This window comes from Pongo abelii, chromosome 7 (genome assembly GCF_028885655.2).
Source record: "Pongo abelii isolate AG06213 chromosome 7, NHGRI_mPonAbe1-v2.0_pri, whole genome shotgun sequence".
Taxonomy (NCBI): Eukaryota; Metazoa; Chordata; class Mammalia; order Primates; family Hominidae; genus Pongo; species Pongo abelii.
Window position 1 is genome coordinate 96,239,995 of NC_071992.2, and position 288,358 is coordinate 96,528,352.

Consider the following 288,358-nt stretch of genomic DNA (forward strand, 5'->3'; position numbering starts at 1 on the left):
AGAAAGATGGACCCAAGGAGAAAATTTTTTAAAAAACAATAATGATAAAGGCTGGACTGTTTGGCTTACCTTAAACTAGGGTATCAGAATTCTCCACTCCTCTTAATGAGCACTTGGTAAACGTCTACGTCCTAGAATCGGCAGTACATCCACCTCTGACAGAAGAGGAGAGTGCCCCATTCTACAGGTGACAGAGAACCTTCCAAACTGCTGAGCTCTGGAGCTTCCGTTTCCCCAGATAGCCCAGGTGGGAAACCAGGATCTGTGTTCCAAAGACTCAGAACAAACATTTCTTAGCGCTGAGCCTCCACACACAGAATGGAGTTGTGATTAATACTCTGGGAAAGGAAAGAAAGTTCTGCCCATGTGGTGAGAAATGAAGCCAGGGTTTGAAACCAAGATGGCCAGGCCCTTACACACATCTGCCTCTAGGTTGCTATCATTACATCACATGCAAGGAAGCAACCAGGCAAGATGAGACCCTTTGACATAGGGAGTGGCAGGCACGGCCTCTGTGAGGGCTCAGCAGGCATCTGCTGAAGTGGCGTGTGATCTGCGGGAGCCTCTGTCCTCTCCTCTATGCCCAAACACTCCCAGCAGTCTCTCAGGAGTTTGCCATGCCTATGAGAGTGAAGGGTGGTTTTGCTCAAGACTGTGATAGGCAGCAAGCTCCTTAAACTGTAAACAGTCCTAGGAGTAGAAGGGATATTCACTCACTGTACAGGAACAGTTAGTTGGGTAGAAATAAGCGGGCCAGTCCCTGGAGAAATATGGAACAGGGTGAGTATTTATAATGGTGCAGATGGGGTGGAACAGAAGGAGAAAGCACAGAAAAATCTCAGAGAGGGAGGCTGGGTTGTGGTGGGTCTTAAAGAGGCTGGGGGTTTGGGGTGTCCTGTAGTTACAGGGCACAGACAAAAGTGAGACAGGAGCATGCCAAAGAAAACTCTCACTGCTTCGCCTTTTGGCCCCAATGCCAGTCTTAAGTGACTAGGAAGTGGGCAGCCAGGTCAGATGGTGGTTAAAGTCATTTGCTCTGAGACATCCTGCTTGGGCTGCATCCCCTTCACACAACAAGCAGATGGGTTTTCCTCTTGGCCTGGGGAATTAGTTGCTCTCAAGTTGCACATCTTCATAGGAGTGCTTGGCAAGTGTGGGTAAATGCCATCAAAAATTTCCCAGCCTTGTTGTGAAGATGGTCTCTTACCACGCACAGAGCACTTAGCACCTTGCCAGGTACCATGCTTAATATCCCATTTAATCCCCAAGACAACCCCATTAGCAGGTTCTATACTATAATCCCCCATTTCCTAATGTGGAAAGGAGGGCACAAAGAAGTCTAACAGCTTCCTCAAAGTCATGATGCAGCTGGGATTCAAACTTGGGTCCTTTTCTGCAAAGTTTTTGATGCTAACCTCTACACACTTTGATCTGATTACCGGGAACATTATCTTTCCTGTTATGGTGGTGAGTTGACTGCTGGAATCCCGAAACCCTGGTAATGCATGAAAGGTATATAAATTAGCCATTCTTAACCGTTTCAAATACCAAATAAATTTTAACAAGCCTTTATATAAAACTGACTTTTATTACAATTAAAAAAGAACAAAGACAATTTGATAAGTGCCTTTAATTACAACATACCTGCTATTTACATGTAATCATACTTTTATATATAGCTTGAATAAGTTTTATTACATGTAAACTATAAGATATTACAAGTTAAACTCCAGTCTTTTCTGGATATTCAGAATTGAAATACTACCGGCAGAAACACACAGAAAACAAATACCCATTTCAGTTCCTCAGGTACCATTACTGGTTGAATGATCAAGATCTGGCCACAGAAGAGAAGTGGAAATATGCATCAAAACAAAACTTATTCTTAACATGACTAACAGTATTGTTATTTAAACCCTAAACATAATTAATAATTGGATCATTAAAAACACAACTTCAACTTATATAGCACCTTTCTTCCGAAGAGTTGAAAGCATTCGTGCTTATCTCTATTATTTTGTTTGTCCCCATAACATCTCTATGAGGTAGGCAATGGTTAGTATCATTATCCCCATTTTGTATATGGAGAAACTGAGGCACAGAGAAGTTAAATCATTTGCTCGAGGTCACACAGTAAAGTCAATGCTGGAACAGGGACCACAGCCCTGTGCTCTTGTCTCCAAAACCAATGTTTCTCTTTACATTAAATTGTCCCACTTGAGAATTTAATTCAACAACTCAATACACTTTTCCAATAAATAAAAAAATGTGCATTTTTTTCACCCATAAAAATTTTTGAAATACTATGAGCAAGATACAAACACTCTGGGATGGATGGTAGACGGATGCTACACTCTTCTAGAAAGTGCTTATGGAAATGTTTATTTTAATATGAGGAGTTTCTTTTCCTAGTTAAAAAAAGTAAATGTCTTTACAAGAAATATATTTGAAAGAATGCTTCTAGTCACCTATCCAATTATAGCTCTAGTAGCCATATTATGTTATCTACAAACCAGGTTTATTCCTGAGTTTAAAAAGAAGAAAATATCTAAATAATAAGTTAAATCTTTGAGATAATTTTTCTCATTTACACACATTTACTCAAGAGACTCAGAGTGGCAGATAGGGAATTGGGCCAACACATTTCCCAGAGAGACATGAGAACTGAGACACACAGGGGCAGCAAGTCCGAATTTTGCTCTAATCCCTACTCCCTTTGCCGCACTAGAGTCAACTATACGGTTGATACTCGAAGCAAATAAAAAGATAATTTTTAAAAAGTGTCAAGGTCGCAAGCATACTAGAATGCTCACAAATGTTTGCTGACTTGAACGTAAAGTTCAGCTTTCCTGATGCTTTTCACATTGCTTCTCCTCAAGACACGAGCATTGCTGCAGGCATGGCCATCTTCCAGGACATGGGCGGGCAGTGGCACATAGGAATTAAATCCTAGCATGGCTCCAGGAAAAACAAGACAAGTCCTATACTCAAAAAGTAAAGTTAAAAAAAGCAAGCATGCTTAAGGGATGGGTCGTGAACACCACATCAGGTTCATTTATGAGTCTTATATTAAAAATACATAGAAGCTTGTCAAAGGAATGCTCAAAATCCTCAACCCATAGACTCAGGCTTTTGGTCCCAGGCTCTTCTTCTAGAGAAGGGCACTGCTGTCTTTCAGGGAAGCCTTCATTACCTAAATGAGGAGCTAAAGATTAAAAAAAAATTCTCTTTAAGCTTAAGAAAAGGAAACAGTTTGCTCTAAACTCATGGTTTCCAACTTGTTGAGTTAAAAACAAACCAAACCAAACCAGGACATGACAACAAGATAGTTCTGAATTGTAGGCTCTAGGGAGCAACTGGTCCTTCTTTTAGCTTTAACTGTGTCCTATTTAGAGTGCCTAACAGGTATACTAGGGGAACTTTAAAAAACTAAATGTATAAAGAGAATGAGCAGAGATATCTGTTCTGCTAATTTTGAAAAAAAGTTACACTCTAGAATATCCATTCAAAGAATTAACTGTGATGACTTACAGCAAAGTTTTACAAAACCAAAATGAAACACCCTGGCTCCTGAAGTATGTAGAAAATGAGAACTTCAGTAGCTGCACCTCCAATTCACCTATCCTAGGACCTAGAAGGTGCTTGGTTTCTCACTCCAAAGTCAGGCAGTTTGCTATAAATGGCCAAGTTATTCTCCTTATCTGGTAGCTCTACCTTTGCATGCTGAAGCACTCACTGTTTTCTTAGGTCCTGGGGGATCAGAGCAAACTGGCTGTTAACTTGACATCATCCTTAGGCACTGTTTCCTGGGGGAGAGGGTGCAATGGCTTCATGGCGAAAACATTTTACACTCAATTTACTTTAAAAAGGTTTTTTTTTTTTTTTTTTTTTTTGAGATGGAGTCTTGCTCTGTCGCCCAGGCTGGAGTGCAGTGTTGCGATCTCAGCTCACTGCAACCTCTGCCTCCCAGGTTCAAGTGATTCTCCTGCCTCAGCCACCTGAGTAGTTGGGACTACAGGCACATGCCACCACGCCTGGCTAATTTTTTTTGCATTTTTAGTAGAGACAGGGTTTCACCATGTTGGCCAGGCAGGTCTCAAACTTCTGACCTCAAGTGATCCACCTGTCTCAGCCTCCCAAAGTGCTGGGTACAGGCATGAGCCACTGCACCCGGCCTAAAAATGATTACTTCTTATAAAAAGGATTTCTTCCCCTTCACAACACTCAGCTTCCTTTTTCTTTCCTGGTAACTATGGGTCTGGTGTTGTCATAAGGATCTACCTTCCACATGCTGAACAGTGGGGGTTGCCACTTGAGGAGACCCAGGAGAGCACTGTGGGGAACACTAAGCTTACTTGGTTAGAGCATGGCGCTAACATTTCTGCCTCTGTGAGTTTGATTCCACCACATAATTTTTTAAAAGTGCTTTTCCATGGCCCCTTAGTGTCAACCATTCTTATGAAAGATGTGAGCAACAGTGTACGTGTTTTGGCAAAAGTCATGACAAATAGCACCAGCATCTGCCACCCTAGGTGGACCTGTGGCCTCATCTTGGCAGCCTGTGAGTTGGGCAGAGCTGTGATGAGGCATGGTTCTATGCCGTCTGTGATATGGCAGCACTGTGATCTGTACTGGAAAGACATAATGGCATGTCCTGTGAATAGTAGACACAGAAGGCTGAGTGGGGAAGAGACCCAGGGGTATTGCTACACAAAGCGATAGGCCAGCTAAGTACCAGGAGACAAACTGAGGTGGGAGGAAATAGTGACTTCATGGCCTCATTCTTTAGACTTACTCCTTAAAGGACTAGATCTGGGGAGGGAAAAGTAATCACAAAATGTTCAAGCTAATAAGAGATATTTTTGGTCTTAAAACTAAGGTTTAAAAATTCCCAGTACTGAAAACAACTTTCTCACTCTTTTGTGAATTGGACAATTTGACCATTATGAAGATCTTTTGAAACAATCAATGAAAATGCTACTAAGTGTCATGAATTATTTTTTAATATTTTTGAGTAAGGGGAGTACTTTAATACTGATTGGGCCCATGTAATAGACAGTATGTCACTTTTGGTGTAACTATTTTTATGAGGAAAAAACATTAACAATGAAATGCCAATTCTTATTTATAAAAGACCTTTTTTGTTTAGATATATTTCAAGTTTCCCCAGAAAATATGAGCCATGTTAATACAACACAATTATTTAAAAGGTAACATTAAAACATTTTACTGCTGCCAATGTAACATACAGACATCTGAGAAATGACAATTACCAACCTTTGTAATACATGATTACGCAAGGTGATATGAGACAACCCAAGGATAGCACATTTAAAAAAATACCCACAGTATATAACTGGCAAGCCAAAAAAACTTCCCGTATTAACAGAAATGATTACCGAATTGAACGCTTTTTAAAAAATGTCTTTTAAGCAAAAATTGTATTTCTCTTTTCATGTTAAATTAAGAATTTGGAATATTATTTTTCAGTTAAGTCAAAGAAGAACTTGAAAAAAAAATGACATACTTCACAAATAGTAGAGACTAGATGTAAACACAGACCTAAAAATGAGCAGTGGGATTAAAAAAAAACCATGAATGTTTGTTCTCTTCTGGACCATGATTTTAAATTTTAATTTGGTAATTCCAGATAAAGATTCTAATTTATCATGGTTTCTGGACTGATCTCTTTAAGTTAAACACTTTCAGTCTAAGTGTGATCAACTGGCCTAAAGCCACTGTCAGGAAAAATGTATTTAGGAAAATATACAACACAGGGCAAGAAAATACTACCGTGGAATAAGGAATTTAGATTTCACTGCAAATAAAGCCATATTTGATATTAAAGACACATGTTCCTATTTTCACATCAGTCACTTATTAACACCAAACATTATACTTTAACTTTTCCCCATTACACAGTACAATAAGCCTGTCAAGATTTCCAGGAAGTAATCATCAGTACCTGCTGTGCTTCCAGCAGCCAAAGCTAAGCTGGCTGGGTACCAGAAATCAACACCTTCAGGAGAATGGCATCACAAGATTGCATGGACTCATATTAACTATTACAAGGGGCACTGGAAAAAAAGGTCATTTTCTCATTTACAAAATCCTAATTGAACTAAAGCTCTGTAATTATAGCCATGGTATCAGATCAGCTTTTTTGCACATCCTATCACATCGCTGCCTGCTTATGTTTTACACTGCCTATAAAGTCTCATAATTTTAAAAGGGAATGAAACAGAATGCCACAGGTGACCGACCTCTGCTCCTGCTACTTGGGAGTCACGTTGTCTTGGCTTCATCCTGGCTCAAGGTTACTAGTCTCTTGCTGCTTTAGGCCAAATCTCTTATCTCTTTACATTTCCTCCTCTCAGGCTGAGTCAAAAGTAAGTCACATGTATAACAAAACTGTCTTAAAATACTACTGTTTTTCAGCCAAGAGAATTATGGATGCAATTTAAAGTCTAAATGTATTAATTGGAAAAATTAAATTAGAGCAACTCAAGGTTTTCCTGTAATTACTAAATGAAACTGATTGAAAAACTGTTCCTTCTAATTCTGCTTTTCCAACAAAAGTTCATCACACTAGCAGGATAAACATTCAAAATACATAATAGAACATATCCTAATTAAGCACCAGAGTTGTTTCAGAGCCAAGTATATATACACACACATATACGTATGTGTGTGTGTGTGGTGTCTGTGTGTGTGTGTAGTTTATTACTGGTTAAGTAAATGCTCTAATTGGCAAAAATCATGAGAAATATATACAGTGACATAATGCGGTTAAAGTTTAGTTCTCTGTGTTAACTACTTACTGTTAATTTAGTACTCAATTAGAAGTAACTCTGGGATTTTGAGGGCAGATAAATCAGTAATTAGCCTTTTTCCCACAAAGAATAGTGGTAGCTTCAAAAGCTTCAACAGACCTAATGATGTAATTTATTCAAGACAGAAAAAAAAATATGTAGCCAACATTCTTGCAAGAATTACTTTCTTATAGAATTTAAGATTTCCTCAAATATTTTCTTTTCTATACAGCGTTTTGTTCTTGTGTAGTTATCTGCCTAGGATACAGACAGGATATTGAGACTATTTCAGAAAGTAGACACACTAAAAACATTTGACAAATTAAAAAAATTTCGCATAAAACAGGTTACCCTTTCCTGCTGACTATACTTAAGAAATACCAAAAGTAGCATACAAAATGCTTCTAAACCTTCAAAATATCTGAATAAAAACAAAGATCCTACTTTTAACTGAGATAGATTTATAATTCTTACTTACAAGATAAAAAAAATTTCCTAAAATTTATTTTTAAATTTCACATAACCTGCTATAATTCGCTGTAAAAAATGGATGTCAAAATAGAATTTTAAATATACAAATTGTTTTTGATAACTACCTTTCATACATTTTATTTAAACTGTAGCATTAGCTCAAGGTGAAACTTTTTAAAAGAAGCCATAGGCTTTTGTCCAACTCAAAGATTCAAGCCCAGATTCTGAACAAAGCAAATGTGATGAAATTTATGAAAAACTATACTGTATAGTCAAAACAGTGATGGTGCCTCAGTAAATACACTTCAGTAAAATATCCAGTGCTCCAAAGAGCTGAGCCATCTTTCTAAGGTTCACTCTGCTTCTCTCCCCCAGCCCTCATGGCCTGTGCTACCATCTATTCTTTTAATGTTTATGCTGGAGGGCCTTATAGTTCCTTTAAAAGTACACTGAAAATACTTTATATCACAGCTTATTGTAACCACTGGTTCTCAAATTAAAAGGTATATTTCAGTGCATATTTCATGGCCACATTGCAGAACTAATATTTGAAAACTTCTGGGGAAAATTTTGGTAATGAAATTGCAAAATGACATGATTATTTATGAGCTTTCTATAAAAAGGTTTTCTTTTTTTTTTTTTTTTTTACTTCAGAGATCATACCTACTTTCCTGCCTTTTTGATAAGTAAGGCATGAAATGAAACAAAAGTTTTGAGCTGTAAGGTGCCTATAAAGGATGTTACTACAGCATGCAAATGCTAGTTGTGTAAGATGACATGGCTGTTACCATGTACTAAAGAACCCCATCATGTGAGAGATCACTCAAAGTCATTAACACAAAGCAGTGAAAATCACCAGGCAAAGCAGTGCTTATGAGAGACTAGAATTCAGAGAAATGCAAGGTACAAACTTCTCTCTAATCCAAGGGTATTCCGCTATGATCTTCTAATCAGTGATGATTGTGCTTATGCACATGACATCGTCATGGGAGAGACCAGGCTGACTGCAAAATAATGACAACCAACCAGTTTACCTCAACATAGCTCACTTCGCAATGTCAGAAATGCAGTGTAGAGCAGTCACAAAGTCAAGCCGTGAATACAGGGATGGAAAAACATTCCAGTGAGCTGGTCTCTACAATTTTTAAGACACTTCATCCTCCCAATTATATTCTTTGTCATAAAGAGGAAAAACAGCAAGATTATTAAATCCAGAAAGTCATAGATGTCACAATGGGATGAAATAATTTCCTCATTTTTTTCTTTATCAGTGTAGGAAAAGCTGTCTTTCCATAGCCCACACTCATAACAGTGCTTCAACTAGGCTCCTTTGAAAATGAAAAGTGAACAAGTTTCCTAATGCTGGCCTTATAAGATCTAAAGAGATGATTAAATTCAAACCAGGCTGAGCTCTTACTCTGAGCTATTTCAGCCACTGATGTTTGTAAAATATTGGAAGAAGATTCCAATAGGCAATTTGCATTGGCAAGCACTGGACTACAGAATTCCTCACTGTTTTCTGAAAAAATATAATTAAACCTTAATGGAATTATGACTCTTTTATGAGGTTTATAATTCACAGCCACCTCTCATCATATTTTGTTCTTCTTTCCATTTTTACATTTCAAATATTGCAATATTGCCCACCATAAACCACTGAAAATGATTATTCATGTATATTCCATTTATTTCTCTAGGGGGTGTAGGTAATTTGAATCAGGAGCTCCAAGTACCATTTAAAAAGGTGAGTCTTTAAAAACCATCAGTGTTTTAAACACTTGATCAGAAAAAAGATAACAGCTCCTTGTAATGATCTAGCTTATGTGCTTTATGATATCTTTTCAAAAGGAGAGTATAAATCATTGTACATAAAATCAAAATAGTTAATATACATTTTTTTCTGGCACTTTTGAGAAATTAGGCATTGAACATAAAACATCTTATAAACTTATATAACAAAAATAAATGTTTACATTTTAATCTTAGACTACCTTAGGGTAGCAGTTAACTTATGAGATGCCACACTGTTGGTGTGGGCAGCGGAGACCACGCGAAATACACATTCATGTCCACAGCCCTTCAGAGATGGATGCATGGCCGCCGTCCAAATATGTGGTCTGTGTCCCAACATAAAGATTAAGGCTCTCTGTTTTGAAGGAATGAGTTCTGGGCTTAAACAAGTCTAGAAGTACCACAATACTCATGGAAAATACTGAAAAGTCTCGGACGAGTTTTCAAACACTGGGGGAAACACGTTTTTGACTGGAAAAATAAAATAAAGCATCTAAAACTGACTTCAAGTACTTTGGGGAGAGGCTGCTGATATAGAATGCCAAAATAAGAAGGAACAAAGACAGAAGAGACTCCAGGGACGTCCCTCCCCAGTCCCTTCACCCGCAGGGTCCAGATTCCCAGGTGCTGATGCGCAGCTCTTTGGGGAGGACTGGCGAGCTGGGCAGAAAGCAGCAGCCATGGTTTGTCACCATCCTAAAACACCTACATTGAAGGCAAAGGCCAAGCTTTGTGTGAAAATTTCCTTGGAATGAACCATAGGAATCTGGACATTTCAAGGGGGAAAAAGCCTTAAAGTCAATAGCAGACAGAGAAAAGGAAAGAGAGGAAGAAAAACCTGCTCTTCTGAATAGCAGTACTTTAGGCCGGGGGCATTGCGGTCTTTGGTGAGTGCAGTTTTTCCTCACTAATGAGATGAGACCACTGACAGCTGGGATCTTTTGTGGGCAGTGAGGGTGCAGCAGGGAGATGTGCTTGGGTGTGCCTGTCCGTCTGGCAGGCAGGGGCACACTCAGGTGCAGCCTAGTCCGTACCTCTCTGTCTCAGAAACTGAACAACTGGGAGAACAGTCAGGGCCTCTCCAACCATCTTCAGGTGACTAAAGCAGCATATGAAGTATAGGTTTGTGTCACTTCTTCTCTTCCACAGAAGAAACGTCCCCAGACACTGATCACAGGCTACCCAGGGTTGTCTTCTGGGTTGCTAGAGCCTGGTAATATCTCTGCCTTGCTGCAAGTCACTAATGCTCTCATAGTCGTTCTCCTTTGGGACGAGACTGTGGTGGCCATTGGTCCCCAGGGTGGCCTTTTCTTCCTCTCTGTTGAGAGTCTGTATTGCTTCATAATCGGGCTCTGGCTCCTCGCCGGGCCTCCCTGCCGGTGGAAGTGTGCTGTTTGGAGTTTTTTCGAAGTCTTTAACAGTAGCATAGAGATCATTACAGGAGGAGGGTGACCTCTGTGGGTCCCCTTGAATGGAGGTGTAGGTGGACTCCGGAACTGTAAGCGACTGTCCCGATTTATTCACTAACTGTCCAGGTTTATTCACCGATGAGTACATAGCTGAGATCTAGGAAACAAAGGGAGAGTTGAATAAACTTCCAGCTGTGACTTCCCCCTCCCTCTTTTTAGTGACAAGCTACATACTGAGCACTCCTGGGCTTCTGTGTGTGTACTCCTTAAAGATTTGTTCTTTCTCATCTGTACTAATTACGGAGCACATTACTAGAGAATAATTACACACATTATCTTCAACTGTGTTAACTACATCAGTCATATTCCCTTAATTCCATGAAAACCCAGTTCTCTTGGGTCTGCCAAGGAATTTGAGGAGAGGTGGAGTGGGACGTTCCCGAAGCCCCCGGGGACCTGACCACAGCATGTGTTTTATTTCATTTCTGTATCAGAATGATATTTTGCCTGAAAAAGGGCTCCACTGCTTTACAAAAAAGGACAGAAAACACATGGTAGACCAGTGATTCTCAAAGTGTGGGCTGTAAACCAGCAGCAGCAGGATCTGAGAATTTGTCAGAAAGGCAAGTTCTCAGGCCTCATCCCAGAACCACCAAATCAGAACCTCGGGGCTGGGGCCCAGCAACCGGTGCTGATTCTGATGGCCAGTAAAGTATAAGAACTCTGAATTAGACTACTCCATGCTTCCTGCATCACAGTGGTCTCCAACACCCGTTGCTGGATTCTCGTTGGTGGTACACATATATCTGAAAGGGTATTCCTGTCCATTATTTTTTGACTTAGTTGCGTATTACTGGTTAAACAGACATTGACAGTTCAGGTCTAGTTTTCTTCAGTGGGAAAACTCATTCTCGCTTGCAACCAGCCAAGTCAGAAGTGACAACTTACAGGATACTATTAAGAGCCAGTGGCTTTCCAAGCACACCCTGACAGTCTCACTAATAAATCCTGTATCACCTCCGATATCAACAGGGATTTCATTCATTGTGAAGATTAAATGTACTAATTAGGAGACTTTTGGGGAGTATTATTTTATTGTGAAAAATCACGGTTGGAAATAAGTAAAAATACACTTCATTACCTGTGTTTATTTTTATCATAGTGATTTGATTCATTCAAATACCCAGGAAATACATGAACATGCGTCCTCACAGATGCCTGGCTTCCCAAGGGCTGAGGGACATTTTCCTGCTTTCACTTTTCTCACATACTGCGGGTGAAGTTTCCAGCTGGCCTCAAAAGCTTCTTAAGACAGGCCTGCCACATGCTAACTGGTCATTTGCAATTAGAACTTTTCATTACAGGCTGGTGGCTGGTTCAGTTTGGTGAGGCCTTGACAATCCAAGGGTTTGCAGTTCAGAAAAACAGTCTTTGGAAAACTCTTGCTATGTTGATCTGACTGTCCTAATGAATATGAAATGATTAACATTCTCACCTTAGAGGTTTTAATGAAAAAACTGCTCTCAGAATAGAAGAATTATAATTTCTTTGAATTTAATAAAAAAATTCACTGCTGTTTATAATGAAGTGCAAACACAGAATGTATTATCTAAATGGTGGTCCAAGCCAAAAATTATATGTGGACAGATTATAAAAGGGTAAACAATGGATGACAGTGGTGAGGGGAGACGGCATACCAGTTCATTCATCACCTGGTAACATCAAGGAGGACAAGTGTACCTTGACCTAGATTGTAACAATGAGAGTCAGCCCCTCACCACCGTTAGCTTCTCTCCTCAGCTTTCTTCCCCCTGGTCCCTGCCATTAATGCCCCTCACTCTTTGTAAAGAGTACTTGGTCTTCTTGGCCTTTGTCCTCATTCGTTAACTTGCAATTTAATATTGACTCTGGGAATGAACCTAGTGTGGAGACGGTCTCACTGTACATTTCAACTTCTATAAAAGCTTCTCGAGTCTTCTCATATTCCTTTTGACTATTTTCTATGACTATTATGACTATTATTTTTATTTTGTATACAAGTTTCTCTTCCAGTCCCCTTGCTATTTAGCTTCTCAATTTTTCTCTTTAAAACTTTCATTGTTATTCCTCAGTCTGTAAATTGTTGCTATATTCTCATGTTACTCTCTTCCTTTTCCCCATTTCTCTTCTTTTTCTAATCAATCCTTTCTACAACATTCTGTTAAATTGGGATAATAGAACTTAAAGCTCAGATCTCAGCTTCAGTCTGGACTGTTTAACATTAAATTACATAAATACAAAAAAACTTTTATATTTATTTTTCCTCTTTGTCCTAAAATGAATGTCTGTGAGTCATAGTTACGTCATGTTAAAAATTCATCAGTATAACTAGGTCCTGTTTCAAAAAATACAAACAAATGTAAGATAAGGAGCAATTTAAAATTTTACATAGTCTTTAATTCCCAGTACTCCTATATATTTTAACTTCTTGTCCCAAATGGGATCACTTTGGCTGCAGAGTAGAAAACAGAGTGGAGGGAGGCCAAGGAGCTGCCAGGGACCAGCAGGAGGGGACTGCTCTGGCCTAGGGAAGGGCGGCCACAGTGGGCTTGAGGGAGGTGGGTACACAAAGAAAACAGTTTGGAGGTGCAACTGATGGGTCTCGGCAATTGACTCTGTTGGAGGACAGTGAGGAAAAGGAAGTATCGAGATGACCCCTAGGTTTTGGTCTGTGCAACCAGATAGACAGATGGCAGGTCCATTCTGGAGGTAGAAACATGGACGAGGGTGGGCAATATCACCTAGGGAAAGCATTTTTGCTCTTTGAACATTCAATGTGGGTGTCTATGTCCATATTCTACTGCTTTACTCAGAGTCCTACAGGAAGTGATGTACCTGCATATGTACTTTGCTCTTGTACATGTAAACAATTTACTCTGCTAGGAATTCCAGATAGAAGCTATATGCAGCTAGATCAATTAAGGTGTTTAGCTCTCTGAGCACAGCTCAACATTTATATATATACATATGAAATATGGATATGTACACATATGGATATGTATATGTATACATATGGATATGTATATATATATAATACTGGCTTTAACAATTTTAATGCTTCATTGAAAATCTAACTCGTGAATTTTGCACCCTGGTGCTTGGGAATATGCGATCTGCTCTTGTTGGCTGCTATGTCTGACCCTAGCTCCAGCCTGGAACTGTACTTACTGAAGTTAATCTGCTCTCAGCATCCAAATTTCCACACGGAGACTCCTCTTTCTGTCTTCCAGGCGGGAGCAAATTCCCTACACTCACCTGTTCTAATTTCCTGAATTTTCCAACCCATGATTCATTTCCTTCTGATGTGGTCTTCCTGACTGCTGACTGCTCCCATGCTGGAATTTTTCTCTTCTCACTCTTCTCCCCTGCCCTCTCTATTTTTCCTGACCCTGCTTTCCTGCTCAGTTTCTTCTCCTGAGCTGACTGCTTTTCCTGCCATCCTTCTTGTCTGGCCTGCCCGTCAATCTCTCCGAGCCATTATAAAACCAACATCCCAAGTCTTGATCTCCAAAAATAGGCATAGGAGAATATTTCAGCTCTTTCAAAGGGTAACATTACAGTGCATTTATTCAAGGGGAGAAGCTCTATTCTTTACTACAGTTTTCTCTTTTTAAAAAGAAACAAAACTTACCTCTTCTTCTGTGAGAGTGGGGTCTTCTTCCCGAGACTTGTATGACAATGAGCTAAATCTCTGTCAGAACAAACGCAAGCCAAGGAAAGTAGTTTGACGTTAACAATGTAACCTTTCTTTTGCACGTTTCCTCATAATCTGTCTAGAAACGTTTTCAAATGATTTTTATGGAACCACGAAGAAATTATGGGAAGAGAAACAAACACTTATGCAATCTATTACCACATGTATGATGTTCAGGGATATCTAGTAGTATTATCCTTAGAGAAATTTCCTCTAATTTTGTATTTGGATCTGTAGGTACAAAGAAGCCAAAATAATTATTTAGAATACTGTTTCAATTCCTAATTGTCACTGAAGGATTGATCATCCATGGAGGATTAATATTTAAAAACCTGGTGTTTCTTTATCAAATGCCTGAATTTTATACTTCTACAGTTTGCTGGCATCATCAGAATGATCCTTAAGTCATTTGGAAACTTCAAAGCTAATGGAGAAACTGACTCACACTTTGTGTCTTGCCCCATGCCTGATTTCTCAAGGATTTTGGCTCTTGGTTTACTGATTCTCTAACACATCCCTTGTCTTAATTTTTGGTGACCTCAACAAACGTGTATCCTTCTAAATCCCACCCTTCAGTTCCTTGACTTCCCCTGCCCCCACTGATTTTGTGTTCTATCTGTGTCCCCTCTCCATGTCCACCCCCGGCCTCAGCACCCTCATGGCTGCACCCCAGGCCTTTCTAAACCACAGCCTCTCCACCAGCCCAACTCCTTGCAACCCCTTGCAGACCAGCGCTTGTTGTCAAAGCTCACTCCTTCTGTAACTCAGTTCCAATGCTCCTTCAACACCATTGGGACCCATTCACGCTTTCAACGTCTGCCCTTCTCCTTGGTGTCCTGTACTGCTTTACTAAGCTTAAGCTCCATAGTCAACTGCCAATCATACGTGAACTCAACCCTCTAGTGAGCCCTTAAAGCCACTCCGTATCATCCGATGCTTCCCCAATACACCCAGTCTCTGCTGAACTCACAGTCTACTTTGCATCTTCTCCTCTTCTCCCCAGACTTCCAACACCTCCTCACCTATCTTCACTCTGAGCAGATGATCTTGCTTCCTAGTTGGCTAAGAAAACTGAAGGAATCAAAAGAAATTTGTATCAACTCTTACCCCCACCCTCAGCCTCTGCATTAATCTATTTTCTTTCCTCCCTGTCAAATGGATTTTCCATGTTCCTCCTTCAGGCGATCCCCTCCTTCCTACACACTAGACCCTGTCTCCACATACCTATATGTGAATACTGAGCCAGGAATTCTCCCAGTGTGGGATCATTCCCAGCCACATGCAAACATGCTGTTGTTTCTCTCATTCTAAAAACAAAACAAACCTAGTCCTACTCCGAAATTCTACCTACTCATTATCTCACTTCCTTTTTTTTTGACAGCGTCTCACTCTGTCATCCAGGCTGGGATGCAGTGGCGTGATCTTGGCTCGCTGCAGCCTTGACCTTCCAGGCTCAAGCCACTGTCCCACCTCAGCCTCCCAAGTAGCTGGGACTACAGGTGCACACCACCATGCCCAGTTAATTTTTGTATTTTTTGTAGAGACAGGGTGCTGCTACATTGTCCAGGCTGGTCTCAAACACCTGGTTTCAAGTGATCCACCCACCTCGGCCTCCCAAAGTGTTATGATTACAGGCATGAGTCACTGCGCCCAGCCTGTCTCACTTCTTTATAGCAAAATCTTTTAAAGAGTTGTCTAAAAAGTCAACCAAACAATTTTTCTCTTCCTATTCTCTTTCTAATCCATTTCAGTCACGTTTCTGCCTCTACCATTCCACAGAGACTGCTCTTGTCAAGGGCACCAATGAGACTCACCTTCTCTGACCTACCCGCTGCACTCGGTAGAGCGGCCTGCCACTCCTTCCTTCCTGGACACGTTCTTCACTGGCTGCCAGGACTCCACAGCTTTCCTGTTTTTGTTTCCTACTTTGGTCTCTTCTGCTGGTTCCTTTTCCGGATCTCTATTCTTGGAGCTCTTCCAGCCTCTATTTACACTCACCTATCCTGTGACCTCATCCAATCTCATGACTTTTAAAACCACATTCTGTGGATGACTCCCACATCAGCAAATCCAGCCCTGGCCTTTCCTCTTTACCCGGCTCATCAATCCAGCTACCATCTGATAAGCTCTACTTGGAAGTCCAATCGGTATCTCAAGTTAAACATACCCAACACTGAATGCAGGTTCTCCCCGCAAAACCTGCTCTGCCTGTATCCTCTTCATTTCAGTTAATGGCAATTCCATCTTTCCCACATGTTGGGCCCAGCCTCGTACTCATCACTGCGTCTTCTTTATCTTACTACATGTAGGATCCATCAGCAAATCTCTTGGCTCTGGCTTAGCTTTTCTCATCACCTCCGCTGTCTCTTCCCTGATCCAGGCCACGGCCATTTCTAATCTGGTTTATTAGAGTCACCACCCAATTGTTCTCCTCACTTCTACCCTTTATTTCAAAACTGGAGTCAGAGGGATCCTTTGAAAACATACGCTGGTTTGTGCCATTCTGCTGCTCGGGACTCTAGTGACATTATTAGTGTTCAGACTATAAGCCAAGGCCATCCAGGATTGAGCTCTGGTTCTCTTTCTCCTCACTGCAGTCCTTGCTCTTCCCTCTCCAGCCACAGCAGTCCCCTCTTCTTCCCTTAAAAAGCCAGTTGCAAGCTCTAGCCTCAGGGGCCTCCCACTGGGCATCCCCTCTGCTTCATGTGCTCTTTCCACAAAAGCACAAACCTCACCCCCTTGGCTCCTTTAACTCAAATGTCGCCTTCATAGCTGGGCAGACCCTGACCACTCTATCCAAAACTGTACTCCCCGCCTGTTTTCTCAGTCCCCCTTATTTGGTTCTATTTTTTTCTCTTATAAACTTTAAACTTTATGTCTGTCTCTTTCCACTAAGATGTAAGTTCCACAGGGCAGGGATTTTGTTCATGTACATGTTTTGTTTCCAGCACTAGAAGACTGTGTGGCACACAGCAGGTGCTCATTAAGATCTTTTGTTAAATAAATGAATGAATATTAAATACTTCAAACCCTCAACTCACTTAAAATTAGGGTTGTTTATATAAAGATGATGGATTACTCATTTTTACTATATTGTGGAAGTATAATTTTATTTCCAGATGAGTATTTCTAGTTTTTAACGTGAAATCTGGAGAACTGTTTACTAGCAATGGTTAGACAACTCAGCGTCTTATCTTTCTAATGCTTGTAAGTAAAAAGCTTTATCTGGTTTAGGCAGCATGAACTTTACATCAGGTTTACGGTCTTTGGTTCTATGAAGGGCAAAAAATTGGACTGCATTTTTGCATTTTATGAACATGTTCATAAACCTTTTATTGGTGCTCTCAACAGCTGATTTCATGGATAATACGAAAAGTTGAAATGCATTCAAAGAACAACAGCACAAAGAATGACTTTCTTGGTCTAATTTATACAAACAGAGTGAGGGTTCGCCTCTGGCCATGAACTATGGAAGGTTTTTAAGGCTACTAGTGACTGTCTAACCTGCTACTTGTCCTTCCTACTAAAATCTGAATAGAAGAGAGAACCTTCCTCTTTTTCTGTGTAGAAAACAGAAATGAATTATTAGTTGCCTGAAGTAGATGGGCCTAGTTAAATCTCAAAGAGATTTTAATAACTAGGGATGTGAACTTCATCGTGGCTCAGATATCAAGTTATCAGACACATACAGAAGGTGTGGATTGCTAATGCATTTTACAGCTTTGTTGAATATCTAAATTTAGGAAGTATAGGCTATAGTTTAGAAATGTTCACAAAATAAGATCTCCTATTGATTTATATGAAGGTTTGTACAATCAGATATAACCAGGGGCACCTGTGAGTTGGTTACCATGGTGCCTGTTGCTATGCATGCTGATTTTTGGGGATCCTGGAAGGGGAAAGGTCACCATGCTGCTGAGGCAGCCAACAAGCAGAGTGGGTAAAATGTGTGGGCAGAGTCCAGTTTCTCTGTTTAATTCCTGGACTTCAAAATGAAGCAAACAAGATTTGGCCCTAATTAGACATGATGGAAAAAATGTGAAAATATCCAAGTAAGGTGCTGAGAGAAATATTTGATAAATACAAGTTTTTGGTATTTTATTACTTGGAGGGGGAAAAAGCCAAACACAGCTTACATGAAAACAGCTCTCATCATTCAACAAACTGGAAAGTGTTTGCAGATATTTCCCAGAACAACTCCAGGGCCAGCTAGATTCCTAACCAGAACAGGACCCCCCAAAGGCAAAACAAAAACGCCAGTGCCCACCTTGTTAGTTTCACTGGTCGTGTCTGTAGCACTCTCTTCCGCCTCTCCCCCTTCCTTCTCCTGAAGGTTTTCATTCTCGTCCAGAAGCTTAACAGGGACAGGTGGTGGGGCCTCCTCTTCTGGATCACATGAATTTCCAAGGATACTCTCTACATTAACACTCTGACGACATTTTTTGTTTCTGTCCACAGAGGCATATTCAGCAAACTCAGCTTTGCCTTCAGTGTGGGGCCCTGGGAGCTCTTTCGAGGCAGAAGTAGATTTTGCCTTGCCACTGTGGCCTTTCTCCAGGTGTGCAGCTGCAGCCACCTCCTTGATCTCTTTCACAGTTTCATACAAGCAGTCCTCCACCATGTTTTCTTGGGAGGAGCTGTCCTTGAGCACTTCATAGGGCCCTTCCATCCCCAGCCCCTGGTCCCCGTCCACACTTCTCACCGTGAGCATGGTATCCACTGCACTCTCGGGAGGGATTCTGGGCAGCTCCCGACTCTGATGACATTTTGGCTTCCCTGTGCTGTCCTGGGAATCCAGCAGATCCGAAGCCGATGTCTGGACTTCCTCGTAATGCTGCATGCAGGTCAGAGTACTGTCCTCTGAAAGAACTAAAGCAGCACACACATTAAAAGTAGAGAAAGGCAAGTCTTTCAATAATCATCACTGAGAATCAGGTAATATAAAGTTAGGTTAAATCAAGATGTGTGCTTTTTATTTAAGTCTCAGGCACAAATTATAGTTGTTATGACCATCAGTTGGTATCCTACTTCAATCACAGTTTAAAATAAAGCTGTTCATGATATCTTTCCCAATACAAGATTTAATAAGTTATCTTGGCTCTAAGTGTAGTTCACAATTACTTTCCTTAATGTCACTCCAATGAGACTCTTGTAGGCAGATTGTCCAATGTGACCAGAAGATGACCAGTTTGATGCAGCTGAACTATGGGAGGCTGGACACCAGAAAGGCAGCATGTGCAGTGACCATGGTCCCCAGCCCCACTGACCCCTGCCTGTGTGGAGGGAATTATTGGTAGCCACCCCCTTTCACACAGGTCACTTTTGTTTGGCGGACATAAGAGAAACTACAGGGCAAACATGCACCCTTCAGCCATTAGCACAAAGGGACTGGCACCTCATACCTTGCTTCCATCTCATCCCGCCACCAACATTCCTACCTCAAATTAGAAAAAACCATATGTGAAATTCTTGGCCAGCCACAGATATGCTATTGTGTGAAGCTGTTCAGTCGTCCCTTTGTCAACCGTGTTGTGAGTGCCTGCCATGCACCAGGGATGGTGCTGGGTGCTGCAGACACCTCATTCAATGAAACAGAAAGCCCTGCCCTTAGGATGCAGACACAAAGTAAGCATGTTATTCCATTAGTGTCTCACTCTGGGGGAATTAGAAATAGTGTCTCCAAGGGGTACGTGAAAAAATGACAATGGATCCCCCAATCCTTCTGAACTTACCAACACCTCTGTGTGTTCTAAATCCCTGATCATCACGGAGGGGGTGAACTTTTGCTCTCTGGTCTAGTTGTCTACATCATGGTAGACAGAGAACAGGCACTGGTGTCCTGATTACCCCACAGTTTCCTTATCAGTAAACAGGGGTAACAGGATGTCCTCCTACCTCAGGTGAAAGCATGGTGTAAACTCTAAAGCATGAAGGAAACCTAGCTGCTCCTTCCATCAGCAAGAGTATACAGTGCATGATGTAGAGGTTATGCAGAGTGGCTGAGCGTGTGCCCAGGGATCAGACTGCCTGGTTCCAATTATAGATCCATAGCCTGCTGACTATATGATATCAGGCAAATTAGCAACATCTCTGCGGAAGGCAGAACGACCCCGAAAACTGTCTGCCTCCTAATTCCTGGAACCTGTGAATGTGTTATGTTTTGTGGAGGATATGGAGGGATTAGGGTTACAGGTGTAATTAAGGCTGTTAATTAGATGACTCTGGGATGAGAGTTTGGAAGCCTAGATTATCCAGGTGGGCCCAATGTAATCACAGGGGTCCCTATAAGTGAATTGGGAGTGGGGAGGGTCAGAGAGGGATGTGAAGAATGAGGGAGAAGCCAATGGATTCTCCTTGAGGCTTCAGGAAGGACCACAGGCCTACGGATGCGCTGATTTTAGCCCAGTGAGACCCATTTCAGACTTCTGACCTCAGAATTGCAAGTCAATAAATTTTGTTATTTTAAGGCATGAGGTTTGTGGTAATATTGTTACAGCAGCAATGTGCCCAGTTTTGTCACCTTTAAATTGTGAGGAGTAATAATACCTATCTTACAGAGTAGTGTTATTATTAATAACAGTATTCTCATGGGGTAAATGAATTAGTACATGTAAATGTACTAAAATGTACTAAAAGAGTAAATGAATTAGTACATGTACCAGTCTTAGAACAATGCCTGGCACACAGAAATGGATTAATAAGTAGTATTATTCATCCAAATGAGGTGTTCTGCTAAAGCTGCCAGTAATACTAAAACTGAGCAATAACACATTTCCTACTTTTTGAGCTACGTATTTTGAAACCTAGGACTTCCAGAGGTGATGAGGCCTATGTGGAAAGCTGGTGTTTTTGCAGAACTTACTGTCCCCATTGGTGAGTGCCCCATTCTGCTCACTGCTGGCAGGAGCGTCTGTTGCCAGGCTAGTAACTGAACGGCTGAACATCTCCTTGTCTGAAGGCTGAAAACAAAAACAAACGAATGCATCACATTGCTAAGAATCTGGACTACAGAGCAGAGGAGAAGATCCATGGCTTTTTCAAAAAATTAAAACAGCAGAAACAGAAAACAGAATCTCCTACAATAGTCCCCCCCCTTATCTACAGAGGGTACATTTCAAGACCCCCAGTGGATGCCTAAAACCATGAGTAGTAGTACTGAACCGTATATAGACTATGTCTTTTCCTATCCATATATGTTATACCTATGATGATATTTAATTTATAAGTACAGTAATTTAACAATAACCACTGATAATAGAACAATAATATAATGAAAGTTATGTGAATGTGCTCTTCCTTTCTCTCAAATTATCTTGTATGGTTTTCACCTACTTTTGGATTGTGGTTGACTGTGGGTAACTGAAACTGCAGAAATCAAAACTACAGATTGAGGGGAGCTACTGTTTTTAGATTTAAATTAAGTAAAATAAAATAAACTAAATTGAGTTCCTTGATGACTAGTCACATTTTAAGCGCTCAATAGCCACATGTGGCCAGTGGATACCATATCCAATAGAAGATACAGAATACTTCCAGCACTGCGGAAAGTTCTATTAGACACTGTTGTCCCAGAATCTTAGGGGCACTGGCAGTCTTCCAAAGCCATGTGCAGAGCTTCCTGACTAGTGACCTACACAGGGCTATAGGCAGGTTGTGAGATATCAATTCCCTTAGCTCAAGGCAGGAAGGGGGCTGGTTGAAAAAGACCACAGCAGCCTCATCCTTACAACATAGGTGCTGTAAATCATTATTGGTAAAGGCATGCCATGCTATGACAAACGTGGAAAGGCATCATCACCCTTTGTTATGTGAAGGGAACAGACTTAAATCTGGTCAGAGATAGATAATGCTATTGATTTCTGAAACTATTTTAGAACCAGCAAAGCCTCTGGTTGCTAGGTTCACAGAAACAATAATACGCTGAAAATTAGCTCTGCAAAGCTTTTTTTTTTTTTTTTTTTTTTTTTTTTTTTTTTTTTTTTTTTTTTTTAAGATGAGGTCTCACCTTGTTGCCCAGGCTGGACTGCAGTAGCATGATTATAGCTCACTGAAGTCTCAAACTCCTGGGCCCAAGAGATCCTTCTGCCTTAGCCTCTGGAATAGGTGGGACTATAGGTATGCACCACTATATCTGGCTAATTTGAAACAAATTTTAAGAGATGGGATCTTGCTATGTTGCTCAGGTTGGTCTCAAACTCCTGGCCTCAAGCGATGTGCCCACCCCAGCCTCCCAAAGTGCTGGGATTACAGGCGTGAGCCACTGTGCCCAGCTCTGCAAATCTTTCTTATTCTCACAAATAAACTTAGGACATTTGGAGGGAAGAATGGCATCAATAGTTGGTTTTCTGCAGGGATAGAATGTGTAGATGCTACCCAGAACAATATGCCTGGCTCAGCTATAGCTAAGAGTAGTCAGAAAGCAAGTTGGTGTTCATGTATTTCTTTAAATACTCAACTTGTCTCAGGTTGCAGCCTGAATCACTGCAAATGTGATTTGCTCCCTGTTCTTCTCACAGCCTGCATGTTCCAAGAGGCTATCTCATGCTCCAGGATTCTACAAGGAAAGTTGTGATGTAAACAGCACACGAACCTTTGCTAGTTAGCCTCACAAATTCTCTGACTCTTGATTGGAAGCCAATAATACACAGCAGATAGTTCATGCTGTGCAATGATCCAAAAGTGTATTGGAAGTCAGCTGTTTCCATCCAATGCAGCTCATTCACGTCTGATGAGCCCCCAGTGAGATGGGTCACTGTGTTAGGTTGCCAGGATCTTTCAATGCAGGTGCTAATATCCCAGAAATGATGTTATAAATGGGCAGGCATGGGTGTGGGGGAGGAAGGCTCCCAGCTGGGTCCATAACAGCATAATCGATCACAGCTGAAGTTACCACAATCTAGACTCTAACTACTATTCCTAATCTTTGCTTCTATGAGATGAAGAATCCGCAAGTTGTATAAGATCTAGGAGCTGAAAAGCTCTTAAAGAGACCTGGGTGGGCGAGCGTGTGTACATGGGTGCCAGTGCCCGGGTAAGCATGCGTTCCTGTGTGTGCTCGCGCTCTCTCACAGACATTCACATCCATATAAATGAGGGTATGGGTTGGGGCAATAATGAATTATATGGTGGATAAGGAAGAAGGCAGGGGATGGAAGCCAGCTTTTTCCTTTTATCCACCTGCCACTCTCTTCCTGTCTTACCCAGGGCTGCTGCCGACCTTGAGTAGAACAGCAGGAACCCAAGCTCTAGGCCAGTGGCTCTCACACTTGAGCATACAACAGGATCACCTGGGGTGCTTGTGAGCCTTTCACTGGGCCCCACCCCCAGGAAAATTCGCATTTCTAAGGAGCTCCCAGGTGCTGCTGTTGCGGGCGGAGGTCCAGGCCACACTGCAGAAGAACCCCTGCTCTAGAAGGAAGTGAGGAATGGCAGTGGGAGCCCTTCCCCAGCCCCACCTCACCACCCAACTGGCACCAGGAGAATGGTGGAGTGAGGAAAGGCAGGGGCCTGGAGTTTGCATAGGGAGAAGCGACAGTGGGGCGTTCCCTCCATCCCTCCCACCCTCCCTGCTGAGGCCACCACAGCAGCAATCACCAGGCAGAGCAGGGGCACTGGGAACAGATGAGAAGTGGGGACAATGTGGACAACCAGAGATGGGAACAAGGCAAGAAAAAGAGTAAAGGGAGGAGTGGTGATGAGGGCCCAGGAAAGCGGCGAAGGGTGAGGTGGGTGTGTGGATGCAGAGGGGAGGGAAGGAAAATCCTGGGGGTCCCAGGAGGAACGGGGAGTCCTGACAACTTCCTGCCTGCTTGGGCCAGAGGAGTCCCGAGAATTGGCAGGTCAGGAAGCCTAGACTGGAGATGCCCCCTGGTCATCTCTGCAAACGTCTGCTGGCTGTGGGTTTTACACCAGACCTTGGCTCATCCATGCTTCCTTGTTTGCACCCTCTCCTCCCAACCAGTTTTTGCTTGACCTTGAGAAATGATGTCCTGAACAAGAAGCATCTTCTGTCTTAGCACTGCCACGGGACTCAGGGCAGATTCTGAACTCTGCCTTGCTAATGTGATGATGGGCCCCTCCCCAGCGGCTAGGACTGTTCAGCCATTCAAAAGCACGGGCCTGGGTCAGAGAGGACAAGGAAGGACCTGGACATTCTCAGGCTGTCCCCGCCAGGGTGGATCCCCGAGGGCCTCGGGATCATCAGGACCCTGTAAGATACTGAGGGCTGAGAAAATGCCAGCAAGGCTAGGTTATATACCTAGGGTATTGTGGGTCCCAAGCTCCCTCCAGCTTAATGACCTGTTATTATGGGTTGAACTGTGTCTCTCCAAAATTCATGTCCAAGTCCTAACCCCCAGCACCTGAGAATATGGTCTCATTTGGAAATAGGGTCATTGCAGATGAAGCTAGTTAATATGAGGTCGTGCTACAGTAGGGTGGGCCCTAGTCCAATATGTCTGGTGTCTTTATAAAATGGGGAAACTTGGACACAGCCAGCTATGCATAGATGGGAGGTGATGTGAAACACAGAGGTCACCATAGGAAGATGAAGGCAGAATTTGGGGTGATGCCTGTACAAACCAAGTCACACCCAAAGTTTGGCTGCAAATCACCAGAAGCCCCAGGAGAGGCCTAGAACAGACTTTCCCTCAGAAGCAACCAATCCTGCCAACACCTTGATTTTTGGACTTCTGGCCTCCAGAACTGAGAAACAAACTTGTTATTTAAGCCACCCAGTTTGCGGTCCTTTGTTATGACAACCCTAGCAAATTAATAGAGGCAAAAAAGTCCCATCCCTGCAGTAGGTTGGAGCCATTTAAGGATCATTCCGGCAGCAGCACTACTGCATCCATTTCAGAATCCACCATTTAACTTAGGCTTAGCTCTCCCCGTGGGTTCTACTCAGGCTGTGAGCACATGGGAGCACACTTAGATAAGTAGCTGATGTTCTGGAGCACGCACGGACAGACAGACAGGCAGACGACGCGCGCAGGCTCACCACGTTCATCAGGTTCTCATGGTCCCCACTATGCTGTCGCGGCTTCTTTTCCCTGAAATGAAAAGTGAAATGTTGTAACGTCAAATGTGCCCCCTTAAAATCAACCGCACACTACCCTTTCCTATCCCAATTCTTATCAGCTTTTAAATCTCTCGTTTTAAGAACCATGTTTATTTTGTCAACAAAGACAAAATCAGACAGTGATTTGATGGCCCGTTTGCAGGTGTTGGGGAAGAGGAGGTCAAGTCTCAACTAGGGACTGTCCACCTCCCCGGCACCCTTTCTTCCGGGAAAAAACATACAAGTTCACAAGGAGAGGACCGAGGCCTGGGCCTGCGTAGAAATTGTTTATACCTAAACTAGCAGAGTAAGTTATACCTTTTTTTTTTTTTTTTTGAGAAAATGCAGACAATATCTCACTTAGAGTCTCTGCAAAGTCACACACTGCAGTGGGATGGAGAAAATACAAATTTTTGGCACACTAGGAAGGGCACATGCTCTCAGGGTGAGTCATATGTACTTCCAGTCTATGGGAAAGTCTGTCAAGTAAAAATAGAATTTGTTTTTACTCGGGACAGTCTAAAGCAAGCCATCAGTTGTAGAGTACACGCCGCCCATCCACGTTCTCTATAAAACAAGGGTGACACCTAGTGGGAACATGAGTAACTACAGAAGCAGGCCCGTCCAGGCCCCGTGAAGCCCAGGGCCTCTTTCTTCATCTTCCCAATCATTCAGACTCTGTTCCAGCCACAGAAGTCTGGGTCCAGGCTGGGCAGGGATTAGGAGGCTAGCTGGGTTCAGGGAGTCTTGGCTTTTCTCTTCCTGACAGATTTTATGGTAGGAAGCCATTTCAGAATTTTAAGTGACGCTCCTGGAGTTGCTTCCATGGTGGAGGGAGAGTTTGGACAGGGCTGGCTGACGGTCAGCTGGTCTGCATGGGCCTCTGGTGGCATCCAGCCCATCAGAAGGTTATGTGCTTTGTAACAGTTCTAGAATGTCCTGAAAAATCACTTCTGGTTAGAAAGAACTTCTCTCTGAGCAAAGATTTCTCTTGTGGGGGGTACTGACATTTTATATGAGACAGAGGAGAGAGAGAGAGAAGTATAACTCTAAAAAAAGGACGCTGATGATTATTTCACATACAGCATGTTCCTCTCCTGGGAAAATAATCTGTTTCTTGAGAAACTGAAGGTCTACACTACACATTTTTAATCATAAACAATCCCTCCAAAACCACATAGCAGCAAACATTCTGTGACTTCCGTAGGGTGGTGGCATAAAGATGCGCATCACACAAGATTTCAAAACGCCCACAGATGAAAAAAGACAAAATCCATTTTGACAAGGGTGTGATCGAAAGGATGGCAAGATTTTCATTCTGGGAAGTTTAAAATACAAAGAACAGCAAGACTTTCGTTCTGGGAAGTTTAAAATATAAGGGCTCTTCTAGTTGCTCCCCAGCAAAACCAAATATGGGTTTTCCTTCAGTGAATAAAGAATGTCTCGAGACGCTCTGCAGCAGAGAGAAGAGAGTTAAAGCTAATGCACAAGTTTCCGGGATGGCTCTGTGGCGGGATTCCATTCCTAACAGGCTTTCCACAGAAACTCTTCTGGGTACAGGGGATGTATTAGTTTAAGGCACCGGTATATACACTCTGGTTCTCACCTGTCACAACTAGAGCACAGGAAGATGAGGAAGGTGATGATGAAGAAAATGGCGACAGCGGCCAGACTTCCCCACAGGGTGATCTGCATCTGTCCGCTGCCCAGCAGGCTCCCCGCGGGCCCCATGGCAGGAGCAGGCACTGGCACTAGCCGAGGGAATCAGTCAGTCCTTCAAAGGTGGTGACATGGGGGCAGAGAGCTGCGTCCTGCAAAGAGACCAGTGCATTTGGAGAGTAATTCTCGGGTAAAGTGGCAGAATCTGTAATTCAGTCCCTGTCAGGAGCAAGACCTTTGCGCAAAGTCAGGGAAGCGTGTGCTGAATGCTGAGGAGAGCCGCAGACTGGACTTGAAATTGGACTCTGGGCAAGTCCCCTCCATGGTCTAGGCCATTATTTTTCTTACCTGAAAACGAAAGCGGAAACATACAGCTGCCTGGCCCAGTGTTTGAAGCAATGGATGTCTTATCTTGATATGTTTGGGGGTGGATTCTTCTTGTTCTTTTTTTTTTTTCTTTTTCTTTTTTCTTCAAACAGGGTCTTGCTCTGTTGCCCAGAGTACAGGGGCGCAATCATGGATCACTGCAGCCTTGACCTCCCTGGGCTCAAGCAATCCTCTCCTGAACCGCCCCCCTGCCCCCCACTGCTGGGACTACAGGCATGCGCCACCATTCCTGGCTAATATTTTTATTTTTTGTAGAGACGAAGTCTCACCATGTTGCCTACACTGGTCTTGGACTCCTGGGCTCAAGTAATCCTCCTGCCTCAGCCTCCCAAAGTGCTGGGATTACAGTGCGCCACTGCGCCTGGCCTGGATGGATTCTTAATGTCTTCAAATAAAGATTTCAAGTACTCTATAGCAAATAAATCCATGCTCATTTAGGTTCATTTAAAAAAAAATCAGAACAGTATGTAACAATTCTTATATAGCTTTTGCAAAAATGCAACTCATCATCTGCCCCACCCCCCATTGCCATCTCTCATCTCCCACCTACTCCCATCATCTCTGTACCCACTCCCATCTCCCTACCCACTCCCATCTCTCATCCCCCTACCCACTCCCATCTCTCATCTCCCAATCCCATCTCTCATCTCCCACTCCCATCTCTCATCGCCCTACCCACTGCCATCTCTCATCTCCCTACCCACTCCCATCTCTCATCTCCCACTCCCATCTCTCATCTCCCTACCCACTCCCATCTCTCATCTCCCAATCCCATCTCTCATCTCCCACTCCCATCTCTCATCTCCCTACCCACTCCCATCTCTCATCTCCCACTGCAATCTCTCATCTCCCTACCCACTCCCATCTCTCATCTCCCTACCCACTCCCATCTCTCATCTCCCACTCCCATCTCTCATCTCCCTACCCACTCCCATCTCTCATCTCCCAATCCCATCTCTCATCTCCCACTCCCATCTCTCATCTCCCTACCAACTCCCATCTCTCATCTCTCACTGCAATCTCTCATCTCCCTACCCACTCCCATCTCTCATCTCCCTACCCACTCCCATCTCTCATCTCCCACTGCCATCTCTCATCTCCCTACCCACTCCCATCTCTCATCTCCCTACCCACTCCCATCTCCCATCTCCCTACCCACTCCCATCCCTCATCTCCCTACCCACTCCCATCTCTCATCTCCCACTCCCATCTCTCATCTCCCTACCCACTGCCATCTCTCATCTCCCTACCCACTGCCATCTCTCATCTCCCTACCCACTCCCATCTCTCATCTCCCTACCCACTCCCATCTCTCATCTCCCACTGCCATCTCTCATCTCCCTACCCACTCCCATCTCTCATCTCCCTACCCACTCCCATCTCCCATCTCCCTACCCACTCCCATCCCTCATCTCCCTACCCACTCCCATCTCTCATCTCCCACTCCCATCTCTCATCTCCCTACCCACTGCCATCTCTCATCTCCCTACCCACTGCCATCTCTCATCTCCCTACCCACTGCCATCTCTCATCTCCCACTCCCATCTCTCATCTCCCTACCCACTGCCATCTCTCATCTCCCTACCCACTGCCATCTCTCATCTCCCTCACCCACTCCCATCTCTCATCTCCCTACCCACTGCCATCTCTCTACCCACTTCCATCTCTCATCTCCCTACCCACTCCCATCTCTCATCTCCCTACCCACTGCCATCTCTCATCTCCCTACCCACTGCCATCTCTCATCTCCCTAACCACTCCCATCTCTCATCTCCCTACCCACTCCCATCTCTCATCTCCATACCCACTGCCATCTCTCATCTCCCTACCCACTCCCATCTCTCATGTCCCTAACCCACTCCCATCTCTCATCTCCCTACCCACTGCCATCTCTCATCTCCCTACCCACTGCCATCTCTCATCTCCCTACCCACTGCCATCTCTCATCTCCCTACCCACTGCCATCTCTCATCTCCCTACCCACTGCCATCTCTCATCTCCCACTCCCATCTCTCATCTCCCTACCCACTGCCATCTCTCATCTCCCTACCCACTGCCATCTCTCATCTCCCTACCCACTGCCATCTCTCATCTCCCTACCCACTGCCATCTCTCATCTCCCTACCCACTGCCATCTCTCATCTCCCTAACCACTGCCATCTCTCATCTCCCTACCCACTGCCATCTCTCATCTCCCACTGCCATCTCTCATCTCCCTACCCACTGCCATCTCTCATCTCCCTACCCACTGCCATCTCTCATCTCCCTACCCACTGCCATCTCTCATCTCCCTACCCACTGCCATCTCTCATCTCCCTACCCACTCCCATCTCTCATCTCCCTACCCACTCCCATCTCTCATCTCCCTACCCACTGCCACCTCTCATCTCCCTACCCACTGCCATCTCTCATCGCCCTACCCACTGCCATCTCTCATCTCCCTCACCCACTGCCATCTCTCATCTCCCTCACCCACTCCCATCTCTCATCTCCGTACCCACTCCCATCTCTCATCTCCCTCACCCACTCCCATCTCTCATCTCCCTACCCACTCCCATCTCTCATCTCCCTACCCACTGCCATCTCTCATCTCCGTACCCACTGCCATCTCTCATCTCCCTACCCACTGCCATCTCTCATCTCCCTACCCACTGCCATCTCTCATCTCCCTACCCACTGCCATCTCTCATCTCCCTAACCACTGCCATCTCTCATCTCCCTAACCACTGCCATCTCTCATCTCCCTGACCCACTGCCATCTCTCATCTCCCTACCCACTGCCATCTCTCATCTCCCTACCCACTGCCATCTCTCATCTCCCACTGCCATCTCTCATCTCCCTACCCACTGCCATCTCTCATCTCCCTACCCACTGCCATCTCTCATCTCCCTACCCACTGCCATCTCTCATCTCCCACTGCCATCTCTCATCTCCCTACCCACTGCCATCTCTCATCTCCCTACCCACTGCCATCTCTCATCTCCCTACCCACTGCCATCTCTCATCTCCCTACCCACTGCCATCTCTCATCTCCTTACCCACTGCCATCTCTCATCTCCCTAACCCACTGCCATCTCTCATCTCCCTAACCCACTGCCATCTCTCATCTCCCTACCCACTGCCATCTCTCATCTCCCTACCCACTCCCATCTCTCATCTCCCTACCCACTGCCATCTCTCATCTCCCTAACCACTGCCATCTCTCATCTCCCTACCCACTGCCATCTCTCATCTCCCTACCCACTGCCATCTCTCATCTCCGTAACTACTGCCATCTCTCATCTCCCTAACCCACTGCCATCTCTCATCTCCCTACCCACTGCCATCTCTCATCTCCCTACCCACTGCCATCTCTCATCTCCCACTGCCATCTCTCATCTCCCTAACCCACTGCCATCTCTCATCTCCGTACCCACTGCCATCTCTCATCTCCCTACCCACTGCCATCTCTCATCTCCCTACCCACTGCCATCTCTCATCTCCCTACCCACTGCCATCTCTCATCTCCCTACCCACTGCCATCTCTCATCTCCCTACCCACTGCCATCTCTCATCTCCCTAACCACTGCCATCTCTCATCTCCCTAACCACTGCCATCTCTCATCTCCCTACCCACTGCCATCTCTCATCTCCCTAACCCACTGCCATCTCTCATCTCCCTAACCCACTGCCATCTCTCCTCTCCCTAACCCACTGCCATCTCTCCTCTCCCTAACCCACTGCCATCTCTCATCTCCCCACCCACTGCCATCTCTCATCTCCCTACCCACTGCCATCTCTCATCTCCCTACCCACTGCCATCTCTCAGCTCCCTAACCCACTGCCATCTCTCAGCTCCCTAACCCACTGCCATCTCTCATCTCCCTACCCACTGCCATCTCTCATCTCCCTAACCCACTGCCATCTCTCATCTCCCTCACCCACTGTTCTCTGAGAAGGTTTAAGGTGAATGTAACTAATGAAATAGAATGTCTTCATATTCACCCGCATTTATTTATTCTGAGTATGTTATGTATTCTGAGTATGTTTTCACTACCCTGCTGTGAGTACCCAATAAATGCATTTTCAAATGAATGAATGAAGTATGTGCTAAGAATACATCCCCAGGAATAAAGAAGACCTATTTATAAACAACTGCAAGAGAAGCATAAGAGCTCTACCTAGTACATTTCCATACCTGGTATGTATCAGGAATTGTGCTAAATGCTTTCCTCATTTAATTGCTGTCACCACCCTGTGTAGGAGGCCCTGTTAATCCCCCTTTTACAGAGATGGAAGCTAAATCCAGCAGAGTGGTGACTTCCCCTGAGTGTCACAGGAGCTAAGTGGCAGGGAGGGATGAGTCCAGCTGTCTCAGACTCCAAAGCCTGTGCTCTGTGTCCATCAAGGAAAGCTCCTTGTCACTGTGGGGATGCTGGGACTCACAGGGTCACTGCACCTTGTCCCAATACTTCCTAACAGAAACGATCAGATTCCTTGTGTGAAATATTTTAAGAGCTACAGATTTTTTTAAAAATGGAGTCATATATCAAATGATCTGTCATCACAGAGGCCTTGTTTAAAGAATATTTGCTTTGCTCAATTCTAGAACATTCTAAATGAAAAGAAATAGCCTTTAAGTTGGTCTTAAGTGTCATGAATAAGCAAATACTTTGGTTTTTTGATAATAGTGCAATATCTTCCTTGAAAAAGACTGTCAGTATTTACATTTTCATTTGCTTCAGTGATAAAGCTGTGACTGTTTTCAGCCATCCCTGAGCACAGACATCAAGACGGCAGGGGTGGCTTTGCAGCAAACCAGGGTGCCTCCTAAAACGGGGAGAATAAAAGCCATTTTGGCAAAGGTGGTTCAATTGGACCAAATTATCTCCAGGTGAAACACTGTCACATTTATTTGAATATTCAAAGTTAAAGAATATTAAAAAGCTGACAAAAAAGAGACTTTTACCTACGACGTATGCAGAGAGAGTTCTGAGAGATGAAGTTGTTTTCCTCAATCTTTGAATCAACATGAACATCTTCTAAGGCTTTATAATTATATAAATGCAGGACTTCCTGCATAATACAGAACTTCTTTCTTCCTATGATTGATTGTATGTATATTGTGCCTGTAAACACGACAGGCGTACAGTAATAACAAGTCAAATTACTTTTGCATGTTTGCCCCCAGACAGCTATAACCAAATGAAAATAACCACCACTTCTGTGATTTGTTGATGCAAAGAATAATTCACTTTAAACTGAGACTACAAATTGGCACCACAACAGGTTTTAAAATACATTCAAGCAAGCACCTAAATCATGATGACCAATGAAAATATATGAAATACATTTTTATACACAGGTCCAAAGCATACAACATTTTAGGAATCACAGACAAAAGGTATCTATCTCCTATGCAGGCATCTGTTTGTTCTTCATTCATTCACACAACAGATTAATTGATGCCTATTTATAAAATGCCATGTTCTTAGAAAAGAGTTTGCTCTGTGAGTTATTCAAAAGCCAGACATCCATCCATGAAACCTAGCGTGGAATCGCCAACACCTCTCTCCTTTCTGTACATGTTTCTCTTTTCTCTCTCCTCTCTCCTAACAGAAGGAGGTCGGTAGAATATGATGAGAGATGTGGGATGCCCAGCCTATTAGAACAGTGCAGGGAGAAAGAGGATGAAAGGCGATTATTACAAGCTGTGGAATAAAGGATGGAACCAAGAGAAAATATGTTGAAACTCCTGGCTCACTCCCCTTCAATTAGAATTGTCTATAAGCCACTGAAAGACTTTTTCCCAAGTTCTTACTGTGGACAAAATTCTCACAGTGAACAGAATGATCATCATTAGGTGCACGTTTCTGAGTCAGATGCACTGTAGTCCTCAGGGACAAAGGCCCCAGTTGCGGGGGCAGCTTTCTCCTCTTGGACCCTCTAAGTGCTGCTCTGCAGGAGGACTGTGGGACACCAGTCCCCATGGTTGTGGGCAGCGCTGGCGGGTCAAGAGTGGCTGCACCAGCAAGTGCCACCTACTCTTCTTTAGGGGCCTGGCAGAGTGTGTGTGTGTTGGGTGGGGGGAGGTGGGGGGAGTGGTAGTTGAGGGGATCTAGACTAACATAATCTTTGATCCTTACAACAGACATCCTGGGTGGACGGTTCCCATTTTGGAGATCTATGCACTGCTATCCTTCTCTCCTGGTCTCTCTCTCTTTTTTCTGGATGTTTGTTTCCAAAATTCTGCTGCCCATGCCTTCTCTGGCTATCTCCTTAAATTTTGGCAGCTCATCTACAACTGAGCCAAGACTGCCTCCCGCTCACCCTCCTGCTCACGTGTCTAGAGGGACTTCCTGGCAAATGTGTGTTGGTGGACCGGCTCCTCCCCTGTGCATGGGGATGGCCCCTCCCCACGTGTGCAGATGCACATGGATCACTTTGTGTTTCACCTTCTTGGAGCAGCTGAGGGTAGAGGCCTCATGCAGAAGGCACAGTGCTCTGCCCCTAGGCTGGACCCTCATGTGTTGGTTTTACTGCCCTTAAATGCAGTGCTTGGGGGTCCTCGTTCTGTTCTTTTGAGTGAGGGGAAGGTGGAGGGAAATCAGTGTCCTTTCAGGTGGCCAGGGAGGCTTTTCTTAGGATGAGTGATGGGGAAGACAGTAAGTAGATAGGAGGCATAGTGTATGGATAGTAAAAGCTACCCTGAACAGGAAGGTCCCTGTGGAAATCATGGCATTTCCAGACTCTACACTGTGCCACCCAAGGCAGTGCTGTCCTGTGACATGGTTATGGTCCACATGGACCATCTTATTTTAGGCTGATTCAATATCAAGTAAGTTATGTCTTGACTATCAGGGATGATCTCTTCCAGCAGAAATAATCTGAGCCATTTGGAGGAGCATCCCTTATGATTTTTTTCATGAAGACCTTTAAGTCTATTTCTCTGAATCCTGTTCTTACTTGACTCAATAAACTTGCATTCAACCACATAATATTACATAGAATATTATTTCTTTTTTTTTTTGAGACAGGGTCTTGCTCTGTTACGTAGGCTGGAATGTAGTGCTGTGATTACTGCAGCCTCGACCTCCTGGGGTCAAGCAATCCTCCCACCGCTGCCTCTTGAGTAGCTGGGAACACAGGCATGCGCCACCGTACCAGGCTAACTTTTTTGATTTTTAGTAGAAATGAGGTCTTGCTATGTTGCCAGGCTGGTATTGAACTTCTCCCACCTCGGCCTCCCAAAGTGCTGGAGTTACAGGCATGAGCCACCACACCCGGCCTATTTCTTCAAAGTTTAAAAAATTTCTCTTATCAGACCACATGTGTAAATATTCTTTGAGTTATTCAACACAGGGCAAAGAAGGACCATTTATTTTAATTGTAACTCTACTAACACTTAATTTTGGTACCTGAATGCTGTACTAAGATGAGCTACAGAAGATGGTAATATTAATGTGATCACAGATTTAGATTAATAGTTGTAGATTAATTGTTTGCTATACAATAGGCTTCATTATTGGCTGCACTGATGTAAAGTCATGGCTGGAGACTGTAATATAACACAAGCATATAGTATTGCTGTAAAAGACGCAGTGGTACTACCTCAATCTCCACGCCAATTTTGTATAATTTCGAACTACCGTGAGAACTTGTTGTTTAGCCTTGAGAAAGGTCAGTGCTTATGGTTAAAGGACTTTCATTGGGGATTCTTTCAAAGATTTGTCTGATTAATTATTTTGGACTAAAAGGTCCATACTCTCTTACCCTTTTATATCCACTAATTTGTTTTAATGAATAAGTGATTTAATCACTAGAAAAATCACTGGCCTTTAAATTTACCAGCAGGTATCACTTTTTTTTTTTTTTTTTGAGACAAAGTCTCGCTCTGTCGCCAGGCTGGAGTGCAGTGGTGCTATCTCAGCTCACTGCAACCTTCGCTTCCTGGGTTCAAGCAATTCTCCTGCCTCAGCCTCCTGAGTAGCTGGGACCACAGGCGCGCACCACCACCCCCAGCTAATTTTTGTATTTTTAGTAGAGACGGGGTTTCACCATGTTGGCCAGGATGGTCTCTACTTCTTGACTTGGTGATCCGCCTGCCTCGGCCTCCCAAAGTGCTGGGATTACAGGCGTGAACCACCATGCCCGGCCAGCAGGTGTCACTTTTAACCACAAGGTGGCAGCATAATTCTGTTCTCAGCCCTATGCAGCGCTTTCTTTAAGGAAAGCTGCTCAATTATTGTTGGTGCCTTATGCTTGGCATTTGAATTGTCTTCATTAGCCTGCACTGTCAGCCGCCAAGATCAATTCTAACAGGAAAAAAAAAACAAACAAAAAAACCCACAGATATTAATGAAAGGTGCAGACCAAATGGCAACTATTTATTTCTGTGGCCAAACACCCTTAACAGGTAGGTTCTCTGATCATAGCAAATTCTATAAATAATAATTTGGTCGAGTTGGGATGGCCAGTGAGATTCGATATGGAAACAGACACTTCAGAGTTCCTTTGAAGCAGGTCTAGGTCAGTAATGATAGTCATTACCTTTTTACAGCTGTTGCAGTTGACACATAATTAAACATGATAGAAACCACCTCCACTCATGACCCCTCACTGTTGGATGAAATACGGTCAAGGGCCCAATCCTGGTGGGAATTCTTCCTTCCTGGTCATTACCAGGCATGGGAACCATGTGGTAAAACGAGACTTTATGGGCTCTAAATTAACCAGATTTAATGATGGCGGAGGAAGCAGATTCTTTGGTGGGTTCCCTGGTCCTGTGAGCACACTGACAGCTGCACAGGCTAAGGTGAAATAAACTCTGAACAGAATCCTCAAGCCCCAGAAAGAGTTTTAAGCTAAAGTGTGTAAATTCAGGTAGTCTTCCGTTCAGGTTACAGGGACTGTGCTACAGACAAGCCTGCCACACTGAACTCTGCACGGATGAGTGTCTGTTGGAAACACATGGGGAATCACCTACCCAGATATTTACTATTCCATCCTGCTAAGGTACAAAGGCTTTTGCCTACACATGATTGTTATCAAGAGCTCCCTATTCTGATCCTTCACTGAGTCAGGGGCAGAACACACCCAAAGCACAGAGGGTGGTGGAAGGTAAGCTTTTCCTGTTTATAGATTCCTGAATCCTTTTCTAATGTCCCCACCCAGTGATATCTTGACATCTCTTTCTGCAGCAGTTTAAGAATGAGTGTAGATGAAAGAAACTTGGAATGCCTTAACATCACCAGACCACACTGACCCTGCTATCAGGACTCACTGCTCATGGGAGAGAGCCTGGCACTCATCCTAAAAGCAAGTTATAAATCCTCATGGCCGTCTATCAGCATAACCCGGTCACTTTTTGTACACACCAAACCTATCGATCCGCATAGAGAACAGGAAAGCTGACCCTTTTGGTGGAGGGGTGTGTGGGACTCTCACTTGTCTTCAAGAATACATTAAACTTACATCACAGAAATAATATAGTTTATTGTTTATAAACACTTGTGCCCTTAGACAAGCCAAAAGGCAAGTGAATTTGATGGGTAAGGAATCACTTCTAAGGTTGGTTTCCCCCAAATTCTGACTTGGAAGCCAATTCTCAAGGTTCATTTTTAATGGTGAAGAGAGAGAGAGAGAGGAGAGAGGGAGAGAGGCAGAGTGCAAGGGCATGGTCTTTCTAGAAGTACGTATCACATGCACTCCGACACAACCCTGAGATGATGCGCTTCTATTTGGGCTAATGCGATACGTTCTACACTGACCGCATAAGGAGCACAGGTAATGGGGATTCACTTTGCACAAGAAGGCTGCATGGAACGTTTCAGACAGTGTGTATTTTGGGCTTTAGGTTCTATTTCTTCCTGCCTTGCATGTTAGCTCATCCAATCTAATTTCCTTGAGGGCAGGGATGTCTCCACCTCATTTCCCATCATATTCCTAGCACCTCTATGACCTGGGAAATAGGAGCCAGTCAGGAATTTTTATTGAATACATGTTTCTGTAGGAAGAATGGTGAGTGGATTCTCAAGCAGATTCTCAAAATGCAAGTTTAATTCATAATTTATACCACAAGGAAGAGAAGGAGAGTAATAGGGATGAGCGCACTAAGCAAACAATTAAAAAATCAGCTAAGAGTGTCTTAAGGCAAATCCCTTTTTTTTGAGACACAGTCTTCCTCTTTTGCCCCGCTGGAGTGCAGTGGCGTGATCTCGGCTCATGACCCTTTAAGGTAGATGTTACTGAATCGATTTTAAGGACTCCTGGGTTTAAGCGATTCCCTGCCTCAGCCTTCTGAGTAGCTGGGACTACAGGTACGTGCCACCATGCCTGGGTAATTTTTTTGTAATTTTAGTAGAGATGGGGTTTCACCACGTTGGCCAGGCTGGTCTTGAACTCCTGATCTCAAGTGATCTGCCAGCCTAGGCCTCCCAAAATGCTGGGATTACAGGCATGAGCCACCGCACCTGGCCTTAAGGCAAATCCTTCACTCTGGAATGAACATAGCCATCTGGCTTCTCTGTATTGTCACTGAAGCAGCTGAACATCTCCTGAGAAAAGTCACAGCACCTTAATATCGGTGTCTTCATCCCCTGCAGCAGGCCTCTCAACTCCAGTAATCTCACCATGTCCCCAAGCTTAGGGTTCTTCTGACCCCTCTCTGCAATGACAATTTCACACCTTCTCCAGCTCCTAGGTTCCTCACATAAGCCTCAAGGGGGCTGGACCTTCCATTTCTAAAGGAAAAAGGAGCCTTAAACATTTTTGGCTCTCTTTCCAATGTTTTTCATCTGACAAATCTAAGCATCCTACGAGTCTCACTTCCTTGGGGCAGCTTTCCTGATGCCAAAACCCTCCCACCTCTCAGGTGTGGCTGAGGCCCGTCTTTTACAAGTTTTTTCCTTCCTTACTCAAAATTGAAATTATGAAGTGATTCAAGTGTCTCCTCTGCTGGGCCAAGCCCCAGGAGGGAGGAACTTCGAACAGACCTATCTGGTTCATAACTGTAGCTGTAGTGTGTGGCACACAGTAGGCACTTAATATTTATTGGATGAATTAATAGTTAAGAGGAAGAAAAGGAGGCAGGAGGAAGAGCATATTGGTCAGATCTTCAAAGGTGGTAAGGGTTGAAAGAAACCCTTTTGCTCCGTCCTCTCAAGTGATGCTGAAACTTGATGGGGGCACAAGGAACCTACAAAAGCCTGCTTGCCCGACCACCTGGCCAGGGTAGGTGGGTCTCCACAGTGCTCCTGCTTGCACATAATCCATCACCGTGGCTTTACCCAAGTTCCCTCCAGGGTCCCCAAGAGGCTCGCTACATACCGGTTTTGACTCATAGGCTTGACATAAAAAGCACCGAAAAATGGAAGTGAGCACAGACCGTGTGTCTGCCAGCCACTTTACTGTGGGTTATTTTATTTCGTCCTCATGACCCTTTGCGGTAGATGTTACTGAATCGATTCTATGGATGAGGAAACTGAGGCTCAAAGTTCAGTGCCTCATTTAGGGTCATACAGCTACAGGCTCTGTCCCCAGCACTTCCTCTTCTAACACACTGCCCAGCACGCTCTCAGCCCCATGTATTCACAACCTCCAGGCATCTGGCCTGTCTGGGACAGCAGCAGACAGGTGAGGACGTGGGAGCCACACCCATCTCCCTGGCAATCTTCACTCTATCAGGACTTGTTTTAGTGCCAGAGAGAAGAATGTTCACTCCCGTCTGGCACACCCACTGCTTACTCCCAGCCATGCATTAATCATAAACCTCCTTCCAAGGTATCTGGAGGGCTTTACAAACATCCCAGCAGCTTTGCTGTGATGGATGTGGTGTTTACAGGCAGGCTGGTTTACTGAGACCAGCACTATTTGCAGTCACACTCTGTTAAGCATTGCTTTGCACTGTTTTTATTTGGCTTCTGAGGGACAGTAATTCAGCCACCTTTTTTTTTTTTTCATAATAAAAGACTTAACAAAAAATAAACTTGTTTCTTTGCCAAGAGGTTAAAAAATGTACCACTTGACACAAATGCCTCTCAATCAAATTTCCTACTCGTGGGCTCATGATATTGAAAAGATCCACTTCCTTTTAGCACTTGTTTAGCCTGGGCTAACTACAAATGCCCCCTTTCGGCAGACAGCTACTACCTCACTGGGACTGCACAGCAAAAGATGCTTGATCTGGGAAAAGCAAACCCTCAAGACTGGTGAAGTAGAATTTAAGAGCAGATGATCATTTCATATGTCAAAGGAATGTCAACAGAGGAGTTTGTAACACCGGTTCACTGTGAGCTAGTGCCAAGTTAGAGAACGCGTGCTGCGGTCTCTCCCACACCATTAGATGTACTGCCATCGTAAGGACTGCTGGCTTCACAGTGTTAATATTTTACCAAGCACTGGCAAAAATGTGGCTGAAATCATTACCCAGTGCTTAAATCATGGCTATCTTTATGACGTTTTAAAAATATTAATAGCCAGGCAAAATATTTCTTGATTCATAAAAATAGAACCAAAATCCTCAAAACACATATCCCTCCAAGTTATTTACTGGTGTTATTGTGAATTACTTAGGGCTGGGGAAATGTCTCAAGAGAGACTAGCTTGATTACAGAAAGTCAGAACTTGTATTTAAAAATATATGTCCAGAGCTTATCCTCACAGCTTTCTGCCTGGAGAGGGCAGGGACGGCACATGACTCAAGGGGTGTGACTCCTAAGCCCCTTGCAGAGGAAGGGACAGGGTCATGGTTCTTATAGAATGGAACTTCCCCAAGGGTGGTCCCAGTTAGCAGCACCTGGGAACTTGTTGAAATGCAGAATTCTGAACCTTCCCCCAGACTTATGACTCAGACACTCCAGGGGTGGGGCCCAGCAACCTCTGTATTAACAAGCCCTGCAGGTGATCGTGACGCACTCTGAAGTTTGAGAGGCAGTGTTCTAGAAGAGCTGCTAGATGTATATATGGTGATCTGGGATCTTGTTACAGATTCTGATTTGGCAAGTCTGAAGCGGGGCTCAAGAGTCTGCATTTCTAACTGGCTCCCAGGTGACATCCAGGCTGCCGGTCTGTGAACTACGTTTGAAGTAGCACTAGTACAGATGCTGAAGGTTATACAGCCGGATCCCTGGAGCTGAAACCTGGCCTTCAGCTTACTCAAAGATTATGGGATGATAAAGTCAGAGCTTCTGTTTCCTAGGAGCCTTCTTGATTCCCATAAAGGAACTTGAATGTAAGGCAGCTCTTTCCCACTCCAGAGTCTGGTAAAATGGCAGTGATTGGGTACATTGCTGCTATGTAGAAGTACAGACCAGGTTCTGCTCCATTCTTTTCCACTGAATTGCTGTGTGGCCTGAAGCGAATCCAAGCCTCCCCATGCCTCAGTTTCCCCTTCTGAAAAATGTGGTCATTTCTAAGGGTTCTTTTGAACTCTTAGCTTCTATCATTTTATAAGTTGCCAGTGATTCCTAAAGTCTAAGATAAAAAATTCAGGACTTTCCACACAAAGGAGAATGTTGCTCCAGCAAGAATCTTAAATTCTTAATGTAATCAATAGTTTCAACTCCCAGAAAGCATAGTCTTAGTAATTCAGAGGCAAACCTGATGAGGCCACAGCAGTTAGGTGGATGTCAGGAAGAGAAGCCACGGATGGCCTTTTTAGTCAGTGTGCAGTGCTGGGAATCACTCCCGACAGCCCTTCCAAAACACCATTTGCGCTCTGGCAACATCACCATGGTACACCGGCTGCAGGGCTGACTTACAAGTCTCTTTATTTTTTCATTAACATGTACTTGGCATATTTACATATTTACAATTCAAATTTAGAGTAGCCTTTCAACAAAATGCCAAGACAGAACCAAAACATGCAGATGGTGCACGGACAGGTAACGCAGAAAGAAAACACTTCTCCTGAAAGCTTCCGAGGCTGATTAAAGGCATATACTCTAAATTTTGAAAATCTTACACAGAAAGCAAGTTGGAAATGGATCCATTTAATTTCCAATCTCAGGACTTGATAAGCTTGAGGAGGTTCCATATGTGATAAGAGATTCTGGAAACCTTCTCTGTTTCTCTTACTACAGACAGTCTGCACCTCGGGTTGGTTTCACTGGTTTCTTGACCAATACCTCGCATGATATTTTCTACTCGCTGACACTCTGTCACTCATTAAACACATAATTGATAAATACCTACTATGTGCCAGGCACAATTTCATCTTCTAATCACACCATGAATATGAAACGATATTGGACCACTATGAACTTTGCAAGAGGTAAAAAACTGTTTAGGATTAAGTTCCTAATACAGAGCTGTATTTTGACCACAAATGAAAAGCCATTTATTGTTGAACTCCAAGCTTGTGCAATCAGAACAAAAAAGCCACAAGTTCTTTCACTTCTACCATGTTGCACTAGAAACAACATTTAATCAAAATAATTGCTGCTTGATTCTGTTTAGCCTGGCGGCAGAGGCTCCATGGCATTGATGCAGCTGCAATGCCCTTGGACTGATGTTGTTTCAAGCTGAGAACTGTCCCCAATGTGTCTGGTGGATTCCAAAGACAGCCTTTGCATGTTCACACGGTGGAAAGGACTCCCTCCCACGTGTGCACTTGACCACAGCCAGGGCCAGCCGGCCTCTGAGGATGGGCTGGATCCCAGGGACCAGGAAGGTGCTGTATAGAGCCTACCTCCCCCATTTTCTGAATGGAAGAAAACTGCTTTCACTTTACAGTTAAAGTGAAAGCTTAAAACAGAAAATATTCATGCAAGAGGTGACACACACATTCAAAATCACACAGGGCATAAATGACTGGCAACAGACCAAGTCACCTGGTGAGGAAAAGGGGAAGGAGAAGGATGAGAGGGCTGAGGCCAGGACGCAGGGGCCTTGTGCATCTCAGAGAGACAGGACATGGGGGAATAGACTTAGGGGGCTTTCCAGGTAATTGTTTTCTGCTTCAGCTCTTTGCCTGTGGCTGGCCTTAATCCAGGGGGAATTCTGTGAGAATGACATATATATGTATGTATGTATGTATATATTTATATACTCCAATACATCGATCTCCCTCTCCTCCGTTGTCCAATTTAGGGAAGATAAAATTAAGTCAACAGAGGTGGGGGAAATCAGTACAACAGAATAGTAACACTCGTGCAGATCTTGTTCTTTCAGTCTGACATGGCTGAATGTGGAACTCAGTGATCAGAATCAGTCGTGCTCTTTGGAAGAGGTTCTTATTCATTTCAAAGGCTGCTAATACCTTGGAGAGCCAAAAAGACTTTGGATCCGATACGAAAGGCAATATGGAGAAAACTGGAGGGTCTGTGGTAGAGACGCAACAATGGGACAGAACATTTCTGAGCAAGTGCGTGTTCTGTCAACTGAAGTGATAAGTGTGATTGTGGCCCTATGGAATACCCAGCCTCCATCTGTATCAGAGCGCGTGTCCTGCAGGTCCGTTCAGCACACCTGCCCCTCCATCTGTCAGCCTCATAGGCTTCACTTGCCGTCCTTCCCAGGCAAAGATGCCCTCCAGAATCCCTCACTCCCTGACGTTCTCCCAGTCCTGCCTTGTAACACATGGGGCAATTTGTTGAAGGGCTGAGGCCCAGATATAATAGAGTTGGAGAGGGGCCCAAGAATCTATATTTTAATTTTTCAATTTAAATTTTAATTATTTCTTGAGACGGAGTCTTGCTCTGTCGCCCAGGCTGGAGTGCAGTGGCACGATCTCGACTCACAGCAACCTCTGCCACCCAGGTTCAAGCAATTCTCCCAACTTAGCCTCCCAAGTAGCTGGGACTACAGGCATGTGCCACCATGCCTGGCTAATTTTTGTATCTTTAGTACAGATGGGGTTTCATCATGTTGGCCAGGCTGGTCTCAAACTCCTGACCTCAAGTGATCTGCCTGCCTCAGCCTCCCAAAGTGCTGGGATTACAGGCATGAGCCACTGCGCCTGGCCAAGAATCTCTATTTTTATCTTGCATCCTAAGTGATTCCAAAGTAGGTAATTCACTAGAAACCCTTTGAAGGACACAGGTCTCGTGCTTGTGAGTCTTGCACTGCCCAATCCTGAATCTGTTCTCTACCCCTTCTCTCCCTGTGTGGGCACTGAAGTGCCACCTCTTCCTGGTCCCTTTCCATCTCACTGGTTCTGTAGACAAGCCTCACTGTGTTCCTGGTTCATAGTGTGAAAGTAAAAATCTAATCTCATAGCGGGTCCCCATGGGCAGAGGCAGTGAAACTCTAGAAGTCCACCGGGAGAACTCAGAAAACTGACCCTCCTTAGAAAGCCATGGAGCCAATGTGATTATAAGACCTCATGCACCAAAAAGAATGCAATTCTGAACATCTTTATAGCTAATGAAAATCACATTGACTTCCTCAAGATTTTCTATTTTTTTTTTCTATTTGGAAATCGTGAATAAAATGGAAGTTATGGATTAAGGCTGTGTTTATGAAAAGTCTTGGAGTATAATGTGAGGAGTTTTATATTTTGAATGTCACAGAGGTTTTCAAGTTGAAGGATCATATGTGGAACTCACATTATATGCCACAGTATTAAGAACTTTTTTGGAGAGGCCTTAGAATATGGATTCATTAAGCTAACATTTTAAAGAGAGCCTTTCCCTGTGCTGAGTTCAAAGCCCTTTGTATGTAAGGCAGTCAACATGGTCACTCTACCCCCAATTTCCATTTTCTTTGGAAAGTAGAGACCAAGGAAAGTCCTCAGGTTGTACAATGAGAGCAAATATCACGGTATGGCTCTGACGGCCCTGCCCCCTTCACTTCTCTATGCTACGTTTTCACTCTTTTTTCTGGAAAGGGTATTTTAAAGGCATTCAACACAGAGGCAGAGAGAGAGAGAGTAGCCTGTGATAAAGCGGCAGGGTTTGCAGGTAGGGACAGGCATATATTAGAGATGTGTTGTGAAAGTGCGGGAAAAAGGTGCCAACAACATCTTCTAGAAATGTGGAAGTTATTTGATTTTAAGTTAATTTATCATAAAAGAAACATGGATCTTCATGGAGTACAAGGTTCTATTAAGAACTTAAAAAATAGGCCAGGCATGGTGGCTCATGCCTATAATCCCAGCACTTTGGGAGGCTGAGGTGCGTGGATTACCTGAGGTCAGGGGTTCAAGACCAGCCTGGCCAACATGGTGAAACCCCGTCTCTACTAAAAATACAAAAATACAAAAAAAAAAAAAAAAAATAGTAGATGGGTGTGGTGGCGGGCGCCTGTAATCCCAGCTACTCAGGAGGCTGGGGCAGGAGAATTGCTTGAAGCCAGGAGGTGGAGGTTGCAGTGAGCTGAGATCGTGCCACTGCACTCCAGCCTGGGCAACAGAGCAAGACTCTGTCTCAAAAAAAAAAAAAAAAAAAAAAAAAAAAAGAGCTTAAAAAATAAAACACGGGAGCTTGAAGAACCGCACATGGAGTCAGGAATGTGAGTTCACACTTCTCTGCCACTGAGGCTTTGAGGAGGTCTGGCTGTGCTAAGAGCATAGACTATATTTCTGTGAGTGGCACCTCCTAGAGGCATGAGGTTTGCACTAAATAGCCGTGGCAGTGGCCCTGCCAATGCTTACTATGAGAAATATAACAGTGGAATCTGGTCCAGGGAGAATCACTGTGTGCTTATTTCTCATGCATCTATTACAGGAAAACTTCAAGAAAAATATATTTACAAAACGGGACAAGAAGATGCATTTTTCAGACAAAAAGAAAACTCATCTAGGAAAATCAAGGTAGCCACTGATATCTAGTAATTGCTATGGGAAAAGAAGTTAGTATGTATCATTTTGTCCATCAGACTAAATAATATAAGCTATGTGGCTTCATTCTAGTTCTTTTTGTAAGCAATTATTTCTAACAGTTACGTGATTTCTAGACACAAATTTTAAAACAATATGCTATTATCCCATAAACAAGAATAATTCAGTCTTTTTCACATCACATATTTTAGACCTTTCTCCAAACTCTTCAAAATTCTACTTCATTATACTTAATAAATTGCCATGTTATAGTGTTTCAGGAATAAACAAACGTTAGGGGCAACCGGCTCACTAGTAGTCACTGGTAACACTCTGCTTCCCTTTATGAAGAACATAATTAAGAACAATGTAAGGTGTTCTGCAGTAGCCACTTATCTATCATGTCTTTGATTCTGTAGCCAGGATCTATCTAAGACACCAAGATGTATGACTGCAGTATAGTTCTCAAACTATTAATACTCTCCCAAAGTATAATACTACATGTAATATATATAATACTACATATTATATACTAATACATATAATATATAATACTACATATTATATACTAATACATATAATATATATAATATAGTAGTATATATAATACGACTACTGTAAGAATTTAAAAGGGTAAGGTGAGCCTGACAGATCAAATTCCAATCTCACGTTTCCTAACAGAGTGGTGTTCTGCCCCGCTTCCTCTCATCTGTGACTTCGTATGGCTTTCAGATGAACTGAAGGACAGACATGCTCTGCCACAGCTCACTGGAATACCAACATCCTCCAGGACTACAGCTGGCACAGTCCTACTGATGTGAGCTCAGGACTCTATGAGGTAGCAGCTGAACCTACTGATGAAGTAATGTCATAAAACTAGCTTTTATAAAATATTAATATAAGAAATTATCTTGATTTATCTGAATTTCTCATAAAACTATTAAATGACATTGTTCTACTGTGTGGTACATAAAGCTTTATGTGTCTGTGTGATAAACTCCTAGAGATTTTAGTTCTTAGAAGAAGGTTTTCTGTCCTGGTGAAGTAGTTTGCCTTTTTGTATAAAAGATAAACTACACATACAAAAATCATATTTCCTTTCTTCTTTTCCCCTCACATGGCTGGCTGGATGCTCAAAGCTGTAATTATCTTTAATTATAGCAATTATCTTCGTCTAGCTCTTTCTTTCCTCTGCCTACACCAATGCCAATTACAAGTTTTTTATTTCATATGTTTTAAAAAACCTTATGTGTCTTTATTATAACAACTTCAATATTTTTAGAAGCAGATATTAATTTCTGAATAATGGATACATGAAACTTGAAGTTTAATTACCATGGACTATTCCTTTATAGATTTTAAAAGTTCTCAATCTCCAGATTATGCTTTAGAAGGAAAATACATTTTCAAAAGAGCAAAGAATAAAAGGAAAAAGGAAGAAAGAAAGGAAAAGACTTTCCCATCAAACTAACCTTAGGGACCATAAGTTCTGATCTCTAGAAAAATAATGAAGTATTACCCAGATGATAAGATATGAGATACAGAGACTAAGATGCTGAAAATCAAACCAATGGTATCCTAAAGACTATGGTGACCTATTAAATTAGACCAGTGGTTTTCAACCCTGGCTATCCACTGCAAACTTTTTTTTTTAAGACAAGGTCTCTGTCACCCTTGCTGGAGTACAGTGGTGTGATCATAGCTCACTGTAACCTTGAACTCCTGGGCTCAAGAGATCCTCCCACCTAGGCCTCTTAAGTAACTAGGACTACAGGCATGTACTACCACATATGGTTAATTTTTATTTATGTATTGTTGAGATGGAATTTAGCTATGTTGCCCAGGCTGGGCTTGAACTCCTGGCCTGAAGTGATCCTCCTACCTTGGCCTCCGAAAGTGCTGGGATCACAGGCATGAGCCACTGGGCCCAGCCCAAACTTTTTATAATACACTAATGCCCAGGTCTAACTCTCAAAGTTGGCTTAATAGATCAGGGATGGGGCCTGGACATTGATTATTTGTGAAGGTGTCCCCAGGGCATCTGAATATATGTTTGGGGCTGAGAATCACTGAGCTAGACTATTCATTCATATTTCTAAACTCTTAACTAGCAGATGCTATTTCATCTTATTTCTCTTGTAGTATTGGAACATGTCATAATCAGGATGTGGCAATATAAAACAGACACAGCTCATTGTTCCTCTTCCCACATAATGAGTCTACACTGCGATTCACATAAACCAAAGTTTCTCACATGTATATCCTTAAAGCCCAGGACAAAACAGATCATGTTTTGAATCTATCCCAGAAGGTGATATCTGAGCTCACACAACATAAAGACTCAGATTTAGAAGATACGGATTTTGAGCCACATTTTTTTTTGCTTGTTTGCTACATTATTTCTATGTAGTTTTCCCTGCATCCCTCAAAAGTTATATGGCTATTGTAATTTATTATAGAAATTAAAATAGCATTATTTTTAAGTATTTTCAAATATAAAAATTTCAACAAGAAATATACAAAATCTCTTGGCCTGTTACTTGTTTGAGGGTAACATACCACTGTTTTTAAGCATATGTCAAAGCAGATCTAAAATACATTTCTCTATCCACTTGCAAAATGATCCACAATTCTTAGAGAGAATGTACAATAAATCAATACATTATTATGACAATAACTTTTCTTTATTATTTAGGCTATTTTCGCTTTTCTATTGACCTTCATTGTTTAAATGGACACAGTACACTTTGTTCAGTTCAGTTCATTGAAGGGTTCTCATGGAGCAGGTGGACCCAACCATTCCAGCCTCAGCTGGTTCCTTGGTCTCCTTGACCATGACTTCTCATGTGCTTTTTCTTTCTAGCCCTTGACCATGTCAAGCTTCCCCTCACCTGGAGCTTTTATACTAGCTGTTTGTTTTCTGGAATGAACATCCTTCAGGTCATCATACAGCTGGTTCCTCCTTATTTTTTCAGTCTTTCTTAAAGATCGTGTTCTCAGAAAAGCATTCTATGACCAACCATTCTGAAACTCTCCCGTCCACTCCACTACACTCAGCCTTCATCTCATTACCCTGTTGTCTTTTCCTGTTATCCTTATCTGAAAGCATATTATTTATTGGCCTTTGTGTTTATTGTTGTATGCACAACCTCTAGAATAGAACCTTCATGAGCACAAACTCCATGTTTGTCTTTGCAGCTATAACTAAGGCACTGATATGGTTTGGCTGTGTCCCCACCCAAATGTCATCTTGAATTGTAGCTCCCATTATTGCCACATGTTACGGGAGAGACCTGGCGGGAGATAACTGAATCATGGGAGTGGTTTCCCCCATACTGTTCTCATGGTAGTGAGTAAGTCTCACAAGATCTGATGGTTTTATAAGGAGAACTCCTTTTGTTTGGTTCTCATTTTCTCTTGCCTGCCGCCATGTATAAGACATACCTTTCACCTTCCTCCATGATCGTGAGGACTCTCCAGCCACATGGAACTGTGAGTCCATTGAACTTTTTTTTTGTAAGTGACCAGTCTCAGGTATGTCTTTATCAGCAGCATGAAAACGGACTAATACATGCACTTACAGCAGAGCAGGTGCTTAGTAAATATTGATGGAGTGAATAAATGCATATCTTTGCAGTCTTACTAAGAATAGTACCAAATATAATCCTGTATTCTTTCAGGTTGTAACTACTGATGGTTAATAGATAATGAATGTGTACAGTTGCAATTTTATTTTAAGCTACAGTCCCTCATGCAATATGCACATGTTGGGATTTTAATTAGATTCACAGTGCCAGCTACTTTTGCAGAGAAGGCGTTTTGCAGCCTGTGCCTTGCTGACCTCTGGCGGGCTCTAAGCTTCTGGTAGAGAGGGCTTCTCCATTTGCACATTTTGCAATCTTAGTTGTTCCTTTCAATTTCCAGCAGAAGGCAGCTAGACATTAATGTCTGAAACTGTACTTCCAATCATCTGTTGAAGTTTCTTTAGATCACTTTATGGGGAGTAACACCATGTTTATTTGGCATAGGGTCCTCAGTCTGCCGTGGTAAAGTTTTTGGGTCTCTTGTGGTTGTTCATTTCCATACATGTCAGCTTGAGATGGGAGGTATATTGCAGAAAGCATCCATTTAATGTTAGTGGACTCATTACAGCCTGGGATCTTTTGTTAGTAATCTTATCCTTCCATTATTACCACATGATACTGAGAGTACTGGCCAAGAAGTCAGCTGTAATATCTTCAGGACAAATCCTACTGACATATGGAATGACAGTTGGGCACTACCACTATTTTGAGGCACTTCTGTTTGGTCTAGACTAGCACTTTAAGCCATATTGATAACACACTCTGCCAGCCTTCCAAACACGTGCCTATGTTTGCATGTCAGCTCCATTCAGTATCTTCAGTATTCCGGATTGCCATTCAGCATAGAAAAGTATATTTGAAACCCCTACCAAAATCAGCTACATTTGTATCTTGTGCAACATGCATAGTTCAGTGCCCTTGCCCAGAGTAGGCACCCAATAAATATTAATTCCTTTTGCTGCTTCCCTGGCTGGTTTAACAAAATCTTATTTTATTCAAAAACATACTTAAAGAAGAATCTGCATTTTCCTGCATTCAAAGCAGCTGATTCTGCTATTATGATTTATAATTTATAATTGAATTTAACACAGCTGTAACTAAAATAAAGAAATAATCAGATACCAGCTGTCCATTTGAATATATTATATATACATTGAGTTTTTAAAATAAGCAGGTTCTTCTGAATCCAGTGCACAACCAGACATTGTGTTGTGTGATGCAACAGGAAACCCTGGGCGCTAGCTAGAAAGTCTAATGATAATGCAAACTTGCATTGATCAAGCCTCTAAGTCTACATACCAGAACTTAAAAAATTTTTTTTCACTTCTATCACTTAAAACATCAAATAGCGAGCAAGAATTTTGCCTACCCATGTCAGTCAACTCACATCCACAAGACAGAAGTTTGTGTATAAGTTTCTGTGAGAAAATATCAGACCAAATTTCAGACAGTGTATAACTATCCAGAATCATTATCATCCATATGCCAACTTAAAAGGCAGAGGAATTGGTCAAAGGATGATGACAAATTATGGTAACCACACATTTGAGAAAACACCCCAGGAGATTGGCTCCTCTCCCTAGCTGTGAAATACCATAGTTGTTTAAGGTGTGGTCTTGGGTTCTTTTCCTAATTTTGCTGCATATTATCTTCCTGGACACGTCATCCAAAACCATGCCTTCATTTCCCATCAGGTTGCCATGATCTCAGATCTGTATCTCTGGCCCAAGCCTCTTTTCTGAGCTGTCATCCCATATCCAGCTATACCTGGGCTTCTCTGCCTGGGTGTCCCGCAGGCCCTCTGTCTCAGTGTGTGCAAGGCTAGACTCTCCAGTGTCCCCTGCCCATGGGGTCATCCTCCAGGGCCCCTCTCTCTGGAAATGGTGCCACCTTCAGCTAGTTGGCCAAGATCAAATCCCAGGTCCTCCCTGTTTACCACCCTCTCAGTTTCCTCCCATATCCAATTCAACATCAAGTTCCCCCTGCCCTTTGTTTTTGAGACAGAGTCTTGCTTTGTCACCCAGGCTGGAGTGCAGTGGCATGATCTCGGCTCACTGCAGGCTCTGCATTCCAGGCTCAAGCGATTCTACTGCCTCAGCCTCTGGAGTAGCTGGGATTACAGGTGTCCGTCACCACGCCTGGCTAATTTTTGTAGTTTTTGTAGAGATAGGGTTTCACCATGTTGGCCAGGCTGGTCTCAAACTCCTGACCTCAAGTGATTTGCCCGCCTCAGCCTCCCAAAGTTCTGGGATTACAGGCGTGAGCCACTGCACCCGACCTCAAGACGTATGCTTAATATAAAATGTTCAATATAATATAAATTCTCTACAGTGCCAGTATTAAAAACCATAGAATGTTCAGGGATCTCTGAAATCTAGTTCCACATATTTGCATTGATATTTTATTTACTAAAAAATCATTGCAGTAATTTAAAATATTTGTAGGGTTTGCCAGGGTAAAATTCTCAGATTTTGGGCTTACAACTTTGTGCAGAACTTCTAGTTTGGCAAACAAACGTAAAAAATATGGAATCCCCCTAAAAGATATTATGTGTAAGTAGAGTCATCAAATTTAGAATATCAAGCCCCAGATGGCTTATCAGTAGCAACAAAAACTGCTTTCCTTGCCAACACAAATTTTATAAACCGGAAATCATTCTCAGGCACACAAAGACAGACATATCAGGTCTAGGAATACTTATTACTATGTGCTTAGCACTATGTTAGGTACTTCATTACATGGCCCATAAAACATTACTTTAAAAACAAACTGAGAGTTCAAAACAAACTATTTACTCTTTGTAGCAAAGGCACTGAAGCCTTTCCAGAAAGTGACCCATACTCCAGTGCTGTAGAGCAAGATGGGGACTAGCAGGCTTTGAAAGCCAAAGCAAGACCATCAGCAAACCTGTGTTGGGCTGTCTTGAAAATGTTAATTAATTTATATTTGTTTTTCTTTTCTGATGACATAAATTGTTGGGGATTCAATATTTCTGTTGTTGTTAACAGCTAAATGCGATGAAATGGCCATGTAAACATGTCTTTGTACGACCATTATTAAGGAAATAAGGAATGAGGCTTGTAGCTTCTGAAGCTTCCCCTGTCACTCAGAGAGGAAGAAAGTGAGAGACATGAGGATCAGAGCCACAGTTCTTAATCACTCCACCACTAAGACTTTCTAAAATCATAAGAGGAACAAGCAGTACAATGGACATTCAGTGTTTGGGAATGACGTACAATCGGTCGGATAGAGGGCCCTTTTGCGGGCTTTGGAGCTTCTGGAGGTGGTGGGTTGGGTAAAGCAGGCTGAAGTCAGGAGGCAGAGCCCAAGAACCATCTGATCTCCATCATTTAAGGACTTAGAAGTTCCATAATTATAAAAAAGCTGGCACCACCCTCAATGCACATTTGCCATATTTCTGCACTACACATTCTTGAATACCCTTTGATGTTCTATTTATTTCAAAGACGATAGGTATTTTTTGATCCAGTTCACATCACTGATTAGAGGTATTTTAGCTGCCAGATAAATAAATCTCCATTGAATGCAATTTATGGGATCCAAAAGCAATGTATGGATCAATCTAGAACTATATGAGGCTTAGCTGGTTTTATGAAAATACTCATAACAGTAAAAGAAATCAATAACAATTTATTAAGATTTTTGTTCTTTGTATAGGTTTTGAAATGAGTTCTTACCCATTATAAAAGGCCTTAAATATTTTGGGAACTGAAATATTGTACTTGACCATCTCTGGTTCTTTTCCTGAGTTGACCCTTTATGTTGAGTAAGCATATTTTACACAGTGCAGCTGCCAGGCTCTGTCAGGCCAAGATACACATGCACTCAGAGGCAGTGAGCTTTACCCACTTACATTATGTTTCTGCAACAGGGAAAGAACGTATAATGTTTAACCTTTGTAAGAAGCACTTGGAGGTTCATCTGATATTCTATAAAAATAAGCAATTAAAGAATTTGACTTAAAATCTGATTTCTAATTTTTATAGGAAAAAGTTAATACTTTCCATGTATTGAACATCTGTGATTAGCCTGGTACTTTTTAGGTTGGAGCCTCACCTAGAAAAATCAAGTTATATTTAACTTTTTCTTCATAGGATTGTTGTGAGCTATAGGTAGGCATAGAAGATTCCCTAGATGGTCACAAGTCCTCTCCTCCCTGTATCCTTACTTCTTGCAATATGACTTTGTAGCTCCTTCCAGCAAGAAATGCTGTCTATTTCTCTACTCTTAATGGTGGGCTGATTTGTGACTCCCTTTAGCTCATGGAGCTCAGTGGAAGCAATGGTGTGTCAATGCTGAACCCAGCCCACATGCTTTGAATGATTCTACTCTCACTCTGGAATTCTGCTGATGCTCTATGTGAATAAGCCCACACTAGCCTGCTGGACGATGAGAGAAGGTGGTCATCCAGTTGTCCTTATTGCTCCCCCAGCAGCCAGCCAATCCTCAGAAGCAGAGACATCTAGCTGACTGCAAGCTGACCAAAGACACAGGCATGAGCCCAAATGAGACCAGAAGAACCTCCAACCTAAGATGGCCCAAAGTATAAAACTGTAGAATGAGGAGCTGAGTAAATCGCTGTTGTTTTTAAGCTGTTAAGTCATGGAGTGGTTTGTTATGCAGCAAATGTTATAGGAGGTATTATTGTCCTCATTGTACTAAAGAGGCACAGTAATTTGTTCAAGGCAAACTAGCTGGTAAATGGTAAGGCTATCAGGTTATTATACCTGCTTTAAGGGCCTACACTCTTAGTCACTTCACTGCCCTCTGATGTAAATGAGAAAGTACATGCTGAGTGCCTTCCACATGCTCAGTTGTCGGCTAGACATATTTTCTACGTTTAGAGAACTTACTACCACCATTTTGTTTTACACTAATGAAAATACAATTTGACGGTTCTCCTTATGCTATTGCCTCCACCTGAAATATATTTTCTACTTATTTTCTACCCTTGAAACCTGCTCAAATGTTACCATTTCTCAGGAACACCCTCTAATGTCCCAAGATAGAACTGAAGTTTTCTACCTGTGGTTGACTGCAAAAAATAACCATAATTGCTCACTCTTTGCTTTCTCCTTGCCCTTTAAAATGTGACTTTTCAGTACCTTCCATCAAGAAATGAAATCTCTTTCCCCACTCCTTGTGTCTAGACTGGGCTTGTGACTTGCTTTGGCCAGGAAATGTGGCAGAAGTGATGGTGTGCCTGTTCTCACACCAGGCCTAAGGTGCCTTGGATACTTAGGCATTCTCTAGGAAACCCTAACTCCATATTCCAACAAATCTGGGTTGACCCTGCTGATGGCTGAGAGGCCAAAGGACCAGAGCTTGGTCAGCCAGCTTGTCTCAGCTAAAGCTCCCAGAAAAGTGAGAGAGCCCCACCAAGATCAGCAAAGATGAGCCACAGCTGACCATTGTTGTGTGCGTGAACCTAGCCAAGACGAGAGGATTGCCCAGCTGAGCCCAGCCTAAACTATCAATCACAGAATCAAGAGCTAAATACATGTTCATCTAAAGCCACTAAGGTTGTTACGAAGCAACAGATAATGAATAAAGATCCTCTGTATTCTTTGGGCATGTTTAAACTTATTTTTGGAACAGCGTATGTATTCAACAAAGGTCACCAGATGAATAAAGAAATGACTAAATATTTATGCAATTACACTGAGATAAGATTTCTCTAACAAAACAGAAATCTGACTTTTTATTTCGAAGTGACTAATTCTATCTTTCCTGGCTGCGAGACAGAGTGATGTTTATAGCACAGGACCTGATACTTAGCAGGTGTGCTCAATAAATGTTAACTCCCATTGATCTTGTAGGTGAAATAAGATGCCAAACAAAAGTCAAAGCAAACACCATGCGTTGACACAAGCAGGATGTTACTTCCTAAATCCTTTCAAAATCAGGACAAACTCTCCTGGTATTTGTAGGATGGAGACTTAGGGCAAGCAACACGTGCTTTCTGTCCCTCTCCAGATATTGGTAAGTTTCTTTCTCTTTGAAAATAACCTTCTTTAAGGAACTTCACAGCTACTCAAGCTACCCAATTACAAAGAGCAGGAGCATTCTGCTACAGAAAGACCTCCCCAGGAGGCTTTCCTTGCTTGTTCTCAAGGCCAGTATTTCTCAACTTTGGCTGCATATTCGAAGGACCTTGGGAGCTTTAAAAAAATGCCTCCAGAGATAGACTTAATTAGTTTGAGGGTACACCTGCACATGGGAATTTAAATAGCCCCTTGGGTAATTTTACTGAGTAGCCAAAGTGGAGAGCCACTACTCAACCTTTTCCTAGAGTGCCTCTACCAGTCAAATAATTATGATCAGATTTAATTTTAAAGGCAGTTCTAAATAAACCTTTTTTATATGTCTATAATCAAAACCCAGCACTGAAATACTACAGCTGGAAAATAATTTCTTATAATGGACAATGACTGGCTCAATAGAAATTAAGAAACAATGATCAGATAAGTAACTTCCTGATAATTAACTCAACAAGCATAATATGAACATTTGGCAAGGTCTTAACTGTCTTAAAGGCCTTAACATAATTAGGTATTCAAAACTTTATTGGCCTAAATTAAATACCACATAACATTATTGACTATACTGAATAACAAATTCAAGCTAAATTGCATTTAAGTGTACACTCTTAAAGTACATTAGCCTAAAATCTTTCTTTCTCAAAGTGTAAATTATCATTTGGATAGTAATACTTTATCACAAATTAAGGTACAATTTACTATTTTAACATGATTTTGAGCTCAGATTCAACATGGGTATTTCAAAACAACTGGTCTTGCTTTCCTAGTACATAAGTGACTCACATGGCAATATGGTTTGGCTGTGTCCCCACCTAAATCTCATCTTGAATTGTAGCTCCCATGATTCCCACATGTTGTGGGAGGGACCCAAGGGAGGTGATTGAATCATAGGGGCAGGTCTTTCCCGTGCTGTTCTCATGATGGTGAATGGGTCTCATGAGATCTGATGTTTTTATAAATGGCAGTTCCCCTGGCACATGCTCTCCTGCCTGCTGCCATGTAAGACATGCCTTTGCTTCTTCTTTGCCTTACACCATGATTGTGAGGCCTCCCAAGACGGGTAACTGTGATTCCATTGAACCTCTTTCCTTTATAAATTACCCAGTCTGGTGTATGTCTTTATTAGCAGTGTGAGAACAGACTAATACAGTAAATTGGGACCAGGAGTGGGGTGCTGCTAAAAAGATACCTGAAAACGTGGAAGTGACTTTGGAACTGGGTAACAGGCAGAGGTTGGAATAGTTTGGAGGGCTCAGAAGAAGATAAGAAAATGTGGCAAGGTTTGGAACTTCCTAGACACTTATTGAATGGCTTTGATCAAAATGCTGATAGTGATATGGACAATAAAGTCCCTGCTGAGGTGGTCTCAGATGGAAATGGCAAACTTGTTGGGAACTGAAGTAAAGATCACTCTTGCTATGCAAAGAGACTGGCAGCATTGTGCCCTTGCCCTAGAGGTCTGTGGAACTTTGAACTTGAGACAGATGATTTAGGACATCGGGTTGAAGAAATTTCTAAGCAGCAAAGCATTCAAGAGGAAGCAGAGAATAAAAGTTTGGAAAATTTGCAGCCTGATGATGCAATTAAAAAGAAAAACCCATTTTCTGGGAGAAATTCAAGCCAGCTGCAGAAATTTGCCTAAGTAATGAGGAACCAAATGTTAATCACCAAGACAATGGGGAAAATGTCTCCAGGGCATGTCAGAGACCTTCACAGCAGCCCCTCCCATCACAGGCCTGGAGGCCTAGAAGGAAAAATGGTTTAGTGGGCCAGGGCCCCCCTGTTCTGTGCAGCCCCGGGACATGGTGCTCTGCATCCCAGCTGCTTCAGTTCCAGCCATGGCTAAAACGGGACAACATACAGCTCAGGCCCTTTCTTCACAGGGTGCAAGCCCCAAACATTGGTGGCTTACACATGGTGTTGGGCCTATGGGTGCACAAAAGTCAAGAATTGAAGTTTGGGAATTTCCACCTAGATTTCAGAGGATGTGTGGAAATGCCTGGATGTCTAGGCAGAAGTTTGCTGCAGGAGTGGGAAGCTGATGGAGAACCTCTGCTAGAGCAGTGTGGAAAGAAAATATGGAGTTGGAGCCCCTACACAGAGTTCCCACTGGGGTACTGCCTAGTACAACCATGAGAAGAGGGCCACTGTCCTCCAGACCCTGGAATGGTAGATCCACTGACAGCTTGCCCTGTGTACCTGAAAAAGTCACAGACACTCAACACCAGCCTGTGAAAGCAGCCAGGAGTGGGGCTGTACCCTGAAAAGCCACAGGGGTGGAGCTGCCCAAGGCCATGGGAGCCCACCTCTTACATTAGCATGCCCTGGATGTGAGACATGGAGTCAAAGGTCATTTTAAGGTTAAATGACTGCCCTATTGAATTTTGGACTTGCATGGGCCCTGTAACCCCTTTGTTTTGGCCAATTTCTCCCATCTGGAATGGATGTATTTACGCAATGCCTGTACCCCTATTATATCTGAGAAATAACTAACTTGTTTTTGATTTTACAGGCTCATAGATGGAAGGGATTTGCCTTGTCCCAGATGAGACTTAGGACTGTGGACTTTTGAGGTGATGCTGAAATGAGTTAAGACTTTGGGGGATTGTTAGGAAGGCATGATTGGTTTTGAAATGTGAGGACATGAGATTTGGGAGGGGCTGGGGGTAGAATGATATGGTTTGGCTGTGTCCCCACCCAAATCTCATCTTAAATTGTAGCTCCTATGATTCCTACATGTTGTGGGAGGGATCTGGTGGGAGGAGATTGAATCATGGGGGTGGGTCTTTCCCATGTTGTTCTCATAATGGTGAATGGGTCTCATGAGATCTGATGGTTTTATAAATGGGAGTTCCCCTGCACAAGCTCTCTCTTGCCTGCTGCCATGTAAGACGTGCCTTTGCTTCTTCTTTGCCTTCTACTATGATTGTGAGGCCTTCCCAGCCATGTGGAACTGTGATTCCATTAAAACTCTTTCCTTTATAAATTACCCAGTCTCGTGTATGTCTTTATTAGCAGCATGAAACAGACTAACACACGTGGCAATAGGGTTCCTTTTTGTGATTATTTAATTCTTTTTTTGGTAGAGTTCAAAAGTGCTGAAAAATGATGGGTAATCTTGTTTTAAGCTATATATTGCATATATGCCGCATGCAAATTGCTTTAATGCCAAAATTTCATCCTCAATAAACTCTATGCTGTAATCACAAATGGACTTCCAACACATATTCAGAGTCAGAATTCTCCAAGCCACAGGTTCTGAAAAATCTGGTTTGATCCTCTGACTTCACAGATATGAAAAATGACATCCAGAAAGGTTAAACAAGTCAAACAATGTCCACAACACTAAATGGCTGGGAATGGAGCCCAGGTCATCTGAGCCTGCATCCTCTTGCCCCGCTAGGGGCATCTGGAAGATAATAGCGGAAGTGTGTTCAAGCCCTACAGAAACAGGTGGCAGGGCTGGATTTGGTCCCCAGCTTTTGCCAAATACTTGGATTTTGCCAGCCTCTGCTATAGATGGCTATGTTCAGTAGAAGACATTGACAACAGGAGATATCATTATAACTTTGTATACTTCAATTCTTCTTATCACAAAACAGGCTGAAGTCAACTATGGTTATTTAATACATTAGTTATAAATGCATTTGCTGTATTTTTTCTAGTCTATTATTAACATCTTACGTCAGCATGGTACATGTGTTACAATTAATGGACCAATACTGGTACATTATTATCATTATTTGGATTTCCTTAGTTTGCACCCTATGTCCTTTTATTTTTGGTTCCAGGATCCCACCTAGGATGCTACATTACATTTAGTCTGCTCATTTTTCATTACTTCGTGTGTGTGTGTGTGTGTGTGTGTGTCTCTGTGTTTGTGTGTGTGTGTGTGTGAGAGAGAGATAGAGAGAAAGAGGGAGAATATGAGTATTTCTCTTCTATGTAGCAAATTAAGGGCAAAATCCTACAAATTACAATTCTCACGTTCTCTAATGTAAAAGAAAAGGGCAGATGTTAATGAAGTAATCTGTGGTTTCAATTATGAGGAAAACATTGTGGATTAAAGGAAGGTTAGGTTAAAAAGAATTTGACATTTAGAAGGACCTGGAAACAGAGTTTCTGATTCCAGCATGGATTAACAAAATCTAAAAAGCAAGAAATGTAGCAGAGTAGTGTGAGAATTTAAAGTAATAAAAGTCAGTTCACATAGAAGCATGGTAACGCAGAAGAAAGAAAAAACATTGTGCAATTTGTCACCATTTACTTTAGAGGAGTCTGCATTTTTAAAATCCACAGAAATGCAGTGATAGTTTCCTTGCCAGTATTTGTGTAAAACATTTTCCAAACAAGACTGATTCATCTTACTCTGAAATGAATTGTTAGATCACAACAGTGAATGTTAAGGCATTTGCATCCCTTATAGAAATGCCAAACATTTTACTATGCCTGATGCTGTACTATAAATAGGGAAATTCAAATGCTAAAAATGTTCTCTAAGTTGCCAAACATAGTTCTTTACCATGTACTTCCTGGTACAAATGACTTGTTCTTCCAAAGTCTGAAAATGAAAGCTAACTGCAATTCAGAAAAATGTTGCAACTTACTTCAATTAATTAAATGTAAAAGTTATTTCATTTCTGTATATTTCTTTTTCCTTAGATCATATTTATTGAAAGTCTCCTTTAGACATTTACCAAAGTTTTATTAAATCATTGTTAGTCTGATAACAGTTGGGTTTTAAAATTAACAATTGGAACAGCCAAGCAATGTCAATACTGCTGGAAAATAACGATGCTTATCTAAGTCATTCTGAATTGTTAGCCACATTTGGATGTAATAGTAGATGTAAAATTTACTTACTATATTTTTTGTAAATAATATATGGGCACAATAGTGTCCATAAATCAATATATTAAAGGTAAAAGGTATTTCATTTCACAATAATGCCCATATATTATTGGGAAAATTATACTAATTTATAATTGGCATTTCAAAATAGTATTAATATCTATGTATATCTTCAATAAAAAGAGAACATAAACAACAGTATAGGGATTAGTATAACATATTTAAGGTTAGTATTCATTTGAAGAGGTGATCCCTGATTTTTACTGAGAGCTGGGACAGGAAATTATAGGAGATTTTTCTATGATGTGGACAGGGCAAAGCACAGCAAGAACTGCTTTATAACATTTTCTTCAAATCAGCTGACTATCCCATTGGCCTTTAATCTCCCTTCTGCAACTGGCCAGACCTCATATGATCCAATTACCAGTAATCTACTCCAGAACAGCAAGGTTCTCTTTAAATTGAATACAAATAATTATTTTAATATCTTTTCCTGGCTTCTTTAAAGATTTCATGTTTTTTGACTTGCATAAATTTTTGCAAATCTCCATGGAAGATATTTTAATTATTTTAAACTTTTATGGCACATAAAAAGTGACTTAAGTAAAATTACTTGATTTTAAGTTAATTATTATTAAAGGTTACATTAACAAGTTCATTTAAATACAAATTTTACTAATTCTAGTTTGACTTTTTTCTTATTTAACAGTGATGTGCTACTTAGTCTACTTTAAATTCATCATGTAATGAAATGCATGACTTGTAGACAAATTTTTGAAATGACAAATGGGCATATACTTGGTTTTGGGACCAATTATATAAATTTCATGCTACAATTAATATGTCATGATAGATAAAGAGATAAAAGTTTTCATTCATGAATATTTGGTAATCTTGCATGTTGGACAAAAATAATCAACCTACAATAATTTTTGTGTTTAATTATAAAATAATGAGACAAGATAAAAAAGCTTTAGGCTGCTGTTTGTATGCATTTCTCTGCAGTATATATATATTAGTGTTTCATTTGACTCTGTTGTCAGCTTATCAGGAACAACGTAAGGAGAGAGAGAGAAGAGAGAGAGAGAAAAAGGGAGAGAGAGGGAAAGAGAGAGGGTATGAGTGATATTTATTTCTAATAAATCAAGGCCAAATTATATATGATTATCATTACTTTTCCTTTTATCAACATTGAATTTTATACCATATAAATGTCCTAATAGACTAATATAAAACTCTACAAATACATTAAGATATTTAAGATTAAAAGAATAATGCAATAAACACACACGTTTAGGAAATAAACACCCAGTTTAGGAAATAAAACATTATCTACACCACGAAAAGTCTGTAAGAATTTTGACCAGATGACTGCAAATGATAATTGTCACAACATCAGTTGCTTCTTCTGCTTACTGTCTGTAATCAGTTATCCATTCTATGTATAAAGTAACAGTAAATGACTAATTATAAAAACTAATTAAAGCCCCCATGGGGGCTTGCAGTGTTTATGTGAATCATAAGCATGTTCACTCATCTGCCTGGCACTAATAGCTTCACATACGTTAAGAGGTCCTGAAGCAGTATCATTTTCTAAAACGTATTTAAGTAATCATTTTATTTATTAATAATTATTTAAAAAGTAGAACCTAGGTTTGAACCTTTACCACCCTGAACAGCATAAAATCCCTGGGACAGCTTTGCATCGCAGTGATTTTGTGAAAAGGCTGTTGGAAACCCCGATCCAGGCTCGGCCAATGCTAAGTTAGAGATGCAGGAAGGAGAAGGGTGCACCCAGAACTGATGTGAGGATGCACAAAGGAGGCCATCTGGAGAGCAGCTGACACCCCCGGGCTCCTGGCACACGGCCCCTCCAGGATCTAGAGAATACTCCGGAGTCCAGAGTCAAGACTCAAACACCTCCACATATACGCAAGTTGGGATGGGCTACAACATGTAATGGTTCCGTAAATGAAGATGATGTATATTAAATGTATGTATCCACAGGACCTATGAAGTGTATCTACTGAGGTTCCAAATCTTGGTGCCATCCCACCACAGAGCTGAAATTTCTACCTAAAAGACTAAAGGGCCATACCACAGAGTTAAAAGCCATGGGAAAAATTTGTTCAAACTGGGAACAGTTGTTTCTTTTAGGAAAATGTTTGTTTTTAGTTTAGGAGTCTGTTAATTACAAAGCTATGGTCATAGTTCCCTTTTCAAACTGTTCCTTAGAAAGCATAGAACCAAATTTGGTTCTATCATACTAACTACGAAGGATTTCACAGAATGTATTTTGCATAATAACTTCCCTCCTTCTTCCATCTTTTCTACCTTACATACTCTGTGCCTCATTTTACCCTCACCAATTTTTCATTTGATGTGTTGTGTATTGTATCTTATTCTTAAAACTCTTCTGGAACAAAACAGTCACCAGCTTATAAGGATGAAAAAAGCTTAGGGATAATTCAGTTCTATCCTCCATATTTTACAAATGAGAAATTTCAGGCTCTAAGGTCCCAATAGCTATCAGTTTAAAAAGGGACTGGAATTTAGAGACCTCAAATGTAGCTTATTGATTTTCCCTCAATATCTGTTTGCCTCCTGTGACAGTGGATTTTTTTTTTTTTTTTACCTCTCCTTAAGACAACACTGACCAAATGATATTGACAGACATTTTCACCCACTTGAGAAAATATAAAATTTAGGACATTCTGCATTCTACATGTTGCTTTGGAGAGTCACAAGAAAATTCTGAGAAATCCTGCCATAAGTAAATCAATTTAATTTTGCTGAACCCATGTCTCCCAAACATATCCAACCATGAATAAACCTTTGTTTCTTTTCTCTTTTGGGGGCGCCCAAATGAGAGAGAGCTGCACCCATAAAAGTCCTCAGATTCCACTTTGGGAAGTTCTGGGTTAAGACAAGGCCTCCAGGAGCAACTGTCTAAATCCCCATGGCAGTGGGGAGGGAGGAATGGTCAAATGTCCATCCTGGAGAGTGGCTGCTCTCCACACTGGCAGGTCGTGCTACACCGCCGTGCCCAGGGCCATGGTATGTCAAAGGGCCCAGGACCCACCAGTGAAGAAGCTGTAAAGGAGGGGCAGGGCAGTACCCTGGTCCTTTCTCCACATGCTGCTCGGGCGTTCCTCTGCAGGCACGTCACAGGATGCAGTTCACCCTGACAGCCACGGGAGGAGGTGCCTGGAATCCTGTTTACCATGTAACATTAGTCCGCACCCACTTTGAATTCTAGAAGGACAGGGATGACAAATTCTTCCTCCACTGCAGCAAATGCCATCAGTCAATGGGGACAGAGTTCCAAAAATGACAACATAACATGGTGTGTGTACCTCTGTGGGGGCAGTGTGTGTGTTTACAGACCCTAAAGGGGCCCGACAGTTAAGCAAGCTCTGCTATGGTCCAGGAGACACCCATGTTTAGATGCATGGAGCCCTAATGCCTAGACCCTGGAGTAGACGCCAATGCTGTTTCTACCCTTCCTTGGGAAGTCACTTACCCTCTCTGAGCTTTAGTTTCCTCTGCGGTAAAACAGGAATGTTAATAATAGTAATAGGGTGATCGGGCAGATTAAAGTTTAATACTTGCCAAGTGCTTAGACCAGTGCTTGCCTCGCTGTAGGTACAATATAAATGTTTGTTAAATAAAATAGTATCATTCACCTATAGCCCCAGCTACTCAGGAGGCTGAGGCACGAGAATTGCTTGAACCTGGGAAGCAGAGGTTTCAGTGAGCCCAGATAGCACCGTTGAACTCTAGCCTGGGCAACAGAGCAAGGCCCTGTCTCAGAAAAACAAAACAAAAAAACCCCAAAATAAAACAGTGTCATTAAGTGTTTACTCCAATTTCCCTCCACCGATAAACACTTTCCTTCACACTAGATGGTGACACATAGCATTGGTGAAACAAGGCCCTTGCATGCCTTGCTTTAGGGCATCCTCCCCCGAGCCATGATGATGACACGCATGAGGCCCGTGCCCACACTGACTTAGCTGCCTACAGGCTCTCCCAGCTTTCTGGCGAACTGTGGTCACAGGTTATGGAGACCCCAGCTGTCACTGGTGTGTGCTAAAGATCAGGTCTCAGTGGTTACCGGAAATTCCGCAGGAAAGGAACAAGCAGGCAGGATAGGAGGCATGGCTGCTGAGTCACAGATGGGCCAGCAATTACCCTGCACACGAAGGTGTCTTCCAGGGACCTGCCAGTTCTGCTGCTGCAGGCAGCGCCTCCGAGGAGCCCCTGGAGGGAGCAGGAGAACCTGTCCCTGCCTCGACCTCACGTCCCTCAGTAATCCTTAACTTAGCTGTGAAAAACAATAAAATAAAAACTGCTTGAAAAACAGACCAAAAAAATGTACCAAATAGAAAGAATAAAGGGAGCTTATTCAAGCCTTGGTGATTTTTTCTTGCTATCTTTGTGATGTACTTGAAAATATCATCATATAAATATATTTCTATACTTTTTTTTTTGAGACAGGGTCTTGCTCTGTCACTCAGACTGGAGTGCAGTGCTATGATCTCAGCTCACTGCAGCCTCTGCCTCCCAGGATCAAGAGATCCTCCCACTTCAGCCTCCCAGGTAGCTGGGACTACAGGCATGCACCACCATGCTTGGTTAATTTTTGTGGAGACAGGGTTTTGCCATGTTGCCCAGGCTGGTCTCGAACTCCTGGACTCAAGCAGTCTGCCCACCTCGGCCTCCCAAAATGCTGGAAATTTAGGCACGAGCCACCACAGCTGGCCAATTTCTGTACATTTTTAAAAAGACAAACAAATGCATCATCAAAAAGATTGTCTAACAAATACATTTTAAAAGACTGAGAAACTTAAAAACAACAAAGCAGATATGTGTGAATCATGTCACAAGTGGTGGAGTAAAGGACCTGCTTTTGTTACATAAGATTAACCCTTACGCAGGCTACATAAAAAGGGATTTGCAATAATCCAATGCTCTACTGTATACTGACACTACCACAGATAGAATTTTAAAAGTCTCATAATTTATATTATGTAGTTTTTATAAAAATATCCAGGGAGCTGTTCTTAAGAATACAGGCCAAGAGGCCGGGCGTGGTGGCTCATGCCTGTAATCCCAGCACTTTGGGAGGCCGAGGCGGGCGGATCACGAAGTCAGGAGATCGAGACCATCCTGGCTAACATGGTGAAACCCTGTCTCTATTAAAAATACAAAAAATTAGCTGGGCATGGTGGCGGGCACCTGTAGTCCCAGCTACTCGGGAGGCTGAGGCAGGAGAATGGCGTGAACATGGGAGGCGGAGCTTGCAGTGAGCTGAGATCGCGCCACTGCACTCCAGCCTGGGCGACAGAGCGGGACTCCATCTCAAAAAAAAGAAAAGAATATAGGCCAAGATTGGGCAGCCATGATAAATTTCTCTTTAAGCCTAAAGACGAGGGTCCCCTACAGCTGCTGTCGGGGCTGCTGGGTGTGGGGCAGGCTCTCCCACTCTCTAGCTCACATACTGTCTGTGAACACAGCAGCCTGGCACACATGCACACACACGAGGTCCCCAGACACCTGGTGCTATCAGGGCCCATCATATTGCGCAGTCTCTGTGCTCAGGGAGAGGTGGGAACACATAGCCTCAAGAAGCAGAAATGCCAGGCCTCAGTCATGGCCAGCTCAGTTTCCAGTTCAGGGTTTGCATGCTGCTTTGAGCCTTTGCTTTTATAGTTGTTGCCTTTAAAGTTTTGAACATTTGGAGCATGGCTCCCTCTCACTAGCAGTGCACCTCTTACCTCAATACACATCTTTAAATGCGTCTTTTTTTTCTCTTAACTTTGGCAGCATACACTTGCTTCTGTGAACCACCAGATGACGTACATAGGCTAATTTTCATTTGTACCAATGTGAATGCTGACGTACAAAGGGCAATATCAAAGCAGGTCTAGTGTGTTCATCAAGCATTTCTAAACTTCCATGATTTTAATTCTTGTTACTACAGTACTTGGATAGGCATACTGCATCTTAAAGACTTTTTTCATGTAACACAGGCATAATGCAATGTGAAGAAAATTATCACTGAAAGGAAAACTGTTTCCCCAAATTATGACTTACGTCTACAGTAATGAGAAGCTATTAAAATAGATTTTCGCAAAATCTCTAAGCTGATCTGCTGCTTAGAATTTTGAGATTTCCCACTGCTCTGCTATTTTCCCATTCTGTACGCACAGCACAGATTCCTGCCAAGCCTATTACAGTGAACAAACAATGTCCTCTCTGTCAGAACAGAGAATGAATAGTATCACAAAATTCTCCTCTAATGTACAGCCTACATTTCCCTCACCCCAAGCCCTTCAGAAGAGAATAACCAGGATGAGGACCGAGGAGGAAAACAGGACTCTCCCCCGGCCAATCTGAAACTGCTTTCCAGAACACTAAGGGCTAGGTAGTATCAACCGTATCATATTAACTTCTAAACAGAGAAAGTTGACAAGTTTATTTTCTTTTAAGGGGGATCACGTTTTTGCATTTCTGTGTGTGTGGGTACACAAATATCTTTATAAGGAAGGAGGTGTTTCATCAGATAAAATTTTAACAGGTGTTTCATCAGATAAAATAAGACAGCTTTTAGCTACAGACTGAGCAGCGACAGGGGAACTTCATAGAAATGACACAGCAATTTGTGCTAAAATATTGGCAGCTAATCCATGAATGCCAAAGCTGACTATGAATTCAGCTGCTTCTGTTAAGCCTTTATTCCCACTAAGCTCATGATTCACAAAGAAAGCGCCTAGAGTTACTCCTCTGAAACATATAGTATCATGCTGACAGATCCTTCTTTGGTCTCTCTCTCTCTCTCTCTCTCTCTCTCTCTCTCACACACACACACACACACACACCCCACACACACACACCCCTCCCCACAAGAGGCATTAAAGATATGATTTCCAAAACAAGAACTTCATGAAGCATTTCTCACAAACCAATGAAAAGCTTACTAAAGGCTTACTTAGCAGGTATTTTCATAGAAGAACATGGAGTTCCTTAAAATCTTTCATACTTGTCTCAGTTGGTGTAAAATACTATGATTCAGGCTTTCCCCTCTTGTGACATGAATACAGCATATATTTTATTTTAACCTCTAAAGGAAACTACTCATTTTTTTCCTCATAAAGGATGAAATGTTATTTTCATAATCGAACCCCGCTGGCTTTTGTGTTCACGAGTATCTGTAACACGAAAAAAAAAGGCCAGCCTCTTCTTTCCTCCTCATTTCCCACACATTTTTCGTACAGCTCAGTGAGCTCCCAGATTCTGATGGCATTCTCCTGGTAACACGTTTAGAAGAGGCTGCAGGATACCTCCACAGCACTGCTTTCTTCTCTCTCTCTCCCTCTCTCTCTTTCTCTCATATCACTCTAGGTCTGTATGAGACTAAACAATTAAATCTTTGTGCTGTACCACTGCCATTCAAAAATTCTAATGATGTGTCCCTTTATTGGTACAATGATAATATTTACCTTGGAGGAAATGTTTGTCCAGAAGAGTATTCCAAGTTCTGGCAATGTATTCCCTTTGAAATGCTGTGGTGAGAGTTCGCTCTTCTTTCTTGGCCTATAGCCAAAGAGAGGGAAAGTTAGAAAAAAAGGCAGATGGATATACGCTGTGAAAGATACTTGTTCAGTTCACTGTAAAAATGCTAGTGTACTTATGCCAAACACTGAGATTTATATTCTTATATTCCTTCCTGAACAAAGCAAACTGAAATGTAGAGGCACAACTATAGACAGTAATAATTAAATAAAAAAAGTTCCTATCTCCCCATCCACCCAAAAATAAAAAAAACTTCCTATCTCCCCATCTACCCAAAAATAAAAAAAACTTCCTATCTCTCCATCCACCCAAAAATAAAAAAAACTTCCTATCTCCCCATCCACCCAAAAATTTTTAATAAAAAAACAGCCAAGTAAGTATCTAATCAAATACAAATCAATTTACTTGCTCTTTCCATATTTTTCCTAGTTTATGCCAAGTGAACTTCTGTGTTACTACAGTGATACTAAAATTCAAATAACTGTTTTCTGAATTTGAAATAAAACGAGTGATTTGTTTGAAAAGAGCATTTATACTTTTTGGTAAGGTAAGCTGTGATTCAGTTCTGAACATTTCTTATTAGAAGGAGACTTCGGTGCAGCGTGAACAGTGTCACCTGGACGACATGCAGATCTAGCCCTGAGTTGTCCCTTCACGCATTCTGCTGTGGAAATGGGGAAGATGTTCAGAAAAGAGAGGCCACATGGTCGACTTCCCTCGCTCTCCCTCCTGATTCAACAGCTCCCCAATCCTACCTGTTGTTCTGCTGTTTTTGGTGCCTAGCCCTTCCTCCAGCCCCCCTTCCTCTCTAGTTCTCTTCCCATCCTCAAATAAGTCTCTCCCATATTGAACACTTACTTTACATAAGACACCATGACAAGTGCAGTAAGAAAGGGAGGAGGGGAGAGGGACGGAATGAATGAATGAACGAACGAACGGATGAAAGAACGGCTGTGTTTATGCTCTAAGGAGAATATCTTGGCTGTTGACTAAGATTCAGAACCTCTCAATCATTTTAACCAACTGAGGCATAATTCCTGATTTCTGACATAACAAACGGAGTGGAACATGAGCCTTCTAGATTTGCATCTACTGACGTTCTTTTGTTAGAACACATATTATCATCTTAGACTGTGTGTTGCTTTCTCTGCTAGCAGAGTCAGCAGAATATTTATGTTATCTTGAGGTATATCTATTGTTTCCCTGACAGTTAGAAAGTGAGAAACTGCTGTCTTTTGTTTGCCACTGCATTTAGCTACATTATTATTTTCTTTTAATAAGTTTAAAAAGATCAGAACAAGACACACAATCATGGGCTGTCTTCTTCTAAGCCGACTCCAGGTCTTTCTGCTGTCAATCTCATCAACTAGGAGACAGTGCTTCGCTGGGTGCAGGGCTTGATAGACAAGTGAGTTCCCAAGCCATCGTTCCACTCTTTTATTGGACTTCAAGTCAAGCCTCCTTCTGAACCCCTGCCATGCAGATATATTTAGATGTGGATTCCAACCATAAACCTCTTCACTTTTTCTTGTCATCATGGTCAATCCAGGGAATTCTCCTGAATTAGCCAGAAATATGAGCAAGATTTAATTATCTAAATCAAATTGCTGCAGTTAAAAGGTAAAATTTAAAGAATTAACAATTTTTTTAAAAATGTCAAATTCTATAAATGTGTATTAAAAATAATGTTTGGATGTGCTTTCTCTATTACCAGATATGAGTAAGATCCTGATTTGAAAATTGGAGACAAGATTTGACAGTTAATTTAATAATATAAAAATGGTGCACAGTTTTGAATTTTCAAAATATACATTTTGCGACTTAAAAATATTCCAAGGAAACAAGGTCATCAAGACACTGTGGTGCAGTCATAAGGATAGACATACAGAACAATACTTTAGCATCCAGGAATAAACCCATATATTTATATTCCTTCAATTATATGGCCAATTGAGTTTTTGGCAAGGCTATTCAATGGGGAAAGAACAGGCTTTTTCAACAAATGGTTCTGGAACAACTAGACAGCCATATATAAAAGAATAAAGTTGGATCCTTAACTCAGACCACAGAAAAAGTTAATGCAAGATGGATCAAATACCTAAATGTAAAAGCGTAAACTACAAAACTGTTAGAAAAAAAACCGAAGGGCTAAATCTTCATGAGCTCAGATTTGGCACAGGCACGTGACCCCAAAAGCACAAGCCAACTAGAGAAAAAACAGATAAACTGGACTTCATTAAAATAAAAACATTTGTAATTTAAAGGACAATATTAAGAGAATGAAAAGACAACCCAAAGAATGGGAGAAAATATTTGCAAATCGTATGTGATAAGGGACTTATATATAGAATATATAAATAACTCTTATAACTCAATAATAAAAAGACAACCCAACCAAAAATGGGCAAAGGATCTGAAGAGACATTTCTCCAAAAAAGACACACAAATAATCAATAAACACATGAAAAGATGCTCAACATCACAACATCAGTAGCCATCAACAAAGTGCAAATCAACCACAATGAGATACCACTTCATACCTTCCTAGTGATTTGCACTTGGCCATAATAAACATGTGTAAGCTAATAACAAGTGTTAAGAGGATGTAGAGATATCAGAACCCCATGCCCTGCTGATGGAAATGTAAAATGATGCAGCTGCTTTCAAACAGTCTGTTAGTTCCTCAGAATGTTAAACAGAGAGTTACCATGGGACCCAGCAATTCCACTCCCAGGTATACAGCAAAAGAAATGAAACTATACATCCACACAAAAACTTGCACATAGATATTCACAGAAGCATTATTTGTAATACCCAAAGAAGTAGAAACAATGCCCCTCAACTGGTGAATGGGTATATACAAAATGTGGTATATCCGTACAAAAGAATAGTATTCAGCCATAAAACAGAATAAAATACTGGTACATGTTACAACATGGATGAACCTTGAAAACATGCTAAGTGAAAGAAACCAGTCACAAAAAAACATATTATATGATCCTGTTTATAAGAAATGTCCAAAATAGGCAAATACATAGAGAGAGAAAGTAGATTTGTGTTCCTTAGGGCTAGGGGAGAGGGGGTGATGAAAATGTCCTAAAATTGATGGTAGTACTTTAAATGGATGACTTGTATGGTATGTGAATTGCATCTAAATAAAGCTCTTATGAAAAAATTAATTCAAGATGGATTAAAGACTTAAACGTTAGACCTAAAACCATAAAAACCCTAGAAGAAAACCTAGGCATTACCATTCAGGACATAGGCATGGGCAAGGACTTCATGTCTAAAACACCAAAAGCAATGGCAACAAAAGCCAAAATTGACAAATGGGATCTAATTAAACTAAAGAGCTTCTGCACAGCAAAAGAAACTACCATCGGAGTGAACAGGCAACCTACAAAATGGGAGAAAATTTTCGCAACCTACTCATCTGACAAAGGGCTAATATCCAGAATCTACAATGAACTCCAACAAATTTACAAGAAAAAAACAAACAACTCCATCAAAAAGTGGGCAAAGGACATGAACAGACACTTCTCAAAAGAAGACATTTATGCAGCCAAAAAACACATGAAAAAATGCTCATCATCACTGGCCATCAGAGAAATGCAAATCAAAACCATAATGAGATACCATCTCACAACAGTTAGAATGGCAATCATTAAAAAGTCAGGAAACAACAGGTGCTGGAGAGGATGTGGAGAAATAGGAACACTTTTACACTGTTGGTGGGACTGTAAACTAGTTCAACCCTTGTGGAAGTCAGTGTGGCGATTCCTCAGGGATCTAGAACTAGAAATACCATTTGACCCAGCCATCCCATTACTGGGTATATACCCAAAGGATTATAAATCATGCTGCTATAAAGACACAAGCACATGTATGTTTATTGCGGCACTATTCACAATAGCAAAGACTTGAAACCAACCCAAATGTCCAACAATGATAGACTGGATTAAGAAAATGTGGCACATATACACCATGGAATACTATGCAGCCATAAAAAATGATGAGTTCATGTCCTTTGTAGGGACATGGATGAAATTGGAAATCATCATTCTCAGTAAACTATCGCAAGAACAAAAAACCAAACACCGCATATTCTCACTCATAGGTGGGAATTGAACAATGAGAACACATGGACAGAGAAAGGGGAATATCACACTCTGGGGACTGTTGTGGGGTGGGGGGAGGGGGGAGGGGGGAGGGGGGAGGGATAGCTTTAGGAGATATACCTAATGCTAAATGGCGAGTTAATGGGTGCAGCACACCAGCATGGCACATGTATACATATGTAACTAACCTGCACATTGTGCACATGTACCCTAAAACTTAAAGTATAATAATAATTAAAAAAAAAGAAAAATAATATTCCAAGGATTTGGATGTTATAATCATCAGTCATTTTTCAGATCAATCTTAAAAAAAATGGCAAACCCCAAAATAATTTTAGCTGGAATCATGGGAGTTGTTACGCTAAGCAGATAACCTAGCTCCATTGCAAACTATAATGCCCTGACTGGGACAACTTGAGTATAATTCTGATAGACCAAACACTTCTTCAGGTCTCCTTTCATCTTGCTGATTATTTCCAAAGGTGATAGAGATAATTAGGTTATCAGGGTATAGAGAAAATAAGGTTAATCACTGCAAATGATTATTGACCCAATCAAACAGAAATCCCATACCTTCAATATTGATTTCTTTTTCCACTGAATGGAATTTTAGGACTTCTGATACTGACGATTTAGTCAAATATGACCTCTCCCTGAAACCCACATATCCTGTCCATGGAATGCCATGCTCAGCAGTTTCTGTTACACCTGGCTCTCTGACAGTTTTCATGAGGACGGTTGGTGACTTCTTAATACTAATGATGACATTCATAAGAAGGCCCAAGCAAGTGAACTCCAGGAGTTCAGGATGTGTTTTTACCAAACTAACCTGAACTGTTGTTCTGGCTAAAGCCACTCAGCAGAACTGAAACAGAGCTCCATTCTGGGACACTGAAACCCTGAGGGATGAGATGTGCACCTGACAGATGGCCTGGGCTGAGCCCCGGCTGGCAGTGCTGAGGAGGGTCTAAGGAAAGAAGTGTTTTCTCAAGGTTATATCCTTATAGTCTCTTCTGGGGAAGGAGTAATGATGTTGAGAGTGTATCTCCCTGCTATCTGGGTAGACAAATACAGGGATTGAGGAGAACAGACTTCAGCAATCTACTCCAAATTCATGTCTGACTTTTAAAAACTGTACGTGGAGGCAAGATAACTACTCAGTATGAGACTAGAATCATGAAACTCAATTACAGATTCTCAAATTTAAAAGAAACTTAAAGGTCATCCATAAATCAACCCCACTTGATACTTGAATCCTTTCTACAATGTCTATGACGTCTCATCTATAACTGCAATGTCAAAAGGACTTGGTTAAACAGAACACTTCAATGTACTGAGCACAGAATGAGTCACAGTGCTTGGAATATAGTAATTGCTCAATATTTATTCACTGATTGAGTGAATTCATTTTAAAAAAATCAGAGTAGGCTCAAGGATGTTGCTATAATAAAACCTCTCTCACTCACAGTCCCTGAAGACAGAGAAGAGAGTAGGATTACAGGTTGCTCATGATTGGCATACCGCTGCAGCAATATTTCCCACATGCAAACATTATTCCAGTAAATACAATACTTTATCTATGTTGCAATGGAAATAAACCAATAAACAAAACTTAGACCTGCTAATCTACCTATACTGAATTCCCTGCCACAACAAAGGGTTTCCTCCATCCCAAGGAATCCCTTTCTGTCTCTGGGAAGTGTTGTTAAATTTGAGCTGGCAGTAAGAAAGGTTCTTCTGTGCTCCAGAGGCTTAGTGGCTTCAACCTTGTTTGAGTCGTGGTTTTAAGGTCTACGGCCATGCAGAACAAGTCCAACAGTTCCCTGACATGGCAACCTTTCAAATACTGGAAGACACCTATTTAAAGAAGTCCCTCTTCCCCTGCTCTTGAGTGCTCCTTCTCTATTCCAAAGAATATGATTTCATGTACCACCTGCCATAACTCAGAAGAACACAAAGGCTGCCAGGAGAAGAGAGCGGGTCCCTGGCCAGGTCTGCTCACAGGAGCAGAGTAGGCGAAGGGCCTGCTGCAGCTCCAAAGCCCAACCTGGGAGGGGAGCCCAGCAACCAAGCACAACATCCAAGGAACAAGGCAACATGGACCTGATTTAGGAAATATCCCTTATTTGGGTTTCGGTGGTGGCGGTGGGTGGGGATTTTTGGGGCCCAGCTATCGCACGGAGGCAAAGCTATCAGCAAAGAGTAAATAGGTAGGTGAAGTCAGGAGGGTCGTCCATTACCATCCTGGAGGTCTAGTCACAGCAACAGAATCTAGCCACTGAGCAGCGACTCAGAGTAACAGCCATAGTTCTCAAGAAGATCACCTGGCAAGACCAACGCAGGCTATGAGACCCAAAGAAGATCTTCAGTCCCAGACACTTGGTAACACAGACACAGAAAGAGCTGAAACTTGGAAGGCCAAAGAGTAAGGATCATGGGAGCCTGAGAATCATCTTGGGATACCAGAGCCTACATCTGCATGGCAATAACATTGCTGGAATGTGATGTAGTCATCCTAGTGTTCACTGGGGCAATAACATCTCAACATGGGAGATTCAGCAAACAAACACAGCTGGCATTGGGCAAGATACTACTGTGGGCAAGGCACAGAGAGAGTATAATTAGTGATGTGCTCCAGTGGACTGCAGGGTAGGTTTAAACATCTAAAGTGTTTTCTGCTTTAGTCAGAACAAATTCAGATTTGGGGAGGGCAACGATGGCGCATGTAAGAGGAACAAATAGTGAGGGAACAAGGAAGGCAGGAGGAGATGTACTGGGGGCTGGCACTGTCATTTTCTGGATGTTCTCTTCTAAAAGATCAAGCTCAAAGGCAATTCTCCAGGTGAAGAAGCACTTCATCAGTGAAGAGTGGAACAGGTCTTTTATTTCTGTCCACCCACATTATTTAGAAGGCCAAAGATCACAGAAGCCTTTTTACCAGCTACTCTGACATACATACACACACACACATATATACACGTGTATATATGTATTAACATATATATATGCATATATACACAATGTTATAAACACATATTAACACATGTGTATATATATTTATATTTGACTAAAATCTAAATTTCTGTGAAATATGATGCTGCTAAGCTTCATCTCTTTTTACTGTTCCTTTGCAATTCAACTGGGGGAGCAGGGTGTTTATACTGATCCCTGTGACATTTCTGCTTCTTAGATTTGGGTCACTGTGTTAAATGTCAAGATGTTCCTAATTCTGTTTCCATCAGTTTTTACATCTGCTATCTCTCCCAACTTTGGGGCATGCATTTATACAGTTTTACTCATGTGAGGCCTAACGTGGACTAAGACTGGATAAAGTTAAAATACCAAAAACCTCTCTTCAGGAAGAGAGGAATTTATTAATCAGTGCTCTCTGGATATACCTACCAAACCCGTTATTAACCCAGCTAATTACACACATTCCTTATTTGTCCAAATATTAAATGTTAGCAATTTGATATACTTTTGGTTAAAAAAAAAAAGTATCCTTAAACTAATGCATGATATTTCTCATTAACCTGTCTGAATTCCCTGACAGGTTTAATACATTATCAATATAACAGAGATCAACCTCAAAGTACAGATATTTCATTGATATTTCAATATTCAGTCCATGGTAATCATGCAAGAAAACTGTATTAAATATGCTCAATGACACAGCAATTAAAGAGGTAGCCAAAGATAATGCATATGGGCTATGATGCACTGTGCAATATTGGAAAAACATAACAATGCTTCTGCCTCCCTTATCCTAGGATTCTTGTTTTCATCAGCTGCTCTTCTCCCCTTGCTAAGCTCCCTCATGTTTCCTGGCTGCTTTTTCTTGCTGCTTCTCCCAGCTGTGCCTCTCGTTTTTTCCACTCCCCAGCTGCTTTGGCTCACACTTTCAGCCTTTCTGGTATTTACTGTGTTAACAGTTCTAGTCTTCATGCCATCTGATGTCTCCTATTTCATTTTTCACACACTTGAACAGCTGAAATCCCTGATGTATGCAAAGCAGCAGTCCATTAAAAGAGGGTTTTCTGGGTTTTATTGTTTTTTCATTGAGTACAGAAAAAACGGAAGCAGCAAGAAAGAGTAGTTCACAGAGCTGCCAAAAGAGGCCACTGTGAAGTTAAGATGAAGGCAAAATATAATAATAATCAGATTTCTTTAGGCATCAAAAAGATTAGAAGTATGACACTGGAAAAATAGTTCTTTCTGCAAATCCTCTTCAGTGGTGTGGTTTAATGAAAACTCTGTAATCTCCTTTCCAAGAGGAACATAATTTTCTTGAATTCTAGGAAGCTGAAGATAAAAATCCTTAACGATGTATCCTTACAGTATCTACAACATACAGGACTCAGGTAAGACAGATACAGTTATAATACATACATTGATTTTTTTAAAATGACATTTTATTAGCAAAAATCTTCTACGTATGCTACCCGGAAAGAGGCTTAAAATGCCATAATTTAGTATAAGCCTTATCTGTATGCATCCATCCCAAGTGTGGCTTGGATATGAATTCCTTGCAGTTTCAATATCAGCAGAGAAATAATCAAAATGACTGAAGTGTTCAAAACAGGAAAAGAAATCTTTCTTGTTGGCACAGAATAGAATAGTTTATAATGTGCGGCATGATGTATTTAAGAGAAGTTCTATAGCATGCTTCTCAGGCATCTGAATACAAAGCAAGATTAGATTCAGTACTTAAACGTGGCTTTAGTGAATAGAAAACACATAGATTGACTCCTCTAATTATTAGTTTATAAATTGGTAGTAAAATACAGACTTTAAAACATCTTCTTTTAGGCAATGTAAATAAGCACGAGATAATAGCCAGCACAACTACAGAGGATATTCATTCAGTCATTTGTTCATTTTCTTTATTCACCTGTCAATGTTATTTCCTTGCTTATGAATACAATGAACAAAAAGTAAATATTATTTCAATCCTTTCCACTCTGCACATTTAGGAACTTTCTTTTGGACTGGGACTTTAGCTGTCATTTATAGAACTTTGGCTTGTCTTTGCCTAATGCACATGCCCTATCCTGCCATTGTGCATCATGGGCACCTAACTGGGTAGCCACCTGGAACACCGGGTTGTCTCTCACAAAGTCTCAGGTCTGCCTCAGGCATTTCCTGATGAGAAACAGTTCTCTGACTTCTAAGTTATCTAATCTTGGGATCACTCAAGGGGTTATGGGGTTGGAAGGTTGCTGCCCCAGCACAAGTTGTGTGAATGGGCATGCATGTCGGAGGGGAGAGGCAGGCAAGAAAGACTTCCCTTTCCCCAGGAAGCTGAGAAAGTTGTGGTGTCAGTAACTAACTTGAAGTCTGCCCAGGTATGTGTTTGAGATGCCAAACATTCACAAAAATCTGCTGTGAAGTTCCTCTGCTATGAAAAGTCCTAGCAGCCACGGGGTAGCTTCCCAGCCACAGAAAGGACCCTGGCCTCCGTTCTTGGGGTTCTGCAAAACTGGCTGGGCTGTTTGTGTTGACCTGAGGCAATGGCTCTGCCTGTGCAGTCATGGGAGAGACATTTAAGCTCTGCTTATTCGCCTGGCAGCTTCCACATTTTGAAAGATTGTTGTCCGTAAAATGCCTGAGTTTCAGAGGGGTATGCAGGGCTGTGTGTGATTTAGGGGTTGGCAGGTTGGCATTTTATAGATGGACCATATGGGATAAAGTAGTTCGAAGTGTCTTCCTTGCTCCTTCACACTCTACATATGTAATGAGTACATATATATGTACGTGTGTGTGTTATGAGAGAGAATACACACACATTTGACCACTTCAATCTTAGACTTTCAATGCTGCTTGCAGATACCACAACAGAACTCTGCCATTGATAATGTGCCCATGTGTACACTCTCGCATGACCTAGGGTGGTTTTAAGAGATGCTACCATATGTAGGACATTTAGCTTCTCTGAAGGAAAGTAACTACTAAATGATCTACTTGGAACTTTAGAGAAATTCTGAGACATTCAGTGAGATGTAATGCTCACTATCACAGAGATAGTCAAGGAGATTCACTTGAAGGGAAATGACACATGAACTAATGTATGTTTAAACATCCTAACAAGAGTTTTGCAATAGTTAAGTGCCCAGTAAATGTTAGCTACATTGTGATTGGTAAAATATGGTGTTTAGAAGAACTACAAATATCATGATGGACTCTAATAAGAGTCCATGTTCACAGGGTGGCCACAATTACAGAAACTTATACTCTGTGTGTGTGTACATGTGCCTATGTGATGCTTTTCTGAGCCTGTTAGGTGTGATTTATGTCCCCCAAAATTCATGTCTCTAAGCCCTAACCTCCAGGACTGCAGAATGTGATCTTACTTGGAAATAGCATATCACAGATATACCATAAGTAGGTAAGATGAGGTCACACTAGAGTAGGAGGGGCCTCCATACAATGTGATTGGTATATTTATAAAATGGGGGGATTTGGACACAGGGACACCCACACAGGGAGAATCTCATGTGAAGCCTGAAGGTATACTGCCATAAGGCAAGGAACTGCAAGCAACTAAGAGACAGACCTGGAACAGATCCTTGCCTAGAGCCTTCAGAGGGAACACGGCCCTGCCGACGCTGGGATCTCAGACTTGCAGCCTCCAGAATGGTGAGACAATCAATTCTGGATGTTTAAACCACTCAGTTCATGGTACTTTGTTATGGCAGCCCTAGAATACAGGGTCAGTGCATGAAAAGATGGTCAAGTTACCTAATATTCCAGTCCTGACTTAAAGACACAGAGATTAGGGTAAGGAAGGTAATTCTCATTACTTTACATACCTCATATCAAGAGGTTAACACATCAACCCATCTGCTATATGAGTTATTTCTTAATTATACAAATTCAAATGAACATCAAAATAACAGGTAAGTTCACGCAATTCATTATACAATTTCAAAGAGGGAATTTGCATTTTCAATTGTATTTTTTCCAGTGATAGCTTGAGAGATGAATGACCAAAAAATATGCAGCATACTTAACCAGACAGCTTTCAATAATTATTTTAACTGTGAGGAAAAATTTTAAAGAGCTCTGTAAGAATTTGTATCAACCAAAATTCCTAGGGAATTTTTTTGCTTTACTGGGACACAGTATCTTAAGACTGATATGCTACATCACTTATTTTCTTAGACTCCCCTCTTGGTTAATTCATGTCTTTGAAAAGTCACTCAAAATTCATGCTTATGAGTCTACCCTGGTTCTCTATGTACATTTTTTCAGCCCTTAGTGTATAATGATGTTTCTGCTCTATTGTTTAGTACTTGTGTATATTTCAGTTATATTAATATACTTTAGAATTAGAAACAAACTCCATGATATTTCTGTTCAGTCTCTAAATTTAGTGGCAAGGAAACTGAGCCCTGGCTGTAATCACACAGCCATCTGAAGTCTGAGCCACAAATATAACCCAGGCCACTTTTCATTACCTTCACCTCCACCTCCATTGTGGTGGCTTAGTCATTTCACCTATGCTACCTGTGCTTCTTCCCCTAATCAGGTGATTTGGTGTTAGAGCTGGTGCCTTTAAAAAAAAAAAAAAAAAACCCTCAACCAAAGATTCTTCTGCAATGCCATGTCCAGATGAGGCATATCAAAATGCTTGCTTAAATGTGGAATATTTATGATATAGCTACATATGTATAGGAAGAGATTAACCAGTTATCATACATGACTGTTCTTCAGTACATTATTATTTTTCTCTTCCATTTATTTACTATCTAAAATATATTTCTTTCAAACTGATTGTTTATAGAATGAATTGGTATTATGTATAACCCATGTTTTACTTTATTAATTGATTTGATATCCAGACTAATGGCATTTTAAATGAGATGTGAAATTTGGACTTTACTACTGCAGACCTTTGGCTATCTAGTCAAAGAAGGAATATGGGCTCATCTGGTTGATCAAATAAGGGTGGAAGAGGAAAGAGAAGAAGGAAAAAGAGAGAAAAGGAGAAAGAAAAAACAGATGTGAAAGACTGTAAACTCCCTTGTACAAAGGCACGATGTCTATTACAGTTGGTAAAAATCATGAGAACAAATGCTCCCGAGGGTAACATGGCTGCATCTCTGCATGGAAAACTGAAGCAGCAGACAGCAGTTTCCACATCAATCTGCCAAAATGGAGAAAACTAGTGTCACCCACAGGAGAAGAAAGAAGAAGAAACAAAAACACCCCTTGAATCTTAACTATAAGAGCGAGGAGCAAGAAATATAGGAGCAGCCTCCTCCCTGTGGAATCACGTTTTTTTTTGGTCTGCCATCAACAGGTGTTGCCATGGTAACTATCCTTTAGTTAAGAAGTAGTACAGGCAAGAAATATGCAAAACCACAATACAGGGACAAAATAAGAAAGATGTATTATAGCCAAACTAACCTCAGACCTACCAGAATGAGCAGCCAGAGGCTTGACTGGCCATTTACCAGATCTTCATGTTATTTGAAAGAGATGCTGGAAGAAGACAAGATGTCAGCTCAGATTATGGTCCTGGGAGGAACCAACGCCAGGGAAGTATTGTGGGGGCTGCTGTGGCTCTCCATTTGTCTTCAGTTTCACTTTATTTCCCTATTCCTATTTGTACATTTTAGCTCTTTGATGACTTTGCAGAGGAAAGCTGCAGTTGTGCAGTGTTATGTCTGGAAACTTCTAAAAAGTAAACATATCCCTGAATAACTTCCTTGGTTATACTTCTAACTCTTTTAGGTAGTACATTTAGTAATAATTTCTCTGTTTTCTCCCCTTCAGATGGAGAAGCTCAGGATTGCATGCTACGAATTAGTGAAATAATTAATAGCTAATTCTTCTTATGAACAAGTATCGCCAATATTTGTAGGCCAGGTACCAGGAAATATCTCAGAGTCTGGCTGGGATCAAAACCTCATTTCTTTGGCTCTTTCTCCATTGCTCACGGCTCACAATAATATCCACAATTAGTATCATGAATGAGGAAGTAACACTATCTGTGAAATTAAATTCTGCATTTTTACTTTGTAAGCTATTGTTGGTGGTCCCCCAAAGGGTGCAATCTTATCCCCTTTATCTATCAAACTTCTTATTGTTCAAACGACCACCCTGCTTTATAAATAAATGACATAGATTAGTATACTTTGCTAACTTCTGTGATTCTTCAAGATTAAGGCAGGTGACAGAACAAGATTTGGGAAGATAAAGTCTGAAAGGTTTAGCTGGAGAGGCAAATCCAACGGGTACCAACTATACTCTGCTGAGGCCATGCAGGCATCAGAGTGTCATAGAAAACAGAGTCTATGCCTCACCAGTCAAGGCTCTTGCCCATTTCTGGGACTCAATGTCTCCTTCCATAAAGATATGGAAGCATTACCTCATTCAAAGGGTCAGTGTGAGGCTCAAATGAGATAATGCTGTGAAAGCATTTGGTCACTAACTGCAAAACACTAGGCATATAAAAGCTGATTTGGAAATATGGTTGTCACTTGTTTTTCAAGCTTTCTGCTATGTTAACATTACCTTTAACACACTTTTTTCTGATAAAATAAGTAGGCCATGACAATTTTCACATGATAATTTTGGCAGAAAATCTTTTTCCTCTTTATCATTTGGAGGTGCTTATCTGATTTGGACGTAATTTTCTTTTATGAGTTCCCTTTCTTTAACTTTTTGTTCAGGCTAGTAGATTTGTATCACGGGGTGGGTAGGTGTATGTGTGTGTAAAAGAGAAAGAGGGGTGAGGAAGAGAAAGAGGGGTGAGGAAGGGAAAGAGGAACAGGAGAGTCAAGCAGAGATGGGAAAACACAGAGAGGAACAAGCAAAGGTGTTAATGAAGGGGTAAAGACTTTTCCCTCCCATTTCAGAGATAAGTACCTATCCCTGAGGTGTTACTTTGTTTGTAATTTATGGATCACTAGGGATAAGTCATTGGTGGCCGTTTTGGTGGCTGTATACACTCTTTAGCAGAAGAGATTCTGGAATGACATTAATTTCTGCAACTGGCTCTCATCTCACAGCACTGTTTCTCCATTCTTATGCTGATGGGCTCCACCAATCATAGTTGAAGATGCATAAGTTCTCCTATTTCTCAAACTAACACTCCTAGACTCCTTTTACAATAAAATACATACTTTCTGTCTTTTTAAAAAATAGTTCCCTTTAAAATGTTGCCCTTTTGCTTCTGAGTGTTTTGAATTCATGCTCCCCCTACCCCATCCCTTCCACCCCTCCTCTACTTTCCCCTCTTTACCACCCCGCTGTTCACCACATTTGCCCACTGGTGAAGTCTCAAGTCTCATGGATTCTGTCTCCTGAAATGTTTTAGTAAATGTCCAGTTTTGGTATACAGCACGCTTACTGAAAAAGTTCACAGAACACACAGGATACAGAGTACTATGTTTTAAAAAAGAATATTCCTTTTCACTATTTTCCCTAATCCCACAGGTAAGCACTGTTAGAGTTCAGTACAATACTTTAAAAAGGTCTGGAAAGATACAAAAATTGAAAGATTCTTTCTTTCTTTGTTACATATATAGTACCCTATACTATTCACTGTTCAACAGTTTCATTGTGTTCATTTACTGTGTGTTAGAGAATGTTCCATGTCAGTACATATAGGGTTATCTCATTCCTTTTAGTAACTATAGAACATTCAATGAATGGTGTGGTTATACTATAAGTGGGCATTCTGTGCCAATGGATACTTAGATTATTTTTGGTTTTCCTCAATTACAAATGACATTACAATGATTAGTCCTGCATATATATATCTCAGCACATGAGTGAGTATAGATAGGATTCCTAGACATGGAGTTGCTGAGTCAAAGGGCATGCACATTTTCATTTTATTCTCCTGCTCCTTACTGACCTAAAACCAAAGTTTTATTAATATATAGTATGTAATGGTAAAAGGGAATATAATCCTTTGTTCTTCTGGATTTCACCACCAATCGATTCATTTCTTTTAGTACCTTCTAGGAATTCTTAAATATCCTTCTCCACTGATGGTATTTCTCCCTGACTTTCTAGTTTTGCTGTGGATGTGCAGATTTCTTTTTCTTCTTCTTTTTGAACTTGAAGAATCTGGAGTGTGAAGGATAAAGTAAACAGCCCACAAGACTTCTTGCGCGGTCAAGGATAAGAGGTTCCTAATCACTCTTGCCCCTTTTGCATTCATCCTCCACACAACTCTCCAAGTGACTTTCAAAAATGCAAATATTAACACTTGACTTCCCTGCAGTAACATCTGAATGCCTAGGGGCAGTAATGGGTTGAATTTTGTCCCCTAAAAAACGTTAAAGTCCTAACCCGCAGTACCTCAGAATGTGACTTCATTTGGAAATAGGGTCTTTACAGAGGTAATCAGGTTAAAATGAGGTCATTAGGGTAGGCCCTAACCCATTAGGATTGATGTCCTTACATAAAAGGTGGAAATTTGGATACAGAAACAGATGTGCCTAGAGGGAAGCAGATGTGAAGAGACACAGGGGAAACGCCATCTGAAGCCAGAGGCAAAGGCTGGAATTTTGCTGCCACAAGCCAAGGAATGCCTGAGGCTACCAGAAGCAGGAAGAGGCAAGGAAAGATCTGTCCCCTGCAGGCTTCAGAGGGACCATGGTCCTGCTGACATCTTGATTTTGGACTTTTGGCATCCAGAACTGGGAGAGAATACATTTCTACTGTTCTGAGCTACCCAATTTGCTGTACTTTGTTACAGCAGCCACAAGAAACTAAAACAGTGGGTCAAGTCCAACTCCTTAGGGATCTCACATAGCCCCTTTCACACACTGATGCACAGCCTCAGAATCCTCCTCACAACCTCTCCTGCAACCACCCTACTGCCTTATCTGCTCACATCCAAAGGCTCTAGGATGCTTCCTATGTCGGTGCATTTATACACACTGGTCCCTCTACCTAAATTTGCTTCTCCCATTCCCTAAGCATGACTAATGTTCCATTGCTTATCTGCAGCTCCACCTTCTCCATGAGCTGTTTCTGGCACCACCCTTCCCATCAGTCTCCCCGGGCATAACTGGCTGTCCTTGTAAGTGCCCCCTATGCTGCACCTGGAGTATTTTGATGTTATTTTGCACTTGCTTGTTTATGCATACCTATCACCCACTTCTATGCTGCTCCTTGAAAGCAGAGCCATTCAACGTCTCCTAGCAAAGTCACCGCACACAGAATGTCCAAAGTGGGATTTCGCTGGGTGAACCATACACCAGTGCCATAAAAATATCACAACTATAAGAAATGTATCATGATTTTTTATTTTGTTAAACATGTCTCATGCAATGAGGTAGAGTATGTCAGGCTGACTGCAAATGACTGAAGCACTCCACTGATAATGGCTGAAGAGTACTCTCCTAAGCACTGAATTTGTGGCTATTTTCAGGTTGTTATTTTTGATGACATTCATTCTTCTGGTCAATATCATTTAGAAACTAGATTTTGCCATCAGATACTGCAAACTCTAACAGCTCCAACCATTAAATATATGTGTCTGGATAAAGCTGCACTATGGTGCTTAGTCTCTGATGTCCACTGACTGTCTCCCTCATTTAAGAGCAGCTCACTAGAGACAGAAAGATCAGTAGTTGCCTAGAGCTGGAAGGAGGGTGAGATGGGGAAATTGGAGGTGGGGTGACAGCCTAGGGGTGAGGGGTTTCCTTCTGGGGTTATGAGAATGTTCTAAAATTGATTGTGGTGATGGTTACACAGCTGGATATACTGAAAGCCACTGAACTGTATACTTTAAATAGGTGAATTGTACAGTATGTGAAAGATACTATATCTCAATAAGTTGTTTCTTTAAAAAAGACTGGTTCATTCAACCCATCCCAAACTAAAAGGATTTCTGTTAAAACAAGCCAATTCTTTCATAAGCAAACATCCAGACAAAATAAAATCGACCTTCTGCATTAATAAAAAAGAAAAATACTGCAGCCTGTAATGTTTATAGCATCTGAAAGAAAACTTGACAGATAAGGATCTCTCATGTCAGGCCCATTTACTCTGAACCATCCCATTGCTTCAGCATTGGGTGTGTAACAGCATAACTCGACCTCACAACTTTCCTTTTGTCTTACATTATCCTGATTCTCTCCTCTTTTTCTCTGTGTCATTAGGGATACTCTTAAGTCAGTAAATATTAGAGCTGGGAAGGAACTAAGACATTCATTTGGTTCCAAAGCCCTCATTTTACAGATGATAAAATGACAGCCAAGAAGAGAATCCTGAAAACCTATCAAGCTTTTGGTCTTGGAGAGGATATCAGTTACAGAGTGAATCCAATGACCTCTGTGCAAGGCAGTAATATTTGACAGTGTATCAGGCAAAAGAACGCCTCTCTAATGCTTTGCAAACTGTTTAGTAAGCCTTCTGAATAAATGAAGCATTGGATGACTAAAAGCAGGCATCCTGGTGCTTATCCATAAACTGTTTAGTTTTTACCACCTATCATGTGAATGCTTGTCACATCTCCCCAGTGAAATTTCAAACTCCTCAATGATACGAAAGGCAGCTGATGTGTCCTTTCCCCCTTCTCTTATCACCATTTGATACCCAAAGCATTCAGCAAAGAGTTAACAATTGCTTTATGGGTACAGGACAGACCTATAGCAAAGTTTCATGTTAAAATGTTTTCCTTTTTAGTAACATTGTTTTTGGGCAAACATAATTTAATGCATGGAATGACAAAATCTATGTAGTAATCCTGTAATTGATTGCAACCACTCTTGGAAGTGCCATTTCTAAGGTCTTTTTTTTTTTAATTTCCAATTTTTATTTTAAGTTCAGGGGTACATGTGCAGGATGTGCAGGATGTGCAGGTTTATTACATAGGTAAACGTGTGCCATGGTGGTTTGCTGCACAGATCATACCATCACCTAGGTATTAAGCCCAGCATCCATTAGTTATTCTTCGTGATGCTCTCCCTCCTCCTACCCCACAACCCTCTGGCAGGTCCCAGTATACGCTGTTCCCCCCATGTGTCCATGTGTTCTCATTATTCAGCTCCCACTTATAAATGAGAACACTTGGTATTTGGTTTTTCTTCCTGTATTAGTTTCCTGAGGGTAATGGTTTCCTGCTCCATCCCTGTCCCTGCAAAAGACATGTTTTCATTCATTTTTATGGCTGCACAGTATTCTATGGTACATATGTACCACATTTTCTTTACCCAGTCTATCACTGATGGGCATTTAGGTTGATTCCGTATCTTTGCTATTGTGAATAGTGCCGCAATGAACATATGTGTGCATGTATTTTTATAATAGAACGATTTACATTTCTTTGGGTATATACCCAGTAATGGGGTTGCTGGGTCAAATATATTTCTGCCTCTAGGTCTTTGAGGGATCAACGCATTGTCTTCTACAATGGCTGAACTAATTTACCATCCCACCAACAGTGGAAAAGCATTCCTTTTTCTCTATAACTTTGCCAGCATCTGTTTTTTGACTTTCTAATAACAGCCATTCTGACTGATGTGAGATGGTATCTCATTGTGGTTTTGATTTGCATTTCTCTAATGATCAGTGATTTTGAGCTTTTTTTCATATGTTTGTTGACTGCATGTATGTCTTCTTTTGAGAAAAGTCTTTATTTTGGAGGAATGCATACAATAATCACTTAAACAGAAACAGAAGCCTTTAAAATCAAAAGGCTCTTGTCTCATGCATCTGGGCATGACCTGGTAAGCAGGATTCCATAGGGTCCACTCAGATGGACACACACTACAAACTTCAATTTTAAAAACTATCTCAGAGCTAAATGTCTTTTAGAGGTAGCTTCTAATGTAACCACACACAAATTTTTACCATGGTAAAGGAAATAGCTTCTCTCTGCAACGTATCCTTACATAGGTCATACAATCAGGAAATTATAGGTTCTTTGCTATGGAAATCTGATGATTAGTCATTGAGTTCAACATATAATTGGAGAGCCCATAGTTAAATGTAATTAGCCAAGATAAACTATAGAGAGAATCATGCAAATATATGAAAACCATTGTTAGAGTTCAGTGTTCTAGGATACAATAAAGAAAAAAGTAAACCTCTCCTACATATGTTCACAAGGAAGTACTCAAATGCACCATTTCCGAAAGCTCCTTGGGTAAGGAACTCCCTAGTTCCTGTGGTTAGAACTTTCCAGCCCTCTGTAACCTGATTCACCAGCCTTGACTTCTTTCCAACACAAACTCACCATCCCTGCTTGCACCTTTGCTGATACCATTCATACCTGGAATGTTCTTCCCCTCCTCCCCTGACCGCTAGCTCTAAGTCCTGACCGTCCTTTTTAGCAAGGCTTGTTCTTTTCCTTCTGCCCTTAGATTCTGCCCAGTTCACTTGACATCAAATATTATATTACCTGTCTTATATTGGGGGAGAATCTTTTTTCCCTACACATTTCAAGCATATAATGCCTCTATTTCCACCTCTTCATTTACTCTACCCAAGGGGAGGCTGAGTGACATACATGTCTAATGGGCAATTTGGGGAAGCATCTTCTGGACTCAGCTCTTGCCTTCTCTCTGTAGGGAGTAGGGCTACCATCCATGAATATGAATTCTCCTCTGATCCTCCAGCAAATAATTTGAGTTGATTCTTTGGGCCCAGAGAAGCCTGCCCCAGCCGCTGTGACCTGTGCCTAATTCCTGGGTTCCATATTAGGAGAACAAATAAACCATGCCCTGCAGCCTGGCCTTTACAGATAATAAGGGTGATGTTTGAGCCTTATCTGACAATGATTTTATCTTATCTCTTAGTTTTTCTCAGAACTTGGGAAATTCAGGGTGGTTGTCATTATTATGATTTACATCAACGACGCTAGCATCATTCGTATATACAAACATACATACATTTATTAGATGATCTTAAAAGCTGATGTGAGATTGTGCCCCATCTCCCTGCCTGGACAAAGTTTTGGGTCATATTTCATAAGTCTTTGCAGCCCAGTGTTTCACTGCAATATATAATATACAGTACAAATAAACTCAAATGGGTTCAATCATTAATATATCATCAATTAAGGACATAGAGAAAATAAAGCAAAATTTAGGACTACAATACTTGTGATTCTAACGATTATGACTTTATTAATGCATTTTTGGTGTCACTTAGAAGTGTTAGCATACAATCATTACAGGCAGGGTGAATATAAAATTAATATATGCTCTATACTGTGATCCTACAGAGCAAACCTAATTACACATTGAGCAAGAAGAGAGAATAAAAGATAAAGCATATACCGATTGATTTTCTTCATCAAAACCCACAAACCCTCACTTCAACAAAGCCCTGTCATTAGCTTCACAACATATCTAAAAGTGAATTTAATGTGATATATGTCCTAATCTAATTTCCAAAGAAGTGACAGCAATAAGCCAGCTTCTCATTTACTTACATCTTAAACCTTTATATTATGTGCTACATTATCTTTTGCCGACTCCTATTCACATGTACACAAAAAGCTATTAATGTACAACGCTGCAGAGAAATAATGATTTAGTTGTCTATATATGTTTTTCAATGTCCACCTATGAAAATGCAAAAGTAAACTAAGCACATAAAGGAATTACAATTATACCTAAATAAATATAGGCTTTAAAAAATGCTAAGTCAAATAATTTATGATTAAATTGCTAATGTGTCTTCAATTTTACTGTGAATGCATAGGCTTATTTTAAATATGCACTCGTTGAATGCTAACTGGATGCTAATACTAACAAACACTGGGCACTAACAAGCAGCACACAGCAAAATAATAATGCTGGAAAGGATTCCTTATATCACCATTTTCCAGTTTTCTAAAATGTGCCACACATTTTCCCTTTAATTCTCACAGTCCTCCATTAAAACGACAGGAAACATTGCCATGCCTGCTTTACAAATGGGGAAACTGAGACTGAGAGGTTCAGTGATATTACTGAGGACTAACAGGGCTGGTACTCCAGTCTAGACTGCTGACTCCCAGTAGTTAATCATTCATTTGGAGATTCAATAAATATTTACTGAGTACCTACCATACAACAACCCCCATGTTGGGACGGGGGATGGAGAAGGTCCCTCCCTGCTCTCCTGCTCTCTCCCCCAGTCTGCCCCATTTGACACAGGATGGCATGTTTAATGTACTATTTTCATTTTATATATGGATAAAAACAAAAATTAACTTGTAAATATTTTTCCTATAAAAACAAAACTAGGCAAAACTGCCTTAAAATTAATATAACATAATCATTGCTTTATAACTTAAACATGTTTCATTGCTATTCCTCAATGCTCAAAACAGAATGATAGCGTTTCAATTAAAATTGAGACTGTAAATTAAAAATATCCTTTAGCATTTTGCAATGAAGCATTTAATCCTCTTATCAAATGAATGAGAATTTAATCACATAAATTAGTCTACCTCATTCATATACCCAAATGTCAGAATTTATCTAATAAAGCAAACTTAGATTTAAACATTCACAGGACGAGTGGTAGGAAGGTGGCTGGAGAAGACCCTCTTTGAAATTCAGTTTTGAGTTTTACGCAACTAAAATCACAGAGATCTGAGGTTCCAGCACCATGTTGCAGTTCTCAAGCCACAATTTTAGTATAAAGTTACCCCTTCATAAGTGTAGATGTCATAAAATGCCATAAGATATGGGAGAGACCAAAGCTTAGTTCTGAAATAAAAAAAAAATGGTATTCACAGTCCTTTCTATCTATATTTGTCTATAAGTTAATTCATGTGCGGTAAATACATTTGGATTTAAGGCATTTGGATTCCGTCCAGATAGGAAAACAGACAGACAAGTAAACCCAGTGAGACAATGTAGAGAAACCCACTGAGGCAATGAAAGGAGAAAAGTAGGTGCTTGAGTCCATCAGCTGGTGAGTCAACTCCACAATCACATCCTCACATTCCTGCTGCATGAGCTGGCAGAAGCCAGTAGAACATGTGCTCATTCCAAAGGAAACACGAACTCACTGCCTTCAGCCTCCCAGAATCATCAGTCTTACAGAATTGAACAAGTAGAGAAGGTGGCCAAAGTGAATTTGAGTTGCCCATATTCTTCTACCACTCTCTTTCTCTATAGGATGGTGACTTTACATTTGTCTTACATTTTACTTTTCTTGAGATAAAGCTTATACATATATATGCCTCTTAATGAATGCAGAATTATTTCTTATGCAGTGGGTTTTTCTCCATCCATCTGTAAGCTGTCTCTGATACTGAGGGCTGGGCGGGATGACGTGATGCCAGCTCTATCACATGCCCAAGTTAAGTCTGAAGGCTCTGCTCTTATGTAAAATGAGCACTACTGGATTAGTGTCCCTGTTAGATGTGATAAAAGGAAATAGAAAAATGAGAATAGAGAAGTCCTAATTTATATGAATCACAGCCAGGTGCCCTTTCAAAATGACTTAAGATTTTTGAAACCATCAGCCCCAAACTGTCACATAAATTTCTATAGAATGGCACATCTACTTAGGCATTTCTCTATTTGTGTTCAATTAATTAGAAATCTAAATCTTCTGTTCATCTTCCCACCTTTTTTGGCTTATTGCACATATGTAAGATTTTGGCAACCCAGAAAAAGAAAAACATCAGAAGAGACCTAATTTATAAAAAGATCTTATTCCAAAAATTAAGTCATTAGGAAGACTGAACATCCTTTCTCATTAGAATGATGAGAAAAGGAGGGTTTTTACATTCTTAAGACAAACAGGTCATAACAATTTTTGTGAAGTTAAACAACTTTATAGAAAACAGAGAAAACAATGAACATTAAACTCTATTGTACTCTGATGTTTCCTCTGATCTTTAATTTTATGTAAATGTTTAGCAAGTTGCTATCAGCAAATATAGTGTTATGTACCATTTTCAGTTATGTAAAAAATGCATTTCTATGTTTCAAAACAGCCTGCATAAATCATTTTAAAGACTATAAACTATTGGCTGGGTGTGGTGGCTCACACCTGTAATCCCAGCACTTTGGGAGGCTGAGGTGGGCAGATCACGAGGTCAGGAGATAGAGACCATCCTGGCTAACACGGTGAAACCCCGTTTCTACTAAAAATACAAAAAATTAGCCAGGTGTGGTGGCAGGTGCCTGTGGTCCCAGCTACTCGGGAGGCTGAGGCAGGAGAATGGCGTGAACCGGAAAGGCAGAGCTTGCAGTGAGCCGATATCATGCCACTGCACTCCAGCCTGGGCGACAGAGCGAGACTCCATCTCAAAAAAAAAAAAAAAGACTATAAACTATTAAATATTTTTATATCCTTAGTCACATCCTCATTGTTGAAGAAAGTAGTTTCCACATTTTCATTTTCATAGCTAAAACCTATTTATAGACTTGAAAGTGATTTTTATGTGAGACTCTGTGTTGAGACTTTAAGTGCCACCCTCTAGCTTAGGTGGGAGGCCAGCCAAGGGCACCTGCACTCCCAGCAGAAGGCAGAGTGAAATTGTAAGTTCAGCAGCCCCCACCACTGCATGAGGCTAGTTGACAAAAAGGGCATTGAGACAGTATTTTAGCTTACCATCCTTAACTACTTACTTTTTTTCTTCTAAGTATTTCAGCTATTTTGCACACTGATGGTGGGTGGCATTCTTCTCTAAAGCAGAATGTAAAATCATCCTTAATTTGACAGTGATTGAGCTACACTGCTTCTTTACATGTCTGATCAAAATATAGCTTTAAAAGTCTACAGATAATTAAAATTTCAGGAAGTATTTGGAGAAGCTTATTAATGTATTACATAATCATTAACCACAGAAATATATTAATCTTTAAGATCAATTGTGAGCACAGGGAACTATTATTCTTGGGATTATTTTGTGTGAACAAACCCAAATCCCTGTGCTACACAAAAGCTAATGTCTTTGCTCAGAGGATTAGAATTAATTTATTATCTCTGCTTTTGACTTAAATGCTATAAACATCTCTGTTGTTCTTGGAAAACAAAGGCTGCTCCTGCATAATTTTTCAGATAAAGAAACTGAAATTAAAGTACTATGAAAATATTTGCTGGATAGAACAAATGCCAAGATCAAAGATGCTAAGACAATGAGTGGATATTTATTATCCCCACTAATCCTTTCGTATTTCAAAGTTTATTTATTTTTACTATGCTCTTCTGTGCTCTTCATCAGTTATTATAGCATAATTGTAATTATAAATTCATAGAAGAGAATGCAGAGTTAATAATATCATGAGGTTTGGAATAATATTCAAGTGATATTGATGAGAATGAACATGAATGTATTATCTGAATATATTATTTGGATGAACAAGAAAAAATGATAATCTGATGTTAGAACTTTAACTTCTTACCCTGACAGCCAATGAGGCCCTGAATAAAGAATAGAGATTTAATTTTAAAACATTAATGATGAATAACTTTTAAATTACAACTCAATAAATCATACACCTGTGTTCTTTTCCATATATTTGAGTAATGACTACAAATTTTACAATATTCTGACTTTCTAGCATTCTTTAATTCTTACTTGTGAAATAGTATCTAAAGTTGAGAAATGGATTCATATTTCCATGGCTTACTTGACGGAGACAGACCATAGTTATTTCTCATTGAATATACCTTAAAGCAACTTCTGATGGACTGTCAAAGGAATTTCTGGTCTAATCGCACATGAGGACTGAGAATACTAGAATGATCAGCATTGGTTACTTAAAAGCCTAGGTTACTGTCTTCAAAAAGTGTATGTATTTAGGATAATCAATGAACAGGCCTTTTGAAGAGATCAGGCATGAGCAATAAAAAGGGGAGATACACCTTGGGCATATGGTGGTGTCATTAACTGGGATAGGAAATTCAGGAAGAGGAACTGATTTCAGGGTGGGAAATGGACATTTGAAGAAATCAGGTTGGAAAATGCTGATTTTAAGGTAGATATGGGGCATGGAAGAAATTTGGTGGGTGGCTAAATTTAGGAATCAAGATCTTATGAGAAAGGTTGAAAGTAGTGAGCAAGATCAGGGTATGCAAATGCTTTCTGTAAAGGGCCAGAGAGTAAACATTTTAGGCTTTGCAGGCCATAGGATCTCTCACATCTACTCAACTCTGACATTGTTGCACAAAAGCAGCCATCAACAGTAGCTAACGGATGAGTGTGCCTGTGTTCCAATAAAACTTTATTTACAAAAATAGGTGCCAGAACGTATTCAGCTTGCAGGTCATAGTTTGCCAACCCTAAATTAGATGGCAAATGAAGCCCTTGGAATGGATAAGATCACCCAGGAAGAACATATGTACATAAGGCAAATTTCTATGCTATGAAATTTGAAAACATGTAATTGTGAATTTCCATTCTGTTCAATAAGGATATACCCCATATACAAGGCCTTGCAGTCAGACAGATGGTTCCAAAACCCTGGCTCTGATTCATACTGACTGTGTGAGAAATGGGGCAGGTTATTTAACCTCTGAGGCTCAGATGCCTTGACTGCAAAATGAGGATAATGACTCTAACAGCTAACACGAGGCACAGGGTTCAAGAGTATATTAATATTTTCCTGTAATCCCAGCACTTTGGGAGTCCGAGGAAGGCAGATCACGAGGTCAGGAGATCGAAACCATCCTGGCTAACACGGTGAAACCCCCTCTCTACTAAAAATATAAAAAAAATTATCCAGGCGTGGTGGCGGGCGCCTGTAGTCCCAGCTACTCGGGAGGCTGAGGCAGGAGAGTGGGGTGAACCTGGGAGGCAGAGCTTGCAGTAAGCCAAGATGCGCCACTGCACTCCAGCCTGGGCAACAGAGCGAGACTCCATCTCAAAAAAAAAAAGAGTATATTAATATTTCTATCAATCCTCAGAATGAGATACTATTATCTGTTTTATAGATGAGTATACTAAGGCATAGGGGGCCGGAAAACATGTCTAAGTGACACAGCTGGTAAGTGGTGAAAGAGGTCTGATTCCAGCCCAAGGAGTCGGCCCTATACCCCTCACTCTCAATCATACCTACATTTCAAAAGCTCATGATGAAGACTGGATGGGAGAAGGGGGAACCTTTTATCACTGCCCTCGGTGTGTAGAAAGAACCCAATGTGGCCATTATTATTATTATAACCTTGAGGCACATCAATAGATTCAAGATACAATGACTAGGCCAAGGTCAGTCCTGTCCAAGACACTAACTCATCACTGAATTAATTTCTTTCTTTCTTTTTTTTTTGTTGACACAGGGTCTTGCTCTGGAGTGAGGCAGTGCAATGATAGCTCACTGCAGCCTACAACTCTAGGGCTCAAGTGATTCTCCCACCTCAGCCTCCCAAATAGCTGGGACTACAGGAATGTACCACCATGCCTGGCTAATTTTTAATTTTTTTTAAAGAGACATGGTCTCACTATGTTGCCCATACGGCAGTGCCATTAACTGGGATGGGAAATTCAGGAAGAGGAACTGATTTCAGGGTATAAAATAAACATTTGAAGAATTCAGTTTGGTAAATGAATGAAATGAATGAATTCATCCTGGGGTTCATATTTTTTTTGAAAAATTAAGAACTGACTTTAATTCCATCTTAGCAATAACTGATAGTTAAATACATTTAATAACTGAGTATGTTTCTGGGAAGAAAGTCATTGGTAGCTTGATGGGGATGGCATTGAATCTATAAGTTACCTTGGGCAGTATGGCCATTCTCACGATATTGATTCTTCCTATCCATGAGCATGGAATGTTCTTCCATTTGTTTGTGTCCTCTTTTATTTCATTGAGCGGTGGTTTGTAGTTCTCCTTGAAGAGGTCCTTCACATCCCTTGTAAGTTGGATTCCTAGGTATTTTATTCTCTTTGAAGCAACTGTGAATGGGAATTCACTCATGATTTGGCTCTCTGTTTGTCTGTTATTGGTGTATAAGAATGCTTGTGATTTTTGCACATTGATTTTGTATCCTGAGACTTTGCTGAAGTTGCTTATCAGCTTAAGGAGATTTGGAGCTGAGACGATGGGGTTTTCTATATATACAATCATGTCATCTGCAAACAGGGACAATCTGACTTCCTCTTTTCCTAACTGAATACCATTTATTTCTTTCTCCTGCCTGATTGCCCTGGCCAGAACTTCCAACAATATGTTGAAAAGGAGTGGTGAGAGAGGGCATCCCTGTCTTGTGCCAGTTTTCAAAGGGAATGCTTCCAGTTTTTGCCCATTCAGTATGATATTGGCTGTGGGTTTGTCATAAATAGCTCTTATTATTTTGAGATACGTCCCATCAATACCTAATTTATTGAGAGTTTTTAGCATGAAGGACTGTTGAATTTTGTCAAAGGGCTTTCTTCACAGAATTGGAAAAAACTACTTTAAAGTTCACATGGAACCAAAAAAAAGCCCACATTGCCAAGACAATCCTAAGCCAAAAGAACAAAGCTGGAGGCATCACGCTACCTGACTTCAAACTATACTACAAGGCTACAGTAACCAAAATAGCATGGTACTGCTACCAAAACAGAGATATAGACCAATGGAACAGAACAGAGCCCTCAGAAATAATACCACACATCCACAACAATCTGATCTTTGACAAATCTGACAAAAACAAGAAATGGGGAAAGGATTCCCTATTTAATAAATGGTGCTGGGAAAACTGGCTAGCCATATGTAGAAAGCTGAAACTGGATCCCTTCCTTACACCTTATACAAAAATTAATTCAAGATGGATTAAAGACTTACATGTTAGACCTAAAACCATAAAAACCCTAGAAGAAAACCTAGGCAATACCATTCAGGACATAGGTATGGGCAAGGACTTCATGTCTAAAACACCAAAAGCAATGGCAACAAAAGCCAAAATTGACAATGGGATCTAATTAAACTAAAGAGCTTCTGCACAGCAAAAGAAAATACCATCAGAGTGAACAGGCAACCTACAGAATGGGAGAAAATTTTCGCAACCTACTCATCTGACAAAGGGCTAATATCCAGAACCTACAAAGAACTCAAACAAATATACAAGAAAAAAACAAACAACCCCATCAAAAAGTGGGCAAAGGATATGAACAGACACTTCTCAAAAGAAGACATTTATGCAGCCAACAGACACATGAGAAAGTGCTCATCATCACTGGCCATCAGAGAAATGCAAATCAAAACCATAATGAGATACCATCTCACAACAGTTAGAATGGCAATCATTAAAAAGTCAGGAAACAACAGGTGCTGGAGAGGATGTGGAGAAATAGGAACACTTTTACACTGTTGGTGGGACTGTAAACTAGTTCAACCATTGTGGAAGACAGTGTGGCGATTCCTCAAGGGTCTAGAATTAGAAATACCATTTGACCCAGCCATCCCATTACTGGGCATATATCCAAAGGATTATAAATCATGCTGCTATAAAGACACATGCACACGTATGTTCATTGTGGCACTATTCACCCTAGCAAAGACTTGGAACCAATCCAAATGTCCATCAATGATAGACTGGATTAAGAAAATGTGGCAGATATACACAGTGGAATACTAAGCAGCCAAAAAAAGGATGAGTTCATGTCCTTTGCAGGGACATGGATGAAGCTGAAAACCATCATTCACAGCAAACTACCGCAAGGACAAAAAACCAAACACCACATGTTCTCACTCATAGGTGGGAATTGAACAATGAGAACACTTGGACACAGGAAGGGGAACATCACACACAGGGGCCTGTCGTGGGGTGGGGGGAGAGGGGAGGGATAGCATTAGGAGATATACCTAATGCAAATGACGAGTTAATGGGTGAGCACACCAACATGGCACATGTATACATATGTAACAAACCTGCACATTGTGCACATGTACCCTAGAACTTAAAGTATAATAAAAAAATAACTGAGTATGTTTCATGTGATTATTAAATTTTTCAGAAATGTTTGGAAAAATAGTATCACTGGTAAAATGTACTAGAATATCAAAGTCCAGTCTTTTACTTATAACGTAAATCCCTTTTTCAAGTTAATGACTTTTCTTGTACTTCTTCCTACCATATATATAAATCCTTTGGTAGCCATTGTTTTACATATCAATAACAAAAGCAAAAATAACTCCAGTCCCATTAGTTAAACTCCTTGTCTAGCAGAAGGGAGTATTTACTGATAACAGTAAATACTGCCTTAAGGGAGGTATCAAAAACTTGCCAATAGAAGTGACATGGAAGGGATTAGGGAACTTTTTGCAGAGGACGGGAGATTTGAGCTGGACCTTAGTGCATATATAGGAATTGTTCAGTGAGAGATTTCTTTGTTAATTTTTCCCCAATCCTAATCTTAGTTCCTGCTAAGATTAAATGAGTGTTAAACCATAATCTACCATGGACCCAAAAAGGGACCTGTAGATTCTTATAGCAGTTTTGAACAACAGCAGCACAAAGAAAAGAAACCATCCTTCTGCAGTTTCAATGTGTGTACATAAAGGAGAATAAAGCAAAATTTACTAGCAATACTTGGGAAAAACAAATCAAAAATGCCAGGCAAGTGTAATAAAAGCTGATACTATTTTCTTTCTTAACATCCCCACTTAGGGGAAAGACAGACTGAAAATTAACAATAGAATTGATTTGGGGGTCCTTTTAAAGCTGGTGGTGTATGCCTGTAGGAGGCTAAGGCAGGAGGATCGCTTGAGCCCAGGAGTTGGAGGCTGCGCTGAGGTATGATTACACCATTACACTCCAACCTGGGCATCAGAGCAAGACCTTTTAAAGTTGGTATTAGAAATTCAGGCCAGGCCTGGTGGCTCATGCCTGTAATCACAATGCTTTGGGAGGCCAAAGTGAAAGGATCACTTGAGGCCAGGAGTTTGTGACCAGCCTGAGCAACACAGAAAGACCCTGTCTTTACGAAAGATAAAAAAGTAGCCAGGCATCGTGGCGTGCACCTGTAGTCCCAGCTACTTGGAGAGGCTAAGGAAGAAGGGTTGTTTGAGCCTAGGAGTTAGAGGCTGCACTGAGGTATGATTATACCATTGCACTCCAACCTGGGCAACAGAGCAAGATCCTGTCTCAAAAAAAAAAAAATGGATCTTCTTAACTCAATAAGTGTTCTATATAACTATTTCTTTAATGATTGTCAGCATCTTAAATATATACTTCATTGCAAAAGGATTAAATACAGTTGTCCCTTGGTATCTGGGAGACTGGTTCCAGAACCCCCCTCAGATACCAAAATCCCCAGACACTTAAGTATATATACTTAAGTATATATATAGGCATAGTATTTGCATATAAACTATACACATCCTCCCATGTACTTTAAAACATGTCCAGATTACTTATAATACTTAATACAATGTAAATGCTATGTAAGTAGTTGATATACTGCATTGTTTAGAGAATAACAAGAAATAAAGTTTGTACACATTCAGTACAGAGGCAAGCATTCTTTTTTTTTTTTCTTTGAATACTTTGAATTAGAGGTTGGTTGAATCCATGGATGTGGAACCCAGAGATACAAAGGGCCAACTGTAAATGTTGTTTCTGTTTAGATAAAAATATTACAGCATTTTATAAAATTCAAATATGCCTGGGGTGCTATGTTACTACCAGAAATTGAAAGACCAGTATTTATAGCACTAAATTAAACATACCTCCTGCTTGGAAGAAGTAAATCAGGGTTTGTTTGCCTGGAGTCCTATAGATAGGTGCCAACAGGATCTTGGCCAACTTTCAGAGGGTCTGTAAACTACCTGCAATTATGTCAAATTTTCTGTGCATGTGTCTTTCTTCAGTCAGTCTAGAATATTCATTAGCTTCTCGAAGGAGTCTATTATCTCCCCATAGCTAAATCAGCCTCTGCAAAAAGGTCTCCCTAAAGCACATTTATCTTGCTTTAAAAGCCTAAGTATTTTGGGACTGGGTGTTGCAGCTCATGCCTGTAATCCTAGCACTTTGGGAGGCCAATTACTTAAGGTCAGTAGTTCGAGACGAGCCTGGCCAACATAGTGAAACCCCATCTCTACTAAAAATGCAAAAATTAGTTGGGTGTGGGAGTGCACACCTGTAATCCCAGCTACTTGTAGGGAGCTGAGGTAGGAAGATAGCTTGAACCCAGGAGGCGGAGGTTGTAGTGAGCCGAGATTGCACTACTGCACTCCAGCCTGGGCAAAAAGAGTGAGACTCCATCTAAAAAAAAAAAGCCTAAGTATTTTTTTAACCCCCTGCCTCTGAAAAAAATTTAAAAATCTGATTATCCATCCAAATTAAGCAAGTAAATATTTGTGTTTCTGCACTAGACCACTGGTGTTAGATCAAAAAATAAAAATTTTGTCCATTAGTAAGAAGGCAGGGTTACTCATTCTTAACTTAGCATTGTAAAACAATTCAGTGTTTTCAGGCATCTAGCTTTTTTATAAAACTCAAAAGAGACAAAAATCAATAAATACCCTGAGCTAAGGACTTCTGAAATGTGTAACTATTAATTAGTATACCTAACTTTTAAATTAATCTATACAATTAACTCTACCTAAAAGTCAAAGAGCAGAGCAGCCACGGATGTTTTTCTTACAGGTTGATTATTTTTTTTAGATAAACCACAGCAAGTTGATGGCAAAATTAAAGGATTGAGAATTCCTGCTATTCCATTCACAGGCAATAATCCATTCTCTTAATAAATGAAAGGTATTTTAGAATAGAAGAAAGCTATTCTTTCCAGAACAAAATAAATTTCTCTCAGGGATTAGATTTTGGAGACTTTATGGCATGTACAAAAGGCTTTTGATATATTCCCCTGCTAATTTAATTTACTGCCTTTGCTCTGTTAATAGCCAGAACCAGTTTGGAATACCTTCTCTATATTATTGAAAATCAATGAGCAGGAGTCTCACTAGTACTTTGAGGCCACTAATGTATAAGAGGTCACTACTTCAAAGTGTGAAAGATGGTTGAAAACAAGTTGAGCTTAAATTAGGGAGTAAGTAGCAAAGGCCTTGAGATTCAAAAGCTGTTTTTTGTTTTACCTGAAACTATCCATAAGCATTACCTTTGATGACCACAGAACCAACATTTGCTTGTGTTAACCTGAAATGAGGGCCCATAAAATTGTATTTAACAGGCTCTACAGCAGCCTCTCTGCTCCCTTGAAAGAATAGCTTCATTCACACACATTCCAAATTATATCTGTTTTGCATAAATGAAGTAGACTTTGTAGAAAAGACTGGATTCATTATCATGTAAAATACAGCCATTAGCAGAAAATCTAGTAACTCTTTTCCCAGACATAACAAGATTAGACTCAGGCTACTGGGCTGGAAGTGGGGGGATGAGAAGTGAAGTGTTCTTAAAGCCTTCCTTCTTACAGCATTACTCACGGGGGTAAATTAAATAAAAGTACCAAAAAAGGAAGCTACAACACGCTATTACTCAGGTCTACCATCAGAGCAGAACATTCTGGCCAATTGATCTTGAGGGTTAACACCAGCATAGGAAAGACTTAAAGGTCTATACATTCCTCTCTCAAAACCTTTCTTAAGCTCTCTTGCAGCTGGAAAATTTGATAGGACTCACTTGCCACAAATGCTTATCATGTTGACATACAGTAGTTGTGTTATCATCATACCAATCAGATGCTGCAACCAGGGAGTAAAGGCTGGTTAATGACGGAAATTCAGAGAATACAGTACCACAGATTCCAAAACAAGGGCCTGATTCTGGGCAATGATGATGAAATGCTCTCAAGGTCAGGCGCAGGGGTAGGTCCAAAGGAGAAAGCCCGCATATGGAACACCTAAAGAATGCCTACTCAATGCCAGGTACAGCTCCAGGCACTCAGGACACGGGGTGAACAAAACAGATGGGGTCTTAGCACCTTGTAGGTGAAGACTGACAAAAGACATCTTAGCACCTTGTAGGTGAAGACTGACAAAAGACTAACACCAAAGTATCAGATAGGGAACATTTAAAAGGTAAAAAAGGAAAGGTGAGAGTGTTTTGTGGGGTTTCCTGAGCCATGGATGCTTGGGGAACTCCTCTCTGAGAAGGTAGCCCTTAAGCAGAGATCTGAATGACAAGAAGGAGCCATCCTCTATGCTTTCAACCTATAAAAGCCATCTTTCATGGGAAAAGGATGATAGACAGCAAATGGGAGGAAGCAGTTTAGTCTTGTAATTCAGTGGTTTTCAACATTTTTGGTGTCTTTGAGGCATATTTTCAAATATTACCATATTTATTATATTAAGGGATTATAAAACAAAGCAATTTAAAATGAGTCGACAATAATTACAATCCAGCCACTCTCGACACTTCAGCTAACAACACCTCAGTTATCTATAAAAGCACCCACACTCATCGCGATAGTCACCAGTTGACATCAATTCTGAGGTGCTATCTGTGGTCTGTGCCACATTCTCATATACTCAGGAGGCAAACTTAACTCTGTTAAAGTAAATGGAAGTTCTTTTGTTAGCAGAAGTTTAAGAACACACTAAACTCCTTTCATTCTCACTTGTTTTCTGCAAACATAACCTGTTTGGTCTCATACTTGTCTAACAACATCTTAATGGTATATATACATTTTATAAACTACATATATTCAGCTATAAAAAATACATGTAAACATTCATATTGGCAGCATGCCTTTGGGCTGTGGGGCATCAGATGGGTAATGGCAAAGGATCACATGAATGAAATCGCAAACCTATTTCTAATTTTCTAAGTTTTCCAGCTATCCCATTATCAGATATTTTTCATTTTTCACATAAATCTCAATCTTTTGGTTCTTCCCTTATAAGAAACATTAGAAAACAATTTATTTATTTAATTTACCGCTGGCTGATTTGTCATAGTTAAAGCCACCACAGACAGGGTTAACTTTATCCTTTCAACAGAAATCTTTTTTTTTTTTTTTTTTTTTAAGAGATGGGGTTTCTTTGCCCAGGCTGGAGTGCATAGTTCACTGCAGCCTCAAACTCCAGGACTCAGGTGATCCTCCCACCTCAGCCTCTTGAGTCGATGGGATTAAGGGCACAAGTCTTTCATCAGGAATCTTCAGAAGCACATTAGCACCATAATTAAATTTCACTATGGCTGTTCTAAAATCTATTTTAGAAAATATTACGAAATTATGAGCGTTTCCTGCTTGGCAAAGTGCTATGCCACATAGCATTTTATTTATTTTAAAAATCCACTAAATAAAGGGAGAAAGAGAAGATGATGAAAAAAGTGAAAGGAAGGAAATATGTAAGTGGAGGAATAGTGCAGAGCTGCCCCTTTTCTTAGTCATGAATAACTATGAGAAACTTGGAATTTAAATATCTAAAATGAAAGCCCTATTTGGAACTGAGTCATCTCTCCCGGTGGGCCTGGGCAGGGCCGTTCCAGCCTGTGTGGTCTCCTCTATTCGAGGCTCAGATAAGGCCATGACAGCCAGGTGCTTCCTTCTTAGGGCAATATTGGTACTAAGCAGTTGAAGGAGGGTTTTTATTCCTAAAGTGGCAGGCCCACAAAAGAAATATCTGTTTTCATGACATGAAAAAGGAATATGGAAGGCAGCCACAGCTTCATTAAACCTTGCTCAAGAGACTGGTCTGAAGCTCTCTGCGACTGAACAGGAGAGGCCTCAGTGAGCATCTCTGGCCACCTGCAAGACACAAAGACCCAACAGGGAAATTCTTTCTCCACTGGTGAGGATGGAGCTTTCATAAGACGGAGTGGGAGTCTCTAAAAAAATTTTTTTAAAGTTTTTTTTTTAAGTACTAGAACCTGTGGTTGATCCTAGAAATCCAGCATTCAAAATCACCTTATGTTAGTAATTTGGATGTGACAGGTGTCTGGCTGTGAAAGTATCACTCCATTAATGACTAGGTGTTTCACGAAAAGGTCATATATGCAAAGCAACCCCCAAACACAGAAGGAGTCAAGAAACCAAAGAAGGAGGCAGACAAGTCCATCTTGTCATTACAGGGTGATTTTATTGGGGAACTTATGGACAGGAGCATGGTCTTGGGTAGCCACATGACAAGTAGATCTCCTCGTCATTAGACCCCCAGACCCAAGGATTATATACCCAGGGAAGGGGTACACATGCTCCAGAGGAAATGAGTAGGAATTTGATCTAAAGGCAGGATTTACAGTAAGTACCAGTATATCAAGGTTGATCTGCTCTAAGGGCAGGATTTATGGTAGGCATATGCTCTTACACAAGGAATAAAAAAACTGGAAATCTCAGAGCATTCCTGGAACTGTTAATAAGAAGTCAACATGGTAGATTAGCTTACAAGATAGAATTACTTTAGCTTCCACACCGGGGTTGACTTGGGGAGCCAAGAGGACCTCTAAAGCAGTGGTCCCCAACCATTCTGGCACCAGGGACCGGTTTCATGGAAGACAATTTTTCCACAGACAGGGGGCGTGGGGATGTTTTCAGGATGAAACTGTTCCACTCAGATCATCATAAGGAGTGCACAACCTAGATCCCTCACATGTGCAGTTCACAAGAGTCCGTGCTTCTGTGAGAATCTAATGCCACCACTGATCTGACAGGAGGCTGGCCCACCACTCACCTCCTGCTGTGTGGCCTAGTTCCTGCAAAGGCTGAAAACCCCTGCTCTAAAGGAACCAAACACAGGGTCAAGGAGGATGACTTCCTAATCAGCTTCCTATAGGAGTGCATAATTAATTAATGCTAAAAGAGAAAAACATACTATTAAAGAATATAAAGCAGATTATATTGGAAGAATGTAGAAAAAGACCTTGAAGGACTTAACTAAAGCTAATTAGAAAACCTAACACACAGACCTTAACATAAACGGTTAGATTCCAAACAGCTAACTCTCTCTTCTTCAAATAGGTCCTCTAGTGTGCTTTTCATGTCAGGCACCTCGGGTTTCTACTGAAGCAGAGACCGCAGCCTCGGTCCTCCAAAAGTAGTTCTTGCGATCTTCTCAAGACATCCATTCAAGAAGTGAATAGCAATCAATGCTCTTGGAGCTTAATGGGAAAAACTCGAAGACACTGACATGCCACCAGGTTATCTCCATGCCTGAGGCTGATGAGGCAAAGGAGAACAACTGTGACCAGCAGTGAACAGGTACTGTAGTGAATGGCATTTATATGCTTTCCCTTCTAATTCCTAGAACCCTCTTCTGAAGAGGCTCCCAATGTAGCTACCAGTAGAGAGGAAACAACAGAGATCCAAAGAGACAGCACCTTCAAGGCTTCTCCCAAACCTCTGGCAAGGGATCTGGGCATCCTGGGAGCCACAGACCTGGCAGAGCACCAGCTGCTCTCGGGGGGAGGTGCTCAAGGCCCCAGCCTCTAACTGGAGCTGTGTCCTCCCTGGCCCCCTTGGTGTCCTCAATGGCACAATTTCTAAGAAAACTGTGTGGCTCCTGGTAGCTGAGCTAATCATCTGAAATCTTTTCACAGAAAGCCACAGGCTTTTAAAACTGGAACAAACCTTATTCTTCATGAAGAAATAATCCTCACTTCTGCATTCTTTTTTTTCTCTTTTCACTTCCTTTTCTTCTTCTTCTTTTTTTTTAATATCAACTAGTTACTTTCAAAAGGAAGAGTCCTGATGTATGGAAGTCTATGGAAATCCAGAAGTGAATATCTGCCAATTTCTCACAAACTCACTGTTGTTTAAATTAGGAAAAAAACAACAATATAAACAAAATGTCCCAAAGAGGTTCAGAAACTTGCCATAGGTAACAAAGCAGCCAAGAGTGGACAATGAAACTAGCTTTTACGTCACCTGACTCTCCAGCCAGTTCTACTATGCTAAGATCAGACCGCTAATAAAAAACTGGATATTTAAAATTCCAAAAGGTGCCATTCTAGCCATTAGAAGCATTTTTCAACCATAGGGAAAAAAATCAGTTAATGTTGAGGGAAAAGTCAGGGCATATTTTAAGTTAAAAAAGTCTAACAATAATTTTTATATCATAAACACTTTTAAAACAGAATAGACTATGTATTATATATATATGTATATATATATGCATGCGTATGTGTGTGTGTGTATATATATGTTGATATATACATCATATGTCATATATATATATCAACAAAAGGAGTACACTTTTAGGATTACACTTGACTTACATGGCCTAGCTACACAGAGAGCTGTTCCATGTATTATAACACACCAACAAGTACATAGGGTTATTCCAAAGAGAATGAAGTATCCCAAAGTGAACACTCTCATGTTAACTGCCCCTTGGGCAGAAGTGCCCATCCTTTGGGCCAGGGAGCAGAATTACAGGGGACAGATCAACAGGGCCACTATATCCTTCCGGAGCAAGCTGACATTTGGTGTCAACAAGAGATTGTGGCTGAAGCTTTGATTCTATCCAGCCTGCTGTTCCAACAACCCATTGTGCATCAGACACAATCATGGCTTGGCTTCAGTCACAATGTATTTAGGTCCATTTGCAAAGTAGCATAGAAAACAGGGGAGTAAAACTTAACGATATGCTGAAATGTTCCTTTTATACTTGGAAGCATCGCAAATGCACTTTTTTGCTTATGAGGATACCCTCTAGCATCAGAACATGGATTTTTGAGTGTTACAAAAGCTCTTCTTATTGTGCCTGCACCACAGATTTACACTGCTGTAACTCCTGTCAGACATCATCTTAGCTTTATGAATAAATAAAACTATGCCCTAGGGAAACATTGATTTAAGAGGAAAAATCAATACCCATCTAGCATGCAATAGACTTGAGCTTTAAGGCAGCTTATTCCCAAAGTACAATACAATATGAAGTGTAAAACCATACTTTTTGCTTCCTAATAAAGGATGAGTGAGAATATGTGAAATTGGCAGGCAAATACTTGCTTTCCATCGTCCTCAGAATATCAGGAGTCATCTTTTCCTCTTAAAAGTATCTTAGTTGATATTTCAAAAGAGGAAAGAGAAAAGGGAGAAAGAAAAAAGGGATAGGTGAAGCCATAGTGGCAAAATCTTGATACTCTGTGAATCTAGACTGTGAATATGTAAGGACTCAGTGATTCTCTCCTGTGTGTATAAAATTTTTCATCATAAGCAGTTTAAAAGTATGAGGCTGGGCATGGTGGTTGATGCCTGCAATCCCAGCATTTTGGGAAGCCAAAGTGGGAGGCTCACTTGAGCCCAGGAGTTTGAGATCAGCATGGGCAATATGGTGAGACCCCATCTCTACAAAAAATAAAAAAACTAGCCAGGCATGGTGGCATGTGCCTGTATTCCTAGCTACCTGGAAGGTTGAGGTAGGAGGATCTCTTGAGCTCAGGGGTTTGAGGCTACAGTGAGCTATGTCCAGCCTGGGCCACAAAGTGAGACCCTGTCTCTAAAAGCAAACAAAACCAAAAGGAATTTAAAAATTATGTATGTTTGCTTGGGAAAAATTCTCAGGGAAAAATATCAGCCAAGATGCTAACAATGGTTCTCTTTGGGTAATGGATTCACAAGGAAACTTTTTCTTCCTTGAGAGTATTAAATTTTCCAACTATCGTGACTATGTATATGCTTTATAGTTCAGAAAACACACACACACAATAAACACAAGGAAGGATAGCAAAAAGAAAATGAAAGATTAATTAGACTGACTGCAAAGTATTTTGTTGACTACTGGCCTAGAGATAGCTAAGATTTATACTGTAACACTTATTTATATTCCAGGCCAACTCTTTCTTACTGCTCTTGGATGTTTTTCAGGGCATAAGCAGGCTGCTATTAAAATTGACTGATTTAAAAAATAAAGCTAACAGCTTATGCTGAAATTAACCTCATCTTTGTGAGCCAAAGATCAAATGTGAGACAAAAGCTGGCTAGAGTCATCATTTCCTCAGCTTGGCAATCACCTTACAACCTAAGACCATTGTCACAGTGGAGACAGTTGTTAAAAGTTCTGACAAGCCCTGCGGTAACCTTTGATTACGAAGCCATTCCAGAAAGCCAAGGCTCTTGCTTAGAATTGGTTTGAATTAAAAATGAATCCCATTATTTTCCCCTAGGTCCTCAAAGATGCAGTTCATCACTAATTGTGTTAACTCTGGCCTCTCAAGAAACACACTTATTTGTTAATTCAGCTTAGGAGTGCACATCTCCCTGGATGGTTGCTGATTCTGTGTTCTCTTTGCTTGTGTTTCTCTTTTTTGGGCGGCAATCCTAGCTCACTGAAACCTCTGCCTCCTGGGCTCAAGCAATTCTTGTGCCTCAGCCTCCCAAGTAGCTGGGATTACGAGTGTGCAACACCATGTCCAGCTAATTTTTGTATTTTTAGTAAAGACGGGGTTTCACCATGTTGGCCAGGCTGGTCTCGAACTCCTGGACTCAAGTGATCTGCTCACCTCGGCCTCCTAGAGTGCTGGGATTACAGGCGTGAGCCACCGCACCCAGCCTGCTTTGCTTATGTTTCTAATAACTGGAAAGAACAACTCTGGAAGTTTGAAATATATTTCCAAGGCACAGGCACACTGGAAGCCTGAAAATGGGTTGGGGCAATTTAAAATTTTGAATTTCAAATTAAAACATCATAAAGTCGCTACTATTATCACTAAAGTTGGTGGAGATAGTGTCTGAATCTACTTCCACTGTGGAAATGATACACAATTACAAGTTTCAAAAGAATGTAGCCACCATGTTAGTTCTGATCTCAGCAGAAGAGGGAAAGCGGACGTAAATTGGTTTTGGTGGCACTTCTTTAACGTAGCGAAAATAACAAGCAAAGCATTATTGTTGAGAAGAATGCTTATATTTAGTCAGAAAAAAAGCACAGCTTGAGATAAATTACTTTTCATGAATTCTATCTTCTTTATTACACTGTCAGAGATATATTCATTTAAAGAAATTAGAGCATCCACTGTGTGTTACTATGCTCCAGGCATTTATTAGATGTTGTAGGTACTAAAATAAGATACAAACGTTGCCCTCAAGCTTAGCTTCTATAGGAGGGTCAGATGGAGTAAAACTCAACAAGTCAGCCATGTAAAAAAAAAGTACCACACGACGCTTTCCAGAAATTGGGAGGAATGTGATTCTACTACAGAAGCATGTGATGCCTATTCTAAAGTATATAGACTCTTGAGTTAAATCTTAATTACCCCCAACTGGAAAATGCTCTACATTTCAGGCCATAATAATGTGTGTAAGGCGAGCAGCTCTAGTGGAAATGGAAATGCATTAAAGAAAATGTCTAATCCCTGAATCAAGATTCTTGTCAAATATTAGGAGATCAGAGGAAGGCGTTTTTACAGTGTGGATAATCAAAGGTCTTAATGCACTGATTCTTTAGCCTAAGTTAACTAACAAAAGGCAGGCTGATTTTCAGGATCTGCGGTTATATTTAGAAAGACTGTGGTCTCAGAGGGGAACCAAAATAACCCTGAAATAACTCCCTGCTCTCCTAAGAGGAAAGGGTTACTCTGGCAAGAGAAGGAATTTCTCAGTAAGTTGAAGCAAAGATTTAATTAAAAGACAGTGGCCTATTTTACAAGGTTCCTTTGGTGAAGAGATTGGGAAAACTTAGACCAGATGAATTCCTTTCCAGGCCATACAGGCATTGGATAATGATTTCAAATGAATATGAGTCAGGCAGGCCATAACACTTGAGGTTTGTAAAATAAATCTTTCAAATGGGTGGACATAGTGCTTCGAAGTCCAGGATTCATTATAAAAACTGATAACCATTGTAGTAAATGAATTCCTAAAATAAAAGACAGAATGTCTTTGTGTTAACCTGTTCATTTAGTCTGAATGTTTTTCCTGCATTTGGTCTGTTCACAGAAGATGACCCAAGGTCATTAAGGAATTATTAACATAACTTTATCATCAGCACAAAATGAGATTATTAATACCATGAATAATGATAACCAAAAACACAGCCTCATATATTTTTGGTGGTGGTGGCAGTGAGCACTGTGTATCCTTTTAATCTCTCTATCAAGCCCATGAGACTACCCAATTATTATCCCTGTCTCAAAGATGAGGAAAGAGATTGAGAGAGAGTAGGCATTTAGCCCAACTTCACAGAGGCTTTACAAAGCTAAGCCATGGTTGGGCTTACCACCAATCAAAGGGAAACATCATGTTGTAGGAAGTATACCCACTGGCGTCTTGATTTCCATCGCAGAAGACCTAAGTTGCTAAATTCAAATCAGACTAGCTCATTCCCTGGACGTTTTTCAGCTTAGAAGCTGTGTGTCTGCAGACTTAACCCAACAGTCTTTAAATCAACAACTGATGCATGCAAAGTTAAACTAAAAGCCAGTTTGAATGAGTAATAATGTAGAATAAACCAGATAAATAAATACTTTGAAATCACCTTTTCCCAGCAATGAAGTTGTGGCCAGCTGCCGAAATAGGAGAAAAACCTCGTGTTTTCTGGAAAAGAAACACAAGAGAAAACAATTTCAAAATTCTGAACTGGATTAAAACTGCAACAATTAAGAGTAAAATGATCATCTTGTTATTTACTTATTTAAGATTTGGTCAACAGTAAGCAACTGAAAAAGGATTATTTAATTAGCTTTTACTGTTTTAATACTATAATAAAAGAATGTTAAAAAGCAAAAGCTAAAACTTGCTCTTGAAATATCCAGACCTATATGTTATCCCTAATTTTATACATGTAGAAAAGTAAAAATGACGGCATTAATCGCATGTAGTAATAAATTATGTCCATACTTCGTTTTAATCATTGCTGCCTTCTAACTCAATCCCACCAATGATAACAGTAACTAGGAGTTACCACCAGCACTGCACCTGCACACCTCAAACACAGACCCCTAGAGCCCATGTGCAATGTAGTACATGGATTAAGCAAAAACAAAACTGGTTGTATGCCTCAAGAAGATGAAAGTCTTTTCAGCAAAAAAAAAAAAAAAAAAAGGTGAAACAAAATTGTATAGAGACATGTGATAATTGTTATATTTAGCTATATTATTTAATGTCTTCATCTTGAAATATGCTGTATTTTTGTTAACATGGCTTCTTATGCTTAAAAATAAAACTATCACTTATAAAGATCACTTCTCCAAGAATAAGTGTGATTTGAGTTTGAGGAATGTAATCTCAAATCGAAAATTCTGTTTTTGTAGAACTGTGCATCTAAGTAGACATCTGAAAATATGCTAAGTGGAAGTAAAAAGCATGGGTAGTTAAAGAATGAACCTAATAACAAGACTGAATTTTCTCAGGAGAAATATCCACTGGGGGAAACTGGTGCCTCCTCTCCCCTCTTTTCTTTTTTGGTAAAGTTTAAAAGAAAAGAAAGAGCTATTTCTTAGAAGAAATGAAAAGCAAAGCAACATTTGAAAGACCAAATAGTCAAGCTGACAATAAGCAAGGTGGTAATTCCTCCATGAGCTCCAGTGTCAGACTCCACAGTGGCCAGCAAGACATGAACCCCCAGACTCTTAACCCATGTGGTCTAAGAGCCGCCTGAATATGAGTACCAAGAGAAAAGTGCAGTAGAAGGTGAGAGAAGGTTCCATGCCAAGAGAGGCAGTAGAATGGCAAGAACCCATTTGCCAAGAGTCCACACACAACGAAGAAAGGCAATGGAAACTCTCTTCTCTTGGCCTTTTGCTGGGAAATCCGACATCCTGAGCTACTAAGCATTATGGCTCAACAACACTGTGGGTGCTGGGAAATTTCCCCACCAGTCTGAAAACCTATCATTTATAAAACCAGGAGGATGCATTTCAAGCTCCAAACAATTGCATTGGGAACAAGTATTTGGGAATAGTACCTGTTGAAAAGTGGACAAACAATTATTTTGAGAGGCTGCTAGTGGAGTCTAAAACACTGCCAAATCTGTTTAATAAACACTTACTGATAAATCTCTGTGCTATATACACGGGGCACACAAAGGCAAAGATGACAAGGCCCAGTTCAGAAGCCCAAGTTACAAGTAAGTAGCACAATACAGAGAGACACAAAGGATAAGAGGAGTATGAACAGGTTGTGAATACAGTACAGAAAAGAGCAGGACAGTTTGGCTCTGGAGGTCCCCATCCGTGCTTGTTCTCCACAGCCCTTGTGACAAAACCCAAGCCCCTGGCATTGTGACAATCTCCCCATCACAGTGCCCAGCCTGTCCAGTGTCATCTCATCATCCTCACTGCCCTCCTGAGTCCTCCGTGCCTCTGCCACCCTATTTGCTTTAGAGGCTAACCAGTATTGAAGAGTGAACAGACTAGCAGCACAGGGACCCACTGAGATGTGTGCTCCCCTTCAGCTGCACTCACCAGTGTAGGTGAAGATGTGGTGTGGGGAGACAGCTGGGTTATGCAGGGTTGGGGTTTTGCTAGTGAGTATATCTAGTAAAGCACTTGTTTTTAAGCTGGAAACTGTAGTGTGCTTGTAAAGAGTCGGTGAATCCTGGCACCTGATAGGTGGGTCCTCCAACTTGTTCCAACCTCCTGTCCCACTGTGTCCTCAGCCAGTCACATCCTTCTCAGTCCTCTCCTTCCTTTATTTAGAGTCTAATGAGGAAATAACTATAAACACCAATGTAAAATACATGCTCTAAAACAGGGCTTTCAACCCTGGCCTTGCTGACATTTGGGGCTGGAGAATTCTTTGTTTTGAGGGGTTAGCATTTCCTGCCCTGAGTTGTAGCAAACAAAAATGTCTCCAGATTTCAACAAATATCCCCTTAGGAGCAAAATCATCCCCATGTTGAAAATCACTGGTCTAAAATGAATGATGACTTATTAAAACACAATAATTTGAGCATAGTGGTTCACACCTATAATCCCAGCTACTTAGGAGGCTGAGGTGACAGGATTGCTTGAGCCCAGGATTTTGAGGCTGCAGTGATCTATGTTATGCCACTACACTCCAGTCTGGGCGACAGACTGAGGGCATCTCTTAAACACAAAAACATACTCACATACTCTCATATTTATATCTTAACTTTCATATCACGCAGAAAACCAGTAGTGTGGATGGGGACCATTGGAAAGGGCATAGATGAGGGAGTGGGTGCATGTAAAAAGCACCTGTTGTATTCTCAACCCTGCATGAGGTCAGTTATCTCATCCAATACACACAAAACACCCCCCTGTGCTTTTCCCTCTGCGTCACAGCTGCTCAAAACCTTGAGAGGCAATGATTTAGTGCATGCTAACAATGTTACTAAAAGCAGAACTCTTCAAAATGAAATAAAAAGTATTGCTAGATATGCCTTTCCTTCACTTTCAGTAGACTGAACACCTGACTCCTTGAGAATGACCAGCACAACACATTTTCATGGCAATCAACTTCATTCTGTGCAGTCTTAGGACATTTCCACTGCCAACTTGTCCTGTGGTTGTTTTCATCATGATTGGCCCACATGGAGTCCTAGGCGTAGCCATGATATATCTCTTTTCCTCAAACCACAGCGAATTAGGCATATTTAGCCTGCAGATTTGTAAAATGGAACTGGTTACAGCTCTGCTAGTGTCCTAGGTGAGGATGACAATGCTACGGAGTGCAGAGCAGGGTCGGGTGGTTAAATCCTGACTCACACTACCAACCTCCCTGACAGCATCCAATGAGACAAGGGACAGGAATCTCAGACGGAATTTGATGTTGGTCCTTTCCCCTCCTGACCCCCAAAGGGCCTCGTGGGCTCAACAATCTCTAGTAAATTCAGCACATTCAGGTCCAAAAGTATCCCCGAACAGGGATCTTCCTTAGCCTTGTCTATTAAAAAAGACCGGGAGTGGCTTTTTAAATACATGTGTGGATACGCAGTTCTTCCTAGTTGGCTTTTTCTGATTCTGTCCAAACACAGTCACATCTCCCATGCTAGTATCTATCCAAATACTTTCTTTAAGGAGAATGTCCATTTGTCAGCCACTATTCTAGGTGGGGGTTTCGATATTGACCAAGATGAAATTCCCTGTCCTATGGATCTCTCTAGTGGAGGCGGGGAACAAACCCACCACCTAGCAGCACAGCTGTGACAATCACTGAAGAAAACCACAGAGGCACTGTGGGGGTAGGGACGGCCTGGAGAGTGGGCACTGCTTTGAGTTGGGGAGTCAGGAAAGGCAGCACTGAGAAAATGTTGGTCAAGCACAGACCTGAAGGTGGGGGGGAGGCAGGTCAGAGGGGGCTGGTTCCACTGGCCCCCTCCATGTGCCCACCTTGGGCACCCCTCAGAGAGCTACAGCATGCTTGGTACTTCTACACCCACTGAGGGGAGCACTGGCCAGGCATGGGCACACGTGCAGACATGTGGGCAGATCCAGGAAAGGCAGCAAGATTATCAGCTGAGAATGAGGATGGAGAGGGAGGTATTTGAGGTTTGAGGACAGGACACCAGAAGATGATCCAGAAAAGGGGAAGAGTGAAGTGGCACAGGGACCCACTGAGATGAAAGTGGGACCTGTGAGCACAGTGATGTGTGTTCCTTCAGCCGCACTCACCAGTGTAGGTGAAGATGTGGCCTGGGGAGAGAGCTGTGTTACGCAGGGTTGGGGTTTTGCCAGTGAGGATCATGAGGAAAGAGGGAGCAGCAAAGAACCTGAGGGTGGATGCAAAAGAATAATTATAACACAAGATCATGGAATCTAAGCTAGATAACTAGGAAAGGAGAACTGGAGGGGGTGACAGACAAGGAAAATTAGTAGGATCACTGGATGGTGAGTACTGGTGGGCCACAAATGGTTGGAGTTAAGGTACAGGGGATAGAAGACAGAAGGTGGTGATCAGAGGATGGAATGGTTGAGGAGAGAGTGGATTAGACACTTGCTACTTAAAGTATGGCCCCAGACCAGCAGTTTCTGCAGTATCTGGGGACTTGTTAAAAATGGCAGAATCTCAGACCCTACCTCAGATCTACTGAATCAGACTCTGCATTCTAATAAGACCCCCAGGTGATTCACACTAAATTCGGGGAAAAACAGCCTTAAACCAGTCACATCTGCACCATGCTGGCTCAATTTGCAGGCAACCAGAAGCCACAGACACCCTATAAAAAAGGGCGAGTGATTAGCATTCTGAGGTTAGGAAATTCCCTGGGGCTCTGTTTCCCCTTCAAACAGCTCCACTTTAAGTCATTCATTTTGGTTTCTTGGGTTTCTATCCAGCTGCCTCATGCTCTTGTTCTGCCAGGCCTTGCAATCTTATGATATGGTTAGCAGGCTTAAAATTCAATTTCCCAAAGAATGCTGCCCCTCCAAATGTTGGTTAGCCTTCCCTCCCTGTCTGTAGGCAAAGAGCATCTCCTTACTTCCTGCAACCAGTTACCTATCTCCACTCTCGTTTGCCGAAGAGAAGGCAATCAGATACTTAGTGTCCTCAATTCAGCCTGTGTAATTCCATGTGTCCATATAGATCTGTTCCAAGACCCTAATGCAAAATGTATAGTATTGCCATTTGTGGCTTTTTAGAAGTTTAGCTTCCTGCTATATAATAGTCAGAGTTTTGTATCTTCTAGTATGAGTAGACTGACTTGCCTCTTTATAATTTTATAAAAAAGAGAAAACAGTTGTACACGACATTAGAGTGAAAGATGAGGTTGAGTCTAGTTAATGGAGGCTTTGCCTCCTTAAAAGCTTTATTCATAATAAAAAAAAGTGTGACATTTTCATGAACCCAGACACAACCTCCTGTACAAACACTTGCATGTGAAATAATTTAGAATCTCTAGCTTCTTTAAAGACAAATGATTTCAGATGCTGTCGCATATGAGTTTTACTATGATTACTAATAATCATCAGGTACTATTTGCAGACACCATGCTATACGTTCCATATGTCCTCATCTTACTTAATGCTCACAAGGATTCATACTATTGTTACGCTGGTCCTACAGATGGGGAAACTGAGGCCTAGAAATGTGAAGTGACACAGCCAGTGAGTGGTGGAGCCAAGTTTCAAACCCAAGTGCACCTGATTCCACAGCGGCTCCTCATACACACACACAGGATAACACACAGCTGAAGCCCAAAAGCGTGGCACACACAGCTCCCTCCGAATTCCCGCATCTCTGAGCATACACATAGTCACTACTAAATATTATATGTGCCTACTTGAATTGAGAAGGTGTAAACAAGGGCCTCTAATCTCACTATTGGTAAATATCTGATACAGAGACCCTTGCTTAGATGTGACCGTTTTCTAGATCTGTGATAATTCTTGTAGCTCTTGCTAAGTTACAATAATCAATGAAATGAGCCATCCTGACATCACTCTGCTAACCTGTGATACAGTTATAACAAACTGGCTCATCACTACAGGTACCTGAACACAATCTCTGTTGATTGGTGACCTGGCCTCCGGGAACAGAACCTGTTCTGCTTTCAAGAGAAAATGCCAGCAATGACCTCTTATCTGATCCTTTCCCACACCAAGGCAGATCAAGTTCTTCTTAGGTCAGTTCAGCAAATGCAAATGTGTACAGAAGAAATAGAACCAAATCCAAAGCTTCCCATGTGAATTATCACAAGGCTTTGGACATACCAGTTTCCTTCTTGGCATCACCTAACAGCCCATGATTCAGAGACAACAATGTCCAGCTCTGCCTCCTTTGCTTCCCAAGGATGGTGTGAGGGTGACTAGATGGGCCTGCGGTCCTTGGGTAGGAGGAGCTGAGGTTAATTTAATAAGCCTATGTACACACACAGTGCTGAGAAGCGCAAAGTCAAGCCAAGGCACCTGCATATGGTAATTAGGGTTAGGCATTCAGGGCTGATAAAATATTTCTTTTTAAGTCAGTGAGGCCAAAACAAAGCAAACAACAACATTAAAAGTAGCCTCAGAAACTGACCTTCCCATTTCCAACCCTTATCTGCAAAATAGAAAGAGAAATCTCTTGCTTTTATGTAAAAATTATAGGGCAACTTCTTTGGTTTCTCAGATTTTGAAAGGAAGACAAGCTATAAGAAAATAAATATCCTAGGGCCCATGCTAAGTACATACTTTTTTTTTCATTTTAATGTGTTCTATATCTGGATGAACATTTATTACTCAATATTTACTACTGCCTCAATATTTATTACTGTCTCTATACATACTTCTCTGTCTTAGGTTGTCAAGTCTGATAAGGCAAAGACCAAATATACTTAGTTCTTTTGTAAAGCATGGGAAGCTGTTATGCATAATTAGGCACTTAAAGAGTTTTTGATGAAGATGATTATGAAGAATGAGAATGGTTAATACCATGGTAGGCATGTTTCATGAAACCTTCCTGTCTTTTCTAAAATGTCAGCTGACTGCACTTTCATAGAATCGTAGAGTTAATGGAAGCTTGAGCTTAGAAATCGTGCAGAGCTTGCTAAACAGTGTGTGAGCTGCAGACCAGCAGCATTGGCACCACCCAGGAACTCGTTAGAAAGGCAAACCCTGGGCCTCGCTCCAGACCTACTGAGTCAGAATCTGCACATTTAACAGGATGTATACTAAAGTCTAAGAGGCACCAACTAGAGAACCATCAAGTTCAACTGCTTCATTTTACAGCTGAGAAAGTTTGGGACCCAGACAGGCTAAGTGATTTGTAAGCCCTTCCATATCCTGACCTGGGATTTGTTGCTCTCTATTCCAACCTTCTACAGCCTCTTCTACTTCAGGAGTACTCCTCCTTGCATTTCTCTTCTGTGGGCCTACAGGAACAAAACTGTAAATAAATAACAACCCACCGATTGCAGAGAACACTGCAATAATGGTAATATTTGTTTGCCTCAGTCTTTGTTCTTTTCCTCACTCACATTTGAATACCAATTGTCACCCTCCTAACATATGGTGACTTTTATGGAAAAAACATTAATTTCTTCAGGTGTAAAGAGATTGGCTGTACTTTTGTCCACAACTAAGTTTTTTTTTTTTTTCGCATTTAGAAATCTGAAAGGAATTTGTTGGCTATAAAAGAAAAATGCTGTCTTGAAGAAGATATGCCTTAAAAACAGCAGAGATTAATCAAATCAATAACGCAAGATGTGGAGTAAAGGTTTGAAAATAATACGTAAATTTTGCTGAAAGCAAAATGTTTAGATTGGTTAGAGACAAGGACAGATTGACCTGTGTTCCATCACTTCCTAAATAAACCCTGGGAGAGACCACCCTATCAAAGAGAGCCAGAAGGGAACAGGCTTACTTAAAAGCACTCTCCTCTCCCTCAAGGCATGGCCTTCATAAGAGAACATCATCCCATCATTTGGGATCAAATCCACGTAAATGAAATGGATCAATAAAAATCCATGAACCCAGGAATATTATTTCCGACATGGCCATTGTTATAAATGTATTCAGCAAATGTCTTGAGGTACAGAAGTAGGAAAATACATAGAAGGTGTCTGCTAGTTTATCTCCTTCAGTGCCAGAGGTTCTGGGTTTGAAGAACTTAGTTGTATGTGAGTTTTCATATACTTGTTTATTGAGGTAAGTGGGCTTAAACTTTTAATCTGTTTAGTAAAATCAACTGCAAAAGTATTAAAACCTATTACTAAAGACATTTTGTAGACAAATATCTAAAAAGAATTGAGGTCAATCAATTTCATTGTAATTTGAAGGTTTTTCTTCTCTATCCCTTAGTTAAGTAGGGGTAAGAACTAAGGCCTTCTTCACCAGGGCAAAATACCTTCCTAACATATTATAAGTCATGAACAGACGTACTTTGGAAATTAGAAGATTTGAGTTTAGCACACAGACTGAATCTGAAAAATCATCTAAGGTTGGAAACAAGTTCTCCAAAGAGACACATCTACGTTTCTTTGGAAAAGAGACACATTTTCTTTGGAGAAAACACACATTGACAAGGGTCTCAAATGCAGGCAATCCTTTATCCTTGATTATTATTCCTATATCCTTCCTTATTTTCCCTAAATTTCTTCTTAGGCTCCTGACTCCATACACTAAGGGACAGGCTATTTAGATGACATTGTAGGTACAGAATAAAAAGAGCAATTGACAAAAAAAAAAAAAAAAAAAATTGTCCAGTGCAGAGATGCTGCTACTTACTGGCTGTTTACACGATGAGGTAAATACTATTATTATTCCCATTTTACACATGAGGAAACTGAAGCATTCAGAGATAACTTATTTGCTCAAGGTTACACAGTAGTATGACAGAGTGAGGCAGAAACTAAAAACGCACGGTCTGGTTCCAGAGTACAGGCGCTTTATTCAACACTTATTTCATTTTTCACCCCTTCACCCACTTCCTTATCGTCCATCTTGCCTGCAAATGCTAGAGTTCCACCTACAGTGGAATTATAAGCTAAGAAGTCACTGATCTCCTGGTCTGGTGATACCCTTGCCAGGACTCAACCTTCGCAGGCCTCCCCTTCCAGTAACAATAACATAGATTAGCAACCAGAGGTTGGACAGGAAGAGTCTACAGATTCCATCCCAAGCAGCCTTTCCACCCCTTGATTTCCCCCCCTTACTTCCTATCAGCTCAAACACTAATTTCTGCATTAATATGGGAGCCAAACAGGTAGCCACTTCTTCAGGAATCACATGCCCAGCCTGGAAGGTCATCCCAACACCACTCACGCAAACAAGGCAGCCTCCAGTCATCTACTCCTCGATCGGAAAAAAACAAAAACAAAAACACTTCTGACTGTAATATAATTTGCAGGACTATTATCCTCAGACAATATTGAATTACTTAGGAGTTTAGCATCCAACATAATCACTTCACTTCTGGATGTCTACTCTGTAACAATAATGTGCTAGGCACTACAAAGGTGATCAACAGGAATAACTTATTAACCCTTTCCTCGTGGCAAATTCCCCTTCTGTGAAATTCTTTACCTCCATTTCCTACTGGTCAACTATTTCAGACTGAGCATATGAGACTCAGGAGAGACACTCAGAGTTGGGCCCCTTAAGAGAAAGACCAATAGGGGTGGAGGGGCCTTGAATTGTAGAACTGAAAATACTTCCGTAGAAAGCCAGACACAGAACAAATACTTATTATTATTATTATTATGGTATCACATGCCATGAAGCAAAATCAATTTATTTCATTTATTTATTTTTTTTGAGCCAGGGTCTCGCTCTGTTGCTCAGACTGGAGTACAGTGGCATGACCATGGCTCACTATAGCCTCAAGCTCCCAGATTCAAGTGATTCTCCCACCTCAGCTTCCTGAGTAGCTGGGACTACAGGCACATACCACCATGCCCGGATAATTTTTAAAATTTTTTGTAGAGGTTGAGTTTTGCCATCTTGCCCAGGATGGTCTCAAACTCCTGGGCTCAAGTGATCCTCCCATCAAGGCCTCCCAAAGTGCTGGGATTACAGGCATGAGCCACTGCACCTGGCACAAAATCAATTTATAAGCACCTCATTGAATCTCCACAAAACTACTAGAAAGTCTTTAGAAAGGAATGTTAAAGCAATTGCAATGATGAACAGAGTGACTGCGCAATACTCATAATTTTCTAATTTAAGAAATATTGAAGGAGATATATTCTATTTCATGTATGCCTATTTCGTTTTAGTGACTGGCCTTCGTAGATGGACTAGTGATTTCAGCACCTTCAATTCTATAGGGGTCTTAAGTTTAACAACTGCAAATCCACTAATAATGGAGATTTTCAGAAATACAACTTTAAGTAGTTTATAATCAGGAAGAATACAACCACCCAAATTATTAAGATAAAAGGTAAAACATAAAAGCCATGATTTGGTAGCTAGGTGGGTAGAGGCATTTCCTCTACTCTAAGAAAAACAACAGTGTTGCACAATAAAAACCAGCTGATGGTTGGTTGTGGTCTCTGGGTAAGTAGTGGTAAGGACTGAGGCAAACAACCTCATCTAAAGAGGCAGTCCGTAAACATCCTATATCTAACTCCTTTGGGAGAATTTGAGAATGTAAACCCAGTGTTGGCAGATTTTCTTATTTTTCCTGAGAAGCTAGAAGCCTGGATTTTTATATATCTCACAATGTTTAAATATATACTGCTAATGTAAATTTAAAAAGAATAATCTACTGCCCAGCACTAAGTGAGCAAACAAAATATGCTTGAGGATCAGGTCTGAGGGCCATTTGGAATATGGCTTCTCCCAGATGGGAGTAAGATGGGATTTTGATAGGAAAAGTCTTGAATTTCAGTCCCACAGCTATGACTCTGTGACCTAGGAAAAGTGCTTAAAACGTCTGAGGTGAGTGTCCTGCTGCGGAAAGATACTTGGATACTCATAGCCTATGCAGATAGGCCAAAGAGTATAGTCACTAAGAAAGGATGCAGGCTTTGGGACCAGACTGTCCAGTCCAAATGTGGCCTCACTACTCATCAGGGCAAATCATTCCACCTCCCTGCGTCTCAGTGTGTTCTTCTTTACAATAATGCTGACCTCACAGGGTGTTTAGGAGTTAACAAATATTATCTATTTTTTAACACATATGATTGATAAAACAGAATCCCTTGCTTTCCTTCCCAATCCCCAAGCAAATAAAAAAAAAATAGACTTTAGAACAGGCAACTTCATACTAACATCTTTCTGAACTTGGATATGCAAAGTTCTTTATATACGATATAGCATTGTGTTTTCAAATTGATGTAGCTACAAGAAATTTTTAAAGGTTATTTTATTTTGTAAATTAAATTTTAAAATTTTAGATAGTTATAGATTCACAAGCAGTTACTTATAATAAAGAGGGATCTCATGTACCCACTGCTCAGGTTCCCTCACTGGTAACTTCTTGAAACACTATAGTACAACATTACAACTAAGGTATACACACTGATAGAGGGAAGATACAGAACATTTCCATCACCAAGTATTACTCATGTTGCCCTTCTGTAGCCCCACCCACTTCCCTCCTGCCCCTACCACATCCTTAACTCCTAGCAATCGTGAATCTCATCTCTATTTGTATGATTTTATCATTTAAAGAATGTTATATAAATGGAGTCATGTTCCATGTAGCCATTTGGGATTGGGCTTATTCACACAGCATGGCTCTCTGGAGATTCACACTAGCTGCTGCATATATCAATAGCTCCTTTGTTTTATTGTGGAGTAGTATTCCATGATATGGATGTACCGGTTTGTTTAGCCACTCATCCATTAAAGGACATTTGGGTTATTTCCAGTTTTGACTATTACAAATAAGGTTGCTATAAGCATTAATACACAGGTTTTTGTGAGAATGTGACTTTATTTCTCTGGGATTAAATGCTGAGGAGTGAAATTGCTGTATCTCAAAATCCCTGGCCGGGTGCGGTGGCTCACGCCTGTAATCCCAGCACTTTGGGAGGCCGAGGCAGGCAGATCACCTGAGGTCAGGAGTTCAAGACCAGCCTGGCCAACACAGCGAAACCTCATCTCTACTAAAAATACAAAAATCAGCCAGGCATGGTGGCACACGCCTGTAGTCCCAGCTACTCGGGAGGCTGAGGCATGAGAATTACTTGAACCTAGCAGGCAGAGGTTGCAGTGAGCCGAGACTGTGCCACTGTGCTCCAGCCTGGGCAACAGAGTGAGACTTTGTCTCAAAAAAAAAAAGAAAAGAAAAGAAAAAAAAAATCCTAAAATTAATTACCTCTGCAAAATCCCTTTTACTATGTTAAAAAATAAAAAGAAAAAAAGAACCTGATTCACTAGTTCTGGGAATCAAGACGTGAACATCATTGGCGGGGGAGCCATTATTCGGCCTACTACACTCAACTCCTTGTATCTGTAGGTTTCAGTCTTCTGTTAAATGTGGCAAGTCTTCAGCTATGATTGCTCAAGTACTTTTCCAGTCCCTCCCTCTTCCTATGCTTCTTATGGGTCTCTAATGACACAAATGGTAAATGTCAAGTGTAGTTCCACAGGTCCTTGAGGCTCTATATTCTATTTTCTCTCTAGTGTTGAGACAAAATAATTTTGATGGTTCTCTCTTTACTGATTCTTTCCCCTGTCCCCTGCATTCTGTTGTCCAGCCCATCCACTGAGATTTTTATTTGGGTTACTGTATTTTTCTGTTCTAAGATGCCTACTAGGTTCTTCATTATATTTCTTATTTATTTCCTGAGGTTTCTATTTTTTCATTTGCATCCAGCATGTTCAGAATTCCTCAATGATGCATTTTTATGATGGCTGTTTTAAAATCCTTAGCAGACAATTCTAACATCCCTGTCATTTTGGTGCTGGCCTCTGTTGACTGCTTTTTTTTTTTTTCTACATTCAGTGTGAGATCTTCCTGGTGTTTGGTATCACAAGTGATTTTTTTTTTTCATTGAAACCTGGACATTTTGGGTATTATGTTATGAGACTCTGGATCTTACTTAAACTTTCTATTTTAGTTGCCTTCCTCTGTTACCACTCCAAGAAGGGAATGGGGAGACTGTGTTATTATTGCTGGTTCATCCTGATTACTGGGGTAGAATCAGGTTCCCTACTACACCTCCCCTGATACCTGAGGGGGATGCATTCTTACTGCTAGTTAGGAGTGGGAGTTTTGGCTCTCCATCAGGCCTCCAACAATACTTCCTGGCTGGGAGAAACAGTGTTTCTGGTTCCCACATGATGTCCACTAACACCACCCCAGTTGGAGAGGAAAAGGGCTCCTCATTACTGTTAGGAGTTGGGGAAGGTAGAAACCCAGGTTTTGCATGTGGTTTCTACTTACATGGGGTTGAGGTGGAGGCTCTTGTTACTACGCAGCAGAAATGAAAGCCTTGGCTCCCTACTCAGTTTTCCGTGACACTACCCAGTGGTGAGGGCTGGGGTGCCTTGGGACACCCCAGCTTTCAATTTAGAGCTGGCAAGGGTGGAAGTTTAGGCTTCCCTATCAGCTTTTGCTGCTAGGGTGAGGCCATATTTATTTTCTGTGGGGCTTGGCTAGAGTACAACAGTTATTATCTAAAAGTTTTCCATTTTGCTAGGCTCTACCTTTTCTGGTCCTCTGGTTTCAGAAAACAGATTTTTATCTTTTACTTATTTGTTTTTGTATGTGCCTGTTGGTGTTTTCCGCTTGCTGCCTTCTTCATCAGGAATATATGGGATCTCAGTCAGGTGTGGTGGCTCACACCTATAATCCCAGCACTTTGGGAGGCCGAGGCGGGTAGATCACTTGAGGTCAGGAGTTCAAGATCAGCCTGGCCAACATGGTGAAACCCCATCTCTATTAAAAACATAAAAATTAGCCAGGCATCGTGGTGCATGCCTGTAAGTCCAGCTACTTGGGAGGCTGAGGCAGGAGAATCACTTGAACCTGGGAGGTGGAGGTTGTAGTGAGCCAAGATGGTGCCACTGCACTCCAGCATGGGCAACAGAGCGAGACTCCACCTTAGGGAAAAAAAAAAAAAAAAAAGGGAATATGTGAGCTCTGGGAAATATGATGCAAAAAGAAAAGCCAGGTAACTCACTATTGTGTGTTGCTTGGGTTTTGAGGTCTATAGATATTCTGCCATCTTTCCTCTACCTTTCAGAGTCTTCTTATGTTTGTTTTATGTACAATGTCTAGGAATTTTAGTTGTACTTAGTGGGAAGAACAGGGAAAATATGTCTACTCCATGTTCCTGGAAATAGAACAAATTTTTCATTTCATTTTGAGGTTAAAAATTAGAAACCTCATTAAGTAAGGACATTGCATTTGCTATACTGAAAAGGCTACATCCAACAGTAGCAAAAGTTTACATAAAATCAATTTAAAATACTTTCAAAATACCTTAAGAAAAACTTCAAAACCATGTATTTAACCCTTAAGAAAATCAATTTTAAAATAATATATTTTAAAGTTCTCAAAAGGTACCCAAATGATGTTAGTTAACTTTTTGTTTCAATATACTTCAAGAAAATGAAAGGAAGGGACTTTTTCTATGTGGGTGTCATTTTGCAATTATTACCCTTAATACGAGAGGTTTTTTGTTTTCTTCCTACTCTGGTAATTATTTGAAGGCTTCTTTCTTTCCTAAGCTGTCTATAAGAAGTGGCTACACAGGTCTTATGTAAGACTATATTTATATTATCTCAAAAATTTTCTCCCCAATGGCTTTTTATGGGATTTAAGAGAACTGGATGCACATTATGAGTGTCAGTCACTATATTAGAGCAGACAAGTGCCAAAAATTACATCTATTTTCCTTTAACCAACCCTTTATTATAAGCAAAATGTATAGAGTGGCAAAAACACAGTGAAAAGTAATGGAAATCTATGTGAAATACATTAAGATGAAGTCTGTCTTCTTTTTTTACAGTTCAACATGAAAGGTTACTGTTAAGAAATTTGAGAGAAAGTATCAGAGTCAAATAAGATACAATAAATGGCAAGAAATGTATAAATACAAATACTCTTCAAATTGATGAACACACTTTAAAACAATCTAGGAGTAGCTCTGAATTAAGATGGTTGTTGGGCCTTTACTTGGAATAGTTCTTAGAAAAATCAGGGCTCTGATTTTATGCTCCATGTGCCAATTAGAAGCAAATGGCGATTCCTCCAGCTAGACTCTAAATTCATCACATTATTGCTGCATATAGCCATTTTCTCTTCCTTCATTGAACAGAAGGAAACTGCATGGTACAGTAGTCAGTGAAATGTAAAATAAGGATTAACAAGCCATTCTGGAGATTTAGCAAAATGAAGCTTCATCAACCAGCTTGACTCACAGCCAATCCAGCAAAAAGCACCCTAGAAAGAAAACTAAACAGTGAAGTGACAAGTAGCACAAAAAATTAAATAACTCAGGCATTAAAATCATGAAAAGGTGCATTGTGTTCTGTGGTCAACCAAGCCCATTACTAGAATAACAAGAGTCTATCCTGTACTCAATATGCAAGTCCAAAACAGCCCACTGGCCTACTGTGAAATCTGCTTAGGAAAGAAAATAGTACATTACCCTACCTATCTCCACAGAAGTAAATTTACCAACAGAGAGGAATAGAGGAATATATAGGATTTTGTGAGGACTTATTTTCCCTTTATGTGAAAAGGACACATGCCACATCCTTACAGAGCTGAGGTATAGCAAAGGCTATACCATCTCCAGGTGCCTGAGACCTAGAAATAATGTTGAATAAATTTGAGTTTTGTTTGGTTAGAGTAAGTCTTTCATATGCAAAACTGAATTGTTAATACAGTCAGGTAAACCTAAGTACACTGTCAATATTTGAAGTCTTTGAATGCTTAACGTTATAGCATGCATTTTGGTCAATTATGTTTTTTTGGTTTAGGATCTTTTTCATACACAATTCTAATTCTTCTAGCAAGTAGTTACACTTGTAATCTGGCTTGTTTTTACAGGCTATTTCATAATAGAATTTTGCCTTATTTAATAATGAATATTTACTCTAAATCAGAATTTATTACTGAGAGTACTGTAAAAAGAAGTCATCTATCTAGTTCATTTTTTCATCTTCAGACAGGAATACATTAAAGTAGTTCAAGGCAAACATGAGTAGTTCTTACTCTCACTGTTGGGGAAGAAGGCAAGAAATGTACGTGTGTGTGTGTGCGCGCACGTGTGTGTGCACGCGCACGTGTGTGTGTGTGCATAAAAGGATGCAATAACAGGACATAAAAGAAAAAATTTTTGAAACATATAGAAGTGGAATAGTCTATGGAATATATAAAAATGCCTACGTATTGATAAGAAAAACACAAACAGCCCAAACAAAAAACAGGCAAAAGATACAAACAAATATCTCTCATGAGAAAAAGCACAAATTGTTCATAATTGTAGGAAAAGATGTTCCACCTCATTGGCAGGGAAATGCAAATTGAGGCCCATAATAAGATATTATTTCATATCTACTAGACAAGCAAATTAAAAAATATAACGTTAGGTTATGGTGTGGAGGAAGTGCATTGGGGTACTCTCATGTACTGCTTGTGAGAAAGTAAACTGATATAACCACATTGAAAAAATTTTCTCATTGCCTTTTAAAATGTACATGTCCATGACTGATGATAAGTACTTCTATTCTAAGGTAGATATCTGAGAGCAGGCATCAGTTTGCTGACCCCTACTCCATGGCCCACAAGCTAAGAATTATTTTACATTTTTAAAGAGCTGTAGAAGCGGCCGGGCGTGGTGGCTCATGCCTGTAATCCCAGCACTGTGGGAGGCCAAGGCGGGCGGATCCCGAGGTCAGGAGATCAAGACCAGCCTGACCAACATGGTGAAACCCTGTCTCTACTAAAAATACAAAAATTAGCCGGGTTTGGTGGCATGTGCCTGTAATCCCAGCTATTCTGGAGGCTGAGGCAGGAGAATCGTTTGAACCCGGGAGGTGGAGGTTGCAGTGAGCCGAGATCACACCATCGCACTTTAGCCTGGGCAACAGAACGAGACTCTGTCTCAAAAAAAAAAAAAAAAAGAATTTTAGAAGCATCAGCAGCAACAGTGACTATATGTGCCCTTATCACGCCTAAAATATTTAGTGCCTCGCCATTTACAGAAAAAATTTGCTGACCCATTTTAAAGAAACTCTTGCATATTCTTTGCATTGTGTTAATAATAGAGCAGAATGATAAAACCCAAATGTCTATCAACAGGAGAGTGGATAAGTCAATTGTGGAATATTCTTACAACAGAACTGTATTCAGCAATGAAAATGAACCACAGCTAGATGCAACATACTGTAATCTCAATAATAACTGAGTAAAAGAAGCAAGTCACAGGGCACACTGAGTAGGACTCGACTTGCATAAAGTTACAGAACAAGCCCAGCTAATGTTTCGGGGATAAACGCATGCATGTGGCTCTGCGGCTGCAGGAGAACAAACCCTCGGCTGCAAGGCTACACTGCAGTCAGTCACCTGGGCTGCCCAGGCACCCCGCGCTGGGGCCAGAGACCCAAATAAGCCATTATGCATGTTGTCCACTATGATTTAAAGAATTTTGACAATTTTAGGAAAGGGAAGACATCTGAGGTGTCATTGGGCCCCTCCTAAATACATATCAAAGATCAGTGAGGGAAAAAAATACTGATTTAAAGCTTAAGATTTCTCAGAACCAACATTTACTCTAATTTTAAAATACTTTTGTACTATCTAATTACCTCATTTTTTTTCCCAAAAAGAACTCCTTACTATCTATTATCTCAAGAGAGCTTTGGGTCTGGGTGTGCTTCTTTAATTATGTATTATTTACCTCCCAACTCCTTCCTAAAAGGATTTGAAGCAGCCTGAGTAATTTACATGTTTATGAAAAAATGTACTAGACACAAGTGGAACATTGTGTTTCAACAGTAGTTCATTAGAATTACAACTGGTTATCAATGCTATTTTTATGATCTTTAATCCTCCAAAGTCCATTACCCTTCAAAAGAATAGTTCCTGGCACTAAAATAAGCATTCCATAATCATTATTAACTGCGGATTTTTTTCACCTCTCTTATTTTTTTCTCTACTGCATTTAACACCATAATGTGTTTATCCTTGTTAAAGTTAGGGAGTTAGGGTTAGGGCTAAGGTTAGGACAAATTGCAAAATGACTATAATACAAATAGCAAAATGACTATAATACAAATAGCAAAATGACTATAATACAAAATAGACAAATAGCAAAATGACTATAATATCTTTTGGTGTAATCAGAGAGAGCTGGGTAAGGAGATCTAGAAAACAGTGGGAAAGTATTAAGTCACAAAAAAAGAGCCCAAATAAATCTGCCTTGCCTATTTAATACTAATAAACAAATATTTGAACAGACAAGCAAACTAACCCCACCACCCACCTTCAGAAAAGAAGCTAGCTTAACATGCCAGTGGAAAGATATAAAAATGCTAAACTCTAACAAGAGCAAAGGAAAGTTATTACGGAAAGTATCAAAGTGAAAGGATTTAGATAAATTGAAGAGGTTCATTTATCATCCTTAAGGAAAAAAGGTAAATCAGCAAAGGACAGTTTCTTTCTTGTCAACAATAGCTGATCTATTTGTTTTTAGCTTTGTGAGAAAGCATTGTACCACATTCTTATTGTTCACCGCTGTAATTCAATATGCTAAATGATCTTTACAAGTGGAGATTTATCACAATTCTGTTAAGAACTGTGAAAGATCTGAGATTTCATCCAACTTACAAGTTAACAAGTTGCCCTGCACATTTTTACAGATGCTGGAAGAAGATACAAAACTCCTGGGTCTGAGCCAAAGGACTTAATTATTTACAGGATAGTTAACAGCATTAAGTTTCATGTTCAGTCACTTCTACTTGGTGTCCAAATACAGTGGGCACTGTGGAGGGACTCAGGCAGGTGCTGTGCATGCAGTGGGTTTGCATCATACTTAAAGAACCCTGATGGGCCAGGTGCGGTGGCTCACACCTGTAATCCCAGCACTTTGGGGGCCGAGGCGGGAGGATCACGAGGTCAGGAGATCGAGGCCATCCTGGCTAACACAGTGAAACCCCGTCTCTACTAAAAATACAAAAAATTAGCTAGGTGTGGTGGTGGGTGCCTGTAGTCCCAGCTACTTGGGAGGCTGAGGCCGAGGCAGGAGAATGGCGTGAACCCAGGAGGCGGAGCTTGCAGTGAGCCGAGATTGCATCCGAGATCGCACCACTGCACACTCCAGTCTGGGCGACAGAGCGAGACTCCGTCTCAAAAAAAAAAAAAAAAAAAAAAAGAACTCAAGAACCGAGTTTAGGGAACATGAACTGTTCATAATGGAGCCTTGCCCACTGGGAGACATTATCTTTATTGGATTGTACAGTAAACAAACCTACCCTTTGCTCTGGAGGGAAACACTATCTTTAGCTTCTACAGCTTTATCTTCTACAGCTACCTTACAAACATCCTTGAAAAGACAGTTTAGAACAAAAGGGTTGTTAGTGCCTCTGCTTGCATGACATGCAGAAACGTGAGAGTCCATGAAGAATGATCTCCCAGCATGCTCATTTAAAAAACAAAAACAAACCTGTGAGAGAAGATGTTGATTGAAATTGCATTAAAATTATAGATTAATTTAAAAAATCAAAGATGATCCTATATTGAGTCTCTCAATCCATAAACTCTGCATATATCTTTCCACTTACTCTTAGCTCTTTTATGCATTTCAATAGTTCTGTAATTCTCTTCACAAAGGGCCATGAGTAGTTTCTGTTGCTAATGTCAATGGTATTTTTATATAATTAAAACAATCTCAAACAATTACCTACTTTTCCTGGTGTACAGGAATACAACCATGACATGTCCCACAATTTTTCTACACTCTCTCCCAGGTAATTTGTGGAACTCCCTCTTGGCTTTATCAATCGATAGCATTCTACAAATATTCAGTGAGTATTCTACGTCCCTGGGGTGGACTATAAAACAGGAACACATCTATGGAGCTCTTATTCTGTGTCAGACTCTGTTCTGATGCTTTCTATATATTAGCTCTTTTATTTCCCACAAAACCCTATGAGACATTCTGTTATTTAGATGAGGACAATTAAAAAGATAGGATATGTAACTTCCCCAACACCACAAATAAGTGATTGGTTCCTACAGACTAGATCCAATGCTAGACACTGAGGAAATAAATATTAAGATGTGACATCTGCCTTCAAGAAGCTCATAGTCCAGTGGGAGAAAGAAACACCACTAACCAGCAATTACAGCAGTGTGAAAGGCATTTTGAAAGGGATGTAATAGAGCACGTGGGAATGCAAATGAGGGACATTGAAACCAGATTAGGTTGAGGTGGTTGGCCAATCAGGATCAGCTTCTCAGAGAATAGGACACCTGAAGAGGGAAGTCAGCTGAGGAACTCTAGGGAGTGGTTTATGAAAGCCTCGGGCCACACGTGAGGAACTCTGAGTTATATAACTAGAACACAGATCACACAGCAGAATGCAAGGATTGAGGCTGACTGACCACCAGGGGTCTGATCGCTAAAGACTGTATGCCACGTTAAGGAGTTAGATCTCTTACCTGGAGACAATGTTCAGAAAAATTAATGAAGGATTTTAAAGAATGACCTGAGCAGATTAGCATGTTAGAAAATTCTCCCTGGCAGGAGGGTGGAAAATATTGATAATATAGTCCTAGCCAAGTCTGGCAGAATGGAGACTAGCTAATACAGGAACATATGTCATCGAGATGATAAGGGTCTAAACTAAGAGAATGGCCAAAGGACTTGAAATCAAAAGCAGATTCAATATTTAATAGATAGAGCATACAGACCTTGAAGGATGAAGAGGCATCAAGAGTGATTTCCTGTTTTATTTGCCTCATCTATTGAATGGGAGACAGTAAGGCAAAGACTACAGGAAGATGTAAGATGTGGAAGAGGGAAGCATATTGGGACACACTGACAAGCTGGTTATTTGCACATGCCGAATTAGAGTTTCATATAGCAAAAATTCATTTTGTATCAGGCACCTAAGGGATTCTCCAAAAGACGCACTAAACACAATTCTTTTCTCCTATGATCTAGTACAGAATCATGTTTCACTTAATGACGGGGATACATCCTAAGAAATGCATCATTGGGCAACTTCATCATGCGAACATCATACAATGTACTTACACAAACCTAGATGGTATAGTGTACTACATACCTAGGCTATATGGGGTATCCTATTGCTCCTAGGCTACAAACCTGTACAGCATGTTACTGTACTGAATATTGTAAGGCCATTATAACACAACATAGAAAAGATACAGTAATAATATGATTTTATAATCTTATGGGACCACTGTTTTATACGTGATCCATCACTGACAAAAATGTTGGTATGTGGTACATGATTATACACATATATAAATAAACAATTCACAGTAGGACTTGGTAAATGCTAAACTCCATGAAAGCTTCAACAAGCAGTCAAGGACCAGTTTTATCAATGGGATTTAAAAAATGCATCCTAAGTCACAGGATGAAGAAAGAAGAAGAAGAAGAAGAAAAAAAAAACAAAAAAACACCCTGTCCAGGTGCAGTGGCTCACACCTAAAATCTTTTGGAAGGGTGAGGCGGGAGAATTGCTTGAGCCTAGGAGTTCAACCCTGTAGTAAGCTATGACTGCATCACTGCACTCCAGCCTCAGCAACACAGCAAGACTTTGTCTCAAAAAAAAAAAAAAAAAAGAAAAAGAAAAAAAAAGAAACAAAACTTGGATAATATTAGTTTAGACATCTGTCTGAATAAAAGTAAATCCAGGCTGGGTGCAATGGCTCACACCTGTAACCCCAACACTTTGGGAGGCTAAGGAAGGTGGATGGTTTGATCTCAGGAGTTCAGGACCAGCCTGAGCAACATGGCAAAACCTCATCTCTGCAAAAAAAAAAAAAAAAAAGAAAAAAAAGAAAAATTAGCTGGGCATGGTGGTGTGCACCTATGGTTCCAGGCTACCTGAGGGGCTGAGGCGGGAGGATTGCTTGAGAGTGGGAGGTCAAGGCTGCAGTGAGCTGTGTTCACTCCACGGCAGTCCAGTGCAGGTGACAAAGCAAGACTCTGTCTCAAAAAATAAAATCCATTTGTGAATATTAAAATGACAATATCATTTCCTATAATGAGGCAGTGAAGAAATACATTTATTCTGAATATAATTTGATCTCTGTTAAATATGACAAATCCATAGAATCTTTACATGTCAGAATGAAGGGGTTTCTAAATGTCAACTAACCATCAAATGTTGATGTCCCTCTACAGATTCAGCAATATTAGCTTGATCCAAAATTGTATCCCTCGTCATGGAACTGATTCAACAAATGAAACAGCATTACAACTTTTAAAATTAAGTTCTTCATTGAGCAGTATGCTTTTCTCCACCTCATATAGGAAAAATAATGAAAATTGTTTCTCAAGTTCATGGTATATACCACTTTACCTACGTCATAAGGACATGGACCTGATTTAATAAATCACTTTTAATCCCTAACTGATCTCAAAACTAACGCCGATTTCTTGTGGTAGTTAGCTTTAACAAGAGAAATTATATGAGAATTGACAGAGAAAGCACAAAACACGCCTTGTGTCAGATCTCTCTTTAAATCTCAACTCAAAACCTTCTTAGCTGCATGATATAGGCAAGTCACACCACCACTTCAACTAGATTTTCTTTCCTACAAAGCAAAAATTGTGAGGCCTTAATGTACAATACATATTACTGTGTTTAAAAAATACTTGATCCTTAATAAATGTTTAATAAGTGAAGACATATACTAAAAACAACAACAAAACAGAGAAAATGGTATGCTGACAGCATACAGCCTTCTTGGCACCATCACAACCAGCTGCACAGAGAACAAAACTGACTGTATGCCTTACCTGAATCTGCCCCAGGTAAGGCATCTACCTTCAGTGGGTGAGCCATGAATCCAGGATGCAGCTAGAATTGGGGAGATAATCTAATATGATTAATTTTAAAAAGTCTGAGGGTGGTCCGAAAGTCTAGAAACCAATGAAGACCCATGTATAATTAATGATATGTTCATTTTACTTCACATATGTTCTAGAACATAGATGTTTCCAGACTTTATGAACAATCCATGTAATCAACACATAAATGCTTTCGCATTTTATCACAAAGCTGAAGTCTCTCCCCCATGCAAATCCATCATTCTCAAAATTGCAGTTAACTGTCTTCCTTTCAAGATTGTCTCTGAGGTTCCTCTTTCACTTAGACACAAATGTAGGCACAGACAAGAGGGTAGACACGTTGCTTTTACAACATGATCATGTCTTGTATGCCATACCCCCAGATGTGGCCCTGAGCCCACCTTACACCATAAATGATGTGAGACTGACCACCAAGACCAAGCAGCACAATATCGCCTTAGGGAAACCTGTGCACAAGAAATCACCCTCTCTGGACGATCAGCCACATGCAGTAGCAACTGAATTTGATCGTTGTTGATGAAAATAACCTCAGGAAGGAGTGTTCATCCAACGTTCCGAAATAATCAAAGCAGCAATCTACACTGTGACAATCATGGTGTGGTCTGTAAACCAAACAGCCTGCCTTGCCCTGGCCAATTCTGCAGGACGTAATGGCCAGGCTTCAGGAGGAGGTATAGCCCCTCCCTCACTTCCTGGCATCTCATTCAAACTGGGTTCATGCCAGAGACAGGCAGTTCACACCCTGCAGTCTGCTGTGGGGTGGGGGCTGACATTCTAGAGGATGCTGTGGTAGGGCTCACTGCGGTTCTCCCCAGCTGAGAGCGTGTGGTGGAGCAGGGGGCCACCATAGGAAAATGTTTTCTTGTCTTTTTTTGTTTTTCATCTTCTTCCTCTCTACCTATACCCCAGGAGGGACGTCGTCCTAAAAGTCAGGCCAGGCTAAACTTATTATGAAATTAAGTCTTTCAGATAAATATGTTCAATACCTTATCCACATGAGCAAATTAAGCTAGAACCTTCCTCACACATTCAGATGGGGGCAGGCAGGTAATTTATTGAAGCAAATGTGTTTTCAAGCCAGCTTTTAAACAAGATTTCTAATTATCAGTGTGCTTTTCACTCAGCAACCCTCCTCCACCTCTTCAACATCATTTTTGCAACTCTTGGTTCAAGAGCCACTTAAGAAATAAATGATTCATGGCAACTGAAAGCATGACAATTTTCTGTGAGGCCTAATGGTTGGGTTTCTAGGTCTATGGGGGATAAAAATATGCTACCCCTTAACCCTCTCAACTTCTTTTATGGGAAAAAGAGACCCAGAAACACCAATATTAAGATCCAAGCTCTCCTTTGCAATATATATATATTTTCCCCTAGAACTTAAAATTCTAGCTTTGAGGGAAAAAAATTAAACTTCTTCAGAAAAAAGAAAAGCTAGCAAAAATGAACACTCTGGTTCTATCCCAAGATGGGATATATTGAGTCCTGTATCTGAGAGATGGACCATGTTCACTCATGAAACAACCCTCAAAGGTGTTCTGAATTTTGCAGGGCTGTTCTTACCATTTTCACACAGGCAGGACTCTCTACCAAAAGAAGCAGATTGCTTTGCCAGCCATAACATGCACCAGCTGTGTGACCTTGAGCCAGATGCTTAATCACACTGGGCATGTTCCTTAATCTGGAGGCTAGGAAAAATACGCTTTTCTTACAGGGTTGTTTTGAGAATTAAATGGAATATTAAAGTAAAAGTACAGTCTTTAGACACAATATTTCTCAAAGATTGGCCCGTGAACTCCCTGCATCAGGTCATTTGAAGGTTTAACGAAGTCTTTGATGCCAGTCCACGTCATTAGATGAGGACCAGGTCCACAAATTGGCATTTTAAAAAAGCATTTTAACAAGTTCATTAGGTCTAGCGTACTCACGGGGCTGTGAGGTCCAATCTGGGTTTGGACAGAGGACAGAGGACAAAAGAGGAGCCCAGCATTTCAGCATCAAGTCAGCATGCTGCCTGTTCTATTCTCACCAAGTATCCTGGTTTTGAGTTCCCAGCATCGCTGTCTTGGATTCCAATTCATCCTTTGTGCTGCTACCAGAGTTATCTTCCTAAATATAAACCTGGCCATGCTGCTTCCCGATCCTGAGTACAGGCACCCAACCTCAACTCTCTGCCCTTCTGGCCTCTGTCAACTGCCTGCATATACTCTGTCCAGGGTGGTCTCAATTCATGCAAACCCTGGTTGTTTTGGTCACATTTCAGCGTAAATGTCTCTTCCTCAGGGGGACCCTCCCTAGCCTCCCAGTCACTCCTAACGATGTATATATATTTTACTCTCTGCTAAAACCAAATGTCTACTACTGATAATCCCTTGGTTAGGTGATTGTCTCTTTCCACTAGGAAGTAAGGGTAGATAGCCTGTTTGCTTCTATATGTACTACTTATCCCTGTGCCTGCTACATACTAGGTACTCAATAAATGTATGCTGCATGCCCCCTTAATTAATTATTGGCCTGCACCACTGCCAGCCTTGGCAAGGTTCTCACGCTATATGTGTAAGGCTGATAAATACAAAAGCTGCATTTCTTACCATGCAACAGGACAACAGCAGAGTGGTATTTGCTTCGTGCAATATCTGTGCTCAGGGAAAATGAATGAATAAACAGAATTTCTGTAAAAGGACTCCATTAAAGAAGGCTGGCATTTAAATAATTCTTAGGAAGAAGTTTGTTAAGTGAAGCGTTTTGTCTTAATTTTTTTGTACAACTGGATATTCACGTAAATTTCACATTGGATTTCCTTAAAACAGCTCTGCATCCTTGTTATTAACACCAAAATCACCTCACTTAAATTTTCCTACTTACTAATAAAAATAAAACTACTATATTTGGAAGAAATAATTCCTTAATAATAAAGCAATGAGGTCCAGAGAGTATTGTAAGGCACTCATGTTGTAAGTGTTCTCAGCTCCTTTAGAAACTGTAGAGCCGTGGGGCACAGCCAATGGTCCTTGCATATGGCCCTCTGGAAAATGAACATGCATTCTGACCCCAGAAAGTCTAGAGAAGAGACTTCACAAAGATCACTTTATAAAAAAGGCAACTGAAATGAATCTCTGCCCAACTCCTGGACTTGATAATATACAAAAAGGGATTTTAGAGGCCCATAGATGTATTAAGAATAAAAGAAAACTACGAAAAGATGACAGCTCAATTTTGGTAGTGGCCTCCTCTCTCTAATTCAGCAAAATTATGTTCTACACAATAGTTTTCCAGCAAAAACTCTGCCATCCGTCTTTCTTGCAAGTGAAAAGTGAAGTGAACAATCTCTACTTGAGAACTTTAATTGGTTCTGCTGTGTGTGTCCTTTGGGCTAGTGAGTTTCAAGTGAACTGACAGCAGATGAGCGGGGAGGGTGCACGGCTTTGGTTTACAGAGCCTTACAAAAAGGAAAAATGGAAATACGAGGTTGCAAAGTAGGACGCCCAGTTAAGAAAGGAAAATCAGGCCCCTGGTAGGTTGCCTCATGATGAGATAAGTACAGGCCTTGCCTGGAATGGTTTCTGGCCTGCTGGGGGCACATGGCTGTCAGGAATTTACTGATGAGAACACAGGCCTAAGGGGAAGAAGTCACACCAGCCAGGTGGGCATAGGCGCCACTTAGCAGAACTCATTCTCTTCAGCTGAAGCTGAAAGCGAACAGAGGGATGAGGAAGAGTTGTTTCTTTTTTAATCTCTTTTCATCCTTTTTCAAAACTCCCTGCTACCCCTTCCACAATTGCTCTCATTACCTACAACAGACAGGTATTACACCCTACGCACCAGTGGTTCTCAGTGCTGGCTGCATCCCCAGGGAAAGCATTTAAAAACTACCAAGGTTGGGGCCCCAACCCCAGGGCACTTTAACCAGAATTACTGGGGGTGGGCCCTGGAAATCAGTTATAGTAAATGTGAAACTTCCCCAGGTGATGTTAATCACAGCCAACATGGAGAACCACCCTCTAAAAAGCATCACCAGAGCTGGGGAGGGGTAGGGGTGGAGGATGTCATTAAATGTGGAAGGGGGTGCGGCAGCAATACGGTGAGGTTGTCAGCTTCTTAACAACAGGAAATGTAGTAACAAGAAGGAATGTGTGCAAACTCAGGAAGACACTTGGTAAGAGGAGGCAGGTACAGTACCAAGGCAGGACAAGTTTAGCTATTGAAAGCTGGGAGATAAAACAGAAAATGATATCTGCAAAGAGGCTGTAAGACTTGTGAGAAAGTTATTGGCAGAGGCTGGAGGAGGAGGTGGGGGTACACCAAGACACCTATGAAAGAAGTCTGTGGGTAGGAAAGGCGAGGTTCATAATTTCACAACCAAATGGCAATGATTCAATTTCATACTGATGGTTCACCTTCAGACGGAGATTTTGGTGGCACAGTTGAATCAATTAAGAACTTTAAAAAAAAAAAAAAGAGGTAATAAACAGTAGTAATGTAGTCCCTGGTACAGGCTTCTGAGTGTCTACAAAAGCATCCAGAATTACCACCTCACTCCCATGGGTAGACCTTAAGCATTACGTTGCTCTTTGAAAACTTAGTACTGCCTTGATGATGCTCTTGAGTCCTTAGAAGACAACATTCTTGAATGTTCCTATAAATGTTTTATCTGATGCTGGTGCAACACTACACTCTGCTCTTTCCTATAATTTGCAGAAATTGGATCCCCTTGCTTGTAAATGGGTCCCATTATCTATAGTATATTCTGCTTAAGTAATATTGCTATAAGAGTCTGCATTTTATTTGTAAGAAAGCAAATTGTACACATCCATCAAAATATTCATTTACATTCACGATGGGTCTATAGCAACTCAAGAGTGCCACAGGAAACCAGTTAAGACCCACTGGCCTGCAGTTATAGTTTTCTAAGTACCACCACTGGAAATCTGGAAATTAAAACAGATGTGAAATTTATGGTTAAAAGACTAATGGGCTTGCTAAGGACCATTAGGCAAATTACATAAGATGATTATGCAAAATTCAATAATTTGCAACAAGTCTTTAATGTCTTGGTTTGGACTGGCGTCCCACTTCTGAACTGTGGGTCCACTACAGAACCCCACATAGTTTTCTTCATGTCTTTATCTTTCTTGAACTCTAAATATCTTTCCTTCAAGAAAATTTACTCTAGTGGATTCTCCTCCCTGGTTTGACTCTCTTTCTATAGCAGTCTAGTCTCACTGCCCAGGATTTCATGATGGGTGTGAGGGCTACCGAGCACGAGTCTGGGGCTACCTGGGATGGCAACTGCCATTGCTACCTTTGGATTTTTCTCCATGGGTATCTTTTTGACCCAACAAAACCATGTTATTCTTCTTGGGTCCCAGGGCTGGTGCAGATGAACATGGCTACAATCCAGGCCTTCAGCAGAGAGGTGAACCACAAACCACAAACCTAGCTGGCCATAACACGTCTGTACCTGACCTTCATCCACCCAAAGTGAACAGCTAATTTGGCATTTTGTCAAGTCTCATGGGAAGTTAACGTGAAAAAGAAAAATACATCTATGGCTAAGTTAAATGAAGTGTGTATATGGCAGAGAGGATTGGAGGGTGGGGAGCTAGAAAGAAGATGAAATGCAATAGTTTGAAATGCAATATCCTGGGATACACTGAGGCAGTCTCACAAACCTTTACCCACAATTTTGAAATGCAAAAATTTCTGAAAACAGAGTTTGTTATTTTGCTACGAAATGAATTTGCTCCCCAAACTGACCTGAACTGACATGTGGTTAGTTTTTCTCTGTCTAACTAAATGTGAATATTCATCTACTTTGCTACAAAAATTACTGTGTGTTGCCTGGATCCCATGGGGGTATTACATTAATATACAATGTATGCACTGTATTACCTTTCTAAAAGCTGAATTCTGAAAGACATTTGGCCCCAAAGGGTTTGGCTAAGAAATGGTTGACCAGAATACAGCTTCCAAACAGGCATGTTCTCCAGCTTTAATCCTTTTGTAGTTTCCCCACATCTTGAGGGTATTTATCTGACTTCAGCTTTTTAATGATTTCTATAACATTATTTTTGTAGATAGAGTTACAAAAGCAGTAGAGGGGGTGACCACCATTGAAACAGGGACAAAGCTGAGAAACAGGCACACATTCCACTCTTACACACGTGCTTTTCTTCTTTGCTGCATGTTTCACTTTATTAGTCTGAGAGTTCCGATAACTAAGAGTCCCTGAACCTGCACTGTAGCATGTGTATGGTACAGGCAATATAAAAAAAATAAGGTGATGCTGATCTTGAAAAAGAAGACAGAAACTACATTTTTATTGGTAAATATTAATATCTCAAATGAAATGTCCAGAGATTTGCTAAAAGGCAAATATATAAAGACAGAAAGTGAGACAGAAAAGAAAGAAAGCGATAGAAAGATTGGTGGCTTCCTGGGGCTGGCAGCAGGAATGAGAACTAACTGCACACAGGCACAAAGGAGCTTTTTGGGGTGACGGAAAAGTCCTAAAGCTGAATTGTGGTGACAGTTCCCTAGCTCTGTACGTTTACTAAAAATCAGTGAATTGTTCAGTTGAGACTGGAGACTTTTATGGCATGTAAAGTAGAACTCGATGAAGATGATGAAAAACTCATTTCCTAAATTCCTGAAGTAACACTTTTTATGTCAACACCTTCCCTTCTTTCCTGACATTTCACAGTAATGCCAGTTGAAATTTAAAAAGACAATAAATAAAACTTACTCCTAATTATCAAGGAAAAATTAGAAATTCTTTACCCACAAATGACTGATATTACATTTAGTCAGAGAACAATCCCTTCCAGATATTCTCTTATATTTAGCAAATGAAATCTAAATTATTTTTATCTTAACATGCCATGCATACCTCTAATCACAGCATACATCACATCAACCAGTTTGATTTTATTTACTAATCATTTTGACAAAGAGAGGGTATACCCCTGAGGCAAGAACCATGTCATAGTCTTCATTGTATTCTCAGATCCTAGTAGGTGTTCAATAAATGATTACATTAAATGCAATGATTTCTTCACCAGAACTATCACTTTTCGTTTATGTAAAAAATATAATACAAATTAAACAGACATCCCCTACCTTCTAAATCAGGGTTTCTCAAGCTTAGCACTCTAGACATTTTGGGGTAAAAAATTCTTCCCTGGGGAGGGCTATTTTGTGCACTGTGGAATGTATAGCAGCATCCCTGGCCTCTACCCACCAGATGCCAGTAGCATCCCCATCCCCAGCTGTGCCAACCAAAAATGTCTTCAGACATTGCCAAATGTCCTCTAGGGGGTTAAGAACCACAGTTCTAGACCAAAAAAGTTTAAGATGGATCAAACCAAACCGATGGCGGACGCATTTCAATAATGCCTTTCATGCTATGGCTTCTGAAGCTAATGAGAACATCAAGAAAGAAAAAGCATACGACTAGCAAATGATGATTCTCTGACCACAGGCCTTGGCATATTACAGGGAGAGAAAAGGAGAGAAATTCTTTTCATTCTCCGTGTAACTGTGGAGATGCAAAAGGCTAATTCTAATATAAGGCTGACAGTTTTTAGGAAATGTGGAGCTGTGGAAATACATAAGAGAAGTGTCCAAATGTCAAATAGCCTGTGGCTATAAAACAGTCTGAAAGAAGCATGCTTGTTGCCAGCGCTACGCCGTTTATTATGAATTGTATCTAGGAGAACAATTTTGAAAATGCTATTGAATATTTATTAAAAGGAAAGATCTATAATTCAGGCTGTGACATGCCACTATTAGCAAACAACTCAGCCAGTTGGAAAGGTTAAGAACGGTGGTAGCGAAACCATTAAATTAAGTGTAAGTTTAGTACATCAGTGTTATTTTATTTTTCTCAATGATCACAGTATTTAGCAATCCTCTTCCAAGTATCTCAGCCCCAAGACTAAAAGCTGTTATCCATATTGTATCCTTTTAATAAGACTCCAAATGTTTTGGTTTCAATTCTACCTTGGACATACTGAGCATTCCATACTAAAGTTCAAGATGTACATTTTGGGCAAAGTGACCACTACATAATAAAGCAAAAGAAAAATATTCCTAACACTAAATATGTATAAATATTTATCAGGATTTATGATCAATATTTTAAAGCATCTTTATTTCTTATTTAGCAAAACAAAGGAGTGGACTTCTAACCTCAACACCAACAACTTAGGCAATATAATGACACCATTCTAGTTTTCAGCCATGTCTATATTTCTTACCAGTCTGTTCGTATAAGAGGAAACTACCACAGACAGTTACGTGTTAATTCCTAACACTTAAAAAGGAAGCATATCTTTTCCAATTCTATTGGTAAAAATATTTATATTTTGCTCTGTGTGCCTAGTGGTAAACATAAACAGGTTTTGGACTCTTTAGTATTAAGCATGTAATTCCTAAATCCACTAAGAGAAAGAACATACACGATGTGCAAAAGCACTCCATTCAATCAAGCTCTAACTGTACACATAATTATGGTATTCAAATTAGATTACTAATTTAGACATGTTCTATCATGTCAAGTATACACTAACATAAAAATGTCTGAATAAAATTCAGTAAGAATAAGAAAAATGAGGTAAAGAAAATTTAATTACTTTTTAGAAAATGAAAACTCCTAGTACATAATATTAAAATATACACTCATAGAAAGATGAGTAGGAAATGCAGTTTAATTGTTCGTCTTGGTAGTGAGTAATAAATACAGTAGTGTCAAATCACCTGAACAGAACACTAACTCTATGCCCTGGATTATCATATTTGCATTTGGATGAAATTGGGACACATGAGGCATGAAATGACCAAATTAATCTTCATTTTACCTCATTTGAGTTTCCTCACATATTATTATAAAGTGCAATAAAAATCAAATATAAAATATCATAGTACTTTGTATTGTTATTTAAATTTTCACACGCCTATATTGTAATTTTTCAACTACATTGGACTAAGGCTACTACAATGCACCACGTGTAGTGATAATTCAGAACTAAGATAGCTGCCTAACATTTTTTAAAACTTTTTAAAATTTATAAACGTATTGTTATTTTAAAAAATCAGCACCAATAACAAAAGAGCAATCCACCAAATGTCACAAAGGCATAAGCCCCTTTGGATTCAACTTTTCCTACCGAAGCTAAAATGTAAAATAGGCACCATGAAGCTTGAAATTGAGATTTAGGGATAAGCATTAGCACCAGCATTTTGCTACTTGCTAGAAATTGCTTTCATCTGGAAATTGCAGTTTAGTAAGCCTCCCAGATATTTTTTGTGAAAGAAAAAAATGCAGCATCATAAAGTTTTTCCAACAGCCATAACATTCTATGTACTTTTCATGATTCTAATATTACTGTATATTAACCGCTAATATCTGCTTCAATAGTAGCAAAATTAGGTAAATAAAAAATTTAGACTATCAGGAGCCAAAATACAAGTTGTAACCTTAAACTAAATCCCTTAGACTCATCCTACATCATTTTACATTGCTTACAGAAGACAAATGCTTTAACACTTTGGCATTAAATGAGTAACATAATAGCTGCTTTGGCAAGACAAAGCAAGCAATATCATTTAATGTATCTGGAGAATTCAAAAATATTACAAAAGGAAAACCAATAGTTTAAAATTAAGCTAAATTTTATTTTTTATACATGCACACACAGGTACGTGTACACACAGAATGCCTCTTACAGACAACAGCCATTGCAATTGCTGAAAAATAAATTCCCATTGTATCACAAATAAGTTTATCTACAATAATTTTATAAGTTAAAATATTGAATCCTTATATTTATACTCAGATTCTTTTTTAGTGCTCTTGAGATAATGAATGCAAAACATGTTCATTTTGTGGAAAAAAAAAAAAAACAGATTTCTCCCCAATCTAACTTAATCACATATATTTGCATAAATAACCAGTGGCCCATCAAATATAGAAATTGTAGCTGATACAGTTTCTACTGTTGGTGCTTTGAGCAGACTAATAAAGAAAATCTCTTAAACATAACACCCCCTAATTCTTCTTTAGTAGCTATTCACAAAGATACAGCAACATGATGGAGTGGTATGAACCCAGTACACCTCATTTTGGATCCTAGAAGCTCTACCACTTACTAGCTGTGTTATCTCCACCCACCCATCTGAACTCTGTATCTCAGTTTCCTCATATGTATAACGGGAGTGATTTTACCTTTAGGTCAAAATTAAAGGACAAACGTTTGAGGACTGAAAGGCATAATATTTAACTAAAACATATGGTAATTATTTCCATCATCTCCAAATACCCCAGTTAGTGTATAACATAATGTGTCCTGTTTTTATAAGACAAGTGAAAATTACAGGATATTTTACTCAGCATACATCAAATAATCCAGTGAGCCGAAAGTCTCATTAATAATTATATAAGCATTGGCTCAAAGGTCCAAGCCCTCTAATAACATTATGGCCATGATAAAAGCTTAGTTTTTATAATCTGTCAAATAATGGGTCATTTATCACCTTCTCTTTCAGTGTGTTTATTCTGTGGATAAAATGAGATATGCCCGCTATGGGGAACTGAGGCACTTCATGCACCAACAAAGTGATTCTTTCATTCTTTCCATTCTCCCAAGAAGCCTGTGTCCTGCTGTCAATGAAGGAGAAAAACAAATGGAAAAGAAAAATAAGAAATGATAATTCTATAAGCTTCTTGAGATCCAGAAAAAAATTAGAAATGAAAATTCCATATGCTTCTTGAGATCGAAATTCATGCTTTGTTATTGGATTTCTTCCCCCCATCCCCTTTCCCACTCACCTTCCACATGGTAGGTCTTAATATTTATTGACCAGAACTGGAAACTCTAGGAGAAAAAGCCACCATTATCTGTGTAGATGGAAGCAAGTTAACAGTCAGACCTGTCCCTTTGCTCTCTTTTTATTTCAATTTCATTTCTTTTGTCACTTGGTTCCAATTCAATCAAGCACCTCATTCTGCTTTGCCTCTGGCTTCTGCCACTTTGTGTCCAAGCACTTGTCAAAAACTTCTCTTGCTTAATCTTACTATGCCATCTCTTTTTCTTCTGACAGCCACCTTGGCCTTCGTCCTTTTTTTTTTTTTTTTTTCAGTCCACACGTTCTCACAGGCAGATCACAACCTCAACAACAATTTCAAATACACGGAAGACCTGCAAACCTACATTTCCAGTTCAGCCTCCGTTTTGAATTCCAGAACCACAGGCTGTACAACTGCCAATTGCATCTCAGGTCCTGAATGTCCCTCTGGTTCCTCACGGTGCATAAATCCACAACCTGTCATCTTCTCCTGCAAACTGCTCCATCCTCTGTATTCATTATCATCTCCAATGGCAGCCTTGTTGATTCAATTACCCAAGCCAGGGAATCATCCTGGGAGTCATCCTTAAATTCACCATCCTCTCCTTGCTTCTCCCCTTAATGTCCTCACGCTTATCAGTGGGAGTTTAGACCTTAAATCCACACCAGTATTCAAAAGCTTTTTTTGCACAGCTTACCTTGTCTGTCCCTTACTCCACCCATTCTGTGTAATACACCCAGAGTGATCATTCTAAAAAAGTACTCAAATTCATCTACAAAACTAAATATGGCCCACAAGACCCTCCAAAAGTGGCTCCAGCCTCCGCTCTCCATCTCCAGTCTCATTCCCCACCCTCAATGTGCACCAGCCACATGGAATGACCAGCTGTTCCACAACCTGCATCTCCGGTACCTTTGTTTCACCATATTCCCTGTTCCCTCTCTCAGAATAATTTCTCCCTGCCCACTACCACCCTCAGCCTCCTGGTACCCTCCTACTGGCTCTTCCAGACTCGATCAAGCTCGGCTGCATTAGGAAAAGTCAACCCCTTGGAGTCAGGCACCCCTGACGGAGCCCAGCATCCTTTAAGTACTGGTTCCAACTGCTGCTCAGTGTCTCCTTCCCTCATGAATCTGAGATTCTTGAGAGCAGAGAGAGGGATTTTCTGGTATTTGAGGTCTTATCATCTAACAATGTGCCTGGTATCATATTAATATATATCTGGTGAATGTATAAATGAATGAATACCACCCTTGCCATATTTAGTCACTAAATTTGACTGAAAACACAGACAAGCTGCTAGTGATTGATTACATGTGAATTAGAGGCTCACAGCCCTCCTTAGAAGGTGCCAGGAAAAAATGAATAAGGCCACTCTGGTTGCAATTCCCAACTGCTGAATGCAGAAGGTGTGGTGCTCTTGTGTATAGCTATGTTAGGGACTGGCTTTTTTTTAATGAAAAGAAAAAAATTATTGTGTTATGTGTTTTTTCCTTTGACTTAGAACATGAGCTCCCTCAACACTTAAGTTTCCCAATAGTTTCATCATGTTCCACCACAATGGGCATGATGAAGGAATGGGTATGGTTTGGGGTGAAAGGATGGCGTAGGGGGAAGCAACTTTAATAGTAATGATGGAGTCACAAACACAGTGAGACGAGATGCCTGAGAACTTATCTGATCATCCTTCATTCCTCAGAGAATAAATTCACATAAAAGCTTACATACGCAACCCTGGGGCTCTCTCAACACGAAGATGGCAGATGACAGTAATGCTGATTTAGTCACACCTTTTGGTACTTTTAGAAAATCAAGAGAACCTGATTACTTGCAAATGAATACATGATACGGTACCTAGGGATTGGGTCAGCTGGACATTTATGAAATGGGAGAGGGAAGTACAAAGCTGTTAGTGACCAATTTTATTTTTATTTATTTATTCTGAGACAAAGTCTCACTCTGTTGCCCGGGTTGGAGTGCAGTGGTGTGATCTTCTTGGCTCACTTCAATCTTTGCCTCCCGGGTTCAGGTGATTCTCCTGCCTCAGCCTTCTGAGTAGTTGGATTACAGGTGCACACCACCATGCCCAGCTAATTTTTGTATTTTTAGTAGAGACTGGATTTCACCATGTTGGCCAGGCTGGTCTCGAACTCCTGACCTCAAGTGATCCACCCTCCTCAGCCTCCCAAAGTGCTGAGATTATAGGCTAAGTCACCGCGCCTGGCCTAGTGAGCAATTTTAAAACTACTTCTTCTTCCGTAATTTTTTTTTTTACTTGCTTACTCCATAAGGTTCACAGGATTTCATGAGCTCTGCATTTTTAGCAAATGCCCCCAGTCAGGCCAATTTCCCTGTCCTCTGCAATAAACAGTCTACATTTAGGAGACTAAATTTTTAAAACATTTTTAATCACTTCTCAGGTTAAAAAAATCATACAGTCCTATAACATCAAGGATGGGGGCAAATGAGAGATCAACAGGATATGCCAAAATATTATAATCATAATAGTTCCTTTATAATTCAAACTCCAGGGGATGATATGAATTAACTTATTGAACAAATATTGGCGCCAGTATGAAATCGAGAAAAAACAGAGGGGGCAGGGCTCAGGAGAAGGGTTTTGAAAATATTACAAGATGGTTTTAAAATTGTCCTTTTACCCTCCATTTTGACTGGAGTTAGAAAGGCTATGATACAGACATGGAAGATTTGATGCAATGTTCTTACTATAAGACAACACATTTAAGCCTTACTGGTTAGACGTAAGTGCTCATTTCCTTTGAAAACCATAGTCTCATGGGATGACAGATGACACTGCTGTAGTAATGTGGTTCTCCCATGACAGTTCACTGCTAATACTTCTTTAGATTTAAATAAACTTATTTAAAAAAAAAAAAAATCACCCAAGAAAATCTCAGGTCTCCACACTTCTCCTTTTTTTAATGAGAATGATGCAAGTATGTGACACTAAACACAGATAAAGTTAACATGCCTCCCCACTGTGCTCTACTACCAGTTGAAGGCTTTATGTTTCCTATTTCACAAAGCAGACGTGTGGTTTTCTTTTTTGAGCTCATTGCGTGAACTAAGCTTAAGCTCTTCTTCTACAAAGATAATGGAGATGATATTCCCTGTGCTGTCAATTCCTGCTCCTGGCAGTGGCTAAGAAGGCAGGCATGTGTCTTCCCACCATTCCTTCACCTGGGGACCAAGCAAGATAGTACAGGATTCTTTTGAAAAGCATAATATAGTCCATCTATATTATGTAATATATAAATCCATGCAATAGAGTTTAGCTATCACAAAGGCTAAAAATCAGAGTCAGCAGAATGTTCTATAAGTATCATGGGCCTCCTTGCACAGTTCTGGGCTCCACTCTTCACTCTGAAGCTCACTAGTGTGACCTTGGACAAGTGCCCTGACTTTTCTAGGCCTCAGTTGTCACTTCCGCAAAAGAGGATAATAAAGTACTACCACACAAGGTCACAGTGAGGATGAAGCGAAGTTCTTAACATGGCAGCCAACACACAGTAAGTGCTCCCTTTAAGCTATTCATTCCAATTCTTATCCAGAAAGATAACCAGTAAGGACTAGAAATGTGGTCATATAAATTATGTACAGAGCTGTCTTCCCCTCATACTTACCCCCTGCCCTTGAACTCAGCAATGAGCGAGCCCTCAGGGGCTGTCTCTGCGGGGCTGCATATGAACTGCTTGCGTGTATAACTTGTATAACCTCCCAACATGCCTCTCACAATGCATGAGGCAGGAGCTCTGGAACTATCAGCTCCCAACTCCTCAAGCCCACAGTGAAGAAAATTCAAAACAGTACATATGACTGTCAATGATCTTCATTCATTTATATCCATATTAAAATTAGTTTGCATTTCTTTTACATGTATCTTCTGATGGATGTCAGAAGAAAATTATTCAGAGATTTAAAAGTGACACAGATAAGCCACTAAATAGATAACAGATAACACAGATGAGAAATGAAACGACTATATGTATATTCTGAGGAGTTAGTTAATAATAAATCACGAACCTCATTCAAGTCACAAAAGTGATCAGGGGAGACTTTTACTATAGAATAACCCAGAGCAGGGGAACTCTTGAAATTAACTATTAAGTAAGCAAAAGGGAATATCTGTTCTCTGAAAAGGAGGGTTAAAGTTGAAACAGAAGATTTTCAGAGAGATGTGAGATGACTCAGTCGAAGGCAGGGGCTGTTTTGGGCACTTTGCAACTATGGTATTGTGTCCCCAGGCACATGGAGGCAGCCTACAGGAAGAGTAGAACTCTCGAAGAGTTTTGATTTTTTTTTTAAAGCCAACTTTAAGCATTTGTATTGAAGCACCATTCAGTGTTAGCATACATTAGCTAAGAGGTTTCATTAAACATTAAATCAGTCTGTGATTTAAATTAAATCAGACCGTGAGCAGTCTGTGGTCTACGTGCCCTATACAGCAATTAGATTTTAATCTCGAGAAACAAGACTTACAAAAGGCGAGAACACTATCTAGTATTTGGGTGATAACCTAACACAGCCACAAAAATACCATGACCTCTCAATCATTCCCCACCTCTGGAACCCAGCTGAGAAGTCTAGCAAGCTATGGAAACCTTAAAGGAAGTACTGCTCACACAGCACCCCGGAATCTGCTTCCCATGACATGGGGTACTAAGGCTTGAAGGAAGCCTGCTTATTTAATGGTAAGTATAAATTATTTCTATTTCTGAACATGCAGTTTAATATGAGGCAAAGTGCAAGGCCTCTCTCTGCCCAAGGGAGTTCTCCAGCTGGGACTGAATGCATATCCAGGGATGACGCTGTTTGTGGATTGATTACTGCTGCCGTGGTGGTTTCCTTGACTGTGTAGATTGCTGCAGCTACACGTGCAGGCAGGAAACCAAACAGAGAACACCACCCTCCAGTGTAAACTCTAACATCACACCAATTTTTCTTTTTTGACTCTCTGAATGCATGAATAGAAAAATAACAAAGCAACAGAATCCACTTCAAATTGAGAGATCTGGCACCTCTACCTCACACTAGGAGGTATGGAAGCATGGGCAAGTTATTTAACAATAATTATGATCATTTCTGTTGTGGATGCTGTTAAGCACTTTGCATACTTTAATCCTTAAGCTTAGATTTCTTCATGTATAAATTGAGGATAATAATGCATCTACTTCATTTGCAAGTTGAGGCAGCAGGGTCAAAAAGAACACAGTTTCAACACAGCCAGACGTGGGTTAAATGTCAGCTCCAATTTCTACTATTTGATCTCACTGAGCTTCCACTTTCTCATCTCTAAAGTAGAGATGAAGCCACTTACCTCAAAGGACTGTGGTGGGGAATTGAGCAAGACAGTGTTAAATACCAGTTGGTGTCTGTATCGCTAGACAGTGCACAATAAATGTTTATGCCTTCTCTCCTATTATACACATGAACTGCTTCTGTTAATACTCATCAGCAACAATTCAATTGTCCAGAGCAGCAATTCAATGTTCATAAAGTCCAAAGATGCATTTCCTTTCATAACAATGAAAATTTTTCCCAGAACAAGCTTAATATGCCAGATACTGGCCCAACAGCTTTATGTCTATGAACTCATTTAATCCTCACTACTGTTCAGTGGGGTAAGTACTACTACTGTCATCCCCATTGTACAGATGAAGACACTGAGGCACAGACTTTGGGTAACTTGCCTAGATTCAAACAGATGGTACCAGAGCTGGCAGCCCGGCTCCATAGCCTGTCCTCCTAACCAGGCTGCAATAGTGCTTACTGGGTCAATCTGTTTGAGATTCCATGCTTGGATGTAATCTCTTCTAGAGATAAGCACTAGATGCTCTCACAAACCGCAATGTGTTGATGTGACTAACTTTTCAACTTCTGAAATAACATTTTGTGTATTTTCTTAGTATTCCTAAAAAAAACCCCTTTACATTTTAAATAAGGTGCCTATAACTAGTTCATCTTGTTCTGCATACTGAAATACCATAAATAAATGCACTTATCTCTTCAAAGATTATGTAAATAAATCTTACATTAAAACATACCCCTGAGCTTTGGTTTAAACAATAATTTCAAGTCCAAATTAAACATTTATGTATGTGTATATATATTTAGCAGGAAAGTCTTAATATGATCTATTTTGCTAAACTAATGACATCTATACCCAATACTCCAAATATTCCTCTTATTTATAATATTCGCTGTGTAACAGTCACACAGCAGTACTGCATGGTATTTCAAAGTAGTATTCCTTTTACAAGTTTAATCCACGCAGGTATTAAACATCAATGATGATAATCCATAGCTCTGCTTAAAAGGAATCTCTTGGGAACAGCTGAGAAAGAAAGGTTAAAGATTTCTATCCTTCAAAGTAGGGCACTGCAGCTACCTATAAATCATGTTCTTTGTTTATTAAGATAATTAGGCCCATCAGTACACTTAACTTTTAGACTCAACAATTGTCTGGCATGAACAATTTCCACTTTTTCTAAAACAAAAGGGATGTGTTCACAAAGCGGTCCTCTGCATGCTCTCTGCACAATGCATGCTATTTTAAAACATGATTTATGGGTCTAATTCCTGGAGCTGCCTTGAAAAATATACTGGGTTGTTCCTCCCATGCTCCCTATTAGGAGAAGACACTCCAATTTGAAGAGTGCACTCTGTTTCAGACTTCAGGCCGCTATATCATGTCAGCATTTTCATTAAATACTGTTCAAGCTGGACTTTAAACAAATGGAATGGAGAGCCACAGCTGCAGCCACTGCAGAGACAAAGTTATCCAGCCGGGAGGCTTACATAAGAGGTGCAGGACAATCAGGGTGAAATCCAAGTGTCATTATCTGAATCCTATTTCTTGAGACTTGCCTACATTCTTAAAGTGTATGAAGTCACATGCCCAGAGCTCGTTTTATTTGCCTTAGGGCATAAAACACCGGGTCGACATATAAGTTGTTTTTTCCCTAAAGGACTAGGCTCCAATTATGAAAAGGTTGGCAACTTCTGCCTAGGGGAAGAGTAAAGCGGGATGCGCGGGAAGCCTGCAGGCCTGAAAGAAATGGCTCGCCCAAAGATCCACCGCAGTGCTGGCCACACTCCCCAGAGGAATTACGATGGAGGTGACAAGACCCTGCCCAGCCCCTTCACCCCAACGTACACACAGAGTCAAGGAGCTTGGAATGAATAATTAGCACGCAGCAGTCGAAATGCCCTACGAGCACCTGTCCTCTCCCAGCATATTTCCAACTGGCACATTCGTGAGATGCTGGGGTCGGCCAGCCCTGGACTCCAGACCTTCCAGCTGCCTTGTCCCCTTCTTGGCACCCCGCACTCCCTCCTCGAGCTGGAACTCTGTTAACAAGAGATGCCACCCTCGGCTTCCCACAAGAAGATAAAAACGAACCTCTCCTTCCCACGGCTCCCTCCAACTTCAGAAACTACAGTCAACTTACTGGGACTCAGGAGGCAGGGAGTCTTCCTGGCGGACGGCGCTCGGAGGCAGCCTCTGCAAACTCCGGCGCGCAGCGCCGCCGCCCCGGCACAGCCCGGCAGTAGCGGCAAGTGCAGGACCAGGCGCCGCCGCTCTGCACCAGTCGCCTTGGCTCAGCTGTGCCAGGCGCCGGGCATTCGCCAGGGCACACGACTCAGCGAGGCGGCGGCGGGGACTGAGGCTACTGCACCCGGCCGCGCGGACCCGAGCGCTGCAGCTGCCTGCAGCCCCGGAGCACGGCGCTCCGAGCCCCTGGTGCGTGTCTCTGGCTCCAAGGGAATCACGGCTCAATTAGAGACCCGGCAGGAGAAAAACCGATGCGCTGCCGCAGGCAGAGCCGCCAGCCCGCCCCCAGTCGGCTGGTCACATCGCGGGCGCGCAGACGGACAAGCGAGCTGGAGGGTACCGCAGCCCGCACTCGCCGCCGCGCCGCGGAGAATGACAGGCGCCGAGGCGGAGCAGCCGCGCGGGGAGCGGGGCGCGAGTGCGCATGATCGTGGCCGCAGCGGCACGTCACGGGGGAGGAGGGGCGGGCCCCGGGGCGGGAGGGGGCTAGCCGGGCGGGGCCGGGCTGGGGGTGCACACGGGCGAGGACTGGCGCGGCGCCCGGCTTGCTCGCGGGAAGATGCAGGAAGTCTTCCCTGCCCTGGTTTTACGAACCCAAAGCTCTGTGGTTGAACTTGTCCCCGGAGCCCATTGTCCTTTAAACAGCACCGTTTAAGCAGTCCTTAAGGTCCCTGGAGCCCACAAAAGCCAATTTAACTCAGGTTACAGCTTAACCGTAAAGGGTTGCCATTTGGGGGACAGTGATCTTCTCTTGTGGCTGTGCATTAAAATAACTTGGGGAGCTTGTAAGAACCCTTTGCCCCGGAAGCATCCCAGAGCAAGTACAGGACAATGTCTGGGTGGGGCCCAGGTATCAGTAGGTATCTAAAGATACCAAGGTACAGCAGTGCTTCTCAAACTCTCAGTGTGTGACAGAATCTCCTGCGGATTGTGTTGAGATGCAAGATTCAGATTCAGTAGCCCTGGGATAATGAGGGAGACATTCTTTCTAACAAGCTCTCAGAGGATGCCAATACTGCAGGTCCAGACCCCCATCCTTGCTACTTAACGTGTGGTCTAGAGCCTGGAGCAGAGCTTCTGAAACAGTTGGCCTGTCTGACAGTCACCCGAGGGGCTTATAAAAAATGCAGAACAAATACCCAGGCCGTACCCCCAGTGATAGTGGTTCTGGCTCAGCCCCTGGGCAAAGGTGGGCTTCTAGAATTCCATTTGGCATCAACACTCTAAATAAATCTGATAGGGGTTTTGTTTGGGCCAAAAGTTTACACTAGTAACCTGGAATTGGGAATAAACTTTTGCACTTAACAAGGAGACAAGCGAAGTCTAGAACTCAGGACATCTGACTTTGAGTCAGGGATTCTAAACCAACGGGTGCTTTATCTGACTAGTGCCAATTTTCTAAAATTATGATGCATTACTTAGCAAGAAAAACATATAAATGGTATTAAATATACACACATACACTGTATTGAACACTCGTTACACATATCATTAATGGGAGCTTAAAGTTGGCTGGGGAAGAAGGCTCATCAGGAGAGGGTAAGGAAGACAGTGATGGAGAAAGGCATGTTGTTAGTGTGTCGCAGAGGGAAGGGTGTGTGGGAAGAAACAAAGTTTAGACTCAGCCTAGAGCTTGGAAAAGCACATTGGGGAAGCGGACCCAGGAACCAGACTTGGCCTCTTGCTTCAGAGCATGGTATGAAACTCAGGTGTTTAAGAGCTTATGGAGTATAACATTTCACATACGTTACCTCACTGAAATTTCACAGTGGTCTCTTAAGTTGAATAATAATAAAAAAAAAAGTATCCCCATTTTACATATTAAAGAAGACACCCAGGACATGAGTTGACTAATGGTGGAACTTGAATAAAAGTAGGGATCTCAGTGTTGGACTTGGCTTCTACAACTCTGGAGAACAGGACAATTTAGACCTTATAAAGCAAATGGTTTCTGTGTTTACTAGTCACATCTTTTACAGGCTGTGCCTAAATTTGGAGTTAGGAAGGCTTTCATTCTTGTGGGGAGGAAATACATTTTGTGTCTTCATCCCAGTTTTGCAGCTACACTTGTTAGGATACACTCAGAACAAAATGTTCTAAGAGCAACCCGGTCCTAGAACATTGCAGTTACACAGTGCAGGCTTCATTGAGGAGTTCGAAGGGCAATATTCACATTATCTAGTGACAAGTGTAATTACCATCCTCATTTTACCCAGGCTCAGAAGCTAAGGGATTTAGACAAATTCACTAATGCAGGCAGGAGCCAATCTCAAGCCTCTGTCCTTTTCCTCTGCCCTCTTTTCACCAAGTAACATGCTGAGGATCGTTTTTCATTTCCAAATTTTTCATATCAGGATTTGCCATCAGTAAATTGGAACCCAAATGTATTTCAAAGCCTCTCCTAGATAGACAACCAAAAATGTCAGGATCAATTCTTGTGCTTGTGGTAGATGCTATGGGCTATACTCCCGGTCTGAATAATGTTTTGGAAGCAAGTATGTGATAGTTATATACAGTCTTCTAATCCAGAGGTTTGACTGGGAATGCTATATTGCCAACTGTGTTCTACCTGCCTTTATCTTTACTTCTTATCTAACTCTTCCATTACAGCCATTCTTCGGTGTGATTATGAAATTAATTCCTAAGAAAAGAGAATTCTTTGAAGGAACTGGTACATCACAGGTTGTAAAACTTACTTCAGTTTTTAATAAGAAATATATATATTTTTAAATATGAAGGTAGCAGAATAGTCATGTTGGGACCTTTAGAAGAACCCAAAGTTGTCATTGTTTTCTTAGGTGCCCTACATTTCAATCAAAATATTTACATAATTCATTTGTATATTGATTTCAAGAGATCCAAGATTTAATTAAATAAAAAGTTACCATTAATTAGTGTCTCCTACTGCTATTGAATTTTGAACCATTGTTATTGGCATTAAATACATGAAATATATAATATTGTCTTGATACTATATTGACTGTGCTTTAATATTGACTGTGTCTTGATATTGACTGTGTCTGTATTTAGAATTTGTTTCACATCAGCCGCTATTGATTGTCTGGCAGAAATCGCAGCTACATCTTTTTCTCTGAGGTCTGTATTCCTTATGGGTCAGCAAGGCCTACTCTTTGGCTGAGAATTCCTTCCTTCAATGCCTCTAAAAGTCCTAGTAGTGAGATATTCAATTATATAGACACTAATGACTCCACTGAACCTATTCTTCCCTCATGCAGAAACTGTACCTAGGATAGATTTTTATTAAAGTCTTTCTGCTAAAAATCACAGGCTTACCAACTGAGCTGGAAAGCTTAGGCTCAAAAATTCTCCACCTTTATTAATTACATTTCTTCATCCATTTCACTCAAAGAGATTCTTTGACATGAAAATCTTCACTTACTTCATAGACATAGTCCAGATAAGAGAACTGTGGGGAGTCCAAGGTGACTAGCAAGACTGAGACAGTTGGGAGGAAGAAATTAGATGCCACTTCGTGAAAAATAAGCTTGCCATGAAAATTAATACAAGTTGTGCTTGATTTGTGGACATGGCTTATTACAAAGTTTGCCTTGTTTGAACACATGCAGCAGCTGATAATTTCACTGGAAACCATCACTGAATCCCTGGTGTAGATGGGATTGGGGGAGATTAGGGTCCTGTCTTCTTTCCCAAGAAACTTTAGAAAAGTATTAGAAAGCCCAATTCTTACCCTAATGCAGGAAACTTACGAAGTGCCTGCATTTTAAATGTTCATGTCTAAGTTAGCTCATTTACAATTTAGAGCAGTCAATATAATAAATAATCAGGATTTTCAGGCTAGCTCCATAATGTTTTTTAAGCCTCTATTAAAAAAAAAAAAAAAAAAAAAAAGCTAGTAGAGTGTTAATTATAACCCTGAACCTGAGAAGAAATAGGTGATGGGTAAGGATGTTGGGCTAAGGTAGGAGTGGGGTCGGGGGCTGGGACAGGATGGAATTTAGGGATGGAAGAAGGAAGGCAGGAAGTGGCCTTTGGTTGCTGAGGAGCAAAGGCTGGTGGAGACTGAGTATCAGCAGCTTCTGAGATAAGACTGGGCAATGGCCTGTGAGCAAGATTAGAGAGCAAGCAATCAAGACTCTGCTGGCAACTCACAGCTTACCTGAACTTAAAGTGCTGAGGATTCCACGTGTGACTTTGTCTATAGGAAAGAGGGATCAGAGGTTAAGAAATAGATTATAAATTCCTTAAAACCCATGATAGATGCTTTAAAGAACTACTACAAAATATATATTCAATTTCAATCTCTAAGAGTTACTTTTTCCTCCCTCCCAACCAAATTGCCCACTAACAAAAGGAGAGAGCAGCTGAGGGAGAGGCCATGCTGCACAGTGCGAATCTCACAGGCTGTCTGGCCCCCACTCCCAGCATCTCCATCCATCAGCTGTAATCACGTGACTGCCATCTTTGATTACCTAATACACAGTAACAAGAGCTTCAAGCACATATTAGTTTCCGAATATGCTAGCTATTAGTGGTGTGCTTTACAAAATCTCTCCTAGAGTTAAAATCTGAAACTAGACATCTCTTAATGTCTATTTTATCATTTTAATGTAAACCATGATGGACTGTAGTTTTTAAGAGAGTACTTTCCTTCTCCATCAGAAGACTTAAGGGTGACTTTAGGGCTCCTCTGAGGACAGGAGAATCATGTAGAACAGGCTTTCAAGGGAGATCAGGGCAAAACCTACTAATGTAGCTCTGTGGCCTTACACTATACTGTGGAGGAAAAGGCAAGGCTTAAGGACTTGACATTTTCATATCTTTCTACTGGGAGAAAGAAATTATGGTGGCAAGAGACAGTAGCTATAAAAGTGAAAACATAGTGCTTTAAAGAAATGTCTTTATATTACAGATTCGAGAATGGACACTCCCATTGTCCTTTGTCATCCTGACCTTACACATTCCTTGAAGTTCTATCCTGACATCAACACTCAAGATTTGTGCCTGCAAAACTGATGTAGATACTCAGAATGTTGGTAGAGATTCCTTAAGGTCACTTTTAATTCTTCTGCCTTTATCACTTCAATATAATACAATTTTTATAAACATATTTTAAGCAGGCATCAGAGAAAACTGCGTGTTTCTTTAGTAGCCAACCAGTTGCCTGCCAGCAAGCAAAACTTCAGCATTGAGAAAGGAAGATTTTGAAATTCAATTCCAAAAGAAGTGAGTCGTTCCGTCTCCAACATTAGAAATATGTGAAAGATTTGTAGTGGCTAAAGCATTTCTGTCATTTCTTGCCTTTATACATCTTCCTCCAGTCCCGCCCTCTCAACACCTTTTCAGCAAATAGACTTTTCTGCTCTCAGTCTTGTACTCTCCCTAAAATGGAAGCTGTCTCTTGTTATATAGCTACAACAGATGACAGGAAGAGGAAATTCAGCAGAAAGTGGCATTCTCTGTGAGCCACAAGCCCATTTAGAAGTGGAAGATTATTCATTGTTTACATGGATTTCTTCTTCAGTTTGCATAAGGTTCCTTTTCTGAAAAATGGGGATAATAGTGTCAGAAAATAGTATCAGTATCCAGAAAATAATACAATTATTTTCTGAAAGAATCAGCCATTTACTTATTCCTACTTCCCTCTGAAGAGCATTCAGTTTCTGCTGAATTCTCTTCTTTTGTTCTCTACTCCCAAAGAAGAGAACACCTTCTAGAGAGGGTTGATGGTCAGTACTAGTGAGGGCTAGTGAGAATGCAGGCTCCCCAAAGTTTTCATACACTTGGCAATGATCAAACCTGTGGTTTTGAACAGGTAACAAAAATTGGTGCTTGAGATGTTACTTGTGTGGCTGGTGGTCAGACCCTCAGCAGAGTCTGAAACAAATTCTTTGGGGGATGAATAAAAGCACAATTGCAGTCTGATAAAAAGTCAAGGGACCGTGGAGATTTCACAGTAATTCAGAGAGAAAAAAGAATTTGCAGAGGTAAAAGCCATAAAATAAGCGATCACTCCAAAAGGTCTTGTAAAAACAGCAGTTGCTTTTAGAAATATTTAATCCCAAATTCCACTGAAGTGCACGTGGTATTTCCTGTTTCTGAAAACTTAGAGGAAAATTAAACTCTTCTTTGAAAAAAAGCAAGCAGAGCCAGATGTTGGCGTTGGTAATGATCTGCAGAGCCTAACGCACATGTGGTGGCAGTCAGGGAAATGCGTGACAGCTGTCTGAAGCCATGGGAACCTGATTTCTCTTGGCTAGAAAAGAAACAAAGTGTAAGGGTTGTTTTGTTTATATATACAAGGGGACAGCTGAGTCCAACAGACATTATTTTGAGCTGTAGAGCCAGAAAGAGCAGTTTAAAATATTTTATCTTTCCCTTTGACACACTCAGTCCAAATAATTTATTCAAGGAATGTGCAGTATCCAATCAGATACAGTGACATTCTAAAGTATTTTTTTTCAGAAAATGCTAGACTATTCCGTTTTGAGCCCAATTATAGGCAATCTCGTAGTAGCTTGCTTTGTTCATATTAATAATTAGAATTTTTTTCTGAAAATACATGACTGGACTTCCGATTAAAAGAGCCTTTGGGTATACAGGAATGATTACCATCGGCTTTATCTTTCACTACACCCCATCCTGAATCTTCTTCTCTGGTCAAACTGTTTTACTATTCCAAGATTCATTTTCCTTTGTCCTTTCTTGCTTTTGTTTTACTGATTTTTTTTATTCAAATCCTCCTCTCCCATCTCTGTCCTTCAAAATACTGCCCATTCAGGTGCCTAATTCATACCTCACCACATCCATGAAGTTGATCTTGATCATCCTAGCTGGAAGAGTGTCTCCTCCTAGGAACATCTGTAACACCTACTGTCTGGATCATCCACATGGTGCTTCTCCTAAACTGCTTTGCATTATGGACATCAGTGTATGTATTGCTGTTCAATGAAACAGCAAGCTCCCAAAGGCAGGCACTAAGTTTTAAACTTCTTTGTATCTTCTCTCCTTCTCCTGCTCCTTAACTCTCTAGTTATTTTGTATGTGATCATAAGGCTTCTATTCATGTCCATGCTTATGACGTTGATTGTGAGCATGTTGACTGGAGAGAGAGGTGTAGGTTTGTGGAGGAAGACAGAAAACTAACATCCAAAGAGTGATTCAGCACCTAATCACATTTGGATTGCAGCACCGGGCAGATTATCAATGTTTATCTAGTTATATATTAAATACTTATTGCATCTGAGTTATAGGGTGAGGGCTCGATCCCAAGAACAAAAATTGAATTCTAATTACTACAATAGACGCATGAGGTGTGAACCAGATTAGTATTAAGATTTAATTTATATTGAATTCTGGGGTAAGGATTCTTCAGTATCCACCTCCCACTGACAAGGGACAGGATTGAACCTAGAGCCTGGAGAAAGACTGAGTCTATTGTTGGAGGAAAGGTGATTGTCTATGAAAGCAGAGATAATAAGGGGGCAGAAAGCCAGGCAGGACATTTTTCTTCCTACAGTGCCTTTCATAGCGGGTTGCTTGACATGAGAAGTGTCATGTCAGTCATTGTGTTTACCCATCTCTGTGCCACTAGCTTCCTCTGAATTATAGACTAGAGAATATGGAATGGACTGAACAGTCTAGGGAGCAAAATGGGACAGATACACAGGGAGAAGCAGAGATCCAATGGAAGAGAGACAGAGCATTCCAGCCAACGTAATGCTTTTCCAGACCCTTCATATCCTTACGTAAATTTTCCTTTTCATTGCCTGATCCTTGTTAAGACAAAAAAACTAACATACTGCTCAATGAATATTTATAGAACAAATGACTAGAAATGAGGTGTGAATATTATTAAGAATTGATAAAGCAATATTCATATTCATTTGTGATAAAATAAAGAACATATCTGGCTTTTGTCTCTGGTTCCTAGCAGAGTTTCAAAACTCCTAGTATTTCCAGAGTGATAAGAATGTCTTTTGTTATTCATAATTAACCTCCTTGGACTGTACCTGAGTTTATGATAATAAATGGGGGAAACCAACCATGTGATTAGAAGGTTGGAACTTTCAGACCCTGCCCCCAACCTCTGGGGAAGGAGTGAGACTGGAGATTAAGTTCAATCACAGGGCCAATTATTTAATCAGTTATACCTACATAATAAAATTCTGATGAAAAAAACTCAGGACATGGAGATTTAGGAAGCTTCCTGTTTGGTGAAGATATTGCTGTACTGGGAGGGTGATGTGTCCTCCTGGCTCCACAGAGGCAGAAGCTCCTGCACTCAGTGCCTTTCTAGACCTTGCTATCTGTATCACTTCATCTGGCTGCTCATTTGTATCCTTTATAATAAAATAGTAATCATAAGGATAGTGGTTTCCCAGATTCCGTGAGTTCTTCTAGTGAATTATTGAAACTGAAGAGGGGTCATAGGAAAATCCCCAAAATTGTAGCCACATCAGACAGAAGTGCAGGTAGTTTGGGGACCCTGCTTGTAACTGGTGTCTGAACTAAGAATAGTCTCATTAGGAACCTTGCTCTTTAACCTGTGGGAGCTGACTCTCACTCCGGGTAGTTAGTGTCAGAATTGAATTGAATCGTACGACATCTAGTTGGTGTGAGAGACTTGATGTTGGAACACAAAATTACATTCTTTGTGCATTTAAAAATACACCATGTTTTTGTGACATCTATTTACAGTGTTGATTAACACAGAGCAGAAATGACATCAACATCTCAAGATGAAGAAGAGAGCAATTATATCAGGTGACTATGTCCATATCAGTCAATCTGCACATGTGGGTTGATGGTCAATGTACTAAACAACAAATTTCAATATATGTACCCCTTCTCTCCAGCTGGACTGCAAGCTTCTGGGAGTCAAGCTTACATATCCTACATCTTTTTTTTTTTTTTTTTTTTTTTGAGATGGAGTCTCGCTCTGTCACCCAGGCTGCAGTGCAGTGGCGCGATCTCGGCTCACTGCAGGCTCTGCCCCTTGGGTTCACGCCATTCTCCTGCCTCAGCCTCCTGAGTAGCTGGGACTACAGGCGCCCGCCACCTCGCCTGGCTAAAATTTTTTGTATTTTTAGTAGAGACGGGGTTTCACCGTGTTAGCTAGGATGGTCTCGATCTCCTGACCTCGTGATCCGCCCACCTTGGCCTCCCAAAGTGCCGAGATTACAGGCATGAGCCACCGCGCCCGGCCTCCTACATCTTTTTATTTCAATCTATGCCTTATCAATTGTTTTCAAAATCCTAAGTACTACTGAAATGCTTTATGGCTGATATGTCGATATGCAAATAAATACTTATTAATTGTAATACTCAACTTGCATTGCATGCCTATTGAATAGTCTTATCTCTCTGGACATTACTTTAGTAATCTCTCTCTCTCTCTCTCTCTATTTCACAAATAGGAAAAACTAAGCCATAGGTTAAGTGTCTTGCCTAGGATTTCAAAGAAAGTCAGGACTGGACCTACATTTAAAAATGCATTTCCCCTGAGTTTCCAAGCCTATTGCTTAGCTTATCACACCTTCCTTAAATATCAAGAACTGCTGGTCATTTCTGGGTTCTGACCATCATGTGGAAGATGATTGAGAGTGAAGCGGCCATTGAGGTTCAGAATCAGGTTCTAAAGTGCATGGAAGTACTTTCTCATTCATCTTAGAGTTGTTTTAGCTTATGTTTGTGCTAGCAGCTAAAACCAATATCTTCTTGCCAAATTAAGCCAGTGAATCACTTGTGCTGATAGGAAAAGTTAGAAATCTTACTTAATTTAGGATATGCTCTCTTAAAAAGACAAAGAAATAGACTTCAAGCATTGACAAAAAGAGAAAGAAGAAACATTTTTAAAGCAGAAATCTTGAGTATAAAAATAATTGTGATGCTTATCTAGCAGATTAAAATGTAATTAGCTCTATTGAGTTGTAGCTGGATTCACTCTTTGAATCTTCTATAAATCAGAATTGAAACAGTAACTTTGCAACCAGAGGCATTTTTAATGACTATGGGGGATAACAGCCAACAATTTATTTCAGACGAGGAAACAGAGAGAGAAATCTAGTTTTATTTTATCTGATTTAATGTTACCGTTCAGAAGAAATTACTTGCTTTTCTAACATACCAAACTTTTACTTTATTACTAACAAATCTTCAAAAATGACAGTAACCGGAATTAGGGAACAGTCATTACTGTAACATTCTATTTGACAACATGTAATCATGTCCATTAAGAGCTTTAAATTCCCCCTCAAACATGTGATAGGAAACTTCAAAGTTTGTTTAACCCAGTGTTGAGTACATAACAAGTTCAATAATAAATATGTGTTGATAGTTTGATTCTCAACATATTTCCCAAGAAGATTTATCTAAATGGCAAACACTGACAGAAATAATTATTTCCTGGAGTCTTAAGTTTACACATATTTGGGACGCATTCTCTGAGACAAAGCAGGTGATTTTTGTGGCCATTTCGCAGTTAAGTGAAATAGTCATGGTCCTTCTGTTCTACCTCTGGATGGGGCCTTTTTCCCAAAAGACACCAGGTAGATGTTGATGTGCATCTGTTCCGTACAAGCTCTGGTACATGTATGCTCTTGATTGAGAGACGGACTTGACTTTTCAAGACAAGCTCTCAGAGATTGGCCTGACTTTGATATTACAAGGGCATTTAATTTCAGGGAAGTCCAGAACAGTTCTTTTTTGAGATCCACCTATAGTAATTATAAACTTCCTGGTTTCCAGAACAGTTCGTTAGCCAATCTGGACTCTTCTGGATTAGGGATGATATGGTCCACTCTAGGACCACCCTTCTGGGGCCACAGGGGAATTGAAGGAGGCTTGGTTAGGAAAAAGTGACTTTGGCTGGGGAGTTCTGTGTCTGCTTCAATAAGAACTCCAAAGCATATTTTTCTTTTTTCATAAGAAGGCGAGCTAATAATGAGATTCAGCCCTTTGCACAGTGGTCAACATGTGGGCTCTGGGGGAAGGTGCCCTAGATTTATATGCCTCTTCTGACAGGCACTAGTATCTTTGTTAAGTTGCTCACCCTTTCTATATCTCAAGTGTCCTTGTTTTAAAATGTAGCAATGGCTTATCTTATTTAGTATTTAATAATATGTGAAATACATATGCTAATCATAAACCTAATGGTTTTTAAACACTGGCATAGTCTCTGGAACCTATGAAATGCTCAAATCAGTACCACTATATAGTACTTTGCCTATGCCAGGTGCTGTCTGTGCACTTTATATCTGTAACTCATTTAATTTTCACAAAGGCAGGATGAGATGCACCCATTCTCATTTTACAGATAAAGAAACTGAGGCACATACAGGCCAAGTAACCTGTCCAAGATCACACAGCTAATAAGTAGATTACTTCTATATGTTTTAACCAGGCCATGTGGCTCCAGGTCATGTACTGAGTCACTATTTTCTTCTGCTTGCCCAGTAAATAAATATAATATTTTATTATTGTTGTTCTCCTCCCTGTCAGTTTTTTCAACTCTGTGACACAGCAATGACCTCTGCTCCCTCAGGCCATTTGTCCCAGGAAAAGCAGCAGCTGACTCTTCCTCTTGGTGAGCCACTGTGATCCATGCCAAGTCATTTGCCACTCTCATGATTCCCAAGATGAACGGGAAATGGTAGCAGGAAGGGCCAAAAGTCTGCGTAGATGGAGTTATACTTTTGCTTAGATTCTGGTACTCTCCTAGCTACATAAACTCGAGATTTTCTTTGGGCTTTGATTTCCTAGCTTACAAAATGCCAGACTCCGACTGGAACATTTGTATGCATTTTCCATATCTAGAATTGCACAATGGATAGTGTATTTACTTAAACTTAACAAACATTTACCAAATACCTGCTCAGTGCAGAGCATTATGTTCTTTGCTGTGGACAGAAAAAGAAATGAATAAATAGAAGCCACGATCACAACCACAAGAAATTTTTATCTAGGATGGCGGGCAACAGTATAAGTAACCATGATGGAACAGCTATGTGAATTGGGAAGACCTGGGTTCAAATATCATTTTCTGTTTCGTAACTGTGTATCACCTTAGACAAATTATTATTTTAACCTTAATTTTCTCATTTGTAAAATAGGCTTGATAATACTTTCCTCATGAGATTTGGATCATTGATTGTACTTGTAAATGTTCTTAAAAGTATTCAAAGAATGCTTTCAAAAATACATTATTGAAAAGAAAGAATATAGGGATATCAGCAAGAAAAATATATACTGTGAGAATTTAAAACTGTATATGGAATCATGGACTAAATTAATTTCCTTCCACCATTTTCAACATAACTAAGCAAGATTTCAGATTGCAATATGCATTGTAAACTGGTTAAGGATTTAAAATCTAGACACGAAACAAAAATTTTTAATTAAGACCTCTTTTAACTCACAACCTGCAGAAATCACCATATGCTTTTGGTGGAAGATGTGTTGGTACTCATGCATGGTTTGTGTGAGGTCTTTTGTGAAGATGGCCAAGGATTGTACAACTTGCCTGCTATCTCAAAATCCAAATTTCTGTAAGAGGCAGCAATGTGTATAGGAGTAAAATAAATAAATAAAATGTATTTTTCAATGGTAAGCAAAAAGAGAGAAGCCTTTCTTTTCCATACTTGATATTTTCTTCCATGTAAAAGGGTATTGACTAGCATAAAACGCATGGAGCCTCTTCTCCTGCTTACTCGTTCCTACCCAGGGAGGGTGACTCAAGCCAATAGGCTGGGTTGAAAGAAGAAACAGGGCATGTACAGCCTGCATCCTCCTCTTCTCATTTCTACACTGCTCCTTCTCTCCTGTTTGCATTACAGAGCTGGGTCTGCTCCTGAAGAGGGAGACATGGCTCAGTGCAGCGCTCCCTGCAGCAGAGAAGAGGAGCCAGCCTATCTCTTTGGTGCTGTGCTGACATGCCGGCTTGCCCACAGATGTGTTGTCACATCCTACCATAACATCTTTACTGGTGATAAATGCTATACTGTGGCCTACATCTACCTAACTCCATCTCGTGTCTTAATTTATTTGTAATGCAAGTGAGAGAAAAAAAAGGTTAATTATTGAGTTTCCTTGATTTCCAACATTCAAGAAGCTGTTGACTACCCCAGGGGGCCTCTGGTTTCTCTACCCAAATAGATGGGTTTATACCGATTCATCTGCATTGTCTTCTTTCCTCACTCTTGATGGTGTCATGCATTTTTCAGGGTGACTGTGGGCTAATGGAACAAATTCCCACGTTGACTCTGAATATTTTAAAGCCGAGTCAATGAGTGGGAAGAATTTAATTTAATAATCATTTCATCCTCTGCCTGTGAAATATTCCATAAAAAGATGTCAAGAGATACTCTCGTAATTACAAACATAAAATTTTAACACATCATTTTAATGTTAAAAGGAACTTATTACATTACATTACTATCAGACACATGACAAAAATAAAATACATATTAAAATGGGACATGTATATGCAACATGAGGAGCATGCCACTTAACCAGTTTATAAATGAAGAAAAAAATGAAGTGGAAGGAGATGAAAGTTACACTGCCCATTAGTAGCCAAGCTGGATGCAGATGGTGGATTTGTGAATGTCGTCGTTAAGCCCTGATGCTGGTACCTTTCCTAAACATTCATCACATGGCATAGCTCACGCACTGACTACTGGTAAATTCGGAGCTCCCACAAAAATGCTGTCTGTCCGGTTCAATTTAGCAAATACTAATTTGACTTGAACTTTCCATATGCTACAGTCTGTGTCATTTGGGTAAAAGGACAATATACTAGACAGATATGGACCATACCCTCATGGAGAATATTGGAAAGAACCCAATTGCATTTGTCAGTTAAATAAGCAATAGCTAGCAAAAAAAATATATTTTCTAAAACTGAAAGTGCCACTTAGAAAATATACGTATTATGGTTTTTATTGCTATGTTTCTTATAATAGGAAAAAATAAGGAGAAAAATTTGAATGTCCATCATTAGGAGATGGTATAATAAATAATTGTATGTTCACTCTATGGAAGGCTAATGCAGTTACTTGATAAAATGAGATAGATGTACAAGAAGGGTTTTGGGAAAATGTAATGATTTATTTAAAAAAATGAGTTGTGTGGATGATTCCATTTTTGTAAAAACAACAATAGCAGCAATGGTATTTATATATCTACTGTATATGGTTTTTTAGGAAGGGAACAAGTAAGGAAGGTTCATACCAAATTTGTATAGTGGCTACATCGACTAGGCCAACTTTTGAATTGTAACACAGAGAATCAGTACTTTTAACTAAAAGCACTGAAACAAATGCTTTACTGGTGAAAAAAAATGCAAAATGCTAAGTAGAAAAAATAGACTATGTCTCAAATAAGAAAAATAAGTAGGTAAATGGTAGAGATAAAAGTGTCAAGATGTTAATATTTGCCTCAAGGTAGCACAATGATCATTATGGTTACATTTTGTATCTCTCTCTGGACACTTTTATGTACTTTCTAAATAAGCATGCATTAATTTAACAATCAGGAAAAAATCAAATTTGTAAGGAAGTCCTTTGTGCTCTTTGACTTATTAATTTCACTCTTCAGTTTCTTTTTAAAAATAAAACATACCAAAAGGATACAAATGAGACTACTTTCTTTTAATGTAATTATAAGGTGAGATTATACCCTTATTTCAGTAAAGATTATTTAACAGTTTTTGGAAATTCCTCTGGATTTTCAACTGTATTCAGCAAAATCATTGGAATATTATACCCACTCCAATTAAGCAGACATTTATCTTTGAGCTGATCTGGGTGTGATAACCAGTTTCCAGTCCTTCTGGGTAAGGCTCGCTTCACACTAATCTGTAGCATCATGACGTAAATTCACAGAAAAAAGCACATCTCTCAGAAATTCCGCAGGACTTTCCCCTCTAGCTATTAACTATTTAAAAAGAGGCCTACTCTCAAGCCAATTAAAAAAATTAAATAGTTAATAGAATACTCGCATAGAGATTTATATTCTCAAACTTGAGGAGCTTAACATTTGAATAATTGCTGATTTGTATGTGTGTGAAGAGTTAGGATAAAGTCGACTATCTACTCGAGAAACATTTATTGGTTGTCCAGTTGTTTCATCTTCTCATCTTTCGGAAGCGTAGTGGCAGATTAGATAGAAATTACCCTAAGGATGCTGCGGACATTTGCCCAAACCACTTCTGAGGTGCTGGGATTGGTCATCCCTACAACCCAGGGAGTAGGGATGAAGAGACGGGACGTACATAGGGAATTGTGAGGCTTGGTTCTACAGAGAAAATCCAGGATTCTGTTAAAACACTCTGCACATGGAGTGAGTGAAAACCTGAGATGAAGTTCTGTCACTTTCAAGTGTTTTGAATTTGAGCAAGTCAGTTAACCTCTGAGCAGCAAATCTCTGAATTAATCTGTGCTGAACTGAAAACAAGTTATAATAATATACAAGTACTTTACAAAGTTATTGTGAGGGTTAGAGTATATATGCAAAAGTATATTTTATAAAGCATGAAGTTCAATATATAAATCAAATATGTTAACACTTAAGGACATGTTTCTATCCCTTGGGATAGGTAACACAGTGTCTTCCACTTGGTCATTACTCATTAAATATTTATTACATTTATTTCATGAGACAAGACATGTATTGGTGATAAAGTTGTGTCTTGGCAGCTATTTTAACTAGAAAAGCCAGGGTTCTCTGGGTAATACGAAATTAAAGAACAGTTATCAAACTTTGCCTGGGCACACAGTACCTAGCATCGTGCAATCTGAGAACTGGTGTGATAACCTGTGATCACTTGACTCAGCCTTCTACTGGTGGCTGGTATTTTCTCATCTACTCTTTTCTAGAGTGCCAATTCATTGTTTCAGTGATTCAATGCGACTCATTCATTCAGTTATTCAGCCAGCAAAGATTTTTTGAGAACTAAGTATGTTGTAGACTCTCTACCAGGAACGGTTGATGTAATGGTGAGGAAAGACATACACAACATCTTGTCTTTATGGCACTTAAGACAGATAATTGTCAAGTAATCACACAAACCACTGTAACCTCAAGAATTGATGGGAAGGAGAGATACATGATTCCACAGAGGCCTGTAATTTCCATGCTTGATTTAGTCAGAGAGGTCAGGAAAGACTTCTCCAAGAGGGAGATGCATGGACTTAAATACAAAGATGAAAAGTAATGTCCAGAAGCTGAAGAAGGAAAAGAAGGACATCCTAGGCAGAGGAAACAGCTTGTGCAAAGGCCCTGAGGCAAGAGGAAGCATGGCAGTATGAACAAATGTAAGAAGGCCAGAGTGGCTGAACTGCAGAGTTAGGGACTTGGAGGGGAACATGAGGCTGGGAGGTTCATGGCAGCTGAAGACCATGCAAGACTTGAAGTCTATGTTAAGGAGTTTGCAGTGTTTCCAAAGAGCATTAGGAAGCTGTAAGTAAACAGAAGTATCATGACCAGATCTGTATTTTGAAAAAAAAAAATTGCTTGCGTTATAGTTGCCACATTAGACGAGAGATGGGCCAGGGTTGCAGTATTAGTTTTCTATTGCTGCTGAAACAAATTACTACAAACTCAGTGGCTTAAAACATCACAGTTTCTGTAAGTCAGGGATCTGGGCACAGAATGGCCAACAGAGTTCTCTGTCTAGAGCTAAATAAGATGGAAATCAAGGTGTCAGACAGGGCTGCGATTCTCATCTTAAGCTCACTGGTTGTTGGCCTACTTCATTTCCCTCTCCTGCTTTCCACGAAGCCCCTCCCATCTTCAAGGCAGCAAACCCAAGTCAAGACCTTCTCACACTTTTTCTCTCTCCTACTTCCCCCTCTATCCCTCTCTCTTACTTCCTCCTCTGCCTTCAGCTGGGAGACAGTTCGCTTCTAAGGGTTCATGTGATTGCAGTGGGCTCACCTGGATAATCCAGGCTATTTTCCCTATTCTAATGTTAAACTGAGAGTGTGTTAAATTGATTAGTATTCTTCCTAATCTGCAAATTCCCCTTTTCCATGGAACTTAAGCTATCTACAGATGTGACATCAGGGGGCAAAGGTCTGGGGTCCAAAATTCTTCAAGCAGATACAATTAGCAAGTTATTCTGATAGTTCAAGCCAGAGAGGTTGGTTAGCTGGATGTGGATGGTGTTGGTAGAGATGGAGAAAAGTGTATATGTTAGAGGAATCTTAGATGAATGATGGAGAGAAAGCTATAAAGGAAGGCTCCTAGATCTCTTGCTTGCACAGTTGGATGAGTTAGGTGCTCACCCATTCATGTATTCTCCCCCGTACCTCCAGTCTTACTGCCCCACTTCTAGCCCATTTTGATCCTGCATGTCAAATTGTCTCTGCATTTCTTTATTTCTGCATAGGGGCTGCAGGTCTGCAGGAGCTCCTGGCCTCCTTCCATTACTGAAAATAAATACTGGGGAAAATCTGTTTCTTTAGTAATTTGTTTTTTGATTATAAATATTGCACATGTATTGATTACATAAATCCATATACTATAAAACTGATATTTAAGAGAATAAAAGTCCCAACCTCAGAATTAACTACTGCCCCTTTTTTTTTTCTTGATGGAGTCTCGCTCTGTTGCCCAGGCTGGAGGGCAGTGGCGTGATCTCTGCTCACTGCAAGCTCCGCCTCCCGGGTTCACGCCATTCTCCTGCCTCAGCCTCCTGAGTAGCTAGGACTACAGGCACCCACCACCATGCCTGGCTAATTTTTTGTATTTTTAGTAGAGACGGGGTTTCACCGTGTTAGCCAGGATGGTCTCGATCTCCTGACTTCGTGATCTGCCCGCCTCGGCCTCCCAAAGTGCTGGGATTACAGGCATGAGCCACCGCGCCTGGCCAGCTACTGCTTTTAAGGTAGACTTTATCTTAGTTTGCTCAGTAGATATAATTATTTTTTTACAGAAAAGGGATAAAATACACTCTTCTATAACTGGATTATTTTCCTTAGTGATGTACCCTGACCTTGTATGTCACCATTTATAGATTTTTTGGTTCTTTATACAGTGGCATAGCATTTGATTTTTAAATGGATGTACCATAATTTATTTAACTTGTCTCTTACTAGTGGGCATAAGGCCTGTTTTTAATTTTTGCTATTATAAACAATGTTCTAATCAGTAGCTAGGTATAGATATCTTTGGTCACTTTTGTGATAGGTCTCTGGTATCACTTTCTAGTATTGGAACTGCTAGATCAAACATTATACATATTTAACATTTTAACTGTTATTACAAAATTGTCCTTCAGAAGACCTCTGTAGTATGTTTGTTTCACCTTATCTGGGAGTGCCAGGTGCAGAGAGAATTCAGCTTCACCTAGAACCAAAGGAAACCCTGTCAGTGAAAAGTCTCAGATGAGACCAAGGCTATCTCTTCAAGTAGTTTAGAATATGCAAGATTTAACAAAGATAACATATTTGCCTGGTGTTCCTGGTACTCTGCTGGGTACTGGGGATAGTACCTCAAGGCTCCCTCGCCCTAGTTGGTAAACAGCAGGCTACTGCAGCGGTTAAAGGAGCATGGGTGAGGGTGAGGGGATTAGTTGGGGGATGTTTCTTATTTTAGCTGAATTATTTTGATGAAAAGGATTTTGGAGGGAAAATGTTTTTGTGTCAGTCTTTAAGTAGCCCAGTGGATTAGTAGAATGATAAATAGATTTTTGCAGTTTAAGGAATGGGGTACAGGAAATGAAAGCAAGTGATCTCGGCCTGTTTCTCAACCAGTTAAGAATGTTTCCTACTGCAAGTGACAGAAGTGGATAATGATGGCTTAAACAAGTAGGGGATTATTTTTTTCTGAAACAAAGGTCTAAATGTGGGAGGCTGAGGATTGGTTCAGTGGCTCAATGTGTCAGGGCCGGTGTCTCTGCAGTTCTCTTGGCCCTTTTCTCATGGTGGCAAAATAGCTGCCTCCATATCTGGCGTCACATCTGCAATCGAGCCAAGAGGAAGGAAGAAACGGCGGTGGCGGGACATCTGCCTCTGTATCAGGAAGGCAAAGCTTTCCCAGAAGCCCCAACAACAGATTTCTGTTGCTATTTACTGGCTACCACTAGCTGGAAGAGAAGGTGAAAGTGTAAAGAACAGAATGGCATAATTGGCAAATGGTCCGACTATGACCATTGCTGGGATGTGGGCACATGGATTCCCAAACAAAATCCAGGCACTTCTAACCAAGAAGAAGAGTGGTATAGATATTAGGAGATTACTACAGCTATCTCTTTGTGGGTTCGATTTTGAAGGGCCTTGTAAACTATGCTGAGGAACAGGAACTTTCTAGTACACCAAAGGCAACCACCCAAGTTCTTACATGGTTTATAAGGGTTGTTAGTAGTGGTCATTCTTTCCCAGATAATTTCAAGATTCTGAACTTGGTGGAAGATTATTTCATAGTGACAGCTACTGATCAAATGAACAACTCTCCTTACTTGCCTTATAATATGAAAGGACAAGATTGTGCTATCTCTTTCATCTGTAAAGCTTTCCTTGACTTCAAAAAGAATCTTATAAACAAAAGCTTTTCACAGGATGTGGAGAGGAAAACAAGTTATAAAAGCAGTTTACATACCACGGTTTAGAACAAATCATAAGGGATGAACAAACAAACCCTTTTTGTTAAAAAAAAATTCCATGTTTACACACACGTGTATAATTACTATCAACATATTATGCATTTTGAAACATTTTTAATTAGGTGGTCATACAGCTCCCATGGGCCATAATGTTTATGGTTGCACATAGTTTTCTGTTTGTTTGTTTTTGTGTTTTTTTTTTAATTTTTTAAAATTTTTTGAGAGAGTCTCACTTTGTCGCCCAGGCTGGAGTGCAGTGGCGCAATCTCAGCTCACTCCAACTTCCACCTCCCAGGCTCATGCAATTCTCATGCCTCAGCCTCCTGAGTAGCTAGGACTACAGGTGTGTGCCACCTTGCCTGGCTAATTTTTGTATTTTTAGTAGAGATGGGGTTTCACCATGTTGGCCAGGCTGCTCTTGAACCCCTGACTTCAAGTGCCCGCCTCAGCCTCTCAAAGTCCTGGGATTACAGGCATCAGCCACCATACCTAGCTCAGTTTTTCTTAAATATAAAGTAATTTTTGTCCACACCAAATCAGAGTAGCTGAGAACTGCTAAATACTCCATAGTTAGTTTATCTATAAATTAATATTTATTCATTCTGATACATTGATATGTTTATGTTTAGTATGGAGATACATTGGAACATAGAAAATCAGAATAGGAAGTTCACCATAAATATTACATAAGTGAAATACTAAAAGTGACCCGTCATAAACCTCAAGAGAATGCTTGGATATTATGAACTGGCTTTATCATTACTATTCTCTTATTAAACATTAAAAGTCTTTCAATATAATAGGGAAGGATTACTTTCATAAATAAACTATTGCTCTTTTAAAAAACTAAACACTATTGTAAAGGTATAATTTCTTGTGTGGAAATATTAGTAGGAAGATTGTGAATCAAACTATATTCTTTATTCTTTAGTTACTCTTCAGGGTTATGCCCCATAGCATATGAATAAATGGTTTTAATATTTTTAGTAAGAAAATTTTGATCACATTAAATGTTATTTAATGTTGTTATTGATAGCAAAGAAAAAGGGCATAAATGTTTCAAATTTGCCATTACAAAAATTACTTGACACGAGTGACTAGGTTTATCCCACATAAATTAATGTGAACACACCTAGGTGGACACAAAAGGAAAAAAATACCATAGATGAAGATTCAGCAATGAGGAAAACACCAATATTTGCCCATAACCCTGCCCCACCATATATGAAACATCCATTGATGATTGAGTGCTTTCAAAATAATTGGCACAATCCCTTCTCTCACAAGAATATTGGAGATGATCAAACAAAACCTGCTTTTTTTTTTTAAATTAAAATTTTTCCTTTCCCTTTCCCTTCCCTTGTCCTTCCCCATTCTGTCTTGCTGGTACTGAGCACTCTGGGCTGCCCTGCATATTACTCCAAAATAAGATCAGGGCTGTCATCCTTCCTGCTTTACCAGCTGTGTCAGTCTGGGCCCCGTGGAAAGCCGATGCCGAGCATGCAAGAGGATTACCTGGGGAATTGTCTGTAGAGAATGCAAGGAGGGAGTAGGAGTCGACTGAGAGAGGCTCCAGACTGATCTACAGATCTGACGCCTGCAAGAGGAGAAAGAGTAGGAAGGATTACGTACAGAGAGTCTCAGATCACAGCAGTTTTGAAAGCCTCAGCCAAGCCAACGGGAAGTCCCTAAGACACTGAGCTTTACCATTGAAGAAGCTCCATGCTGGCCAGGAAGGATGACTTTGGAGTAAATACCACTGTGGTCACAAAGGAGTAACTACTGGAGAGACTGTTTGTCAGCTCTGCTCCCCAAGCGGATTCCCCTGAATGAGGCCACCACACCAGCATTATCTTCCTTTTTCTGGACAGATCATGTTATTTCTCTGTCCAAAAGCCTTCAGTAACTCCTTTTTGTCCAGAAAATAATGCTTCAACATGCATTGAAGGTTTCTGAAAGCCTGACCTTGGCTTCATTTACACCTCTATTTTTAGAGTATTTCTCCCTAATTTCTATTTTCCAGCCACAGACAACTTCGCACCATAATCTGGAGTTTGAATGCAGTGTGAAGCCTCTGAGCTTTTGCTCACTCTGTTCCTATACCTCCATACTCTCCTTCTGAGCCTCTCAAAATACTACCCTCCTTTCCATATCCAGGCAGGTGTCTTTCTTGAGCCATCTATTCAGAATGCATCACCTTTGTGTTCAAATACCGTGGGGTTCAGATGTCTACTTGGTGTGAATTTCATTTTACTTTATTTTATGTCTTTCCTTCAAAGATCTAGAAGACAGAAACTATATTTCTAGGACCCCGCCAGGTCTTGTGCTTAGTGGTGGTCATTTGATGAGTGTTTACTGAAAATAAATTAACCCAAATGCAGAGAGGACATTTGTTTGTGAGGAGGTGAGCTGCAAGAAGAAAGATGGAATCATCTAAGGAAAGTCAGAGACATTTCTGTACACGTTGTCACTGAATTCTCTTTGCTTCTCAAGGAGAGACCGAAGATTCCCCTTCCTGGAACTTGAAACAGAGTGTCCAGAAGGCTTGACAGATAAGGGGCAGGGAAGCAAAGATGTCTTCCCTTTTATGGAACTCTTTGAGAGCCCAGCTCTAAAGGAGAGAATCAAATCTGTGTTTTCCTGTGTAATTCTTCCCTTTCTTTCTTACATGTATCTGTGTGGTCCAGGATTCTCCCTCCTAGTTCTTGGGTGAAGATTAAACTGTGAAGTTTCTCATGTCTGCTCATGTTTACCTTTGGGTCCCCATCACCCAGCTGAGGGCCTGACAGGGAGTGGGCGCAGAGTAAATGGCTGGAGCAAGCTGCACAGAACTAACTGTGGTGTGCAGTGAGCGAGGAAGCAGAAATCTGATACTCAGAGGGTGATTGCCAAGGAATCACAGGGAGAATTACAGTGACTGAAAAGTAGCAGGAGGTGAAAGGACAGATGGCAGGATGCAGTAAAGAAAATGGAAGGGAGATACTTGGCTTTGCCGTGATTAGTTGGACTAGATGACTTTTGACCCACAATAGAACCAGAAATATTAATTGGATTCAAGTTAGCAAGTCTTTATTGCATGCTCATTTCTACAATGAGCCATCCTCATTTCTGTAGCTGAGTAAAAAGAAAAGTAGAAGAATATGACTAATTTCTGATTGCAAAGTAATTATAGTTTAGTTGAAATACATGTACAAACACACATGAGATTGTTTAATTATGACACAGTAGAATATGACATCGAGCTTCTTTCCCCTGCTACATTTAACTTACCTATGAGTCTGAATGGCTTAATGTACAAAATAGACCCCAAATCTGTCAACTTTTCTCCATGTTCCCCATACAAAGTCTCCACCTCTTTTGTCTCCCCTGGACCTGCAACAACCTCTTTACCGGTCTGCCTCATTCTAACTTTGTACCCTCATTGTCCATTCTCTGACCAGTAGTCAGAGAGATCTTTCAAAAAATGCAAATCCTGTCTTGCCACTCTCCTGCAGAAAACCCTCCCATGCATCTGGGTGCACCTGGAGTAAAAGGTAAAGTCCATGCGGGATCTAACTCTTGCCTGCCTCTCAGCTCCTCTCTTCATGCCTCTCAGCATGCTTCCCTGTGCTTACTCTCCTCCTGCCACACCACCCTTCTTCCTGTTCCCCCTATCTTTGCAGGGCTTGCTTTCTTGTCATTCAGGTCCCAGCTCAGATGTCACCTCCTCAGTGAAGCCTTCCCTGACTATCCCCCCAACCTAAGCTACCGGTCCCCTCTCCAGCCACTTTCTTGTATTACCCTGTTATAGAGCTTCATAGTACTTAGCAGCATCTATAATGTGTAGAATGCATTTATTGTCTGTCCCCGCATCCCGGAATGTCCCCAGCTCCTTAAGAGGAGAGATCTCATTTGTCTTTTTCATTGCTCTATTCCCAGTACCTAGCCTGATATCTTGTGCATAGGCAGCTCTCATCAAATAGTTATTGGATGAATGAATAAAAAACAGGAATTATTAGAGACAAAGAATGGAGATTGTAGCTCAGAGTAGTTGGGCAAAGTGCTTGGAGGAAGAAATATTATTTTAGCTATGAAGAATGGCATGGGGAACAGAGGCTAAGAGGCAGCAATGTGCACATTTTTGTCAAAGGAAGACCCTGGCCAGGCTGGAGCAAAAGGTACACAACAATAACAGTGGTGCAGGTGTCATGACAGGGAGTTAAATTTGTACGGAAGCAGAGGGCAAAAGAAAGTCATTACACTGCCTAACTCTGTGTGTGTGTGTGTGTGTGTGTGTGTGTGTGTGTGTGTGTGTGTTACTTAGGTGGCAAGACATTGAAATTCCACAGGGTGCCTAAGAGCTAGGATATCTATTTATCATCTTATTTCCAATTTTGACAAATATGAAACAAATTATAGTCCCTGAATCACGAACATAATGAAAAAAAGTTAGTCGACCCCATTTATTTCATATTTATGCCAGTGATGGTGATTTTATTTTATTTTTTGTCTCCTCTGTTTCTCATGAAGTGGTTCACTATTTTGATAGAGCACCTCCCTGAATTATTCAACCTAGGAATAGTTTTCATTTGCTTGACATTTTATTTTCTCTCAGGAATGGCCCTTATAGAATATGAATTTCTTTTCCTTGAGAGAGATAATGTATGTGAAAGTACTTTGCAAACCATCAGGCGTTACGGAAATGGAAGGTAGAATGATTATTACCTTTTAAGGTCTTAAGGGACATAAACTACTAACGGCATCATCTTATTGCTCTGCTTTTCTTGCTTTTTGTTGCTGTAAAAGGAACTATTTCCTCTGAAGAGATTATTCTCTGCTACAGTCGGGAGGCAAACATGGTTTGTCTATACATCGCCCAGTTACTAGCTCTAAGAAAATTAACAAAACTCAGATGTTCCTGAGATAAATGTTGGATAAACCATTAGTTGTAGAGAAAATTCTTTGTCCAGAAGAACAAAAATATTAAAATTCTGCTGATTTTAAAAAAGCACTGCTTCCTGACATCCCTCCTTGGCTCTTCCCTTGTGAGCACAGAATGTCCACATGCAGACTCGGGAAGAGTGGCAGTTCCTGTGATCACCTGAGTTGCCATGGACAGCAAGGATTGGGAGACTTTAGTTTTATGTTCTAGTTACCAGTGAAACTGCCCCATTAAATATTTTAAGGAACACACTCAAAGTATGAAAAGATTTTCTAAAATAGAATCCATCTCTTCGTTTGTCCTCTAAATATAGCTGATGTGTCCATCATGGGACCTGATCATAATATTTTTATGGTGACATTGATGCTTTCTTTGCAATTTTTGAAAAGTAATATTTTCTCCATGTTATAGCTATCATAGGAAAAAGTTGTTCTTGGAAATACTGGGATGCCTGGGCCCATCTCCATTAAAAAAGCAAGACTTCAGCAGCCACAAAAAGGAAAGAGATCATGTCTTTTGCAGGGACATTGGTGGAGCTAGAAGCCATTATCCTAAGCAGACTAACACAGGAACGGAAAAGCAAACACCGCACGTTCTCACTTTATTAGTGGGAGCTGAACAATGAGACCACATGGACACAGGGAGGAGAACAACACACACTGTGGCCTGCTGGTGGGGACGGGGGCCCCAGGGCAAGGGAGAGCATCAGGAAAAATAGCTAATGCATGGTGGGCTTAATACGTATGTGATGGGTTGGTAGGTGCAGCAAACCACCATGGCACACATTTACCTTTGTAGCAAACCTGCACATCCTGCACATGAAATTAAAATAAAAAATAAGCAAGACTTGGAATTCAGTTAGGAGGCAAAGGACAGAGAGGCAGTACAAGTGGAATGGTTTTGATTTCAGGCCTAGATGGAATTCCAATGAGATAAGCTGAAGTGGGTGAGTAGAGGCTGATGGGGGCGGCTTTACCTGAACAAATGTAGGAAAATAGGGACCCAGGCAAGAGCCTTCCAGCGGAGAGGCAAAGCAAAAGAAAGTGCAGCTTTTTTGGGGGAGAACTAGATGGAATGTAAGAGCAAATGCAAACTTCTAAAAGAACAAGGAGACAAGGACCTTAACTAGTTTAGGAACAGGTAGGGATTAACCTTTATCTGATAGGCTGGATGAATTTGGAGTTTGAGTGCAATAATAACAATAATATCTAATATTTATTAAACTTTTAATGCACCAGTTACTATAGTAATCATTTTCATAAATTGTCCTGCATTATCTCCTTAATCCTTACAACTTCATAAGAAACTTATTTTAGGTTCTTATCTTATTTTGATGTTGGAGAAAACAAAAGTTTAGGGAACATAAGATGATTCAGTGGTGAAGCCAGTATCCAAGTTATGCCTGTGTGACCCCCAATTTATGATATATATATATACTTCTTAAAGACATAATATGGTTTGTGTTCTTGTATTTTTAATTTGAAAAATATGAACACACACACAGAAGTTAAAATTAACCTTAATTCTACCATGGAAAAATAAATATCACACAATCCTTCAACAACCCCCATCTCCAAAGGTAACTACTGTTACCACTTTAGTATGTGTATATATATATATATAATGTGTATAGTATGTGCACACAACTACATATATATGTAGCCGTTTGTTTTCTGCAACTTTTTATATTAAAAAATATAACAATCTTTTAAGAAAATGATCTTTTCATATTTGTGCATTTTTCTTCCATAGAAAATAGTGCTTCAAAAATATATATTTACATATATATGTATGTATATATAGAGATAAAATTTCGACAATAAGGGGTTGCACCAATTTATACTTATGTGAGGGTATGATATGAGGGCTCCTTTTTACTCACATCATTGTGGAAACTAGTTTTTAATTTAAAAATTTTTGGTTATTCTGATAGTGGGGAAATGGTATCTCATTTGTTTTGCATTTTTTGAGTTATTATTGAAGATGAAGATTTTTCTCATATTTTATTGACCTTAACATAAATGTTTCTTAAATATATTAATATAAATGTACTTTTCTCTTAACCATTACACTGTTTTCTATGTTTCTGTAATTTTACACATGTTCATAATTACTAATATGCGAAGTAGGGATGGAGAGTGGCAGGGAAAGAATGAATGGGATTAAAGGGAGGGTTGGGACAGAGTGAATGGGACATCGGGACAGCACTTTGACTGTTTCTATAGCTGACCCAGAAATATCTCATGATCAAGGTTATTGGAAGGAAATGCCAATGCTTGAATGGTAACAAAAGCATTTTTGAAAGCACTGCTTCTAATCTTTGATCATTATACTGACTTATTATAAAGTTTCTTTTCACCTCTAAATATCTGATTTTCAATTTGTAAAGTGGGAATAAAACTTCCTTTTCTTTTGAAAGATATCTTGAATGTTAAAAGGAAAAAAAAAAAGAAAATACTTTGAAAACATCATTACTCCATATCATGATAATTACTTTCATTTTCTTTTGTTTTACCAATGACATCCTCTCAGATCTGGTCTAACACATTTCAAATCCACCCGCAGTCTTTCTCATCCCTCTAAAAACACCTCATTTTAAAAACAGTGAAAACAGCACATGTCTGCCATTTTCTCAGATTGCTATTCAATCATCTTAAAGGGTTAAGGAAGGATGTCTTATTCTCAAGTTAAGATTGAGTATTATCCGAATTGTCTTTTTAGTTAAGGACTGAGAGTAGGAGAGTTTAATAAAGAAACACAAAGCTCTGGATTTTTTTTCTTTTGATTCAGAAAAATCTAAACCTGTTGTCCCTCAAGGCATTACATAAAGCACATCTGTTAAATCAGGATTTTCCTAATGTAAATGGACATGGGTTCTCTTGACAATTTTACTGGTTTGAATTCTGTCGGGCTACTATACATATGCTTGGAGGGCTCGTCAATGAGTGGGTATTATAAATCAAAATTTTAAAAATCACTTGTATTAGAACTATTATCTATGACCCATTAGAAATAATCCCCCAAATCTTCATCTAATAAAATGCAGTTTTGTTAACCGCTACATTTCAGCTCTCTCTGTTCATTGTAATTCAAGGTTGTGCCTCTGCTGCCATTCGTAAATCACTTGTTAATCGCTCCTGCTTTATAATACCAGCCTAATCATTTGCTGTGTCTTGCTGTCAAAACATTCCAATCTGATTTGATGCAACTTCATTCTGCATGTGTGCATCCCTATCTAACCTATAGAATAGCAGAAATAATTGCCTACATTTGAGAAGTTTTTTCTCCAAACACTTGTACTAATTAAAACTCCAAATACATGAAAAATTATTGACAACAGTGTTCATCATTAAGAACCTCTTTTCATAGGCACAGCAAGCAAGATGTGGACTGTGTACAATGGCTAGTCAAAGATGGATAAATAATGGAAGCTTTATTTGCTGTGCATTCCGAAGGATCCCATTTATGAGCCAGCTAAAACATAATTCAATGGATCCATCAGTGGTTCGCACACCAGTGTCAGACTGGCATGAAAGACTCACATTTCCAGGCCTTATGAAATGGTAGCCCGTTTAGTGCACAAAACAAAAATGATTCCATACCACTTCCTATGTCGATGACGTGCTTGCATTGATTTTTCTCTGATTGTTTTGCAACACATAGAGCTTCTTCAGGTATTTGGATCACACTCACCAAACTGGTGCTCAATCCAAAGGGCCTCCAGCACCCTACACCAATAGCGATTAGAGAGACACACTGATGGACGTAAAAACTGAAACCGGCTGGGCGTGGTGGCTCACGCCTGTAATCCCAGCACTTTGGGAGGCTGAGGCAGGTGGATAACGAGGTCAGGAGATCGAGACCATCCTGGCTAACATGGTGAAACCCCATCTCTACTAAAAATACAAAAAATTAGCCGGGCATGGTGGTGGGTGCCTGTAGTCCTAGCTACTCAGGAGGCTGAGGCAGGAGAATGGCGTGAACCTGGGAGGCAGAGCTTGCAATGAGCCAAGATCGCCACCACTGCCCTCCAGCCTGGGCAACTGAGGGAGACTCTATCTCAAAAAAAAAAAAAAAAAAAAAAGAAAGAAAAAAAACCCCTGAAACTTCCGCGTTATAAAGATTTAACTAATGATGTAGTCTTTTTTTTTCTGTTAGTTGATACTGAAACACAAATGATATAGTTTGGCTGATAAGTGTTTTCTTCCTGCTTTCTATTTTTATACGTATACTATCAGAGAAGGACACAGGAAGTCAATGACAGCCCAGCCTACACAGTTTGGAAAGCAAGACTGGAAATTAAGTTTCTGGCAGGAAACCACATGCATTTTGAAATCCTGTAATCCTGAATAATATGCAACACAAATATCTCTTCTTCTTCTTTCGTCTCTGACATTAGTTAGTATATTCTTTTAGTAGAGAAATAGGCTTTTTGTTTTTCTTTTGCTTGTAGGGGCACGTGAGGTATCCTTTATAAGGAAATGGACTGGTTAGCTGATACTGAAGTATTTGCACTCTTCATGTACTTTTCCAGCAATTAAAGTCTGAGAAAAACTTACTTCTTTTTTTAATATTCGTCATATGGTATCAGATTTCATTAAATTCTTTATCTGCAGTTTCCTTAGCCGTGTCATAGATGCAAACTGGGAACCAATTCTTTACAAATAAAAATGAACTTATATACTTTATTGCTTCTGACATGAAATACACTGGAAGTACTGAAAAAAGATGTTTGCTTATCTAGGGGAGTAGTGTTATGTCACTGCAGAGAATAACTTCAAATGTATCACAGTATTTCTGCAGAAAATTGGACTTCTCCTTGATGAGTGTCTTGGTGCCAAGGACCCAGATTAAAAGTGCAAAATATACAATACCTTCTCTGTAACTGTTTTCTATGTATGTAATAGAGGAACCAAATTAGTGACAATGTGTATCATGTATCTGCTTTACGTGGATAAATATAGTGTATGACACATGAAAGGCCACTGAGCACAAGCCCTAGTGTTGTGGGCTGAAGAAAAGGAGGGCATATCTTAGTCTAACCAGGTTCAGAGAATCACGTCACAAATTAAAAATACACAGCAGTTATGGGATTGTCCTATTTACTGATGCTCAGAGACACCAAATGCAGCACCGATTGCATACAGGAAGGGTTAAATGACCAAATATTTCTGCAGGTCTCTTATGAATGCTCTTTAATGAAGTTTTACAAGGAAGACATTCAAGAGAGTAAGAATAGAAATATAAACATTTGCTAATTCACATGTTCTTTCATTTAATTGCACTTATTGTGTCTTCCTATATGTCTGATGCAAAGACCAGTGCATATAACATCATCACTAACTTAGAACTCAGAGCCAAATGAATTCACTTTCTTCAAGTCACTATGATAAAATGTGATAAATGTGATATTTTAAAAGTTTATCTAAAGTGCTGTGGAAACAAAGTCAAGTAATTCACCATGTTTATTATTGGAGGATTGGGGGAATGTTTCCTCTAGCATCCCCTATTCCTCTTTTCTGCTATATTTTTTAGAGCACCTATTATCACTTGATATAGTATATATTTAGTTGTTTATTGACAGTTTGGTTTTTTTGCAGTGTGCACTGCCCCACCCAAATATGATATAGACCCTGTAAAAACAGGAACTTTTCTATCTTCTCCCTTCCTTCCTTCCTTCCTTGCTTTCTCTCTTGCTTTCTTTCTGTTTCTCTTTCTTTCTTTCTTTCTCTCTTTCTTTCTTTCTTTCTCTCTTTCTCTCTTTCCTTCTTTTCTTTCTTTCTTTCTTTCTTTCTTTCTTTCTTTCTTTCTTTCTTTCTTTCCTTCCTTCCTTCCCTTCCTTCCTTCCTTCCTTCCTTCCTTCCTTCCTTCCTTCCTTCAGAAAAAGTCTTGCTCTGTCACCCCCAGGCTGAAGTTCAGTATCATAATCAGGGCTGACTATAGCTTCAACCTCCCAGGCTCAAACGATACTTCTGCCTCAGCCTTCTGAGTACCTGGAACTATAGGCATGTGCCACCATACTTGGCTAATTTTTATTTATTTTTTATTTTTTGTAGAGACAGGGTCTCACTGTGTTACCCAGGCTGGACTTGAACTCCTGGGCTCAAACAATCCTCCTGCCTTGGCCTCCCAAAGTGCTGGAATTACAGATGTCTTTTCAATTTTATTCACAGCTTATATCCTAGAGCCCAAGACAATGGTTGACATAGAGTAGTTGCTAATTAAGTATTTGTGGAATGAATGAAAGGAATACATGTTAGACTATATGAGATGCTGGAGATACAATGGTGAATAATACCCACAGTAAACCTGACCTTAAGCAGCTAATGTTCTAAGGGGAGAGATAGACAATATTCAATATACAAGTAAATGTGATGGTTTCACACACTGATGAGTGCTAAGAATGTAACCACTGTGGGTAAGTCATATAGAGTGAAGAGGATGTTGCTTAACAAGGGAGACAGGAAAGGCCTCTCTGAGAAAGTGACATTTGAATTGAAACCTAGGTCCTGAGAAGGAGGAAGCCATGTGAAGAGACAGAGAAACAAAGAGCAAGACATGGGTTGTTTATGGTTTTAATGTATCTCCTCCAAAATTCAAGTGTTGAAACCTAATGGCCAACGTGATAATAAAGAGATGGAGTCTTTCAGAAGTGATTGGGTCATGAGGGCTCCTCTCCTTGTAAATGAGATCAAAGCCCTTATAAAAGAGGCTTTATGAAGGATTTGGCTCTCTTGTCCTTCTCCCTTTCACCATGTGAAGACCCAGTGCTCCTCATCCTCTGGAGGATGCAGCAATAAGGCACCATCTTGGAAGCAGAGAGCAGCCCTCACCAGACACCAAACCTTCCAGCACCTTAGTCTTGGACTGATCAGTTTTCAGAACTGTAAGACATAAATTTTTGTTCTATATTAATAATCCAGTCTGAGGTATTTTATTATAGTGGTACAAATGAACTGAGACTCAGGCCATCAGAGCTTGGTGTTTTGCCAAAGAAGCCTGTGTGCCTCGAATGACTGGACGGAGCAAGAAGTGAAAAGGTGGGAGGTGTCATATCACATAGGGCCTTGCAGGATAAGGTAGGAACCTTGGGTTTTATTGTGGTCCCAAAGGGAAGCCACTAGAACATTTCAAGCAAAGAAGTGGCATGATCTGATTTATGTTTTAGAAGGTGCTTTGCACACTTGCTTGCAGTTAATGTGCAGAAGGTGGTCTATAGAAAAGAGTCAGAGAGGCCCCTTCGAGGAGTCTATTATAGAGCCATAGAAAAAATACAGTCTTAGGTGAGGCTAAGCTTGTAGCAATGAGGGTGGCAAGAAGTGCTTGGAGTTCAGATATATTAGGAAGGTAAAACTTACAGGTCTTGATGATAGATTTAATGAGGAAATTGAACAACCGAGTTGGTGAGTCAATGGTAGAAGGTGATTTGCTTTAGTTGAGCAGAAAATAGGAACAGATTTGCATTAGTTAAGTAGAAAAATAACTAGAACATTATAAGACATGAGGAAGGGTGATGAGCTTCCCAAAGTCTGTTCTTTAGAAGTCTGAGCCAATGAGATAGTGAAGAGGACTGATCTAGAGGTTACTAGTAGAAAGGGTACTGGAATTCGATCACTGTGGCTGAGGCAGGCAGGGCAGAATGGAGGAGAAAAAGACGGTTCTAGTAGCCTGCAGTTGAGAGTGAAAAAAATAGCTTTGGAAAGAATAAAGCTTAGAAATGTTACAGGAAATTGGTAGCATACTGATTGTGCCAAGATACTGCCAAAAAACCAGCTCCATTTATCAAATGTAGAGAAAAATCACTAAACCTAAGTGGAGCATCGTGCAAATATCACAGCCAACATTTTCCCACAATTTCCCACGTTTTAGCTACTTGTTTTTATACTACATACACAATACCTTTTTTTTTTTTTCCAAAGGATTGGATGTAATGGATGAGGCAAAGGAAAAAACCTGAATTTGATTTCAAATTTGTTTTCAAATTAGTGAGGCTGCACTACAGTGCTGCCAGATATGATCATGGAAAACCAAGGAGGGAAAAAGAAAAAGAGATGAAGACAGTCGACCCTCCATGTCTTTGGGTTCCACATTCCTGGATTCAACCAACCTCATAAAAAATATTTGGAAAAAAAACCCAAACAACAAAAATAACAACCCAATAATACAAGTAAAAAACAATGCAGGATAATAACTATTTACATAACATTTACATTGCATTCGGTATTAAAAGTAATCTAGAGATGATTTAAAGTATATAGGAGGATGTGTGTAGGTTATATGCAAATTCTATGTCATTTTACATAAAGGACTTCAGCACCCCAGTATTGTGGTATCTGAGGAGGGTCCTGCAATCAATCCCCCACGGATACTGACTGTAGAATTATCTGAGCCAATGAAAGAAAGTCACTTCTTAAGATGGCTAATTAAAATCCTTGGACCTTTGGCTTAGAAAATGTTTTCATGTTTACATTTAAATACAAGAGGGTGTGGCTTTTTGGGAAATCCATTTAACTATAATGAATTAGCACAGTGTAAGTCAGACTTAGAGATGCTGGGAAGCGACTTCATTTCTCAGCATCCAGTCTGTACCAGGAATAGATCACTTTCTTTTGATTCTTCTGGAAGGATGACTTTTCTTGAGCCGTCCCAGGAATATTATGGGAAGAAGCTATGCATCTGTGTTTAATATTATGAAAAATAAGAAGGAGTTGAGATGTCAACAAAGCTATAATTAAACTCATTCATTTATTCATTTGACACATTTGAGCTATAAAAGTGTGTGATAGATATTCAAACCTCCTTGAGGTCAGGGACCATATCAATGCATCTCAGCACTAGAAAGTGCTAGGAACACGTGTGAATGAAATGAATAAGGGCCTAGTGAAGGGAAAGGTGACTGTGGCTGCAATGTTTAGAGAAGCCTCATGGGCAAAGTGCGATTTTAACTTGTTTTTCAACAGAGAGATAGTCTATATAAAAACTAAAAAAGAGGAAGAGTTACAACTATTAAAAAATTTCTAAGTTAGATTTGCCTTCTAATCCAAATGTGGACAGAATGACTTTAAACAATTGATTCATTTATTTATTCGACCATTCATTTAGTACCCAGTATGTTCTAGGCATTGTGCCACACCCTGAGCATGGATTGTACAATAAAATATGCACAGTCTCTGCCTTTGTGAAGCCTATAGTCTAGTGGGGAAGACAGACTAGAAACAAATAAATAGGTAAGTAACTGAATTTAAAACCAAAATCAAAACCAAAAAGGAAACCTAGGTTGCTCTAACAGAAAATATTGCAGAAGCTGGGTGCAGTGGCTCATGCCTATAATTCCAGCACTTTGGGAGGCCGCAGTGGGCAGATCACCTGAGGTCAGGAGTTTGAGACCAACCTGGCCAACATAGTGAAACCCCATCTCTACTAAAAATACAAAAAATTAGCCGGGCGTGGTGGTGGGCACCTGTAATCCCAGCTACTTGGAAGGCTGAGGTAGGAGAATCTCTTGAACCCGGAAGGCGGAGGTTGCAGTGAGCCAAGATTCTGCCACTGCACTCCAGCCTGGCAAAAGAGTGAGAATCTGTCTCAAAAAAAGAAAAAAATTTGCAGAGATGACTGCTAATCAGGGACATCCTTTCTGGGGAATGACATTGAATTTGGATGAGAAGCAACCGAATATCCTAACAGCAGAGAATTTGACAAGGAGAGGAGAGTGTGGAAGTAGTTGATGTTCCAGGCAGAGGGAACAGCATGCAAAAGCACAAGACAGGAAATATTTTGGCTTTTTGGGGAACCGAATAGAGGACCTCCAGCCCAATTTTTGAGGCTTGACTTTGAATAAAAATGGGATATCTGAGTGGAGATCTAGAATAAGGAGGAAATTAACAGCCTAAAAGGGGGTGAAATGTCACTGGTAATATTCATTCTTTTGATAAATATGTATTCGGTCAGTCATTATTGTGGGCATTGAGGGGATAGTAGTCAGGAGCTTACATTTTAGAAGGGGAAGATAAATCAGAAAACAAGTAACTCAATACAGAATTTAATTTCAGATCATAATAGGTGCTATGAAGACGACACAATATCATGGGAATGACGGTGACTATTTTAAGTAGAAAAGTCAGAGAAGACTCTCAAGGAGGAGACACTAGCTGGGTAGCCTCAAGCAAGAGCATCTCAGGCAGAGTATGTGCAAAGGTCTTGAGATCTGCTGTTGTGTGCCCCTTTATCCAGTGTCACAAAGGCTGGCGATATTCTCAAGGTCCCCTATCTCGCATCACACAAGCATACCTCACTCCATTGTATCCAAAGGCACACACCACATCCGGGAAGCCAAGTTTGTCTCTGGACTACGCTGCACCTCTTCTCTCTCCTCGACTCTTGCCTCTTTTTCTTTTCCTGTTGCCCTATATAACTTATCTTCCTACCCAGCTACACAGCCAGCAGCACTTTCTCCTTCTTCAGGCGAGTATGGTAAAGTGCTGTGGGCTGTAAGTGGGAGGAACCCCCAACAGCCAAGAGCAGGAACCATGGGGACAAGAGGTCGTAGCAGGAAACGGGTGTAGCATAGTTCATTGCCAAGCCTGAGATTCAGTTCAACCACCTGTCCACCAGTTTCCTGCTTTGGGGGCTCCGGGCCAGGTGCTCACATGTTCTTCAACGTATGTGTGGATGTTCAAGCTGAGAAACTGAGCTCTAAATTTGGAAGCAAAGGCATGGGTATCTATGTATAAGATGAGACAAAGTGGAGAATTAAACTCTCAGATTCAACCCTGAATTTTATCAAGTTGCTATTAAAGATGAAATGAGATGTTATCAAGTTGCTATTTAATGTGAAGCTGTATGAAACATACATATATTTTTATTATCAAATATACATATATTTATTATACAAGAATCAGATGCAACAAACATTGAGCACTGATTATATACCAAGTAATCTGCTTGGAAAACAGATTTAATTCTTACATTGGTCCTTCCCAATAAGTCTGATTTTACTCATTTTAACAGCAGGGGTGAAGGAACAGTTTGACACACTGATCACATACCAGAAAGTGGCCAAGGAAGGCCTTTGACCACAAATGCTGGGGTCATCTCATGAGATACCGTTTGCCTTCTCAGCACATGACAGCACGTTTGGAGGCAGCCTGGTGAGCACTCAAGAGCAGCAGTGGTTACGCCTAGGGAAGAGCATGAGTTAGAACATCAGCATTACTTCTTTCCAGCCATGGGAGCTTGGGCTGATAACTTCACCTTTCCAAGCCTCAGTCTCCTGATCTCTAAAATGAGAATAATCATAAAATGGGCCTCAAAGAATTGTTAAAGGATTGAATGAACTTCTTATGTCATGCCTGGCATATTTGGCACTCAATAAATGGGAGCTACCTATCATCTCAGAGGGGAGTGCTTAGCCCTTAAGTTGCTCTTTTTAAGCTCGGGCACATTCACTCACTCATTGTAACCTCCCAGATTGGAAGGGTTGGGCACAAGAGGAGCTCCCCAAGACAGGTGCTCCCTGGTCTCTAGCCCTCTTTATGGAGAGCTAGTGCAGCCAGTACCTCCTTAAGACAAATACTCCCCACCACCCAGCCTCTTGTCCGGCACCGGAGCAGAATTGTCAGGGAGTGCGAGTAAGCAGCCAGCAAGAACCCTCACTGTCTCGAGGCATATCCACATGTGAAATCTCTTATCAGAGAACATTGAGGTTTACTGCAACTGAAGGGCCTTGTGTTGGTATCAGAGTGCTGCCTTTCTAACATAATCACTTTTCTCTTGTACCTTCTAGATGTCTAAGTAGGAAGATCTTCATAAATATTTCGCACACCATGTTAGAACCTTTAAATCTGTTTGAACTGGATTCTTGTTAGGAATAAATTCATTTCTAATTTAATTTTAATTTTTTGGGCATGTTTACTTCATCAAACAATTATCCTGCCTAACAAATTATGTAAAAAAAAAGTTAAAAATAAGGGAGTCACATGACCTTTGAAGTTAGAAAATAAATCAGAGAAGAATAAAAAGAGGAATGAATTGTTCTAAGTATATCAGAAAGGCTTTATGTATTCCGAAACTCATTTACTTTTCTCCAAATCAATATGCAGTGCTCAGCACAGAGAACTATCAGAGAACTATTGAATATAAAGCACAGAAGATAACAGCAGTGATTACAACATGCAATTGTGCAGCTGTGATATCATCCCCTCCCCCTCCACTGGGTCCTCTCCATCAGATTGGTTGCTATGTTAATATTCTAGGCTTAAAGGACCAGAATTAATTCGTTCAGTCTTATCTCTGATGCGTTGGTTTTCTGTCAAAAATTCCTGACAGAATTAACAGCCAAAATGAAGCGGGATAATTGGAGACGGAGCCATGCAGCCAATCATGTCATCCTTGGAATTATTGGGCACACCATCATCTCTTGCTTGGATTCAGGATCTTGGCGTGAGGTGATCCCTCTTCCCTATTCTACAGAGTGACAATTTTGAGCTATAAATAGATCACCCCATGGTTGTTTTCTATGAATAATGAATATGGAGTATGATCTTCCTCTGTTTTGATGAACAACTACTACTACTACAACAATCAGACGAAATCTAGCAGGCAGCTGGAGGAGGTGTTGCAAAGCCCCTAAAAGTGACAAAGTTTGAGTTAAAGGTATATAGGCTGATTATCTTACAACTTCTTATTTCGCATGATAATGAAGTAGTTTTCTATTAACAGAGAGGTCCTATGACATAGATAAGATCCTCCAGAGGATTTTCCAGTTCATTTGACCTTATAGTAAAATAGAGAACTGTTTGGGGCAAGACAACAGAAAACTGACGGCTGGAATGAGAATGTGAAATTTACAGCTTTTTGATACCTAGTTCCATCTCTGCCCCTCCCCCAGTCCATCCCCTCGGATGTTTTCTTTCTTTTTTTTTTTTTTTTTTTGCCAGTCTGGGTTTTTTTATTTTGTTTTCTTACTTTAAAAGATGGAGACAGGGTCTCGCCATGTTGCCCATGCTGGTCTCCAACTCCTGGGTTCAAGCGATCCTCCTGCCTCGGCCTCCCAAAGGTATGGGGTTACAGGCGTGGGCCACCACACCTGGCCACAGCCAGTCTGTTTTCAAAGATGGTCTTTGGGTTAATGAGAATTCTCTCCCTGCTTACTCGCCAGGCAGTGTGGCTTTCTCAATCCAGGGAGGCTGGGCATGGGGAGATGGGATTTGTTTGCTCAGTTTGGACTCACATTTTTTGCACTTTGATTTAATAGGCTCATAAAATATCAAAAGTTTAAGGGAGCTTAGAGTTCATGTGGCCCACACCTGGCTGATCAGAATCTCTAGGGGAAGTTTTTTTGAAATGGCAGATCTCTACATTCTGAGATCCTGATTCAGTAACTCCAGAGTTGGAGCCTGCGTTTTTCTTTTTCTTTTGTAGAGGCGAAGTCTTACTCTGTTGCCCTGGCTGGAGTGCAGTGTTGCTATCACAGTTCACCTCAGCCTTGAATTCCTGGGCCCAAGCGATCCTCCTGCCTCAGCCTTCCAAGTAGCTGGGACTGCAGGTGTGCACTGCTGTGTTGGGCTAATTTTAAATTTTGGTGGGACTGTAAACTAGTTCAACCCTTGTGGAAGTCAGTGTGGCGATTCCTCAGGGATCTAGAACTAGAAATTCCATTCGACCCAGCCATCCCATTACTGGGTATATACCCAAAGGACTATAAATCATGCTGCTATAAAGACACATGCACACGTATGTTTATTGCCGCATTATTCACAATAGCAAAGACTTGGAACCAACCCAAATGTCCAACAATGATAGACTGGATTAAGAAAATGTGGCACATATACACCATGGAATACTATGCAGCCATAAAAAATGATGAGTTCACGTCCTTTGTAGGGACATGGATGAAATTGGAAATCATCATTCTCAGTAAACTATCGCAAGAACAAAAAACCAAACACCGCATATTCTCACTCATAGGTGGGAATTGAACAATGAGAACACATGGACACAGGAAGGGGAACATCACACTTCGGGGACTGTTGTGGGGTGGGGGGAGGGGGGAGGGGTAGCATTGGGAGATATACCTAATGCTAGATGACAAGTTGGTGGGTGCAGCGCACCAGCATGGCATGTGTATACATATGTAACTTGCCTGCACATTGTGCACATGTACCATAAAACCTAAAGTATAATAATTATAATAATAATAATAATAATAAAAGAAAAAAAAATGTTTTCTTTCTTAAATAGGAATGTGGAGAAACGGAGGAGGGAAAGAATTATACAAGTGTCTGGCTGCCAATAAAGAGAGCACCTACTTCATGGTCAGAAATGATTAATCTTTATGACCGTTCTTATCACCATTTACTCAGGAACAGTTGAGAATTCAGTCATGTGGTGGTGAGCAACTATACTCTTTCTAATCCAGATTTTCTACTTCTGCCTTTTAATCCCTGGTTGGTTACTCCAATCTAGATTTCTTCCCTTTAAGAAATTTGCTAATGTCCCCAAAAGATTTCTGGAGGGAAAAAATGCTGCCAAAGATCATTCTGGAATTTCAGGTATGATCACTGTGTAGATGAGGGTGTTTTTGAGCTTGGATAGGCCGCCCAATGGAACAATTCCCTGTACCTCAAGAACAGCTTTCTGAGTTTGGCTAAGGAGGCCAATAGTTAGGTATCAGCAGGATCTTGGAAGAGGTGGTAAGCTGGAGGAGGAGGAAGGTGAGGAGCAGATGAAATTGAAGAAATGAGATATCTCCCTTGATTATTTCTTCATAAGTCAGCAGAAGTTGGTTAGCAAGGAGGGAGGGAAATATTTGGTATGTTATTAACAGAGCTGGTGTAATAAATTATGAAACAGGCTGTGGCAAAAGGCCTGTGAAGTACACCATGCACCCTTATCAAGATGGCTTCCCTTTGCCCTAGGAAATTGCTTATGATTAAGATGTTGGGTAATACCTGTGTCTTACAGCACCCATTACAGATTTGCAAATGCCTCGTCACTGTCACTAGGCACCGAACCTCATCTTCTCTGATTTGCAGCTTTAGTGGCAGTGACCGACATAAATAATTAAATAATTAAATATGCACATAAATCTTTTCTCCAATCACTTGTCTAAAATTTTCACTTTTCTAAAGAGTAGAGAAGATTAATTTTTAATGTTATTAAATTAGTTAGGATAAAACCTAAGAATAGGCACATTTGAGCATTTGAAAGGATGATCTTGCTCTCATTATAAGAGTGACATCTAAGCCCCCCTGCTACACCCACCTCATTCAGCTGTTACTAAAACTTCAAAGGGAAAATAATTCATTAAATTAAAGGACTAAGTATTGAAAAGCATTAGTTGAATTGTTGGCTAATATGACCAACTAAAGTTAATTAGAAATATGGTCAAAAATAGCATATACTTTCCAACTCTGTTATCCACAGAAAGGAAAGGGAGGTGAGATGTAGCTCACATTGTAATGTTTGCATGATTCTAAAAATAATTTTTATTGGATTTAAAAAAATACATTATATACATTTTCACAGAAGGAATTAGAGGTTGAGGCAGACGTGAATGAACGATCTCATTCCGGTCCTTTGCACTTACTAAGATAAATTTTAATTGTAGGACCACCAGCCTACTATAGCCTCTTAGCTTGGCTCTGGAAAAAAGTCATGAACAGTGTGTGTGTGTGAGTGTGTGTGTATGTGTGTGAGAGAGAAAGAAAGAGAGAAAGTGAGATCACTTGGAATCATTTTGAAATATAATTTCCCTGTACTATTTCCTATCATAATGACATGTAACATTGTAAAAATGGTGAACAGTGAGTTTATTTTATTAAGTGTGGTTTAGAGTGTTTTAACTAATAGCAACAATCATAGCAAAGAAGCTAATGTTTCGATTCTGGTCCTCCTTAATACCCATCTTTAAAATATTTTCTTTAAGAAATATTTAAGAACATTTTCTTTTTCTAGAACTGCAGCACCAGTATCAATACAACAGTGGGTTCTTTGATCTTTTTATTAAAAAAATTTTTTAAATGAAACCGGTAAGAATGATGTAAATATTATCAAGTACACATTACTAGAGCAATACTGAATTTCTGTATAAAGAAATTTAAGTATGTAATAATAGACCACTCATTTTATAAAATACTTCATTCTATAAAATTATAGTCAAGATGATTTGATTAATCCACTAAGTTTTGTTCAAATTGAATTTGACTAGATCTTACTCAGGAAAACTGACTTCTACTGAGACCAAATTGCTGCAAACTGAATCATCGTGTGTTCGAAGTATGCGAATCTCCCAGGTGAGACTCAGGATGGCAACACAGGCATCTAGAAGCAATTTAAGAAGTGATTGAAGCCCAAGGGCATGGTGAAGGAAAAGAAAACAAATACAAAGCAATGGCTGCATAGCAGGTGTTATTGTTAAGTCCATCAAAGGTAATTATGAAAAATATCTTAGACAAGGGATTGATGATCTCTTCTTAGAATGAATACTTTTAGTAAAACATCTTTAAAATATCTCTGTTTTAAAATTTTTTATATAGATCTATCAGAGATCTCTTTTTAAACTAAAGGGAGACACAATGAAAAGTTTAGAGATCAGTAGTTCAAAAAGTTTAAGATTAGCCAGGCGCAGTGTCTTACGCCTATAATCCCAGCACTTTGGGAGGCCGAGGCAGGTGAATCACGAGGTCAGGAGATCGAGACCATCCTGGCTAACACGGTGAAACCCCATCTCTACTAAAAATACAAAAAAATTAGCAGGGCATGGTGGCAGGTGCCTGTAGTCCCAGCTACTCAGGAGGCTGAGGCAGGAGAATGATGTGAACCTGGGTGGCGGAGCTTGCAGTGAGTGGAGATCATGCCACTGCACTCCAGCCTGGGCGACAGAGTGAGACTCCGTCTCAAAGAAAAAAGTTTAAGATTAGAGTTATTTAACCTGATGAGGTCTAAAAGCACACCTTTGCCTCTCCCAATGAAGCAAACATTGAAGGAAAAAAAATCCTAAAGAATGAAAAAGAAACTTGAAGCAAAGTATATGATCAACAATTTGGCGTACAATGTCATTCACAACAGTCTTACTGATACGACTTCTGGAGCTGATTTTTTTCATGTGTGACATTTACCATTTTATGTTTAAGTTTATATCAATTTTTCAAATTGCCTTTAAACTGTTAGGCCTGTAAAAAAAAAGAATTAATTCTGAAGGGAAATAAAATTATCATGCAGGTCATTTAGCTTAAGATAAAAGTCATTTCATTGCATGCCCCAAGTCTTACTCCAAGAAAGTCTGTGAGTTCTTTTCAAGGCTCAGGAATAGAATCCCAACTAAGCAGGGGGAACACTTACTGTAATTTTAACTACCTGTGTTTAATAGTCATGGTGTTTTGGTTTGCTTTTCTTTTACTAATTTTTTTTTCCTGTTCTGTGGTTTCCATGGTGAATTCCTATAATACAGGTAGACTAATCCTATCTTCCTTTGAGTCAAACAGTTCCAGAGGTGATGTATCACAGTGGGCCCTGTGAAATCCAATCAAAGCTGGAAGAGGCTAGTTTCTAGTTTCAGAAAAGAAATTTACTCTCAGACCATATATAAACTTCCAATAATTAGAAAGGAAAATCAGGTTAAAAGATTTAATGAGTTTTTATCTTCGTAATTAGTCACATCACTTTGTTAAAAGGGAAAAAAAACAAGCTTCAATGAGCCTTCTGTACCATAATAACAGATTTGCATGGTGTGTTGCAGTTTACAAAGCTTTCTTACATCTAATTGCATTTTAATTTATATGGTGTCTGTTTACTTTTCTGTCAGATTTTAGAACTCTGTTGTGATCACTCATAATCTGAAACTTGAAGCTATAAAGATGGCTAGGGCAATAGTGGATAAATTGTCTTGAATAAAATAAAAAAGAGAATGATAATGACAGCCCCGGAAGATGCTTGTTGATATATGATTCCACCTCTAGCACGATCTCAGAGCCAGGGCTTTGGAGAGAACATCGATGTGAGACTCTACTGGACTTAATTTGATTTTTTAAATTATTATTCAAAGTCACTTCCTAGGAGACAGTATTATTATTTAAGTTTAGTTTTTAAAACCATTTCATCTCCACCGCTATTGCTTTTAAACTTTTCTAGATTGCATTCTTACAGAAAAGCCTCTTTGCAGTCAACATCCACAGAAAAGAAATAGAAGCAATTGATCTACAAGGACCTGCCTTTGAAATATTGACACATTGAGGTAAAATCAAATGCTTCACATTGTGAAAATAGCTAATGCTCTTGTTTGTGAAATTCAAATAAGCATTTCCTCATCATTTGCATAGATCCAGTTTCGCTTCCTAATTTCCATACTGCCACCTGGATGCATTCAGGCTGTTCTGTGACACAGTTGAACTAGTTTAGAAGGTTCCTCCTTTGTCTCTGGGCTCCTTTTCTTTTATTCCCCTAGGACTCTTTGCTGCAAATGATTTTATCTGAAGCTATGTCTGAACAAAAATAGACAAATGGAGAACTGAGGCAATTATACTATTAATTCAAGCAGAAAAAAAACACTCCGCCTGAGTTATCTGGCATTTCCTGGCAAACATCTTTTTCTATGTCAATGATCTAGAAGATTGCCTAACTTCTTTTCTTCAGGGGTGTAGATGTGGCCTATGTCACATGGCTCTCATTGCCTCATTTCCTGCTGGTTCAGACTGTCTATTCTAGGAAGGCTGACACATGATGAGAAGATTCAGTGGTTCTGAGGTACAGTACTTAAGATAACCCTGTGAAGGCTGAGATTGATATTTGAAATTCACAACTGATCTTGGAGCCTGGTAGAGCAGTCATGGTAAGCTGGACATAAACACACACACACACACACACACACACACACATATATATATTTTTTGAGACAGAGTCGCCCTCTGTTGCCCAGGCTGGAGTGCAGTGGCACAATCTCAGCTCACTGTAACCTCTGCCTCCTGAGTTCAAGCAATTCCCTTGCTTCAGCCTCACAAGTAGCTGGGATTCCAGGCATGAGCCACTGCACCCGGCTAGTTTTTGTATTTTTAGTAGGGACAGGGTTTCACCATGTTGGCCAGGCTGGTCTCGAACTCCTGACCCCAGGTGATCCACCTGCCTCGGCCTCCCAAAGTGTTGGAATTAACAGGTGTTAGCCACCGCACCTGGCCTGGACCAATACTTTTATTCATTCATTTACTCACTGAGTGCCTGCTCTGTGCTAGGTCTTGGAGTTACAAAGATGACAATGTCTTGGCACTTGTACTAGCAGTTTAATACACATTAAGAAGTAGTTACAACACCATACAATAAGTTTGAACAATGATTCCATTGAGGGGAAAAGCGTATACCCTCTAAAAGATTTAAAGTAGTAGAAGCAGAGCCACAAAGGCAATTCTCCATGAATGCACTTCTTCTGCGTTATCTTGTCTGCTTTTCTCCTACAATCCCTTAAAAATGACATAAGCCAGTTTCACTGGAGATTCATTTACTATCTCTTAAGGAAACTCAGTCTCTGAGAGTTCTGGGGTGGACACTTTCAACAGACCAGGGTTTGGCAGAGGTTTGTCATGCCTTTTTGCCAAGGGCTCACCCTGGCAGATGGCAACAGCTGTTTGTGATTCAGTCAAGAAAGTGCAGGAGGAGCCCTGCAAAAATGTCCTTTTTATTACACCACTGACTTCTTTCCTGAGAGTGGTTTTTCACTGTATCAGTGCATAATTGATTTTGCTAACGCATTTACTCTAATCATACAAAAATCTAATTACTCTATGTAATGAATCATTAACAATTTCCTTAAATTCATTTCAGTGTTTGCATGCTGGTATTCAATTTATGCTAATAAACCTAAAATATTCATGTCTTTAAGTCTGAGATTGCAGACTATGCTAAAAAATTTGTTTTACTAAATGTACATTTTAAATCTGCATTTTATAAAATACTGAGGTGTAAACTCTGCAAGATTATTCTGAAATACACAGCATTCAAATTTTCTATTTACTTTTTAAGCAGAGTTCTTTTTATCTCCTTCACACTCCGAATTCACTTAGCTACAACAAAATGACACATGGTCATGTTTAACTTAAGAGCATTAATTGTTGTTTGGTAATGAAAGAAGATCAAAAGTGATTGATGTCAAACTTTTTCACTTTGATTTATTCACATTGATCTTCAGCCTTCGATTCATTTGCTGAAATAGATATTAGGAATAAGTACCTTATTTTTATTACTAATGAGTACCTTATTTTATTATTCTAATCAAAGAAGAGGAAATTAAACCTTGAATTCTAGCCATAAAAATATATCACGATAAAATCAGATTTTTTTACAGTACTGCCATTATTATTATTACCTTATTATTAAACACATACTATGCACTAAGTGTCCATTTACTCTGATAAGTGCTTAATGTTCACCAATTCATTTAATCATCTTCCAAAGCCTATGAGGTCAGTACTATTATTATCCTCATTTTATAGATAAGAAACAGATTTAGAGGGCTGGGCGCGGTGGCTCACACCTGTAATCCCAGCACTTTGAGAGGCCGAGGTGGGTGGATCATCTGAGGTCAGGAGTTCGAGACCAGCTGGCCAACATGGTGAAACCCCGTCTCTACTAAAAATACTAAAATTAGCCAGGTGTGGTGGTGCACACCTGTCATCCCAGCTACTTGGGAGGCTGAGGTAGGAGAATAGCCTGAACCCAGGAGGCAGAGGTTGCAGTGAGCCGAGATGGCACCACTGCACTCCAGCCTGGGCAACAGAACAAGACTCCGTCTCAAAAAAAAGGAAAAAAAAAAGAACAGATTTAGAGAAGTGAAGCAACTTGCCCAAGGTTACACAGTGTTGCACAGTGGTTCTCAACTGGGTGTGATTTTTGCCTCCCTAGGGACACTTGGCCACGTCTAGAGACATTTTTTCTTGTCACAACTGGACAGAGGGCAGCTGGCATGTAGTCGGTAAAGTTCAGGGTGCTGGTTAACATCCTGCAAGGCACATGCCAGTCCCCATGACAAATAATTATCTAGTCCAAAATGCCAGTAGTGTTGTGGTAGAGAAACCTTGGTGTAGCAGCTGTGCGTGGTGCCCATGTCACAGCTTCTTGGGCTACTGATTTCTGAGCAGCTGTGGTGGGCAGCTGTGATGGACAGCTGTGGTGACAGTGGCATGCAATTACTAGTGTCTCACTTCAAGCACATGTGGTAGTTGCTCTTTGCTTTTCTGCCTTAGGGCTTTCTCTGAAACACCTGTGCAGGTGTAACTTGGCTGGTGTTATCATCTGGGGGGAACCTTCAACCAGGGTTCAACTTCCCTGTTATTTGATGGGACCATTCCGAGGGCATTCTTCACAATTCCTCTGTGTGTCCCCAGAGGGACTGAGTCTCAATTGCCTACAGTGGTAACTGGCTGGTACAGCAGGCCCTTATTCACCCTGCCTTCTCCCACTGGTTGAGGGTTGCCTAGAGTTGTTAACACCTCTGCAATTTCAGGCTGTGTTGTTACTGAACCTTAAAGAAAGCTTTGTGGCAGAGAAACAGAGACATCATCACATGAGCTTGAGGTGGGATTCCGGTAACTACACTGCAGACTTTGAACTGTCTGCAATAGCTGGCTGAAATCAATAACACACATCAGTTTTTATCACTTCCTTGTCTTACTCCTCATATTCTTTTTCCTAGCCTTGCCTCCCTTATGAAGTACCTGTACCCAAGCCCTTATTTTAAGCTATGCTTTCAAGGGAACTCAAACCAAGACATTAAGCTAGTAAGTCTGCTATATTATGTTGCAAATCCAATGAAACAGAACCAAAGGCTGAGCTTCAGTCCGTTCTCATCCTTTGGCTGAGGATTCCCTCTGCAGTGTGAATTCCATACTCAACGATTTCATATTGCTTTTTCAGGACTCTAAATTCTCTCACCTCTTTATCTTTTTCCAAACCCAATTATACATCTTCAATGATCAAATCATTCTTTTTTTTTTTTCTTATGCAGGAACCATATTGGATTGTGAAAGGAACTCAGTTGACCTGGCCTATTGCAGATTTATTCTGAGAATTTCAATTCAGTCTTTGCTGCTGTTTGGAAATCTTTCATGAATCTTTTAATAACTTCCTTACATACATCTTGTTCCCTTAAAGCCCCAAACTTGGCTTTGTCAGCTCTCTTTCTTCATAATCTTTAGGTAACATTTGATATCTTCATCATGAATTTTTTTTTCAACTTCCATAATTATATCACATTTACTACTCCTTCGATCTCTGACAGCTCTTTGTTTTCTTTAATCTCCTAACATCTGATTTTCCTCCTCCCTCCAATCTGAGGCTAAGACTCATCATGGGTCCTTTTTCTATAACCACTCCCTGGGGAGCTCATTCACTTCCATATGGATGACATCTAAATTTCTGTTTCCAGCTTTGAGATATCCCTTAGGGCTCAGGGTCATTCTTCACTGCCTATCCAATTACTAATAAGGAAGCAACAGTATCTTTGAGTAGCATTTTGCAGTTTAATATAATCTCTCTAAAAATGGAGTTAAATTCGTCTCTGACCCTCAAACTAGTCTCTCTTACCTGTCGTACCACTGAATAGCTAGAAACGAGGAATCATCTTAAATTCTGTTCTCTTCTTCATTGCATTGTTGGCTGCACACCCAACATCCCTTACCCCTTTCCTCTTCTCTTAAACTCCAGTTTTGGTACAGTATCCAAATCCTCCCCTAGGCAGCCCATGTGGCTCAGAAGTCAAACTCTCTCCCAAGCCCAAGAAGGCACTAGAATGGTGCAAGGAGAATCCTCTTTCCTCACGCCACATTGCTTTAGTAATTGGCATACAAACCAGTTAATGTCCTTGAGATTCAAGAAAAGATTTATTAGTGATTCTAGGGAAATTCTTTATTGCACTTCTGAAAGAGCTTTCAGGAGTAATTCTCTCTCTATGCTTTTTCTTAGAATGTGTTCATGTGTGGATGCGATGGAACTGAGGTCGCTAGGTTCATGCTACCTGGAGCATGAGGCTGACAAATAGAGGAGCACTGAGTCAAATGAATCTTGGAGAAATGGAGCTGGAAGAAAACTGGAGTAAGCCTGTCCCTGAAAGGGCACTACCTTTGGATATCCAGCAGTGGGACTCAATATTTTTTCTTGTTGTTTAATCTCATTTCTGTTACTTGCCGCCAAAGGCTCTTAATGAGAAAATGGCTCTACCTAGTTTTCTGAATGTTGCCTCAGTCTCTCCACTCTTCCCTATTACAATGGTCATCTCTTTAATTCACATCCAATAACTGATAGTCTCTCAACTAATCTACATCCTCTCATTCTCTCCTAATTCACCTTTCATACTGTTGCCAGGTGACTTTTCCTAAAAGACAACTTTCATGATGTCAATCTACTTCATAAATTCTTATAATGGTTTCTTTTTGCTTTTAGTCCAAACTCCTCAGATATGTTTTCAAGGCTTTTCATAATTGAATTTCTTTTATACACCTAAGATGATTTCTTTGTGTTCCCAAATGTACAATTGACAGTCCTTCCTCCTGATGTTCTCTCAAGTAGGAAATGTTTCCTCTATGTAAATTCAGTATAGCTTTTAGTCTCTATTCAAGTTCTACCTTCTTCATAAACTTCTCCTGAATAGAATCAGCCTATAACCATTTAAACTGTATTTATTAGGTGCACACTATGTGCCAGGTACTCAATAAGGCAGTGGAACTATGAAGACAGATAATCACAGTCCCTCTTGCCTCTGGGAGCAGGCAGTTGAATGCAATGCTTTTTAAAGTTTTAAGTAATGTGGTCATGCAAAATCTTATAGATATAAATTTGAATGCATAGAGTTTAATTACCAAGCTAGTGAGATTTAATGTTTCAATTAATAAAAAGTTTGGAATCAAGGTATATAGATAAGTATAGTGGTCTTATATTTAGCCTCAAACTGAAATTTATGTCTTATTTTATCATGGTTACTTAATATTTTAAAAGACTATGATTCATCGGGCGTGGTGGCTCACGCCTGTAATCCCAGCACTTTGGGATACCGAGGTGGGTGGATCATGAGGTCAGCAGTTCGGGACCAGCCTGACCAACATTGTGAAACCCCATCTCTACTAAAAATACAAAAATTAGTGGGGTAGGCATGGTGGCGGGCACCATATATCCAACATTATGGTACAGTCATTTGTTGCATAACAACATCTCAGTCAACCATGGACTGCATATACAAGGATGGTCCCATAAGATTATAATACTGTAACTTTACTTTGTCTTTTCAATGACTGTAATCCCAGCTACTCAGGCGGCTGAGGCAGGAGAATCGCTTGAACCCAGGAGGCAGAGGTTGCAGTGAGACGAGATCGCGCCGTTGCACTCCAGCCTGGGCAACAGAGCCAGAATCTGTCTCAAAAAAAAAAAAAAAAAATGGACTATGATTCATAGAGTCAAATAGCTGTAAATATTAACAATCTCTGAATTTTATTTTATTTTATTTTTTTTTGAGACGGAGTCTCGTTCTGTCACCCAGGCTGGATTTCAGCTCACTGCAACCTCCAGCTCCTGGGTTCAAGCAATTCTTCCATCTCAGCCTCCCGAGTAGCTGGGATTACAGGCACGTGCCACCGCCGCCATGCCCGGCTAATATTTGTATTTTTGTAGAGACGGGGTTTCACCATGTTGGCCAGGCTGGTCTAGAATTCCTGACCTCAAGTGATCCACCCACCTCGGCCTCCCAAAGTGCTCGGATTGCAGGCGTGAGCCAGCATGCCTGGCTTCAATCTCAGAATTTTCTATTAAACAGAAGCAACAGGAAAAACTTTCTGAAATTTGCATAAACTTATTTTATATTGCATAAGTTAACATGTTGATGGTATTCAGTGTTAAATTTTGTGTATATATATTATTTAAATCATTCATTTATTCAACATATAGTTATTTACTATGTGCTATTCTCAACAGCTAGTTATTTACCAAGGACTTATTCTCAATCATATACCCTCAATATGGTGATAATATGCCAAGGGAGAAAATATTAGTTATTGAGGGTGAAAAATGTTAGATATTGAAATGGTTTATGACCCCCCAAACATAATCATATATACAGCCTATCTGTGGTATTAAAGTTTCATAGGGGGGTGATTAGGAAAAAAGATGCCTGAAAAAGTCCTAGGGGAGCAATAATGAAAAAAATATTGAGAAATACTTTTTCAGATACTGGGAAAACAGCAATGAACAACACGGAAAAGAAAACCCCTGTCCCGATGGAGGTGATTTTCTCATGGGGAGGATGAGCTAACAATAAACAAGATAAATAAGTAAAATGTATAATGTGCTATGGAAAGAAAAAAAGCAGCACAGGACAAGGAGAACAGTCAGTTAAAGGAAGGAGATAGGAAGTGGATGTGTGAGAGAAAGGGCATTGGCACTAGCTATGGTGACCATGGAAATCTGAGTAAAGAAATTCATGGTCGAGGGAGCAAGGGAGGAGCTCTCCAGAGATGGAACAGACTGTGCAAAGGCCCTGTGGAGAGAGCGAATCTGGCACACCGGAGGACCAGCAAGCCTGTGTTCTGGGTGAGGAGGCCAGGAAGGGTATTAAAAGGCCATGCCAAAAAGTTCACACGGCCCAAGTCATAAGGGTTATGTAAAAACTTTTTTGTAATGTTCATGAGAAAAGAAGAAGTCATGGGTGTTTTCTGAGGAGGACATGATGTAATCTGACTTTTTTTACCAGGATCGCTCTCAGCATGATGCTGAGAATGGGCTGAACAAGGCAAAGGGAACACCAAGCAACTAGTTGGGAGGGGTACTAGTTGGCTTAGGCTGCCAAAAGAAAATAGCACAGGCTGGGTGTCTTAAACAAGACATTTATTTCTCATGGTTTTGGAGGCCGTGAAGTACAAGACCAAAGTACCAGCAAGGTAAGTTTCATTGGGAGGCCTCTTCTCTCTTAGCTTAAAGGTAGCCACCATCTCGACTGGGATGGGGGAGGAATTAGGAGAGGAAGAGGAAGAGAGGGAGAAATAGAGAGCACTTTCTTGTGAGCCTTCTAATAAGGACACTAATCCATTGTACCAGGGCTCCACCCTCATAACCTCATCTAACTCTAATCACCTCCCAAAGGCCCCATCTCCAAATACCAGCACATTGCAGGTTAGGGCTTCACATATGAATTTTGGGGACACATAGACATTCAGTCCACAACAAGAAGCTACTGCAGCAATCCAGGTGAGGGATGATGGGAGCTTGGACAATGTGGTATCATAGACAGAAATGGTTGGACTGTGAACAGGGTTTTAAAGGTAGAGCAGACAGAGCAGTGTTGCTTGATCTGATGTGGAAGATGAGAGAAGAGAGGAGTCAAAGACGTCTGAGGGTTTTGGATACATAGGTTATCATTATTATTTTTACTATGGTTTTCAATATTGATAAGTTGAACAGGATGCACCAAAGCACCTAAGATTCTTTGGAACACTAGAGTTTGAAAATGTTTGGTCTAAAGAGTCTTAATTTGTAAATAAATGTGAGAGGCATTTGAAATTAAATTTATTTTTGTTTGACACAATGGCTGGGAACACCTGGCATTTAAAGGATAGGGGCCAGGGATGTAAGCAATCTTACAATGCATGAGAAAAGTTCTGCACCAAGAAAGAAATGTTCTGTCACTAATTCTAACAACACTCCTGTTGAGGAACACTGGTGGAGTTATTTTTATGTATTTGTTATCTTTTAAAAATATTTTATTGCACTTTGATGCAACAGAAAACAGTATCTTTTACTGCCAGTTATTTCAGGTACAGTTTCCCCCAGCTAAGTTCTAAAGGCCTTGAGGGCAGAAGTCATCTTGTATATTTCTCTTGTATCCTTACACAGTGAAAGCAGAAAAATACCTTTATTTTGCTATGTCTCTTGTTTTCTCCATATGCAGTGGCATACTCTCATTTTATCCATTTCTGACAGGAATGAAAGCAAAGACATACGCAAAGTGGATTTTAATCATAAGTGAGGACTGATTTTTGTTTCAAGGACTCAGCATGCAGAAAATAATATATAAGTATTAGCTCTTATGAATGATAACAATGGGAGGCATATATAATTTCTTGATTAAAGCAAATGCCAGCCTTAGTTATCAGGTTTTCTTTTTGTCATCACTTTGCCCATTTTCTTAAGCTCATATCTTGACAATAGAATTAAATTTTTTTTTGCTAAATCAATCAACAAAAAGTCTATTTTCTAAATCACAACATAATCCCAACTCTCTAATAGTTATTTCTTCATATTATTTCACAAATTTTGTCCACATGTAGTTATGTTTTTAAAAATAAAATCTTTATTTTTTAGAGCAGATTTAAGATCACAGAAAAATTGAGTGGAAGGTATAGAGATTTCCCATATGCCCCCTGCCCTGAGACATGTACAGCCTCCCCCATGATCAACATTCCCCTCTAGAATGCTACATCCATTACAGTTAATGAACCTACATTGACACATCATTATCACCCGAAGTCCATAGTTTACATTAGGGTTCACCCTTGGTGTTGTACATTTTATGGGTTTGGATAAATGTATAATGACATATATCCAACATTATGGTACAGGTATTTGTTGCATAACAACATCCCAGTCAATCATGGACTGCATATACAAGGATGGTCTCATAAGATTATATAATACTGTAACTTTATACTTACCATTGTGTTACAATTGCCTATAATATTCAATGTAGTAACATGCTGCCTAGGTTTGTAGACTAGGAGCAGTAGGCTGTATGTGTAGGCTACAGCATCCAGATTGGTAGAAGTACATTCTGTGATGTTCGCACAGCAATGAAATTGCCTAATGGCACATTGCTCAGAATGTTTCCCTGTTGTTAAGTGATGCATGGCTACGTCATACAGAGTAGTTTCTCTGTTCTTAAGACTCTCTGTGCTTCACTCCCTTCTGACCTCTGGAAACAACTGATATTTTTGTTGTCTCCATTATTTTGCCTTTATAGTTGATTTTTAAATTAGAGATAATAAATACTGAATATGTAGTTATTATGACTTTTTTATTCACTTAGAATCATTTTGTAAATACTTTTCAATCTTTCTACCTAATGATCGGAGTTATAATTTTAATAGCTGCATATAGTCTAGCATATTTACTGTAGCTTTTTCCTTTATTGTTGGACAATTTGTCTTCGGTCTTTCATGAGTTACATATGGTATTTCTATCTAGTCTTTTTGCCATTGATTTTTCTCATGCTCTATTAAATATCACCCCCCACCCCCAACTTCACTGACCAATTATTGTCTACTTGCTTGGCTTCTGACGATTGTGATTTATAGATGCATGCTGACATCAATTTGCCTACCTGCCTTAGCTTCGATCATTGATAGTGCTGGATCTTTCCAACTTTTCTTCAGTATTCACTTTCTTGGCTCACAGTAGCTGGTACTTCTGATACTATGCTGCTCAAAAAGTACTTGGTCTAGTGTGAGGCCCATGTGGGTAATCAGTTGGCTGATTCATGATAAGAGAAAAGACATATCCTAGAATAATTGAAATTTTCTTTCTTTCTTTTTTTTTTTTTTTGACAGAGTTTCATTCTTGTTGCCCAGGCTGGAGTGCAATGGTGTGATCTTGTCTCACCGCAACCTCGGCCTCCCAGGTTCAAGTGATTATCCTGTCTCAGTCTCCTGAGTAGCTAGTATTACAGGCATGCACCACTATGCCCGGCTAATTTTGTATTTTTAGTTGAGATGGGGTTTCTCCATGTTGGTCAGGCTGGTCTCGAACTCCCGACCTCAGGTGATCCGCCTGCCTCGGCCTCCCAAAGTGCTGGGATTACAGGTGTGAACTGCCGTGTCCTGCTGAAACTTATTTGTTTGAACAATAAAAGCCACATATTTCCTCTTTTAATAAAGTGCGAAATTATAGTACTCTCCCAAGATACTCATGGATTGCTTGATAATAATAAAAAACTAACAACTGGTATTGTTTTAAATATTGAAGAAAAGCAAACAAATCAACATCAGCCATAACATTCTTCATATGCCAAAACCAGGATGAAATAATGCTTTTATAGAAGATGTGACCTGCGCTCAAATAGCATCATTTATCAAATGCAAAGGATTGGTGTAGCTCTTGACTTCAAGGCATATTAAATCTAGCAAAGCTAAGATTCAATATAGATGTAGGTCCGATTTCATGACAAAAAATCAAAGAAACCAAGCAAAATCAGAGAACTTAGTAAGTTTGTGGGTATGCAATCTACAGAAGTCAATTATATATATATGATAAAAGAGAAGAAAAGACTCTATTTATAATTCAACAAAAAAGATAAAATGCTTAGGAATACGTATGAGAGATGGGCATGATTTATATAAAGAACATTTTAAGATGCTACCAAAAAACACAAAATAAAATAAATAAATGGGAAAGCATATCATTTCTTAGATAGGAAAAGTCAACATCACAAAGATTTAATTCAATAAAAATAGCAACAGCATTTTTATTTTGTAATCAGAGACAAGCTAATACTAAAGTTCAAATGAAAAAATAAAAAACAAAAATAGTCAAGAAAAATCTGGAAAAGTGATCATAAAGAGAACTAGTTCTTTCACGCATTTAAACACATTGTAAATCTTCAATAATAAAAATAATGTGTGAGATCTGGCAAGATGGCCAAATAGGAACAGCTCTGGTCTGCAGCTCCCAGTGAGAACAACACAGAAGGCGGGTGATTTCTGCATTTACAACTGGGGTACCTGGCTCATCTCATTGGGACTGGTTAGACAGTGGGTGCAGCCCATGGAGGGCGAGCCAAAGTGGATCAGGTGGTGGGGGGCGGGGGTGGTCACCTCACCCAGGAAGCACAGGAGGTTGGGGAACTCCCTCCCCAGCCAAGGGAAGCAGTGAGGGAATGTGCCTTGAGGGACGGTGCAATCCGGCTCAAATACTACGCTTTTCCCACAGTCTTCACAACCCGCAGACCAGAAGATTCCCTTGGCTGCCTACACCACCAGGGTCCTAAGTTTCAAGCACAAAACTGGGTGGTTGTTTGGGCAGACACTGAGCTAGCTGCAGGAGGCTGGAACGCCAACCAGAGCCAGAATGGACAGAACCATTCACTCCCCTGGAAAGGGGGCTGAAGCCAGGGAGCCAAGTGGTCTTGCTCAGCAGATCCCACACCACGGAGCCCAGCAAGCTAAGATCCACTGACATGAAATTCTCGCTGCCAGCACAGCAGTCTGAAGTCCACCTGGGATGCTCCAGCTTGCTTGGGGTAGCGGCATCCGCCATTACTGGGACTTGAATAGGCGGTTTTCCCCTCACGGTGTAAAAAAAAAGCCAGAGGGAAGTTCAGACGGGAGGAAACCCATCGCAGTGCAGCAAAGCCGCTGTAGCCAGACCACCTCTCTAGATTCCTCCTCTCTGGGAAGGGCATCCCTGAAAGAAAGGCAACAGCCCCAGTCAGGGGCTTATAGATAAAACTCCAATTTCCCTGGGAGAGGGCACATGGGGGAAGGGGTGGCTGTGGGCACAGCTTCAGCAGACTTAAACGTTCCTACCTGCAGGCTCTGAAGACAGCAGCCGATCTCCCAGCACAGTGCTTGAGCTCTGCTAAGGTACAGACTGCCTCCTCAAGTGGGTCCCTGAACCCCGTGCCTCCTGACTGGGAGACACGTCCCAGCAGGGGTCGACAGACACCTCATACAGGAGAGCTCCGGCTAGCATTTGGCAGGTGCCCCTCTGTTACAAAGCCTCCAGAGGAAGGAACAGGAAGCAATCTTTGCTGTTCTACAGCTTCTGCTGGTGATACCCAGGCAAACAGGGTTTGGAGTGGAACTCCAGCAAACTCCAGCAGACCTGCAGAAGAGGGTCCTGACTGTTAGATGGAAAACTAACAGAAAGCAATAACATCAACATCAACAAAAAGGATGCCCATACAAAAACCCTATCCAAAGGTCATCAACATCAAAGATCAAAGGTAGATAAATCTACTAAGATGAGGAAAACGCAATGCAAAAAGGCTGAAAATTCCATAAACCAGAATGCCTCTTCTCCTCCAAAGGATCACAACTCCTCGCCAGCAAGGGAACAAAACTGGATGGAGAATGAGTTAGATGAATTGACAGAAGTAGGCTTCAGAAGATGGGTAATTACAAACTCCTCTGAGCTAAAGGAGTGTGTTCTAACCTAATGCAAGGAAGCTAAGAACCTTGATCAAAGGTTACAGGAACTGCTAAGTAGAATAGCCAGTTTAGAGAAGAATGTAAATGACCTGATGGAGCTGAAAAACACAGCATGAGAACTTCATGAAATATACACAAGTGTCAGTAGCTGAATTGATCAAACAGAAGAAAGGATATCAGAGATTGAAGATCAACTTAACGAAATAAAGCATGAAGAAAAGATTAGAGAGAAAAGAACGAAACAGAACAAACAAAGCCTCCAGAAATATGGGACAATGTGAAAAGACCAAACCTACATTTGATTGGTGTACTTGAAAGTGATGGAGAGAATAGAGCCAGGTTGGAAAACATACTTCAGGATATTATGCAGGAGAACTTCCCCAACCTAGCAAGACAGGCCAACATTCAAATTCAGGAAATACAGAGAACATCACAAAGATACTCCTCGAGAAGAAAAACCCCAAGACACATAATCATCAGATTCACCAAGGTTGAAATGAAGGAAAAAATGTTAACGACAGCCAGAGAGAAAGGTAAGGTAAACCACAAATGGAAGCCCATCAGACTAACAGCAGATCTCTCTGCAGAAACTCTACAAGCCAGAAGAGAGTGGGGGCTGGGCCAAAATTTAACTTTCTTAAAGTAAGTAATTTTCAACCCAGAACTTCGTATCCAGCCAAACTAAGCTTCATAAGCGAAGGAGAAATAAAATCCTTTACAGACAAGCAAATGCTGAGGGATTTTTGTCACCACCAGGCCTGCCTTACAAGAGCTCCTGAAGGAAGCACCAAATATGGAAAGGAAAAACTGGTACCAGCCACTGCAAAAACATACCAAAATGTAAAGACCATTAACACTATGAAGAAACTGCATAAACTAATGTGCAAAATAACCGTAACCAGCTAGCATTATAGCAGGATCAAACTTACACATAAAAATATTAATAAGTTCTTTGAAACCAACGAGAACAAAGACACAATGTACCAGAATCTCTGGGAAATAGCTAAAGCAGTGTTTAGAGGGAGATTTATAGCACTAAATGCCCACATGAGAAAGTGGGAAAGATCTAAAATCAACATGCTAACGTTGCAATAAGAACTAGAGAAGCAAGAGCAAACAAATTCAAAAGCTAGCAGAAGACAAGAAATAATAACTAAGACAAGATCAGAGCAAAACTGAAGGAGATAGAGACACAAAAAACCCTTCAAAAAATCAATGAATCTAGTAGCTGGTTTTTTGAAAAGATTAACAAAATAGATAGTTGGCTAGCCAGACTAATAAAGAAGAAAAGAGAGAAGAATCAAATAGACACAATAACAAGTGATAAAGGGGATATCACCACTGATTCCAGAGAAATACAAACTACCATCAGAGAATACTATAAACACCTCTACGCTGATAAACTTGAAAATCTAGAAGAAATGGATACATTCCTGGACACATACACCCTCCCAAGACTAAACCAGGAAGAAGTTGAATCCCTGAATAGACCAGTAACAAGTTCTGAAATTGAAGCAGTAATTAATAGACTACCAACCAAAAAAAGCTCAGGACCAGACAGATTCACAGTCGAATTCTACCAGAGGTACAAAGAGGAGCTGGTACCATTCCTTCTGAAACTATTCCAAACAATAGAAAAAGAGGGATTCCTCCCTAACTCATTTTATGAGGCCAGCATCATCCTGATACCAAAACCTGGCAGAGACACAACAAAAAAAAGGAAATTTTAGGCTGAGGTGGGCAGATCAAGAGGTCAGGAGATCAAGACCATCCTGGCTAACACAGTGAAACCCCGTCTCTACTAAAAATACCAAAAATTGGCTGGATGTGGTGGCACATGCCTGTATTCCCAGCTACTCAGGAGGCTGAGGCAGGAGAATCACTTGAACCCAGGAGGCAGAGGTTGCAGTGAGTTGAGATTGCACCACTGCACTCCAGTCTGGGTGATGGAGAAAGACTCCATCACAAAAAAAAAAAAAAAAAAAAAGGAAATTTTAGGCCAATATCCCTCATGAACATCAATGTGAAAATCCTCTCCTCAATAAAATACTGGCAAACCAAATCCAGCAGCACATCAAAAAGCTTATCAATCACGATCAAGTTGGCTTCATCCCTGGGATGCAAGGCTGGTTCAACATATGCAAATCAATAAATGTAATCCATCGCGTAAACAGAACCAATGAAAAAAACCACATGATTATCTCAATAGATGCTGAAAAGGCCTTCAATAAAATTCAACACCCCTTTGTGCTAAGAACACTCAATAAACTAGTTATTAATGGAATATATCTCAAAATAATAAGAGCTATTTATGACAAACCCACAGCCAATATCATACTGAATGCACAAAAGCTGGAAGCATTTCCTTTGAAAACCGGCACAGGACAAGTATACCCTCTCTCACCTCTCCTATTCAACATAGTATTGGAAGTTCTGACCAGGGTAATCAGCCAAGAGAAAGAAATAAAGAGTGTTCAAATAGGAAGAGAGGAAGTCAAATTGTCTCTGTTTGCAGATGACATGATTGCATATTTAGAAAATCCCATTGTCTTAGCCCCAAAACTCCTTAAGCTGATAAGTAACTTCAGCAAAGTCTCAGGATACAAAGTCAATGTGCAAAAATCACAAGCATTCCTATGCACCAATAACAGACAAACAGAGAGCTAAATCATGAGTGAACTCCCATTCACAATTGCTACAAAGAGAATAAAATACCTAGGAATCCAACTTACAAGGGATGTGAAGGACCTCTTCAAGGAGAACTACAAACCACTGCTCAAGGAAATAAGAGACGACACAAACAAATGAAAAAACATTCCATGCTCATGGATAGGAAGAATCAGTTTCGTGAAAATGGCCATACGGCCCAAAGTAATTTATAGACTAAATGCTATTCCCACCAAGCTACCATTGACTTTCTTCACAGAATTAGAAAAAACAACTTTAAATTTTATATAGAACCAAAAAAACAGCCCGTAAAGCCAAGACAATCCTAAGCAAAAACGACAAAGCTGGAGGCATCATGCTACCTGACTTCAAACTATACTACAAGGCTACAGTAACCAAAACAGCATAGTACTGGTACTAAAACAGACATTTAGACCAATGAAACAGAACAGAGGCCTCAGAAATAACACCACACATCTACAACCATCTGATCTTTGACAAACCTGACAAAAACAAGAAATGGGGAAAGGATTCTCTATTTAATAAATGGTGCTGGGAAAACTGGCTAGCCATATGCAGAAAACTGAAACTGGACCCCTTGTTTACACCTTATACAAAAATTAACTCAAGATGGATTGAAGACTTAAACATAGGACCTAAAACCATAAAAACCCTAGAAGAAAACCTAGGCAATACCATTCAGGACATAGGCATGGGCAAGGACTTCATGTCTAAAACACCAAAAGCAATGGCAACAAAAGCCAAAATTGACAAATGGGATCTAATTAAACTAAAGAGCTTCTGCACAGCAAAAGAAACTACCATCAGAATGAACAGGCAACCTACAGAATGGGAGAAAATTTTTGCAACCTATCCATCTGACAAAGGGCTAATATCCAGAATCTACAGGGAACTCAAACAAATTTACAAGAAGAAAATAAACAACCCCATCAGCAAGTGGGTGAAAGATATGAACAGATACTTCTCAAAAAAAGACATTTATGTGGCCAAGAAACATGAAAAAAAGCTCATCATCACTGGTCACTAGAGAAATGCAAATCAAAACCACAATGGGATACCAGTTCACACCAGTTTGAATGGTGGTCGTTTAAAAGTCAGGAAACAACAGGTGCTGGAGAGGATGTGGAGAAACAGGAATGCTTTTGCACTATTGGTGGGAGTGTAAATTAGTTCAACAATTCTGGAAAACAGTGTGGTGATTCCTCAAGGATCTAGAACGAGAAATATCATTTTACCCAGCAATCCCATTACTGGGTATATACCCAAAGGATTATAAATCATTCTACTATAAAGATACATGCACATGTATGTTTATTGCAGCACTATTTACAATAGCAAAGACTTGGAACCATCCCAAATGCCCATCAATGATAGACTGGATAAAGAAAATGTGGTACATATTCACCATGGAATATTATGCAGCCATAAAAAAGAATGAGTACCTGTCCTTTGCAGAGACATGGATGGAGCTGGAAACTATCATTCTCAGCAAACAAATACAGGAACAGAAAATCAAACACTTCATGTTCTCACTCATAGGTGGGAGTTGAACAATGAGAACACATGGACACAGGGAGGGGAACATCACACACTGGGGCCTGTCAGGGAGTGGGAGGCAAGGGGAGTGATAGCATTAGAAGAAATATCTAATGTAGATGATAGGTTGATGGGTGCAGTCAACCACCATGGCACATGTATACCTATGTAACAAACCTGCATGTTCTGCACATGTATCCCAGAACTCAAAGTATAATAAATAAAACATAAATAAATAAAGATAACAAAAATAATGTAGCACCTGAATAAAAAGATATCAATGGAATTAAATAGGAAATTCAGAAGTAGGTCTAACATAAAAAAGGGAATTTAGCACATAGGAAAGATGTCACCTCAAATCAGTAGGTGAGTCCAGCTGAGTGGGGGTTGGGGGGTGTTATGGGCTCATAAGAGAGAAAGTGCATGCTGATTGGTTCATGGGTGGCCATGGGCGGCCACGGGAGGGCCCAGAAAAAGCACCATGTGTTTTCTTTCTGGCCTGTGAATTCCACCATGAACTGACAGCCAGGCCCCCAGGCTTCAGGGCATCCTGGCTTGAAGGTGGGGCTTCACCAGGGACCCGCCCCTTTCCACCTAGGGGCTTGTCTGCCTCCTGCTGCCATCAATCATGCCTTCCATGGCACCTAGGCTGTTTGTGCCAAAGGGTGCCTGCAGGCCTGCGACAAGTCTCCCTCAGCGCCCCTTGGCCTCCCTTCCGTGCTCCTAGGTGCCCAAAGTCCGGAGGGGGCCAAGGCAGCAGGGGGCTGGCATGTTGCACCACCCCAAGCATGCGCACACTGAGCTGGGTCACAACAGCACCCGGCCTAGCCTCAGCTTTGCTGTGAAATCAGAGTGGGTGCTGGGAGCAGAGAGAGACCAGGGACGGGAGCAGGCATGAGCCTGTGGGGATAGGGGGCCTTCTTGGGCCCCCGAGAGCGCAGGGATGCCTGGGTTCGGAGCCGCAGCTGGGTGGCTGCAGCTGTGCCTGGGAGCACAGGGCTCCCGCCCTGCCAACTCAGAAGGAGGCAGAGCTCCCACCTGTTCCCAGCTGCCACTGGCTCCATGGAGCCCACAGTTCTGGCCGCACCTCCCCTGCTGCAGCTGGCATCTACACAGCAGCCACTCCAGACGGGCGGCTGCCATCAATACCGTCTCATACTGGTCATAATGGCTATTATTTAAAAGTCAGCCAGGCTCAAAACTGTAACCCCAGCACTTTGGGAGGCCAAGGCAGGACGATCACTTGAGCCCAGAAATTTGAGACCAGCGTGAGCAACATGATGAAACCCCCATCTCTACAAAAAATTACAAAAAAAATTAGCTGGCCGTGGTGGCATGGGCCTGCAGTTCCAGCTACTTGGGAGGCTGTGGTGGGAGAATCACCTCAGCCCAGGAAGTCAAGCTGCAGTGAGCTGTGATTGTGCCACTGTACTCCAGCCTGGGCGTTGGAATGAGACCTTGTCTCAAAAAAAAAAAAAAAAAAAAAGTAAAAAAAAATATAAATGTTGGCAAGGCTGCAGAGAGAAGGGAATGCTTATACACTGTTAGTGGGAATGTAAATTAGTTCAGCCACTGTGGAAAGTAGTTTGGAGATTTCTCAAATAACTTAAAATAGAAAAACCATTCAACCCAGCATTTCCATTACTGGGTATACACCCAAAGGAAAATAAGTCAATCTACCAAAAAGACATGCACTCATATGTTCATCGCAGCATTATTCACAATAGCAAAGACATGGAATCAACCTGGGTGTCCATCAGTGGTGGATCGGATAAAGAAAATGTGGTACATATACACCATGGAATACTAAAAAGCAGTAAAAAAGAATGAAATCATGTTCTTTGCAGTAACATGGATGCAGCTTGAGGTCATTATCCTAAGTGAATTAACACAGGAACAGAAAACCAAATATATGTACTCACTGATAAGTGGGAGCTAAGCATTTGGTACACATGGACACAAAGATGGGAACAATAGACACTGGGGACTATTAGAGAGGGGAGAATTGGAAGGGGGCAAGTGCTGAAAAATTACCTATTGGATACCGTGCTCAGTACCTGGGTGATGGGATCAATCATACCCCAAACCTCAGCATCATGCAATATGCCAATGTAATAAACCTGTACATGTACCTCCTGAACCTAAATGAAAATATCTATATATCTATATATATAGTTAGATGATAGATATAGATAAAAGTTGAAATATATATATGTATGCATGTATGTATGTTATGTATGTATCTATATATCGATGGCATGAATGAGGAGATTCACCATTGCTTACAGAAAAACTTAAGATTTCCGTTTGGAACACAGTGGCATTAAATGAGCATTTCTCTTCTCTTCTTGAAAATTATTCAAAAAGCAAACAAGCAGTATGAGGGGAAAGAAAACACAAAACACCTCAAACTCTATTTCTGGTGCCATTTTTAGTAAAAAACTAGGGGACAGCTAAAACTCCAGACTATAAAAGTGGGAAAACAATCAAGGGCATAGAGATTAGAGGAAGAGGCATGTATGTAATACTGTGCAGAAAGAACTCAATGGTGGCAGATCTCAGAAAGCAAAATAAATTACTCAAATTTGGGAGAATATCTGAGATGCCAAACCTAAACTCAGCCATAGTGAAAATGGGGCGACCGAAGAATAACATGAGGTTGCTAGACCTGCAGTAAAGGTTTTTTGTGCAAGTACTTTATTGGAAAGCGTGACCTAGAGAATGAGGACGAAGGATCTATTCCCTTTTTTAAAAAGGAAAACAGAAGAGGGAGAGTCAATAGAAAAGAAGAGAAGGTGGAATTAAATGGGGAATCACACAGACTAGCTATCTTTGCAGGAAGTGGTCAATTTCTGAGGCAGCGGAAGAAAAGAAAGGCCTTTTATTGTTAAAACAACAACGACAACAACACACAGAAAACCAATGACTGTCTATTTCCACAGCCTGGGGAGAAATAAGAACTCATTGTACTGAATCACAAGAAAAATTGAAACTAGCCTGATACAGAATTTGTGGCCATATTCTAACTATTACAGACACTCTATCCTATTCTCTGTTCAAATATTTGCCACTCTCCTTGGATCTCCTAGCTTTTCATATATTCCTACATTTAGAAGATAAATGGTCTCTAACTTTACAGAGAAAATGGATGAGCTTAGGCAAAAATTACTTCCCTCTCCTGCTCCTACCTGGCAACTAGTTTACTGTAGATTGAGCCTTCCCATTCCCAAATATTGTCCCATCCCCACCACATCAGCTATTCTGGTACTTGTCCTTCTGTTCTTTATTCCAGGCTCAGTAAGGGTGCAGCTCTTCTTCCTGAAAAATGCTGATCCCTTTACCCTCATGCCTAATTTCTTCCCCTACTGTTTCTTCAGGAAACTTACATCATCTCTTTTAAGTTTCATGCCACTTTGTAAACATGCTGATGTGTTTTTCATCTTTTGAAAAATGCCCCTTCAACTTCTACCCTATCTTTTGCTTTTAGTCATATAAAAATATTTTCAAAAAGATATCATGACTTACTGTTTCATTTTCTTTACTTTCTAAACCCATCTCAATTCATGTTATCTGGCATTTACACCAGTTCTCTAAAGAACACTAATAGTTTTGACCAAGGTCATCCATGACTTCCTAGTTGTTTAACAGATTTGCTTGATTCATCACTGGAAGCTCCTTTACAATGTCCTTCACTAATTTCTTTTTTCTATTAATGTCTTAGGTGTTGATTTAAATTATCACCGTTGCCTATGTCTAAAACAATATGCCCTTATATGGGATAATCTCAGGCAGTGCATGACATTGTGATGGTCATATTATCTCGCATTTACTCCAGACTCATTTTTAACTCCAAATGGGCATCTCCTCCAGGACATTCTATCAGCAATATATGATTTCTCTATTGCTGTACAATAAGCAATTTCAAAATGCAGTGTCTTAAACAATTATTTCCTTGATCATGATTCTGCAGCTTGGTTGGGTGGTTCTTCTGCTTGTCTTGCCTGGGGTCACTCAGGTGGCTATAGGAAGTTAGTGGGTTTCATATCTCAGTCCTCAGCTCAGAAGGCTGGAATGGCTGAGCCTCTTTTTGTCTATGTGGCCTCTTGTCCAGGCTAACTTGGAATTCTTCATTTGGTGATCACAATGTTCAAAGAGGATGAGAGTGAAAACTGCAAAACCACTTGTGGCTGAGACTTGCCTGTCACATATCACTTCTACCATGAGACCTGCTATATTTCATGGAGTAGGGAAGCGGATTTGTGTTAGGCCATTCTTGTTTGCTATAAAGGGATACCTGAGGCTGGGTGATTTATAAAGAAAAGAGGTTTAATTGGCTCATGGTTTTGCAGGCTGTACAAGCATGATGCTGTCATCTGCTCAGCTTCTGGGGAGGCCTCAGGGAGCTTTTACTCATGGCAGAAGGTGAAGCAGGAGCAGGCGTGTAGGCATATCACATGGCCAGAGCAGGAGCAAGGGGATGGGGAGGTGACACACTTTTAAACAAGCAGATCCCTTGAGAACTCATTCACTATTGCAAAGACAGCACCAAGCCATGAGGAATCCTCTGCCAAGACCTAAACATCTCCCACCAGGTCCCACCCCAACATTGGAGATTACATCTCAACTTGAGATGTGGGCGGGGACAGAGATCCAAACCACATAATTCCTTTCCTGGCTCCCACAAATCTCATGTCCGTCTCACATTGCAAAATACAGTCGTGCCTTCCCAATAATCCCCCAAAATCTTAAGTCATTCCAATATTAATTCAAAAGGCCAAAAAGCCCAGTCTCACCAGAGACAAGGCAAACCCCTTCCACCCATGAGCCTGTAAAATATAAATTAAATTATTTACTTCTAAGATACAATGGGAGTATAGGTATTAGGTAAGAATTCCCACTCCAAAATAGAGAAATCAACTAAAAGAAAGGGACTATAGGCTCCATGCAAGTTCACAACACAGCAGGGCAGTCAAAATCTTACAGCTCCAAATAATCTCCTTTGACTCCATGTCCCAAATCCATGGCACACTGGTGCAAGAGGTTGGCTGCCAAGGCCTTGGGCAGCTCTGCCTCAGTGGCTTTGTTGGGTGCAGCCCTCTTGGCTGCTCTCATATGCTGGAGTTGAGTGCCTGTGGCTTTTTCAGGTGCAAGGTGCCAGATGCCATGGATCTACTGGGGTCTGAAGGATGGTGGCTCCACAAGGCAGTGCCCCCTGGGGATGCCACAGGGCCTCCAATTCCACATTTCCCCTCTACACTGCCCTAGTAAATGTTCTTTGTGAGGTCTCTGTCCCCACAGAAGGCTTCTGCCTGGGTCCCCAGGCTTTCTCATACATCCTCTTAAATCTAGGTGGAGGCTACAAAGCTTCCTTTACTCTTGCACTTTGTGCAAGCTTCACACGGAAGCCACCAAGGCTTATGGCTTACACCCTCTGAAGCAGCAGCCCCAGCTGTATCTGTGCCCCTTTGAGCCAAGACTGGAGCCAGAGCAGCCAGGATGTGGGCAGTAGTATCTGGAGGCTGCACAAGGAAACAGGGCATGGGCCTGGTCCACAAAATCACTCAGTCCTCCTAGGCCTCACAGCTTGTGATGTGAGGGTCTGCCTCAGAGATCTATGAAACACCTTTGAGGCCTTTTCCACGTTGTCTGGGCTATCAGCACTTAGCTTCTTCTTAGTTAGGCAAATCTCTCTAGCAAGTGGTTGCTCCACAGCCTGCTTGAATTCCTTTCCTGAAAAAGATTTTTCTTTCTCTGTTACATAGCCAGGCTACAAATTTTCCAAACTTTTGTGCTCTGTTTCCTGTTTAAATATAAATTCCAACTTTAAGTCATTTCTTTGATCCCACATGTGAGCATAGGTTGTTAGAAGAACCCAGGCCACATCTTGAACACTTCTGCTTAGAAATTTTTTCCATCAGGTACCCTAAGTCATCACTCTTAAGTTTAAACTTCCACATATCTCTTGGACATGGGCAGAATACAGCAAAGCTCTTTGCTAATGCATAGCATGGGTGATCTTTGCTCCTGTTCCCAATAAATTCCTCTTTTCCATCTGAGGCCTTGGTAGCCTGGCCTTCACTGTCTATGTCACTATTAGCATTTTGGTCATAACCATTTAACCAGTCTCTAAGAAATTCCAAAATTTCCCTCTCCTTCTTGTCTTCTGAGTCTTCCAAATTCTTTCAACCTCTCTCTGTTACCCAGTTCCAAAGCTTCTTCCACATTTTCAGGCGTCTTTATAGTAATGCCTCACTCCTTAGTACCAATTTTCTGTTCTAGGCCATTCTTTCATTGCTATAAAGGAATGCCTGAGGCTGGGTAATTCATAAAGGAAAGAAGTTTTCTTGGTTCATGGTTTTTCAGGCTGTACAAGCACGGTGCCAGCATCTGCTCAGCTTCTGGGAAGGCCTTGGGGAGCTTTTATTTGTGGTGGAGTGTAAAGTGGAAGCAGGCACATCACAAGGCCAGAGCAGGAGCGAGACGGGGTGGGAGGTGTTTTAAACAACCAAATCTCATGAGAACTCACTCAATATTGTGAGAACAGCACCAAGCCATAAGGGATCTTGCCCTAAGATCTAAATGCTTCCCACTAGGTCCCACCTCCAACACTGGATTTGGGCAGGGATAAATATCCAAATTATATCAAGAATCTATTTTTTTTTTTTTGCAGTTTTGCAAAGAAAAACTGCAAAAATTTTATGGCCACATTTAAATGGCCACTGACACTTTATACTCAACATGCCCCTAACTGATTTGCTAAATTTTCTGTTTAAATTCACATGGTCTCCCTGGCCAGAAATCTAACAGCAATTATTGACAATCCTCCTTTACTTACCAAGTGAAATTGGTCTCCAGATTCTGTCAATTCTGTCATTACACATTCTATCGAATCTGTTGTTTCCTCTCCATCCCCTTAGCTTCATAATGTCTTGCATGCAGCTTCAAACTAAAACTCCAGTTTTTCCTCTGTAATTATTCTCAATATTGGTAGCATAGTGATCTTTCTAAAGTGCAAAATGATCATAATACACTGTAGTGAACATATACCTTTTTTTAGAAAATTGTTTTTGTTGCCTAGCATCTGAACCTCATTCCCTGGTTGACCTATTTTCGTCTTGTTTTTGAAGGTAAAAAGTATTGTCACTGTTTTCTCAGCCTCTTGCAGCTGAGGTGCATAACCTGTGCTAGCCCAATCAGACATGCCTGCTATGGAATTAGAATCCAAAGCAAAAAGTGGCAGCAATATCCAGTCTCCAAGGTAATAGTGTCAGGAGCGGCTTCCAGAGTCCAGTGCGGTAGTTCCAGTGTCCAGAGGTCAGATGTAGAGTTTCAGTCTCTTGCCCAACTAGTTTATGTCATGAACCAGCTGCCCTTTGTTCCTCGCTGTTTTCTGAGCCTGGTTCTCTGACTTGTGGATGAATCTGTGTGCCACCCAATAGCTTTTCAATATATTGTTTTCCTTTTCTTCTTAATTTGACCAGAGTATTTCTGCTGCTTGCAACTCAGAACTGTGCCTCATACATTCTTGCTTCAAAATTTTTAATGGATCCTTCATGAACTAATATTCAGACAACATTTTTGAATGAATTATTGAACTTCATTTCTGTCTTCCAGTGGTGTACAATTTATGGAGGGAGGAGACACTCATAAAAATGAAAAAAATTCGTAATGTTATTGTTAGTATTTTAGAGTTGGATAAATCATAATGGCTAGATGTAGTGCTCTTTGGGCAAATATGCTATGTTGGTGCTATTAGAGAAGTACCATTGTGGGCTAGGCCCCTAGGACTAGCATTTAAGAGATTTCTGGGACATACAAAACAAGTTCAGTTTTAAGAGAAATACAGTAATTCCCACTCTTACTAATAAAATGTTGTATAGAAAGTATCATTTAATCAGTAAAGCAGGAACACAATATGGAACAATGGCAAGGAAAACGGCAAGCGGTGCCACTTTCTATTCTAAATCACAACAGATTTATGCTGACCTAATCATGTAGGCACTGTTTGGGTACAGCTGGCTTATTAATGACACACATGCATTCATAATTCCAGATGGAATTATGAGATTTCTAGAGGTTTCCAGGAATGTCATTCTATTTCAGCTAATTCATGTTGAGCTAGGTCTTCATTGGTTGAAAGTACAAAGACACACACTATTTACTGCTAAATGAATGCAACAAGAAGCAAGTATAATAGTGGGTTAGAGAACTTGTATAGATAATATCTCAATTTATCTATACAAGTTATAGATATTATATCTATATTATATCTATATAATATTATATCTATAATATTTCTTTTTAAATATATTTAAATATATTATATTTAAATATATTAAATTTTAAATATAAAATATTCTTTTTAAATATTATATCTATAATATTTCTTTTCTATTTATTATACTTTTGAATACATAACTGGCAATATTTTGTGAACCAGAGAGAACAAAGAAAATTTATTAGAGAGGTCAGACTTGAGTTGGGTTGTGAAGCATGGCAAGGATTTAAATATTATGAATATGTAAAGAGACTAAGGAGGTCATTAATGAGTGGAGAGTGAGCTGGACAAAAAGTATGGAGGTGGAACTATGATTGTCATGTTACGATGGCAGTAAAATTCCAGCTTAGTTCACAAGGATTAAAATAATGCAGTAGTTGGAGAAGGGGTTGGGAAAGGTAAAATTAAGGACAAAGAACTGCCATTGACAGTTTCTCAGTAAAGGAAGAAGAATGTAATGTCTAGAAGGATAAATTTGACAGTTGTGTCCGTGACAGATGGAAGAAGGTCGTGAATTAATATTTCGTTAGTGTTGGAGGTCAAGAAAAATAGATGCAGTGGTTACTATTATTATCACCTCATGGGGTTATTGTAACGATCACTTCATAAGGAAGTGGTTGTGAATCAGGTAATAGAAATGAAAGGAAACAGAGGATTTTAAAGACATTGTGCAGCATGAATTCACAGAATTTAACAATAAGAAGCCAAGGGAAAATAAGTGAAGAGTTGGAGAATTAATTTAATGGTTTATCACTGGGGAGAAGAATAGTCCCACTAATAGAGATGAAGTCAGAAGAGGACAATCAATTTTAAAGACAAGAAGACAAATCCAGTTGCAGCTATGTTGACTTTGAGCACCCATGTGGAAACGCTCAAGTGCCATTTGTATATTGTACCCTAGGAGAGATATTCAGGGCTGGAAAAAAAAAGATTTGAAAACCATCCTCATAGACAAGATGATTTGATATGGGATGAATGAACCAAGAGAATAAAAAGTAGATCTCTTGGAAAGGACCAATCATAAGAGATAAAAGGAGAAAGAAAGCAGAAGGGATTGAGAAAGAGCTATCTGAAAAGATAGTGGAAAAGTGAAAATAAAACCTGGATTTGAAGGGCTGTGGAGAGGTAGGTTAATAATATCAAGTGCTATTCCAGCATGTAAGCATCCTTGGAATTATTGCATTTATAGCTGTATTAATTTATATCTATTGGTACATAACAAAATATTTAAAAGCAAAAATAAACATTTGCTATATCACACAGTTTCTGTGGATTAGGAATTCAGGAGCAGCTTAGCTGCATGGTTTTGGTTTAGGGTATCTCATGAGTTTGCAATCAAGATAGCGGCTGAAGCTGCAGTTATTTGAAGGATTGTCCAGGGCTGAAGTTTTGCTTCCAAGATGGCTCACTCACATGTGTAGAAAGTTCGTGTCAGCTGTTGGCAGAAAGCAGTTTCTCTTCATACGTGTCTTTCCATAGGCTACTTAAGTGTCCATGCAGCATGACAGTAGGAGTCTTTCAGAGTAATAGGAGAGAGAAACCAGGAGAAAAGCCACAATATCTTTTATGACCTAGCCTCAGAAGTCCCACTCCATCATTTTTGCAATATCCTACTGGATGAATAAACACAGGGTATAACCTCAATGAAATGTTGTTCATTTTGAGGATACTATAAATTTTATCATTCATACTAGACCAGAACACATATTATTCTCTTGGAAAACTGGTGAAAGGTTGCCATCATTAATTAAGGAGTAGAACTAGATATTGATATCTGACCCCACTGTGTATATAGTCTTAGTAGTTTGCTATATATAAAAACGAGTAAAATATATACAATTCTTACCTCAATGAGTTTAGTCAGGCCCATTCAATATGGGAGGGGACTACATAAGGGTATGAAAACCAGGAGGTCAGGATCACTGGGTGCCATCGTGGAGGCTGGCTACACAGCATACCTCTTCCTGTTACCAATCAGGAACTTAGAAATATTTAGGCTTTTCTATAAAACTATTGACTTTTAGCAAATCAAATTGATGGAAGACTTTTGGAAATAATGAGAATAATACATTTTTTAAAATGAATTCTTTTCTTCTTTCCAGTCCATTAGATTTCATTGTCAATACATGTACTGGAACTTGTAACTTGGATTATAGTATTATGAAATAATTGGTGAAATCCACTAGGGTCAGTAACCATACACTAAAATTGCCCATCTTAATGAGACATTTAATGTAAAGCAGATGGATTAGTAATGTTTTCAGTCTCATTTGTTGAGTATTAATGCTTGCTTTCGTTGTCTTCCTAACAGTATGAATGTAATCTCCTTTAAAGGTGCATTGATTTTTTTATTATAATTTTATATTTAACCTTTTATAATTTTTAAAGTTTCTTCCCATGTGATTAGTAGGTAAGGTCTCCATTAATGAATTAATGAATTAATTGAACTAATATTTAGTGAAAACACAGGTGGCATTTTTAAAATAGGCCATGGTTCTCAAATTTGAATGTGTAGAGGAATCGTCCAAAAAGTTTATTTACAAATATAGTTATCAGGGCCCCACCCTCAGAAACTCATTCATTAGGTCTGACATTGGACCTTGGAATGAGAATTTTAAACAAGTAGTCAAGATGATTCTGGAACAGGTGAGCTACAGGATGACAGAGAGCTGCATTATCATGCAAAACCTTTGTTAACTTATACTGTTAATATCCAACATCTTGCAGAACAAATTAATAGAATGAAAGGCTTCTGAGCAAAGGAGCTATCAAACATTAGTTCTTAAAGGATATTCTTTAGGCAAATAAGTAAGTTAAGACTAGATCTTTCTGTGGTTAGTAGTAAAGGCCTGAAGAAAGAAGAGATCGTATGCAAAACAGCAAGGTACACAGATAGTAATAGCATTTCCTTCCTCTTGTGAGGATTAAGAGATTTAACATGGATGAAGTGCCCATAACAGTAATAGGCACAGGGTATAAACTCAATAAGATGTTGTTGATTATGAGGATACTATAAATTTTATCATTCAGACTGGACCAGAACACATACTACTCTCTTGCAAAACTGGTGAAAGGTTACCATCATGAATTAATGAGTAGAACTAAATATTGATATTCGACCCCACTGTGTATATAGTCTTAATAGTTTGCTACATGTAAAAACAAAGAGTAAAATGTATATGATTCTTATCTCAATGAGTTCAGACAGTCTCAAATAATACCTACATGCTGCAAGTTAAAAAACACAAACAAAAAAACCCAAAAAACCTTCTGTGTTAGTTTCCTGGTGTTGCTGTCAAGAAGTACCTACAAACAGAGTAGTGTAAACAACAGAATTTAATTTTCTCACAATTCTGGAGGCTAGAAGTTTGAGATCAAGGTGTCAGCAGGATATGTTCCTTCTGAAGGCCATGAGGGAGACACCTGTTCTAGATCTCCCCTTGGCTTGCAGATGGCTGTCTTCTACCTGTATCTTCACATTGTCTTCCCTCTGTACCTGTTTGAATCCTAATATCCTCTTCTTATAAGGACACTGATCATATTAGATTAGGGTGCACCCGAATGACTTCATTTTTACCTGGATTACCTCTGTTAATATCCTACCTCTAAATAAGGTCTGACGTAATGAGGATCAGGACTTCAACATGTGAATTTTGGAAGGGGCATGCTTGAACTCATAAGAACCTCTTCAACTCCTTTGCAAAGCCACATTTTATTTATAGACTTTGGGATTGGGGTTCAGAATCTGTAATAAGTAGTTTAGACTATAATACACACACACACACACACACACACACACACACACACACTCACAGGCAAGATGGGCAAAGATCACTCTTCCCATAGACCGCTTTTGTAATAAAACTTTTTTATGGTAGGAGGAGTATGGTGGAATTGGGATTGTGAGCAATATAAAGGGGTGAAATACCTTGTTCTTGCCCTTGAGGAGCTTATACTCAGACGGCACCTAAAAAATACATGTGTGGGAAAATATGAAATAACAGGGCACAAATCTCTGCTGGTTGAGTTGAATTTAGCTTAGAATGTGACCAAATTTAATAAGTGATGATTTGGGTGGTTCAGAGGAGATGCTCAACAAATGGTATCCACTCTCACTTTAATACTATGCTAACCTGGTGTTCTTCCAGAAAGACTTTACATGAAAGAAGTAAGAGTGGGCTATAAGCAAAGAGAAATGGCCTAGTAAAGTAAAACTAGTACAGCATGTTTGTCTGGTATTGGTTATCTTGTTTATAATCTTGAGCAGTAGCAACTAAGTGGTTAATCAACTCTACTTTTAAAGTAAATAACATTATAAAGCTTTCCCTCATTATTTTCTTCATTTCTATCCTTTTATCTCTTTAAATATTGTCATATTACTATACATGATTTTGTAAATCCTCTCCATCTTTTGGAACAAGATGGAATATAAATACAATAAAGCATTCTGAAGGGACTGATTTATTTTGTTTGCCACAGAAAAATACTTTGTATGTCAAGTCAGCTTGCAAAAGCTTGAAACTGAAAATATGAAATATGAGCAAAGGAAAGGTCAAATAATGGGTAAAACTAAATCATGTAATTTAGATAGGATTCTCTTTTTTTATAAGAGAGTGAAATTGTGTCAATTTAGTCAATTGTAGATTTAATAGGAGAAAAGGTCTCAGATCCATAGCTGCATGTAATAAACTAAAACAAAAGCTAATAACAGTGATTTATGGGATTCCTCTTGATCCTGACATTTCATTATTTTTATACAGAAATAGCATTTCTGGTACATGTTTTTAGCATTTTGTTTCCTCATGTTGTTCTCAAATATATATACTGAAAGCCATCTTGTTTTATAATTTTCTGACTGCCGTCAGGAAAATAGTTGTACCATAAATAAAATTCTTGATCTATTTTCAATTGTCTTTCTCTACCAATCTTTTTGAAGGTCTGGGGGAAAATGGTGCATATATGAAACCTAGAACTTAAAGCTTACTTCTTAAAAATTCTACACACACAGACACATACACATAAACCATTTCACTAAATTGGTATATGCAGTTTTAAAAGAGATAACAGAATTAAAGTGATATGGCTTTAGGCTTCTTTTTCAACTGAGTTTTTATTTGTGTGTAAAAAATTTAATTATATTTTGAACGAATACAATTACTTAACTAGAGAACAAAGTGTTACTTGTAGCAGAACACTTTTATTAATAGGGTTTTTTTTCATTGACTAACTAGTTTTTTGTTTAATATAGGATCTCATCGTAAGTGATACAAGGCACAGAATTTTAAAAAAGATGAAGAATTTTTTTTGTGTGTGGCAAAAATCTCTGGCTTGTGTATTATGTCCCGGCTAAAAATTCATCATATGCTTTGACTCCTAGTCCACTACTTTAGGGTAGTCGCTGTAGTCAGTTGGACCTGGGCTTAAATCTCTGCTTTGACACAGAGTTAGAAAAGGGTACTTTTATCTTTTTAAGAATTATTTTCCCCATCTGTAAAATGGAGATGACAATCTCCATTTTATAGGATTTAGACATTACTGCTCATAGCATTTACTTTCTAAAAAGAGTTCAAGGGTTAATTAATTGATTGAAATTGAAGTTTAAAAAATAAGAATAATAAAACATTAGACTTGGAGGGAACATGGACATTAGATAGGCCAATTGCCCACTCCAACAAGCAGCCCTTACTTTGTAGCCTGTACTTGAACACTGTCGAAGGGCATTCACCATCTGCCAGTGTAGTTGGCTCTACTATGAAGTACCTTAGTTACTCCCCAGATTTTCTGTGTCACTGTATGCATAAACTATTGACACGTTGCCTCAAAACTAACATTAGAAAAGGAGATAACCTTATTGCAACACATGGCTTGTGGACTTCACACTTGCAATGATATGGCTCACATAGCAAGGATAATATAGCAGCAGAGCCATAATATCTAAATGAAATATTGCATGCCTGGGAGCACATCCTTTAGAAAACAGATGGTTCTTTGTTGAAAACAAAATATGATTATGGTGTTTGCATGCAAGAAATCTTATACTGTCTAATTATAAGAATCAGACTAGCTGTAGCTGTTGGCATACAAAGTTTCTTCAGATGAGTAGAAAAATCTTCTACTCTTGACTATGCAACTGAGAACAATGAGATACAGGTAAAATATCTCTTTGACGAATACCATTATGATGTCTAGATCTATGTAATAAACTAGTGCATTTACAGACTGGTTTCAATATACAATATTGGAACCAAAAAGCATAACTGATGCTATGTTCACCAATCCTTGTCTATTTAAGAGTTTGTCTCCACAAATGTTGCTTTGACATTTACCATTGCGTTGTAACTGAACTTTAATGCAATGGGACATTTCTATAAAGCGTGAGAGGTTTGCATGAAGAATGACTACATTTGTAGGGAGAGGAGAGACAGGATGAAGATCAGGTGGGTTAGCAAAATCATGGAGGAGAAGAAAAGGGAAAGTGGTATCTTTAGCTGATAAATTAGAATACAATATCCTGTAACTCAGTGGCTCTCAACTGGACTACTTTTGTCTCAAGCATTTGGAAAATCTAGAGACATGTAAGATTGTCACAACTGTGGTGCTACTGGCATCTGTTGAGTAGAGGCCAGAGATGCTGCCAGACATCCTACAATGCACAAGACAGTCCCCACAAAAAGAATTGTTTTGGCCAGGCGCAGTGGCTCACGCCTGTAATTTCAGCGTGAGAGGCCGAGGTGGGTGGATCACCTGAGGTCAAGAGTTGGAGACCAGCCTGGCCAACATGGTAAAACCCTGTATCTACCAAAAATACAGAAATTAGCTGGGCATGGTGGCATGCATCTGTATTCCCAGCTACTTGGGAGGCTGAGGCAGGAGGATCACTTGAACCTGGGAGGTAGAGGTTACAGTGAGATCACGCCATTGTACTCCAGCCTGGGTGACAGAGAAAGACTCTGTCTCAAAAAAAAAAAAAAAAAAAAAAAAAAGAAAAGAAAAAGAATTGTTTGGTTCAAAATGTCAATAGTGCCAGGACTGAGAACCCTGGAACTTGAGAGCCTGAACCACATCCCACTGTGTGCATTGTATCAATAGATATCTATAAAAGTGGACTTATAATATAATACAGCAATTGTTATGTCAATCCCATCAGCTTTATTTCTTATGGAATTCTACCTAAATTCTATCATTGTAAAGATGCATTCCCACTCATTGTGGGAGCTAAAAAACTTGATCTCATGGAGACAGAGTAGAATGATAGTTACCAGAGGCAGGGAAGGATGTGAGTGTGTGTGGAGATGGAGATGAAGAGAGATTGGTTAATGGCATACAATTAGAAGAAATAAGTCCTAATGTTCAATGGTAGATTAGGGTGACTAAAGTTATCAACAATGTATTGTACATTGCAAGTAGCGAGAAGTGAAGACTTGAAATATATAGAAATGATAAATATATATATAGAAATATATAGAAATTATAAATGCTCATGGTGATGATTATCCTAAATACACTGACTTGATCATTGCACATTCTGTACATTTAAGAAAATATCACATGTATCACATAAGTATGTACAAATATAATGTACCAATTAAAAATTAAAAATTTCTTTAAAAATTAAAAGAAGAAACAGCTAACGAAAATAAAGAAATAAAACTTAAGGTAGATTAAATCTTCAAAACACCCTCCAACTTCACCTATCTCTTTGGATTACTGCTTTTATTCTTTTGAACAATGAAGACTTCCCTTATTTTATGATAACTTAAAAATGCACCTAAAGTTATTTTTTACTGCCTTTCCAGGAGAGGGTGTTCATTACGTCAGTTCACTTTGGTCATCCTACTGCAGGCTGGGGAAGTTGTCTCTTCCTTGAATGAAGAGAGCTAATGATGTTTAGATTCTCTCTGATCATCTTTACTGTCCACATGAGAATGGATAAAATTCTGACCTCTGCAGTTCTAACATTTGCATGTACATTATCCCTATTCAAATTTCAGAGTCTGGTAGACATTCATCTGATTTGGCACTGCTAGACCAAGGTTCTGTGGCCACCCTAGAAAACAATTCCATGAAATAGGAGTGACAATCATATGTTCACATTGGTACACACTCTGCATTTCTAAGCTAATGATAGCAAATGTTATTCTCTGAATGTTACATGCAAATAAGATTTTTACAGTCATAAAATCTATACCAAAGTAATAGTGACCTCAGAGCTGTCTTCCTCCAAATACAGCAAAAGAGCAAAAATATGCAGAAACCAAATCTGTAAATAACTTAAGCCTATTTACATTCCTCAGGATTCCACAGATTGCCCTGGGCAATAGCAATGTAGAAGAGGAAATACTTTCCCTTTACTCTCTGAGGGTTTGATAATTGAGTCTATAAAATAAACTGACAATAGCCAGATTAGCAGGAGAAGAGGTGTCCAAATTTATTACGTGCATGGGGGCATCACACGAAGGAAAAGTAAATACCCCAAAAACCCTATAGAGAAACTTATATACTCTCTTCACTGGGGAAAGGGGAGGAGGGATGTAGACAACTTAGGGGACAGTAAATGCTTTGGGGACAAGATAAATAGGTCTTCAGAAGAAAAGGTGACAAAAGTCTGTCTGTCTGGGCATGGGATTATCCAGTTTTCTCACCTGCAACTCAAGTTTAAGCTTCTCTGGTTGATGAGATTTCTGGGGAGAGGATTCAGACAATTGCATTTCATATGGAGGATTTCTTTTTAGGTAGATAAGGGTAGTTCAGAGAAAGCCCTTCCCCACATTTGCTGTTCCCCAAGTGCCCTCAGTTTGCGGTCCAAACTGGCATATTTCAAGGTGGCGTTTCCTGAACTCCTTCAACATAAAAAGCCAAGCAACAAGGTACACAAAGGTTATGGTAATTTAAGTTGTAAATATTGCAGCAGTAGCAAAGAAAACTAAACAAAATTTAGTTGCAAAATGAAAATAATGGCTGGGAGCTGGAGCAAATCACCTTAGCCTAGGAGAATTAGGGCTTGGGGATTAAAAATAGGAAAAGTAGCTCAGAAACAGACCTAAAAGGAAATCAACTATCTTCAGACCCTAGACTGTAGACCACATAATTGTCATCCATTTGGTCAGTTATTACTGCACAACCGTAACGTCTCAGTGCCATTCAACAATCAGTGCTTATTTTTCTTTTTCTTTTCTTTCTTTTTTTTTTTTTAATTTTTCATGAGTTTGCTGGTTGGCAGGAGTTAGTTTACCTGGGCTAGACTCAGCCAAGTAAGTCAACTTTGAGCTACAGGTTTGGCTCTGGTGTTCATCCTGGGGCAAATAGGTAGGCAGAGGAATCTTTTTTCATGGCAATGTCAGAGGCACAAGAAGACAACTATGCGAGCACATTTCAAGCTCCTGCTGATGTCATGTCTTTCAACGGGCCATTGGTCAAAGCAAGTTGCGGTGGCAAGCCCAAAGTCTAAAGACAGAGTACATCACTATTTCTATGGAGGTAGGGAGGAAGAAAGAATAATTTTAAGCATTCATATAATCTGCCATATCATTTATAGTTGAGCTTAGATTTTCAGAAGAAAAATAATTTCTATGTATTCAACTGTGATATCATATTTTTAATTTTCAGAAAGAAAGGATAGTCCAGGTAATAAGTAATGTAGCTGGATTCCCAGGTTCTGAATATTATTCTCTTTCTTGTTGTTGATGTGAGAAGCTGCACATATCAATTTTTCTTGCAGTTTCATCTCTGCCAACTGCTAAATGTAAATAACATTTCCTGTTAACCTACTATTCTATGTCTTCCAGGAAACAAGGTAAAAACTCAAATTGGCTACAAATTCTTAGGTGGAAGGCAGTAACAAAGGATTTATCATTATTTAATTTTTTAGCCTCGATAGTTTTTCTGCAGTTCTTTTGACATTATTTAGAACATTTAAGAACAGAGAAAAAATTTGGCAAGACAAGCATTTGACGTTTTTCCTCATCTCTTCCTCCAAGGGATACTACTTTGAATTTGTTTAGCATTTTAGTCAATCCATTAACCTTTCACCCTAGATTTAGAAAATGGATTTAATGGTTTAATTCTGTTCCCTAAGGAGTCTATAACCACATCATAAGCTGCCTGGTGTTAGACATTAATTGGAATGCACTTTCAGGGCAAATTCAGAGTTAGGATAATGAAAGTATCAAAAATAGGTACTGAAGAAAGAGAAAGTTGCTCATCTTGGCTCTTGCTAATTTTGAAATACATAGTTGTATTAATTTATGTTGATGGGAGTGGTATTAACAACAGCGGGGCTGCAACAATAAACTGAATTTTAAAAAATATTCACTTAAGCATATTCTCTTTCCTGCATGAGATTGCCACTTAATATCCTTTATTTAATCTCTGACAATTCCTCTAAGTACTCTTGGTTTCTCCAGATACTGTGGTGTTTGGGGTTTGGAATTAAAAGGAATATCTGAGAAGATAGGAGCTCAGTTTCTGAAAAGAAGAGCTAGTCCCGAAAGTCAGTCTTTGCTTTCCTGTTGTCTCCTTTCAATTCCAAAATCAATCCTGAAAAGCGGGAAATACATAAATAGTTTCCACATGAGGGTCAATGTGAGGAGAGAACAAAAGAGCTAGACCTTATTTCCTTTACTCCACACGCAGGTGTGATTATTGCTAGGAATGGACAGCACAGGGCAATAGCGACCTTGTGCCTTGCCTGCAATCTACCACCTGGATAGCATGCCCCGCCTCTATACTTTTCGCCATGCATGACATGCGAGGACAGTGCGTGTCTTGTGCCTGACCTCACCTTCTGCCTGCTATCCAGCAGCTGGATAGCAGGCTCCACCCAGGAGACTCGCTCAGTTCCTTTGGGCACTGGGTGCTTGCCTTCCTAACTGGCTTTGCAAAGGTTAATCTTGTAACCAGATGAATTTCCTCCAGCATTTTTTTTTTTTTTGTCTTTTTGAGTTGGAGTCTAGCTCTGTCGCCCAGGCCATAGTGCAGTAAAGCAATCTCGGCTCATTGCAACCTCCACCTCCCGGATTCAAGCAATTCTCCTGCCTCAGCCTCCTGAGTAGCTGGGATTACAGGTGCATGCCACCATGCCCAGCTAATTTTTGTATTTTTAGTAGAGACAAGGTTTCATCATGTTGGCCAGGCTGGTCTCCAACTCCTAACCTCAAGTGATCTGCCTGCCTCGACCTCCCAAAGTGCTGGGATTATAGGCAAGAGCCACTGTGCCCAGCCTTCTTTCAGCTTTCTTCTGTTTGATCAAGGGTTTCTCTCCAGTCCAATTTTCAATGTTGTGGAGATACCAGAGAACCACATGTGATTTCAGATGAACAATAACTTCAAGGAAAGGAAAAATGTAGATGTGAATCCTAACATTTCCCACAGTTGTTATTTTATGAAACAGCATTTTACTAAAAGGCTTAAATTATTGACTAAATAGAGCTTTTTTATTTTGTGGGATGGGAGTGGGTGAAGAGGGTATAGATAATAGGCCTCATATTTTACTTTTATATTTTTTGAAAAATGAAGGGGAAAAAAAGGAGTATTCATTTAAAATAAGCTTCCTTAAAAGTCACAGCATACTAGTAAGTCTTACAAGTCCTTTTTTCTTTTTTTTTCAGCAAGAGATTTAGGAAGTCAGTAGTTAGCATGACTCTACTAATGCTCCACACTAGAGCATTAGAAAGGAAAGGAAGTATTGGATAAGAAGGAGTAACAATGCCATTAAGAAAGGACAAAATAATTATATGTAGTGGGAAGCAGAATGCTGTTCTTGTCAAAGAGAGGGAACATTTAAATACTTGCATGAAACTAAGAGACCTAGTAGTTAAAATTAGTAAAATATTCTTCAGAAAAAAATAACCACTTCCAAAATTATGTTGACAATTTGGTATTATTTTATGTGTGATTTATGGTAACCTAGAAACATAGAATTTTGGCCTACAAAGAGATTTTTTTAAAAGTTCATTTAGTATAAGCCACTCACTTCACAGTTTTGGAAACTGAGGTGTGGAGAATTTAAGTGACTTATTTAAGATCTATTGATTACAGAACTAGCATGTGAATAAACAGCCCCTAATCTAATGCTCTACGGCAGGCTGAACAGTGCCCACTCAAAGATGTCTACATTGTCATTCCAGAATGTGAATATGTGTGAATATGTTACCTTAAATGGTAAAAGGGACTTTGCAGGTGTGATTCAGTTCAAGATGGTTTGTCTGGGGCCCAGTATAATTAAAAGGATCTTGATAAGAGAAAGGCAGAAGGGTCAGAGCACAGAGAAGATGTGATGATGGAAACGAAGCTCAGTGATGTGCTTTGAGGATGAGCAAGGGGCCACGGCCAAGGAATACAAGTAGCCTTGAGAAGCTAGAAAAGGCCAAGAAGCAGATTCTTCCCAAAAGCCTCCAGAAGGAACAAAGCCCTGCCAACATTTTGATTTTAGTCCATAAATCTTATTTTGAATTTCTGACTACCAGAAATATAAGATAATACACTTGTGTTGTTTCCAGCCACCAGGTTCATGTTAATTTGTTATAGCAGCAATAGAAAACTAATACATGCTATTTCCATTTACACAGCTTACTTCCTTTCTCGAAAAGAATCACGGAAGTTATTGAAAGCAGTAGAGAAATCCAGGAACCATACTAAAAATTCAAGTTGCTGTTACAGATAAACTGTGATGCAGGTTTATGAACCAACTGGCTAGTTTTCCCACAGGCTAGCATATGTACTAAACTCATGATTTAAAAATTTTAAAAACCCACTAAGTTTAAAATAATGTCAAAAATGCTGTTTAAAATTTTTTAAATGAAATAAAATAACTGTGTCAGAAATCATTTTGTTATGAGACAAGTAACTCTGACTAGTTTAAGTAAAATGGAAACTAGAGGTTGGAGAAAGCCAAACTGCAGAAAGAACGGGAAATCTTGCAAAAATCAAGGTGAGTACGTTTTCTGTCTTTCTGTCTCTCTTTGCACAGTCTCTCGGTTTTTCCTCTTTTCATACACAAGTTTATCTATAGCCTAGTTTTTGTTTTTTTTTTTCATTTCAGTTTATCTTGGGTTGAATATGGCTGCTCAAATTCTGACTTTTTCTTATATCTCAATTGGAGTTCAGCGGACACCGACAGGAGTCACGGTTTTCTAAGTCTGGTCTTCAAGTAGAGAAAAATCTGATGATTGGTCCAGTTGAATCAGATGCCCAGCCCAGTCTAAGCAGTTAGGACTAATTGGATCCCATGTGATCAATCATGGGACTGTAGTGTCACAAGTCCCTGCTTATTAGAGGCTGTGCAGGCACACTAACAGAAAAGGGGAATGTGCAGGATGAGACAAGTGACCAATATGTCCATTACATACCAGGTAAACATCTTTTTTAATTCTTTTTTTTTCATTTAAGGAAGTTAATTTAAAAAGCATTGAGTCTACGCACAGACTTCAATTGTTAAAATAGAACATTAAGGAAATAACATATTAGGTTATTATTAACTATTAAAAGAATTTCCCAAAAAGAATCTATTAGTCAGTCTATTACTTAGTACTGAGGGAGAGAGGAGGTGAAGCAGGCATATTTCAAGGGGTCATGAAATATCCAGGTAAGCCCGATCTGGGAAGGACATCACAGAGGAAAGGCCTGACTACCACATGGCTGGCTATGATTTCTGAGCAAATCTCTTTCACTGCCTGTTGTTCTTAGAGTCCTCAGGAATATACACCCTCCTCATTTCCTCTTCATAGTTTCCCAGGGAATATCTCTGAGGAAAGAAGGAAAGAGCAATCACGTAAACCTTCAATTTTCCTACTATAAACTTCAAGCGTGAACTTGACAATTTCTTTTATTTACTTATTTATAGTTTGGGCAACTTTTGCTTCATATATTTATGTTTTTTTCTTTTTTATTTCAATAGTTTTTGGGGTACAGGTGGTTTTTGGTTAATGGATGAGTTCTTCAGTGGTGAATTCTGAGATTTTAGTGCACCTGTCACTCAAGCAGTGTACACTATACCCAGTATGTTGTCTTTTATCCTTCATCCCTCTCCCAACCTCCCCCCGAGTCCCCAGTGCTATTGTATCACTCTGTATGTTTTTACATCCTCATAGCTTACCTCCCAGTTGTCTGAACTTGGTAATTTCTAAAGCCCCTTCCATGTCTGAAATTAGTATTTTTTAAAAAATTATTGAGCTTATGAGAGTAGTTTAAATATTTTTGTATTTGCCATTTTGGCTTTTGAGTGGTCTTTTAATTTAGCAGTTTCCCAGCTCTGCCAAATCATAGTGGCCTTCTGTCAAAATATATTACTTAACAGGCCAATATGTCTGAATCAGTTACACCCACCTCATGCTTCCTTCAGATTAGTCTAATGATCTCTTTTCCTCACAAAACTTTATCAAAAGTGACTTTCTTCAGTTGCTTGGGATTTTACCATCATGACCATGTTAACCAAAGAGGTACCATCTGGACGCTGAACCAGAAAGAAAACCAGTCTGTAGTTCCTGTTGTTACTCAATATGGCTGCCCCATTCAACCTTTGTAGAGGCAGAGTGCTGAGAACATTGTCCTAAACTTCAGGAATTCATGGTTCAATAAAAGGAAGATACAATTAAGAAACGTAAGCATCAATATACTGAACATGCACTAAAAAGGTTGTTTTAAAAGGTATACATATTTGCAGCAGCTACTATTTCTTCGGAAATATGCCTTTCCTTATGGAGAAGGGTCTTTGTAGCCACTCAAGAGTCTGAGGTGTGTGAACCTCACTGCCCTATTGCAAACAACTCACTTGTGGCTTTCTTTCTTGGAGTAAACTCATGCAATTCTCCAGTATGAGAATAATATTCTCACAACACTGTCAAGATGCTACTTCACAGCTGTAATGTCCACACTAATTTTTCCAAGGAAATTATAATTTTATAGAGAAATTAAGGAAAACAAGTTCTCTATAGAGAATCCTAAAGAACTTCATAGAAGTTATGTAGACAGTTTTGGATTGTATTCCAACCAGATTCATTGTTTTCTCTTTACTACCTTTATGACCAGTACTTTAGACTGAGTTTAGTTTTAAAGCTATACAAAGCACAGAGCCTTCAGAATGCCAGTAATAGCATGCTGGGGTTAATCATCGACTCAGAAAGGAGAATGCCAACTAATGAATCATCAACATATCTCTTGCCACACCTTGGGTTTTCTCTGGATGATTTCCACCCAAGTGTTGACAAAACTTGACCTTGGATAGTCACTAAGATGTATTGGGACTATGGCCAAAGGTGCTTATGTGCCAGTGGGACAGGCTGCATGTTCATTAACCAGGTTGTTCTGCTCCACAAAAGGAGTGTACTTTTTGCGTTTTTCACATTATTGCTGATTTTTAAAGCTTCCAGACAAAAAGCCTCTACTTATTGTAATCTCATGCAGTGCTCTGGACCCTCTCCAGATGTAAACTTCAGTGTGTAGCTAAGTTGAAAGACCAAACCCCAGTGATGGGCCACCTATATATGATAAGCATGCCCATTTATTAAAGTTGAAAAACAGGCCCACAACCACAACACTACATTTTACCTTCTGAATGGTCCTGGCTGCAATTAAAAGCAGGATGATGCACTATTTTCCAGTCGAATAAACTGGGAACCAAAAGTTCAGGAGTTCTGACTCTAGTTGTGTATCTGATTTGTCCTGGGAAGGGCACTTATGCAGAGTCTCCATTTCCCCCTGGAACATAAAGTCGTTAAGTAACTGGCCTTGAAGGTTATTGTAAGCAGTGATGACATTGACAAGACAAGAAGTCTTATCTTTTGGGGGAAAGGGAGCTTCATAGCATCTTACATGCCTCAGTGCTTTGACAATGGGTGGTAAATAGAATAAGGAGAGTGACAAAATGGTAATGAAAAGGACATTCTGGTGAAAGACTAAATAATGCTGTCCAGCCTGTTAAAACTTCTTCTTGTTGCTATTATCTATAATTTTCAGGTCAATTATGCTAATGTCAACCCAGGGCCTCACTGAGTTAAGGAAAGAATACAGGAAGGTTTGTACTGACATGATGTCAAGAGAAGAGTGGCGTGGGGTATGGAAATGCCTCATCATGGCTCCATTTGGCTATAATAGCCTAATTTGGCACAAGCTTTTAATAAAGCCTGATGGTTAATCATACTGCTGTGGAGCAGGACTGGAGTTTTGCTAGATCACAAATTTCATGGAAAACTCAGTTTCACAAAATGTAAGGTTGACATGAAATTTTAAGAATTTAATTTTCCAGCCTTTCAAAGATTCTAGAAAGTCAGGCAATACTATGTCTTGAAGAGTGCCTTCTGTATGCCAGGTCTGGGTTAGGCTCTTTAAGCTTAATCACAGATTATTGTCAGGTCATAAAGCAAACTTGATAAGACTAAATAACTACTTTGCCTAAACTATAAGGTATTTAAATATATTTTAAAAGCCACTGATAGAAAAATAAGGAGAAATAATCAGAAATACAGTTCTATTATATTTTTTAATATATTTCACTCATTCTTTGACAAATCAAACAAATGAATATAAAAAGTAATATAGACAATTTTAATAATATGCAATTGATAATGTTGACTTATTGATATACATGTGTATAAAATATACAATCTGTGTACATTATACCAGAAGCTTGCACCAAATCAGGCTATGTATTTTCTCTTCGTAAATACATTTCCCCCAGAATCCGTGAACATTAAAAAAACTGATCACCTATTAGGTCACAAAAAAACACAGTAAATTCTCCAAAGCAGAAGTTATACAGACTGTATTTACAATAAAATTATTTATTAATAACAAAAGTATAAAATAAGACCTAACTGTATGAACATTAAAAATTCTCTTACATAATTCTTTAATGAAAGAATTCAATAAGCTGACAACGGAAAGCATTACATATTAAAATATATGAGCTGCGGTCATAGAAGTAAACAGAGACAAATTCATATCATTAAATGCCTTGATTGTAAACCAAGAATAATATTCTGAGGCCCCTGCAACTGTCAGAGGCATGTGAACCAAAACAACTCCATGTTGAAAATGGGGCTGGAACCTACTGGGCTGCATTCCCAGATGGTTACGGCATCCTAAGTCACAGGATGAAATAGGAGGTCAGCACAAAATACAGGTCATAAAGACCTTGCTAATAAAACAGGTTGCAATAAGGGAACCAGTCAAAACCCACCAAAAACAAAATGGTGATGAGAGTGACCTCTGGTCATCCTCACTGCTACACTCCCACCGGTGCCATGACAGTTTACAAATACCATGGCAATGTCAGGAAGTTACCCTATATGCTCTAAAAAGGGGAGGCATGAATAATCTACCCCTTGTTTAGCATGTCATCAAGAAATAACCATAAAAATGGGCAACCAGCAGCCCTCGGAGCTGCTCTGTCTATGGAGTAGCCACTCTTTTATTCCTGTACTTTCTTAATAAACTTGATTTCACTGTGGACTCGCCCGAATTCTTTCTTGTGTGAGATCCAAGAACCGTCTCTTGAGGTCTGGATGAGGACCCCTTTCCTGTAACACAACCATCTGAATGCTCTTCCTCGTCAGCCAGGGCTCTTAAAATTTAATCTGAGAGACTGTTTTAGGCCATGATGGGAAGTGGGGGTCGAACATGCCTCATTTTATCTTTCCAGCATTAATTTAACTTAACATCAACACAGACTTTTAAGTCTGATAAGAAACATTTTACAACCTATTCTCTCTGAAGCCTGCTACTTGGAGGTTTCATCTGCATGATAAAACTTTGTTCTCCACAATCTCTTATCTTAACCCAGACATTTTCTTTCTGTGGATCCCAGGTCTTTAGACAAACACAACCAATTATCAACCAGAAAATGCTTAAATTTACTTATAGCCTGGAATCTCCCCACCCCCCCACCCCTTGGAATAGTCCCACCTTTCTGGACCAAACCAATGTATTTCTTAAATGTAATTGATTGACATCTCATGCCTCCCTAAAATGTATAAAACCAAGCTGCACCCCAACCACCTTGGGCACATGTTCTCAGGACCTCCTGAGGGCTGTGTCACAGGCCAGGGTCACTCATATTTGTCTCAGAATTAATCTCTTCAAATATTTTACGGAGTTTGACTCTTTTCATTGAAATCGTTAATAAACAAACAAAAAAGAATACAAATGACTTGAGGCCAGAATTTCCGAAACTGGTGTCCTGTATGACTCCATGCCACGATATGTTAATGTTATGCCATAGAAAGTGTTCCTGGGGTAAAAATTATTTGAAAATGCTGTGTTAAAAAAGCTAAGATATTGAGAACTCCTCAATATCTGTAACATTATAATGAGCATTGTGAAGCCGTAAGAGGGAATATGATATTCAGTGTTTCCCAAACTATTTAATCAGAGAAAATTTTTTCATATTATCTATATAAACATCTCAGAGCAATGCTCTTCCAAATGGTTTAGAAACGTAAGAAGCATCTTAAGTTTCTAAAGATGCTTCTTAAGTTGCACACTTAAGAACACCTAGGAAGAGTGTTCAAGTTAAGAAGCATTGAAAAATAAAAATAAAAGTTAATAAATTTAAACCACAAATTGTTCAAATTAATACATTTATAATATGGCTTCCTAAAACTAAAATAAGGCTACTATTTATTTAGCCCTAATATAGAAAAATAATAAAAGTATTTGATAATAATGCAACAGAAATATCAATGAAACAGATGTTTTTTGAGTAAATTATAAACTGCTTAAATTGATTTAAAAGGAACATAAAAAGTCAAGAAGATTACTATTGCAATAGAATTAGAAAAAAATTCACCTTTAATGAAAGGTCATAAATTATATAATTAGTTATTTTAGAAAATCAATGATAATTCACTTATTAAATAAATGTTTCAATAAAAGAGAACATAATGAAAAACTTATTAGTTCATTTTAAATATCTCCTGTAATATTTGCACCAAAACTAAAACAGGATTGCAGAAAATAAGGCCCTCAATAAACCAACAAAGTCATTTGTTTTAGCAATATAGATTTAAAATTTCTAAATAAGTTACAGAATCTTTTAAGTGAACATATATAAAGATATATTTTTAATTTATATCTTGATTTAAATATTTATTCCATTTAAATGCTTATACATTGTTTGTTGAGGAAGCAATAATGCTTATAGAAGAATTGGTGAAATATGCTAACATAATTCATTAACTCAATAATCAGAGACAAAAAGGATAAACTTGATAGATGCAGGAGTGGTATTTGAAAAGATTCGACATCAATTTCTGACCAAAAGCATTTAGTTATTTTAAAACAGGAGGATTCTTTCTTAACATGGCAAAGAATATTGTCTCAAGTTCGTGCAGGATTTTCTAATACACCAACTAAATATGTAAGTAGAAAACAAAAGAATTAGATACTTGCTATTTGCAAAATACTCACTAAAAGTTATCTTGTGAAAACAGAATTGTTGAATTTCTTGACAGTATTTTACAATGTATTACTGTTTCTGTTTGGGATTGCATCTTGGATGGCGGCATCATAATTTTACATACTTAAAGCCTCTATAACTGTTTATCTGGCTGTGCTCAAGCAATAGCCAACCTAATTCTTAATGGAGGTTGCTTAATGCCTAAACAATGATCATTGCTAATAAAGTAAATAACAAAACAATGATGGCCACAATTATTTGCATTTTAATAAGTTTGCCAATGTAATAAGGCAAGAAAAATAAGTAAGGAATACAATTATGAAATCCAAGAAGGCAAGATTGTCATTTTATAAGACTATGGCTGTTTACATTGATAACCCAAGAAACCAATAACAGAAAATTATTAGCTATAGTAAAAGAGTTCATTAAGGTAATTGATTATAAAATAAATATGCCAAGTCATCCATTTTTCTATTTACCTGTGATGGTAAGTTGGACAACAAAATGGAAAAAAATCTCAATTATTATACAAACAAAATTAGAAATGATCTTGGTAAAAATCTACCCAGAAAGAAGGGCTTATATGAATAAAACTATACATTTCTCTCCTTAAACACATAAAATACTGAATAAATGAAAATATGCTTAATTTTAGATGAGAAGGCTCAAAATTTTATAGATTGTCAATTACAACGAATAATTGGTATATATTTCATGCTAATCCAATTGAAATATAGAGAATTCTTAGATGTATTAGGAAGAATAAATTCAGTAGGAGTTGAATATTTAAAATAAAACAATCAAAATTTTGGGAAAATTAGGAGATGTCATTTAAATAAGGTAGGAATTCTAACAAAACTATAAAGAATAAAATATTTTTACTACACAAAATTTTATTTTATTTTTTATTTTAATTTTTTATTTTTATTATACTTTAAGTTCTAGGGTACATGTGCACAACATGCAGGTTTGTTACATATGTATACGTGTGTCACGTTGGTGTGCTGCACCCGTTAACTCGTCATTTACATTAGTTATATCTCCTAATGCTGTCCCTCCCCCCTCCCCCAAACCCACGACAGGCCCCAGTGTGTGATGCTCCCCACCCTGTGTCCAAGTGTTCTCATTGCTCAATTCCCACCTGTGAGTGAGAACATACACCGAGGACATATGCTTTTCTGTCCTTGTGATAGTTTGCTGAGAATGATGGTTTCCAGCTTCATCCATGTCCCTACAAAGGACATGAACTCATCCTTTTTTATGGATGCATAGTGTTCCATGCTGTATATGTGCCACATTTTCTTAATCTAGTCTATCATTGATGGACATTTGGGTTGGTTCTAAGTCTTTGCTATTGTGAATAGTGCCACAATAAACATACATGTGTATGTGTCTTTATAGCAGCATGATTTAAAATCCTTTGGGTATATACCCAGTAATGGGATGGCTGGGTCAAATGGTATTTGTAGTTCTAGATCCTTAAGGAATCGCCACACTCTTCCACAATGGTTGAACTAGTTTACAGTCCCATCAATAGCATAAAAGCGTTCCTATTTCTCCACATCCTCTCCAGCACCTGTTGTTTCCTGACTTTTTAATGATCGCCATTCTAACTGGTGTGAGATGGTATCTCGTTGTTTTGATTTGCATTTCTCTGATGGCCAGTGATGATGAGCATTTTTTCATGTGTCTGTTGGCTGCATAAATGTCTTCTTTTGAGAAGTCTCTGTTCATACCCTTTGCCCACTTTTTGATGGGGTTGTTTGTTTTTTTCTTATAAATTTGTTTGAGTTCTTTGTAGATCTTGGATATTAGCCCTTTGTCAGATAAGTAGATTGCAAAATTTTTTTTCCCATTCTGTAGGTTGCCTGTTCACTCTGATGGTAGTTTCTTTTGCTCTGCAGAAGCTCTTTAGTTTAATTAGATCCCATTTGTCAATTTTGGCTTTTGTTGCAATTGCTTTTGGTGTTTTAGTCAAGAAGGGCTTGCCCATGCCTATGTCCTGAATGGTATTGCCTAGTTTTCTTCTAGGGTTTTAATGGTTTTAGGTCTAACATTTAAGTCTTTAATCCATCTTGAATTAATTTTTGTATAAGATGTAAGGAAGGGATCCAGTTTCAGCTTTCTACATGTGGCTAGCCAGTTTTCCCAGCACCATTTATTAAATAGGGAATCTTTTCCCTATTTCTTGTTTTTGTCAGGTTTGTCAAAGATCAGATGGTTGTAGATGTGTGGTATTATTTCCGGGGGCTCTATTCTGTTCCATTGGTCTATATCTCTGTTTTGGTGCCAGTACCATGCTGTTTTGGTTACTGTAGCCTTGTAGTATAGTTTGAAGTCAGGTAGCTTGATGCCTCCAGCTTTGTTCTTTTTGCTTAGGATTGTCTTGGCAATGCGGGCTCTTTTTTGGTTCCATATGAACTTTAAAGTAGTTTTTTTCCAATTCTGTGAAGAAAGTCATTGGTAGCTTGATGGGAATGGCATTGAATCTATAAATTACCTTGGGCAGTATGGCCATTTTCACAATATTGATTCTTCCTGTCCATGAGCATGGAACGTTCTTCCATTTGTTTGTGTCCTCTTTTATTTCATTGAGCAGCGGTTTGTAGTTCTCCTTGAAGAGGTCCCTCACATCCCTTGTAAGTTGGATTCCTAGGTATTTTATTCTCTTTGAAGCAATTGTGAATGGGAGTTCACTCATGATTTGGCTCTCTGTTTCTCTGTTAATGGTGTATAGGAATGCATGTGATTTTTGCACATTGATTTCATATCCTGAGACTTTGCTGAAGTTGCTTATCAGCTTAAGGAGATTTTGGGCTGAGACGATGGGGTTTTCTAAATATATAATCATGTCATCTGCAAACAGGGACAATTTGACTTCCTCTTTTCCTAATTGAATACCTTTATTTCTTTTTCTTGCCTGACTGTCCCAGCCAGAACTTCCAACACTGTGTTGAGTAGGAGTGGTGAGAGAAGGCATCCCTGTCTTGTGCCAGTTTTCAAAGGGAATGCCTCCAGTTTCTGCCCATTCAGTATAATATTGGCTGTGGTTTTCTCATAAATAGCTCTTATTATTTTGAGATACATCCCATCTATACCTAGTTTATTGAGAGTCTTTAGCATGAACGGCTGTTGAATTTTGTGAAAGGCCTTTTCTGCGTCTATTGAGATAATCATGTGGTTTTTTTCTTTGGTTCTGTTTATACGATGGATTACGTTTATTGATTTTCGTATGTTGAACCAGCCTTGCATCCCAGGGATGAAGCCAACTTGATCGTGGTGGATAACCTTTTTCATGTGCTGCTGGATTTGGTTTGCCAGTATTTTATTGAGGATTTTTGCATCGATGTTCATCAGGGATATTGTTCTAAAATTCTTTTTCTGTTGTGTCTCTGCCAGGCTTTGGTATCACGATGATGTTGGCCTCATAAAATGAATTAGGGAGGTTTCCCTCTTTTTCTTGTTTCTTTTTTTATTATTACACTTTAAGTTTTAGGGTACATGTGCACAACATGCAGATTTGTTACATATGTATACATGTGCCATGTTGGTGTGCTGCACCCATCAGATTCCCTCTTTTTCTATTGATTGGAATAATTTCAGAAGGAATGGTACCAGCTCCTCTTGTACCTCTGCTAGAATTCGGCTGTGAATCCATCTGGTCCTGGACATTTTTTGGTTGGTAGGCTATTAATTATTGCCTCAATTTCAGAGCCTGTTATTGGTCTATTCAGGTATTCAACATCTTCCTGATTTAGTCTTGGGAGGGTGTATGTGTCCAGGAATTTATCCATTTCTTCTAGATTTTCTAGTTTATTTGGGTAGAGGTGTTTATAGTATTCTCTGATGGTAGTTTGCATTTCTGTGGGATTGGTGGTGATATCCCCTTTACCATTTTTTATTGTGTCTGTTTGATTCTTCTCTTTTTTCTTCTTTACTAGTCTTATTAGTAGTCTATCAATTTTGTTGATCCTTTCAAAAAACCAGCTCCTGGATTCACTGATTTTTTGAAGGGTTTTTTGTGTCTCTATTTCCTTCAGTTCTGCTCTGATCTTAGTTATTTCTTGCCTTCTGCTAGCTTTTGAATGTGTTTGCTCTTGCTTCTCTAGTTCTTTTAATTATGATGTTAGGGTGTCAATTTTAGATCTTTCCTGCTTTCTCTTGTGGGCATTTAGTGCTATAAATTTCCCTCTACACACTGCTTTAAATGTTTCCCAGAGATTCTGGTATGTTGTGTCTTTGTTCTCATTGGTTTCAAAGAACATCTTTATCTCTGTCTTCATTTCGTTATGTACCCGGTAGTCATTCAGGAGCAGGTTGTTCAGTTTCCATGTAGTTGAGCGGTTTTGAGTGAGTTTCTTAATGCTGAGTTCTAGTTTGATTGCACTGTGGTCTGAGAGACAGTTTGTTATAATTTCTGTTCTTTTACATTTGCTGAGGAGTGCTTTACTTCCAACTATGTGGTCAATTGTGGAATCAGTGCGATGTGGTGATGAGAAGAATGTATATTCTCTTGATTTGGGGTGGAGAGTTCTGTAGATGTCTATTAGGTCCTCTTGGTGCAGAGCTGAGTTCAATTCCTGGATATCCTTGCTAACTTTCTGTCTCGTTGATCTGTCTAATGTTGACAGTGGGGTGTTAAATCTCCCATTATTATTGTGTGGGAGTCTAAGTCTCTTTCTAGGTCTCTAAGGACTTGCTTTATGAATCTGGGTGCTCCTGTATTGGGTGCATATATGTTTAGGATAGTTAGCTCTTGTGGTTGAATTGATCCCTTTACCATTATGTAATGGCCTTCTTTGTCTCTTTGTTCTTTGTTGGTTTAAAGTCTGTTTTATCAGAGACTAGGATTGCAACCCCTGCTTTTTTTTGTTTTCCATTTGCTTGGTAGATCTTCTTCCATCCCTTTATTTTGAACCTATGTGTGTCTCTGCACATGAGATGGGTCTCCTGAATACAGCACACTGATGGGTCTTGACTGTTTATCCAATTTGCCAATCTGTATCTTTTAATTGGAGCATTTAGCCTATTTACATTTAAGGTTAATATTGTTATGTGTGAATTTGATCCTGTCATTATGATGTTAGCTGGTTATTTTGCTCATTAGTTGATGCAGTTTCTTCCTAGCCTCGATGGTCTTTACAATTTGGCATGTTTTTGCAGTGGCTGGTACTGGTTGTTCCTTTCCATGTTTAGTGCTTCCCTCCTGAGCTCTTGTAAGGCAGGCCTGGTGGTGACAAAATCTCTTAGCATTTGCTTGACTGTAAAGGATTTTATTTCTCCTTCACTTATGAAGCTTAGTTTGGCTGGATTTGAAATTCTGGGTTGAAAATACTTTTCTTTAAGAATGTTGAATATTGGCCCCCACTGTCTTCTGGCTTGTAGAGTTTCTGCCGAGAGATCCACTGTTAGTCTGATGGGCTTCCCTTCGTGGGTAACCCGACCTTTCTCTCTGGCTGCCCTTAACATTTTTTCCTTCATTTCAACTTTGGTGAATCTGGCAATTATGTGTCTTGGAGTTGCTCTTCTCAAGGAGTATCTTTGTGGTGTTTCTGTATTTCCTGAATTTGAATGTTGGCCTGCCTTGCTAGGTTGGGGAAGTTCTCCTGGATAATATCCTGCAGAATGTTTTCCAGCTTGGTTCCATTCTCCCCTACAATTTCAGGTACACCAATCAGACGTAGATTTGGTCTTTTCACATAGTGCCATATTTATTCAAGGCTTTGTTCATTTCTTTTTACTCTTTTTTCTCTAAACTTCTCTTCTTGCTTCATTTCATTCATCTGATCTTCAATCACTGATACCCTTTCTTCCACTTGATCAAATCAGCTACTGAAGCTTGTGGATGCATCAAGTAGTTCTTGTGCCATGGTTTTCAGCTCCAACAGGTCATTTAAGGATTTCTCTACACTTTTTATTCTAGTTAGCCATTCGTCTAATCTTTTTTCAAGGTTTTTAACTTCTTTGCGATGGGTTCGAACATCTTCCTTTAGCTTGGAGAAGTTTGTTATTACCAATCGTCTGAAGCCTTCTTCTCTCAACTCGTCAAAGTCATTCTCTGTCCAGCTTTGTTCCATTGTTGGCAAGGAGCTGTGTTCCTTTGAAGGAGAAGAGGTGCTCTGATTCTTAGAATTTTCAGCTTTTCTGCTCTGGTTTCTCCCCATCTTTGTGGTTTTATCTATCTTTGGTCTTTGATGATGGTGACGTACAGATGGGGTTTTGGTGTGGATGTCCTTTCTGTTTGTTAGTTTTCCTTCTAACAGTCAGGATCCTCAGCTGCAGGTCTGTTGGAGTTTGCTGGAGATCCACTCCAGACCCTGTTTGCCTGGGTATCACCAGCGGAGGCTGCAGAACAGCAAATATTGCAGAACGGCAAATGTTGCTGTCTGATCCTTCTTCTGAAAGCTTCATCTCAGAGGGGTACCTGGCTGTGTGAGGTGTCAGTTGGCCCCTACTGGAAGGTGTCTCCCAGTTAGGCTACTTGTTGGTCAGGGACCCACTTGAGGAGGCAGTCAGCCCGTTCTCAGATCTCGAACTCTGTGCTGGGAGAAGCACTACTCTCTTCACAGCCATCAGACAGGGATGTTTAAGTCTGCAGAAGTTTCTGCTGCCTTTTGTTCAGCTGTGCTCTGCCCCCAGAGGTGGAGTCTACAGAGGCAGGCAGGTCTCGTTGAGCTGCATTGGGCTCCACCAAGTTCAAGCTTCCAGTCCGCTTTGTTTACCTACTCAAGCCTCAGCAATGGTGGATGCCCCTCTCCCAGCCTCGCTGCCACCTTGCAGTTCGATTTCAGACTGCTGTGCTAGCAGTGAGTGAGGCTCCATGGGAGTGGGACCCTCAGAGCCAGGTGCGGGATATAATCTCCTGGTGTGCCGTTTTCTAAGGCCATTGGAAAAGTGCAGTATTAGGGTGGGAGTGACCCGATTTTCCAGGTACCGTCTGTCATGGCTTCCCTTTGCCAGGAAAGGGAATTCCTCGACCCCTTGTGCTTCCTGTATGAGGCGATGCCCTGCCCTGCTCTGTGGGCTGCACCCACTGTCCAACAAGCTCCAGTGAGATGAACCCCGTACCTCTGTTGGAAATGCAGAAATCACCTGTCTTCTGCATCGCTCACACTGGGAGCTGTAGACTGGAGCTGTTCCTATTCGGCTATCTTCTACACAAAATTTTTAAGAATATTTTAAAGAAATATTTGCAAAAAACATTGATAAAGGAATTAATAATATTTATTATACGCAAAGGGCTTATATGCATGTAAAAGAAAAAACATAACCAGTTTATATAAATAGGTAAAATTATAAATGGACAATTCATACAAGAGGAAACCCAAAATCCACGTGATTTGAACAATACATATGTGTAAAGACAATCCATTTTAACTATGAAATACTAATTCTTATCCATTATATTAGTAAAATGTTTAAGGTGATAACATCCAGTCCATGTACAGAGTTCGGTGAAACCGTATTCTCATACACTTCTGGCATAAATGTGAAGTAATCTGGTAATATCTGTTACCAGGTACTATTCTTCAACCCTGAAGTTCTATTACTGTAAGGCTATGACATAAAAATAAAAGCTCTGATGCCTTAGAATACATGCTCAGAAAATCTCTTCCTGTGGAATTGCTTGTAGAAGAAAAAAGTCAGCAAGTTGTCCCTCAATAGGAAAATAATTAAATATATTATGTTGTATCCATCCATGGGATTGTATGTAGCCATAAGAAAACATAAGTTAAAGACAGGCTAAATTTCCCTTATTCAGTCAGAAAGTTAAGATGCAGCAAAATGTATATGGAATTATCCCACTTTTATGGGACAAGAATTGATTTTAAAAACCCCATGTATGAGAGTGTGGGTATATAGATTATTTGCAAATAACTGAATGAGAATGGAGACAGAGGCGTAAGCACATTTATAGGCTGCCAGTGGTAATATTCAAGGTATGAGGAAATAAAAACAGGGAGGATGAGAAATAGAATTTCCAAAGTGTCACTGGAAAAATAAATATGATTTAGGGAATATAAAATTCAATCTAGATTATTGGTTCACATTATAAAAACTAAATATATACATGAAGGTAACATGAATGGATTAAAATGTTGATTTTCTGGGCACTGTTATTTCAAAATATGTACAGATTTTTCTGCATAAAGGGAAAAATATTACTGAAAAAAGCCAGGAAAACTTTGAAATGACAAAAAGGAAAGGAAAATTGTTACAGCCTGTTGATTCAAATATGCTTGTGCTGGTTGGGCTTCTTCAGATTTTGGGTTATTGCAGCTGACAGGGAATTAAAGATAAGGCAGAGTAAAGAGAAAAAGGAAATGGATCTCTGAAGCCCTCATGGAAATCTCAGACACTGCTAATTGCTATTTAGGATAGAAAAGTGGCCTTGGCCCTCTGAGAAGACCCAGAACTCTAGGGTCTTCCCTGCTCATTTACATCTCTGCTGCTTTTTCTGTTTTAGAGGAAGACAACTGAGGTCTCCCTTTCAGTGGTAATGGGATCATGTCTAGAGTGTGGGTAAAAGCCAGAATAGGAACGAAATTCTCCACGTAGAAGTAGAAACATACCCCACTGGCACTCCCAGGGATCAGCTGTTGTCATTCAAACCTTTTGGAGCAGTATCTCTTTCTGGATTCTCATTCCGTAAGGTAGCATAGAAGTTTTTGGGCTCAGAGGGAGTCCACCATGAGACTGCCCTCTTGGAAGAATCCTGAGTGACCACACATAATACCATGGAAGTCAGGCTGTGCTTTGCATGTGGTCGTAAGACATATTCTTTCACTGTGTTAGTAGGTCATGTGTTTTCATTTATTGCCCATATGATTCAGTCCTACAATAAGGACAGACGTATGTTCCCAAATCAGCTAGGTCTGGAACTCTTGAGGGACTCTGCAGAAAGTCAGGGGTTGCTGGTCCCTGATGGCCATGTGGCTCTAGCATAAGATATTTTCTGCATTTGGGGAGAGGAAAGAGAGGGGTAATGGGTGCCTTTCTTCAGCCTAAATTTGGACCTAACTCATATAAATGGATAACTTGAGAGATAGGCTGATAACATGTCTTTATCACAACTGTTGCTCCTCTAAATTATTCTAGTAAAGTTTTCTCATAAGTAAAGTTTCTCATAAATAGCACCCAAATTTATCTTCTCTTTGGAATTTACTAAACGCTTTTACATATTTCATGCTTTATCATATGCAGCTATATCTTACAGCTAAATTTAATGCATTCCAAGTTTTATATTCTTCATAAATATTTTAATTCAAATAAGTAAATTTCAAAGTGTTATTTTTCCCCCAAGACTGAAAATATAACTTATTAACCATTTCTGATTTTACTAGTGTTCTCTAAATATCATAAACAAAATTAAGATTATAAATCTTGGTTTAGGTTGCTATTTCCTAAAATGGGTCTGGTTTATATTTGAGAAACTTAAAAAATTTCCTTAAAATATTTGGAAAAATAGTTCATTTCATCCGCAAATTGCATCACCAATTGTGTATCTCCAATTATTCTGTTTTTTCTACCTGATTTTTTTTACAGCCTAATTGCCTAATTTGTCATCTGTGGCCTGTCACAACTGATTACTTTAAATATCACTCTTTTGTTTCACCAGTTGGAAATGCTTGTTTTGATTCTTATGCCAACTACTCTCTTTAGGGAGAGATATAAACAAGAGAATCACAAAATGAAAAAATGAAGTTTTTTTTTCCACTTTGGCTGGGAGAAATGTACACTTAATTGAGGTTCATAGGTTTTGGGCTCTCTCAGAAGGATCAAGTCTAGAAGGGAGTTTAACCACTAATAAATTACCTCAGTGTGAAATACTCCAAATTTTGCAAGATTATTCTAAATTTGTTCTCCTTAACAGGAAAATGAACAAGAAAATCCACCTATGGAAAATTTTAATTTCCCTAGAGAATGAATGTTTTTGGAGATGAAGCAACTGAAAAGACACTTTAGTAAAACAACAAAGAAACTGCTAATCCAACCTTACTCTTGTTTTGTGTTTCAGAGATTCTAGAAACCGAATAGGTTGTCTCCTACATTCTCTCAATTATTTGGAACTTACTTTTGAAAGGAAATATTAAAAGTCTGTGCTGAATGCTGAAGTTACAATTATTTTCTGAGTTTTACCCTACAATTTTTTTAAACCAAAATATCAGCTAGAGAATTGATATGGTTTAGGAAAATTATAACAAATAAATTGAATGCAGTTGGTTAATCCTCAGATGTTAGTTTATTAGGAACTATATTTACTAATCAAAGAAACATCTTCAGAACCCTGAATACTGCTGGATACCATTTGGCATATACTATGAAATACTTTAGGAACCAATGGTTCCTTAGGAGACTAATTGGCATCCTTAAGTAGATGTCTTGTTCCTGACCAAAAAGGCTAGTTTAGTTTAGAAGCTATCTTGTCAAGTCTGCCTGCCTCTCAATACGAACAGCTTTTGGTTCTATAAGCTTATTTTGTCTGCAGATGACAGTTCCTTTTTCTATTTATTTTTGACTTTTCCTCAAAATAAGGTCTTAGTGAGAGTGGTAAGCACCTCAGTGACTCAACATACCCCACTTCTCTTCCTGTTTGAGTCATTTTGAATCTTTCCTTACAAGTACTAATAGAGCACCTACCATGTGGATACCATAGAGATGGACTCTTGTTACGTTGTCCAGGCTGATCTCGAACTCCTGGCCTCAAGCAATCCTTCCACCTCAGTCTCCCAAAGTGCTGGAATTACAGGCGTGAGCCACTGTGCCCAGCCTCAAACTGTTGGTCACTTCTTTGCTCCCTTGACTTCTAAAATAGCACCCTTTCTTGATTCTATTACCCCTCTGAGCATTGTTCCTTAGGCTTCTGTATTAGTCTTCTCCTGACAAGTTACTTAAATGTCAATAATGCCTAAAAGTTCTCTGACTCCTAGTTTTTCACTCTGTATGCCCTCTCTAAGTGAGCTCATTCAGTCCAATGATCTCAGATAAAATCTTCACCCCTACTCAGTCATCTATCTGGGGCTTAAAGGCTATAGAACATTTCCAACTCAGTCAGCCTAAATAACTGTTGTAGGTTGAGTTCCCTGAAAAGCAGACTAAGAATTTGCACAAGATCATGCCTTATCTGAAACCCACAATCCAGCCGTTCCTATATGCTTGCAGTCCTTATCAGACTACTCCATATCTTTATGCCTTTGATCATGATGCTCCTTCTGCCTGGAATATTCTTTCATCCCACTCCCTTGCTACTTAAAAATCCCTATTCATTTAAACCTTAGTTCAAGCAGGAGCCCTCTATGAAATCTTGCCTTTATCCTTCTCAAGTCATCCTGTTCTTTTTCTTTATTTATGGTTCTATCATGCCCCAACATATCACTATCTTTATATCTATAATTCTTAATTATATTTTTTGTACCCAGGTCTATCTGTTCTATTGGTTGTATTCTCCTTGAAGGCAGAAATGGTGTCTGATTGATTTCTGAGGAGCATGAAAGAAAGAACATTAATTAATGATCAATGAAAAGATTGCTACACATAGGAGAGGATCCAGTTGCTAACAGATGGGATGAATCCGAGAAACAAACAACAAAACAAAAAAGCTTGGTTTTGCGACCTTCGTCAGCAATGCCAAACAGCCTCAAGATAAAAGGGGAAGAGAATATGAAATGCTCAGAGTGAAGAACTGAAAAGTTGGGTCATTGGAAGGATAAGGCATAGAGGAGACCGAGGCTCTAAGTGAGAACTTCACTGAAATGGCTCCCCACGGGGCAGCAGTCCCCAACATTTTTGGCACCAGGGACTAGTTTTGTGGAAGACAATTTTTTCATGGGACAGGGTGAAGGATGGTTTCTGGATTATTCAAGTGCCTTACATTTATTGTGCACTTTATTTCTATTGTTATTACTTGTAATATATAAAGAAATAATAACTCACCATAATGTAGAATCAGTGGGAGCCCTGAGCTTATTTTCCTGCAACTAGACGGTCTCATCTGAGGGTGATGGGAGACAGTGGCAGATCATCAGGCATTAGATTCTCACAAAGAGCATGCAATCTAGCTCCCTCGTATGTGCAGTTCACAATAGGTTTCATTCTCCTCTGAGAATAAGATGCCGCCACTGATCTGACAGGAGGCAGAGCTCAGGTGGTAGTGCAAGCGATGGGGAGAGGCTGCAAATACAGATGAAGCTTCGCTTGCTCACGGGCTGTTCAGGACCTGCTGTACAGCTCAGTTCCCTACAGCCTGGTAGCTGTCGGTGGCCTGGGGGTTGGGAACCCCTGCCACAGGGAATGGTCCATGTCCAAGGCAAAGGTGCCATTAGTCTGCTGGATGAGCTGCCAAGACAGAGGTGCTCCAGGAACTGGAGGAGAAAGGTCAGAATCAATAATAGTGAGGCAGTGGAAAGGCAGGCAGGAAAAAAACATTTTGGAGCTTAAAATTTTGGAGATGAAGCAGTTTTGAGTGATGACAAAGTCCAAAGCACAATCTTAAGTGTTGGCAGCTTAAGGGGAGGGTAATGAAGATAAAGGTTGTTTCCACTGAAGAAATGGAAAATCTTTGATATCAGGGATGGGGTGTTGACTATTAGAGTGACTATATATCCTGGGTTTCTTTGAGTCCATCCTGGGTGATGCATGCTCTTTCAGCACAATTATTAATAACATTTCTTTTTCTCTCAAACGTGTCCTTGTTTAGATGATGAATTATATGTTCACTCTAGTTCTTATTAACCTCCATGACAACATGATGATGCTTAGCGTAGCTAAGATGAACCTATTCTTCTGGACTTTGGAAGAAAAATCAGGCTGTCAAAATTAGAATTAAAATACAGTAGGGAATTCAAAGAATAGCTATTGCAATTTACTGTGAGAAGATAATAATGAATGTATTTTTATTATAATGTATATCACAAAAAGAATTTTAAAAATTTACATTTATACATAATGCCATGGTTTTTCTGTAGTGTGGTTCTTTTTAGGTTTTTATGTTTAAAAGCATAAGATGAATTAAAACAAATTTAAAAATTATGTGACTAAATAATCTACAGTTAAAGGGGAGCCTGTTGACTTGGAGATGTCCTGAAATATAATTGCAGCATTGCATAGGATAAAAAGCAGAAGATGAAATTAGAGGACTAGGCCAGCTCTTTACCAGCTAACATAAAGATAACCACATTAATTATCCTCTCTAAGCCCATTTCCTCACTGGAAAGTGGATAATAATAATCATCTGACCTCTCACAGGGGTTGTGGTGAGGACCAAATGAAATAATGGAAAATTTATTTAAAACTGTACTAATGTAAGCATACTAAATGTCCTTTCTTAAAACAAACAAACAAAAATTCTAGGTGAGTTATTAGTATTTTTGTTTTAAATTAACTTGATATTTTATGTAATTATAGAGTTAACAAATAAATGTGTCACCATTTAATATATAAATAAATGAATTGCTCATGACTTACAAATTTATTTTATAAAAGGGAATGTGAGGAACATTGAGAATAACTGGAAAGCACAGTTAACCTTGTTAGAGATCTGTCTTTTCCTTTTACATGAAAAATAGACTACTTAGTGAACCAAAGTCCTGATGAGAAAATGAGGTAATTTTTGGAGAAAGAAATATCCAATTCATTCCTTTGTAAGTGTTTTACCCATAAAACCCCAACCTAGTCATCAGAAGGTCAACTGTTTTATAGATTAACTCACTCAACCCATGTCAGAGGTTAGGAACTCTCTGGTGAGAACAGCTGTTGGTTATTTGTCTTTCCACATCAAAGACTCAGGAGATTCTTTAGTAAATTAGGGAGGTATTAAGGGGATGAAATTAGTTCCTAGTATAAAGAAAGTTCATACCACAAAACTAGTTATAGTTTCCCTATAATGAAAGTAGGAAGTATTGAAAATTAATTGGAGCAGTAAAGCCTCCTGGAAAATTTGTCACCAATGGTGAAGCATGTAAGATTATTTGATTTTTTTATTATACTTAGGATATTTTATCCAAAGATTAAAAATATGACAAAAATCATATTTAAAACACCACATATAAATTTACATTGGAAAATTCTTCACTTTTCATGTAAAATACAGATTTTTCAGAGAGTAAACTCAATTTTATTAAAAAGTGAGAACTTATTCTTTCACACAGTTTGCAGTAAGTTGTAGCCAAGAATAACAGGAAAAGAATATAGACTTTATAGACTTTTTGAAAATGATTATACTTTTGTAAGAAATGAAATATATTTTAAATTCCACCTAAGGCCTAGGAGATCTGCTAGGCATATTATATGAATTATGACATTTAATTCTCATTTAGCAATTTGTAAGGAGGTGGGGTAATTCCCACTTTCACTTTTTATTAAGGGCGGATACAGCTAGGTTAAGTTAGAAGTGAGGGTAGGTAGAATTCTCAAGATTCTCATCACCTTTCCCCCAATCCATTCCCCTGGTTATTTAATCAGACATTTATCTAGGTAGTGTTAGGGTGGGATTTTGCAGTCGTAATTAAAATCCCAAGTCAGCTGACCTTAAGACATGGAGATTATCCAAATGGGCCCAATCTAATCACAGGAGCCTTTTAAAAGGCAGATGCAGAAATCAAGAGAGAGTCAAAGTGCGAGAAGCTTCCTTTTGCTGCTTTGAAGAGGGAGGGACCACGTGAGTGTGGGCAGCCTCTAGGAGCACAGCATGGACCCCAGTGGATAGCCAGAGAGTAAATGGGAGCCTTGGTCTTACAACCATAAGAAAGTGAATTCTTGGCTGACACCTGGATTTTGGCATGGGAGACCCTAAGCAGAGGACCCAGTTAAGCCATGCCAGACTTCTGAACTACAGACCTGTGAGATAATAAATGGGTATTCTTTTAAGTTGCTAAATTTGGGGTATTTTGTTATGTCAGCAATAGAAAACTCATATAGAAGCTCAAAGTCATGGAGAAAGTAAGCAGTGGATCCAAGAAATAACCCATTCAGTGTAGAGTATTGTGATGAAAATAGATGATAGCAAGATGAGCAGGTTGATTTGAAGAAATTTTGTTCATTAATTTTACATTCATTCATTCATCTACCAAATATTTTTGACTACCTTGTATATGGCAAGCCTATTGCTGTAAGGTCTAGAGAGAAAAAATTCAGCCCCTTTCCTTAAAAAGTTCACAATTTAAAGGCTGGGGGCAGACAAGCAAATGGATCAGTGCAGTGCAGTGCAGTGTGTCTCTTAAATACTATAAAGAAATAGGCTGAGCCGGATGTGGTGGTTCACACCTGTAATCCTAGCGCTTTGGGAAGCTGAGGTGGGAAGATCACTTAAGGCCAGGAGTTCAACACCAGGCTGGGCAACAGAATGAGACACCTGTCTCTACAAAAAAAAAATTAAAATTAAAAAAAAATAGCGGGGTATGGTAGTATGTACCTGAGGGTCTCACTGTGTTGCCCAAGGCCAGCCTGGGCAACAGAGTGAGATCTCCAACTCTACAACAACAACAAAAAATTAGTGATGTGCGATGGTGCACACCTCAGCTACTTGGGAAGCTGAGGCAGGAGGATCGCTTGAGCCCAGGAGTTCAAGGTTACAGTGAGCATGGTCACACCACTGTACTCCAGCCTGGGCAACAGAGCAAGACCCTGTCTCAAAACAAAAACAGAAACAAGATAGGCTACAGGTTATAGTAGCACAGATGCTTTTAGTCTGATTTCCTACCATGTTGTCTGTGGTAGGCAGATAACAACCCCCCAAAGATGTCCTTGTTTTAACCTCCAGAACCTGTGAATAGATTATATTACATGAGAAAAGAAAATTAAGGATGCAGATGGAATTAATGTTGTTAACAAGCTGACTTTAAGATAGGGAGATTTTACTGGATTATCCAGGTGGGTCCAATGTAATCACAAGAGTCCTTAAAAGTAGAAGAGGGAGGCAGATGAGAAAATCAGTAGGATGTGATGTGAGAAAACCTGGATGGATGGAAAAAAACAGTAATGGCTTTGAAGATAGAGGAAGTGGCCACAAGCCAAGGCATGTGGGAAGCTTCTAGAAACTGGCAAAGACAAGGTCATGGGTTCTTATGATTTAAAAATGGGAAAACATTTGAAGAGACACTTCACTAGAGAAAATACACAAATGGCCAATAAGGACATGAAAATATGTTTAATATCATTCATTACTAGGGAAATGCAAAATAAAACCATAATGAGATAGAATTATAGACATAGAATGGCAAAAATAAAAACGATGAATAATTTCAAATGTAGGTGAGGATGTGGAGCAACTATGATTCTCATATGTTGCTGGTGGGAATACAAAATGGTATAACCACTCTGGACATGGTTTGGAAGTTTCTTACAAGTTAAACACACACTTTCCACAGGCCAAGCAATCCACTTCCTAGTATTTATTCGAGAGATGTAAATATACATGTCCAAACTGTGATCCAGATGTGAATGTTTACAGCAATTTTATTCATAATCAACCAAACTGGAAACAACCCATCAACTGCTAAATGGATAACAAGCTGTAGGACTCACAGAGTGGAATATCACTCAGGAATAAAAAGGAATAAACTATGGGCACACACAACAATATGAATGAGTCTTAAAAACGTTCTGCTAAGTGAAAGAAGCTAGAGACAAATGACCACCTATTGTATGAGTCCATAAGGCATCCTAGGAAAGGCAAACTGTAGTGATGGAACGTAGACTGGTGGTTTACAGGGGCTGGGGATGGGGGTGGTGATTGCAAAGGGGCTTGAGGGAACTTTGGAGGATAATAAAAATATTAAGTATCTTGTTTGTGGTGGTGGTTACATAACTATATATATTTATACAGATTCATCTGTACACTTAAAAGAAGAAATTTTATTGTATATAAATTACACCTCAGTAAACTTGACTTAAACTCCTCCCTCCCCACAAAAGAAAATAGAGCACGTGGGCCGGGCGAGGTGGCTTACGCCTGTAATCCCAGCACTTTGGGAGGCTGAGGCAGGTGGATCACCTGAGTTCAGGAGTTCGAGACCAGCCTGGCCAACGAGGTGAAAACACGTCTCTGCTAAAAATACAAAAATCAGCTGAGCTACTCAGGAGGGTGAGGCAGGAGAATCTCTTGAACCCGGGAGATGAAGATTGCAGTGAGCCGAGATTGTGCCATTGCCCTCCAGCCTGGGTGATAAGAGTGAAACTCCATCTCAAACAAAACAAAACCAAACAAACTAAAAAGAAAATAGAGCACATGGTTTAACTAAGGGACTGACCAACTTCCCAAATATAATCTTTCTCAGGAAAATATGGCCTCTTAAATACATAAGGGCAGAAAACTCATGCACGTGAGAAGCTTTTTTGTCTGGTCTGTGGAATAAATGTGAAATTTAAGAAATGATATTTTAATTAAATATAAGGACCCAGAGATGAAATAAGATAGTCTGAAAGAAAAGCAGGAAATGTTCTCACATCATCTTCTTGGAAAAAAAAGCACTCGGATAAACAGTTTGATGCACAGTGAATACTATATTGAGAATTACACAATAGTGTGCTGAAATGAGTATAATTTATCTCGCTCAACATTCAGGAATAGACTTTTAAAAGACTTTTTTACTAAAAAGAGAAACATTTTCAAACCTCTAAAGTGCTCTAAGCTCCTCAGAGAAAAATGCTAAGTACAGGGTATTATTATTTCATGAGCTTTGAGCTTACTTTGACAGTCATTATAGTTGTTCCATTTATAATATGCTGGGACGGCTTCCATAAAGTGCATCTTTTGTATGTGCATTTGTAATTCATTAAAAGCACACACTCATTTTGGGAAATGCCCTTTCAGAGATACGGGCATTGAAGTTGTGAGAAGGCAGCTACTTTGCCTAAATTACTTAGTGCCATCTGAGGGCACAGAGAGGGCCAGTCCCAACTGGAGCTCTTGGCATGATGTCTTCTGTTTCAAAATAGGGTCTCAGCAACTCTCTATGAATTATTTACATGAGAGAGATTTTTGAGAATTTCACTTTGCGGACAGCTCTTTTGAGGATATAATTTGGCAAGGAATTATCATCCTTGCCTCTGTTTCTATAAAGAGGTCTGAAGACTGTAATAGGAAAACCATTAGATTTGAAAAATGTAATTTTATTTTACTTACAAATTTTATAATCTACAGGAAAACAAGCCCAATCCATTTCTTTGTTAATATCATTCAATTGCAGCATATTTCATTTGTAAATGCAGTATGCTTTCCACTATTTTAATAAGCATTTCTGCTGCTTCTCTTGGGGTTTTGTGATTGCAGTCAATAGCCATAAACTGTGAAGATGTGACAGGATGTTTCATCTCATTAAGATGCCACGCAGCCAGGATTCCTTCGTCTTCCTTCTTACATCTGATTTGTGCTCCTCAAATATGACCTTTAAGGCCTCATTGCTTTGCAAACACATTGCATGTCCCAAGGGCACATAATTAAGTAGGTCACATGCTTCCTATTACATATTAGTGCTTGCCTTTCAACATGCATTTCCCCTGTTCCACTGTGGGAAAATTCTCTTTTTCATAAAGCATTCTTGAATAAGTTCTTGGCACTTTCCGTAGAAAAAATGTCCTTGATATATTGTGGGAATACTTAAGGTCATGTGGGATTTCGTCAGTCATGAGAATAATTGGTCTCACATTTTTTAAAGAGTAGAGTCCACTTACACTAATTGTAGTATTGCCTTAGGCTTGTATTTCTAGAGTATAAAAGAGCTCTCAAGGATAAGAGTTTCAGTTGTACCCTTTGCCAATTAAAGTATGTCAATAATTTTTGAATAATGCTCTCTATAAAATGTCACAATAAAAAATAAAACCATTTCAAATGTGTTTTGATAATCTTTGACATTAATGAATTGACTTGCATAAATGCATATGGACTTGGTTGAGTTTCTATTAATTCCTTTTGAAAATGGTATTTCCTATGCATGCTGTAGGATTTGGCAATCAAATAAATAAATATGCATGTGGTCATTGTTTATAATTTTGCTCTCATAATTTTAACAACTGAGTGTGAATTTTGAGCAACAAGATAAAATTTCATTTTGCTATGATTATTGTAAAAGATTTTAAAATATTTATTACAAGTAGATATTTTCTTTTTTCAAATTTATTTATTGAAATTAACAGATAAACTTGTATGTATTTAGTATAAGTAGATTTTGAAGAAAATCAGGGTTAGTGGCTCTGTCCCTCCACCTCATCATATTATCCTTTGTAAACTCAGTAAATTTTCTTCACCCAAGTAATCAACTGGATTAATTCAAGATGAAGCATTTGTGCCCTAATTAACAGGCCCATTTAATTAAATTGGATTTCATGACTACTGACTTCTTCCTCCTAGTGAGACTAATAAAGAGATAGCAACAAAACTCAATTGAGTTTCACATGATGATTGTGTTAAGAAATCAATAGGAGATGAGATGGTAGCAATGAAGACCCAGAACCCTATAGAACAGTGCTTCCCAGATTTAACGAGCTTAAAAATCACCTGGAGATCCTGTTAAAACTGGAATTTCAATTCAGTCATTCTGGAGTGGGCCAGAGATTGATTCTTTGTTTCTAACAAGCCCTCAGGTGATGCTGAAGCTGTTTGGAGAGAGGAACCATGTTTTGAATAGCAAGTTCATAGACAAGTGTTGTATCACAGTTTACTATTTGTATAAGTACTATTGTTCAGTGCACAGTTCTGTGGGACCACTGAAGGATGAGCTGCCTCCTTTGGTTGTAAAGGAAGAAATACCTGAGGGAATTGTAGCAATGCATTGGGTTTCAAAATGTACCTTCCGGATTCAAATACACCGGTTTGGCTTCTCTCATCTTTGTCCCTTGCTGTTACTTTTGCACCAACCTAATAGAACTGTCCTGAACTACAGCTATTGACTTTAGGCAGGATGGCTGGTGTTGATTTTATTCTGAAATATATCATTGGGTGATAGTGACAAGTGGAAAGCATGGGCCTAAACATATTATGGACATGGTCACAAGGGGCGACTTACTTGGGGGAACACGGGTGTGGAGGTGGTGTCAGACTCTGCTCATGTCTGTGTGCATGCTGGTGTGTGCTCATGTGTGGCTTATATCCTTAGGTGGATTTGCACTGCAATGGACTTTTTAATTTTACTTTTTTTTTAGGCCATGGAATGAAGCTTTCATTGTCAATATTCTTGATTATGAGGACCTGCTTTTTTTTTTTTTTTTTTTGAGACACGGTTTCACTCTGTCACCTAGACTGGAGTGCAGTGGCATGATCTCAACTCACTGCAGCCTCAACCTCCCAGGCTCAAGTGATCCTCCCTTCTTAACCTCCCAAGTAGCTGGGACTACAGGCGTGTACTACCACACCTGGCTAACTTTTTGTAGGGTTGGGGTTTCACCATGTTGCCCAGGCTGGTCTTGAACTCCTGAGCTCAAGTCATCCACCCACCTCGACTTCCCAAAGTGCTGGGATTACAGGTGTGAGTCACCACTCCCAGCCAAATACCTCCTATTTAATATTTAAAAATTAAGGAATTTTATTATCCAACTACAATTCATAATCAAGATCTTTGAATTTTTCTTTAATCTTAAGATTATCTACAGAAATTTGGAAACAAAAATCAGTACAGTTATGAAAAGCATATATCCTCAATTAACTTATAGCCAGTAGTTTTTCTCTACAGCCATAGTTTTAAAGCCTTTTTTTTTCTTTTTTTCTTCTTGAGTATCAAGCCGAGTATGCTTTATTGGATGGCCAAAGAGCAGAGAAGAAAAAGCATGGCTCACAAATCAACTTCTCAGCTACTGAGGGCATTACAATATAGGGTTTCTCTAATGAAGGGATTGGACATTAAAAGTGAAGGGAGAAATATTTATGTCTTTCTTGGAAATAGGTGGTGAATTTCTCAGAAGCAGAGTGCCACCTTCCTGTTTGTCCTTTATAGTTTCTTCTGGTCATTGTCATGACAATTATCAACTGTCATGGTGCTGGTGAGAGTGTCATTTAGCATGGAAATGAGATTATAATGAAGCCTGAGGTCTTTTTAAAGTTGTTTAGCTGACTATCTTGGTTGTAACTAGTCTCAGGTGGTCCGGTTACAAAGGTAAACTTTTCACCGCAGGCATCTTACTGCTTTTTATTTTTTTTATTTCAATAGTTTTTGGGGAACCAGTGGTGTTTGCTTACATGGATAAGTTCTTTAGTGGTGATTTCTGAGACGTTGGTGCACCCGTCATCTGAGCAATGTACACTGTACCTAATGTGTAGTCTTTTATTCCTCACCACCTCTTCCTCCCCCCTCCCCCAAGTCCCCAAAGTCCATTATATCATTCTTATACCTCTGTGTCCTCATAGCTTAGCTCCCACTTATAAGTGAGAACAAATGATGTTTGGTTTTCCATTCCTGAGTTACTTCAGTTAGAATAATGGTCTCCAACTCCATCCAGGTTGCTGCAAATGCCATTTTTTCATTCCTATTTATGGCTGAGTAGTATTCCACGGTGTGTGTATATATATATATATATCTATATATATGACATTTTCTTCATCCACTCGTTGGTTGATGGGCATTTAGACTGCTTCCATATTTTTGGAATTGTGCTGCTATAAACATATGTGTGCACGTGTCTTTTTTCATACAAAGACTTCTTTTTCTTTGGGTACTCAGTAGTGGGATTGCTGGATCAAATGGTAGTTCTACTTTTAATTCTTTAAGGAATCTCCAAACTGTTTTCCATAGTGGTTGTACTACTTTACATTCCCACCAGCAGTGTAAAAGTGTTCCCTTTTCACCATGTCCACGCCAACATCTGTCATTTTTTGATTATGGCCATTCTTGCAGGAGTGAAGTGGTATCTTCTTGTGGTTTTGATTTACATTTATCTGATAACTAGTGATGTTGAACATTTTTTCATATGTTTGTTGGACATTTGCATATCTTCTTTTGAGAATTGTCTGTTCATGTCCTTTACCCACTTTTTGATGGGATTATTTGTTTTTTCTTGCTGATTTGTTTGAGTTCCTTGTAGATTCTGAATATTAGTTTTTGTTGGATGCATAGATTGTGAAGATTTTCTCCCACTCTGTGTGTTGTCTCTTTACTGATTATTTCTTTTGCTGTACAGAAGCTTTTTAGTTTAATTAGGTCCCATCTATTTATTTCTGTTTTTGTTGCATTTGTTTTTGGGTTTTTGATCATGAACTCTTTTCTTAAGCCAATATTTAGAAGAGTTTTTCCAAAGTTATCTTCTAGAATTTTTAGGGTTTCAGGTCTTAGATTTAAGTCTTCAATCCATCTTGAGTTGATTTTTGTATAAGGTGAGAGATGAGGATCCAGTTTCATTTTTCTACATGTGACTTGCCAATTATCCTAGCATCATTTGTTGAATAGGGTGTCATTTCCCCACTTTATGTTTTTGTTTGCTTTGCTGAAGATCAGTTGGCTGTAAGCATTCGGCTTTATTTCTGGGTTCCCTATTCTGTTCCATTGGTCTATGTGCCTATTTTTATATCAGTAACATGCTGTTTTGGTAACTATAGCCTTGTGATATAATTTGAAGTTGGGTAATGTGATTCGCCCAGATTTGTTCTTTTGCTTAGTCTTGCTTTGGCTATGTGGGCTCTTTTTTGGTTCCATATAAATTTCAGGAATTTTTTTCTAGTTCTGTGAAGAATGATGGTGGTATTTTGATGGGAATTACATTGAATCTTTAGATTGCTTTTGGCAGTATGGTCATTTTTACAATACTGATTTTACCTATCCATGAGCATGGGATATGTTTCCATTTGTTTGTGTCATCTATGATTTATTTCAGCAGTGTTTTGTAGTTTTTCTTGTAGAAGTCTTTCACCTCCTTGGTTAGGTATATTCCTAAGTATTTTATTTTTTGCAGCTGTTGTAAAGGGAATTGAGTTCTTGATTTGATTCTCAGCTTGGTCCCTGTTGGTGGATAGCAGTGCTACTGATTTGTGTACATTGATTTTGTATCCTGAAACTTTACTGAATTCATGATCAGATCTAGGAGGATTTTGGATGAGTCTTTAGGGTTTTCTAGGTATATGATCATGTTGTTGGCGATCAGCGACAGTTTGACTTCTTTTTTACTTATTTGGATGACCTTTGTTTCCTTCTCTGGTCTGATTGCTCTGGCTAGGACTTCCAGTACCATGTTGAATAGCAGTGGTGAAAGTGGGCATCCTTGTCTTGTTCCAGTTCTCAGGAGGAATGCTTTCAACTTTTTCCCATTCAGTATAATGTTAGCTGTGGATTTGTCATATACGGCTTTTATTATCTTGAGGTATGTCCCTTCTATGCCAATTTTGCTGAAGGTTTTTTTTTTTTTTTTTTTTTTTTTTTTTTTTTTTTTTGAGATGGAGTCTCACTCTGTCACCTAGGCTGACGTGCAGTGGAAGTGATCTTGGCTCACTGCAACCTCTGTCTCCTGGGTTCTAGTGATTCTTCTGCCTCAGCCTCCTGAGTAGCTGGGATTACAGGTGCCCACCACCATGCCCAGCTAATTTTTGTATTTTTAGTATAGACAGGATTTCAACTTGTTGGCCAGGCTGGTCTTGGAGTCCTGACCTCAGGTAATCCATTACCTTGGCCTCCCAAAGTGCTGTGATTACAGGTGTGAGCCACTGCACCCAGCCCTGCTGAGGGTTTTAATCATTAAGGATGCTGGATTTTGTCAAATGCCTTTTCTGCATCAACTGAGATTATCATGTGATTTTTGTTTTTAATTCTGTTTATGTGAGGTATCACATTCATTGACTTGCATGTGTTAAAGCATCTCTGCATCCCTAGTATGAAACCTACTTGAACATGGTGAATTATCTTTTTGATATGCTGTTGGATTCAGTTAGCTACTATTTTGCTGAGGATTTTTACATCTATGTGCCTCAGGGATATTGGTCTGTAGTTTTCTTTTTTGTTATGTCCTCTTCTGGTTTTGGTATTAGGGTAAATACTGGCTTCATAGAATGATTTAGGGAGGATTCCCTCTTTTGGAATAGTTTCAGTAAGATTGGTACCAATTCTTCTTCGAATGTCTGATAGAATTCAGCTGTGAATCCATCTGGTCCTGGACATTTTTTCTTGGCAATTTTTTAAAAATTACTGTTTCAATCTTGCCATTTGTTATTGGTCTGTTCAGAGTTTCTATTTCTTCCTGATTTAATCTAGGAGGGCTGTATATTTCCAATAATTTATCCATCTCTAGATTTTGTAGGTTGTGCACATAAAGGTGTTCATAGAAGACTTGAATGATCTTTTGTATTTCTGTGGTATCAGTTGTATTATCTCCCATTTCATTTCCAATTGAGCTTATTTGGATCTCCTTCCTTCTTTTCTTAGTTAATCTCTCTAATGGTCTATCAATTTTGTTTATCCTTTCAAAGAATCAGCTTTTTGTTTTATTTATCTTTTGTACATTTTTTGTTTGTTTGTTTCAGTTTCATTTAGTTCTGCTGTGATTTTTGTTATTTCTTTTCTTCTGCTGGGTTTGGATTTGGTTTGTTCTTGTTTCTCTAGTTCCTTGAAGTGTGACCTTAGATTGTATATTTGTGCTTAATTAGACTTCTCGATATATTCATTTAATGTTATGAACTTTCCTCTTAGCATCACTTTTGTTGTATCCTAGAGGTTTTGATAAGCTGTCACTACTATCATTCAGTTCAAAGAAGTTTTAAATTTCCGTATTGATTTCATTGTTGACCTAAAGATATTTCAAGAGCAGATTATTTAATTTCCATGTATTTGTATAGTTTTGAGCATTCCTTTTGGGGTTAATTTCCAGTTTTAATCCACTGTGGTCAGAGAGGGTAATTGATATATTTTTGATTCTCTTAAATTTATTGAGAATTGTTTTGTGGCCTATCATACGGTCTATCTTGGAGAATGTTTCATGTGCTGATGAAAAAAATGTATGTTCTGCAGTTGTTGAGTAGAATGTTCTGTAAATATCTGTTAAGTCCATTTGTTGTAGGGTGTAGTTTAACTCCATTGTTTCTTTGTTGACTTTCTGTCTTGACGATCTGTCCAGTGCTGTCTGTGGACTATTGAAGTCCCCCACTATTATTGTGTTGACATCTATGCCATTTCTTAGGTCCAGTAGTAATTGTTTTATAAATTTGGGAGCTCCAGTTTTAGGTGCACATATATTTAGGATTGTGATATTTTCCTGTTAGACTAGTCCTTTTATTATTATATAATGTCCCTCTTTGTCATTTTTAACGGCTGTTGCTTTAGAGTCTGTTTTGTCTGATATAAGAATAGCTACTCATGCTGGCTTTTGGTATCCATTTGCATGGAATATCTTTTTTCACCTCTTTACCTTAAGTTTATGTGAGCCCTTATGTGTTACTTGAGTTGAAGACAGCAGATACTTGGTTTGTGGATTTTAATCCATTCTGTATCTTTTAAGTGGAGCATTTAGGCCATTTACATTTAATGTTAGTATTGATATGTGAGGTACTGTTTTATTTATCATGATACTTGTTGCCTGATTGCCTGAATACCTTTTTTTCATTGTGTTATTGTTTTATAGGCTCTACTAAAAATAAAAAAAAAAAATCAACCAGGCATGGTGGTGAGTGCCTGTAGTCCCAACTACTTGGGAGGCTGAGGCATGAGAATTGCTTGAATCCAGGAGGCAGAGGTTGCAGTGAGCTGAGATCACACCGCTGCACTCCAGCCTAGGTGGCAGAGTGAGGCTTAGTCCCAAAAAAAAAAAAAAAAAAAAAAAGATTCTATTTTGGTGTATTTCAAGATTTTGTTTCAAGATTTAGAACTCCTTTTAGCATTTCTTGTAGTGTTGGCTTGGTAGTGGTGAATTCTCTCAGCATTTGTTTGTCTGAAAAAGACTTTCTCCTTCATTTATAAAGCTTAGTGTTGCTGGATACAAAATTCTTGGCTAACAATTATTTTGTTTGAGGAGGCTAAAGATAGGACCCCCATCCCTTCTGGCTTGTAGGGTTTCTACTGAGAAGTCTGCTGCTAATCTGATAGGTTTTCCTTTATAGATTGCCTGATGCTTTTGCCTCACAGCTCTTCATATTCTTTCATTTGTCTTGACTTTGGTTAACCTGATGACTCTGCCTAGGTGATGATCTTTTTGTGATGAATTTGCCAGTTGTTCTTTGAGCTTCTTTTATTTGGATGTCTAGGTCTCTAATGAGGCCAGGATGTTTTCCTCAATTATATCCTCAAATAAGTTTTGCAAGCTTTTAGATTTCTCTTCTTCCTCAGGAACACCAATTATTTTAAGTTTAGTCATTTAACATAATCCCAAATTTCTTGTAGGCTTTGTTCATTTAAAAAAAAATTTTTTTTTTCTTTGTCTTTGTTGGATTGGGTTAATTTGAAAGCCTTGTCTTCAAACTCTGAAGTTCTTTCTTCTGTTTGTTCTAGACTATTGTTGAAACTTTTCAGTGCATTTTATATATCTCTAAGTGTCTTTTTCATTTCCAGAAGTTGTGATTGTTTTTTCTTTATGATATCTAATTCCCTGGAGATTTTTTCATCCATATACTGTATGGTTTTTAAAATTTCTTTAAGTTGTTGTTCACTTTTCTCTAGTATCTCCTTGAGTAGCTTAATAATAAACCTTCTGAATTCTTTATCTGGCAATTCAGAGATTTCTTTTTGGTTTGGATACATTGCTCAGCAGCTAGTGTGATCTTTTGGGGGATATTTATAGAAACTTATTTTGTCATACTACCAGAATTACTTTCCTGATTTCTTCTCATTTGGGTAGACTATTTCAGTGGAAAGATCTGGAATTCAAGGGCTGCTGTTCAGATTCCTATGTCCCATGGGGTGATCCTTTGATGTGGTGCTCTCCCATTTCCCCTATGGATGGGGCTTCCTGAGGGCCAGACTGCAGTGATTGTTATTGCTCTTCTGGGGTTAGCCACCCAATGAGGTTACCAGGCTCTGGGCTGGTGCTGGGGAATGTCTGCAAACAGTCCTGTGATGTGATCTGTCTTCAGGTCTCTCAGCCCTGGATACCAGCACTTGCTCTGGTGGAGGTGGCAGGAAAGTGAAGTAAACTCTCTGTGAGTCCTTGGTTGTAGATATGTTTAGTGTGCTGGCTTTCTTGAATGCTGGCTATGCCAGCAGTGAAGTTATCATGTGGACAGACTCAGGACCTCTGGTGATCCAGGATGCTGCAGGCAGTGGAATTAGCTGTAGTTTTCTCCTTTCTGGGAGCAGGGTTATTCTGTCATGAATTGCTGTAATGACCTGGGTTGGTTGGGCTCCAGCCAGGAGGTGGCGCTTTCAAGAGAGCACCAGCTGTGGTAGTAGAAGGGGGATGTAAGCTTGCCCTAAGCTGGGCAGGGTAAGTATTTGGGTTTCTGAATAGGAGGGGCCATAAAGCTCCTAAGAGTTTATGTCTTTTGTGTTTGGCTACCAGGTGGATAGGGAAATATCAGGTGGGGGCAGGGTTAGGTGGGTCTGAGCTTAGACTGTCCTTGTGCAGGGCTTGCTGCAACCATTGTGGGAGATGGGAAGGTGGTTCTCAGGTCAATGGGGTTATGCTCCAGAAGGGATTATGACTGTCTCTGCTGGGCCATATAGTTCACTAGGGAAGTGGGGGAAAGCTGGTAGCAATAGACCTCACCCAGCTCCCACACAGTTGGTGAAGCCGGTCTCACTCCCTCAGTGTCCCACTAACAGCACGAAGTTTAGATCCAGGCAGCCTGCGCATGGGTCTCAGACCTTCCTCCAGGCTATATGCTTCCTCGCTGAGGAAGCAAGCGTGACTTTTGGGCCTTGTCCCTCCCTGTCTGCCCATGATGTCAGCAGCAGCTCCTGTGCTCATATATGTAGCAGTTCTCATTCACCCCCTGGATTCTGCTCAAGAAAATTTGTGCCCGTTCGAAAATTATTAGGAAGCTCAGTTGGGCACTTCTTTCACCCTGTGACTCCTCCCTAATTCTGTTGGCTTCCTTCCCCTAGGGCCCCTGTGAAATATAGTCAGGGATGGCTTCCCTGGGCTTGAGCTGGGGACTGGGACTGCCTACAAGGCTCTTTCTGCAGCTGCTTCTACTTTTATGTTTCATGTGGTTCCCTAAATCCTTTTTAGCTCTAGATAAGGTCAACTCTTTCTCCTGTGATCTGGATTTTCAGGTTCCCCAGTGAGGATGTGTGTTCAGAGGCAGGCTTTCCCCCTCTCACACTTTGGGAACTCATAGTTTTTCCATGTGTCATGGAATTTGCAGTGGCATGCCACTTCTTTCAAAGGATTTGTGAATGCATTTGTATTTTCTGGTATATTCCTGTGGTGGATCTTTGAGCAAAAGTTCATGGTGTGAGTCTCCACATGCAGTTCTGTCCATACATGTGGGAGGTGCACATTAGCCTTGTCTCCTATCCACCATCTTCCTTCCTTGCCTGGAGGAATCTGACTGATGGATCTCTTCCTTCATCACACCACATTTATAGGTACTTCTGTTTTTCTCTTCCAGGATGACTGATTCCCTGTGAAGAGTAGAGAGCCAGGAAAAACTGGAGATATTGGGCTTATACAGAATCCAGAAATGGAAGTCTCCTGAAAATTAATATTTTAAAAATAAGAAATAAGGGATGCTTGGCTTTTCCTTAACATAATAAATGATGAGGAACTGACAAAAGAATTCGAAGATTCTATTTCAAAGATTCTTATGAACACCTCGAGATAGTTTTTTGTTTCTATTTATTTTCTTTGGCTGGGTGATATTTCTTTATAAATATTAAAACAACAAAGGCAATAGTAATACGTAAAATCTTGGCAAGTCCACGAAGATTCTGCCACCAAGAGATTTCCATGTTTTCTGATTTTTTTATTTTGGGACAGGGTCTCACTCTGTCACTCAGGCTAGTGTGCAGTGGCATAATCATGGTTCACTGCAGCCTTGACTTCCTGGGGTCAGCCTCCCAAGTAGCTGGGACTACTGGCCCACACCACTACACTGAGCTATTTTTTTAATTGTTATTTTTTGTAGAGTCAGAGTCTCACAGTGTTGCCCAGGCTAGTCACAAACTCCTGGGCTCAAGCAAGTCTCCTGCCTCAGCTTCCCAAAGTGCTGGAATTACAGCTGTGAGCCACTGCACCTGGCTGATTTTCATGTTTTGAAATAACAAATCAGTGTCCCATCTGTGATGTGTCCTCCATGACTCATTTCCTTTTCTTCCTAGGCACTCAAGTGTCAACTTTTCCCTCCCTCCATTCCTGTTCACTGTGGCCACGTGACTGAGTTAGCTAACGGAATGTGGGAAGAAATGTGTTTCTTCTCTAAGGCTATCTCATAAAAACTTGCCCACAAGTCTACACGTGCCCCTTTCCCTCTTGTGATTTACTGGAGAGGACAAGAAGATCAGGAGAAGGGAGGAGCCACAACGGAAGAAGCCTCAGTCTATGAAGGATGTGGCAGAAAGCTGCCTGGAAAGGAAACTCAACATTGGACTGCAACATTAGAGAAAACTGAATGCACATTTTGTGTTTGTTTGTAATGCAGTAAACCTACTCTGTGTAGCACAGGTGGAAAATCGGAAGTCAATCTAGTTTTGATGTTTACTGTCCACTGGGTAGCAGGACCAAATTTTCATCTTTGAATATTGGATACCTTGTCTTATTAGGTGGATCATAAACCTTTGCCCAAGAGAATTTGGTGCTACTATCCAGATCCTGTTCCTTGTCCTGAGCCAGCCCAAAAGATAACAAGCTAAGAACCCATGTCCTGCTCAGACCTGTATCCAGAAAGAAATAGAGCTGTTTCACATTTTTAAAAAAATTATCATGTATTTGTCTATACCTATTGCTAAAGAACGTTGTAGACTAGGGGTCTGAATGAATTTGCCTGTTAATATTTTTCTTGAATAACTTTCTTCTGTTGCAATTTAAAAGATTTTTTTAATTTTTTTATTTTTTTATTTTTTATTTTTTCTTTTATTATTATTATTATACTTTAGGTTTTATGGTACATGTGTGCAATGTGCAGGTAAGTTACATATGTATACATGTGCCATGCTGGTGCGCTGCACCCACCAACTCGTCATCTAGCATTAGGTATATCTCCCAATGCTATCCCTCCCCCCTCCCCCCACCCCACAACAGTCCCCAAAGTGTGATGTTCCCCTTCCTGTGTCCATGTGTTCTCATTGTTCAATTCCCACCTATGAGGGAGAATATGCGGTGTTTGGTTTTTTGTTCTTGCGATAGTTTACTGAGAATGATGATTTCCAATTTCATCCATGTCCCTACAAAGGACGTGAACTCATCATTTTTTATGGCTGCATAGTATTCCATGGTGTATATGTGCCACATTTTCTTAATCCAGTCTATCATTGTTGGACATTTGGGTTGGTTCCAAGTCTTTGCTATTGTGAATAATGCCGCAATAAACATACGTGTGCATGTGTCTTTATAGCAGCATGATCTATAGTCCTTTGGGTATATACCCAGTAATGGGATGGCTGGGTCGAATGGAATTTCTAGTTCTAGATCCCTGAGGAATCGCCACACTGACTTCCACAAGGGTTGAACTAGTTTACAGTCCCACCAACAGTGTAAAAGTGTTCCTATTTCTCCACATCCTCTCCAGCACCTGTTGTTTCCTGACTTTTTAATGATTGCCATTCTAACTGGTGTGAGATGGCATCTCATTGTGGTTTTGATTTGCATTTCTCTGATGGCCAGTGATGGTGAGCATTTTTTCATGTGTTTTTTGGCTGCATAAATGTCTTCTTTTGAGAAGTGTCTGTTCATGTCCTTCGCCCACTTTTTGATGGGGTTGTTTGTTTTTTTCTTGTAAATTTGTTGGAGTTCATTGTAGATTCTGGATATTAGCCCTTTGTCAGATGAGTAGGTTGCGAAAATTTTCTCCCATTTTGTAGGTTGCCTGTTCACTCTGATGGTAGTTTCTTTTGCTGTGCAGAAGCTCTTGAGTTTAATTAGATCCCATTTGTCAATTTTGGCTTTTGTTGCCATTGCTTTTGGTGTTTTAGACATGAAGTCCTTGCCCATGCCTATGTCCCGAATGGTAATGCCTACGTTTTCTTCTAGAGTTTTTATGGTTTTAGGTCTAACATTTAAGTCTTTAATCCATCTTGAATTGATTTTTGTATAAGGTGTAAGGAAGGGATCCAGTTTCAGCTTTCTACATATGGCTAGCCAGTTTTCCCAGCACCATTTATTAAATAGGGAATCCTTTCCCCATTTCTTGTTTTTGTCAGGTTTATCAAAGATCAGATACTTGTAGATATGTGGCATTATTTCTGACGGCTCTGTTCTGTTCCATTGATCTATATCTCTGTTTTTGTACCAGTATCGTGCTGTTTTGGTTACTGTAGCCTTATAGTATAGTTTGAAGTCAGGTAGTGTGATGCCTCCAGCTTTGTTCTTTTGGCTTAGGATTGACTTGGTGATGCGGGCTCTTTTTTGGTTCCATATGAACTTTAAAGTAGTTTTTTCCAATTCTGTGAAGAAAGTCATTGGTAGCTTGATGGGGATGGCATTGAATCTGTAAATTACCTTGGGAAGGATGGCCATTTTCATGATATTGATTCTTCCTACCCATGAGCATGGAATGTTCTTCCATTTGTTTGTATCCTCTTTTATTTCCTTGAGCAGTGGTTTGTAGTTCTCCTTGAAGAGGTCCTTCACATCCCTTGTAAGTTTGATTCCTAGGTATTTTATTCTCTTTGAAGCAATTGTGAATGGGAGTTCACTCATGATTTGGCTCTCTGTTTGTCTGTTATTGATGTATAAGAATGCTTGTGATTTTTGCACATTGATTTTGTATCCTGAGACTTTGCTGAAGTTGCTTATCAGCTTAAGGAGATTTTGGGCTGAGACAATGGAGTTTTCTAGATATACTATCATGTCATCTGCAAACAGGGACAATTTGACTTCCTCTTTTCCTAATTGAATACCCTTGATTTCCTTCTCCTGCCTAATTGCCCTGGCCAGAACTTCCAACACTATGTTGAATAGAAGTGGTGAGAGAGGGCATCCCTGTCTTGTGCCAGTTTTCAAAGGGAATGCTTCCAGTTTTTGCCCATTCAGTATGATATTGGCTGTGGGTTTGTCATAAATAGCTCTTATTATTTTGAGATACGTCCCATCAATTCCTAATTTATTGAGAGTTTTTAGCATGAAGCGTTGTTGAATTTTGTCAAAGGCCTTTTCTGCATCTATTGAGATAATCATGTGGTTTTTGTCTTTGGTTCTGTTTATATGCTGGATTACATTTATTGATTTGCGTATATTGAACCAGCCTTGCATCCCAGGGATGAAGCCCACTTGATCATGGTGGATAAGCTTTTTGATGTGCTGCTGGATTCTGTTTGCCAGTATTTTATTGAGGATTTTTGCATCAATGTTCATCAAGGATATTGGTCTAAAATTCTCTTTTTTTGTTGTGTCTCTGCCAGGCTTTGGTATCAGGATGATGCTGGCCTCATAAAATGAGTTAGGGAGGATTCCCTCTTTTTCTATTGATTGGAATAGTTTCAGAAGGAATGGTACCAGCTTCTCCTTGTACCTCTGGTAGAATTCAGCTGTGAACCCATCTGGTCCTGGACTTTTTTTGGTTGGTAAGCTATTGATTATTGCCACAATTTCAGCTCCTGTTATTGGTCTATTCAGAGATTCAACTTCTTCCTGGTTTAGTCTTGGGAGGGTGTATGTGTTGAGGAATTTATCCATTTCTTCTAGATTTTCTAGTTTATTTGCATAGAGGTGTTTGTAATATTCTCTGATGGTAGTTTGAATTTCTGTGGGATCGGTGGTGATATCCCCTTTATCATTTTTTATTGCATCTATTTGATTCTTCTCTCTTTTTTTCTCTATTAATCTTGCTAGCGGTCTATCAATTTTGTTGATCCTTTCAAAAAACCAGCTCCTAGATTCATTTATTTTTTGAAGGGTTTTTTGTGTCTCTATTTCCTTCAGTTCTGCTCTGATTTTAGTTATTTCTTGCCTTCTGCTAGCTTTCGAATGTGTTTGCTCTTGCTTTTCTAGTTCTTTTAATTGTGATGTTAGGGTGTCCATTTTGGATCTTTCCAGCTTTCTCTTGTGGGCATTTAGTGCTATAAATTTCCCTCTACACACTGCTTTGAATGCATCCCAGAGATTCTGGTATGTTGTGTCTTGGTTCTCGTTGGTTTCAAAGAACATCTTTATTTCTGCCTTCATTTCGTTATGTACCCAGTAGTCATTCAGGAGCAGGTTGTTCAGTTTCCACGTAGTTGAGTGGTTTTGAGTGAGATTCTTAATCCTGAGTTCTAGCTTGATTGCACTGTGATCTGAGAGACAGTTTGTTACAATTTCTGTTCTTTTACATTTATTGAGGAGAGCTTTACTTCCAAGTATATGGTCAATTTTGGAATAGGTGTGGTGTGGTGCTGAAAAAAATGTATATTCTGTTGATTTGGGGTGGAGAGTTCTGTAGATGTCTATTAGGTCCACTTGGTGCAGAGCTGAGTTCAATTCCTGGGTATCCTTGTTGACTTTCTGTCTTGTTGATCTGTCTAATGTTGACAGTGGGGTGTTAAAGTCTCCCATTATTAATGTGTGGGAGTCTAAGTCTCTTTGTAGGTCACTCAGGACTTGCTTTATGAATCTGGGTGCTCCTGTATTGGGTGCATATATATTTAGGATAGTTAGCTCTTCTTGTTGAATTAATCCCTTTACCATTATGTAATGGCCTTCTTTGTCTCTTTTGATCTTTGTTGGTTTAAAGTCTGTTTTATCAGAGACTAGGATTGCAACCCCTGCCTTTTTTTGTTTTCCATTTGCTTGGTAGATCTTCCTCCATCCTTTTATTTTGAGCCTCTGTGTGTCTCTGCACGTGAGATGGGTTTCCTGAATACAGCACACTGATGGGTCTTGAGTCTTTATCCAATTTGCCAGTCTGTGTCTTTTAATTGGAGCATTTAGTCCATTTACATTTAAAGTTAATATTGTTATGTGTGAATTTGATCCTGTCATTATGATGTTAGCTGGATATTTTGCTCGTTAGTTGATGCAGTCTCTTCCTAGTCTCGATGGTCTTTACATTTCGGTATGATTTTGCAGTGGCTGGTACCGGTTGTGCCTTTCCATGTTTAGTGCTTCCTTCAGGAGCTCTTTTAGGGCAGGCCTGGTGGTGACAAAATCTCTCAGCATTTGCTTGTCTGTAAAGTATTTTATTTCTCCTTCACTTATGAAGCTTAGTTTGGCAGGATATGAAATTCTGGGTTGAAAATTCTTTTCTTTAAGAATGTTGAATATTGGCCCCCACTCTCTTCTGGCTTGTAGGGTTTCTGCCGAGAGATCCGCTGTTAGTCTGATGGGCTTCCCTTTGATGGTAACCCGACCTTTCTCTCTGGCTGCCCTTAACATTTTTTCCTTCATTTCAACTTTGGTGAATCTGACAATTATGTGTCTTGGAGTTGCTCTTCTCGAGGAGTATCTTTGTGGCGTTCTCTGTATTTCCTGAATCTGAATGTTGGCCTGCCTTGCTAGATTGGGGAAGTTCTCCTGGATAATATCCTGCAGAGTGTTTTCCAACTTGGTTCCATTCTCCCCGTCACTTTCAGGTACACCAATCAGATGTAGATTTGGTCTTTTCACATAGTCCCACATTTCTTGGAGGCTTTGCTCGTTTCTTTTTATTCTTTTTTCTCTAAACTTCCCTTCTCGCTTCATTTCATTCATTTCATCTTCCAGGGCTGATACCCTTTCTTCCATTTGATCGCATCGGCTCCTGAGGCTTCTGCATTCTTCACGTAGTTCTCGAGCCTTGGTTTTCAGCTCCATCAGCTCCTTTAAGCACTTCTCTGTATTGGTTATTCTAGTTATACATTCTTCTAAATTTTTTTCAAAGTTTTCAACTTCTTTGCCTTTGGTTTGAATATCCTCCCATAGCTCAGAGTAATTTGATCGTCTGAAGCCTTCTTCTCTCAGCTCGTCAAAGTCATTCTCCGTCCAGCTTTGTTCCGTTGCTGGTGAGGAACTGCATTCCTTTGGAGGAGGAGAGGTACTCTGGTTTTTAGAGTTTCCAGTTTTTCTGCTCTGTTTTTTCCCCATCTTTGTGGTTTTATCTACTTTTGGTCTTTGATGATGGTGATGTACAGATGGGTTTTTGGTGTGGATGTCCTTTCTGTTAGTTTTCCTTCTAACAGACAGAACCCTCAGCTGCAGGTCTGTTGGAGTACCTGGCCGGCCGTGTGAGGTGTCAGTCTGCCCCTGCTGGGGGGTGCCTCCCAGTTAGGCTGCTCGGGGGTCAGGGGTCAGGGACCCACTTGAGGAGGCAGTCAGCCCGTTCTCAGATCTCCAGCTGCGTGCTGGGAGAACCACTACTCTCCTCACAGCTGTCAGACAGGGACATTTAAGTCTGCAGAGGGTACTGCTGTCTTTTTGTTTGTCTGTGCCCTGCCCCCAGAGGTGGAGCCTACAGAGGCAGGCAGGCCTCCTTGAGCTGTGGTGGGCTCCACCCAGTTCAAGCTTCCTGGCTGCTTTGTTTACCTAAGCGAGCCTGGGCAATGGCGGGCGCCCCTCCCCCAGCCTCACTGCCGACTTGCAGTTTGATCTCAGACTGCTGTGCTAGCAATCAGCGAGACTCCGTGGGCGTAGGACCCTCTGAGCCAGGTGTGGGCTATATTCTCCTGGAGCACCGTTTCCTAAGCCCGTCGGAAAAGCACAGTATTCGGGTGGGAGTGGCCCGATTTTCCAGGTGCCGTCTGTCACCCCTGGAAGGGGAACTCCCTGACCCCTTGCGCTTCCCGAGTGAGGCAATGCCTCGCCCCTGCTTCGGCTGGCGCACGGTGCACTCACCCACTGACCTGAGCCCACTGTCTGGCACTCACTAGTGAGATGAACATGGTACCTCAGATGGAAATGCAGAAATCAGCCGTCTTCTGCGTCGCTCGCGCTGGGAGCTGTAGACTGGAGCTGTTCCTATTCGGCCATCTTGGCTCCTCCCCCCAAAAGATATTTTTATTTAGCATCAAGAAAAGGGCTGTCATCACTGTCTCAGCCCACTTTGCGTTGCTATAAGAGAACACCTGAGACTGGGTAATTTACAAAGAACAGAGATTTATTTATGTCAGTTCTGGAAGCTAGGAAGTCTAACATGGAGGTGCCGGCAGGTTTGTTGTCTGGTAAATGCCTGGTCTCTGCTTCCAATTCCGCGCCTTAAATGCTGCATCCTCTCGAGGGAAGAAATACTGGTCTCTGTGCGGCAGAAGAGCCAAAGGAGAGCAAAAGTGGGGAAGGATGCACCCTTTTATAAGGGCACTAATCCCATTCATGAGGGTGAAGCCCTCATGCTAATCACCTCTTTAAAATCCTGCCTCTTAATACTGTTACAATGACAATTACATTTCAACATGAGTTTTCGAGGGGACAAACATTCAAACCATAGCAATCACTTATTTGGAAACAGCATCTGTTTAATGGCTAGGAAGCAGGAGAAAAGGATTCTTTGTATGCTAAAACATACATTGGGCTTAGTTTTTTTCTCCAAGAAATTTGCACTTGCTGAGAATAGAGGGGGAATTATCTTCTATGATCGCTTCAAGAATCTGCTCTTCATACTAAAGAAGTCCTGATAATATGTAGAATCCTTCAGTTTCTTGAGGGCTCACACTCTGGGCTAGGTAGGCTACCTACAGAAGGGATTTTATTTGAAGACTATTTTTTTTTTGTGGCTACATCAAAATGATGATGTGATCAGTTATCAAACAATACTTAAGTTCCTAATTCATTGCATAAGGTATCTAAGAAGACAGTGCATAGATACTCAAATAGCAATAGTTCCTGCTTTTTGTAAACCTGTTCTGCACACAAAAACCACTAATGCACACTTAAAAAAACACACACACAATAAAACCACACAGGTGTCAAATATAGAGTAGATGGCAACATTTAAAAAGAAAAAAAATCTTTTGTGTGGGAGGATGAAAGCATGCTGAGAGCATGTCCCAAAGAATAGAGGCAACAAATCTTTTTTAGTCCTGCTATTTCTCTTTAAGAATTCTTCATCCAGAGGCTCTGTGAAGGCTGCACTGTGGTCACTGTAGGTGTCCGTGGGATATTGACATAAGGGTTGCCTTTATAGAACAGAGTAAATGGCAGCTCCATCCTTCTGGATCAGCCCCAAAACCTCAGTCATCTTCATGTTCTCTCATTCTCTCACATTTGTACTCAGTCTGTCAGGAAATCTTGTTGGCTATACCTTTAAAACATCTCTCTCACCTACGCACTCTCCCACCTTGACTGATACAAGCCTAAACTAAGCACCATCAGGTCTTGCTTTGATGACTGCAATAGCTTCCTAATTGGTCTCCCTGCTTCAAGCACTTGCCTTTCTACATTCTGTTTTCCTTGCAGAAGCCATAGTAATCCTCTTAAATTATGTCACTCCTCAGTTAAATTCTGCAGTGACTTCCCAAGTTAGAGTAGTCTATTGTGATCTGTAATGGTACATGATGTGGCCCCTGGACCTCTACGACTTCATCTTCTGGCACTTTCCTTTCTGCTTCTCTGCAAACACATGGAGCATGCCCTTTGTCAGGGCTTTGTACCTGCTGCTTTAACGCTCTCCCTGCTGTATATTCCTTAAGAAATGATAACTGCTATAGTGAGTAGATCCAGAATTCTAGGATGCCTCAAACACAGTGGACATCTTTTTTCTCGTGTAAAGTGTTGGGCAGGTGGACAGCTCCATGGGGAGTCCTTCCCTATGATGTCATACCCAGAGCCTGAGATTGTAACTTTATTCAGAAAAAAAGATTTTTGCCCAGGTAATTAAGTTAAGGATCTTGAGATGAGATCATCTTGGATTACCCAGATGGATCCTACATCCAGTGCCAAGTCCCGATAGGAGAATGGAGGGGAGAAGACACAGTGGGGAAGGCCACACGCAGGAGGCAGAGCTCAGAATGATGCAGCCACAGTCAAGCAACTCCTGCAGCCATCAGGAGCTGGAGGAGGGAAGGAAGGACTCTCCCCTGGAGCCTTTAGAGGGATCAGCAGCCCTACCAGACACACCTTAGTTTTGAACTTCTGGCTTCCAGGACTGTGAGAGAATAAATTTCTATTGTTGTAAACCACCCAATGTGTAGTAATTTGTTACATCAGCTCTGGAAAACTAATACATCTCCCTTACTATAATTTAAGCTTCTGGAGGGTAGAGATTTTGTTTCATTGATTATCCTATTTTCAGTGCAGAGACCACTGCCTGACATGTAAATACTTGTTGAATAAATGAGTGAGTAGAAATAGGGAAATGAATCTCTGGCTTACTCAGAAGATGAAAATTTTTTTTAATAGCTTTTACAGTCATGATGAAATTGCCTGCCCCAGAGGACCATTTTTGTTTTTCTGGTTTATCCTCCTTCTGAGACAGTACATGTGATGCTTAAGAGCCGAGGCTCTGAACTTTGACAGACTTGGAGTAAAACTTCAGCCATGGAATCACTGACAAGTGTGATATTGGACAAGTTAATTAATATTCCTAAGCCTCAATTTCTATGTTTGTTAAAATAGGCCACACACATAAGATTGGTGGGAGGATTAAATGAGATAGTAGATACACAATCCACTCATTGTTTACTGCTTGACCGTGTAAATTCATAATAAATTCCTATGATAATAATGATAATGATAATTACTTAGGATTTATAAGGAATGCCTAAAATCCTACAGACTCAATTATTTTTTCATTTTTAATTCCTTTAAAATAACATTCATTGATTGTAACATTTCTTTACTAAGAATTTCAATCAAGTAAGCCCTTTCTATCCACAAAATACCCTACTGTAGTATTTTAGGATTTGCAGAATTACTTCTATGTAACCCATATAAGCCATGATAATGTCGTATTAAATATGGGCACATTGCTGGGAATTCCAAGTTATAAAATGAAATCAGCCCAGCCTGAGCAGCCTGCCACACCCCCGTCTCTTGCTTCTCTGCCTTTGGGTTTGCTGTGCTCATTGCTATCTCATGAAAAGAAATGATCTCCTTGCTGTTTATGTTGTGATTTAGTGCTTAAGTATCACATATTGATACTGTGTTCCACTCAGAGAGACAACTTTTCGAAAACATAATCACTAATTTGCATGTATTAGCATAGACTTGGCATAACAAACAAAAATTCATAAACTACTACATCACTACAGCAAATAAATAGATACATAAATAAACCTGAAAGAAGATCTTTACAAATATGAAGAGGTGACTGGATAAAATTTTGAAGTGTTGCTAAACGAGGAGTGAGGAAGGTGGTATCTCTTTAGAAGGCAAGATAAGTGGTCTTGATCACTTTCATTATTTTGTTCACTGAACATAAAAATATTTATTAGACTTTCATTAATTCACTCTCGGCCTCACTCAGTTTCTTTAATTCTCTTATAAGGTCCTACATTTCTCAATGGTAAGGTAATGTAATCCTTGGGTTTGGAGACAGAATATATGGCACTTAATCTGAAGGCCTGACTCTGGCCAAGAAAATCTTACCTGCTCCACCTCGTGAGCACTCTCCAGCCCCAAGCTCTGTCTCAGCAGCTTCCTTCTGTTTTTCAGAGTTAGTTCAACATAGAACCTTTGACCCTGCTGCTTCCCTGCTTCCTTGGCGTCAGGATGCATTTTCCTAGATCTTTTTTTTTTTCTTGCAACAGGGTCTCATTCTGTCATCCAGACTGGAGTGCAGTTATGTGATCACAGCTCACTGCAGCCTCGAACTCCTGGGCTCAAGTGATCCTCCATCCTCAGCCTCCCTAGTAGCTGGGGCTCAGGCATGTGCCAGCATACTTGGCTAATTTTTTATTTTTTTATTTTTTTATTTTTAGTAGAGACAAGGTCTTGCTATGTTGTCCAGGATGGTCTCAAACTTCTTGGCTCAAGCAATCCTCCTGCCTCGGCCTCCCAAAGTGCTGGGATTGCAGGCATGAGCCACAGCACCCAACCCCAGGTCTTTATTTGGCCAGCTTCTTCAGAGAGGCTTCCATAAATTCCCGCTCACCCATCATCTTGGTTTCATTCTTTGCCTAGCATTAATATTGTTCTTGGTGTGTGTGTACGTTTGCATGTATGTATGTGTGTGTGTGCACATGTTTGCCCATTCATAGGTGAACTGGGTATATCCCCACCCTATTAAAAAATAAGATCTGGCCAGGTGCGGTGGCTCATGCCTATAATCCCAGCACTTTGGGAGGCCGAGGCGGGTGGATCACCTGAGGTTGGGAGTTTAAGACCAGCCTGACCAACATGGAGAAACCCCGTCACTATTAAAAATACAAAAATTAGCCAGGCGTGGTGGCACATGCCTGTAATCCCAGCTACTCTGGAGGCTGAGGCAGGAGAATCACTTGAACCCAGTAGGCGGAGGTTGTGGTGAGCTGAGATTGCACCATTGCACTCCAGCCTGGGCAACAAGAACAAAACTCCATCTCAATAAAAAAAAAATAAGATCCATAAAAAGAAGACTCTGTCATGTTCCCAGCTGCATACCCAGTGTTTACAATACTTCCTAGTACCTAGTAGATGCTCCATACATACTAAATATAATCAATGCAAAAACTTCCCCTATGTTTATTTTATTGATAATTTCTCTTCTCAGTCTTTGATAGTACAAATTCTGACTTCCAAATTCCAAATTCAGTCAGAGATATTCCAAATTCTGACTTCTGGAACTGCAGAAAAACGCACAACATTAGCATGTAATATTTAGCGAGGGAATACTACTACCAATAACACTACACACAGGTGTTGGCCAGTAAGGTAGATAGGGTATAATTGGAGAGCATTTGGTGAGGAGATTCAGTAATGTGAAGGCTGTCTTGCTACCAGCATCTCTTGCACTTTTGCATTCCAGAGGGAGAAGCATAGGCAGAGAAACCCTGACAAAGAATAGCCAAGGATAGCTTTATTATTAGCATTGAAGGCACCTCAGATCACAATGGAAGTTTGCTGGTAAAACACACCAGAGTAAGAAGAGGCCCCTGACCTGAGATGTGTGTGGGAGTGGTGGCAGCATCTGACAGCTTTCTCTACTCAGGCTCAGATAAAATCTTGGAATCTTATTATTCTTCGGGTAACAATATGATACAAATTATAGTAAATGCATGAAATGCAGAGCGATGGGGCATTGGCTGAGGCACCTTCCGTATGGTGGGGCTCCTGGGTCTTTTATTATTCCAGACATGGGGATTTAGAAAGAAGAACCATACCCAGTGAGTGTATCTCTATATAAACTATCGGGCAGACTCTCAAGAAGTTAAATATATCTACTTACAAGATGACCTAGCACACACACTCCTAGAGTTTATCCAAGATAAATGAAAACGTGTTCACACAGACTTGTATTTGAATGTTCCTTGTAGCTTTATTCATAACAGCTAAAAACTAAAATCAAAACAATGTTTAGTGCTGGTGAAGGGATAAGCAAATTGTAATATATCCATACAATGGAATATTACTCAGCAATTAAAAACTCCACCGAAATATATGGTATCATGGATGAATCTTAAAAAGCATTATATTGAATGAAAGAAGCCAGATTAAAAAAATGACTTACAGTGTAATTTCATTTATAAGACATTCCAGAAAAAGAAAAACTAGAATGACAGAAAGTGAAGTATTTATTGTCAGGAGCGGGGAGAGGGGAACGAGCTAGAAGATTGTTTGCACAAAGGAATGTGCAGTTTTTGAAGTCATGAGAAATGTTCATGATAACAGTGGTGGATACACAAAAGTATACATTTGACCAGGCTCATCAAAAATTCAAAATAAAACTGGTGGATTTTATTTTATATTAATTATATCTCAAGAAAGCTGATTATATATGTATATGTACACATATACAAATACATATATCTTCTATAAATACTCTGGGATCCTATTCAAAGATATTAGCAATTTTTCCTTTTGAAGAACAGGGGAAGATGGAAGAAGAAGAGGCTTTTTGTTCTCATTTAAAGGAACAGCCTCTGGGGCATGTTCTAGCAAAATCACAATGGGTGACATACTTTCTGTTTCATTCTGCATGGGTCTGAATAGTTCTTCTTCTTTCACATTTTGGAATTACAAATTCTTCTTTGTGTTCTTTAATGACATGTTTTCTGGCTAGGATTTTTTTCCCTTTTAAATAAGGCTGGGGGATGGGCAAGGAGCATGTGAGGCAAGTGAGGGGCGCAGGGTTATGCGTCCTCTAAGAAACAGGAAATGCATAGTCAAGGATTCCCATGGTTTGTGTGAGTAAATTGTGACCTGAGCTTGCTGTGACTCAGCCTGATGCATCCCTTACATGTTTAGAGTGCTCCCATCATTAAGCCCTCCATTACACAAAGATCTCCACGTATTGTGATTTTGGGTAGAGCCTGTTTTAATTTTAAACCAAGAATTGTTTAAAATCAATTTTAAACCAAGAATTTTTGGAGTGCCCCTGTGATCTATTCATACCTATAAGTTGGGTGAATTTTGTCAGTGCTATTAACAGAAACGATTATTTTAGGTCTTAGAGCAAAGTTTGAATTTTGGCTTCAACCCATCTGAAGAACTAAATTACAGATGACAGAGGAGAAAATTAGGTCCTGCCTTATATATGTATTTTTTGGACTGTTTCTACATGACATATATTTGTACTTAAGATTTGTACCTATTCAACTTAAGTTCAATAGTTGAAAATTTAACAGAATGAAGGGAAATGTATAAGTCAATCCAAGTAGACTCATTACCAGACTTTTACTAGAGTAAGTAACACTGTTACCCTGGTAGGTAGTAAATAAAACAAGGTCTACTACTCCAGATTTACTGTAGCAGATAGATGTATGGCCATTTGAAACCAGAGATATCTACAATTTAAAAGGCCAGGATTACAGCCTTCCACCCTCCCATCTCGGTGAAGGAAGGAATGAAAAGGCACATATTCTCTTTAGTTTTATTTTGTTGATTATACATTTTAAATATGTGGGAAATTATTTTGATTAGTTGTTTTGGATTCTTGACTTGAAAAAAGAAAAAATCCCTTTAAAGCTTAATCATTATTATTCCTATTTCAATCTGCAATGTTTGAAGGAACGCAGCTGTTTGTAACCATTGCTAAACCTCTTGGCTTCCAAGATTTGACCGCGCCCAGTCCCAACTCTATGCAAGCTAGGCTGGTTCTGCCATCTAGCGACTTTCTTATTGAACTACATTGGTAGGGCATTACCTAGTTTGGTCGACTCAAGCCCTGAGAATTAATTTTAATTTAATGCCATGTGATTAGTTTTGGCCTTTACATCCTTTCATTCCTATTTACCACCTGTGTGATTTTGGAAAAAATATTTAACATTTCTGTGACTCAGTTTATTCATCTGTAGAACGGGGATAAGGACCTAACTCCTACCGTTTTCATGAGGCTCATCTGAGATAATGTACAGAACACACTTAGCAGAGTGCCTGGCACAGGTAAATCCTGGAAAAAGATTTGGTGTTGTTATATTTATAATTGTGACTATAATTACGCAAATCTGGAACTGAAAAAAATAGACTAAATTATGGGAAATGAAGTTATGGATATGAGTATACCAGAATAAATTAAGTATATAATATTTAAAGTTTGGAAGTTTATTTAGATTTTTTATGTCACTGCCAACAAATGCATTACTGCAATTATACTTGCCTCCTTCCAAGCTTTTCCCCACCTCATACTGAATGTTCCCATCACAGCAGACAAGTCATTACTCTGTGTGCATTTTAATGCCTTTCTTCATCTTTCTGGAGTTTCTCCCTCACATTTTACACTTCACAATCTTTAACTCCCAACTCAAATGTCAGCTTCCCATGCTATCAAGTGGAGTTGAATCCTGTGTGGCCCTTTATTCTCATCTCTGTTAGAGCATCTGACACAGACAGGCTGCACACGAGTGGACCGAGTAGGGTATGTGCAGCCACATAAGTCGAGGCTGAAGTCCCTTCCATGAGATACTGTGTATTCTCTTTGCATCTTTTCTCTCTCTCACCTCAACACCTAATACAAAAACCTCATACAATAGGTGCTCCACTAAAGCTTGTTGAACTGAGATAAGAGCTTAGCAAATATCTAACAGTGACTTTTTAGGATGGCTTACTCAGAGAAGCTTCTAACATACATTGGACTAAGTTAGCCCAGTGGTTTGAGTGGGCAGGTTTGGTTCATCAAAATAGTCTTTTAAATTAAATAATTAGGTCAAGCTTGGTGACTCTCACCTGTAATCCGAGCACTTTGGGAGGCTGAACTGGGTGGATCACTTGCCGCCAGGAGTTCAAGACCAGTCTAGCCAACATGGAGAAAACTGTCTCTACTAAAAATACGAAAAATAGCATTACAGTAGGATTACAGGCATTGTGGCACGTGCCTGTAATCCTAGCTACTGGAGAGGCTGAGGCTTGAGAATTGCTTGAGCCCAGGAGGCGGAGGTTGCAGTGAGCCAAGATCACACCATTTCACTCCAGCCTGGATAACAGAGCAAGACTCTGTCTCTAAATAAATAAATAAAATAAAACAATTAGTTAATATTTTGTAACAGTAATACTAGATTCCATTAAGGTATACTTAGAAATTACCAAAAAGAAAAAAATCATGGCTTTCACTACCCAAACATTATTAAATTTGATGTATTTTTTAGCATTTTTCTGTAAGTGTTTGTATTACATGGTTGTAATAATTGTCTATTTGCAGCTATATATCCTGATTTTAAATTTAACACATTTAATTTTCCCATTATACTATATGCACATTAAGAGCATAACTCTAAAAAGCAGAATTCCACTGAGTAAATGTACCATTGTGCACTTAACATTATTATATTTTAGGCATTTAGCTTGTTTGTAATTTTTTGGCTATTGTATGTAATGCCACAGAGTAAATCTTTGGGCATAAAGGTTTTTCTTTGTCTAGGATTATTTGCTTTCATGAATCCCAGAAGTACAATTCTGACTACCTTTCTTATTATAGTAAGCCCTGATGGACCAGGAATTAAATTATTGTAATAAATGGAATGTCCTGTCAATTGAAAAGTAACCAGAAAATGGTTTTTGACTTGTGGTTGCTCCAGGTCACCATTATGAACTTTGACTGCCCAGGAGTTATTGTAGATGTGAAGAAAGGCTTTAGAAGATTAGGCTAAAATAGGCGTGCAGGGAATACTGTTTTCCAAAACCATTCTCTGATATTAAATTGTTTCTTTGATTTTTCTTTGTGTGGGCGTGTGTGTGTGTGTGTGTGTGTGTGTGTGTGTGTTTTGTCATTTCATATTAAAAGTGAAATACTCAGGCCAATACATGTTACCTGACTTTATATCTTTCTTTCACAAATAATGAGTTATTTGGTTCATGAATTTATTCATTTATACATTTATTCACTTATTTTACAGATATTTATGGGTGTTTGTGCCACTCAATTCTAGTACATATTAGCTACCCAGAAACCAGTAAAACACATTCTTAAAAGGATTTTATAGCTTACTGAGAGGAGCCAATAAACAAACAATGACAATGCTGTAAGAAACCTACTTTAGTAGAATTAAGAACAACATGGCTTTGGGAACAAAATAGGAGAATTAATTTTGTCTAGGGTGAAGGAAGGCTTCACAGAGGAGCTTATATTTAAGTCATATATGATGGTAGGAGTTTAACAGATGGACTTCTGGAGAATCCCAGTAAGAGTGACCAACATATTCACAGGTGTGAACATGAGGTGGGAAAATTGAAAAATCCTTTGTGGCTGAAGGGAGGACTTACATGAAGGAAGGAGTAGGAAATCATGATGAAAAGATAGAATGATGTTAGATTATCAAGAGCCTCACATTTTATATTTCAGGCTAAGAAATGTATATTTTAAATGGAAACCTGTTAAAAACTATTTATAGTGTGTTTTTGTTTTTAGCAAAAGAATGACACTAAAATGATGGCCCTATTCAGTAACTGAGACTTACGCTAGGCATGTTACTTAAGCATTTTACATGAGAAGTTTTCACAACAACACTACGTGTATTAGTCTGTTTTCACACTGCTATAAAAAACTGCCAGAGACTGGGTAATTTACAAAGGAAAGAGGTTTAATTGATAGTTCTGCATGACTGGGGAGGACTCAGGAACCTTATAATTGTGGTGGAAGGTGAAGGGGAAGCAAGGCACACCTTCTTATGGTGGCAGGAGAGAGAAAGAGACAGAAAGCCAAGAAATGCCGTGTTTAAAACCATCAGCTCTCATGAGAAGTCCTTCACTTTCATGAGAACAGCATGGGGGAAACCATCCCCATGATCCAACCATGTTCCTCCCTCGACACCTGGGAATTACAACGCGAGATGAAATTTGATTCGGGACACAGAGCCAAATTGTATTACTATGAGTGAGAGGAGTAATTTTATTGAATAATATGGAAGAAGAAATTGAGGACTGGAAAAGTTAAGTAATTTGTTCAAGGTCACAGAGCCAGTAAGTGGCCAAACAGAGATGAAAACCTGGGCAATGGTGATTGCAAAGCCCAGCCTCTTAACCACTCTGGTCTATTGCCACTTTGGAGCATATTTTAGAAAGACCACTTTGGAGTCTGTAGGTGGTTTACAGTAGAGAGAGAGAGAGAATCAGAAGTCAGAGATGTCACTTGGGAATCTATCGCAAGAGTCCAGGACACAGGTGATGAGGGCCAGAACAAGAAGGGGATAATGGAGGCTAAGAGGTTGGAAAAGTATTAGCTATAGGTATAGGGCTTAGATAAACAAACAAAAATCACAGCAATTCTGGAAAACATAGGTAAATTTTACTAAATAAACAAAAACATTTTACTTATTTGTGGTACCTGCCCATAGGGACTGTCTTTCATAATGTTCTTGAGGAAAGTTATCCATGTTTGAGGTTCCTGGATAAAGACATTCTTAAAATATGGCATAATTGAGCTTTGAATCACAGGGTTGTCTTTAATATACGGAAAATTGTGTTTGAGGAAAATTATTATTCAACCATCTATTCAATACATTGCTATATCCTGGAGTACACAGAGATGGATGTTTAAAAACCCTTTCTTAAAATGTTCCCAATCAAGAAGGGTCAATAAGACTAGTACAAAATAATCACAACACTGTCAAAATGTACAAGATGTCATGAGAGGCAAGGGCAAAGCATCCTAGAAATCTCAAGGGAGGGCAGGGAGAGTGCTTCCAGCTGTGGCGCATGGGCAAAATCCAGAGACGGTTTTGTGGCGGAAGTTTGCATTTAAGCTTGACAAGAAGGATTTTTGAGGTGAGACGGTGATAAATTCCAGGTAGAAAGAAGAGTATCATCAAGGAAGTCAAAGATGGTAAGTGTTGGGCATGGGGGGAGAACAGGGTACGATCCAGTTTTTTTGTTTTGTTTTGTTTTTTTGAGACAAGGTCTCCCTTGGTGGCCCAGGCTGGAGTGCAGTGACAGGATCATGGCTCACTGCAGCCTCGAACTAACCCCTGGGCTTAAGCCATCCTCCCGCCTCAGCCTCTGAGTAGCTATGATCCAGTTTGGTGGGAGCAGGAGGTATGTGTACATGAGGAACAGGAGGCAAGGGCACAGTTGAAAATTACAGAGAGGGCAATATGATTAGCACTGTTCTTTCTAGAATAGTAACTTACAAAGAGTGTGAAAGTGAATTCTCTAGAGGGAGAAGAATTTTTTAAAATTGAGAATCACTAGGTTGTATATCATTCTCGATCCTCACACCTTAAACATCCACATGGCCTAGGCAATGGGTCCTGGCATGTTACAGATGATCAGTAAATATTTGTTGAGTAAATGAATGACTCTCTCCTTCCCTCTCTGTGTAAGATGGAGAAGGAAGACTTGCTTTTAAATAAGTACGCATCTTCCAGGCAGGTGGTATAAAGGAAGGGCCAAGAGTGAACTCTTGAATTCTGAAATCAGAAATGGCTCCATGACTAATCTTAGAACAATATTACCAAGGCTCTCTCTTTGGGCCTTTTATTTCTTCATTTACAAAATAAGGACAAAATTAGGACCTACCTAATAAGATGGTGACATTTCAAAAATCTGGCATAGAAGGCACTACACAAACATTAGCTTTTATTCTGGAGATGTTGGAATTCTAGTTTAGCAACCAGAGCTGTTCCCTTAGGCTTCTGGCACTGGTAGGCCTATTGAGAGACTATTCTACCTTTTTTTCACATCTGTCCTCATGCCACTTTATTTCACTCCTAGAAATGCATAAATCAGGGAATCATAAACATAAAAATCATCACTTTTCCTTGCCCTAACTGATTGAAACCCTTTACTCATGCAAGGCTCCAGCGGGCTCACTCGCTAGCTGCCTGCTGGCCGGCGTCAGCTCTTCCAGCACATGGCCCCAGCCATCTGGTTCTCACCAGGCGAGCCATATGGAACTTAGCCCCCACTTTTTTGAAAAGCTTAACTTCTTTCTTCTTTGGGTTCTCTGCCTGGCTGTACTTCTCAGTTCTATGGAATTAAGCATGATTGCAATCACAATTTTCTTATCTTCCATCCTTGAAAGGAGAGTCAATGACTTAAATTTTATTAGGAGAGCCTTGAGATCCTGCATCTCACTCATGTTAAATAATGAAACTCTACTTCAAGCCCTGTGACATCTGTGGCACAAGATAAATAATTCAGAAATCACAATTATATAATTCTTTCCTGCAACTGCCCCTGTTCTCTACAAAGGAAATACTATTACATTTTCTTTCCTTCTTTCCTCTAATACTTTGAGCTGCAATTATCTGCCACCAAGCCTCGAACAGCAGGTATAGCCATGCTGAGATGATTAGTTCTTAACTGTTACACGTTATTAGCTGAGTAGAAAATGACATGCAAAGTTCCAAGATATGGTTTGGCTCCTACTGTGATAATCTCAGTGAGATTTACAAATACCAAGAAGATTTCTAAGCTTTCCTTGAAACTCACTGCAAAAATGCTTGCTTCTTAAAAGTGTAAGCCTAAGTTAAATCTTAATCCGTTCTGAAAAATAACTTTTGAGAATTTTGTTTAAATAAATGCAAGTGTAGGTTTGCTTATATAAATGTATTGATGATTCAGAAATGTTCAAAAGTGGAACAGAAGTAACAGCATGCAAGCCTAGTTGATTTTCAGCAAAACTATGAAGGGAAACAAGTAGGTCTTCAGGTGGCTTAACGCCTTTCCCACACTTCTCAATTTTTTTTCCTACCGTGGCCCCAAGCCACTTATAAAGCTTTTTTTTCTATTATAAGAAAAAATGTATTAAGATGCTAGGACATTACTGTAAATTAATTAAAAAATGTTCGGCCCCCGAAGATAAAAAATGAACGTGCTTTTCAAAAGCATTCCCCAAGGAAGAAATAAGCAATTAATCTTCATGTTCACCATGGAATAATTTCCATCTTCTACTCCTTTTTGGGAGGAGTGATTCTTTTTCCATGAAAAACAAAAGCTGTTTTCCCCTTACTTCTTTCCAGAGGAGAGTCAACATACTTACACTTACATTCCATGTAATACTGTCATTCTAGTCCAGATTACTGAGCTCAGAGCAAAGGTTCAATTAACTGTTTCTTGTCCTTTGTATGCCCAGATGCAGGCACAATACCCGGACCTACTGGGTATACGATAAATGAATTTGTGTTGAATGATGTTGTGAAGTACATCATTTACTATAGAACAGAGAATCTTGCATGAGCTGCAGGTAACTCTGGAGTTATTCCTGCAAACATACTTAGATTTTACATTTCAACTCAGAAGAGGTTCCTTACAGTTTTGTGGTTCTCGATCTTTTGTGTTTATACACAATTTAACATTCTCAAATTTTTGGTGGCTCATTTTAAGGAATTGACAAAATAAAAGATAAATACTTCAGCAATAAATATAACCTATAGCTAATATTTTACAGCAAGACATCAAGGGGTCAGGGAGGGCTCCCTGGGATGGTATGGGCAGGAGATGCTATACTCCCAGCCCCTACCCCACATAGCCTCCATCAGCATCCCCCTTGCTGCAAGCCACCTCAAATAACATGTAGTATATAAGTAAATACTGGGTCTAGCTATGCGAACTTACTTTACATGTCTCCTGTCTTTACCTTTCAAGCAAATAACCAACCTATATGGAAATTCTGTAGTCACCATTGGGCACTTTGGGATTCATTACAACTTATTTAATAATGCCTTAGTATATTAGTCAGTTCTTTTCCAATCAATGCCCTCACTTTAACAGTAGACACCTGGTGAGGCTGTTCTTGCATCTTTTGTTGCAGGTCAGCCACTCGCATGATAAGAGCTTGTGTCTGTTTTCCCACAATTTCAGCTTCTTCTCTACAGGAGATAAGACTCTCACTCAGGGCAATCATAGCAGATTTGAGGCTCAGTATCTGCTTCTGAAGCTGGGAGACAGAACCCCCAAGTTCATAATTTTCTTTTGTCACTTTGTCCACTGAACTTAGGAACAACCAACCAGCTTCATTATGTTCCTTTGTTCCTCACATATGGTCAAAGGTATTATGTATAGAGTCACTAAACTCTTTGCTTCTCACGAGCAGTAAATCAGGAGTGTCAAATGCATTTATTTGGCATAGCTCTTTAAACAATTTCTGCCAAGGACTCTCAGTGTTCTGCATACTATCAGAAGTAGAGTCCTTAGCATTTTTGGGTCTAATCATATTAAGTAGCCAACTCCAGAAACCCCAAAACCAACGAAAGAACTCCATCCTTAATATTCTGTTCCTCTAGAGCCACTCCTGGTACCAAAATCTGTATTGGTCAGGGTTCTCTAGGGGACAGAACTAATAGGATATATATAAAAAGGAGTTTATTAAGTATTGACTTACATGATCACAAGTTCCCACAATAGGCTGTCTGTAAGCTTGAGGAGCAAGGAGAGCTAATGCAAATCTCAAAACTGGAGAATTGGAGTTTGATGTTTGAGGGTGGGAAGCATCCAACATGAGAGAAAGATGTAGGCTGGGAGGCTAGGCCAGTCATGCCTCTTCACATTTTTCTGCCTGCTTTATATTCACTGGCAGCTGATTAGATGGTGCCCACCCAATTAAGGGTGGGTCTGCCTTCCCCAGCCC

At 39.9% G+C, this 288,358-nt stretch overlaps 1 protein-coding gene and 1 long non-coding RNA gene across 4 annotated transcripts; one reads left to right on the forward strand and one right to left on the reverse strand.

Annotated features, from left to right (window-relative positions):
* Positions 1 to 1,568: 1,568 nt before the first annotated feature.
* Positions 1,569 to 150,206, reverse strand: PAG1 (phosphoprotein membrane anchor with glycosphingolipid microdomains 1). The gene is made up of 9 exons (XM_024251349.3): positions 149,681 to 150,206; positions 108,485 to 108,543; positions 67,062 to 67,155; positions 26,882 to 27,086; positions 25,216 to 25,267; positions 21,079 to 21,175; positions 18,484 to 19,085; positions 14,154 to 14,213; positions 1,569 to 10,640 (listed from the first exon to the last, which is right to left on the reverse strand). The coding sequence occupies exons 4-9, from the start codon at positions 27,004 to 27,006 to the stop codon at positions 10,278 to 10,280; spliced, it is 1,299 nt and encodes a 432-aa protein (XP_024107117.2). The 5' UTR covers positions 27,007 to 27,086; positions 67,062 to 67,155; positions 108,485 to 108,543; positions 149,681 to 150,206; the 3' UTR covers positions 1,569 to 10,277.
* Positions 150,207 to 185,355: 35,149 nt separating this feature from the next.
* LOC134761856 (uncharacterized) lies at positions 185,356 to 203,175 on the forward strand. Of its 3 annotated transcripts, XR_010141016.1 has the most exons (5): positions 193,010 to 193,116; positions 196,279 to 196,468; positions 197,235 to 197,363; positions 201,234 to 201,275; positions 202,856 to 203,175. It is a non-coding gene; the product is annotated as an uncharacterized LOC134761856 (long non-coding RNA). The 3 variants fall into 3 exon arrangements; XR_010141014.1 differs by lacking the exons at positions 193,010 to 193,116; positions 201,234 to 201,275; positions 202,856 to 203,175 and adding exons at positions 185,356 to 186,728; positions 192,420 to 192,522 and having other exon boundaries at positions 197,235 to 197,717; XR_010141015.1 differs by lacking the exons at positions 193,010 to 193,116; positions 196,279 to 196,468 and adding an exon at positions 195,893 to 196,051 and having other exon boundaries at positions 201,202 to 201,275.
* Positions 203,176 to 288,358: the final 85,183 nt, after the last annotated feature.

Coding starts and splice junctions, on each gene's coding strand:
- PAG1 (XM_024251349.3), bottom strand. CDS start 27,006: ATGGGGCCCGCGGGGAGCCTGCTGGGCAGCGGACAGATGCAGATCACC. Junction 21,176..25,215: donor ATGAGAACCTGATGAACGTG/GTGAGCCTGCGC, acceptor TTTTGTTTTCAG/CCTTCAGACAAGGAGATGTT. Junction 14,214..18,483: donor CGACCAGTGAAACTAACAAG/GTGGGCACTGGC, acceptor TTGTTCTGACAG/AGATTTAGCTCATTGTCATA.